This window comes from Muscardinus avellanarius, assembly GCF_963383645.1.
Source record: "Muscardinus avellanarius genome assembly, chromosome: 3".
Taxonomy (NCBI): domain Eukaryota; kingdom Metazoa; phylum Chordata; class Mammalia; order Rodentia; family Gliridae; genus Muscardinus; species Muscardinus avellanarius.
Window position 1 is genome coordinate 66,841,579 of NC_137788.1, and position 288,358 is coordinate 67,129,936.

Sequence of the window (288,358 nt, forward strand, 5' to 3'; positions counted from 1 at the left end):
ACAGATCCATTCCCTTGAGGAATTTCCCCAAAAAAAGGGGGGGGGACATATAATCTGTGGCAACTGCAAAACATTGCTTTATGTTACCTTGTTGTAGAATTATTTCTTGGCATTAACATTTTTATGCAACCCCACATTAAGTTTTATGCTGAGATATAATGCCACCAGGTAGAAGCCAAGGTAAATGCCATATCCCAAATCCAGAGAGAGAGAGAGAGTCAGAGCCAAGCAGCAGGGTATCCAATCTCTATTTTTATGTGTTTTTATTCATAGTGTGTGATTTATACACACTGTTTTTGAAACCTGCATTAACTGGAAGATGCTGGTTTGTGAAGGGGCCAAGAAGTACATTTACAGGCTGGCTTGGCTGAACTGTGTTGATTTCTCTAGAACAGTCTTCACAATTCTTTGCTCACAGTTAGAGGTCTGCTGAAAGTGACTCGGTGTAGATGAACACAGCTTGCTTAATCATTCCTGAAACACGGGAAAAATTAAAATACATTTTTTCTTTGTTAAGCAATAAAAACAATGCCAGATTGTTAATGCCTCTTTTGTACCTTTCACTTGAAAGACCTCAAAAGAACATCAAGAAGAATAAAGGCAAAATCTATTCCCCAATGGCATCATTATACACGTCGAAGCCTTTAAAACGAAAACTCGAAAGACATTCAGGAAGAGTACAGGAGTAAATGACAGCAAACTGAGGAGTGGGTCCCCGGAGCTTTGTTCAACCTGCTTTGTTCAAATTCATTCAAATTGGATGATGAAAAGCAAAGATCTCATTTGTTCCAACATTAAAGTAGTAAATTAGTGAGTGGTGAGTTGCTAATTGTCCTATAAGGCAGTTAGGGTACAGCAAGTGCCCCATCTCCCCACCCCCCCATTTTTAAGTTGCATTCTTAGGGTTGAAATGAAAGCAACCATTAGAGTAGTATAAAACAATGCTTTTAATAATTTAGGCTGGTTCGATTCAAACCTGATTTTTGTTCTGAAATATTTATCGAGGCTTCTGTTTTTATTTGAGATGAGCAAGTTTCATTTTAGATCTTGAGACATCACTTGGAAATTCATTTTCAATATGGGGCTAAAAAGAGATAAAGAATAAAGCTGTCCAGTGCTGTGCTTCACCCCTGTTTCTGCTTGTTACTAAAGTAGAGAATTAGCAGGTTTGGTTAAATTTTACTTAGGTTTTTGGTGACCTTTTCTAATCCTGACTGTTTCATAATTTAATGTCTTGACCTTCATTTTCCATAGAGCCACCTTAATGATAAATGCAGAGATTTAATAACTACAACTAGTTGACAGGTGACCTTTCATACATGGCCATTCCTTTTTGCCAGGGAAACCACACTGTTGTGTAGGTTTTATTTCATGGATTTTAATTGTCTATTCTATTGTCTATAAGCTTATTCAGAGAGAAAAGAGTAAAGGTTAAATATTTCATTCTTCTTACTGATTAAAATATAAAGTATTTGGCAGTTGTTCTGATGTATCATTCAAAAAGGATAGTCCAATTTCTCAGGTTCATACCCCAAGAAAGAAGGATGCGGCTCCCAGGATGGTTGGTAAGGAGCAGGATGAAAAATAGCCTAAGAAATCGAGCTTTCTCAGTAGCTGGGTGAAGGTAGTTGGGAGTGTCAGTGTGTTCCTTCGTGTGTGTGTGTGTGTGTGTGTGTGTGTGTGTGCAATTATAAATTTATAATAAAATGAAAAGGGCTACTTTACTATAATATGCAATGAATTAAAGAGAACAGTGACTCAGTTAGAGGGGGAACTTGCCAGTTAGAGTAAGTCGACATTTCTATCTTCCTTTCTCTCTCTCTCTCTCTCTCTCTCTCTCTCTCTCTCTCTCTCTCTCTCTCTCTCTCTCTGAGTCAGTTGGGATATCATGGAAACTGAATAACATTCATTTATGTAGTCTGCATACATAATACATATTGTTAAAGCACATGGAAAGAAAATTATAAAAATATCACGGACTCTTACAAAAAGATAAGAGTATCTATGTATCTCTACCTATCCTTCCATCCATAGTATCAGGGAATACAGAATCTTTGTAGAGAATCAATTTCTTAGCACTTGCATTCTTTAGCATTTTAAAAAACCAGAATTTATTTTTGTGCCAGTTGAGGTAATATAATAATGTATAAATAAAAAGTATGCATGGTATATACTGTTGGGTGAGCATTATATTCCGATGTCCAGGATCTTTGTACCTACAAAGGAGAAAGTGATTCCTGAGTTAGATACTGCTTAACAGTATCCAGCTAAGGTAAATTTTCAAGGACCTGAAACAGCAGTGTGGGTGTCAAAATCAGCAATCTCTTCTCAAGGAAGCCTTGGGGCAAGGGGAAATATTCCTTTTAGAAATGGAGAACAGCCTCAAATATGTCATATGCCAAGGTCTATTTTAGCCCCCATATATCTTTCCTTGTTCTCTCTTTCCCTCTCTCCCTCCCTTCCTTCCTTCCTTCCTCCCTCCCTCCCTCCTTTCCTTTCTTTCTTCCTTCCTTCCTTCCTCCTTTTTGAATTTGGTGCATTGTAAATTTATATCATATTGGGATACAGTGTTTACATCATATTGCGATACAGAAAAATATATGCACACAACTTTTGCTGCCCTCCCCACGGGGTACCCGCATCTAACTGCCCATCTTTGAGATTGGAGCTGGTCATTTTAATACATTCGTAGCATTATTTCAACTGTTGCAAAGAAACATTACTCACTGTTGTTGTGAAAGAAATGGTTTGAAAAGCAAATCGAGTAAGCAGATGTGCAGGGCCATTTAAAAACAAATCAAATTGGTCATAATTAGTTTATCTCAGACTGAAAATTCAGCCATATTTGAAATGGAAAATATTAAGACAATATTTCTACATAAATTGGTTTGCCATTTCATTACTACTGTCAGAAAAAAAGGGGTTGCTTAGTTCATATGCAAATCCTATCATTCCTCTGGATCCTTTCATCCTATTTTGGTGAAATTCTTGGCTAAAAGCATGTAGAAAAGCATTTCTTTAGCAAGGCAAGTGTCCCACACTTACAATCCCTGTACTTGGGAGGCTGATAGGAGAAACACAGGTTCCTGGCCAGCCTCAGGTTCTTAGGCCCTTCCACAACTTAGTGAGACCCTGTTTCAGAATAAAGAATAAAAAAATAGGGCTGGGGGTTTGGACCCAGTAGAATGCTCCTGGGTTCAATCCCCAGTTCCACACATACACAAAAAAGAGAAGCATTATTTTGTAGTTTAATGTAAGTAGTTTTAATATGATACTAGATAACATTTAAGGTGTTTGCATATATGTGTATGAAAGCTATAGTAGATCAGGCTGGGGGTAGAGCTGGCCCACAATGTGCCAGACCTTGGATGGATCCTGCAAAAGTGCACTCACACACACATATGAATATTGCAAACTAATAATACCTATTCTTTTAATATCTTTCACTTTTTTTATTTTGCAGTACTGGGGATGGAACGCAGTACTGGGGCATTCTACCTCCGATCTACACCCCCAGCCCTATTTTTATTTTTTATTTTGAAACAGGGTCTCACTGAGTTGCAAAGGGCCTCACTAAGTAGCTGAGGCTGTCCATGAACCGCGATCCTCTGTCTCAGCCTCCCAAATGCTGTGATTACAAGGGTATGCCACCTTGTCAAGCTTTACTTTCACTTCTGAATCCCACTGTGAGTCACTTCCTGAATGATAATTTATTATTTTTTGGGGGTACTGGGGTTCCTGGAAGCCCTTCTACCTCTGGTCTATACTCCCAGACCTATTTTTATATTATTATTTGGATAAAATTTTTTATTATGAAAGATACTAGTGTCCACTGGAAATAATATTTACCTTAATTTACCCAAATCTATAATGGAAAATAACAACAAACTAATTTAGAAATTTAATTTGAAAGCTAAGTGGAATAATGGAATAAAATGCTGAACAAGATGACTGACCTATAGTAAGCATTCAACTATGTGTATATCAATAAATACATTATGCTTCTATGCCTCTCTCATACCATTTCTTCTCTTCTTTCACCCTCCCTTTGTGCCCCCATCAACAACCAAGAAGTCCTTTTTTCTTTTAAGAAGAGAAAATATCAGGATTCATTTTAGTAGGGAAATGCTTTGTTTTTTAAGGCAATCACTTAGGTCTCTAAAACAGCATAGGAATTGCCAAAGAACTGCCCATAAAACTTCCCTCATTCTCACATCTCAGAGCTGTACACTGGGGTTAAAGTTCATCTTGATTAGAATTTTAAAATTATTTTATCCTTTATATTGTGCATTGTATATAAGGAAAACTAAATTAAAAGTAATTGATTGTTCAATAGATTTCACAAAATCCTTAACTTTCCTCAGATTGTGTTTATAGTCCAGTATGTTAGCATAGATTTAATGTACACTTGCAGAGGGAGAGAATACTTAAAACATATATGTACATATATGATTTTTATAGATTATAAAACATCAATATTTCAAGTAAAAAGGGGTGATTAATGTTTGTGCCCCTTCATCAACCAGGAACGTAGCTTCCCAGATAGGAATATTTGTGGTGTTCTTTGTGTATAGAAACAGTCCAAACCCAACCAAAATGTTTTGGGTGATGTTTTGCTTGTACAAGAAACAAGATAAAGATGGCAAGTTTTATTTTTTTTAATGAAAATAAACAGCAGCTATAACAACAAAAAGAGATAGAGGTAATTCAATTGAAAAGGAAAAAGTCAAAGTTAAGAAAAAATTGATAAATTGAAACCAGATAAATCTTCGAGGTTTTGTAAAGTCCAGGTCTTAAGTCTGGGAGAGAGTTCTACTTACTGAGGCAGAACCGAGCCCACAGAGACATATGGAGTAAATTTTCAAGTGAGGCTCCTAAATCAAATAATACAAACAAATTTAGGAAGCAGCAATCTAATTTAACAAAAGAAGTTGAGATAAAAAGATAGTATGATAAAGTTAATAAAAGAAACTGAGATAACTAGATAAGGCAGTTCTTGGGTCATCCATGCCTAGGTATTTCTTTCTTTTTATCATGGCTCACTAGAATTTGAAGGTATCTTCAAACATATAAAAGTATCCCTTGAGCCTAAACCAGTTCGTTATGTGGCCTGAAGCCTCTGATTATGATAGCTATATTTCATTCATTCAGACCTGCACTCCTGCCATACTTTAAAAATAGTTCCTGCAGCTAAGGAGTAAATAGAGCAGTCATCATGTTTAGCCAGTCTTTGGGCATCCGGTTCTGGAAGTCATAGCTAGGCAGGATTGTGACCAAGTATACACATGAATGTCTCTTAAGACTAGCTATGGTGAAAGTGTGGCCCAGTTAATAGTAAAGAGGAGGCAATTGAAAGATCACCATCCACCCCAAAGCCATTGCATTTGTAGCACTCTTCTCAATGACATATTTATCACATAAACAAGAGGCTGTTCCCAGTGTTTGCCCTCAAGTTGTTAGTCAGCTGCTGACCTCATAATTTGCACAGCTGCCGTATCCCAATATGTTGTCATGAAACAGATTGTGATGTCTTAATTGATCACTTTCAGAGGTTACAATTGTCAAGTGAGACCAGTATGCTGATTCTTATTAGTTAAATCAAGCCTTGTTACAGCAGAACTGGCTAATTCACTCTAATGACTGGTAATCCAATGCAAATTGCTCCATTTTATAAGACACATCAAAGACTTTTTTTCTATTTGATTTTTTAGTTTTGTGGAGACCATACCCCCCCCCCCAAGGAATTTTTATTATACCTAAAGCAACTTCTTGGAACAGAGGGTAGAAGGTAACCTCCTTGCATTCTATATATGTATTTGGTGATGAGTTGTAGGTACCGTATGCAACATACAGAGTTTAAATTAGGCATTGATTTGCAAGACTAAGTGCATTGAGAGGACTCAGCTATGTGCAGTGGGCATCCAGCCCTGTCACAGATTGCCTGGCAGGAAAAACATTGTATTTTTCCTTACTGCCTATTAGAATGGAGGCACCCAAAGAATGATGGAGAGTCTTCACTCAGTGCTTGACCCTCAGAAGCATGTCCATGGGCCTCCATTTGGCCACTAGTGAAGACGCCACTATGACAACAACCTATACAACCCTATTTTCAAGCATTATGATAAAAATCACCCCTTTCATGGACCTAGGGCCTGGACCACCTGCTGCTTACCTTAGTGATAGAGATATTGGATAGGCTCTTTTTTAGCAGAATTTTAAAACACATCATAAGTGGACCTTTGTAGGTTCTGTAAGTCATGTTTTTTGACATTCTTAATTTTGACAACTCAAACTGATGCTTTTATTTTAGTATATCTTATAGGAACACAAAAATTCAAATCAAGGAAACAAGTCCAAATATAACTGTTAGCATCGAAAATACAGGGGGAAGCAAAAGAATGTTTATGAAAGCACTTTTTATGATAAAAAAAATTAGACAATAGCTAAGTATCCAGAAGTAGGGAAAAAGGAACATTATGGTATATCCATAAAATAGAATAATGGGCAGACACTAAAACTATCTCTAAGAGTGACTTACTAGCATCTGAAAGTTTAATTATATAAAATTAAGTAAAAAAATTAATGCTGCCAAATTGAATAAATGGTATTTCTTAACCTGCTTAAAATAATATATGTAGGAAGAGCAAACTTTGAGATTTGCAGTAGTTATTGAGTGATAAAAGTTTGGAAAGGTTTTATTATTTGTATCCATTTTCTAAAATTTTCTCAAGTTTTCCACAATACGCCTATCTTTTTTAGTAATTAGGGCAGGAAGGGGTTGACATGCAGTTTGAGTAGTTTTGTTCTAACACTTGATGCAACAGTCTATGTGTAAGGCATCTCAGGTCCACTTGACCTGTTAATGAGCCCCTGGTTTTTCTTCCCTGATCCTGCTTCCTGAAGCCTTCCCTTTGCAATTAAAGGTGGCCACATCCTTCCAGCTGCTTAGCCTAAAAGCTTGACACTTCTCGTTCATTCACTCCCACATTCATTCTTAGGCCACTCCAGCAGGCTCTACCTTCAAGGGATGTCCAGAGTGTGACCAGCTACTCTCTTCCTTCCTCAGTACTCACTATATTTCAAGCTCCATCCTCTCCAGCTGGGGTCATAGCTGTAGCCTGTCTTCCTGTTTCAATTCTTGCCTCTTTTTTTTATCAGCTTTCCACACAGTAGCCAAAACTATTTTTAAAAAATAGCTATTAAAATATAGTCACTCTGTTTAAAGCCCTCTACTGGCTCCTCATCACACAAGTGAAGTGATTCTCACCGGCAATGTCTCTGACCCCATACCAACGTGCTGACTCCACTGGCCAGGTCACCTTGCTCTTCCTAAGATTCTTCTCCCCTTCAGGGTGTTTGCATTGACTTTCTCCCCAGATATGCACACAGTCGGTCCTTTCACTTCTCAAATCTTTATTCAACAAGGCCTTTTTCTGATTACTCCATCAACACACACACACACACACACACACACACACACACACACACACCCCTTACCTACTTCCTAACTTCCTTCCTTGATTAAATGCTCTCTCTTTAGAACTGATCAATCTTAAAAATATTATATGGGATACTCGAGTGTAAGTTCTACTATGGCAGGTATTTTTGTTTTTAATTTTCATAGCAGAATTCTAGCTCTTAGGACTGTGAGAGCTGTAATAATGACTGCCAGTACTTACAAAGAGTGGAAACTAATGTGACCTGCTACAGTTGTGGGATAATGGCGTAGGTGACTTTTCTGAGATCCTTACCTCTCCTTTACCTGTCTGGATTGTGATACAGAGAAAGAGCCTGCTGATATGTTGATATGTTTCTTCTGGATTACTTTCTCTTTTTATCTAAATAAATAATTCTAAATTAATTGAAACAGTCCATTTCTATTCTAGTGCTAAGCTCAGTGTACAGACTCTTAATAAATTATTTTAATTCAATTTCTTTGATTTCCTCACTTAGCCAATTGAGTACCTAATGTAGTCAGAGATGTTTGGGTAGTGGTGTTAAAAGGTAGAAGACATAATTCTTACAGAATTTACTACCTAGGGGACAGAAAAATATTAAACAAATTTAAGCCCATAAAGTAAAACAAGGACACTGTGTAAGAGTGTAAGAGAGCTACTCCCCAGTATACACAATAAAATTTCAGAATGGAATTCAGGATTCAAATGTAGTATCATACAGAAGGGAGGTGAGAAAGATGTGTATCAACAAAGCACTTTTTTTTTTTTAAATCCGAGTTTCAGACAGGGTGACTTCTTCAGGTGGTAACTTCTTTTTTTCGGGTCTGGGGATGGAACCCAGGGGCATTTGATCTCCGAGCTACACCCCCTGCCCTATTTTTTATTCTTTATTTTGAAACCGTGTCTCACTGAGTTGCAGAGGGCCTCACTAAGCTGAGGCTGTCCGCAAACCGCGATCCTCCAGGTCTCAGCCTCCTGAATGCTGGGATTACAAGCGTGCGCCACCACGCCCAGCTAGGTGGTAACTTCTTCAAGTAACTTATGTAGTCTTTCTTTCCTTCTTCCTTCCCACATGAGTTAGTAAGACTGGTAGTAATACCTTCACATACTGCCATAGTATTACTTGCGTTGTTTTCTTCTTCTATCTTCCCTCTTACTCTTCCAAATGTCTTCTAAGCCCCTTCAAGTATCCTACAGGTCTCTCTCTGCATTATTTAAATTCCCTTATGTTTTCTATTTTCTCTCTAGCTTCCACGTATGAGAAAAAACATATGATCCTTGGTTTTCTAAGACTAATATAATAGCTTAGTATAACTAATATATAACAGTATAATATTCTCCAGTTCCATCCATTTTTCTAACAAATGACGTTTGTTCTTCTTTATGGCTGAATATTATTCAATATATATATATATATATATATATATATATATATATATATATATATATATATATATCACAGTTTGTGGAGCCATTCATCTGTTGATAGACTGGTTCCATAATTTTGTTATTGTGAATAATTCTTTTATAGATAGTGGTATGCCTCTATCAATATAGTATTCTGATTTTAATTCTTTAGGAAAGATATTGAAGAGTGATATAGCTCAGTCACATGGTAGTTTCATTTTTAGTTATTTGAGGAGACTCCAAACTCATCTCCAGAGTGGCTGAGCTAATTTACAATTCTACGAAGAGTGTATAAATTGTACTCTTCATATTTTTATCAACTGCTATCTAACCATACATATGTATAACTAAAATACATAATTAATACCTGGATGTGTTTCATTTGTATTTATTTTAGCCACAAACTTTATTACAGAGATCAAATCTTTTCTTTTTTTTATTATATTTGTACCTGAAGTTCTGGATTAAAAAGTTTACCATTGAAAAGAGAAAGCAAATGAGTATTCTTCCACATTAAACTAATACATAAAAATATAAAAATTTAAATTTTCTTAAAGTCATATGTTTACTTCTTTAGTGGGAGCATTTTGTTAACTTGATAACAGAGACTGTAGGATTAGCATATCCATTTTGGAAGTATTTTCATATTCAGCATTTATGCAACATCTGAATTGTTTGTTTTCAGAGAGAAACGTCTTTGACTGGGTGATAAACGCTACTTGCCTTCTTTCTCCTTTTGTCTTTCAGCCTTTGCAGTTGGACTGTGACCTTTGTGCCATAGTGTCAAACTCAGGTCAAATGGTTGGACAGAAGGTGGGAAGTGAGATTGACCGATCTTCCTGCATTTGGAGAATGAACAATGCCCCCACCAAGGGTTATGAAGAAGATGTCGGCCACATGACCATGATTAGAGTTGTGTCCCATACCAGTGTTCCTCTTTTGCTAAAAAACCCTGATTACTTTTTCAAGGAAGCGAATTCTACTATTTATGTTGTTTGGGGCCCTTTCCGCAATATGAGGAAGGATGGCAATGGCATTGTATACAACATGCTGAAGAAGACTGTGGATGCCTACCCAAGTGCCCAAATTTATGTGACCACAGAGAAGCGCATGAGTTACTGTGATGGAATCTTTAAGAAGGAAACTGGGAAAGATAGGTGAGTCATCTCTGAAGCAGCCTCGTTGTCTTTTATGCTAAATTTTTGGTGAGTCCTTTTGCCAGCTATCAAATGAACAGAGTTATTTTTTAAACTAATCATTATGTGTTTCTTACTATTATGATTACTTGATGAGCCAGCAGCTAGGTCCCATTAATTCCACCTACACTGCCTTCTGTTCTCTCCATTTTAATTGGTTTGCGGCTCCTAGAAGAGCAGGATGCTTCTCCAAGATATCTTTACATCTTTTCTTGTGTAGCTCCATTTGCTATTGATTCAATTGGATTTCAGCTGAAAGAGGAAGTCTACACATTCTGATTTCAAAACAGAAATGCTAAGCAACTCCAGGTTAAGTATTGACCTAAACTCCTCTGGGAATTGTGGCAAATTTTTTATCTAGACCACAAACAGATGAGACTATTGATTCTCTAATAAGATGCAAAGTGTCTTGCATGCAAATAGACTCTGTGATCTTGAACATCATAGCTCGGAATCTAACACGTTAAGCAAAATACCATATTGAAATTATGCATTACTTAAAATCATTAGCAGTTGGATTCCTGAAGAGAAGTGAGGTATAAATATCTTTCACTCAAATTATCCAAAAACCAATTTGCATTTTTTCATTACTTCTACTTTTTGCAACATCCTATAAACTACTCTTCCTCTTTTTTTCTTTGAAGCCTGCTTTCTTAATTCATCCCATTCTCCTACCTTCCCCTATTTCTTATCTTTGCTTTTAGTCTTTCTAGCTCTCATATAACTTTATTGCCTGCAATTTCTTCTTCCCCTTTGGAAAAATAACCAGTATGAAGGAGAGAAGCAGAGCTAAAAATCAATCAATGTTGGTTCATATTTTTAGCTCTAATAAAGAACTACTGAAGGAAGATATTGAAACCAATGGCTAGTTTTAAATTATCTGTGAATTTTGCTTATTTGTGCAATATCATGGATGAATTGAGTATCAATTATAATTTCAATATTAACATTCTGATTCCCTCAAAATGTGTCTTTCACTATTCGGTATTATCAAATCCAGTTTTAATTATATTAGGGTATGTTCTTTAGGAAAAACACTGCTGGTATCTCTGGATATTATTCAGTGTTGATAATTATTTTAAAAATCTTAGGTAGACCTACTGTACTGTTGATAATGTGAGTTGATTTGCACTTAGCATTTTCTACTTTTGAGCACCAAAATGCACAGCTTCATGTGAAATGAAAGACATAAGAGGCCTTAATACAGTTCCCTTCTTCTGTTAGAGTTAACATGATGAATCCCGAACATTAGATTTGAATCAGTGTAACCTAAGCGGTTAAGAGAGAAAGGCAGTATAGATAAAAGGAATAGGTCTAGTGCTTCAAAGAAACATATTTCTGTTAGCACCATTTTATATTAATATGACCATTCTCAAGGGCTTTTGGAAACCTCTGGTCTCTCACTAGCCCAGAGCAATGCAATTAATTAGATATATTTGGTTTTTCATTAGAGTTAGTCCTCAGGGTATCTTGCAGTCATAACTACAAGCCCTAGAATCACTTGGGGGTAACAGAGGAGAGCTTAGTGAGGTGTTTGCTCCTCTGTGTTCATATCATGTTGGCGTTTTTTGAAGTGAGACAACACTGTCACAGCGGAATGTACAATAAGAACTGAGAGAGAACAGCTTTGGGAGATTGTTTTCTACGTTCTCATCAAATAAGTGTGAGGAGAAACACTGTCTTTATAGAGAGACAATTACTTGGCAATTTTATTCACTTGGCAAATTTAATTTTCAGGTACCATTCAATTTATAGAATTATCAAGATAATTTTTTAGAAAAACAAAATGATTTAATGATATATGCTTGCTGTTGTTTTTCAATGAGACTATTCCTGTGGGGTTTTTTGTGCTGAGTATTGCAATCAAATAGAATAGAAGACAAGTATGCTGATATTTTAGATTGGCACAGTGGATGATGATTTAAGGAGAATCTGGTTGGACAACATGAGATTAACCAAAATGATCTCTAAGGCTGCTTGCTTGCTATCTCTGCATGATTTAAATCTGTGTTCTAACTTCAGCTAATCCTTTACCAAGGATTTCCCGTGATATTCTGACATTCATTGACACATTTTAAACAATATCTTTTAAAAAAACCCGTTATGAAGGAAAATGTCTAATTTACAAAGCAGAGAGATTAGCAGTGCAATAAGCCTCAGTATAGCCACCATTTAGCTTGAATAACTCAATAACTCATGCCCAGTTTTGTTTTATCTATAGCTCCACACACTGTGTCTCACCAGGTATTAACTTTGTGGCAAATCTTAGACATATAATTATTTGTGCGTGTGGTACTGGGAATGGAACCTAGGCATTCCACCTGCAAGCTACATCTCCAGCCCCATTTTTTAATTTTTATATTGAAACAAGTTCTCACTAAGTTGCAGAGAGCTTCACTAAGACGCTGAGGCTGGCTGCGAACCTGTGATCCTCCTGTCTCAGCCTCCCAAGTACTGGGATTACAAATTTGCGCCATCACGCCCAGCGACATCATATAATTTTATTCATAAATGTTTTACTGTTTACCCTAAAAGATAAAGAATAAAAAAATTCAATGTGTTGCCCTGTATAATAGTCAACAGTGTTCTTAATATTGTTTTATGTTTGGTTGGTTTGTAAATTTTGCTGTTGTCTCAACAATATATTTTAACAGTTTATATCAGGATTAGCATAAAGTCCCTATGTTATAACTAATATTTTTCTATATTTTTCTTAACCTATCTCTCTCCTCTCTCTCTCTCTCTCTCTCTCTCTCTCTCTCTCTCTCTCGGAGCTAAGCATTAGTCTTACATAGTTTTCTACAATCTAAATTTGCTACTTTCATCTGTGTGATATTGCTTCTACAATGATTTTTCTGTATTGAATCTCAATTGGGTTCAGATTCAATTTCACCAAGACTATTAGATGTTACTTCCATCAGGAGGAATACTGTATACGTTTCTCTTATAATAATAGAAGCCATTATTGATCATTGGCTAGATTCAATAATTTATTAGGGTTGCAAAATGATAATATTTAATCATATTTTTCATTCATGAGATGATATACTTGGCTAGGAGACACTAGGGATAGAACCCAGAGTCATTCTACCCAGCCTTATTTTTAAATTTGAAATAGGGCCTCACTAAGTTGTTGAGGGTTTTGCTAGATTGCTGAGGTTTTGCTAGACCCTTGCACCTGCAATCCTCCTGTCTCATCTTCCTAAGTACTAGGAAAACAGGTATGCACCATTACACCTGGCTAATATACTTTTAAAAGAAGTTTGTGCTGGGAGTGGTGGCTCATGCTTGTAATTTCAGTACTTGGGAGGCTGAGACAAGAGAATCACAGTTTCTCAGCCAGCCTCAGCTACTTAGTGAGGCCCTCTGCAAGTTAGTGAGAAAAAACAGGACTGGGGCTGTAACGTAGAGGTAGAATGTCCCTGGGTTCAATCTCCAGTATCACATTCACAAAAAAAAAAAAAAAAAAAGCTTGTCCTCATTAACTATTTGGTTATCATAAAGAAGTCCATACCAGTCTCTTCTAAAGACTTACTGAATTTTTTTTTAATTTTTTACGGTACCAGAGATGGAACCCAGGTAACTTCTACCCCCGATCCACACCCCAGCCCTGTGTTTTTAGCTTTTTATTTTTGAAACAGGGTTTCACTGAGTTGCGAAGGGCCTCACTAAGTAGTTGAGGCTGTCTGAGAACAACGATCCTTTGGTCTCTGCCTCCCGAATGCTGGGATTACAAGCTTGCGCCATCATGCCCGGCTAAAGACTTACTGATTTTGATGCATTAGCTTCTTAGCATCCTCCAAGAATGAACCATAAATTAGTTATCATTAGTATTTACATATTGAAGACACTGGTTCCTTTGAGTCATTAAAAGACTTTAAGTTTTGACACTATGCAACACTATTGGGTTGATCTTTGTTTCTTAAAATGTACAGAGCTAATAATCATAATGAATTCAAACAGAAACTTTGAATTCAAATTCAGGGCCACCAGGTGGTAATTTTACCTCATCTGTCTTACATTTGTTTCTTCTTATCATTCCAACAATCACAGGTCCCAGAAACACCAATATAATTATTCACTCACTTTATTCTGCAACCCACACAAGAATCTTAGAATAAGAGTAACAGCACAACAAGCTATATCATCACCATTAACATTTTAAGATTATTTTGCATCAAAGCAAATGCTTTAATGGCAGGCATTCATATAGGTCCATACTCAAAACATGTGTGTTGGTTATATCCTTCAAAAGTCTTCTAATGTTATGCTCCTAAATAACTAGGAATGATTCAAGGGGCATACCTCACTGCAGGCATGAGGGAGTGAGGAAGAAGAGATGTCCATTTAATTTTACTTTGTTTGGGAAGATTTTTGCTTGATTAGTCTGCACTTACAAGAACTTTTCAGTAAGTACTCATTTTTGTCATCAAGTTTTTCATGGAGAGATCATGTCACCATTATATATAATTTATGAAATTAGAAAATTATGTCACTAGTAAAGTGATCCATGATAGAAAATGATCCATGATAGAAAAATTATTATATAAAGTTCCTCAAATAAAAATTTCCTTTTCAAGTTGCTTGCTTCTTCAAATTGTCAAAGTCCTTGTGAAAAATATCCTTCTCATTTAAAGTAGGCATCTTTTAATTTTTTCCAGTGGTTTTAATTTTGTCTCAAGAGATTACTCACCAAGGAAAACTGAAGTAGTAGAAGAAATGCATACATTTTTATATTTATTAGAATAAACCCAAGCCAAGGCTTCAGTATATTAAAATACTTTTTCAAAGTGAATAAAATTTAATTTTTTGTTATTATTAGTTACTGCCTACAATTACTTGATTTGTCAATTAGAGAGGGTAACCTTTTTAGGGAAGACTGACTTGCCCTTTATCTTCTGGGACAGTTTCCTTTGGAATTCTAGGTCCTTTGGTCACTGGCTACCTTTATAGTTTAACTCACCAAATATATTTCTGGTAAACAAGAATTATAAATTTTATAGAACTTTGATTTTTTTTCCAGAAACCTTTGGAATTGCAGGTCTTATGTTTAAAACTCTCTGATCAAAATGATTCTTTTTTTTTCTCTGTGTGAATTATTGGCATACATAAATAATATTAGCCTACTGACATTTATATATTTGCATTAATACATCTTAAAACTGAAACGCCCTAGAGGTGCTGGTGGACTGACAGTGGCACATGGCACAGCGCTCAACATTTGAAGAATGTGATTATGTGCCTGACACATACGGATGCAAAAATAATACTAATTCTTCTGGAGAAGCAAAAGAGAGCCAACATAAGACATTCAGCTTACCTCCTGGCAGGTGGGCAATTGTAGCTTGCACTTCAGAAATACATTGGCAAATGTAGACACATTATTTAATTAAGCAATAATTGAGAAAACTATAGTCCCCATTAAAAGAGCAAAGTTAATTCTAGGCTGATAAAGGACTCTGAGCTGCCCTAAATAGGTCTTAATTAGCTGGCACCAATGTGGCTCCGCCTTCAGGGATGGATGAAATTAATGAAAGCTAGCAGCAAAAAGATCAATGTTTCAAGATGTTCCTGCCTCAGGTGAAGAGGGTGAGAAGAAGGAGTCACTTTAAAGGATTGTTTAGGTAGCAAGAAACCCAAAAGTCACTTTTAAAAGACACTGGCAGCCTGGCAAACGGGTTTGTAAATATCAAAATGCCTGTCTGGCTCATCTCCGCCAGCATGCTCCCTCCTGTCCCACTCAGTCTTCAGGAGAGAGGAAGAAATCAGTGATGTGTCATTCCCCACTGCCGCTTGCTTATGGTGACAGTTTTATAATCTAGCAAGGGTTTTAAGTGCTGCCCAGGTCTCGCTAGCTTGGCCGTTTTGAAAGTTTCCTGTGCCATTGTGTGGCTGCAGTCATCCACCCCTGATAGGATTAGGTTGGCTTGCTTCCCTAAGGTTTGCAAACTCAGTTGTTTCTTGAGTGGGGAAGTGATTTCAAGTCCTCTCCCCTGAGAATCCGGGAACCCTTCTGAGTTCCCCCATCAGCCCGAGGCAAGCTGCCCCAAAGTATACAGTGAGGCAGAGAGAAGGAGTAAGAACAAAACCACACAGCTGCTAGCCCTCAGAGCCAGCCACAAGAAGCAGACCTGTGCCTTTTACATAAGGGAACACTATCGCTTGACCCAGACTCCAAATACCAAAGTGTCTAGTTATTCCACCTGTAAGTGGTTAGCTCCTAAGCCAAAAAATCTAGACCTAAAGAAAATAAGCAAAGTATTAAAGGTCTTGAATTTGTAAAACAGGACATAGTATTAAAATTTGTATCTTCCTACTCCCCTCCCATTTTGAAGACTGTTTGCAAAAACAAAATTTTGACACTTTTTCAGAAGCAGTGTTGAAAGGACTCTATTAAAAATGAATTAATGTCTCCTCCCTAGCAAATGTCTTTAGCAGGAATAATAATTCACTCAGCAGTCCTGGGAAGACCCATGGACTCCAGAGTCAAAAAGCAGAATAAGGCAACTATGTCTATTGTATGCTAAAATGCATTAGGGAACAGGGAACTTCCTTTTCTCCTTTATTCATGGTGGCATCCAGTGACATGTATTAGGCCTCTTTTATAAAACACATCTGATTGAAATTAAAAATTCAATAAAGGCCAGCGTAATGGTGCACACTTGTAATCCCAGCATTCAGGAGGCCGAGACCATAGCATGGTTCACAGATAGCCTCAGCTACTTAGTGAGACCCTGTTTCAAAATAATGAATAAAAAATAGGGCTGGGGGTATAGCTCAGAGGTCGAATGTCCCTGAGTTCCATCCTCAGACCTGCAAAAAAAAAACCAACCCCCCCCAAAAAAAAAAACCAATAGAAAGAAAAGGGAAAATAGAAGGGGTCCTTGTAATCTTATCAAAATACCAGTACCAACCTCTTAGGCGTTTAGAAACACACAGGTTGCCTGCCTGTGACTTGGCTCAGCAACAACTCATTACTTTCTCTTTTTATTCCTATGACCACTGCTCTGGTGTAGTACTTTTTGCCTCTTACCCAGGTGACTGCTAACATAGCCCTGCCCGTGTTTTTGTGAAAAGACTTCCCTGTGCCAGAATTAAGCTTCCCCCATCACGATGCACACAAATGCAGCCCACACTTTTTGAAAAAAAAAAAAAAATCTAACATCACCTCTTTCATGAAGTCTTTTGTAATATCTCTAAATAGAACTCACATTTCCTCTGAAAACCTGATGTATGATAGATGTGTATTTTTATAGAAATCATCACTTTCTACCATGCATTATTGCTGTTTATGTCTAATCTCTCCAGGTGGTCCATAAACACTCTGAAGGAAAACCAGCTCTTATATATGTATCACTCCCAGAAACATGATAGAAGGCTTGACTCCAATAAGTATTCAGTAAATACTTGATGGATGAATGAATAAGGGAAATACTTCCTAGTAGCTTTTTTAAGCTTAATAGTCTCTGTCATTTGGCAAAATATTTGTGAATTTCAAACCACTTTTATTTACTTTTATGGTAGGATCACAGCAGTGCCAAAGAGGCAAATTCCAGGATTGGATTTTGATAGAATTGTTTTTGCAGTTCTGTGCAGAGACCACCCTCACTCTATCTCACCCGAAGGCTGGCAGATCTATTACCTTCTCTAGGGTTTTTGTGACTGGGCAGTGGGTTTTTAATAAGTCACTGACAGAGCCATTCCTCAAATATAGGTTTCCATTTTATTTTCACTTTGGTGGTGAAGCAGGTTGCAAAACTTCACTCACACTCCTGTTAGTTGTCAGTTGCCTGATAGAAAATACATGTCCTAGCACCTAAATCCAAAGTTACACTCCTGGGCCTTCAGAGGCAAGTACAGCCACTGCCACAGAGGGCAAAAACAGAAGACCAGGAAAGGAAGAATGAACTCTCTAGGAAGAAATTTAGGACCCAACTTTATATTTTGTCTTCCAAAAAACAATTCCCTACTTCTCTTATAACAAAGAAAGTGAATTGCTTTAGTAAGAATACTTTGAAGTAACTTTATGAGGCACACACAAATAAAGATACAAAGGGCAGAATAATTTTCCAAGCCCCTACATAAATGGCTGATAAATTTGTACATAGAAAAAAAATAATGGAATCATATTTGTATAATTTAGATGTCATTCTTCTGCTCAGAACTCTGCAATAGTCCTATGTTCATTAAAATAAATCTTTCTTTTGTGGTGCTGGGAACAGAACCCAAGGGCATTCTAACTCCAAGCTATACCCCTGGACCTATTTTTTTTTTTTTTTAATCTGGAAAGAGGATCTCACTAAGTTGCTGAAAGCCTCATTAAGTGGCTGAGTCTGGCTTCAAACTAGTGATCCTCCTGTCCCAGCCTCCCAAGTACTGGCTTTATAGGCATATACCACCATGCATGGCTTTAAAGCACATGCTTTTCCAGTGGCTCACAATGACTCCAGTAGTGATTTGACCTTCTGTTTCTTCTGTTTAACTTCCCTGTGCTCACTTCCTCAGCCACCCAGGCAGTGCACATGCTCAATGGGGAACCTTTCCTCCAGCTCACTCCCAGACACTCTCCCCTTCTATTGCAAGAACAACTTCCTTAAGCCTTTGCTATTCGTCACCTGCTCAATGAGTCACCCATGACAATACTTAAAATTGAAGTCTCTGCCTCACATAGCTTACACTCCCAATTCTTCTCACCTTCTTCTACTTTTTCTTTTTACCATATTATTTTCTAACGTTCTGTATTTACTTATTTTATTGTTTATTGGTTTTAACATGTCTCTCTCCGTCAAAAATAAGTTCTTTAAAAGAAGGGATCTCCATCGGTTCTGTTCACTGATATACCACATTAGCAAGCCTATATAGTTAGATAATCAGTATTTGCTGACTGAGTGACCTAGAGATAGCAAAACAATAACTAAGGGATTCAGTAACTAAGGGATTTAGGCAGTTTTGCAAAACTTGTCTTCTAGGATCTACCAAAGTAGCTTTTAAAAAAAAAGTATATATTTTCAGGAATAGTGCAATTAAGATAGGACTTGAAAGTAATTTGTTCTGCCCTTTTCTGCAAAAGAGTACTAGGATAGGAGCTCTTTTGTTCAAAGATAGTATCACTTTGCCCAAGGAAGTAGTCTGACTAATTTTTATTCTTCAGAGTACGTATTGGTTTTTTAAACAGATTTGACCAAATTAGCTAATTTATTTTTCATTCAATAGAAACAGCAAAACTCTCCCATTCTTATTCAGATTGGTAAAACAGTGACTCCTGACATGAACCTATAGCAGCATTACCTTCAGAGTAGATTAAACCCAGATAGTTGTGTTTATCCCTACAGATTCTGACCTGTAGATGTAAGAGTTTTGCATTTCTGACAGATTCCCAGGTAATGCCATGCTGCTGATCCTGGGGCCACACTTTGAGAACCACTGTAGTTGAAGAAGATTATAAAATGTCAGGAGTCACATTCAACTATTTTGAAAACAGTTGGTCCTATATTCTTTATATAATTTGTGTGTGGTGTGAACATCTACAGTGATTTCTCTGATGATATTTTTAATGGTAAGGAATTTTTTAACTTCCTATGGAAATCCTTCCGCAGCTCTGTTATTTTATACTTTACTTTCTTAAGATCTTGCTCCTCTGCAATCATGCCAGATGGTGCTACTCATTAGCTGATAAAGAAGAGGTGCTTTATCATTCTAGGCAGAGAGACAAATCATTCTGTTCTCTGACTTTTGAGTAAAGAATCAACATTTGGGTATATATTCAGCCTACTATTTGCTTTCAATTTTGCGCATTAGGTATTTATTACCCTGACGATATGTGTGCTAGTCATTTTCCCTCTGTTGTGCATTTATTTTAAATCATGTTTATTAAAGTTCAGATCGGTAATGTTCATCAGTACTGCCATCATCACAGAGTCACCTCCACTGATATGTCATTTCTCTTTTGTCTGAAACACCTGGGTGGAGTGGTTATGTAGAAAGTGTAGCCATATACTTAAGATACTAGGTGATATTTTATTCCCTGACTTGGCTGTGACAAGTGGGTAACTGGGCCCTTCCTTTGGAGGTTTTGGCTCTGGAGTTTGCATTGGTAATTTATGAGAAATGGTAAGACCCAAGAACAAAAACAAAACAAGTAATTCCAATAAATTTTTGTTCAATATGAAGTTATCTGTATGGGTATATATTATCTTGGGGGAGGGGAGGGAGCAGGGAGGACCTCAAGGATAACAGACTACAGATGCTGTGTACATCCATGTTTCTGGCACTCTGAACCTCACTATGATGTATAATAACAATGCACTAATGAATTTTTTAAAAAATCTTTTAAAAGAAAAACTGACTTTTAATACAATAAAAAACTATTTTAAGCCTAGCGTACCCTTGTAGAACCAGTAGTTAAGAGTATGAGACAAGAGGATCACAGGTTTGTAACTAGCCTCAGCTACTTAGTGAGGTACTCCGCAACTCAGTGAGAACCTGTCTTAAAATATAGAATAAAGAAAAAAATAGGGCTGAGACTGTAACGTGGAGCTAGAATTTCCCTGAGTTTCATCTCCAGTACTGTAAAAAAAAATCTTTTTAAAAAAATCTTTAAAATTTTTTTTAAAAGTTAGCATTATGACAAAACCAAGCATTCGTTTTCATGTGTTTTCCTTATGAAGAAGATACAATGAAAGAAGCATGCAATTTAATAAAAAGTGAGTGAATGGGCAACTTTTTCTACAAACAAAGAAAATATGTGAAGTAAAAAACTGGTTAGGATTCAGGACCTAGGAAAAAACAAGTCAAATATGAGATATTCAATGATTGATTCAAAAACACATTTTTATTTATAATTTTTACTAACATAAACCCGTAGCTTTTACTAGGTTTTATGCAAAGACTCTATTGTAGGCATTAGGTGTAATTTAGGCTCCTGAAAAGGTTATTTATTGTTCTCTCAAATGCTTCTTTTACAAAGTTTTGAAATTGAACTTGTGAATTTTCCTTGAACCTTTATTAATTGGTGGTAGGAGAGAGAGAGAGAGAAAAGGGGATATAAATAGGAGCTTCCAGGAAGAGATTTCAGTCTGTCTTAATTTTTTAGTTGAGAGTAAATCTTTGACCAAGATGTTAATATTATTTTATAATAAAATGAGCATTCCCCCAGATAAGTATCATTTTGAAGACACATAAGCACTGAAGGCAAATGCAAAGCTAAGAATTGTTTTTGCTTTAAGGTGACTTTTTTCTGACATAGTTTTGTAGTTCCAATCTGTCATTTCATAACAAATACAGTTGGTTTTATTTAGGAGTGCATTAATTTTTCTTCCATCAATGAAGCAAATGTCACTTGTGCTTCCTGGCGATGGTAATTAATTTGCCCTTTATCTTCTCTTTGTCTTCATCATAACTCATCTGATAGCTCACCACCCCACCTTAATTAGGAAAGAAGACCCTTCCAAAAGTGAACCATCTGCAACTCTGTCACCTGGAAAGAATACATAAAATATGGTAAAAACAGAAATGACTGTAAAACTGGCTCATCCTCTTTCCTTAGCAGGTGGATTCTTGGTGGGTAGAGAGTGTGTTTCTGGTGTTTTTTATGCCAAGCACATTGTGGGTGTTCAATAAATATTAAATAAAAATAAGAATTTCCTAATTAAGATGAACACTTTCCTCTATTAAGCAGATGGTGCTCAATAGGAGTATCCCATTATTTACAAGTATGACACAAGGTGCTGGCAATTGTCTAGGAAATGTGGCTCTCACTTCTGACGCTGATTATCTGCTAAGGCAAACTTTTGTGTCAAACAGCTTGATCAATATTAGTTAATGTTTGCAATAAAAACTGAATAGAGATGGACTTTGTGTGTATATGTCTGTAATCCTGCTGTTTCAGTTATTAATATTGGCTTCCATTATGAAAGTGTTTCTTGCTCTTAGTTGTAAGACAAATTTTCGTACCTGATTTTTATACCATAGCTTCACCATGTGATTTGAATTTTCATCACTGCCTGATTTCTAGAGAAATTTTCAAGTCCTTGGAGTATCTCTGTGGTTACGAAAGTGAGACATGAACACCTCAATGATATTTGCAACGCTTATAGTCATAGCTGAAACCTCCACGGAACTAAGGAGAGTTAATTAGGTGTTCCCAAAATACACATCATTTTATGATTTTGCAGATCACCCCAATGAAAGTAACAGCCTAATTTCGTCAAGTCATGTAAATTGCAGAGAGGGATGATGAGAGTAGGCAATTCTCAGTTCTTCGGATAAGTTAATTTTGTTGTCAGCACATCCACATTTTCCCAAATCACAAACCATAGGCAGAACTTTCTAGCACAAGTGAGATTTGGTGATCAGATACTATTTCCATTTCTAACGTCTGTCTTCTATAAAAGGTCTATGCAAATAGGGGCTTTCAGGAATGTAAAACTAACAGCTTCCCCTATTAGGAGCTTAGTGAGCAGCTGCCATGCTTTCTCATACAAGATAGAAAACATCTTGTTTACTAACATAAAGCCCGTAAGTCCTCACCCACATACACGCACACCAAACTCTTCTATGCAGGGGGAGTTTTTATTTTGGTTTGAGGGAGTAGCACAGAAATGTAGTTTCATTCCAGTCTGGCAAACATCTTCGAGCATATACTCCCTGGGTGCTAAGTAGGTGTTAGACATTGTCCTAGACTTGAAGAATCCAGTGATATTTGAAACACATTCCCTAGCTATGCTGATAACTCTTGGAGGATCTGGCATGTGTTGGCAGGTTTCTTGCATCCAATATCACCTCCTTATTTTTAATATTTATAAATCATGCTCATCAGGGAAGATGTTAGTAGGTAGAAAAAGAATGTAGCTGTGAAAATATACCAAGACAGAACAAATCCCAGAGTGAACTGGAAATATGTTGACCACAAGGATGTGCTGCAAACCAAGATGTGTTCTTGAGGCAGAAAGATAAGTATTGTGCCAAAGTCTAGGCTTTACCTCATTGTCAGACAATCAGTGGATTTCACCTTCATTCCCTGCAGACTTATAAAGAAATCAAGACCATGTACTTTTTCTGTAGGCCTGGAGTCTGCCAAGAATATGAGCTCATAAATATGTTAGCTTAAGTAAAGCTTATGATAATGCAGAACATGAATCATCTTCCTATTTTGAAAATCACATATTCTATAACTCAATATTCTTGAAGTTCCTACAAGTATCTACATGATTCTTCTTCTTCACTTCTTTTGCTTCTTGATGCATATGTCTCCTTATCAGAGAGGCTTTCCTTGATCACACCACCCACTGTCCTACCCTTCAACCTGCTTACCAAACTCTGTTTTTAGTTATGTCACTGATTATGGCTTGATATATTAGTAAGGCTTGTTCTCGTCAGTCTTCCCCCAGCAGACTATAAAAATCATGTGAGCAGAACTTTTTTTACCTACTGCTGTATCTGTGTCCCATCAAGAAGCACTTGACGCATGGCTAGCACTCACTGACCAGTTTTTGAGTGGGTGATAGGTGGCTGTTTGGGATTGTTAGTTCATTAATATAAGAAGCCTCATTAGTTAGGAACTCTTAGGTTAGATCAGAATTTAGAAAACTGTATCTCCTGTCTTCCAACATCTCTCCTTAAATATTCCTTCAAACAATTTTGCCACTGAGAGGTTTGTACTTTGAAAGATATAATCTATATGAAATTACATGTGTAAATAGCACTTAATTCATTTCTCAAGTTCTATATATTTGAAACAAATATAGCCTCCATCAAGTTCTAATAACCAGGGGAACCACACTGAAGTGAGTTAGTTCTACCTCAAATCTTAAAACACAAATATTTCAAAAAGATCTTGTATTGGGTAAATAAATGATTCCTGCTTGACTTTTTGAGATTTCATACATAGTTCAAGAGTCTATATTGCCAACTTTATGGTCCCTTTAGAAATACAGAGATCTGAGTAAAGAAACTTGGAAATGAGCCCAACAAATCATTTTGTGGGTGATAAAACCCTAAGACCAGGTAAAATTTAGTGACTTTTTCAAAATCCCATCTCTTGTTGTAAAACTTGACTCACAGGGTCTTCTGAATCTCAGGCAGGGCTTTGTGTAGTGTGCTCTATGGACTACCCATTCCAGTGTTTCCTAGAGAGTCTTGAACAGCCTCTCAGCCCTGCAGATGCAGAATCTCTGGGAAAAGGGTCTGGGGCTCTGCTTTTAATCACTCTGCAGGTAGATCTCACATACCAAAGTTTGAGAACTTACCTACCATTATGTCCAAGGATTTCGGATTCTCCTCCATTGGCGTGGAGAAATAAAAATAAAATAAAATTATATGATTTGAATATATATATGTATATATATATATATATATACATATATATATTCAGGAATTTGACATAATTCTTAAGATTTTTGTTCATTTATTTGTTTTATTTTTAGGTAGGGACACTGGCTATGATAAAATCTGTTTGCTATCAAGTAAGATAATGAGCTCCTTCACTAATCTTGCTACTTTATTCATTTCTTCTACAAACTTTGTAAAGTGCAAAGTTTCAAGGATTCAAAGATAATTGGGACCACCCTAGCAAAACTGGAGGAGACAGACATGGTTTCACAGGGGTACTGGGAGCCCTGAAGGCTTTGTATCATCTCCATATTAGGCCTCAGGACCAAGTAATTTGAATAGCCAAGGCCAGCTCTTTACAGGTCACATCTAGAAATCTCTGTAGACTAGCTGGGCATGGTGGTACATGCCCGTAATTTCAGTACTTGGGAAACTAAAACAGGAGGAACACAGTTCTGAGGCCAGACTCAGAAACTTAGTAAGACTTGCAGCAACCCATCAAGACCCTGTTTCAAAACAAAAAAATAAAATGGGCTGGAGCTGTAGCTCAGATAGTGAATGCCCCTGAGTTCAACCTCCAGTTGAAGAAGAAGATGAAGAAGAAGAAGGAGGAGGAGGAGGAAGGAGGAAGAAGAGGAGGAGGAGGAGGAAGAGGAGGAGGAGGAGGTGGAGGAGGAAGAGATCTCTGCATACTCCCAACAGCTCTCCATGCCACCAAATTGTCTTAGGTCTTAGCCTTCACACAAAGAATAGGGAGAGAATCTGTTACTTAAAACAATAACTAGTCATCATTGTTGTTGTCATTATTGTTGGTACCTGGCCCCTTGTTGTGTAATCACTTTTCAGTCCCACTGTCCTTTGCCTCTGTTCTAATAAATTTCCCCCACTCTTCATCATCCTTGGGGATGAATCATATATTTCATCAGCATGTTACTTCTTGACATACAACCCTAAAATTGAACAATCCAAAAAATTCCCAGAAATGCCTTTGTAGAATTCTAATTTAATTTTCTGCATGGTGAAAACTGCTTAAGACATTTTTCAAAGCCTAAGTTATTGAATATTTTATACCATGGAAACTGTCTTAGGAAAGAGTTGGGGATTTAGAGCCACAAAAAGAAAGGAAAATATACTCGAGGAAATATTGTAAACTACTACTTCTCATAAGAATATTAATATCTGATGTTTCCCCATCTTGAAATACCCTGGGGCATGTGCTGATTGCACTGCTTCATGGTTGTAGTTTTGTTGTTCTTTTCATGTTCCTTTGAAATTCTCCCCATGGCCATCATATTGATTTCATCACTGTGGTCATCATTATAGGAAAATGGAGGCATTAATAACATGGTCTCTATGGACAGATTGTAATAGAAAACCTTATAAATAATTGCCCACTAATGGGAAAATTGAAAATATGCACTGTATTATATTGTTCATAATGTAATCATTAAAATTACAATTATGTGACAATGAAAAAACTCATTTTGCATTAGTTTATCTTTACATAATGTTAATAGCTAATGAAAGTGCGACAATTACATCTAATTAAACCTAACAACATTTCTGTACTTCTTATAAACGAGCTACATTTTGTTCAAAATGGTGTTTGTAGAAACCTTACTGAAGCCTAAGTCTATCTCTAACAGGAGTCTTGTAATAGAACCATCAGTCCTGTGAAAAATCACAACTTAATGCCTTTCGTTAAATGAGCCAGAGATGTGAGTTCTTGCCATTAGTAGGCATATACAAAGATTTCTTAGATTGTGTCATTGATATAGTTAAAATATCAACCCTTTTTCCCACTAATCTGTGTGTGTATATATATATGTGTGTGTGTGCATGTATGTACTTGATTTATTTATGCTAGGTGCTTTTGGGGGGTGGTTCTGGGGGTTGAATCCAGGGCATTCTATCTCTGAGCTACATCCCCAACCCTTTTTAATCTATTTATTTTTAATTTTGAATAGGGTCTCACTAAGTTGCTGAGAGTCTCCTAAATTACTGAGTCTTGCTTCAAACCTATGTCTTCTGTCTTAGACTCCCAAATACTGAAATTACAGGCATGTTCCTAGCACCCAGCCCTGTGTTCTGTTTTAACAATAGACTTCTTATACTGGACTCTCATGTTAGAGGAGGCTCATCTAACTTTGGGATAGTGATGGAGCAGGTGGTTCCTTGCCATAGATCCTAGTGCAGGTCTGTTTCTTGCAGCCTATATGAATTAGGACAAGTGTCGACTCTCAGTTTTTACCTGTAAACAGTGGAAATGAAAGTAATAATATCTGCCCTTTGCATGCTTGTTAGAACTGTACTGAATACTTATAAACTTTATAACATGGCCTAGTTCATGGTAATCATTTGCAAACATTGTTATATATCAATATACCCATATTATGATACCACATTCATATCGTAATATCAAAGGGTCAATTTCAGAGTGCCACATATTTTCTAGATTTTTTTTGTATATTAAATCACTTAGAATTTTTAATCTCCTTAAAATCATCATCAAATATGTGATATATAAAACATCATTAAGGCCCTCAATATATGACCAGCATGTTCTTCAGCATGGAGATTAAATATTTGAACTCTGCAAGCCATTGGCCAAGTCACTAAGGTTTCTGACAACCAAGTCTTATTTACAAAATGACGACGGGCTTCAGGGCCCCTTCCAGTGCAATGACTCCGGACCACTCGCATCAGTTATGGATTACCAGGAAGTATCAGGAAAAAGATTGTTTAAGGAAATTCACATAGAACTTTGAAAACTCAGTTGCTACTGTCCTTCCAAAAAGCCATGACACTGATTCTTACATTTCTGTTCCTGTGTGTGTGTGTTACTGGGGATTGAACCCAGGGGTGTTCTATCTTTGAGCTACACCACCAGCCATTTCCTTGTTTGTTTGTTTTGGAACCAGGTCTTGCTAGGTTGCGGAGAGTCTGACTGGGTTGCTGAGGCTGATGTTGAGCCTGCAATCCTCCTGTCTCAGCCTCTCAAATACTGGGACTACAGGCATGTGCGACTACATCCAACTCTTCTGTTCCATTTTAATGTTCAGCCCAAATGACGTATTTTCTCCCCAAGAGGACTTACTCCCATAGTGTCAACCATCACTGTTACATATTGTCTTCTGTGATATCACTGATAAACATTGGTCTCTTAAAGTAGATTGGTGATTAGGTATATTCTATGCATAATATAATCTAAGTTTGGCTCATCTTTATAAGTCACCTTTATGTCTAGTTCAAGTATCTTATTATCTCATGCCTAGACTATCATAATATTCTTTATTTTCTCTCATTTCTCCTCATTGCACTTCCATCCACATATTCTTCATGTACCAGTTTTATCTTCCTAAATAATTTTGCATTTCATTCGCCTATCTACAGAACTTTGATAGCTCCTTATTGCCTATAATATCTTTCATTTGTTATCCGTGTGTGTGTGTGTGTGTGTGTGTGTGTGTGTGTGTGGTACTGAGGATCAATCCAAGGGCCTTGTACCACTGAGCTACAATCTCAGCCCTATTTTTTTTATTTTTCAATAGGGTTTTGCTAACTTACCATGCACTGATGGTCTCAAACCTCTGAAACCTCTGTCTCAGCCTCCCAAGAACTGGGATTACAGGTGTGCACCACCACACTATGCTTCTTCTGAGAATTTTTCCCAACCACTCTCTACATTTATGGCTGCTAGTCCCTATAGATAGTTTTAGCCTGACCGATTGGCCTGCTCATTATTCCACAGCACACATTCTCAGCTTGTATCTTTGCAGGTCATATTTCCCCAGATGACATGGCCTTCCTTGTGTATTCTTGTTGTAGAAATCTTTTAAAGCATAGCTCAAGAATCATCTCTCCCACGCAGCTATCTCTAGCAGCCCCATTTATCTCTCCTTCTATTCCTTGCTCAAGCATTTATATTGCCTGCCCTGTATCTTACACATTGTCCAGACTGGCTCAGCTGTCTATCTTTTATGTATGATTCTGGCCAGCTCACAGGATTGACAAGATTGGAAGCCCCTGACAGGATTAAGCCCCCAAGGCCATCTTGCAGAGTACCTGAGGTATATTAGGTCCTCAACAAATATTTTTTGATGAGTGTCAATTTCATAAGCACTTGGAAACAATACTCAAAAGCCTTCTTGCAACTAGTAGAATCGGCCTGAAGCAGACTTTATCCTGAGAAGTAATGTTTTCTGAGCCTTTTTCTTATAGGAGTCTTATAAAACCTCATGGCAGAATCAAGCACAATCCCCTCTGCCCTGAACTCAGAGACCTTCTCCTGGGGGAAGTATCATTTTAAAAGAGAGTTTATGGGTAAGGATTCACATTCAGGGATCAGTGTCACAGCCGGGGCTGCCCCTCTGCTGCTGGGAATAGCTGTCTCAATCACCCATGCTAGAAGGGCCACAAATGTGCCTTGTTTCTGCTAGGAGCAGGTGCTGGGTCATCTGTAGCTGATGATATTTAATGAGCCCCAGAAATAAACAGAGGGGAGCACTGAGTATCCTTGCCTCCACTCTGCCACTTACCCACTGGGTAAACTTGGGTCAGGCGCATCCCACAGTTGAAAACTTTATTTCTTTCACTTTAATGTGGGAGAAGAGCTCCAGAATTTAAATTTTTTTATTAAAAATACAGGCTAAATATATCAAACTAAGATGAAAATTGCATTTTGGTTAAAAAAATAAAATTTATCTGATTTTTTTTGTGTGTGTGTGGCTATTCATTTCATAGAGGCAAATCCATCCGAAATTTCTCTCTTTCTCCCACCCTCATTTTCTCTCTCCCAGACTCCATTTTAAAATGTTATTTATGGAAGTGTCTGGTTGTGTGTGTGTGTGTGTGTGTGTGTGTGTAAAAGAGAGAGACAGACAGATAGACACTGGGGAATGTACCCGGGGCATTCTACCATTGAGCTACACCACCCAGCCCTGTTTTATTTTATTTTATTTTATTTATTTATTTTATTTTTTTATGGTACTGGAGGTGGAACCCAGAGGCTTTCTACCTCCAGGCTATACTCCGCGACCTATTTTATATTTTATTTGGAAACAGGGTCTCACTAAGTTGCTGAGAGCCTCACTAAGTAGCTGAGGCTGGCTTCGAACCTGTGTGATCCTCCTGTCTCAGCCTCCCAAACACAGGGATTACAAGCGTGCGCCACCACGCCTGGCTCTATTTTATTTTATTTTATTTTTTTGAAATGGTGTCTTGCTAAGTTACTGCATGCTGGCCTTAAACCTGCCATCTTCCTGTCTCAGCCTCCCAAGTGTTGGGATATTATAGGCATGCACCACCATGCCCTGCTGGCTTTTTCTTAAGACCTTATTTTTGTAGAGCTGTTTAAGCTTTACAACAAAACTGATCAGAATATACAGAGAAATCCCATATACGCCATGCCCCGAGACATGCACAGCCTCCCATACCATCTACAACCCAACCGGAGTGGTGCATGTATTATAACCAGTCAAACTACACTGGCACATCATGATTTTTCCAAAATGACAGTTTGCAGTAGGCTTCACTCTTGGGTTTATATATCCTATGCGTTTAGACAAATATACAATAACACATCTACCATCCTAGTACCATACAGAGTATTTGCACTATCCTAAAAATATTCTGTGCTTTGTGTATTCATTCTTCTCTTTTCCCCAACCTTGAGCAACTACTGATCTTTTTACTGTTTTTACAGTGTTGCCTTTTTTAGATTGTCATATAGTTGGAATCATTTGATATGTAAGCTTTTCAGATTGCCATCTTTCACTTAGTAATATGCATTTAAAATTTCTCCATATCTTTTCATGGCTTGATAGCTCATTTTTAATAGTACTGAATGATATTCCATCACCTGTACCGTACCACAGTTTATTTTTCCACTCACCAACTAAAGGGCACCTTGTTTGTTTGAAGTTTTGTCAATTGTGAGTAAACATCCTTGTGCAGAATTTTGTGTGGATGTAAGTTTTTTCTCTTTTAGGTAAAATGTTTTATTCTATATACTGAAAAATTCTAGCTGACATAACTAAGTTGCTTTAATTTATGATTTTCTTTTTATAATGCCGAATGATTTCTTTTTATGACTTTAAGATATTGAATGTAACTGGAGTCTTTTTCTTTTGTTTGTACCATCAAAAATGTCTTATTAACCTAAGTGTGGTGGTGCAAGGCTCTGAGCAACTTAGTGAGACCCTATTTCAAAAATAAAAAATAAAATAGAGCTTGGAGGTAGAATTACTATGGAAATTCTATGGAATACTATGGAATTACTATGGAAATTGGAGGTAGAATTACTATGAAAATTGAATTACTATTCAATTTTCAATCCCAGTAAAACACACACACACACACACACACACACACACACACACACACACATTTTGTTTTGTTTAATGATTTAAAAAATTAAAGCTATCTGGCATTCCCTAAGTGTCTGTAGCTGATCCTGGTGGGTAAAATGTAGGGGCATCTTTGCTCTCATTAAGTTTCTTTTTCTGTGATGGAGACTTTTTGCTGACCCTCTGCTTCTCCCTCTCCTCTTCCTTCCAGTCCCAGCTCCCAATGCTCTCTCTGTGCCTCTTGTTCTCAGAGCTCTTCCTCTGTCTCTTAGGCTTCTCAGTGCTATAATTTGTGCAGATGGACTGATTCGATCAGTCCTTCTGAAAGCCTTCACTGTCCTCTGTACCTACCTTTTTGTTGACGCTTGGTATTCTTGTTAGACATTTTTGTTGTTGTTTTTATATTTTTTTTATTTATTTATTTATTTATTTATTTATTTATTTATTTATATCATGACTCTTGTTCCAGGCTGTCCTTTCTGTTGTCTTTGGTAATGTGTGTTTATATGTTTTTAAATCCAAAAGGATAACCATGCGTGGTGGGGTTATGCATGATTTTTGCTTTCTTTGTTACAGGATTCTGTATTTTCTGAACTTGTTTGATGTAAAAGTACAAATCTAATTAGAAAGAAGAGGCAAGTCCAAGAAAAAAAAATTATTTGATGCATACGTTGCTTTGGGTCTTGCTTCCAGCTCTCTCCTCAACCTCCTTTTCTGTGTCTGTCTTCATCACCCAATACATGCCCAATGGCTGGCTGAGCTGCTGACTGATGGCTGTCTGTAGAGATTGAGGGAATGGCCTGATGGTCAGCAGGAACCTACAAAACTGCAAGTCATGGGTCACTTCCGATGATCCCTGAGGCTTTGGTCTAGCTGCCAGTTGTTCCTAACTGGTAGAAATGCAGAGAAGTAGCACTGGCTTCCTTATGAAATCCAGGGCCCTTAATCTAATATGACAATTATTTTTAAAAGCTGCTGATGATAGCAGGTACAGGTGAAATCGTATGATGCTCACTCATTAGGATAGCATCACACTGTGACTGCAGAGTTTATTTTTGTTTTATCTATGTGCTAGTTCATTTATTTTGATTCTTATTGACTCCTGCATGCTCATTTAAGTTGTGTGATATGGGGTGCAGTGTTGTCAGTCCTCACAGAACACCTCAGAAAGCAAACCATGGTAGGTCACCTAGAAACTAGAGGGCCTTGAGTGAAATGTAGGCTCCCAAATTTCCTTCTAATTAGTGGAATTATGAACATAAGTTAGTCCCTTTCTACACATACAGGAATTATAGACAGAAATAACAAACTTTGGCCAGAAAGCAGACCCACTTTTACCTGGCTATAACATGGTTGCCATTCACTGTACGCAAGCTCCATCATGAACATAGATCTGGTGCTTGCTCCTGACTACTGACTATCATGTTCTAGCACTTGGACTGGTCATGGCATTACTAAAAGTGAACTTTTATTTCACATACTACCACAAATCAACAATTCATTCATTTCTACAACAAGCACTTATGGGACTTCTATCTTGTAATAAAAAGTCTGCAACAATAAATAACATGGAAATTCCTTAAAGAGCTTCTATTGAGGGATGAAAATATACTTGCAAATAAATGGGAAGCAGGGTTATGAAAAAGTATTTGGGAAAAGAGCTATTTTTAGGCAGAGTAGGAGGAGTTTTATCAAACCATTTCTTTCTTTCTTTCTTTCTTTCTTTCTTTCTTTCTTTCTTTCTTTCTTTCTTTCTTTCTTTTTTTTTTTTTTTGCGGTACTGGGATTCCTGGAAACCCTTCTATCTCTGGGCTACACTCCCAGACCTATTTTATATTTTTTATTCGGAAACTGGGTCTCTTAATCCAGCGAGGCTGGCTCTGAACCAGCGTGATCCTCCTGTCTCCGCCTCCCAAGTGGACTACAAGCGTGTGCCACCACGCCTGGCACAAACCATTTCTTATCATAGAGCAAAACTACCTTTGTATTGAATTCAGTTGACTAATAGGTATGTACAACTGCACGTTATGAACTGCGAATGGAAGATGAGTTTTACTGCCTCTTATCTTTTGGTAAATCATACTTAGTACTCTTAATCATTTTGTTTCTCAATATCCTAGTTTCCTTATCTTTAAAGTTGAATTAATTTGCTTATTCAAAATTCCAAAAGTAAGTCAATTTGGTAATATTTTAAATATATGTACATCAAGGAAGTGATTTAAAATATCAAGACTATAAAGCTAAAAACAATTTGAGGATACATATAGAAGGTAAAGTGCATATTACAATTAGTATTAGCTTATGCATGAGGAAAACAAGTCTAAATAAATATACAAATAAGGGAAATGTATGAAATGAATATATGCATATGACAAGTGGTGAAAAAACTGTCTCCTATTTTCAGAAATAAGGAACATTCTTATTAATTTTCTAGAGCAAAGGTTAAAGGGTATTTTAGAGCCTTTGACATTCCAGTGTATGAGTGATAGATCATAATTATTGTCCTGAATTCTGGGTAAATAATTGAATAAATCTAAAAATGTGAAGAGCATTATCCCAAGGCCCTTTTAATATTCTCCTTGAATAATGTTATTTAGTTAAAGATGAAAAGACTTAACTATTATTCCCCTAAAATTAATGTTTTTCTCTTTCTTAAAAAAGTAGTTCCCTTATGATTCAGGTCAATATTGCAGTATAACTTCAAAATAACAATAGTTTTTATGTGTTGCTTGTTTTATTGGTTTTATATTTTATTGATAGTTAAATTTATATAAATAATAACATACTTGTTATTGCTTAATGCCTCACCTTTTTCTATAAGTCTTCACTGTGAAATGAAAGCCAAAATTACTTTTTTCTTTTTATAAACTCATTCAAATAAGACCTGTAATCCAGTCTCTTTTCCTTAAAGCATTTGAACGCAAAATATAAATTTCCTCTGTGTCAATATACAGTTTTCTAAACTCACTTAAGTCTCAACTGCTAATAATCAAATGAAACCCAATTCTTTTTTTTTTTTTTTTTGGAAAAAGAACAAAGCTAGAAGATGTATATTTTCTGATTTCAAGCCATATAAAGCTACAATAATTGAAACAGTGTAGTAATATTCTAAAGGCAGATATATAAACCATTGGAGTTAAATAAAAGCCTAGAGCTAAATTCTTCCCTATATTGTCAAGTTATTTTTGACAAGGTTTCCACGAACATTTGGTGGTGGGAATAATAATCTTTTAACTAAATATTATTGAAAAATAATAATTACATGGAAAAGAATAAAATTGGACCCTTACCTAATCCCATATACAAATATTAACTCAAAATAGATAAAAGACCTAAATATAGATCTTAAGACTATAAACTTTTAGGAGAAAATCTGGGTTATAAAACCTCACAACATTGAAATTGGCAGTGATTTCTTGGTTATGATTTCAATGGCACAGGCAACAGAAGAGTATACAAACTCCCTAAAAAAATAAAAAACATATTGTATATCCAAAGACAATGTAAACAGAGTTAACAGTTACTAATAGAATGGGATAAAATATTTCCAAATGCTATATCTGAAGGTATATTAATATTCCAACTAGAAATCCTAAAAATTAACAAACAATAAAGGCAAACAATACCCTTTAGAGATAGGTAAAAGACTAACATAAATAATGAATCTCCACAGATAACCAATCTTAGTTGTCTGTTGGATGGAAAATCTTGTTTCTCTAGTTCTGACGTGTGTTATCTATTTCTTCTTTGTAGTTAATCTCTTTAAGTATTTTCTCTAGTGCTGGTTTTGAAGACATAAATTCCTTCAGTTTCTGTTTGTCATGGAAGCTTCTTATTTCTCCATCTAATTTGATAGAAAGTATTGCTGGGTAGGAAATTTTTGGCTGGAAGTTGTTTTCTTTCAAAATTGGGAATATGTTACTCCAAGCCCTTCTGGCTCTCATGACTTGGTTTGGGAAGTCTGGAGTGATTCTAATTGGTTTGCCTCTGAATGTCACTTGGCCCTTTGCTTTTGTTGCCTTTAAGATTCTCTGCTTGGCTTCCACATTGGTCATTTTGACAATTATGTGGCGTGGGGATCCTCTTCTCCGATCCTGTCTAAAGGGAGTTCTATAAGTTTCCTGGACCTGTGTATCGACCTCTTGCTCTATGTTTGGAAAATTTTTTTGCTATTACTTCCTTGAAGAGATTGTTGATCCCTTTGGTTTCACTTTCTTTTCCCTCCTCTATTCCAATTATTATTACGTTAGCTCTCTTAAAATGGGCCCATATTTCTTCAATATCAGATTCCTGCTGTCGGATATTTTTTCCTAGATTAGAAACTATGCGTTCATTTTTGGAATGATTATCTTCTAAGAGCGAGATTCTGTTCTCCATGTGTTCTAATCGGTTGTTTGTGCTTTGAATTGAGGCCTTTACTTCATTAATTGCATCCTTTATCTCTTTTTGGCTCTCTCTGAGTTCTTTTCGAAGCACCTCTATTATTTCTACAGTTATTTTCCTGATTTGATCTTCTAGAAATCTCTGATTTTCTGTTTTATCGGGTTCTGATGTTGTGGGGTTGTGAGCATTGATTACTCCAGTATTATTCCTCTTTCCCATGATTTCGGAAGTTTGTGCCTTCTCTGGGTTCTTCCCTTGGGTCACTATGACTTCACTTAAGGTGCTCTGGATCTCGAGTCTGTAGTATCTCAGACCCCACTACTCCTTTACTGGGTTGTATCACAGAGTCTCCGACCCAGAGAGTCGATAGAGGCTGCTTTAGACTGTGGGGGGTGCCTGGTTGCACGTTCTCCTATGGTGTGATATCTCTGCCACCGCCCCTCTCCCGCTGGGTCAAGTCCCAGTGAGTACAGTACTGGGATTTCTCCTCTGGAGCCCGCAATTTGACTCACTGTTCTTGAGTACGCAGATGTAGCTGTACTGGATTCGGTGAATTCTCTGCTGCTGCCGCCGGTGGCAATATGGCGCCGCTGCTACGCCCTCGGCTGTGGGGCTGGCGTTTTTTTTTTTCTTGGTTTTGGTTTCCACTCTGAATCCCTGCAGCGTGTGCTGAGCTGAGCCACTGCGAGCTTTAGATGCTTCCTGCGCCGAGAAATCCTGCCTGGCTGTTCCGCAGCGGCTCCCCTCGGCTTGTTGTGGCCGTCTGTGAACTCGCCGGTGCCGCCGGCAGTATGGCTGCTGCCGCATCCTCGGGCGTGAAGCCGCTTCCTTGGGCGTGAGGATCTCCTCTGTGGCTCTGTTCTCAGTCCGCTTTCTCTCTGGAGCCTGGTGATTTTTTTTTTGTTTGTTTTCCTGGTGATGTTGTTTTCTGGCTTTGAAAGGCGCTGATTTTGTAGTAATGGAGATTTGTTGTTAGCGGGGCTCTTAAGCCCCGCTTTTCTCGGTCGCCATCTTCCCGGAAGTCCCCGAAACCCAATTCTGAGATAGATTAAAGGGCAGTTGATTGAGGATGGCAGTCACTCCTAAAGGACTTGGAAGTCTGTCAGATGATCACATTTAGGAAACTGCTGGTCATTAAGGCATTAGATTATGAATTTAAGCCTCAAAGAACATTGCTTTGTTTTATAATGAATGAATCAGTATCATTATTGAGGTAGGCTGAGTCACAATTCTTTAATATAATTATTGGTTATTTAACTCTTAAGAAATCCAGGTCAGTACTTTTATGTTTTATCAGTTTGTGGTATACCAGCCATTATTTGATACATTGAATATTCAAAATAAGGTATCAACCAAAAAAAATAGTAATTACATAAGTGCCAGGGCCATTTAAAAAGCATTTAATAAATCTTTGACTTCGTACCAGACATAGTATCAGTTATTTTTCTTAATTGCTTCATTTTATTCTTTCAATAATTTCATGAGGAAAAAAGACCCTAGTTTTTCCTCACAGAATGAGACATGGTAACATTGTCCTGGATGCTGGGTAAATAACTGAGTAAAGTTATGTTATGTATCTATTTTTGTCTAAGGTGATGTACAAGATAACCAGGGATTCTATTCTTTTCTTTTCTTTCCTTTCCTTTCCTTTCCTTTCCTTTCCTTTCCTTTCCTCTCCTTTCCTTTCCTTTCCTTTCCTTTCCTTTCCTTTCCTTTCCTTTCCTTTTCTTTTCTTTTCTTTTCTTTATTTTTAGCTATGCAGTGTTAGGGATTGAACCCAGGGCGTAATACATGCTAGGCAAGGGCTCTACCACTGTACTATATCTTCAACCCCTAGGATTCCTTTCTTAATTTTAAAAGTTGTCCCCAGTTTTAAAACTGGAATACTCTTGATTGTATCATCACTTCTTTTTTTTTTTTTTTAAGAAAAGGAATTGAATCTTTGCATTTACTAGGAATGGTATCCCTACCCCCTAATCTAGGTAGCCTGTTAGAAAACCGACTTACCCCGAGCAGACCTTCAGCCTGGATGAGCTTTGCTGAGCACGCAGCCAACTATTCGTCCTGTTGTCAACAGAGGGTTCTTAAAACTCCTCTTTATCTATAATCTCATGGAACTCTGAGTATTCATAACCAACTAAGTGTACAATACCTCAATATGAGGAAAAATTTCTTTTCATATCTTTGTTTCATTATTTTTTCATGAAGTCTTCATGCACAAATGAAATGTATTTTGTAAAATTAAGTCTGAATGAAAGAGAAGTCCCACCTACTGGAAGGCAGGAGCATCTCGTTGGCAAACGTTTTCTTTGGGCCGGCTTCCCTGACCTCTCAGGACAGTGATGCAGAACTCTGTTTTTGAAACTCAGTGTGCTCAAATTAAGCAGTTCTGTCCGGGCTCCTGTTGTTGCCTCCCAGCGACCTTGCTCAGTAAGACTTTTGATTGTCTGATTGTTCTCATGGTCGAATGTGGTTCTCTGATCTCTAAAATAAATTTGGGCTCTGCTAAATACAGTGTTCTTCGGTTTGCTCTGAGAGAGTCCAGTGACGTCTTTATCTTGCCAAATTACTTATTACAGAGAAATATATATAGTTCTACATGAATAATAACATTAATTACTTCATTTAGAACTCTCATTTTTTATACTTTCTCTTCTTAAAATCAATTCTGAGAATTTACTTAGTAAACAATAGGCACTTAATTAAGTAATGACTTTAAAAATAATGTCAAAATAAAAAAGACCTGAATACCTGAGGTGTGAAAAAGGCTTACTTCAAACTTAGTTTTTTTCCCCCCCTCAGGTGATCATTCTAATTTTTTGAATAAATATTTTTCTAATGCTGTGGATTGAATCCAGGTGACTTCTACTGTAAACCTATATTTCCAGTTCCTTTTATTTTTTAATTTTGGAATTGGGTTTTATTAACTTGGTATGGGTCTCACTAAGTTGCTGAAGCTATATTCAAACCTGTGATCCTCCTGTCTCAGCCTCCTAAGTACTCGGATTGTAGGTATGCACTACCACACCCGTTTTGAATGAAATTTTGTTACTAATTTTTTCAAATGCCTATTAAAGAACCTGATGTCATTAAATAAGATGCTGTCAAATAGCATATTCTGAATTTTTAATAAGTTATATAATTGCACTTAGTTTCTATACACCCCTGCATTTCTCCTCCTTAGCATTCTTGTATTCATGGCTAAAAGCTCTGCCTTTCTTATGCAAAGCAGGACAAAGTCTTTTTACTTTATTTCCCATTCTCTCTCTTTTTTGAGTCATTTATCTTCCTGTGTTTTGATATAGCAACATTTTAAACTTCTCTTGCCTTTATGAACATGAATTTTTTTTCTTCTATCTGCAATTCCCATTCCCACCTCACCTAGCCAACTCCAATGTCTCCCTGGTGCTCAGAAGTGGCTCTAGCTCCATGGGCCCTTGACTCTATGGCTAAGTATGATCATTCCTTCTCTCTTCTGGTCTATCTGATTTCTTGAGTATGGACAGATTGCAGAACACAATAGTTATTCAAACAGATATCCTCCTGACAAGCTAGAATGGACGGATTTTTGGGAACAAGGGACAAAGTTTAGCATCATGTTCAGTAAATATTAATTTGGAAATTGGAAAAGTCATGTTATGATGAGTTCTGTGTCCCATGGTTCACTTTTCCATCTTTGAAATAAAGACTCAATTGTTCATTGCTACATACCCTTTTTAGAGGCTTGAGTGGATATTGAGATGTTGTCTTATAGCTATCTGATGATTTTCCATAGTAACATGGAGATTCTTTACCTAATACATCTGTCAAGATAAGCAGTCTTCAAGGGAGGGCATGAAATGTCATATATCATTGGATTTCCTGTGCCACTTCAAGAGAGAAGAGAGTCCTGGAGGAATGGTACAGTAAAGAGTCTTTTCAAAAGAGTTACTGCCTAAACTAAAAGCTATTTCAAGAGGCTCTTAACTCTTCCTAATATGTATGGTGTAAAATAAAATATAATGTATAGAAATGAAAAAAGGAAGTTTGTTTACAAACGTTTGGGACTTTGAAAAGCTATGCTTTATATTTTCAATTTCTCCTTCTATGCTTCAGGAACTCTTCAGGATTTAAAAGTGTGTAAGGCATTTGGTTATTGCTTCAGGTTGAAGTGTGCACTTTTACAAAAGTATAGCATCTCTGAAAGTGTTTATGTCTGTTCATTTACCCACATTCATTTCTATTCCATTGTTTCTAGACCCATTTTTGCAACCAATGACAGATACTAGAACATACATGATGCTAGGAAAATCTGTACAGCATGTAGCTGTTTTTTTCTTATTTGAGCTCATACAATTAGTAAACATTAGTTAGGCATCAGCTAATTACAAGGTTCAGTGCAGGGCATGAGGATTGAAAGGCAAATGAAACAAGAAGCTTATAACACATCAAGCTGTAACAAGCATCACAATGACAACATCAACAAGAAGAGAGAACAGAATTAATTCTGTCAGATCAGAAGTGGTTTCCACTTACCCTCAGTGTGAGTTTGGCCACCTTTCTTTTTTCCTTTCTCTCTCTCTCTCTCTCTCTCTCTCTCTCTCTCTCTCTCTCTCTCTCCCTTCCTTCTTCCTCCCTCCCTTCTTCTTCCTTCCTTCCTTCCTTCCTTCCTTCCTTCCTTCCTTCCTCCCCCCTCCCTCCTTTCTTCTTCTTTCTTTCTTTCTTTCTTTCTTTCTTTCTTTCTTTCTTTCTTTCTTTCTTTCTTTCCTTTGTGCTACTGGCAATGGAATCCAGGGGCATTCTACCTCCAAGTTACACCCTCAACCCTATTTTTTATTCTTTACTTTGAAACAGGGTCTCACTGAGCTGCAAAGGCCTCACTAAGAAGCAGAGGCTTTCCTTGAACAGTGGTCCTCCTGTCAGCCTCCCAAATACCGGGATTACAAGTGTGCACCACCATGCCCAGCACACATTTCTTAACCTCTGTGTGCCTCGCTTTTCTCTTCTGTAAATAAAGATGATAATACAAGTACTTCATTGGATTTCAGTGGGACTTGTATTAGTTCATGTGTTGCAAATGCTTACAATAGTCCCTGGCACTTTATATGTTCTCAGTGGAATAATCAAGATTGGTTTCACAAAAGCTATTGTAGACTTTTTTAGGAGTAACGGACTTTGTCAAGAACCCTGTCATGGGCCAGCTAAGGGAGCAGGGGAGACTTCTTCAGTGAGAAGACATACAGAGTTGCCATCTGGAAAAAAAAACAACAGCAACTATATTCACTGACCTGTTCCGTTCAAAGGCTTCTGAGCATGTTGACATCAGTGTAACATGTGCATGCAAGTTACATTTTGCCTCGTCATATATAACTATATACACATTTGCTACTACAGGAGGTGTGAGTTCAACTGCAGCTGAGAGGGGGGTCATGTCTTCACCACCAGCCTGTACTTCCTCTGGGTGCCCACACTTCACTCCCTACAGGGTGGGAGTATACAGCTTGACACAGACTGTACTACATTAGTCCCAAACCACCATAAAAATGACGGTACAACAAGATTAGTTCTCCAGTCACTCAGGTAAAGATAGGCAATAACCATTTCCAGGAGGAACCCAGTGAGTTCCACCCCTGTGTAAGTGAATCCTCCTGTATGGACTAAATAACCTGTACCTTCACATCCCTCTCATGGAAGCCTTGCTGTTCCTGTTTCTGATTGTCTGGAATGTACACACAGCAAGTCTGGAATGTGCTCTTCTTTACATGGTGAAGAACTAAAGAAGAGCACATGTTCCACCCTGGGCAGCAGTGAGCATATCTTAAGTCATTCTATCTGCAAAACCACTTCCCACATCTGGGTGTTTTCATCCATCAAATGGAAAGAGCTTAACAGGATGTACTTAAAGCTTCAACAATATATTGGGCTAAAGACTCTACCTGTAGCTCTACATCTATAGTACAACTTCCTGGAACAAATACTTGGGGCAACCAGCCAGCCTTTCAGTGTGATTGGTTTTAGATCAATTCACCTTTCTTTACAAAAAGGTGCTATGCTTGCAAGCTCTCCATGTTCCCCTGTTAACCAGCCCCACCCATTTTCAATACCACATCCCATTAAGGGGGAGTGTTACTATGGTCTCAATGCAACAAGTCCTCTAATACACAGCATTGTTCATCCCATTCTGGGCTGCTGTGGTTCCAGGTTCATAAGTCTAATTGTCTGCAGCAGGGGAGTGAGTCCCCATGGGAGACTTTTGATAGATTACACAGGTAACTCAGTACAGGTCCAGAAATGAGAGGTTTTGTATAATCTCAAACACAAACATGTGTACCCAGGAAAGAAGGCTATTCTTTGCCACTAAACTAGACATTAGGACAGGGGAGAGATAGAGACCATCATAGGTAAGTCCTTTCCTTCTGGGATGATGTAGGTGACACGTTCATCTTGCAAGAGAACAGTGGCGAGAATAGTGGCCACTCCCGGGTGATGGTACCACACCACAGCTCCCTGGGTAGGAAGTAAGGGGTTAGAAACATCCTCACAGTATACAGTTTAGGCTATAGTTGTTTGACCTGTGTACCTTTCAAAATCATGCCTTCCACCTGTGGGGGAAGTGTGACCTGAACCAGGCAGGGCCAGGAAGTTCTCTAAGAGTCAGCTTGTAACTGGGGTTACAAGCTGACTGTCCCAGCTTCTGTCCCAGGCCCCATGGCTCCAGGAGTGAAACTCATGGCTCCTGAAAAACCTGCACATAACCAGGGCCACTCCCAGGCATCTTGCCACCCTGGGGCTGGGGATTTAGTTGCAGAGAGTAAAAGCTTGCCTCATCTTACCTCTGATCACAACCAGGATTCCTTAGAACTCCCTGAAACCTTGAAAATGTGACCGTTCCTGCCACTGCCTTATCTAAGAGGGCCTTCCCGGTGCAGCAAAGTTGCTCATTTAAAAGCCACATTGCCATAAGCACTTGTGCCCACCACCTCTTCCAATGAGGGTTAGGGGAAGGTAAAGTCTCCAGCCTCTCTTTTAGGTGTCCATTAAAGTATTCAATCATTCCAGCATCTTGAGGCTGGGAGGGAACATACAACTGCCAATGTATGTCATCATCCTTAGCCCAGGTCTGTACCAGTTGGCCAGTAAAATGAATATCTCTATCACATGCCACTGCCCAGGGCCAACCATGGGCTAACAACTATCAAGGGCAACTATAGTTTATTGCTAGTCAGCCTGTGCTACAGGGTAGGCAGAACCCAAACCTGTGGCCATATTGACCACTGTCAGAGTCTCTGATCCATTGACAGTGGGCCAATATAGTCAACCTGCCATTCCTATAAAACTTGAGTACCTGATGGAACCTGTCCCATGGTTGTAGAAACCCTGCATCTACGTAAGGGTGTTCTGCACACCAAAGGCATGTCATATAGCATAGCACCTTGTGCATGAGCACAAGTAAGAGGCAATCCCACTGCTGGGCTACAAGTCTCATGGTGCAGGGTGCCTGCATGCCCTAGCTTCATGGAGCGTGTACTTCATCCCAATCCATTGGCAGAGTCCATGCCACTAGATATTCTGCTACCAGGAGCCACAGGGAGGCTGGAGGCACATTCCCTCCACCATGGGTTGTTCCTCCTGGGTCTGCTCCTCTGGAAGGGCATTGGGGAGTATCAGTGGTGAGATCCCCAGCAAGAAGAACACACAGTGATTTGTCATTTGGAACAACAGCAACTTAATTCACAGAACTTATATAAGGTTCTGGGCAAAGTGGCCCACATTCATGTCAGTGTATGTGAGCCTGTGCATGTGCATTACACCTTGCCCCGTCACGTAAGCATAACTACTTACTCATCTGCAGCCGTGCAGGGTCGTGTCTTCATCACCAACCTCTTTTTCCTCTGGGCCCCACAGACTTCATAGGTGGAGGTTGATACCCTGAGTAAAAGCATGAGAGTATGGAGTGTCCTGGAGGAGTTGGGTTGGTAGAAATGTCTTTTAATGTAAAATACTGGGGGATGTCCTGGAAATGTAATTAAGTGTCCAAAAATACATTGTATGCTGGATCAAGAATTGAGACCTTCATGTTTTTATTTTTAAAAAGTGAACTTTGTGATTGAAAAGTGGAGTTTTGTGAAAAGGTGAGCTATGGAGCCCAGGAGAGATGATGTTAGGGTTGCCTGGGCCAGGATGGGAACACATGGCCCATAAGAGTAACAAGCATGGATCAAAATTTCAAGACAGAAAAAATGCCAATGCCAAAAATAGCCACTATAGGTTCGTACTTTCCCTTTCCTCAAAAGTAGAATTTTACTTGATAAAATCTTATTTTTCTTTAGGCTTTTACCTTCAAACTACCTAGGAACCTAATAGCCTCATTAATTATAATTGATTAATTTTATGACTCACCTTCATTTAAAGCAAATGGAAATTTAAAATGTATTTTTTATCATGAGAGTTCTTGTCTGACAATAACTAGGCAGAGAAAACAAGATAAAAGATGAGATGGAGGTTTTTTTTTGTTTGTTTGTTTTTGTTTTTGTTTTTGCATGAGCTACAAGTAGACAAAGAAGCAGGAAGCAATATAACATCAAACTTTAAAGAAATGTGAAAAAATGTGGGTTTCCTCAATCCAAATTACTGACAGATGTGTGCATCTATGATTATTATTGTAACAAATATTGGTTGATCTCTTATGATCTGACGAATACTGGGCAGTAATTATATTTAATCTCTCATTTGGTCATTTCTATTACCTTGTGAGGTAAGTGCAATGTCACCTTCTCTTTACAGCAAGGTGAGTGTCAAAAAGATGATGTCACTTGCCCGAGCTAGCATAGGAGGAGCTATAGGAAAAACATTGGTCAAGGCAGGATTCAAACCCATTCTGATCCTAGAGACCCCAAACACACATTTTTTTTTTTAATCAAGAACACCTAAAACAGTAGTATCCAGTCTAGCTCCGTCTCTGAATAACTCCCTAAAGATACACTTTGAAAGAATAACCTGTTAATATCAGTCTCAATCTTCACAGTATTTTCTCTATACAAACCTTTGAAAGTGTCTCACCCATAAATTTATCAGAACCCCTTGTGGGCTTATTTATGTTCTTCCAGTCCACCATGTAGGCAGTGGAGAGATGAGGTGTGACCAAGTAGAAGTACTCAGAATCACTGGGATGTCTATTGTGTGTCCTGGGTTAAGTAAACTAACTTTGGTTGCTCTTCCAAAAAATAAGTTTATGTCTGTTCTCCCTTTGCAATTTAATTAGTCAGCTCTAAATGTGCTGCTGGAATTTATCTACAGAAAAACTCTATTCAAGGCTGATTTTTTCTCTCCTACCCCAGTTTTCTCCTCTGTTGATGTGTTTATAGGGTCTGCACACTAATTTTGACAGTTTCACAACCAAACCACAAGGGTAAACTGATAACTCAAATAATACAGTATATTCTATACCCAAAAATAAGTGATTTTCCAGATTTTACACTCTTTGGGGATCTCTGTATCATTGTTTGCATTCATTAGCATGACAGTTTGGAGTTGATTATATTAGTCTTACTCCACACACATCCAAGTGGCAATCTGTCTGTGCTGCAATATTACTCATTTCAGGCTGTAATGAGTCATGGTGTGGACTAGGGAAAAAGTCTCAGGTAGTTCTTTTTGCTCAATCGACCAAGAACACATTAGACTTTTCCATCTGTTCCTGACAGCAAATCTGCTATTTGATGAAAATCCCCTGATTTGCACCCAGTCTTACATTAGTCTCATACTATGGCGCAAAGTGCCTGGCTTTGTAGCCACCTTGACTTTGTCCATTTTAAGGCCCCTTCTCGTCAGTTTTATGAACACAAGGGGACTGGAATCAGAATATGTATTTCATTAGTAGAATTTAAAATTCAAAAACCTGAGTCGAAACAATTTAGCTATTCCTCCTCCATCAGACTCCTGCTGAATTCAGCCCTCATTTTCGCACAGATAGGACTGATAACGAAGATAAAAATGGTTTCCTACTGTGTTTAAGAGTTTTACTTTTTCTTTTTAAATTACTGGCTTTCTGTAACTCACTTCTGTGATCTCTGACATCTATAGTGTCACAATTCTGATTACTCAAGATTTCTCTTATTTGAAGTCTGTATTGCTGAGGTCTTGAGAACACCAGTCTTGTTTTTATCCCAATGCATTTGCTGATACACATTTTAATTGTAAGATCCAAGTATCTTGGCCAAACCAAAGCCAAAGTCAGATTTGTCATTATTAACTTAGACAGTTCCTGGGAGCAGAGCAGGCAGCACTCTCCTCCTTAGCTTAGAGTAAGGACTTCAGTTCACTGGGCTAGAGTTGGGGGGAGGGGTCTGACTCCTGTTTGCTGGATTCTGTTGCAGAGATCAGGACAGGACTGTCAGAGGTGTTGTTAGGAACAGGGCCTGTAATGACTAAGCACTTTCTCTTTTCCCTAACCCACTACCACCAAGAATCACCAACAAGGATTTTACTTTCTGTTTTCAATAGCCAAAGGCTGAAATGTGAAGGAGAATGTGGTTTAACATTCTTGAACCATTTTGGTTTTGTTTTCGACAAATTAGAAATCTTTTTTTTTAATTAGTGAAACCATTATTTTAAAAGGTTTTTTTTGTTAATGCATTTAAATTTTACATCCTAGTGAGTTTCAGTGTGATAAGAACATACCTGCAAACATCTCTTGTTATAGTTTTCTCCATTTTTTTAACTATTTAAGTTTTAAAGCACTCAGTCTAATGCTCTATACAATTATTTTGTAAATTTTGGAACAAAACAATTGGGAAATTAAGATATTATGATAGAAAGTAGCTTTATAGTTTTTGCCTAATGCATGACAAAGAGGTCAAATTCCCACCCAAGAGAGATAGTTTTATTTCACATTAGTACCATTTAATTCCACTCTCGAGGGACTCTTCAATGGTGTTTAGTACATGTTGGCATCTTAATAAATGTATATGTACAGAAAAGAGCATTTCCAATTATTTCTCAACTCAAATTTTCATTAGAGTTGTTGGAACTAGTATTTCAAGTACCAGAACTGAACTACTTCTCACAGAATCAGATGCAACAAAGTTGTCATCTTTCTAGAGAAGAAGGCTTAGCGTTTATGATATACTTAGTCAAATATCATCCTTCACTGTATCCTCACCCATGTTTTTTTTCTCTCCTGTAAGTCAACTAAGAGCCACTAGAATAATAGTCAGTCTTTAGCATTCACCTCTCTAAAAATCATCTGATTATATACCCTTAAAATTAGATTAAGGGCTATTAGAAGATTCTTAATTTTCTGAGACTGGAAGAAAAAAATATTTCTTGTATGCTCTAGACAAGTTGCCCTCACAGTTACTGCTACACTTGTTTGTGTTGGCAGTGCAACAATATTCAGAGAACCCTGACTTCATCAGCTGTTAAATACATCAATGGATTAATAATTTGAATGGACTTACTGGGTAGTAACTGTAGGTGGATAGGGTACAGTTAGAGAAGGTAGGTCATAGCTGGGGAAACTGTATCTGTCTCTTGTGTGTTATCTCTCTCTCTGTCTCTCTCTCTCTCTGTCTCTCTTTCTCTCTCTGTCTCTCTCTCTTTCTCTCTCTCTCTCTCTCTCTCTCTCTCTCTCTCTCTCCTGTCACAGTATATACAACGTGTGTGTGTGTGTGTGTGTGTGTGTGTGTGTATGTGTGTTATAGAATTGAAATCATACAACATGTTTTCTTGTTATCCATCTTTATTTTTCTGGTGACAGTATATTGTGAACACTCTGATGCAGATTTTTTGATGTTGTTGGATGACTATGTACTATCTTATTTCATTGGTTATTTCAAGATTTCTTTAATCCTCTTCTACTTCTTTAAAGGACACTATGAAGTATTTTGTTTTTGAAATGCTGGGGGGGTCAAACCTGAGGCCTCCCACATGCTACACAAGTGTTCCACCTCTGAATTACATCTCCATCCCTGAAATTTCTTTTAAAATTAATGCTTTTACAAAAACAATACATACATATACTTAAATTTTTGTTTAAAAATAATAGTCTTTGCTGGGCGTTGTGGCGCACACTTGTAATCCCCATGCTTGGGAGGCAGAGACAGGAGGTTCGAGGCAGAGACAGGAGGTTCCTGCAGGTTCGAAGCCAGCCGTGCACGCTGGCTTAGGAGACCCTGTTTCCAAATAAAAATGTAAAAATAGGTCTGGAAGTGTAGCCCGGAGGTAGAAGGGCTTCCAGGAACCCCAATACCACCAAAAAAGAAAAAATGATAGTCTTCTTCAACCCTTGCGACACATTACTCCTTCTCCCAACAGCAGTTGTTTCTCAGACCTCAGCCAATGCTGTAACCTCCATGTTTCTGAATGGCATATGCATACTTCTTTGGTGTCTCAATTTTCGATATTATCCATGAAGTTCCTTTGATGGTATTTGAGAATCAATCTCTCTGATGTTCCCTCACATCTTCTTCTCTCATTTTCTTAATAGAGTTTGATCATGGCTTTCACTTAAAGCAAAAACTCAGTATCTTTACTATAACAGCATAAATATTATTCATGCAGAGCCAAACAGTATCCTATGGTCATGGATCATTTCTTGAGAAACTCTTTTTGAGAGATATTAGTTGTTTCTATAATAGACTTTTTTTTTTACAGCAGTTTTAGGGTCACAGAAAAACTGAGAGGAAGGTACAGAAATATCCCATACATACTTGTTCTGCAGGTACTCAGACTTCCACACCGTCGGTATGGTTCCAACAGAATGGTCCATTGTTGTGATCCATGAACCAATATGGACACGTCTTTATTGCACAAAGCCCACAGTTTACATCAGGGTTCACCCTTGTTGTTGTATACTATCGGTTTAGACAAATGTATAATGATAGGAATCCATTATTATAGTATCATGTAGAAACATTTCACTGCCCTAAAAGTCTTCTGTGTTCCTCTGAGTCATTCCTTCCTCACCACTAATGACTGGCAAACACAGACCTCTTTACTGTCTCCATACTTTTTCCTGTCCCGGAATGTCATGTAGTTGGAATCAAACAGTGTGTAGCCTTCTCTGACTGCTTCTTTCACTTAGTATTACTCATTCAAGATTCCTTTATGAGGCATGGTGGCCCACGCTTATAATCCCCGTGCTTGGGAGGCTGAGACAGGAGGATCACACAGGTTCGAAGCCAGCCTCAGCTACTTAGTGAGGCTCTCAGCAACTTAGTGAGACCCTGTTTCCAAATAAAATATAAAATAGGTCTGGGAGTATAGCCCAGAGGTAGAAAGGCCCTGGGTTCCACCCTAGTACAACAACAAAAAAAATTCCTTTATGTCTTCTTATGGTTTGATAGCTCATTTATTTTTTTTACCACTGGATGATACTTCATCCTCAGGATGTACCACACTTTATCTATCTAGTCACCTACTGAAGGTCATCTTGGTTGTTCTCATGCTTTGGAAATTATGAGAAAAGATACTATAAACAACCTATATATATTTTTGTGTGTATATAAGTTGTAAACTCATTTAGCCAAATGAAAAGAAGGACAATTTCTGGCATATGTTTAATTTCATAAGAAACCTCCAAACTGTCTTCCAAAATGGTCATATCGCTTTTCATTGACCTACCAGCACACGATGGTCTTGTTAATCTTCTAGATTTTGCTGTTCTAATGGACGTGTAGTAGTATCTCATTGTTGCTTTAATTTGCAATTATGGAATTGTCAATATTTTTTTCATATGCTTATTTGCCATATGTATATCTTTAGTGTTCAAATACTTTGCCCATTTCTTAATTCACTTGTTAACTTTCTTAGTGTTGAGGTTGATTTTGTGTGTGTGGTACTGGGAATGGAACCCCAGGGGCATTCTACCTCTGAGCTATACACCAGCCTTATTTTTTTATTCTTTATTTTTATTTTTTTTTTTAGAGATGAAAATATTTTACTTGCTTTTATATAAATATATTTAATACAGTCATGATCAACATGTGAGCTTTGAATTAAAACCTGGGTAGCTTTCATTGTGAATACTTTTTATGTACATTAAATATTTAACTGAATATATATTTTACATTTATCAGATTAAAAATGTTGCTGTTTTAACTCAATATTCATAAGTAACCAGTGAAATGGGCAATGAATATAAAAATATTCAACTATCAAGAAAAGAAAATTAAGGTGATCAGTTATTACTGGCAAAACCTTAGTTTGACTAAATTCCCAAATTTCCTAGTCTACCTAAATGAAGAAAAATTTTCCTTCTCAGTTCTTCATTTTTTGTTAAATAATTCTTAGTTCAAATTTTTTTTTTGCTACTAAGAAATCAGTTTTTCTACTTAAAAGTTCTATACAATCCCAAAGTGAGAAATATCCCAAGCTATATTCTTTATTTTTAAACAAGTCTCCCTAAGTCATGGAGGGCCATTCTAAGTAGCCAAGGATGGCCACAAACCAGGATCCTGTCTCAGACTCTGAAGTACTGTATTGTTGAGTTTCAAAATTTTTTTGAATACTTCATACAAAATATATATTTGTATATTTTGAGTAGTAGTCTTTTATCTCATATCTTTTATTAAAAACTGCTTTACTACTTTACTGAAGTATGATTGACATACATTAATATGTCTTCTGTCAATATTCCATTGTATGGCTTATTTTCTCATTTTTTGTAGTGTCTATTGTAGAGTGAAAGCTGTGTGTGTGTGTGTGTGTGTGTGTGTGTGTGTGTGTGTGTGTGTGTATGTTACTAGGAATAGAACCCAGCCAGGGGCCTTCTACCTCTGGGATATACCTCCAGACCTGTTTTGTATTTTTTATTTGGAAACAGGATTTCACTAAGCTGCTGAGGCTGGCTTTGTGCCTGCAATCCTCCTGTCTCAGCATCATAAGTACTAGAATTACAAGTCTGGGCCACCATGCCTGGCTGAGTGAAAGTTTTTAACCTCAATGAGGTCTAGCTTTTTAATTATTTCTCATAAGGATTGTGCCTTTGGTATTGTATCTAAAAAGCCATCACTATATCCAAATCATCTGGATGTTTTCCAGTGCTAACCTCTCAGAGTTTCATAGTTTTTGCACTGATCTACTTTTGAGTTAAGTTTTTATGAAAGGTCTAAGATCATTGTTTCAAATGCATTTTTAATATGGATGTTAAATTATTTCAGCAACATTTTAAGAGACTATCTGTTTCTTTTGTTTTTGCTTTTTCAAAGATCAGCTGACTATGTTTATATAGGATTATTTATATGGGAAAATATATTTTACTGGTGCCTTGACTCTCTTTTCTGTTCCACTGACATATTTGCTCCATCAATACTACAGGATTTTCACCACTGTAAGATTATAGTAAGTCTGGAGGTCAGGTTGTACCTATTAGTCCATTGAATTGTTCATTATTGAATTAGCTTCCCTGGTTCTTTTGCTTCTCCATGAAAATTTTAGAATTAGTTGGTAAATGTCTAAAAAATAGCTTTCTGAAACTATTATTGAGATTTCATTGAATAAATAAATTTAAGAACTAATATCTTGACAATTTTAATCCTTTTATCCATGATGTGGAATATCTTTCCATTTGGTTATTTTTTTATCAGAATTTTTCAGTTTTCCTCTGATACTATATATATTAGACTTATACCTAAATATTTTATTTTATTTTGGGATGTTATTGGTAACATTTGAGGTAAATGGTACTGTTTTTAATCTTAAGTTCCATTTGTTCTTTTCTGGTATATAGAAAATTGATGGACTTTGTTATGTTAATTTTGTATTCAACAAGCTTGGTATAATAGCTTATTAACTTCAGAATTTATTTATCTTTAAATGATCACATATGTATCAGTACTACATAGACAACTGTGTTCTCTGTGAACTATGGAAAGCTGCTTTTGCTTTCTCAATAGTACACCTTTACTTGACTTACTTTATTAGCTGAGAATTCCAGTACAATGTTGGAAAGAATGGAAAAGGACACACCCTTGCCTTGTTCCTGGCTTCAGCAGGAAAGCTAGTTTCTCACCACTGAGTATGATGTGTCAGCTACCTCTAGACAGGTGACTCTCTAGGCCTCTTGTGTAATTGTTATTATGGGATCCTCTTCATCACATTTGTAGTTAGATTCTTGATTTCTGAAGCTTTATCTTTCTCTATTTTGGTTTATACACTCATTTGTTTCTAAACTACAACCTTCAGAAGTGTCTTAATAAAGGACAAATAAGAAAGATCATTTCTTTCTGGTTTTGCCTGGAAAAACAGAAAATAGAAAGGATAAAAAGGATTGAGTAGGTATACAATGAAAATGAAAAAATAATTTTCCAGAGAATTTTGGGGATACTATGTCAACTTTTGGTCCTTTGTGTCTGGCCTGATATTTTATCTATGTAAACTTCAAAAATTTTTTTCTTTTTGTCGCTGGAGATATGGTATTTAAATGTGATGTACTTAAGCGTGGGCTTTTTAAATGAATCATGCTAGGATTCAGTGTGAAGTTTAAATATAGAAACTTCAATTTATTCTTAAATTCTGGGAAATTTTCTTGAATTATTTCCTTGATTATTCCTTCCTTTGTAAGTTTTCTTTCTAGAACTTATGTTGAGTTTATTTTAGACCTCTATTTTCTATAGGAGTTTAAATTTTTTCTCACGTTTATTTCTCTTTGTATTGTACTATCTGGGTGATATACTCAAATTTATCTTCTAATTATTATGTTTTAATATTCATCTATTATTTTTTATTTTTCAACATTTTGCATTATAAAATTGTTTCCCTTTCATAAACTATTTTTATTCTACAGATGGTGTCTTTTCTATTTACATCATGTCATTAAATTTTTTCTGCTACCTGCATATATTATGCATACATGTTATTTTTGTCATTTCTTTATTTTCTGTGTATTTTGATTTTTGAATTTATTTTTACAGGTTTTTTTCAATTTATGTTCATGTTCTATTGTTGATTTGCATTTAGATATAAAACAAAGAATAAAAGCTATGGAAAATGTGTGTGATGAGTGGAGGGTTTTGTGTTCACTGTGGCTTGGTCTTGCTGAATCAGCTCTTTTACAGGACTCCTAATTTAATATATGAATTTCCTGCAGGCAGACATTGAATTTTTTTTAGAAAACTCCATGATCTGCTGCTTGTAGGCATAACTGTGGCTAGGATGCCAAGACTTTCCATTCAGTGTGCAGTGTATGATTTCAACTGCAGATTTTATCTCCATTCTCTTTTGTACCCACAGCTCTCTTTATTTGTTACTTTGTGAGAGATCTATTGTAGCCAGGAGTGGTGGTCCATGCCTGTGATCCTAGTATGTGGGCAACTGAAGCAGGAGGATCACAGGTTCACACCCAGCCTCAGCAAATTAGCAAAGCCCTCTGCAACTTAGTGAGATCCTGTTTCAAAATAAAAAAGGCTGGTGGTATAGCTTAGAAGTAGAATGCCCTGGGCTCAAATCCCAGTACAAAGAGAGGAGGAAGAGGAGGAGGAGGAGGAGGAGGAGGAGGAGGAGGAGGAGGAGGAGGAGGAGGAGGAGGAACCCTGTTCACTCTCTGGGGGTGGAGCATAGTTGCTTGACCATTCAACTACCAGTGTTTAACCAATACCCCCACACTTAGTTCAGCACTTTGCCTTGCCTTTTAGGATACCTTATATTCTTATTCTGACTGTCATCTCTATCGATGAAAATTGCTTAAATTTTATGAGGGCTCTTTAAACTCTTCTGTAAAATACCAACCTTACATAGAAATGTGTGTGTGTGTATGGAATGAATATGTATAAAAATAGGAACTAAATCCACCACACAATACAATTCTGCAGGAAGATTGTAACTTCTTCGTAGTATTAGATGGGAAGCCTGTACTTCCCACCAGCAGGATTGGTTTCTAGCACTTGGACTGCTGCAGTTTGCAGAGTGTTCTTACATGCCTCTAATGACAGAGGAAAGTGAACTTGTTTCTTCAAGTTCTAATGAGAAATTTCTTTCTTCTCCTTCTTCCTTCCTTCCTTCCTTCTTTTCTTCCTTCTTTCCTTTCTTTATTTCCTTTCTTCTTTCTCTCTTTCTTTTTTTCTCTTTCTTCTAAACTAGAAGATGTTTAATAAACTAGAGAAGTTTATTATTTTTTTAATTTTTTATTGAACATAAATGGTATACATTTAAACTATACTTGGTGCCCCACCCCGCCCCTGTTTTCCCTTCCCCCCTCCCACCAATGATTGTCTAGGGTAACTATGCCATATTCATAATTTTACACATATTCGGATGTAGACCCTCATTAATCAAGTTCAATCTTCCTCCTCCCCTATCTTTCCATTCAAGCTTTGCTGGTATTTCCCCTCCATTACCTGGAGTACCACTGGTATCCTCTATGTTCCCTAGTTTGGGCATATTAAAGGGAACATATGTACCGTCTCCTTCTGTGCTTGGCTAATCTCACTTAACATAATGCTCTCCAGGACTTTCCATCTTCTTGCAAATGATATTATTTTGTTCTTCTTTATGGCTGAGTAGAATTCCATTGTGTGTATTTCCCAGAGTTTTGCAATCCATTCATCTGTTGATGGAGACCTGGGTTGGTTCCATATTTTGGCTATTACAAATTGTGCTGCTATGAACATAGGTATACATATGTTGCTATAGTTATCTTGATTCAACCCTTTTGGAAAAATACCAAGGAGTGGTAGAGCTGAATCGTATGGTGGATCTATTCCTAACTTTCTTAGGAATCTCCAAAGCTCAGGAAATTAAAGCAAGAATTAATTGGGATAGCATAAAACTAAAAAGTTTCCTCTCATCAAAGGAAACTATCAATAACTTAAAGAGGAAGCCTACAAAATTGGAAAAGATCTTTACCAGCCACCACTCTGATAGAGGGCTAATATCCAGAATATACAAAGAGCTCAAAAGACTCTACACTAGCAAAACAAACAACCCAATCAAGAAATAGGCAAATGAACTAAATAGACACTTAACAAAAGAAGAGATACAAAGGGCCAATAGATACATGAAAAGATGTTCTACATCATTGGCCATCAGGGAGATGCAAATCAAAACTACACTGAGATTCCATCTAACCCCAGTCAGAGTGGCAAGCATAAAGAAATCAAATAACAACAAATGCTGGAGAGGATGTGGGGAAAGAGGAACTCTTTTACACTGTTGGTGGGAGTGCAAACTAGTTCAGCCACTATGGAGATCTTTCTTTCTTCTTTATAGTGGGGATTGAACTCAGAACATTCTACTTGCAAGCTACATTCATAGCACTTTTTATTTTTTAGTTTAAAATGAGGTCTCCCTAGGTTTTTAGAGTCTTACTACCTGCTAAGGCTGTCCTCAAATCTACAATCCTCCTACTTCAGCCTCACAAGTACTGAGATTATAGAAATGTATCACCATGCCCAGCTAAGAATTTTAATCATTGTATAATCTTAAAAATTAGCAGCCAGGTGTGGTGGCGCATGCTTGTAATACCAGCATTTGGGAGTCTGAGACAGGAATCGGGTTTGCGGACAGCCTCAGCTACTTAGTGAGGCCTTCTGCAACTCAGTGAGACCCTGTTTCAAAATAAATAACAAAAAATAGGGCTGGGGTTATAGCTCAGAGGTAGAATGTTCCTGGGTTTCACCCCCAGTACCACACACACACACACCAAAAAAAAAAAAAAAAAAAAAAATTAGCATGAATTTGGGATCTTGTCACATAATTTTTTTTCAGTGTAAAATTATGTTTTCACATCTCTTATCATGGAGTGATACTGATAATCCAGATAAATGTACTTTATTTTTTAATTTATGTACTATCAAGCATTTTTGTAAATACATGGTAAATTCAGATACCTCTAAATTGTACAGAAATTATCTCCAAGCCCTCTCAGTTCTGAGAAGTTTGGTCCCTTCCATTCCATATTTTTAAATGTAGAACAAGGATGGGCTGGCAAATAAAAATAGTGTTGTTAGATAACAAGGCATCAGGGCTTAATATATAGAAAAATATGAGAATAAGATGGTATTGACTGTGGGCTGCTGAGAGGAGAAACATTACAAGTGTGTAAACATGCTTGTTCCTCTGTTGTTTTACAGAACAATAAAATTTTCTAGGGGAGTGGTGAAGAAAATCAGCAGTGTCTCCATATAGCAGAAGGGAGAAGAGGGGACATCGGGAGCAAAAATTGTAGGCTTTGCTTGTTTAAGTAGATAGAGATTATGAAACACAAATCACTGAATATGTGAGGACCATTTTATTTTCAGTGCATTCACTACTAGGAATAGTATTCCCTAGTAATTATTTTAGATTTTTAAAATAGGCTACTTTGAGAAAATGTTTTAACATTAGTAGGGAGATGAGATGTTTGCCTCATGTATCTCCTTTATTACTGTCCATCAGTCACTTCCAGCCATTCCATCAAACTATCCAATTGAAGTAAGAAGCATGTTCATGCTTAGCAAACAGTGTTATAGCAAGGCTCTAGACCCCCTGTAAACATATAACCACCCTAAGCGCCTCCTTCAATTCTATATAGACTTTCTGGAACTGGTGTGTGTGTGTGTGTGTGTGTGTGTGTGTGTGTGTGTGTGTTAGGATTTGTCACGGTGACCAAATACTTACAAGCACAACCTAGAGGAAGAGAGATTTCTTTTGGTGCATGGTTTCAGAGGAGCCTGCCTATGGAGGGCCAGCTCCTTTGCTCTGGGCCTGAGTTGAGGAAGAACATCATGGCAGAGGGATGTGGCAGAGGGAAGCTGCTCCACTCATGGCATCTGCAAATAGAGAGAGTGTGTGTTGGGGGGAGAGAGTGTTAGGAGGACAATAAACCCTTCTAGGATAACCCCAATGACTTACTTCCTCCAACTTAGTCCTACCTCTTAGTCCTTCATTCAGCCATCACTGAATTAATCCATTTGTCAGGTTAATCCACGAATGTGTTCAGAGCCTGAACCTTGCTGCACTGGGACCATACTTCTGATATGAGACTTGGGAGGTGGGGCCATTCCACATCCAAGCCCTATAGTATATATACTAAAATATAGAATTTACCACTTCAGAGTGTACCATTCAGTGGTACTTAGCACACTTATAAGATTATGTAAACATAATCTTATGAATTTTTTTCACTTGGTATGCTACTTTCAAATTTTTCTTCATGTGTTAATACATATCAGTAGTTCTTTTCTTTTTATGGTCCAGTGATATTCCATGATGTGGCTATGGCATACTTTTTTATTCATTCATTATTTGATGGACATTTGAGCTTTTCCCCCTTTTTGGCTGTTGAGAATAGTGCTGCTATGATCATTTTTAGACAAGGTCTTGTTTGAATACTTGTTTTCAGTTACTTTGGATATAAACCTAGAAGTAGAGTTGCGAGGTCAGTCTATGTTTAATTTATTGAGAAACAACCAAATGACTTTTTACAGTGATTGCACCATTTTACATTCCTCTCAACAATGTATGAAGGGTCCAGTTTGCTACTTCCTTGCCAACACTTATTATTTTTCACTTTTGTTTATTTTTAACAACCATCCTAATTGGTATTTCATTGTGATTTTGATTTGCATTTTCCCAATTACTTGTGACACTGGGAAATTTTTTATGTGCTTATTTATCATTTGTATATCTTCTTTGGAGACATGTCTTATCCTTTGCCCATTTTTTAATTAGGTTGTTTTGTCTTGGTGTCATAACATTTTAAACATAAAACCTTAGAAAAATAGGACTTACCGGTAGGTAGGCCATTTTATTAAATATTGTACAACTTGAAAAAGCCTCAGGGGTAGATTTTCCTGAGTCCTTTGCCCATGATTCAGTAAGAGGTCCCTTTCCTATTTCTTTTCCTTTGATCATTGGTCCTCTGGCTTCACCTGTCAAGAAACAAGGCTGCCTTTGATTCCAGCAAATAAATGAGATGCTGTGGAGCAGAGTCACATTATTGCAACTGAAGCGTCTCCTCGCTGTGGGTTTCCGAGCGTCAGCATCGCCATCAAAGACAATTGCTAAATGGCCCTGACTTCATTATTCTTCATTTGCATTAGCAATTGCTCTAAGCAGTAACAAGATTATAACCCAAACCAGCAGCCTGTTATCTATCATTTATTTGATTTAATGCATAGAAATGGATGTCTTTTAAAGAGCATTTACTTTTCTTCTTCACATTCTCTTCCAAAATCATTCTCAGTGGGAACATTTAGCTTGATAATATGGATGAATTCTTTTTTATGTCCAGTGACTAGGTGGGGGACTCAGAATTTCTGATTTTGTTTAAGCACTTTGAGTGAAAAGGCAAGAGGGAAATGGTGACAGGTTTTATGATAGTTGGGTCAGACTTCTGTAGGTTTGGGGTGTGGTGAGTAGGAGTAATATTGGTGATAATTTTGTTTGAATGTCTTATTTATTACAGTAAGCTCATAACATGAAAAGATCCAACCTAGGAAAGCTGGAGGCAGAAAATGTATTCCTGGGAATCAAGATTGGTCATTGTCTTATTTAATCTAACTCTGCTTTATTCTTCTCTCTGTAAAATTGTTCTTTATGATACTCTGTATCTGCTGGTAGTGCATATCCTCCACAGAATCCTCTAACTATTCAAAACACACAGTGATCGGTGATCAGTTATCATTTGGATCTTAGAAGTACTTTAATAAGCTGTGTTTTATATTTAAGTAGCTTCCCACCCTAGTGGTTGCCCATGGCAGACTTTGGACTTTAGATAGTTCTTACTCCTTGTTTTATATTTCATCTCTATGTAATTATGCCCCATGCCCTTATACTTCAAAAGCATCACAATATTTAAAAACACGCAATTAAATACTTTAGATAGCAAGGTTAAAACTTTAGGAACAGACACTTGTTGCAGAACACTGGTTCTTCACGCTGGATATATTCCATTTCTTTCTTCTGAAAAGACTGTAAGCTGAGGTTTCTATCTCAGCATGGGCCTCTGCAGGGCTTGTTATAAGCTCACAGTGACATGGTCTAGTAATTCAGGATACCGATTTGCCAGGGTCCTCTTGCCACCAATTCTGAGGGTGGAAACAGAATGATGATTTTGACACTGATAGCACTCCCACAACAGCAGTGAGCCTGGCTGTATGCCTGGAGTCATGCTGGACTCCTTGTGTACATCATCCTGCTTCAACCTCACTGAAACCCCTCAGGTCGGTGTTATTACCCTTCCATTTTACAGATGAAAAGATGGAAACACAGAAGAGTGTTCATGCCTATTCAGGTAGTTAAAAGGCAGAATAAGGATTCATACCTAGGTTACCTGAATGATCCTTGAAAAATGATAGCTGGGCAGGTTCTTGAAGGTGTCTGCTATATCCTCACATGGTCTCCTCTGGGCAGTCAACCTGACTTTCCATGACAGACTGACGACATGGCATCCTGTTTCTTCAGCATGCTGCGCATGGCTCTAAGCACCTGTTGACATCATTCACATAGGGAGCTCCATCCTTACTGTTGGGAGCCATTAAGGCTTTCCCCGAAATTAATATCTCTGACTCAGCTGACTGTCCTTCGCCCAGAGTCAACAAGGTTTGGGGTTATGGAAAGTTCAAAGAGGTCTGAGAGAAGATCAGGTGGTGATGACCCGAGGGTACTGATTGACCTATCTGTAATGATGTGTTTTGTATTGGTCTTTATTGTATTCTGGTGGTGGTAGCACGAGAATGTTGATTGACCTGTAGCTGTGTATAAATACCTCTGGAAAAACAAAGCCAGGAAGTCGGCAATAAAGACGAGACTGACCCGGAAGTTGTGTTGGCCAGGGGTGTCCGCGCGATAGAGAATACTGACCCAGGCATAGTCGTCGACCCGTAGGAAATATTGACCCATGAACAGGGGTCGACCAGTAGAGATAGTAGGCTGGCGGCTCCCCCACGTTAGGGTTAAAAACTCTTCATCCTCACGCCTCACTTCAGAACCCGTACTCTTGCCGGCTGGCTCCGGCACCTTACCTCCATTTTCTCACTCGGACTATATACTTTCTGTAAGCACAGATATCTCAGTATCTTTACCTCTGTATCTTTTGTTTTGTTTTGTTTTTGCAGTACTGGGGCTGGAACCCAGGGGCATTCTACCTCTGAGCTTCACCCCAGAGCCCTATTTTTATTCTTTATTTTAAAACAGGGTCTCATTGAGTTGCAAAGAGTCTCACTAAGTAGCTGAGGCTGTCTGTGAACCACGATCCTCCTGTCTCAGCCTCCCAAATGCTGGGATTACAAGCCTGCGCCACACCACGCCCGGCTTTCCCTCTGTATCTTTAAGACTCCATACTGGGCAGCAACCCAAAGTTTGTGAAATGAATGGATAAAATATATAAACATGTGCATGAGTAAATTAATAGGTTGATTCCTACCCTCTCTACCAACTCTTAATATCAAAAGGGTCCAGCCATTTCCATGGGTCCCTGGAGATAACTACCTTGTTGTTTTTCTCTTTAGTATGTTCAGTCCCCATTTTTTCCATTTAAATAACTTGTGCTTTCTTATTTTCTACAATTGGCACTTATACATGAGCTAAGCCAAAAAAAAGCCTTTTAAAACTGTAGGATCATGCCCACTAGTGAGTCTTGAAATTAATTTAGTGTTTTTCTTTTAAAAGGAAAACAGTAGATAAGAATATAATTCATCAGCATGTGTGGCACATAAAAAGGTATAACATTTATTTCAGCTGTTTAATTAAGTAGTGGATATATGTGTATCAATAGCACTGACTAAATATTATGTCATGTTTGATACAGGTTAAATGTCATAGTGGGATGCTTACATTAAAAAAATGTTTGGCCATTATGCACACTGAAAAAATAGTTTACATCGAAGGGCAAGAGGTGAAGCTCAGTAGCAGAGTGACCCATTGCGACTGAGCACATAACTGAGTGTGTAATAGATTGCTATGTGAAGTAGATTACTTATTGTTTGAGAAACACTGTCTTAAATGACACTAGAATGTGACTTTTGGTCAAACATCACTTGCCCTACTTAAACAGTTCCTAAAGTCTTATAGTAAGTCAAAGCAAAAAAAAAAAAAAAAATCACCAAAGTTTAAAAAGTTTAATCCCAATTCAATTATTTTAACAATATTAAAATATAAATACCGCAGAGAAGTTAATAGGAAAGAAACACCATAGAAAGTTCTAAAAATTTTAATAGTGGGAGCTTAACTCTGAAATTTGCAGAATTATTTCATTTCATATTCTTCTTTAAATTTGCTCTTCCAAACGTTAACCTAAAAGCCCTACTGCTTTAGGTAAATTGTGGGGATCCATTTATATCAGCCAATGGCAGTAAGAGAGGAATTAAAGTTTAACTCGCTGTGAAGGAGCCCGACTTGGCTGGGGAGCGCACTCAAGTGCAGAACCTCCTTGCACAGCTCATTGAAGATAAGACAGTCTTGACTTCACATGCCAAACTTTTGTCACTTTGTCTATTTTCATATTTCTCTGTGACTCTGCAGAGACAAGCTTTTGATCGGTTGAGCAGCAAATTGAAAATGCTTTTCTTAAAAAATCTAATGCCCATGTAAATGTCAAACAGTACTGCCTTTTTTAAACCAGAGATCTGTTGAGTGTTTACTTTGAGCTAGGCAACTGCTAGACCCTGAAGTTACAATTGTGAACAAGATTCATTCTCTGCACTAATAGGTGTTTGGGCCTAGGGGCTTTCTCACTGCAGGCCCTGGATTTATCTTACCTAGGTCTCTGGGTAGACTAAAGAGTCTTCGTCTCCCCAGGCTGTCTCTGAGCCTCGCCTGGCCTCCTTGCTCTCTTTGCTGAGAGGCTGACCCACAGGAACTGCAGCCAAGGGCTGTCTTCTGTCTGGCTTCTGCCTGGGTTTTGCCAATGTGATCATGACTTAGTCCATTTTCTGTTGTTAGAACACATGAGATTAGGCAAAGAGGTTTCTATACTGGCATGCTATCTCCAAGTCCAAGAGTCCGGCACTGACATCTACTCAGCTTCAAGTAAGGACTTCCTGTGCTGTCAACTCATGGCAGAAAGAGGAAGGAGAGCAGATGGGCACCCAGCAGAAAGGCAAAACCCTACCTTACTTTAAAATAGGAACCTGGTCTCATGCAACAGCTCCAGTCATGATGGTGAGGACTCACTGGCTTCTCAAGACAGCACTGATCTATGCATGGGGAATCCACCCCATGACCCCTGCACCTCCCACTAGACCCTACTCCCACTGATGCTGCTTCAAGGAATTAAGTCTTAACAGAAGTTTTAGAGGGAACTTCTCAAACCACAGCAAAAGGCTAGCAGGAGAGAGAGAGGGAAAAGAGTAAAACTGGAGTATAGGTTCTCCAACTCCCTCCTTGTAAGATGACCCTAGGCTGGCTCTGTCTCCCTCTCAAAGTCACAGTCCATTACAGACAGCCTCAGCACGCAGTTATTTCTATCTCTGGGTCCCAGTGGCTGCCTCTGTCTCCTCTTGAGCTTTGGCCTCACACTGTTCCCAGGCCTGCAGTACTGTGCTCCCCTTCGTAGCTTCTCTAAACCTTGCTGCGCCTTTCTGAATGATCCTTTTGGCAGTGAGTGAGCACCTCACTGGGCACCACTTGCACACCGAGCTTTTCCCTTTACGATCTTTCGGTGCTCCTGACTTAACACCGCGACTCATTTTCTACCATCCACAACTGAAACAATTCAAAACGATGTATTTATTTTTATGTAGGCTTTCAGGAAACCAGCTCATTAATCAAAATGGAAAGGTATTTAAAAGCACAACCCCTGGTTCCTCCGAATGCATTTTATCTCTATATAGTTGATACATGAACAGTTCAATAACTATTTGTCATGGTGGGTGATGTTGATCATGACCCGTAAAGAGGTCAGATCCTTCATTCTTAATTATTCAGTTCACTGAGCTTTGTAGATGGGCTGAAGGTAAATATTCTGTGTGGAAGAATATTGCAGAGTTAGCAGCCATTTTTTTCATTGTCTGCTGTATATCAGGCATTGTATTTGATAGACACTACTTTAAAAATTTTTAAATTATCTTGTTTAATCATCACTGTTACTCTGTAAAGTAGCTCTTAATTCTCTTTTATCAATAGAGAAGCTGGGAAGAAAAGAGGACAAGTAAGTTGTTTAGAATGTGCAACTGCTAATTTTCAGAGCAAAGATTTGATCCCAGCACCACTAATGCAGAAGAGTTTTTTCCGCTATTTCAGCTCCCCAAGTCCTCTGTTTTGGGCATAAGCTTTGCTGAGTGGTGTTTGGCAGCATATTTGAGTTTATAAAAGCTTCAAACACTATTTTAAAAAAATCAGAACTTTTGTCAATTGGAAAAAAAATAAATTGTTAGCATTCATCTTCTCATCTAATGAAAAAGAAATAGAGGGCATGAAATTGAGGGAAAAGAAGAAGGAATAAATGAATTGCATATTAATAAAAAACCCTGGCAATCCCCCAGTGAATAACAGTCAAAGATTGAATTTTCTACATTTTATATTTTGAGTAATTTGTTCTATGACCCAATGAGTCTTTCTTCTGATTCTAGATTTTGAACATGTGTCCTTGGGGAATAAAAGGCTTTATCACAGCCTAGCAGAATCACTTCTATGTGGTTTTAGAAGCACTCTCCCTACACTTTATTCCCTTGGATGCAAGCATTTCTCAGTGTTTCTTACTCGGTGAAGGACTGGGACTACCCAGAGAAAGCCTAGACATCTATCTGAAAACTGTCACCATCATCTCAATGGGGAGTAAGGATATTTTGACTTCCCTGATAAAAACAAAAGAAAGCAATCCAATGTGTTATAAATTTAATTTATGAAAATAATGCCATAGGCCTAAAGCATCCAACAGTATAACCAGTGATTCTTTTTCCTAGTCCATCTGAGAACACTTGCTATATTTGATATGGTGGACTTCAAATTGTCTTACTTTATCATTTAAATGTCATATCAGCCAAACACTGAGGGGTTGCAAATGTACTGGGAAAAGACAGGAGAATATTTTTCATTTCTTTTAGGCAGAGGGAGGGGGTCTTGCTTGACAGTTTTTCCCTGTTGGTGAGGATTGATTTCTTTTTCTTTTAGTTCCTTTCCTCTCCTTTGTTTTCAACACAAAGTTGCCTTTCCTTGGTTCTTTGTGAGGCGTCAGAAGAGGGTAAATCATAATGTTCCAGTCTATGGTCTTTTTTAACCTCTGGGATTATTTGCTTTAACAGAGTTGTTGGAAAGTCAGCTGTTACCTGCCAGAAAATAAAACAACCAATTTTTCATCAGGAGTTAAATAAACATTGAAAAATCAGCATTCTACAAGGACCATTAGCTTATGTATCACTGTAAAGTGTTTTATGACTCTTGGTATAAAGGATGCTCATATAAAAAATAAATTGTGTCCTAACAAACATTTCTCCCTATCATGGTTTGTAATAGCCCTAATCTCAAATAAATCTAAGTTGAATATCGTTATTCTCTAGAAAAAGTGACCTTCGTTTTCCAATAGTTGGATTAAATCATTGTAATGATGGCACAGTCTCAGATATAAGGAGATATAATCTTGTATCCACTCCCTACATCATCTTTTATTTAGAAGAGATGTCTCAGTGAACTGGAATCATTCTTGAGTGACCCATTTTACTCGTGTATCTGTTTATTCTAACTGCCAGTTCACACAGAGTGCCAAAGAAAATTCTGCACATAGTTCTCCAGGGTTTTTAAGAGAGTAACCCATTGATATAAAAAGATTAAAATCCATGAGCAATTACCATTTTACATCTGTCAAATTAGAAAACATTTTTAAAGTGTAATACTTCCTGCTGGTGCAATATTGGTGAAGCTCTGGAATCATATAGTATTGTTAGCAATGTAATTGCTTTGGAAAGTATTTTGGCAATATGCAAAAGTGTCCATATCCTTTAACACCAGAATATACTTCTGGGAATTTCCACATTAAAAAATCATTTAAATGAATTTAAAAGCTAAGATGTTCACTGCAGAATTTTTATATAAGTATCTAAGTACTTAAAAATAAAGATTTTTTTAGTCAATTTTGTAAAATCTGTTATGGTATATACATGAAGATTAATTGGTGACAAAAAATTTATGATATAGGGTTGAGTAAACTGATTACAAGCATATAAAATTATTATATACATATAAGGAATGAAGTTTGCTAAAATGTGTTCAGACTTAGCATTTAAATTTAGTTTTACAGTATTTTCTATTTGACAGTAATTAGTATATAAATACTGCCTAATTCTTAAGATTAATATCAATGGAAAAGTTGTTTATTATTATTAAAACTTTCCTTAGAATATTATATTTGGTCTAGTGTAAACTTTTGAGGCTTGACCTTGTCATGGAATTGGAGAATTGACTGTTGTTGTTGTTGTTGTTGTTGTTGTTGTTGTTGTTGTTGTTGTTATTAATTTGATGGTACTGGGGTTTTTGGAAACCCTTCTACCTCGGGGCTATACTCCCAGACCTATTTTATACTTTTTTTTAAATTTGGAAACAGGGTCTCTCACCAAATGCTGGCTGCGTGTTTTTCCCTATCAATCTGAACTACATTATGATATGAGATTACAAGGCACCAATAAAAGCACATTTTAAAAATCTAAACAAAAAGCCGGGCGTGGTGGCACACACGCTTGTAATCCCTGCGCTTGGGAGGCGGAGACAGGAGGATCGCGCTAGTTCGGAGCCAGCCTCGCTGGTTTAAGAGATCCTGTTTCCACATAAAGTTAAAAAATAGGTCTGGGAGTGTAGCCCGTGGGAGTGTAGCCCAGAGGTAGAAGGGCTTCCAGGAACCCCAGTACCACCAAAAAAAAAAAAAAACTAAACAAAAAGAAAGAATTTTTAAATAATTTTACAATATGAAGATAATTATTTTAAATACTAAAGAAATAAAATCAATAAAAAACAAACAGAATGAACATAAAGAAAATTACATGGATACACATCAAAATCAAATATCTGAAAACAAAGGATAAATAGAAAGTCTAAAAAGCAGCTTGATAAAAAGGCATAGTAGCAGGGTGTGGTGGCACAAGCTTGTAATCCCAGCATTCCTGAAGCTGAGACCCAGAGGGTCGCGGTTCTCCGACAGCTTCAGCTATTTAGTGAGGCCCTCTGCAACTCAGTGAGACCCAGTTTCAAAAAAATAAAGGATAAAAAATAGGGTAGGGGGTGTAGCTTGGAGGCCAAATGCCCCTGGGTCCATCCCCAGACCCACAAAAAAAAAAAAAAAAAAAAAAAAAAAGGCAAAGATAAGAATTACCACTGATTTTTCCTCAGTGCTGTAGTTTTGATCTGGAATGACCCATGGGCCCTGTGTTGGAGGTGTGGTCCCAGCCTCTGGTGCTGTTGGGAGGTGGTGGGACACTTAGGAGATAGGGCCTAGTGGAAAGAAGTTAAGTCACTGCTGACATGTTCTTTGAAAGATATATTGGAACTCTGGCCCCTTCATCTTTCTCTGTTTGGCTTTCCAATTGCCACGAAGAGTAATTTCCTCCTCCATATACATCTGACATGATGTGCTAAGCCACAACAGGGCCCTAGACAATGCAGCCAAGCAATCATAGAATGAACTCTCTGAAACCATTTGTGTGAAAACAAACTTTTCCTCCACCTAAGTTGTTATCTCAGATATTTTGTCCTAGCGATGGAAAGCTACCTAATACTCAGGTATTTTGCAAGCCAGAAAGCATTGGGGCAACATCTTTAAAGCAATTAAAGAAAACAGTGTTGATTGAGATTTCTAATAATTGGTGAAAATATCTTTCAAAAATGAAGACAAAATAAGCTTTCAGAAAAAAATTAAAAGTAGGAAACAAATAGATGAACAAAAGGAGGAGACATCCTTCCAAAATAATAAAACCTCCCATTCTTGTTCTTTTGTGGATTTTTTAATGTTGGCATCTGGAGTAAGAAGATCTCTTCAGATAGTTTAGACAGAAGTCATTTCCTTTAACACATTGAAACAATATAGCCTGTGGCTATGAACTCTGAAATATCTTGATATGAATGGAGTGAACAGGCTTTGTGAGAAGAGCTCTATCCCAAATAACCATAAGACAGAAAGGAAATATGAATATACATAATTTTCTCCTGCCAGTCTTAAGTCACACTTAGCAACATCTCATAAAACAACAACAACAAAAAACTTTCAAAAGTAGCCTAAATGTCTAACAATATAAGATTGGTCAAGTAACACCTCTACAGTTGAATGGTGACCTAGTAAGAAGTCATTGAAAGTAAAATAAAAAAAACGTATATCAACCTGAAAAAATGTCCACCTTAAAGTTATGTAAAAAAGGGAGATATAAAATTATACAAAGAATATGATTCTAGTTTTTACACTGTTATTCATAAGAAAAAGTTAAAAAATCATAAACATGTCAGTAACAGTCATTCAGATGCTGGGATAGCAGACAATTGTCCATTTATGTCCATATTCTCCAAATTTTTCTCCTCTACATGTGCATTACTAAGATACTTAGGAGAAAATTATTTGTAATAATTATTTCTTAAATGAAATTTAGTATAGTTACTCAAATACATAATGAACTGCTACCTGAAATAATTTTAGAAAGAAGCAACATAAAAATTACAATAAAATAAATTTTGAATATATTAATTGAACAGAAGTCTACAGCAGTATTCAGATAAGGACATTTCCTTCTACTGTGACTTCATTGGTGAGGAACTTTCACTAAAATACCAAATATTATTGTTTATGCATATTCAAGCTCTTCCTGTTAAGCTCTTCCTATTTTCTTTTTCAAATGAATTTTATTTTACTGCCGGGCGTGGTGGCGCACGCTTGTAATCCCCGCGCTTGGGAGGCAGAGACAGGAGGATCGCGCAGGTTCGAAGCTAGCCACGCGCGCTGGCTTAGGAGACCCTGTTTCCAAATAAAAATGTAAAAATAGGTCTGGGAGTGTAGCCCGGAGATAGAAGGGCTTCCAGGAACCCCAGTACCACCAAAAAAAAAAAAAAAAAAAAGAATTTTATTTTACTAAAATATATGTCATATATACTCCAAAATAATTCATTTTTTTCTTCCTTCTGTTTTTCCATCAGGCAGGATGAGGGTGAGTTGATCTCAGGGGTTTCCATTTGTAAAAGGCCTTAAGTTCATAAAATCCTAGAGAAAATGATGTAGCAGACTGCAAAGATCCACATTTAAGGACTGGTTAGCAACCAGATCAGACTTTGCCCCTAAATATTCTAGAATCACATATGAAAAACATGTCTTTTCTTGGCTATAGTGTCTGTTCATTTCTTTTTTCTACTTTGGTAGTTTAAAAGAGAAACCTCACAAAGGCACTCTATTAATTATTGCAATATTATTAACTCTATAGTAAAAATATGTTACTTATACTGATGGTGATTATTTTGAATCAGTTTCTTTTAAATTTTTTCTGGTTATGTCTTGCTATGGTTTAAACTGGAGGTCAGCTAAAATGATTTTTTCCTCCAGTAAAAGGCTACTGATAAAAAAAAAAAAAAACTTCCTTTTTATCCTACTTAGTACTACCATAATACAACCCACCTCATCCTCTTCTTTTTTTCTTCATGCCCTTGAGCATTTATGGTTTTGTTATTCCCTTGTGGATTTGAGGGATGTTATCTAATAGTAAAAAATATGATATTGCCCCAGGACCTACATATCTTGCATAGTATAGGTATTCAGTAAATATGGAATTAATTAGAATTAGAACCCTGAAGAAAAAAGTCACACATTTATCAAATATTTCACAAAGAGACATATCCATGGCAGCTAATCCAGTTAACGGTATTAAGGTAAGCTGAATCCAGAACATGTTTCAATTCATTTTTCTTTTTATAAGAATTTTGTTTAGTGGTTGGAACACTTGTTTCTCAGTATGTTGATCGAATGTGACTGGTGCTAGAAAGATTCACAATAAATAACACCAGGAGCTTTATGAATGATGTATAAAGCTCACAAATATAACAATAGCTAAGACGGAGATGAGCAGTTACTTTATTTCAGAACAGCCAAGGCCTCAGCACTGTAATATACTCATGAGAATACTGGTGGCTCTGGCCATTTTGTAGTTAGTTCTTAGAATAAGACATGTTTGAAGTGTTCTGATGGTTATTGGATGTTTCATTATTAATGGAACCATTGCTTCAGGTAAGCACAAATGAAAATCACTTCTCTTGCTCCTCTAACACAGACCGAGTAGATGTTATTTGGGTCAGCTGAGTGGTATTTATATTATTAGTCTCTTTTCATTTGCAATGAAACTATGCTTTTTATGTTTTGTAACTCTAATACAGTAAGATTTTAATTTATTAACACAACTATTCTCATTATATTGTTATTATGACTATAATTTAAAACTAAGATGTCATCATTTTGAGGAAAAGGCTAAAATTTACTTCCCATTCCATATTCATAGGCAATCCTAAACTGATTATTTGTTAACCATACTGATCTGAACAGTACTTGATTTGTTAACTGTAAAGACAAAATTAGTACTTTTTATTTTATAAGCAGGATCCTTCATGACTTTTCTCACTCTGACAAATCATTTAAAAGGCTTTAGTTCATTGCTACCATGTGCCTAGCACTGATTCTCTGTGACTGGATCCATAGGAATGCAGATCATCATACTGGGAGAAAATCAGTCATAGTTTATGGGTGAAAATATTTCACGCAAAATGGCTGACACCTGCGGGTGGGAAATAATATGGTAAATTAGCCAACCAAAAATAGGTTTCCTCTCCTCTTCTACCAGACCTGTTCTGTATCTGCATCCAAAACCAATCACTCATTCTTATGTGTATATATTTTAAAAAGCTATTAATTTATCAAACAGGATCCTTTTAAAGTAAAAATTAGAAGTAAGAATGATATTATGGCCAGGCATGGTGGTGCACGCTTGTAATCCCCGCGCTTGGGAGGTGGAGACAGGAGGATCATGCAGGTTCGAAGCCAGCCATGCTGGCTTAAGAGACCCTGTTTCCAAATAAAAATATAAAATAGTTCTGGGAGTATAGCCCGGAGGTAGAAGGGTTTCCAGGAATCCCAATACAAAAAAAAAAAAATGATATTGTGTCATAAATATGAAATGTGTTTTCCCTTTGTGTTGTCTCCATTGTCCAACAAGTTTTTCTCTCAAGATTTCAAAAATCCAAAATGGGGGAGAAATGAAGGATATTTCTTCCCCAAAGGGTTCGGATAAAAGCTCCAGGCTTGATCTTTGTCCTCAATGGACCCCTTGTCTACCCCAAAATACCATCACTGAGGTATGCCTGGGCCAGAGTTCTTTCTTGGAGCCAGAATGAGTTCTACAGAAATTGGGCTGGGCATGGGGCAGGAAAGATTGTGCCATGATGTTTTACCAGAAGCAGAATTCAGATCCTATATGTAAATGACAGATGTCCATTATATTTACTGATAGCCAGACAGATTGTTGATATGGAGGCATGCATGATTTCATCTCTTACCCCTCTAAATCTATCCCCATAAATAACTAATGCTTATCTGTGTTAGACACCTGTTGCCAAGTGATCGTCTTAAGTCAAAGTTTCTATCTTACTATACCATTTTTCAATGATGTCACTGGTCCATTATGATCTATTGATTAAAATACCAACTGCGCCGGGCATGGGGGCGCATGCTTGTAATCCCCGCACTTGGGAGGCGGAGACAGGAGGATCACGCAGGTTCGAAGCCAGACACACTGGCTTAAGAGATCCTGTTTCCAAAAATAAAAAGAGTATAAAATAGGTTTGGGAGTGTAGCCCGGAAGTAGAAGGGCTTCCAGGAACCCCAGTACCACCAAAAAAAACAAAAAAACAAAATAACAACTCCTTGGTTAAAAAAAAAAAAAAAAAAAAAAAACCTTTGAATCTGGCTTACAATCCTCACCAAAACAACTGGTTATGAATTTTTGGGGTCTTCATGCCCCTGTGACTCCTCACTGGAGTGTCCTTCTCTATACTTCTCACTTGTAGGCTGCCTCTATGGTCTGTTTTAGATACTGTCTACATGAAATATTTAATATCTATAGCACTTAAGATGAGCCTATTAGTTCTTACTGTTTACTTAACAAATATCTGTTAAGTGTTTGTTATAGTTAGGGGTTAGAATGCACCCCCAAATCTCATGTGTTGAAAGCATGTTCCCCAGTGCAGGATGGAGAAGGGTCATTTGGGGTATGGTCTGGAGAAGCTATAAATGTCCCTGGAATCCTTCTCTTTCTCTCTCTGCTTCTCGGCTACTCTGAGGTGAAAAGAGCTTTTCATATACCATGCCCTGCCACCAAACCATTTCTGCCTTGGAGCTGGCCAGTCATGGACTGACCTCTAAAACTATGAGCTTCAAATAAACCTTTCTTCCTCTAAGTTCTGCCTGCCGGGTATTTTGGTCACAGTGACTGGGCTTACTCTGTGCTTATTGCTGTTCTAAATTTTTAATTTTTTTCTACTTTGTATTATTAATCAATTTTTGTCCCACCTTTCCAATAGGCAATAAACTCATTGAAGGAGTCCTTAGTCAGTGACTTATCTACCTATGGTAGGAAATCAGAATCTGCCTCATGAATGAACAAATGTTCACCCAATTTGTACATTTATTGATCAAATAGCACTTGCAGCTTAGGAGGGTAGGATCCTATTTTCTTTCAAATCTCCCCTGCACACAGTATGGTTACATGTGTATAAGTAGACAATAATCAACATTTTCTGGATCTCTAAGTGAACCTGAAATTCACCATATTCAGATATTTAAGAATGAACTATGCCCCTATGTTTTACATTTTCTAGTCATTTGGCATATATTTGAAACTTTTTTTATTGTCATTGTACTTTCTCCAAACAGCTTTTACAAAGATTTTTATTTTCTGCCTTCTAACTTGAACAGGATTAGACATTTTAAAAAATGGACTTTTCAAAACAATTTTACATGCCAATGCCACCGACCCATTGTTAAAAACCAAGTTTTATAAATTACATCTAATAGCCAAAGGGCTTTGCAAGCCTGTATTCTGTGTAAATGTTAGTAACAGTATTTAGCAGCTCTAGCAAACATAGCATTTAATGAGGTAAGCACTGGCTTTGTGGGGTCATTTGCATGCACATTTGAGTGGCTTGCTTTCGATTTTGGGGGGGTCACTTACAATTACAATTGAGTGATTGCCTTTATTTGTGAGTTTGTGATTTGAATTGACTAACATTTACGGTGTAGAAGTTTGTTCTAAAATACCTAAAAAAGAAATGGATAATAAAAAATAGATTCATTTCATGATTTTGCCATACTCATTAGGACAAAGTGACCTATGTTGTCTTCCTACCCTGAACAAGGATCTGTAAGACCTTTTCCTTCCTTTTTCTTTTCTCTAGTTTCTCTCTCTGTTGTTCCTCTTCAAGAATAGTTTTCAGCAGAGTTAGAGGAGGAAGAATAGGTTTCAATTGATTTTGGCAACTAGAATGACCTTGGTGATCTGTGGGAGAGCAATTTCAGGGAAGTAGTGAAGCAGAAGGCAGACTTCAGTAGACAGAACAGCATTTCAGTCCATAAAATGGCAAAAGAGTCAGAGCCTCTTGAGCAGGGGTGCATGAGTTAAGAACCAAACTGTCACTCACTAGCTATTGACTATGGGCATCTTACCAATATCTCTCTCTCTCTCTCTCTCTCTCTCTCTCTCTCTCTCTCTCTCCACCCTCACCTCCTTCCCTCCTCCTTCTCCTCCTCCTCCTCTATTGTCATCTTCATTGTCATAGTCATTGTCTTCTTCTTCTCCTTCTTCTTCTTCTTCTTCTTCTTCTTCTTCTTCTTCTTCTTCTTCTTCTTCTATAAAAGAACAGGAATAAGAATAGAACTATCTCAAGGCTGTATGGTCAACAAATGAGCTCAAGTGGATAAATACTTAGAACAGTACCAATTTCATCACGCATCCTCAATAAATGTTTGCTATTGCTTTTGATAAGTGTGCTAAGCCCGAAAGTTGAGGCTACTTTGGAAGTTTCATTATGAAGATTGGAAAGAAAATGAGGACATAGTTGAATGAGGGCTAGGGATTAGAAATTTTATGCTCCAAATAGGTGAAAGATGAATGTTTATATGCTGGAGTAATTAAGTGGTTCTCACAGAGTGGAAGGTGGATGATACAGGAAAATGAAGGATTAATAGATGGAGTAATATTACAGGGAAGTAAAGAAAGTAGAACTCAGACAAGAAGTGGGTAGATGGGGGGAGTGAGGTTTGCATAGACTCTAGGCTTCTTGCCTTCTAATTGGGGGACTGGCGTGAAGGGATTAAAGAGGGGGAGATAAGAACAATGTCTTTCTAGAGTAGAAATCAGAGTAGAAAACAAGCTCCCATAACCAGAGGAATTTAAAAGAAACAGATGCAATAAAGTTTATCTGTTGGGAAAAAAGGAGTATCAGGAGTGAGTAATCAGTGTGACTGATAGATAAAGAAGTTGAACAGCAGTAACTCCTGGAGACAGATGACTCTAGCCAGAATGTATAGTCTGACAAGAGGAGTGATAATTCTGGTATGATAAGGAACTGTGCTCACAAGGTGAGATGCTAGTGTTGGTTTCCACAGGTGGTACATTCCTGGGTGATGACAAATCTAAACCCATTTGAAAAGTTTAGAGTCTCCAATATAAAGTTGAAACTTAAAATGAGTTTTAAAATGATTTCTTAAACCACAAATTATTATACCCATACTTTTCTGATTAATTGAATTCTTTTTCTCCCTCCAATGCCGGGAAGATAGACTTTAGAGTTGAATTATATCCTATCTTTATTGCACCCAGTCCATCCTTGAAAATACTCATAGATGGGAAATTCACATTTTATTGGCTTGACCCTTTTATTTTGGGTAAACTTGAATTCATTACTGTAAAATATATACATGTTACGATGCGAAGTTCTTTCTTCTGATGACCACACATGAAGCCATCTTGTTCTACTTGTCCTTTTGCAACACTATTTTGTTGCTCTTTCCATCAGAAAGCAGAGTCTGTGTCTCCCTAAACCCCTTAACTTGAGCTGGGGGGGGGGTATGAGTCGCTTTCACCAGGATGAGGCAAAACTCACAAAGTGTGACTTCTGTGCTTAGGCCTTAAGAGACACTGTAGCTTCCCTTCTTGATCTCCTGAATCCTGAACTCCTATGTCAAACTTCCTGGACTCCTGCACTGCTGAGAGATAGACCAGATAGACAGAAGCTCAGGAAGATGAATCCATGGGAAGAGATAAGCAGAGGCAGCCCCAGCCCAGCAGGCTCAGCTTCACCCCAGCAGAGGTGCCAGACGTGTTAGCACCAGCTTGTTCTCATAGCACCAAGCAGGTTGCTCCAGCCAACACATGTGGCATAGAGAACAGCCACTGCCAATAAATCTTACCCAAAGTGCAGAATTATGAACAAAGATGTGGTAGCTATTGCTTTAAGCTGACAAATTCTGAGAACTTTATTATGCTGCAACAGGGTGGGAATGGCAACAGTCTCCAGGCAGGGAGATGAATTAAAAGACCACTGACATAAGCCAGATGTCAGATGATAAGCTGCAAAGTACAGAAAGAGAGGTCAAGGAAGATATGGGAGAACACTAGGTGGTGATGTTCAGCATGACCTGGTGATTGGATCAGGAGGAAGGGACAGCAAGAAATAAAGATTATAATGAAACTCTAAGGCTAAGAAAATAATGCTGTTGTAGACAGCATCGTGGTCTAGATAAAGACCTGGACTTCTGAGGAAAAGAAGTCCAATTGGCAGCTGTTGCGTCTTGTGACAACAGCAGGATTTCCATGTAGAAATGCTGCCTTCGCTACTGAAGGTGCAAGCTGGGAGCAGAGGGTGGGGGTGGGCTAGAGCTGTCAGAGGTTACAATAGAAAGATGCAGCTGGTGGCTCCCTATGCCAGCCTAACATTTCCTAACTCCTTTTTAACTCCTGTATTCAGTAGTAAGAGTGGAGACCTCAAGCAAAGGCAGAAGGGAAAAAAGGAGAGAGGGATGATTCCTGTGAATGAAGGGAAGGAGCCAACCTACACCCCCTGGAACTTCACCTTATTTTAGTTACAGCTTTGGAAGGCGTCACTGCCAAAGTAGAAGTAAGGGAAGCAACATACACACGCATCTTTATTCAAAGGCTCAGTCTTTAAAGAGCACCAAATAAAAATAAGAAAGCCTGACCTCAGCTTTTTAAATCACAATGAACGAATAAGGGACACTTTCCTTTTATGGATTTTAGAACCTTCAAAAGGGTACTTTTCTGTGTGTGCACGCTAAGAAGAAGGCTCAGAATGCTGAGACGGTGAGGTTTCCTCTGCCCCCTCACCAAATTGTGCAACATTTGCAAAAAGAGGAAAAAATAAAACATACTGTTTGTCTTTAAAGACTGAATAGTATTCAGACTTCATGTAGAGTAGTAGCTTACACTACACAATCAGTTAGAACCAAGCTCACTTAACAACTATGAGACTCAGAGATGACATTATTCAGACCTCTGAGCTTCAGTCACTTTCTCTGTGAAATGGGAAGAACATACTGTCTACCTCATAGTGTTGTTTTGAAGAAAAAATTAGATATTTTACAAAAGCCACTTAGCTTGAGAGAGGAATAGTAAGTTATACCTACAGTCATTGGAATTACCACAATTTGACCTATTAACATATTTGAATTATAATTGAGACTATTTTTATGACATTTTATAATACAAGGAAATGAGGCCAAATTGCATTTTGGCCAATGATTTAAATATAATAAATGTTTAATGTAATACTAGGAATATGACATTATATGACAACATGTCATTTTACAATTTATAAGTATTATAGGGTTTTCCAACTGGGGGAAAAGTTCTGTTGTATTATTCAATATTTGTAAATTTTTAGGCAGACTAAAACTGATATACTGGCTATTCTTTGTTTTCTTGTTCATATTTTAGATGTAAGAAAATAAGCAACGTTCTAATGCAAAAGTCAGCACATTTTTTTTCTGCGAAGGACCAGCTAGTAAACATTTTAGTTTTATAGGTCATAAATAATCTCTATTGCATATCCTCCTTTGTTATTTCCCACAATCCTTTAAAATGTAAATACTACTCTTAACTCATAGGAAAACAGGCCACAGGGCTGAGGAATGCAGCTCAGTGGTAGACAGCTTACCTGTAATACACAAAGCTTTGGGTTTGATTCTTAGGACATCACAGAATGGAAGGAAGGAAGGAAGGAAGAAAGGAAGGAAGGAAGGAAGGAAGGAAGGAAAGAAGGAAGGAAAGAGAAAGGCTACTAGTTGAATTTGGCCCACAGGTTATATAGTTTTATGACCCCGCTCTAGTATAAGTCTGTCACATTTGTTACTAGGGTGCTTGTGCCAATACATCTTTTTCAAAGGAATGAGAAAATGCATTAACTAAATAACATTTGAGAGATTCATATTCTGATCCTGACATACACCGGACTTAAATGAGACCATTGATCATTTTTCTTGATAGGACAGGACCATATTCCTTGAAATCCAATGAGCTTAGGTATGATTTTAGGGAGTGAGGGCCATTCAGCACATTAATTCTAAACAATATCCTGGGCTTTGCACAAATTTCTTTTTTTCCTCAGGTGAACAGTTTGAATTCAAGGCTTTACAGCATCAGGCATAAGCGGCCATTAAAACCCTGGAGTCAAAATTATACTGTGTTTTGCCGGGCGTGGTGGCGCACGCTTGTAATCCCCGCGCTTGGGAGGCAGAGACAGGAGGATCGCGCAGGTTCGAAGCTAGCCGCGCGCGCTGGCTTAGGAGACCCTGTTTCCAAATAAAAATGTAAAAATAGGTCTGGGAGTGTAGCCCGAAGATAGAAGGGCTTCCAGGAACCCCAGTACCACAAAAAAAAAAAAATTATACTGTGTTTTAGGAAAATAAGCAGCTGGTCAGCCCAGCCCAGCCCAGCCCTGCCCCAATCCCAGCTCTACTAGTGTTTTGTACAAGTAGCTTGACTATCCCTTCAAAACTGGGAGTTTTTAGGCATTTTCCTGTTGTCCATTGGGAGGGAATTCCTCACCAGCTGCAGCGAGTATCTGTTTCAACCCCATCTACACCTGCCTCTGACTAACAGTGAACCCAGGAGTGAAATACTCTCCCAGAAGCCATGATCCAGGATTGCCTTGAGCTTTTGTTTTCTCTCACTCATGTCCCAAGACGCTTCCCTAGAGATAACTGTGGAGCCGTCCCCCCACCTTTACTCTGCTTTTCTGCCTTTCCCTCCATTTTTTATTAACTACAAAGATATATAAAAAGAAGAAAAAATTTCTAAAACATATCAAGTACTCCAAAATATTTATCCCCGGACACATTGAGAGCAGACAGATCTCTTATCTTTTAATCCAGCAGGCTTTTGGTAAATGAAAAATTTTATGTTTAAAAAGACAGATGGACGCCGGGCGTGGTGGCGCACGCTTGTAATCCCCGCGCTTGGGAGGCGGAGACAGGAGGATCGCGCAGGTTCGAAGCCAGCCGCGCGTGCTGGTTTAGGAGACCCTGTTTCTAAATAAAAATATAAAAATAGGTATGGGAGTGTAGCCCAGAGGTAGAAGGGCTTCCAGGAACCCCAGTATCACCAAAAAAAAAAAAAAAAAAAAAAAAGACAGATGGAACCATGACTTACAGTCTGAATCTTGTAAGCCTGTCCTTGAACCTTTTCTTATTGCCCCGAGAACACAGCCCAGGAAATTAGGAACCTTGGCCGATGTACTAGCACCTTGCCTGGTTTGCAGTTCTCTGCTAATCAGGATAGACCAGGAATAACCTGGGTGGTCTGGTCTCAATAGAATTTAGGGTCTGGAACAAATTAGGCCAAGCAGCTTTCTTCCTTCCTGTTAGCCTAACTCTGCACTGGAGCCTGGCCTTTGGCATCTCACTGACCCAGTGGTTAGGAAAGGCCGGCTCAGGAAATACACACTATCTCCGTGCGTAGGACAGAGCTGGCCTGGTCTGTCCTTCCCAGGGACTCTTTGCTTTGTCATATTAGAGGCAAGTGTTACACCAAGAGAGAGAGCACCCTCCAGCCTCCTCTCACTGGTTCATTCAATCCATAATCCACTCAACACAGATTTAATGCCAATCCATCATGTGCTAGACCCTATTTTAAGCAGCAGTGGTAAAGTAGGGAACTTGAGAGACAAAGTCTCTGATAATCTTATTTCATACCTTGTTCTGAAGGGATGCTTCTGAAGGAACTGCTCTTCCTTGTACTCTATCCTTGTTCTCTTTAGTTCATCTATGTGAAACTCAGAGGCCCGTGACCAAGGAAAGTATCTTTGAACTGGACCTGCCCATGGCATGATCATCTTTGGAAGGGTAGACTAGGTGAAATGGTTAGAAGGGAGCTGTGAGCTGCTTCTGCACATAGGTCTTGCTTCCTAATGTGGAAAATAGAGCACCCATTCCTACCTACTTTCTGGTCTGAGAATGTGCACCCTCTTGTAGATTTCATCTCCTAACCTCATCTGATGCTCCTGTTTGCACAGTTGTGGAGTAACTCTCTTGAATCTACATTATAAATTTTAAGTTAAATCTCAGCCTGTTTAGAACCAGGCTTCCTGGTTAAACTCTGCAATTGTCTTCTTCAGCATGTTCTCACAGTTCAAGTCTGTTTCATTTGAGTCAGGGAAGTTGGTGTATAAAAACTTTTTTTTCCCTGATTTACTGTAGCTAATTTCCACTGAAATTACATTCCTCAATGAAGTCAGATTTCTTGCCACACAGACCCAGAAACTCTAACTCCCATTTAGATAGAAAAAGCGATTTTATTATCTATAAGAGAAAAGATCTGGTTTTTTAATTCTAAAATGTAGATAGCTCAGTACTGTTTCCCCCAGACACTTGTCTCTAGATATTTTTGTGTTTTCCTTGATTGGCCTTGTATTCATGATAAGATGTATAGCTTATAGCCCTTTTAGTTCATCAATTCCTTCTTATTTTCAGTACTGGGAATTGAATCCAGGGTTTGGCACATGCAAGGCAAGTGCTCTACCATGGAACTACACCCTAGCCTAGTTCATCAATTCATAATACCTGCCCCAGAATAGTATTGGCATGCTTTAAATGGTATTCAGAGGCATGCAGCAGAGGGAAATAATGTCTACTTCATTGAGGAGAATATTTCGATCTGCACACAGCTTCACATCAGCACTAGGAAAGATTACTCCAGGAGGTAAGTTTGAAGTCATTGTTATGTAAATATACAAAATCAAAATGCTTCCTCATCCCCAAGCTTTGCGTAGGCAACTCCTACACTTAAACAAGATCTTGGTGACCCCTTGGCCTATCAGCCACCTCAAGTATGTGTGTCAGCCCTATTACCAAACTTATCTCTTTTGCTTCTCAATCCACACATAAAAATTTCACATATCTTTAATACTGACCTAAACAGAGTAAGTTGTCTGTAACAAATTGGTTGATAAAGGCAACAAAATTGACAGCTCCCAGGTCTGTAATTAAATGTGTGAAATTAACAAATGGGAATAAGAGAAAGATATTTCTTTCTTTACCAGTCATGTTGTGACATCAATTTGTACTAAATGAGAGAAAGATAACTTATAGGATTTGCTTTTTATTATGGTGCAAATTAACATTCAACTACTGAACTGAAATTGATTTGCATAAGAGATACCACTACCAACAATCATTTGGAATTCCTTTTACCTAGATAAATTAGAAGCTCCAGTGATAACAAGCAAGACTTATTTTCTGCATTTCTGGAAAAAATTAAAACAATAGCAACTTCTTATAAGTGGATCTTGAGTTGGGACATAAACCTTGTGCATGTAGCTTTCTTCATCTGATCTTAAATAAATGTGAGCAAATGCCACCTGAAAAAGAGAGAGAGAATTTTAAGATGTTAGATAGACAAAGCCAGAAAATCATAGATTTGAAGGATAGAAATGTCGTGTAGTCTAGTCCCCTGAAAGGGATACATAGTACTTCTAGCTGCTGTCACACTTAATGATCTCAGGAAAAAAGAATGAAAACTTACGTCTATAATCAGGACTCCTCTCACCCCTGGCCAAATACCAATTCTCCACACTCTCTTTATGGTGTTATTTTATGTGTGTTTATAGCTTAAAATAACTTATTTGGTAGAGATGATCAAAGTAATAATAACAAGCAATCACTATCCTTTTTTATTACCCTGAAAATATTGTATATAACAATAAAACCAACCACAATCAGAACACCATATAGTTAATGTTTAAATAGGCTAGATGCTCTCCTATCCTTTGTTAGCACACTTCTACTAGTTTTCATCCACAAAGATGTAAAGACTTAGAGAAGATAAGTGATTTTCCTGGTTCCTGTGTGTAAGAAGATACACAGGTAGAATTCAGACTCAGAGTATGAACCCTGAATGCTCTTGACCCTGCATCATCATAGGATAACTGAACATCTACTTAAAACTCTGGTAAGGTCCCATGTGAGATTTATGATATCAGAGTTAATTATTTTCCATTTCTAACATGTTGTTTTAGTGCCACATTCTAGCATTAGTCATTTACAGAGATGTTTGGTGTAGTTCTTTTAAGTTCATACGCATTAAGAAAATGGGCCTAATTGGTAGAAATTAGTGTAGCTGGAATTCTCTGGTGATTAAACACTAGAATATGTTGATAGGGAAAGTTGTAGATTTTTTTTTCTCTTTAAAAATTTTTTATTAGTGCATTGTAGTCATGCATCTTAATGGAGTACAAGATGGAAGAGGCATACATGCACACATCACTCAATTAGCCCTTTCCCAAATCCCACCCCATTCCTCCCCTCCTTCCTTCTCATGTTTGGCTTAGTGATTGACTTTGTTATGTCTGTGAATGTACATCATGTACATTAAGGAATTTCCAAATTTTTCTTTTCTGAAAGTCTGAAAAGTACAAATAAGGTTTGTATGAACTTTAACTTAGACCTCAGTTTCTGTATTTGTAAAATGAAGGGTCTGGGGTAGGTGATCTCCTTTGAATCTCCCCAAGCTCTCGCATCTTACAAGATTATAACTTTAAGTAGGAATTGGATGTTATAACCTTTCAAGGTCCTTTTTAAACTTCTATTTTTATGCTTGAATAATTCTTAACTTTCACTGGCTCAGCTCTATATTCTTTAGTTTCTTTCAGATGGAGATCTCACAAGAACTATTATTTAACAGCATCCCAAATGTGCAATACAGAGAATTAAATATAACTTGCATTTAGTACTTCAACAATCATAGTTCATCGGCACTCTATGTTCATTCTCCTATGTGATTAAGGTTAAACAACAAAACAGTATTTCCTCATCAGGTAGCATTTTAAAGTGCATTGTTTATGTGACAGATGTGATCTTATAAATGCATTAGGCTTGCTTATTTTAATATCTAAGCATATGCAAAAGTTCTGGAAATATTTTACATGCAAATGTCTGGTGCTCCACAAGGGCCTATAATAGAAATCTATACTCTGTGGCTTCAAAGCCTCAGTCTCAACAACTAATCACTTGACTATTTTCAAATCAAATTTCTTCAAACAAATCAAAGGCATTTGTCCTACCCAAGAACCAAGTTTGGTGGCACGTTTGACATTTGAAAATCAAGCTGCTTATTGAGATATTCATACACTGAAAAGGCACCCAGAATTTCTTTTAAGGGAAGAGAAACACCTTTTTTTTCACGCTCCAATGACTCAGACATTTGTCAAAGAGAATTTTATCAAACGTTCTTCATACAAAAAACTCACCTTTGCAGTAAGAGTCAGGATGTGGAATTTCAACCCAAGAGATTTTTCATTTTCTGAAAGGTTATGAGCCCCTGAGATTTTGCTCCTTTTGGAGTTATGATCACTATGTGGCTTCTCAGTTGTTAACAATACCACTGATTAAGAGGAGAGGGGGGAAAAGAAAATATATTTCACATACCAATATTAAGCAGCTCCACAAAGTAGAAATATTTTAAACACTATGGCATTTGTGGTGAGTAGAATAAAGTGCCCAATTTCCTAGGAAGCAGAGCAGAAAGGGAAAGAACAATAATGACAAATAACTAACCTTCACCCGGGATTTCCTGTACGCAAGGCACTGTGCATTGTTTTATTTAATCCACCACAAAGCCCTATGGCAAGGTGCATGTTTTCCCCTGAGGAAATTGAAGGTCAGAGATATTGAATAACTTTACTGCAGTTACCTAGACCAGACCCAGCTAGCATGGATTGCAAAGCCCCTGTTATTAATTGCTTAACTATTATCTTCTTCTGCATAAGAAGAGTAGAACCAGAAACCCTGGTAGGAGAAGGTAACTGAGGTACATGAAGACAAGGGGACCAGGGATTGACAATTTCTTAGATCCTGGATCTACCCTCTGGCTCTAAGGGCCAGCTCAGAGAGTACACTTAGTAAATATTTGGTGAATGAATGACTGCACGGATGAAAGCAAGACAATGGAAGACAACATACATGCCTTCTAGCCCATTCTATCATCTGTCTGGTGTCCATGATTCTATAATGCAATTTGGCTTCCACTCTCAGAACCAGTTCTTCACAAACTTGTAAAGAACAAAAATGCTGGCTTGACTGACTGCCCTCTCTTATCCTTTGCTGGTACTGCTATTTACTAAGCCCCTGTTGTCCTTCCTGCTAGCCTCTGGCTATCCTAAATTTAACAGTTGCAGGGCAGACCCCACTCAGGAAGATTTGTGCTTGTCTTATAACTTCCTTCTCATCCAGCCAAAATTTTAGGCTTTCTGGAATCAACTGCTTGTTTGTTGACCTGCCCTTTTTTCTGGACAGTAAGATCTGTGAAGACAGGGTCTTTATCATTGCTACATCTCCAGTGCCCAGCATAAAATATGAAAAAATAGTTTACTCAACATTTATTACTTGAATTAATGAATCAATTTGTGGATGAATAAATGTTTTTTACTTCAAACCTTATTAATGAGGATTGTATTACTTTGATATTATTGTCATAATAATTAATCCTGTTCTTACTTGGAATACTTTTGGAAGCTTTATAGAGTCCAGAGTTAGTGTGTGTGTGTGTGTGTGTGTGTGTGTGTGTGTGTGTGTGTGTGTAAAATGCTCTTCATTTATTCAATAAATTTTTATTGAGTACCCACTATGTACCGGGACTGTTCATTCATTATCATTTGATAGACAACTTTTGTTTTTCACCATCCCTTTACATATTTTGGGTGGAAGAGTTCTCATTCTCTACTCCTGGATAAAAATTCGAGTAGGCTTTATAAATTTGTCTTTTCATCATAGTCACGAACTTAGTTTCAATTCAGTTTGTTGTCATTATTCTCAGTCACATGTAATTATTGAGAAACTCTGACCTCAACTAACATTATGTCTTCTCCTCTCCCCAGGATGGAGCTTGCATCTAGGAGGGGCTCCCAGGGCCTAGGTCCTTGCTCACTTCTTTTCTTACCTGATGGCGGCTATTTCAAAACCCCCAAGTCAGTGTTAGAAAAGAGGCAGGAGGAAAGATAGGAAGGTAGAAATAGCTTAGTCTCGTTAGTTATTAACCTGACTGTAAGATTTTAGACAGATGGTTCAAATTGATATGCTTGATATAAAGAACATCCATGGGCTCTTCAGAGATTCTCTCACTGGGCCCCTTCTTCTGAAGACACTTATCCCAAGCATCTATTCTAGTCTAAGTGGTTTCCGGTGGCTTTTCCCTTGGTCTCTAAGGGCTGCAGGGCACATGTTCAGCCTCAGTGTGCATCTTCCAAACAGGTTTTCATGGAGGATGTAAGAAAAAATATCACTATTTGCTGTGTCTCCTGCCTGACTCATTTCTGCTTCATGAGAATAAAATCACATCATGCCTACAGATTCTTGGAGGATAGCCTGGTCAGTCCTTTCTATTTCCTGATCCAGAAAAATATTCCACAGGTTTCCAAGTGATCCTCTGGAAGATCACCTTACCAGACTTAAATTACAAGTGGGGAGATAGAGACTGAGCTTTCTGATGAAATTCCTTTTTACCTGGCTCCCTGACACTTCATTAGGTTCCCACTGGGGTTCTTAAAGTGTTAAAGTTATTTCTAAAATCCAGAAACCTAAAAATTTTTGTTGGTTTTGCTTTGGAAGCTTCCATCTTTTTAATTATGTGGTCTCTGTAGTCACTTCAGTTTTTTAATATATATTGTATAGTATACTCACATGTGAACATGTACTTTACAGGGGTGTGTGTGTGTGATGTTGAACACAAACATCTTATGGAGTACAATATTAAAATTAAAATTATTTTGTCTCAGCCAGGGATAGTGGCACATATTTTTATTCCCAGCATTTGGGAGGCTGAGACAGAAGGATCAAAGGTTCACCACCAGCCTCAGCTACTTAGTGAGGCCCTCCACACTTAGTGAGAACCTGTTTCAAGATAAAGAGTAAGAAATAAGGCTGTGGATGTAGCTTGGAAGTAGAATGTCACTGGGTTCAATCCCCAATATTGCAAAAAAAATTATTTTGTCTCCTCTCCCCTTAGAATATATTCACTTCTTTCTCTACTGCTAAGTAAAAATTCACCTTGGTATTTTCATGACATCTCTGATACATTTGGGGAAATACAAAAATATTTTGGTTACTTTAAGTAAAAATAGTAGTGTCACAATTTGGTACTTTAAATGCCCAGATCTAGCTGAGCATGGTGGCACATACTTGTAATTCCAGGATTTGGGAGGCTAAGACAGGAGGTTGATGGTTCGCCAACATCCTCAGCTACTATTTAGTGAGGACCTTTCCAACTCAGTGAGACCCTGTTTCAAAATAAAGAATAAAAAATAGGGCTGGAGGTGTAGGTCAGACATAGCACGCACCTGGTTCCATCCCCAGGACCACAAAATAAAATTTCCAGATGTATATTCACAAACATATCAAAGTTAATCACTAAGCCAAATATTAGAATAAGGGAGGAGGAAGGAATGGATTGAGAATTGTGGAGGGGCTAATGAATGATTGTGCATGTATGGCTTTACCATCTTGCACCCCATTAAGATGTATGACTACAATGTACCAATAAAAATAATAAATAAATAAATAAGCCAGGCGTGGTGGCGCAGGCTTGTAATCTCTGCGCTTGGGAGGTGGAGACAAGAGGACCGCGCAGGTTCGAAGCCAGCCATGCTGGCTTAAGAGACCCTGTTTCCACATAAAAATGTATAAAAATAGGTCTGGGAGTGTAGTCCGATGGAGTGTAGCCTGGAGGTAGAAGGGCTTCCAGGAACCCCAGTACCACCAAAAAAAAAAAGTATAAATAAATAAATGTCCTGCCCCATATAATAGTGAAACCTCTCGACTTCACTCAAAATCACAGCTACCTTCTATCTTCCCAGTGGATCTGCACCCAGGGAATGTGAAGCAATTGTTTTCTCTTTCTTATTCCTCTCTGCCCTAGCTATCTGCTACTTATAGACCATTTAGAGTTGAAGCAAGAGGTACATTTGAGAGGTAAATTCTTGCATCAACATTTCTGCTGTTCCTCTCTGGGCCTCATGCTCTCTGAGCCCAACCAATATTAAAACTCCATCTACCATGAAAGACTTTCATGGGTCCTTTGGAATTCTCCTTCCATTCATAAAGCTTGAAAAACTTTACCTGTACAGTTGGACTTGTATGGTGGTATGAATTATAGAAAGCACAGGATATTCCTAAACTATTTAGCCCTGAAAATGATTAAGAAGTGTATTAGGTAAATGACACCAGGAATGTGTACAGAAATCTTACTGCCAAGAGTGAGTCAAGGTTGTGATAAGATATGTTGCAGAAGTTTATGGAGACATGGTCATACCAGAAAACCCTGCTAAGAGCTAGAGGGAGGGAGGGAGGGAGGGAGAGAAGGAGAGAGAGAGAGAGAGAGAGAGAGAGAGAGAGAGAGAGAGAGTGAGAATGATGAATGGACCTTGATGCTAACACAGAACAAATCTGGAGGCATGGGACATCTACATGGACCCGTTCCAATCCCCTGAAAAATCACCATGATGCAGATAATGCATTTTTCTATGATTCATCCCTTGCTCTTTTTACAGTCTTTAGGATTCTGAGGGTGGGTATTCACTCCCAGATTTTTGCTGAGTTTTGAATCTCCATCTCCATTAAGCAGACACAACCTTATTCTGTTTCCCTTGTTTACATAACTGTGTTTCGTCAGAGTGAAACATATATCTTCTGTTCCAAGAACCTCTAGGAGACATTTCACCATTGTTGTCTTTACTATATATCCCCTATGGCCAGGAACAGATACCAAATTTCCAATTGTTCCTGTTGGAATCTCCTTCAGTAGATTAAAACCAAGAGGGAAAGCTGCACTTTGGGGAAAGGACCTCACAGTACAACTCTGGCCAAACAAATTTCTTTCCAAATTATTTTCTCTCTCAACCCTTTTTATTTCCTCCATGTGACTAAATTGCTTATGAGACTTGTCATTAATTTAGTTGTCTCCTTTTTGAGTCCTACAGGTTGATCCATCTCACAAATCAGTTTGGTATCTCTATGAGCCGAGTTTTCAGCCAAAACTTCCAATTTAACACACTCTTGTGTATAGGCGGTAGAGAGGCATACAACTATCTCCTGTTGTCAGTAGCATAAATTATCATTTTTGTTTGACTGGAATAAACTGGAGTTTAGAAAATCCAAGTAACCTGTGCTGTGGTTACTTACGTTTTCTTACTCCCTCTCTCCTCTTTACCTGCCTGAGTTAACACATTGCCTTTCCAACAATGGACTGGAGACCATATGAGTAGATAAGGATGAGTGATTCTATTGGTGTTTTATATCCAATGGAATTAAGTAAGAGGTCCTGACATCAAATAAATAAAACACATAAATTATGGAAAGTAAAATAGAATAAAATAATAGCTTCAGTGATGGTTTAGAGTGGTTTAGATGGTTTAGAAGAAAATAGGTCTATATCAGAAAGAAAAATGCAGACTATGAATATGAGCATAGGAAACAATAAATGAAGAAAAATTACGTGTTTGAAAATGAAATAACTAATTATTTAATAATAAAAGCTTATTGTATTTTGTCCATATTTTGCAGAAAACTGATTAGCAATAGCTTCTATTAATAATGAACTCTAAAGCCAAGTGTGGTGGTGCACACTTGTAATCCCAGCATTGGGGAAGCTGAGGCAGGAGGATCACAGATCATGGACAGCCTCAGCTACTTAGTGAGGCCCTTTGCAGCTCAGTGAGATATGTTTCAAAAATAAAGAATAAAATATAGGACTGGGGTGTAACTCCAAGGTAGAATGCCCCTGGGTTCCACCCCTGGTACCACAAATAATAATAATGTTTTGGGATACCAAGCCACAAGCCACATCTAATATTTTAACACCATGGTAATCCAAAGCTGTAGGCGTGTGTGTGTGTGTGTGTGTGTGTGTGTGTGTGTGTGTGTGCAGGCTCACTATGATTTAAATCAAGAATGTTTCCCCAAATCTAATTTATTCAGAGGTAGGACTTTGGGGTTGTGTTTGGATCATGAGGGATCTGATCTTACCAGGGATTAATCCTCTATGGCTGAATGGACGGTTGGGCAGTTGGATTTGGTTAGAGGAAGTAGGAAATAATTCACTAGGTGTACCCTGAAGTGGATCTTCTCTCCAACCTCTTCCTCTCTGTCTGTTTCCTGTCTGCCCTGAGCAGCAGCATTCCTCCACCTGCCTTTATGCTGTGATGTTTCTGTCTTAGAGCCAGCTGACTGTGTGCTGATTACCTAATACTGTGAGCCAAAATACATCTTTCCTCCTCCGAGTCATCCATTGTAGGTATGTGTTAGTCAGCTTTCCCTCACTATACCAAATGCCAGAATTAATTAACTTATAAAGAGAATTTGTATATTTTAGCTTACAGTTTGGAAGGTTCTAGTTTGAGATTGGGCAGATATATTGCTTTGGGGCCCCAGACTGGGGAGTAGCCCATCATGTCAGGGATATAGAGTGTAGCAAAACTTGTCCTCTAACAGCCAAGGGGTAAAAAAAGAGAAAGAAGTGGAGCCTCACTGTCATCTTAAAGGGCATGCCACTGTGGCATGAAGACCTCCCATCTCTTAAAGGCAGAACTACCTATCATTAGTGCCATGGGGTGAGGACCAAGCATTTAACACATGGGTTTTGGGGGGACATTCTGGATCTAAGCTATAACAAAATGTAAACCTAATATGGTCTATAGAAGTAGACCACAGTGTAGGACCACCTCACATACATATAATTCACCTCAAAGAGAGTGCTGAACAACTGGGTGTGGTGGTGCATGTTTGAGAGGCGGAGACAGGAGGATCATGCAGGTTCGAAGCCAGCCTCTCTGGTTTAAGAGATCCTGTTTCCAAATAAAATCTAAAATAGGCCTGGTGGTGTAGCTCAGAGGCAGAAGGGTTCCATCCCTAGTTCCACCAAAAAAAAAGTGCTGAACAAGAATCTATCTGGATATAAACTAGAGAATTAAATGAATAAAGACGGGATTAGGAGTGAGAATGAAACATATAAGAATATGCCCACGGTTTAGGAAGTTTTAGGGTCCTGCAGATCTGTTATCAATAATGTCATGCATCAACTATGTTTCTTCACCTCTTCCACTGACTAGCATATTTCTTAAATGGGATGGATATTTCTGGGTGCTGTGGAATCAGGACAGTTATGTTGTTCTGATTCTACTCTCTAAAACCACCTTGATATCTAAATCATAGGAAATCGGAGGAGAATGGTGTGGAACCCCAGTAGGCATCTTCTTACTTTTGTTGACTCATTTTTAAAGTACTATTAGATCTACTTCATACATCATTTCATTCCCCATCAAATTCATTTTTAGATTTTTATTTGACTATATAATTCAGCAACTTTTCAGAAATTGAATGCTGTCTTTGGAAGCAAAGAACATCTGCTATAAAACTACTTTTGCTGGAGGTTTTTCAAGTATCTAAAGAGGCAGATGCTGCTATGTGGAGTTGGCAAAGTCCAAATTACATGACCTACAGGCAAACCAAACCTAGAAAATCTGATGAGAGCTGGTACTGCAGAATAGCTATAAGAGGGAGACTTGTGGGCAAGGGTATTTAGGGACTATCAGAAACAGCAATGCAGTCCTAGTATGAAAGACACAAAAACTGTACCTATAACCCCTTTACCTATGCTCTCTTTTTTAAAAAAAAGTCTGGCCTTTGCTCCTAATTTTTAATTTTTTTGCTGTGAATTCAAAGCACTGTTTCCTGACTTTGATTATATATTTCTCATTCTTCTGTTATTTTGAAATCTTCTAGTTTTCTAAAATATGACCCTTTCAGGGAATGCTTCTTTCTCTGCTTCAAGTGGGATAACAAATAGAAATGTGTTTTTGCTTTTTAGAATAAACAATAATGCAAATGTTGGGTACGATTTCTGTCTTTTATAACATATATTGATTATTCATTTGGCCAAGTTTTTTTAATCTTAATATTGCACTAAAGAAGTGTTGGTTTTGGTCATTCAGAATGTTTTTTAGTTAGTATTAACAAGTTCATCTGGAATCTTTACAACTGGAAAGTGTCTGTGTAAGCAGGCCTAGTTGCATGTATGCAAGACCACAGGTCCATGTAGATGGCCCACACCTCCGGATTTGTTCCCTGTTGATATCAGGGTTCCATCCTCATTTTCTTTTTCTCTTCTCTTGCTTTTGTGCTCTCACTCTCACAGTTATTCTGTTATGTCAGTGTCTCCACAAAATTCTGCATCATATTTTATCATAACCTTAGTTCTCTCTTGGCAGTAAGATTTCTGCACACATTCCTGGTACCATTTACCTAATACACTTTTTTAATCCATTTTCAGGGCTAAATAGTTTAGGAATATCCCAAGCTTTCTAGAATCCCCACCATCTTACCAGTCCAGCAGTCTCATTTCTGACATCCTACCAGGAGAAGTTCTATTTTTAGGTAAAATTGTTTTTCTTTCTTGGAGTAAAGCTTGGCCTTGTCATCATAATACTGTTGCATTTGAACTAGGCAAACACCTAGGGGGTAGGATTTTGTGTTCTAGTTGAAGGATATGCTATGACTGCCTTAATGATCTAAAAGAATGATGTGAAAAATCTCTTATTTGTCAGGGTAAGTACTGCTAAGATGTACAGTAACGGCTATAGTTTAATAATTAAAAAAGAGTTATTTTTACTCTCTTCACGGTGGAAAAAGATCAAGAAGCCCTCTTAGGTAGTTTGTCTTCACTTACATAATCCAGGCCTATTATGGTTTGGATCTGAATATCCCCCCTAAATGCTTATGTGTTGAAAGTATGGGAACCATGAGCTCAAATTTTCCTTCTCTAATTATTTTGGGCAAAATAATACAAAGCTGAAAAAACAAGGCCTCTTCTATATGTTTACATTTAAGTTTTTAAATCAATGAATATTTCATAGTATTTTGGGAAGAAAGATGGTATAAAATAAAATAAAAATGCATATTTAATTGATGATTGGCTTCTATAATTTAGAAGCTACTTAATGTAAGACAAATCATTTTTCTTCACTAATGATCTCTGAGAAACCTAATGTGAAAAGACTACAGGTTTAAAGAGTAAATTAAATATCCAAGATGTTTTTACTTGGATAATCATCACTAATGGAGAACTTTGGGAAAATAAACACGTGAGACTAATATAGCAGAGGAAACCGTCCTGTTAGCTTTGCACTCAAGTACCAAATCTTCATTATCAAGCTTGGTCACCTGGGCAAATAAATCAACCACTCTGGGCCTTGGATTCCTCATTTGAAATTTAGATGTTAGCCACATTGATTTTTCTAAGGTCATTTACAAATCAAAATTATAATTATTCTATTTTAATAATCATCTCTTTAGGTTTGGATTAAGGGTTATTTCTTCATGGAGCAAGTGAGCAAGTGCAAAAAGCAAGTGAGAAGATAGGAAATTGTATTGCCATTCACATGAAACAATTTGTTAGAAATATAGACAAATGTGATTCAAAACCTAAATCTATGTAGGTAGCAACCATGATCTAAAGAGTGTTCTGTAAGAACAAAATTAATTTCCCAGGTCTCATTTGCAGAACACTAGGGGCTTGATGATCATAACATGCCAGCAATTTAGCTGAGAAACTGAGGCAGAAGGCCATCCTGTGACTCTGTCCCCATCACAGAGCAGCGTGGGAACACACTTGAACTCACTCCAGGCATTCTGGTTTCTGGTTAGATTTTAGTGCTGGATTAAATGTCATTTTAATCTTTATTCATTATTTCAATCTGTTAACATTGTTATATTTCTAAGCTCTACACAGAATGCAGATTTGTTCAAATCAATTTCTAAGAACTTATAACAGGAGCATTTAGAACTCTCCTGGACAACTCCCCGCTGTGTCTTATATACACACACAGCTCTCAGAGAATCCTAGAGACACTGCCCTGGGGGAGCTTCCCACCTGCATCTGCTTTGCTGCAACCCAAGGGAAGCCACCCATCTCAAAAGGTTTATTTTCCTGAAGAGTAAGAGGTATAATTAAATTGTGTCCCCGCAGTGAAGATTTCTTAATGATGATGAGCCAAAACTAATTGTATTGATTTGTTTATCACCGACTTAGGAGGCCCATCAAACAAATGGACTGAGACTATTTCCATATTCTTATCTGTTGAGTAAATGAAAAACAAATGACCTCTCCATATGTCTGCATCAGGAAGTCACTGCCCTCTAAGGCTGACTGCTCTGTGGTCTTGGGTGTGAGCTTTCTACGGTGCTGGGGCCATTCTGCCGTCTGGTTTCTTCAGATGGGTGATGTTTGATGTTCATTCTTTTATTTTTCTTGTATTTGGGGGGGGGTTCATTTTTAACATGTATAATTTGGTAATTTGGATTCTTGCCAAAGATGCCAGACGGTCTCCTTTCTTCAGGAGACCTGGTCATAAGTATTAATAACCCTAATTTAGAATTCTCTGAGGGAGGAAGAACAATGATCTCTGGAAAAGTATGGAAATGAGGAGTCCTGAAAGTAAGTGAATTCAAAAAAAGGGACTCTCTAGTCCCGGCCAGGAATGAGGTATAACTGTGGGCAGAAGGAAGGAAAGAACCTGCACCTACTGTGCCCTGTTGGTCTTGGACTGCCCACCAGATTGTTGCTCCACAATGTAAGAAAAATGGAGAACTCTAGAAGAGGGGTCTGAAGAGCATAGTAAAGTCCAGGGTTAGGTTATTGGGCTAAGGAGAAAGAAAATCAAAGAAATGGTATATCCTTATCCAAAAAAGGATATATTTCAAGACCTCTAGTGAGTATCTGAAACTGAAGATAACACTGAACCCTGTACAGTTTCCCTTTGGTTTCCATGAGAGATTGGTTTTAATATTCCTAAACAATATAAAATCTGTGGATATTTCTTTGTATAAAATAGCATAATATTTGTATATAACCTGTGCACATCCTCCATTATACTTTAAATCATCTTGAGATTACTTATAAGACTTAAATCAATGTAAATGCAAATAGTTTTGTACTATATTGTTTAGGGAATAATGACAGGAAAACTGTCTGTACATGTTCAGCACAGATGCAATCGTTCTAAAGTATTTTTGATCCATGGTTAGTGGTGTCCACAGATGTGAAACTCACAAACACAAAGGGCCAACTATACATACTATGTCTTTTCCATAGGTAAATACAGTTCTATGCTGAAGTTCAATTTATAAATTTGCCACAATAAAAATTCAACAATAATAATTAATAAGAAAATACAGCAATTATAACAGCATACTATAATGAAAGTTGCTTAAAGTTATTTGTTTCTGAAATTTTCCACTTAATATATTTGGACCTCAGTTGACCATGGGTAACTGAAACCATGGAAAGTGAAATCACAGATAGGACAGGAACCACTGTATTTAGCTTCAGGAATTGGAAACTAAAGCCTGGAGTAGCACACACTTGTAATCCCAACATTTGGGAGACTGAGACAGAAGGATCATGGCTCACAGACAGCAGCCTCAGCTACTTAGTGAGGGCCTTTGCAACTCAGTGAGACCCTGTTTCAAAATAAAGAATAAAAATTAGAGATGGGTGTGTATCTTGAAGGTAGAATGTCCCTGGGTTTCATCCTCAGTACTGCAATATATGAGGGAGCAAAGCTAAGCTTGGCCTTCGGAATAGATATAGGGAGATACAAAAAGCAACCCAACATTTATTGAGTTCACACTGTTCCTGTTAGTTTGCTAGAGATACCACATATAGTGACTCCTTCATTGTCTCACCTTATCTGGTGTCTAAGTATTTATGTCTCATTTTAGAAAGGAAGGAGGTAAGGCTCAGATAGTTTAGGCAGCTGTGCCAAAATACTCAGCTAGTGTTGGTAGATTCAAAGCCAAGGTTGTGTGCCCCAGAGTCCATTTTGTTAGGAGATGAGTACTGACATCAATCACTCTTCTTTCTTTTCTTTCCAGTCAAAGACAAGGGAACTTACTTAATACAGCACCTGTATGGGGGTGATATTAAGTAGATACTTCTTTCCTCTATCTCAGTGCCTTTACTCTCCTCTCAGGATAAGCCTCATCAGAATTTAAATTTGTATAATTCAACTGAGATGTTTTTCACCCATTGGCAATAGTCAAACTGCATGTATGAATGTATCATTTTGAAGCTCACTATGACATGTAATCATATTGCACCAAGAAGATTCTAAAAAAAAAAGGCTTGATTATATGAAATGTTTGTGAGATGATGGAGAAAAACCTTTGATGGAAGTATAATTTGGGACAGCTTTCCTGGTTTTCTTGAAAGAAAATGACAATATTTATAATAACAGCTTAGTAATGCCCTCATTACCTGAGGATATAAAGGTTGAGTCCCATCAGCAGAAAGAAAGTATTCATAGAGCTTGGAGGATGGAGCAGAACATGTTTTTGCTCTTCTCATGAGGATACTTCCCAGACTACACAGTCTATCTGAGGTGAAACTGAGGGAATCTCCTTTCTAAACCTTTTAATTCTTCTCTTATCATGCCTCCTCTTTCCATGGTTCTCTTTCTCTCCCCAAGTTGGTCTTTTTATCCTTTAAGGCTTTCCTTGGTCTGCAGCTACCAAGTTCTCAGTCAGTTTTATTTATTTATTTATTTATTTATTTATTTATTTATGTATTTATGTATTTTATTATTATTTATTATTTTTTTATGGGTCTGGGGATGGAACCCAGAGGCATTCAACCTCCAAGGTACACCCCTTGCCCAATTTTTTTTTAATTCTTTATTTTGAAACAGGGTCTCACTGAGTTGCAGAGGGCCTCACTTCGTAGCTGAGGCTGTCCGCGAACTGGAATCCTCCGGTCTCATCCTCCCAAATGCTGGGATTACAAGCGTGCGCCACCACACCCAGCTTCTCAGTCAGTTTTATACAGTTCTCCCTGGTGGGATGCATGTGTTCTTTGAACCCTGGGCTTTAGTGGAGGAAAAGGGTTCCTATGGCTTTCTGACTAAAAATATATTAGATACCAAAACACTCCACTTGCTGATTTTGACCAACACTTACAGTGTAACTCAAATGCACTCGACTTATACAGCCTCTCTCTTGGTAAGAAAGGGAAAAAGTAAAGAAGTGCAAATTTCTAATCAGCTATAATATAAATTGACCCAGGAAAAATTCTTGGAGCAATTTATTCCACAGCATACTTGCAAGAGCACTGTAAACACATCTGAAGGACATAGGTACAACTTTGTTAGTAAATGTAGAGCATAAAATCCAAAAAGCCATCAGCAAAGTGAAAGAATAAAACATGACCCCTCTCTACTTTGGACAAAGACGTAACCCTTAAGAATGAAGTAGATATCCCATGCTGCTCTAATAGAAAATGATTTAGAATATAGAATAATATAATATTCTGTAGTATAGAGATTATTTAAAAGGGCCCTAGTCTTTTTTAGTTAAAACTTAATTTGAAATTATCAAGTGATTACTTATATTTATTAGTCTAGTGACACATTCACACTTTGGATCACATATCCTATGTCATATTAGAAATATTTCTACTTTTTGGATCTCTTGAATCAGTATTACTTACATACTTCAGTGCATCTTTGACATTATTCTCTTACAAACTGGAGTTGCTTTCTGAATCATCTAACACATATTTTTCAGAGCACATTTGCCTGATTTCCATCTGTTACTTGAGATGCACCATTTGTTGGCCCAAAAACAATGCTCTCACTAGAAATTTTATCCCAAACCACAAGTAGCATTCACATAATACCAGCAGAATTGTTTAATTATAATTCTTTCTATAGGTGTGTGTATAGGATTCACAACTGTTTATTGCTTATTAAATGATATTAGAAAGTCTTGTTTACATAATTTTTGTAGTACTATGGATTAAACACAGGAGCATTCTACCTCCAAGCTATACCCTGAGCCCTATTTTTTATTCTTTATTTTGAAACAGAATCTCAGTGAGTTGCAAAGGGCTTTAATAAGTAGCTGAGGATGTCCAAGAACCAAGATCCTCCTGTCTCAGCCTCCCAAATGCTGGGAGTACAAGCGTGCATCACCACATCCAGCTTTTTGTTTACATAATCTTAAGCTTAAAATTTTAACATCTTCCTCCTAGGAGTAATTTCTTTTTGTACTTCTTTAATCAGTTTCATCAAGTGACCCTAATAAGTCTCAAAACTTGTGTTACTCCTTTTTCTGCCCACCTCATTTTTTCACAAATAATAATACTGCCTTCAAAACTAATAATGAAATTTGTACATGGTAACACATGTTTGTAATCCTTGTATCTGAAGGATGAGACAGGAAGATTATGGATTCAAGGCCAGCTTCAACAAGTTAGCAAGGTCTCTCAGAAACTTAGAAGGACCCTGTTTGGAAATAAAACATAAAAATGGGTCTGGGGGAGAAGCTACAGAAGTAGAAAAAGCATCAAAGATATATTCTGAAATAGAAGCACAGATTGCAAAATAATGTTTACAGTGGACCCATTTACAAAACGTAAAAAGATAATGCCAGTAAATCCAACCTATGATTACAGGTACCATATATTCATAAACCTTTTCTGGAATGACACATCATGATTACTCCTGGGGCAGTGAGGGTGAGACCTGAGGAGGAGGAGGAGGAGGAGGAGGAGGAGGAGGAGGAGGAGGAGGAGGAGGAGGAGGAGGAGGACTAATGTGGTTTGTTTTGTTTTGTTTTTACCCTTGTTCCAGTGTAAGCAGTGATGTATTAAATGGAAATTAGTTTAAGATGCCCTCCCTTCCTTTTCCTCTCTCTCTCTCCTCCTACACAGCATTCTCATTTTTGAGTTTTGTTTGCTATTACCTTGAGCCAAATTAAACCACTGACCCCCTGGCGGGAAAGGCCAGAGCCCATTTGATGCTCCAGCTTCTTCCCCTTTCGTTCTCTGCTGCAGGCACTCACAAACTTTCTGGCCATGTTCTGTCTGCCATCTGTAAATCCCCACATGTATACAGGATGGTTTAAAAGTCAAATAATGCAGGATTCAGGCCCTTATCCCAGTAGCTTATACTCTGACTCTTGCAAAAACAAGTGCCAGGGGAGAAGAAATCACCACTTGATCTGACACAATAGGAGAGGAGGTCAGTTTATGGGAGATGAACTGAAGGAAGCAAATTTTATGAAGTGGCTCAGAGAAAAGTAAAGACCCATTCCTTATGGAATAAATGAAACCAAAGGTAGAGACACAGGATGCTGAGGCAGCCTAATGAGTGTATCTCAAAAGGAAGGAGGTGAGGCAAAGCTACAGAAGCTTCCACATGAGAACAAAGGGAAGAGACCCAGTGTTTGGTTAGTGCTCACTAAGAAGCGGGAGCCTGATTGCTTCAGTTTACTCTGAGGACTCCTGCCTCTCAGTGCTCAAACAATGGACATTTATTTGCTCATATTTAAACAGTCTGGATTCAGGCAGTGACTGGAGTTGGTTCAGCAAGTTGGTGAAGTTGAAAGCCTGTGCATCAGTTCCTCCCACAGTCCTGAAGCTTGAGAGACAAGTGACAAAAGGCAGCACTGCTCCTCCTGTGCCCCCCAGTCAGAGCACACATACCTTCCTCAGAACCCCCAGCAGCTTCCATGTAGCCTGGTTTGCCACAGTGGGGTCAATTGTTCATTCTATCCTATGCAGAGAATCTTCCTTTCCTGAGATTAAGGGATCTTTTTTTCTGATACCTAAGGAAAGATCAGAGCTCTGTTAGAAAATAAGAAAAGGTGATAGTCTGAGAAAAAGTGGCCAGTGTCTGTCTTTCAGTCGTTGGAGGATTAATTATTGCCATTTGTATTGGTTTGCTAAGGTTTCCATAAAAAGTATCACAAACTAGATTGCTTTAACATCAGAACTTTACTTTTCCCAATTCAGACCAGACATCCAAAATTAAGGTATAGACAAGATTGGTTCCATTTGAGCTGTGAGAGAAGGTTTTATTCCAGCCCTTTCTTCTTGACATGTGGATGGCAGACTTTTTTTTTCTAATGTCTCTTCACATATTATTTTTGTTTTTGCATCTGTGTCCAGATTTCCCCTTTTTATAAGGATACCAGTCATATCTAATTAACCCACCACAAGAACCTCATTTTATCAGATTGCCTTGTAAGGACCTGTCTCCAAATAAGTTTACAATGTAAAGCACTAAGGGTTAGGACTGCAACATATACATTTTAGGAGGACAAAACAAAATCAATCCATGACACTATTATATGCAAGAAACTGATGCTAAGTAAAGACAGATAACTTTCCTAAGACCACAGTAGCTTCCAAGCTATTTCTGCCATACTATGAACTTGTGTTCTTTACACTGGAACACAACAGAAGTCAATGCATGGGAAACAGTGAACAATGTTGTAATATTTCTAATGTGTATAACCAAATGCTGCAATAATATAGTTATGCCTGGGAAAAATACCAATTTTCAACTAAAACATTTGAATCCATATCTCAGTGTAGATAACGTTTAAATTATAGCTATAGATCTGATAGCTTGAAACATAATTTAAAAGTTGTGTGCTTTAAGCTCTATATGCTAAAATAAATTAAATCAGTCAAAGGATTTAAGGAAGCAGGGCCATGAGAATAAATGGCCCATAAGAATACCTGGCTCACAAACCACTCCGGGAAAGCTGGATTTGCCAAAGGTATAGCATCTGGGAATGAACAGAAGCCTCTCTTAGAGATCACTCTTCTTTTCATTTGTCTGGTTGCTTTTTCCAAACTTGTGCATCACCAAACCTCTTCCAACCAACTCTAATTCTTACCACCCAACTTCCCCACATTTGGTTTAGCTTTACTTCAACCATACAGGGAGGGTATCCCACTATATCCGTTTGCTTCCAAACTACTACCACTTATTACTCCTCTCTTTCCTATTACTAGGTAGATGGGAATCAGATAGGAATGGTGGGATTAATGCCTGCTGAAGTGTTACTGACAGGTAATAACAAAATCTATTCCTATTTGCAGAACTAATGAATAGTTTTACAGAAGATAAAATCTCAATCCAAAGAAAATGGTTCTGAAATTCCAGGTCATCAGTCATCAGGAGGGTTGTTTGAAATCAACTCTCAGGATTCCCAGTATTTACAATGTATAATCATAAGATGGAAGACTTGTTCTACCAACATAAAAACAAAAAATTATGTTTAGCTTTCTATTAATTTTTTAGTTTTTTCCATGACATGGATTTTCTAAGAAGACCTAGTTAAGAAGAAGCTTTGAAAAAGTCTAAAGAAGTCTTGAAATCTGAGGAATGTGGGAGACATTGTCATAATGGCTTGCCCTGAACAGCCTGTCCTCTTTAATAGTAATAGTAGTTGATTGAAATTTGTGTTTGGGCTGAGCAGGACTTAATATGGCAAGTGTTTACAAACTCAGCTCAGCTATTTCTTTTTCATGAGGGCCACCCCACCAACTTCCTACTCAGTGTCTGGGTTGGGTCCTTTATTTGCCATCCTTACTTTTCTTTACCAATAAGTAATGGTTTGGATTTAGAAAGCCCTCATAACCCTTATGGAAGCAAAGTAGAAATAGTGGAAGCTTTCATGCTAAGGAGGGATACCTGGGGGTGTGGCCTTGGTATTATATATCCTTCCTCTTTCTCCTGTGTGCTCTCTGCTTCTGGCCTCCTCCTTGTCAGCGTGGAGCCTTGTGGCTGCTGCTATACCTTGAGTTCAACCAACACTGGCCTACCATGAATTGAACCCCAAATCTCCAACAACTGTGAGCAAACAAATCTTGCTTTCTCTAAGTTGTGTGGTAAGTTGTTTTGAATTATAGCAGTGAGAATGTTGACTGAGACACCATGTTAGCACAGTGCCATTGTTGGTTATTGGTTATATTTTCCCATGTGACCACAGAGAAGGAAACATTTTGTTGTTGTTTTCATTGTTGTTGTTTCTGTTTTCTATATGCCAGGTACTTAGCCCAGAACCTGGCATGTTCCTGATGTTTGATACAGTTCCTGGGCTGCCAAAACAAATTACCACCACGTTGGTAGCTTAAAACAACAAAAATTTATTCTCTCTCAGTTCTAGCGACCATAATGAAGAAATTAAGGCATCAGTAATGTTCGTTTCTTATGGAGGCTCTGAAAAACCATTTGTTCCACAGCACTCTCCTAAGTGCTGGTGGCTCCTGATGATCCTTGTCATACCTTGGCTTGTAGCTCCATAACTCCTGTCTCTGCCTCCATCTTCATCTGACATTTCCCTAGTCATCTCTGTGTTTCTTCTTCTCCTATAAAAATTTGTTATGTAACTTAGGACTCATCTTAATCCTTAAGGTGATAGAATCTCAGAATCCCTACTTTAATTGTATCTGCAAAGACCTTTATTGCACATAGACATATTTTGGGGTGGCCACAATTCAACTCTTTATAATATTAAATAAAACATCTGAGGAAAAAAAATCAATGGTCAATATGGATTCAATATTTAATGTAAAGAATTATGCTTTCATACTACATGAAAGCAACTTTCATCAGAAGTATATAAAAATCTAAATGTAAATCAAATATACATGTAGCATAGAAGAGTGAATGAAAGATCAAAGAACATTTAGATGCTTATGCTGGAAGAGAATACCAGGCTGTTTTGAATCTTCACTATATGGAGTTTTAGACTTAAAAGAGCCTAAGTAATTTGTGACAAGTCTTTTTATTTTTTATTTTTGGTATTGTGGGACTTCTACCTCCAGGCTACATCCCCAGCCCTAGTTTTATTTTTCTTATTGAAAGAGGGTCTCTCTAATTTGTTCAGGGTCTCACTAAGTTGCTTAGGCTGGCTGAGAACCTGTGATCCTCCTATCTCAGCCTTCCATGTACTAGATTTACAAGCCTGTGTCATCACACCCATCTGATAGGTAATATTAAACTGAGGTTTTACTATTGTTAGAGTTATTTTTGTTGTTGGTGGTACTGGAGGTGGAACCCAGGGGCTTTTCTACCTGCTGGATATACTCCCATACCTGTTTTATACTTTGTTTGGAAACAGGGTCTCACTAAGTTGCTGAGAGCCTCACTAAGTAGCTGAGGCTGGCTTCGAACCTGTGTGATCCTCCTGTGTCAGCCTCTCAAGTGCTGGAATTACAAGCATGTGCCACCACACCCGGCTGGGTTATATTTTTTCTACTTGAAATTTTCTAAGCTACCGAGTAGTGTTTTCTAGTAGTATTAATACTAGATATGTATTTTTAAAAGCTTAGGAGTATAAAAAGGTGTTCTGATGTATGGAAACATTTTAACAGGATCATGCCTAGTGTCATTTTTTTCTCAGTTTATTTTAGGTGTGGCCTTGTTAAAGGAAAGAGAGGTTAGAAGCTGCTAGTCTATCTCTTTCATATGCCAAACTACATACATATTGTAGTTTGACATATGAAACCCAACATACCCAATGAAGAGACAGATATCTTTACATTCTAGAATACTAGACAGAAAACAGTGTTTTATCAAGGAATGTGGCCAAATATTTTCAGGTACTTAAGAGAAGTGTCAATAGTTTTAATAATGATGTGCTAATTAGGATTCTTATGCAAGAAATGCAGGGTAATATGTCAGATAGTTTTTGGACATGAAATCAAACTAGAATTTGTCCTATATCAATTATTGACACCACAGAGAATGATTGGTCTTCAATTTATAAATAGAATCAAGCAAAACAAACCCTAATGGGGGTCTAGATTGACAATAATCAGTCAGCTTAATTTGAGCATGTTATTTCTAATAAGGGGACTTTAATAAGTTTAGAAGCAGATTCACCTATACATCCCTGGAGAAGCATCTCTAGGCCCTCTGGCTGTACCTTGCTTGAAATGCAGCATCATTTATTAAAGCCAATGAAACAAGAGCTCAGAATGGAAGGTTTTTAACCTGAACCATCTTCACCTTTCACCTTTACTAATCTTGAAAGTCAAAAATAATTGTAAAATGCACATGTGAAATGGAATATGCCTGGGGGTATTATAACTTAATGTCAGTGACTAACATTGCCGTCAACTATCCATACTTGACAGTAGATGCTGAGGTTAACCCCCATTATTGAACAGTAGAGAAAAAATGGAATGTATTCAGTTCCTACCGGGAGACATGAGCATAATTTAATAGTGTACTATGTAAAAATGTGAGCTTTATTTGTCACTTCATATTTTACTAAGCTCCAGAATGTTGCTGAGGCTCTTTGAAATGGTGCCCATAAGATTGTGATGACCTTCTGCTTTATTGCAGATACTACCCTTCACCCTGTTGAATCTTGGGACCCTTGCAAATTTTTATTAGCTTATGTAAACCCGGGGTAGAACAAGAAGTAACCACTTCTGGTATCACTGAAATGTAACTGAAGTTCAATAGTAGTAGAGTCATACTGCATTAATATGAAAGACAGAAAAAGGATTGACGTCCGAGGATAGAAAGAATCTAGTACTATTGCAGGCAAACTTGTGAATTAAGAGAGTGATTATACCGAAACCTTTTATCTCCTTTCACAGTCTTTTCAGTAACCTACTTGAGTACATCTTAATTACCTGAGGATTTCCATGGCTACATGCTTCTTCCTGTCGTGTGTGTGTGTGTGTGTGTGTGTGTGTGTGTGTGTGTGTGTGTGAGAGAGAGAGAGAGAGAGACAGAGAGACAGAGAGACAGAGAGACAGAGAGACAGAGACAGACACAGTGGGGATTGAACCTAGGTGCATTCTCCCTCTGAGCTATACCCCAGCCATGTTTTTGTATTTTGAAACAGAGCCTCACTAAGTTGTTGAGGGTGGCCAATAACCTGTGATCTACTTGTCTCAACCTCCCAAGTACTGGGATTAAAGTCATGCACCACCATGATTTTCCTGTCACGTTTGCTAAAGTTGTCAACATACCAATGCCTTCCCAGGTTGTGCCACATGCTTCAGACTCTTCCAACCCATTTCTTTAAAATATTATTTAGCAACCATTGTGTTCTATTCTATTCTGGGGGAATATATCTTGGAGAATATATATATATATATATATATATATATATATATATATATATATATATATATATATTCCTTTCTTCCCAAGGCATATTTCTAATCCAAGGGATTCTTTAACATCTTTTTCTAAAGGAGAGCCTAATAATAAGGGTTTAGAGTTTGAGGCAGGTGGCTTCACTTTTCAAAAATGAAGGCTGTCGACAATTTGTCTAAAGAGGCCTGGATCAGATGACAACCATCAGATTGCTTCATGAAGGTAATTGGCTGTCACCTCTGCATGTAGGGCAGTCAATGGGGTTGTTGCTAGGAGGTAGAAGTAGATACATAGGAATATTGACAGGAGTGGCGGGAGGCCTTGGAGCATGAGTGGAAAGAAACAGCAATAAATATTCAAGGTGAATATTTCCGGAAAAATAATGAAAAAAGGTGTCCAGTTAGGCTTATCCAGGAATTTTCAGGAAGAAGGAAGCAGAATCAAGCAAATGCTTCTTCTATATGATATTTCACAAACTGAATAAAACATATAGAATTCTTATCGACACAGAACTGTATCTCTCAGGAGTTGCTGATAGTTTAGATTTTGTCAATGCTATATAAGAAACAGGTAGGGTTGGAGGTAGAGGTGGGTGGAGAAAGCAATATGCTCAGGTCATCAATGACACAGCTTAGAAAATAAGCATTGTGGGAAACATCCATTTCTTATACTTCTATTTTTTTCTTGAGAAAAAATGATCTATTAGGATATAATTCACATATTGTATAATTTTCCAATTTAAAGTTTACAGTTTAATGGCTTTTGGTATATTCAATATTGAACAACCATTGTAATCAATTTCAGAACATTTGCATTACTCCAATATGAAACCCCACATCCCTTATTCTTCCCACAGTACCCCCTCAGCATTTTTGCCCTGGAACCCTCTAGCCTTAGACAGTCACTAATCTACTTTCTGTCTTTACAAATTTCCTTACTCTGAATAGTCCACATAAGGGAAATATGCAGTCCTTTGTAAATAATTTTTCTCAGTTGGCAAAGTGTTTTCAAATTTCATCTATACTGTCACCTGTATTAGTAATGTGTTCTTTTTATGACTGAATAATATTCCATTATATATAAATATCACATCTTATTCATAACCTCATCAGTTGATAGACATTTGGGTTTTTCTACTTTTTGTCTATTGTTAATAATATGATTATAAACATTCATGTACACATTTTTATGTGACCACAAATTTTCTTTATTTTAATACGTATTTAGTAGTGAAATTACTGAGTCATATGGTAACTCTTTGTCAACCTTTGGGGAAGTGCTAGGTTGTTTATTCAAATAACTTTTTTTATATTCGCAGTTAGCAATATATAAAGGTTCCAATTTCTCCACATCTTCATCAATACTTATTATTATCTTGATTATATTTTAACCATCACAGTGGGTGTGAAGTAGCTGCTCATTATGATTTTGACTTAGATTTTCATGATAGCTAATAATGTTGAGCACCTTTTATGTGCTTATTGGCTCCTCTTATTTCCTCATCTTGGCGAGTAGACCTATCTGAGAAGGATTTGTCCCAGCACGCTAGAGATGTCATCAAGAGGAAAACTTTAATACTCTAATCTGTAGAATAGCCTCTAGAGTCTTTTCAGAAAGACATAGGAAAGCTGCTTCACATGTGACATTGGTTGCCTGGCCCCAGTATTGCTGAAGCATTACCTCCAGAGGATTGCCCTGGCACATCATCTTTTCTAGATGCTTCCACAATGTAGGCACAGCCTAGAAAAGATTCCAGAAAGGGTAGTGGAAGAGGGAGGAGGGCTTCACAGCTAGCGTAGCCAAGGGCTGAGCCAGGCTGATTCCCATGTGAACCTCAGGTGCCTCGTGCCTCCTCCTTTTCTTTCATCCTCCCGCGTTAATGCTCTGAAGTTTTATAGCTACTGTCATTTTTAGGTTATGGAAACAAAAATTTTCATCTGATTTCTCAGACCTTGGGCATATTTTTTATTTAAGAACCAATAATAAAGTTTCCCATCATATAAAAACATGTATAAATTGTCAGAAATAAAAAAAGATGGTGAGCTTAGCATGTCAACTTAGTAAGGACAATATATATTTATAATAAATACCTTAAGTAGGACAGAATTTTATACATCTGGGATGCTTCTAATCCAAGAGTCTAAGAGTTGAACAGCTTGTCATCTTTAAACTCAGTCAAGAAATGAGAATGGAATTATTTATTCTATAAAGACCAAGAAAATTATTCTTCAATTTTTGATAGTGTAAAAAGATTTGAATGCTGATCTAAAAAAGTGTCTTATTACTCAGTGCAGCCTAAAACAAACCGGCAAACAAATAGGGAAACACGACGTGAAAGATAAAGAAGAGGGTGTGTGAAGAGTGAGAGTAGCTGCTATCCTATTTGCATTCAAAGAATGGTTCGAAGAATATTGGCAGGAATGCAGAGAACTGGCTTGGATCAAATTGAGCTTAACAATAAAAATAGCCGGAAATGTATAGTATTGGGATTGTTTTTGCTTATACGATGGCAATTTCTTGGTTAGAATCATAAAAAGAGTAAGAAGCCATGTTAATCCTGATACTTTAAGAGGCAATAGCAGTTCTTGAAGTACTGAGCTACCTCAAAGAGAGCAAGTAAACTCAAAATGATCTTCACTGAGGGCGTTCGGCCGGGGGACTCTGTTAGCTTCTGGTCGCTGCTATAACAAGTTATCACAAACTTAGTGGTTTTATTTTATTTTATTTTATTTATTTATTTATTTATTTTTTGGTGGTACTGGGGTTCCTGGAAGCCCTTCTACCTCTGGGCTACACTCCCAGACCTCTTTTTACATTTTATATTTGGAAACAGGGTCTCCTAAGCCAGCGCGCGCGGCTGGCTTCGAACCTGCGCGATCCTCCTGTCTCTGCCTCCCAAGCGCGGGGATTACAAGCGTGCGCCACCACGCCCGGCAAACTTAGTGGTTTTAAACAACACAAATTTCTTTTCTTACAGCTCTGAAGTCAGATGTTTAAAGTGGGTGGGCAGGGTTGTATTTCTCCTGGAAGCTGTGAGAGAGAAATTGTTTCCTTTCCTTTTCCAGCCAGAAGTACAAGGCCACATTCTGGGCTCGTGGCCTGTGCTCCTACTTTACTCTGACCTCTGTTTCCATGCTCAGATCTCCTTTTCTGACTTTCCCATCTCCTTCTTTCTCTTGTAAGGACCCCCATGTTTAGTTTTGAATGAATTATCCAGTATAATCTCTCCAACTCCAGATCCTTAATTTAAACCAGGCAAGGTGTTGCATGCCAGTAATTTTAGTACTTGAGAGGCTAAAACAGAAGGATCACAGATTTGAGGCTAGCCTCAGCAATTTAATGAAACTCTGTTTAAAAATAAAAAAAGGCTGAGGGTGTAGCACAGATAAAGAATGTCCCTGGATTTCATCCCCAGCACACATACATACACAAAACAAATCCCTAAAATTACAACTTAAAGTCATTTTGTCCTGTAGAGTAACTTGGCAGGTTTTAAGGATAAGGTGGGGCCATCTTCAAGGGATCCATTATTCTCCCTACCACACAGAAGAAAGGATTTCCTCAGTCCTGTGAATATCAGTTTGAAGGTAGTGGAGAATGTGTTCTCTGAGGGCTGATAGGGACTCTACAGGGTACAGTTAAAATGTAGCAAGCTGTCCTGAAGTGTCATTTGCTGCCGATGAAGTCAAAGGCTTGGATGGCACAGATTTTTCATGAGATCGTGACATAAAGATGGAGGGCGTGATTTAATCTACAGCATATAGGAGTTCTGGATAGGAAGCTGAGGATGGATGTTCACACCGAATTTAATTTCTTTGCATTTTAAGGCCTGATGATGAGTTAAAAATAATATGTGTAAACTAGTGTGGCCTCTGATTCCTCCTCTCACCAAAAATATCCTGACAACTTGGTGTCAACAGATATGCTGGGTACTGGGGAGGAAATACAAATGAGATAGACTCTGCAGTCTAGACGCCCGCAGCCAGAGATAACACGTGTCATATCAGAATGGGTGGTGATGGGATAAAGGGAGAGAGAGACATTAGTAGTCCAAGAGGCAGAAGTAGAAAGTGTGAAGGCACAGAGACAGCAAGAGCACAGTGGACCCAGCAATGTCAACAGTTACACAGCTATGCTGTAGAGGTCTTCTTCTACAGCAACTCATATAATTCCCAGGCAGCCTCTGGTCTGGTAAACTCACTTCCATAGAGAGCCCCTCAAAGGCATCTCCACTTCCCCACCTGGGGTCACCACCACCCTACAGGCTGTCAGTTTCCCACCAGTTTCCTCGCTGATGTCCTCACCCCCTTCTCTTAGCCCACATCAGGGAGATCCACCTATAAAGTCATCTACCTCTCAGGCTCACAACCTTTTAATCTTGCCCAGAATAAAGCCTGAAATCCTTACCTCTCTATTTGAAGCCCTCATGAGTCAGACTGCGTTCACCTCTCTGAGCTCACCTCTTCCCCCTTTCCTCACTGTGATCTAGAAAGAGTGGGCTCTGCCTCCCCGCAGGGGGCTTTGCTGCTGCTGCACACCCAGGGACCTGCCCTCTACCTCCATCTTTTTCCCCTAGCTAAGCCCCGCTGCCCTGGGCATCCCCAGCCTACCTGCTCCCCCTGTTTCTCCCTTATGAGAAGGCTCTTTGAGTGAGGGTGCATACAGAGTTTTTCTCTTCACCTCTCAGCCTTTGCATGGTCTTTGGCATGTCAAAGCCATGCAGCTAATATTTTGCTCAGTGCAACTAAATCCAGCAGGGAAACAGCTGTCTTCATTGTTCCTGTTTTTTTCTTGCCAGAGTGGCTGTGCGGTTGTGGGTGATTTGAAGACACTTAAAAAAATGGAAAGGGCTCCGCACTGAAGGCCCCTTGAATGTCACAAAATGAATATCAAAATCAATACGCTGTTCAGTTTAGGGATATGAATAAATGATTTCAAATGAATTGAATTTTCCTCTCAACATTAAGTGGTAGAACAAAATGAATTATTAGATAACCTATTTGAAGTAATAGCTCTCTCCTAGCTTCTCTGCTTCTCTGACAATTTGTTTTTGCTTCTCTTATGGCTCTCTATAATGTGTGTCATGGCAGTCCGAGAAATATTTCTCTCTCTTCACTTCCTAAAGGGCAGGGACTGAATCTTAGGCTCCAAATTTGGAATTATATTCTGACATTATTCTCTTATTTCCCTGTGCTCCCCCAAAGTATTCTCTTCTGCTTTAAATGTTTATTTTTACATGGAAAACCTCATACTTTATATTATTGGGGAGGAGTAGTTTATTATGATGGAAAATAGAATGAAAAATGTGAAAACTTGCCTCGATTCTTCAAACCCTCACTGTGGCCCCAGGCAACTCCTAGTGAGATTTTGGACCTTTTTCTATGTGTGTCCATACACATGCATGTAACATATATGTGCTGTTTGTTCTTTCAGATTCTTATATTTTATCACTTGAGTTATTTTAAAATTATCACTTCACAATATGTCTTGGAGTTCATATAGTGATAAAGATAGACACGCATGCACATGTACATATGTATTGTGCATGTACACATGCACATAAATATGTATATATGTATCTTTTCCCTATAGTTTGCTTTTAACAAGTATATGGTTTTTATGGTTTTGTTATTACCATTGTTATTAATCTTTTATTAGTACATTGTAATTGTACAAAACAGTGAAATTCATAGGGATACCTATATGCATACAATGTCACTTGGTGGGATTTTGCTCAGACTATTTGAATTAGGTTTTATAACTGGCAAGTGAAAAAAATAAATTCAACATGTTTTATTACAGAATATGTATGCCTTTTTGTATAAATGCAAGTTTTGTCAGGAAGGATTCCTAGAAGTGTGATTGCAGATCAGGGAGTATGTGAATTTTATATTTTGATATCTATTCCCTGACAGATTTCTTCTAGAGGAACTGTGCCTGGGTAGTATGTGATCTTGCTCTTTTTGACACATTTAAAAAAATTATTCTTTTTGTATATTCCCAGTCTAACAAGCACAAATTACTTTCTTCTTATTGTAATTTTTATTCCATCATACTAGTGACCTTAGCAAATATCACCTCTGCTTTTTAGCCCAGATATTTATTTTCTTCTGAGTAGTCCTTTCTTTGGGTTTCTATTTGCTTATATTAGCTATATTTTTAAAAGAAATATAACTATTCTACTAGCTTATATTATCTATATTTTTAAAGAATCTATAAAATAAATATTAAAGCTTTATATCTTATAGATGCTATAGCCATTTCCCCCTAGTTATCTCTTAACTTTGTTCATTGTAGTTTTTTCAATGTATTTTTTAAAATAATAAAATCTTTCAGGATTTTTCTTTAAAGGTTTTCATTATTTTGTTTTTAAATTTGATATCTGGTGAGGCAGGTCCCATTTTTCTTTGAGATTCTTGCACTTCTTATTGTTCCATGCAAACTACAAAATTATGTTTAAATTGATGAACAATAATTGGATTTTGATTGACATTTTATTAACTTTATAACTCTATATCAGGAGAATCAACCCATTTAAAATATGGACTCTTCTCTCCCAAGAACATGATATATTGCTTCATTTATTCAAGTCTCCCTCCTTTTATATCTCATAGTAAAATTTCACTATTTTCTTCAGCTAGGCCTTGCACATTTTGGGTAGCTTTACATTTTGTATCTGTTCATTTTATTCTTACAGTGAATATGACTCTTTAAGTATGCATTTAATGTTCTGTCTTTGGAATATAGAGAAGTAATTCTTGAATTATATTTCACTCATATGGATTTTCCATTGACTGATCAGTTTTGTGTCAATATTTATTTACTTTTGGAAAGTCGGCTTTTACTGTGATTAATCACATCTACCTTTTTAAGATCTACCAGAAGTAATTACTTTCTACCCTTATACATTCTATTGTTCAGTTATTCTTGATTTGCTTAGTTGTTTAATAAATTAAGTTGATTATTTTTAGCACTTTTTATTTATGAATTGGCACATTTCAAGGCCACATTTGTTTGCTTTGAGTTTATCTTTGTGGTAACCCATTTTGATATGTAGTTATGGCAATTAACTTTTTCCCAGTACTGAGTATTAAACCCAGAGGCATTCTACCTCTAAGTTAGACCTCTAGCTCTATATTATTATTTTTTATTTTGATCCAGGCTGCAAACTTGCCATCCTCCTGCCACAGCCCACTGCTATTCACTTCTAAATAGGTTATGATCTCAACTTTGAATTCCTTTTAAACTCATGTTTTGGCTTCCCACCACTATAACAAGCATCTGAGATAAATCAAATTAAAGGTGGAAGAATTCACTTTGGCTCATGGCCTAGAAGGTTTCAGTCCATAATTGGCTGGCCAGATGCTTTTGGGTCTGTGATGAGGTAGGAGACTGTGGTGTAGGGAGCTGCTTACCTCACCAGCCAGAAAACGGAGAATAAGAGAAAGTTGGGGCCGCAGTCCCTATAGCTTTTTCAAGGGCATACCTCCATTGCCTTACTTCTTCCACTTGGTCCCCACTTCCTAAAGTCTCCATCACCTCTCTGTCACTCCTCAGGCTGAGGACCACGCCTCTGTGGGGTGGGCCTTTGGCGAGGTGTTTCAGATCCTAACTACAGTAAGACAAGATTTATTAAGAGGAAGTTTATTTACATTTATAGTTGGAGTTTTTTTCTTGTTTCTGTTTTTTATCTTTCTTTCTCTTTCTCTCCTTCCTTCCTTCCTTCCTTTCTTTCTTTCTTTCTTTCTTTCTTTCTTTCTTTCTTTCTTTCTTTCTTTCTTTCTTTCTTTCTTTCTTTCTTTGTGGTACTGGGGTTCCTGGAAACCCTTCTACCTCCGGGCTACACTCCCAGACCTATTTTTATACTTTTTTATTTGGAAACAGGGTCTCTTAAGCCAATGCGGCTGGCTTCAAACCTGTGCGAGCCTTCTGTCTCCACCTCCCAAGCGCGGGGATTACAAGTGTGCACCGCTCTTGTTTATGTTTTTGCATTAGTTTGGAAGAAGGAGGTACAAAAACAGTATTTATTTAAACCGTTTAGTCACAGAATGTAAACCTTAATTTCTAGCTTTTGAATTGTATGAAATTGTTTTGTAGCTTTATAGATTCTGTATTTATAAATATTCTATGAATATTAGAAATAAATCATTTATGTCTGTTGCATATAATTCACAGTCTTGAATAATTTGTATTACTATTTATGCCTGACTACTTCACTTTGTTGATTTCTGAAAGAGGTACAGTTGCAGTTTCCAAATGTAATTATAAATTTAGTTTTTTTCTTATAGAATTCTAATAGGATTACCTTATTTTTGATGCATGTTGCTAAGTACAGTCAGCTCTCTTATATTCATAGAATATATATTGTATATTGGTACATTCAGCCAACTACAGATTAAATGTGTCTGTGTTGAATATATGTAGAGAGAGAAATTTTTCCTGGTCACTACTTCCTAAAATATGAACATAATGAATATATACATGGAATATACATTGTATTAGATATTATATGTAATCTAGAAAAAAACTTTTTTTGCGGTACTGGGGATGGAACTCAGGAGCATTCTACTCCAAAGCAACATCCCTAGGCCTATTTTTTATTCTTTATTTTGGAACAGGGTTTCACTGAGTTGTCAAGGGCCTCACTAAGTAGCTGAGGCTGTCCGCAAATCTAGATCATCCTGTCTCAGCCTACTAAATGCTGGGACTACAGGCATGCTTTTGGCTTAGAAGTTATTAAAAGCATATGAGAGAATGTATGTAGGTTATATATAAATACTATTCCATATTATATAAAGATTTTGAAAGTCCATAGATTTAACTGACTGTGGAATGTTCAAGTCCGCTGTGATTGTAGAGTGATAACTACATGCATGATCTGTCATCTTGATCATTTTTTAATCTTTCCATCATAAACTCAAGTATATTTATGATTGATGTGATCAATCTTCATTTTTTAGTGAAACTTTATGTCTAACATTCTGTACCATTTTAACATGAGCATGGTTATAGTAAATAGTATATAAGTGGGATTTTTTATAGCTTTAACTTTTTTGTATAATTTAAAAAAAAATTTTTTATAAGTGGAACATATTGAGAGTGGTGTACCTTTATATTGTGCTTCATGCCCTCCCCCTCCCTCCCCCCCAATAGAGAGTGTCCAGGTTAATCATGTTGTATTTATGCTATTACACATATTCGTATGTAGCTCCTCCATTGAACAACCTCAGCTTTCTTTGTCTCCTTCCGTTCAAGCTTTGCTGAGATTTCCCCTCCATCATCTGGAATCCCTCTAGTATTACCACTTCTCCCTAGATTGAACATATTAGAGCAAACATAAGTCCCTTCTCCTTCTGTGTTTGACTAATCTCACTTAACATAATGTTCTCTAGTTCCTTCCATCTTCTTGCAAATGCTATTATTTTATTTTTCTTTATAGATGAATAGAATTCCACTGTATTTCCCATAATTTTGCAATCCATTTATCCATTGATAGCTTTAACTTTTAATAAGATATATTACTTAATTTACATTTACTTTGATAACTGAAATGTTTAATCTTATATATTCTAATTGTTTTTTCTTTTTGTATTAAGTTGATTTCATTGGATTTTCTTTCTTCTTCATTCTTCCTTTGATAATTGCCTATCCTATGATTTTTCCATAGTGTTCATTTATTGATTGCAATGCTAGGGACTGGTCCCAAGGACCCATGCAACTTAGTCAAGCCCTTAGCCACTGAGCTGCATCCCCAGTCCTCATATGATATGTATTTAAATGTACAATGTAAACATACAGTTTCTAATTTTATGTTGACATTAAGCACTTTCTTCAATTGTTCTTTTTGAATCAGACACTTAATACTTTTTCACATCCCTCCCCCTCCCTGCCCTGAACTTGTGTGTTGTTGACATGATCAGCAGTTAGTTCATTTGTTCTTTTTAAAAATTTCCTCAAGACTTCCGGGAAGATGGCGACCGAGAAAAGCGGGGCTTAAGAGCCCCGCTAACAACCAATCTCCATTACCACAAAATCAGCGCCTTTCATAGCCAGAAAACACCATCACCAGAGAAACAAAAAAAATCACCAGGCTCCAGAGAGAAAGCAGACTGAGAATAGAGCTCAGAGCCACAGAGGAGATACACTGGCCTCACGCCCGAGGACGCGGCAGCAGTGCCATACTGCTGGCGGCAGCGCCAAATTCACCGGACGGCTACAGCAAGCTGAGGTGAGCCACTGCGGAACAGCCAGGAGGGATATTTCAGCGCAGGGAGCATCTAAAGCTCCCAGTGGCTGAGCCCAGCACACGCTGCAGGGATTCAGAGTGGAACTCAAAACCAAGAAGAAATAAGCCAGCCTCACAGCTGAGGGCGTAGCAGTGGCACCATATTGCCACCAGCGGCAGCAGCAGCGAATTCACTGAGTCCAGTACAGCTACATCTGCGTACTTAAGAACAGTGAGTCAAATTGCAGGCCCCAGAGGAGAAATCCCAGTACTGTACTCCCTGGGACTTGACCCAGTGGGGGAGTGGCGGTGGCAGAGATATCACACCATAGGAGAATGTGCAACCTGGCACCCCCCATAGTTTAAAGCAGCCTCTATCGACTCCCTGGGTCGGAGACTCTGTGATACAACCCAATAAAGGAGTAGTGGGGTCTGAGATACTACAGACTCGAGATCCAGAGCACCTTAAGTGAAGCTGTAGTGACCCAGGGAAGAACCCAGAGAAGGCACAAACTTCCGAAATCATGGGAAAGAGGAATAACACTGGAACAATGAATGCCCACAACCCCACAACATCAGAACCCGATAAAACAGAAAATCAGAGATTTCTAGAAGATCAAATCAGGAAAATAACTGTAGAAATAATAGAGGTGCTTTGAAAAGAACTCAGAGACAACCAAAAAGAGATAAAGGATGCAATTAATGAAGTAAAGGCCTCAATTCAAAGCACAAACAACAGATTAGACCACATGGAGAACAGAATCTCGCTCTTAGAAGATGATCATTCCAAAAATGAACGCATAGTTTCTAATCTAGAAAAAAATATCCGACAGCAGGAATCTGACATTGAAGAAATATGGGCCCATTTTAAGAGAGCTAACCTAAGAATAATTGGAATAGAGGAGGGAAAAGAAAGTGAAACCAAAAGGATCAACAATCTCTTCAAGGAAGTAATAACAGAAAATTTTCCAAACATAGAGCAAGAGGTCAATACACAGATCCAGGAAACTTATAGAACTCCCTTTAGACAGAATCAGAGAAGAGGATCCCCACGCCACATAATTGTCAAAATGACCAATGTGGAAGCCAAGCAGAGAATCTTAAAGGCAACAAAAGCAAAGGGCCAAGTGACATTCAGAGGCAAACCAATTAGAATCACTCCAGACTTCCCAAACCAAGCCATGAGAGCCAGAGAGCTTGGAGTAACATATTCCAAACTCTGAAAGAAAACAACTTCCAGCCAAAAATTTTCTACCCAGCAAAACTTTCTATCAAATTAGATGGAAAAATAAGAAGCTTCCATGACAAACAGAAACTGAAGGAATTTATGTCTTCAACACCAGCGCTAGAGAAAATACTCAAAGAGATTAACTACAAAGAAGAAATAGGTAACACACACCAGATCCAGAGAAACAAGATTTTCCATCCAACAGACAACTAAGATTGGTTATCTGTGGAGATTCATTATTTATGTTAGTCTTTTACCTATCTCTAAATGGTATTGTTTGCCTTTATTGTTGTTAATTTTTAGGATTTCTAGTTGGAATATTAATATACCTTCAGATATAGCATTTGGAAATATTTTATCCAATTCTATTAGTAACTTTTAACTCTCTTTACATTGTCTTTGGATATAAAATATTTTTTTATTTTTTAGGGAGTTTGTATACTCTTCTGTTGCCTGTGCCATTGAAATCATATCCAAGAAATCACTGCCAATTTCAATGTTGTGAGGTTTTATGACCCAGATTTTCTTCTAAAAGTTTATAGTCTTAAGATTTATATTTAGGTCTTTTATCTATTTTGAGTTAATACTTGTATATGGGATTAGGTAAGGGTCCAATTTTATTCTTTTCCATGTAATTATTATTTTTCAACAATATTTAATTAAAAGATTATTATTTCCACCACCAAATGTTCGTGGAAACCTTGTCAAAAATAACTTGACAATATAGGGAAGAATTTAGCTCTAGGCTTTTATTTAACTCCAATGGTTTATATATCTGCCTTTAGAATAGTACTACACTGTTTCAATTATTGTATCTTTATATCGTTTGAAATCAGTAAATATATATCTTCTAGCTTTGTTCTTTTTCAAGATCATTTTGGGTATCTAGAGTCCATATTCCATATTAGGATAGATTTTTTTTCTGAAAAATAAATATATAAATATATGATAGTTTCACCTAAAAAATAGAAAAAAAATATTCTCTGGTAAGAAAGAAAGCAAAAAGAAATATTGAAATGTTATCTTTAAGTCATCAAAAGCTTGGTATCAGACAAATGAAACTCTTATGTGAGATTACCATTTTTAATTTTGGATAAATTGCTATAATACTAGATGTCAACCACTAAGCCAAGCATGGCAGGGAGGGATGGGGAGAGAATGGGTTGGGGATCGGGTGGGGGCTGACTCGGCGATTTGTGCATGTATGTCTACAAAAGTTTGTATCCCTCTATGATGTATGAATACAGTGCACCAATTAAAATAAAAAAAAAGTTTATGGAAAAAAAATAAAAATAAAAATAAAAATTTCCTCAGAAATTATTTTGGATCAATTGCCATAAGTATCATAGCCTTTTTATCAGCCATTTTTAGACCTCTCCACATTCACTCTGGTTAGATTCCTGCCCATATTTTCTTGTATCTCACAACTCCATCCTTTTCAGAGTCTTTTTTGTTTGGGGCAATATTGTTGTTTGTTTTTCCTGGAATACATATTCAAACATCTTCAAAAAGATCCTATGTGATAAAACACCTTGTGACCGTGTGTCTGGGAATGTCAGCTTGAGCCTCACATATTAAAGATAAGTTAAATGTAAAATTCTAGGATGAAAATTATATTCCCTCCAGAGTTGCTGACGATAAGAATGATGTCAACGGGCGTGGTAGCACACACTTGTAATCCCTGCGTTTGGGAGTCTGAGACAGGAGGATCGCACGGGTTCGAAGCCAGCCTCAGCTACTTAGTGAGGCTGTCAGCAACTTAGTGAGATCCTGTTTCCAAATAAAATATAAAATAGGTCTGTGAGTGTAGCCCAAAGGTAGAAAGCCCCTGGGTTCCATCCCAGTACCACACACACACACACAAGAAAATGATGTCGATCACTTTCCTGTTTCTTTGTTAGTAATCTTTTGTCATTGTCATTGCTGTTCAAAATGGCAGCCACTTATAACATATGTGGCTCTTGGGCCTTCGAGAATGTGGGTAGTAGGTTGAGGAACTGAACTTAAATTTATTAAATTTTAATTTAAACTTAAATTTATTTATTTATTGTATGACATTCTGTACTTATTAAAATCATTATAGTATTGGTGATTTTCTTCTACCTACCTCAGTTAACATTTTTTATACTTTTATTGGTGCATTATCATAATAATCTGTGATGTAGCATATGATAATGTATGCTATGGTGTCTTACATCATAATATAGTTCACAGTGATAGTGAAATACATACACACATCACTTGGTGAGCTTTTCCGGGGCACCATTCCCACGCCCTCCCTTTCGCATACATGATACTGAGTTTGGAATTGGCATTCTCACGTATGTACACAATGTCAGTGTCAATGGAAGTGTTTCCTTCATTAATCCTCCCTCTCCTCCTTCCCCCAGTCCTTCCCTAGACTACCTCCCTTGCTCCACTGAAGCTCCTCCTCTGCTCTCTAAAGCCCCCATATCTCAGCTACTCCTTAGCTTTTGCATATGAGAGAAAACATATGACCCTTCGCTTTCTGTGACTGGCTTATCTCACTTAGCATAATGTTCTCCAGGTCCGTCCATTTTCCTGCAAGTGGCACAACTTTGTTCTTCTTTCTTGCTGAGTAGAACTTCATTGTATATGTATCCCATGATTTTGTAATCTATTCATTGCTTGATGGACACCTTGATTATTTCCACAGTTTGGCTATTGTGAATTGTCTTGCTCTGAACATGGACATGCCTGTGTCCATGCTATGGAGCTCAGTGTGGAAATTACTCAGTAAGCTTAAATTTAAAAAGCCGATTGTAGCTAGTGACTATTAGTGCAGCTTCACAGTCATGGAGATATATGTTTAGTTGTTGCATTAATCTTTATTGATGCTCAGTGTTGACTTTCATTCTCCATGAGTTACAACTTCTTTCTTTTTTGGGGTGCATAGAAATATGAACGCTTATTTTAAGTCGACAAAAGCAACTCCCCACCACAAGGGGGGAAAGTCCTGGAAAGAGAGTAAGCACAAAGTCTTGGGTTTTAAACCTTACTGAAGTTCTCCATCTGCTTTTATAATTGATGGACATTGGGTATTGAGGAACCAATGTGTTTTGCAGAATTTTAATCCTTAATTAGTTTGTTGACTTGTGGTGCAGTGGCCCCTGATTTTCCTAATACCTATCAGTATCTCAGCTCCCTGTTCATCTCCCCAAACCTCATAGGTGATACAGCTGGCCTTTTTAAATCCCCCCACCCAGATCCCAGTTCTCTGCTCTGCCTCATATCCCCCTCTAAAGGACTGACCCTCACTGATGTTAGGGAAGTGGAGCATTCTAACTTATTTGAGCTGGTCGGGGACACTGTTGGAGTATTGCAGTTTAGGGTCTCAGGGTGCAGAAAATCTGTGTAAGAAGGAATTCTTCATAGGACGTTTTATTTCATAACCATCTGCAGCTGCAGAATTGAAGGAGTTAGCTTGGTTCAGAGTCATTCATGGTGGTTCAGTGGGCATCTACATGAAAATTGACACATTAGCACACTATATAATAAACCAGACATCTTATCATAATAGCTTTTTTCACAACCCTTTACCTTTACCTTTATCCACCCGTTAGCATTTTAAATTGGAGGCCAGGTAGCCAACCCATTTTCAATAGACCATGAGTCATCATAAATAACACCGTGAAAAATCCTTGCGACACAAAGCCTGAAAAGAAACAAGCATTGTGTGTGTGTGTGTGTGTGTGTGTGTGTGTGTGTGTGTGTTACTGGGGATGGAACCAGGGACATTTTACCTCTGAACTACACCACCAGCTCTATTTTTTATTCTTTATTTTGAAACAGGGTCTCACTGAGTTGCAAAGGGCCTCACTAAGTAGCTGAGGCTGTCTGCAAACTGTGATCTTTGTCTCAGCCTCCCAGAATCTGGATTATAAACCTATGCTACCATGCCTGGCTCACATGTTGCTTAAACATATATTTTGTCTGTAGAATTTAGAGAAAGACTCGGATCTTCCAGGAGTTTACAGAAATTGGAATCTCCACTTTTTATAGTGCCTGATGGTCCTGCACCTGTAAAACCTCAAGAAGAACAGGTTTAACTCTATAGTAATTTATAAGGACTTAACTGAAAGGAGAGTTGGTATCATATCTTATTTTTTTCTGTGAGTTTAAAGGCAGAAGTATTATATAAATGGCTTTAGTATAGCTTTTTTTTTTCTTTTTGTTAGCCCTGAAATAGCACATTTACCTCTGGTTGTACCGTTCTTCTGGGTGTTCAGGATCAAGCAGGTAGCCCTTTGTTGGGCAAACAAGTTTTTCTAACTTTTTTTTTATTTTGCTGTTATGGTCAGTCAAGGATCCTCAGGGTTACTCTTAGGGACTTGGTGAAGCTTTACCTTTGCCAGTTGTGCCATCTGCCAGGATGGGTCATGGCTTTTCTGACAATTTGGTTTTCTTGAAGCATAGAGAACATTTTCCTCTCCTATGTCCCTCCTTTTTGTAGAATATGTACTGGAAGCTTTAGTCTCTGGGGCCTTCATGATCTCCCTGTTTCAGAAAGTCAGATGAAGCACCAAAGTTGCAGGGGCCTTTAGCAACTTCCCATGATCCCCTGGTTCCTACATCACCTTAGATGGTTGGGGCCAAAATAGTGGCTGTCTTCTGTTTAGCTCTTCTATTTTCTGATTGTTCTCTAAGTCTCAGTTGTTGAACACCCAGGAGGTCAGTCTTACTCATCCTTTTAAGCTGTCTTGCAGGTGACAGCTATTCTCTCAAAACACTGCTTGGGTGTTGTTATTTTGTTAAACATTAACACACAACAGTTATATTGTTTCATAAGAAATACACACAAAGGAATTATCAGGAACAAAACAAATCTCATTTGTATCTTTACATAAGGAAGATGGTCATACTGCAATTAGGAACATATAAATATGATCCTGGAATGGCTATCACTGTTTCATTTTGTTTAAATATCATTAGCTTGTAAATTTTTTTCTTATTTTTTTTCTAATTTTAGAAGTCCTGTATATTTTGGGAACACAAATACATAAAATACTATTGTCAACATATAGCAGGAAACACAGGTAATTATATTAACAGATGTGTAATTTTTATATAACTTCTTTCCGACTCTTCAGCTCCATTTTTACTTTCCTAGAAGAGTCTCATTTTGACCTTGTAGTTTATTATTCAATTTCCAATTATTCTACTGATTTATCAAGTTTATGGTAATTGTATCTTTAATTTCTAAGGACTGTGGTCATCTATTTTAGATCAAAGCATGTTGCTTTTATCAAGAATATTTATGAAAGTTTAAAAAGTATATAAATTTATATGTATGTACACATACACACACACACACACACACACACACACACACACACACACACCTATTTCCATGGTGGCTACTTCTATTAGTTGAGTCAGTGACTCTTTTTTTTCACACTGTTTTCCTCAAATGTTTACCAAGTTATGGATGTTTGCTTATATTTGTATATGTGACTCTTGATTGAAAAATATTGATAGTGACATCTTATTTACTCCACACAAATAAGAATCTCTGTTGAAATAGGAGCAAATATAAACTCCAGGAATAGGAGCCTTTGTTTTAGGGATCAGTCAAAGGAAGAGAAACACTTAGTAGGAAGGCTCTTCTTTTAGGAGAGTTCATGAACTTTTATCTAGGCACAAAAACCATAACTTACCAAAGGTACTTCTCAGAATTTCCACTTTATAAAGCTGTACTTACAACCTAATTACAGAAACATACATTGAATTCAGCTGTTTTGAGAGCATAGGATAGGTATAGTATACATACATACATACACACACACACACACACACACACACACAGTAATAATAACAATAAAAATTACTGGTCCAACCTCTTAGTAAACTACTTCCAGCCTTCACTGATACACTGATATTTCTGATCTTGTAATTATTTGTGGGTTTGGTTTCTATTGTTATTTGTATGTTTTGTTGTTGTTCCTTTTGCTTTGGCAGTAACACTTTGGAGGCTCATTTATCTGTATGGCTTATGGACTCCAGAGTCTTAATAAATTTATATTGGATGTATTTAGAGTTGGCATATATTCCTGGCATCGGCATTATCATTATATTATTTCTAGTAATAAATTTTGTCCTAAAGCATTTTGATACAATTATAACATTACCACATTTCTTTGACTAGTAGTTTCATGGTACAGGTTACTGCCTTCATTGTTGTAAGCACAAAATTTTAGCCTGAAAACATTAGTCTTCTACTGTTTAGTTTTTTAACATACTTATGGATCTATTTGGGCTTGTTTTTACATTATTATTATTTACTTACTCTTTGTCTTATCTGCGTGTGCGCACATGTGTGTATGTGCGTTTAAGCCTTTTGCTTTGCTTTTTTTAAAAGATTAATCAAGTGACTTTTGTCATTAAATTTTTTATATACTTTCAGTTTTAATTTTTAAATACCTATTATAATGATTAAGAAATCAACATATACACCAGTGATTTGTTATAGCCTAGAGAAAATTATTACTTTTACCTCTTCTACGTAATTGTAGAACCTTAGAACCTTGGACTTCATTTATCCTTCTTGTCTATTGTTGCTATGTATTTTAATTCTCTCTATATTTAAACTTCCCTGGACATAACTATTGTAAACTTATGCCACTAATACTTAACTTATGTTTATCTTGCATTTATTTGATATTTCTCTTAATTTCTTCTTCCATTTCTATATTTTCCTCTATGGTCATTTTCTTTCTGCCTGAAAGATTTCTGTTAGCATAGTCCTACTGACAGGAGTTGTCAGGTTTTTTTCTGAAAATATTTTTATTTCACCTTTATATTTGAGGCACTTTTTGACTTACTAGAGAATACTAGGGTGACAGTTATTTTTAGCACTTTTATGATAAAATTCCAGTATATTCTGGATTATGTTATTTCTACTGAGAAATCAATTGTAATCTTACTGATGCTTCTTCAAAGATGATGTATTTTCCCCCCCTCTGGCTGTTGCTGAGAATAATTTTGATTGTCTCTTTTCTTAAAAATTGTTATTTAGCCAGGCATGGTGGCGCACGCTTGTATTGCCTGTGCTTCGGAGGTGGAAATAGGAGGATTGCGCAGGTTTGAAGCCAGCCTTGCTGGCTTAAAGAGACCCCATTTCCAAATAAAAATATAAAAAAAAAATTGGTGTCTGGGAGTGTAGCCCAGATGTAGAAGGGTTTCCAGGAACCCCAGTACCACCAAAAAAATTGTTTTTTATATGGTATGCTTTAGCATTTTTAAAAATATTTATTCTGCTTATAGTTTGAGGAATTTTCTAATCTGTGGATTGATGTTTTCCTTCAGTTTTGAAAATTGTTTTGTCATTAACTCTTCAAATGTTTTTTTTAATTCTATCCTCTATTTTCTTTTATATCAGTTACATTTATATTGTAAAATATGTCTTTTTTTTTCTTCTTTCATTATATTTGCTCTCTATGCTTCCATTTGGCTCTTCCTTATTGAATGTCTTCAGGTTTCTTAATCTTATCTTCAGCTGTGTTCAATTTTGTTCCATATACATCAATGTAGTTCTCATTTTAAGATATAATATATAACACTTTATTTCTAGAACTCTCATGTATCATTTTGTATAGATTCTGTAGTGTCTTTGTTTAATGCCAGTTAGGTGATATTGAACTATATTTCAGAATACTGTCTCTTCCATGTTTCCAGTTGAATTATGCCATTATATGTCAAATGTGGAAAGTAGAATTGAAGCAATAACAATATTGATTTATCCATGAAAGACCACAGAAAGGTATCAAGGGATATAGCTCACAAATAGTCACTGACCCGTCAATTTACCTCTAGTGATGGGCAGCATCCAGCCCTCAGCAACTCCTCTTTCAGCTCCTTTGAATCCTCAGCCTGATATATGCCAGCTGTGACAAAGTACCATATTTAAATGTAACTTCTTGTGTGCACCAATTCCCATTGAAGTTATAGACAGTGAGAAACTGGAATGGTCTTTCATTCATCCCTGTGTGTTCCAGGACATTTCCATGAATTCTAATTGACAAAGTTTGCATTCATATTCCTTTCCCATATGTCTAACTTTGAATCATGAATCTGCAGGTTTAAAGCCATCAACCTTAATGTGACTATTTAACCAGGTAGATAGCAAGTGGACAGATAGATGAAAAATTCTGATTTTAAGTATCTGATAAAATTACCCAGCATTTCAACTTCTTTCTCTAGTATTTTTCCCTTGTTCAGGTAAAACACCTAGTGATCAGATATTTTATAGTTATTGTCTTAATATCTGTATCACTTATGGATCTGTGTCCATTGCTTATTTTTTTCTCTTATGTTTTTGAACACATGGCTTTGTCTTTGTGCATTCCTAAAATTATTTTAATAAGTACCAAACACTAAATGTAAATACTGAAAAGGCCCAGACATTATGATGCTGTATTCAAAAAAGCAGAAAGAACCAAAAGGTTTAATCCATTCAGGAATGAGTTGATTTTAGACTAGTTGGAAATTTTGATTAATACTCAGTCCATCTCTGGTTTTATTTGTTTCTAGTCCAAAGACCTCCCCCTCTTCACTGAGTCTATTACCCTAGCAGGTTTTTGTCTTAGAATCAGGAGCGTACAAATTTTTCTTTTTTTAATTTTTTATTGTTATGTTATAGACATACATCTTAATGGGATACAAGATGGTGGAGATATACATGCACACATCACCAAATTAGCCCCTACCCAATTCCTGCATCATTCCCTCCCCTCCCTCCTTCTCATGCTTGGTTTAGTGATTAATTTTGATATTTTTGTTAAAGTACATCAGGTGCATTAGAGGATTTCTCTCTTCCCCCCTCCCATCTCCTCAGGTCGCCTTATTTGCTCATCTATAGACTCTACTTCTTCATCTAGAGTTCCACCTATGACCAATTTCTCCCTAGCTTTCACACATTAGGGAGAACATACAATTTCTTATTTTTTGTGACTGACTAATCTCACTTAGCATAATATCCTCCATTTCCATATATTTCTCTGTAAATTATGTAGTTGTGTTTCTCTTTATGGCTGAGTAAAATTCCATTGTGTACATATCCCACAGTTTTGTAATCCATTTATCTGTTAATGGATATCTTAGCTGGTTCCATAGTTTGGCAATGGTGAATTGTGCAGCTATGAACATAGATACACATGCATTCATTTGGTAGTTTGGTTTCCTTTTTTGGGGGGTAGATACCCAGAAGTAGTATTGCTGGATCATATGGTAATTTTGTTTCCATTTTTCTGAGGATCCTCCATACTGTTTTCCAAAGTGGTTGCACTAATTTGCAATTCCACCAACAATTTATTAGAGTTTCCACTTCTCCACATCCTCACCAGCATTTGTTGTTGTTTGTGTTTTGGATGATTGCCATTCTAGTTGGAGTTAGGTGAAATCTCAGGGTAGTTTTAATTTGCATCTCTCTGGTTGCTAATTATGTTGGGCATTTTTTCATGCATTTATTGATCATTTGAATTTCTTCCTTCGTGAAGTATCTATTTAGTTCCCTTGCCCATTTTTTGATCGGGTTATTTGTTTTCTTAGTGCTGAGTTTCTTGAGTTCTCTGTATATTTTAGATATTAGTCCTTAATGGAGGAGTAGCTGGCAAAAATCATCTCCCATTCTATTAGCTCTTGATTGAGGTTCTTGATAGTTTCCTTTGCTGTACAGAATCTCTTCAGTTTCATGCAATCCCACATATTGATTCATCTTTTAGTTTCTTGTGTCTTTGGGTTCTTTTTGAGAAAGTTTTTATCTGTGCCTATGTGTTGTAATGTTGGACCTATGCCCTCTTCAAGGAGCCTTAAAGTCTGTGGTCTAATTTCAAAGTCTTTGATGCATCTTGAATGGATTCTTGTACAGAGTGAGTAGTGGGGTTTATTTCCATTTTTCTGCTTATGGTTAAACAGTTTTGCCAACAACATTTGTTGAACAGGCTATCTTTTTTCTAGTGTATGTCTTTGCCCCCTTTGTAAAAAATCAATTGGCTGTAAGTTTGTGGACTTGTTTTTGAGTCTTCTATTCTGCTCCATTGGTCTATGCATCTGTTTCTGTGCCAGTACCATGCTGTTTTTATTACACTGGCTTTGTAGTATAGTTTAAAGCCAGGTATTGTGATTCCTCTTGCATGGTTTTTGTTGTTGAGGACTACTTTGGCTATTTTGGTATTTTTTTTTTCTTGCTCCAAATGAATTTAAGGGCTGATTTTTCTATGTCTGTGAGGAATAATCTTGGTAATTTAATGGGTATTTTGTTGAATATATATATCACTTTTGGAAGTATGGCCATTTTTATGATATTTATTCTGCAAATCCATGAACATGGAAGATCTTTACATCTTCTAAGGTCTTCCTAGATTTATTTTTTCAATGTTTTATAACTTTCTTTGTAAAGGTCTTTTACCTCTTTGATAAAGTTTATTCCTAAGTATTTTATTTTTTGTGGGCGATCCTGAGTGGAAGTGTTTTCTGGATTTCTTTTTCCATGAATTTTTTCATTGCATTTCTCAGAGTCTTTGCTTACTTAGCTATTTAGTTTTTCTTTGCACACCTTCAGAATTTGGCAAATATTTTGAGGGGCCAACCAGTGGCATCTTCAGGCTCCTCAAGTATCCAATTTTGTGACTAAACTTTATTTAGGTATCAAAATGCCTATAGTTTCCCTCTTTGCAACAGTGGCCCTCTTTCCAGTGAATGTCCACTTTTCCATGTAACTGATACTAGTATTACCCTGAGCTTCTAGATAAAAATGTACCAAAGATCATTATTATACTTTCTTTTTTTATTTTTTTATTTTTATTTTTTTATTATTATTATTATTTTTATTGGTGCACTGTATTCATACATCATAGTAGGATACATACTTTTGTAGACATACATGCACACTTTTCCCAGTCAGCCCCCACCCAATCCCCACCCCATTCTCTCCCTATCCCTCCCTCCCATGCTTGGCTTAGTAGTTGACATCTAGTATTATGGCAATTTATCTAAAATTAAAAATGATAATCTCACATAACAGTTTCATTTGTCTGATACCAAGCTTTTGATGACTTAAAGATAACATTTCAATATTTCTTTTTGCTTTCTTTCTTACCAGAGAATATTTTTTTCTATTTTTTAAGTGAAACTATCATATATTTATATATTTATTTTTCAGAAAAAAATCTATCCTAATATGGAATATGGACTCTAGGTACCCAAAACGATCTTGAAAAAGAACAAAGCTAGAAGATATATATTTTCTGATTTCAAACCATATAAAGATACAATAATTGAAACAGTGTAGTACTATTCTAAAGGCAGATATATAAACCATTGGAGTTAAATAAAAGCCTAGAGCTAAATTCTTCCCTATATTGTCAAGTTATTTTTGACAAGGTTCCCACGAACATTTGGTGGTGGGAATAATAATCTTTTAACTAAATATTGTTGAAAAATAATAATTACATGGAAAAGAATAAAATTGGACCCTTACCTAATCCCATATACAAATATTAACTCAAAATAGATAATAGGCCTAAATATAAATCTTAAGACTATAAACTTTTAGGAGAAAATCTGGGTCATTAAACCTCACAACATTGAAATTGGCAGTGATTTCTTGGATATGATTTCAATGGCACAGGCAACAGAAGAGTATACAAACTCCCTAAAAAATAAAAAAAAATATTGTATATCCAAAGACAATGTAAACAGAGTTAACAGTTACTAATAGAATGGGATAAAATATTTCCAAATGCTATATCTGAAGGTATATTAATATTCCAACTAGAAATCCTAGAAATTAACAACAATAAAGGCAAACAATACCCTTTAGAGATAGGTAAAAGACTAACATAAATAATGAATCTCCACAGATAACCAATCTTAGTTGTCTGTTGGATGGAAAATCTTGTTTCTCTAGTTCTGGAGTGTGTTACCTATTTCTTCTTTGTAGTTAATCTCTTTGAGTATTTTCTCTAGTGCTGGTTTTGAAGACATAAATTCCTTCAGTTTCTGTTTGTGATGGAAGCTTCTTATTTCTCCATCTAATTTGATAGAAAGTTTTGCTGGGTAGAAAATTTTTGGCTGGAAGTTGTTTTCTTTCAGAGTTTGGAATATGTTACTCCAAGCCCTTCTGGCTCTCATAACTTGGTTTGGGAAGTCTGGAGTGATTCTAATTGGTTTGCCTCTGAATGTCACTTGGCCCTTTGCTTTTGTTGCCTTTAAGATTCTCTGCTTGGCTTCCACATTGGTCATTTTGACAATTATGTGGCATGGGGATCCTCTTCTCCAATCCTGTCTAAAGGGAGTTCTATAAGTTTCCTGGACCTGTGTATCGACCTCTTGCTCTATGTCTGGAAAATTTTCTGCTATTACTTCCTTGAAGAGATTGTTAATCCCTTTGGTTTCACTTTCTTTTCCCTCCTCTATTCCAATTATTCTTAGGTTAGCTCTCTTAAAATGGGCCCATATTTCTTCAATATCAGATTTCTACTGTCGGATATTTTTTTCTAGATTAGAAACTATGCGTTTATTTTTGGTTTGCTCATCTTCTAAGAGTGAGATTCTGTTCTCCATGTGTTCTAATCGGTTGTTTGTGCTTTGAATTGAGGCCTTTACTTCATTAATTGCATCCTTTATCTCTTTTTAGCTCTCTCTGAGTTCTTTTCGAAGCACCTCTATTATTTCTACAGTTATTTTCCTGATTTGATCTTCTAGAAATCTCTGATTTTCTGTTTTATCGGGTTCTGATGTTGTGGGGTTGTGGGCATTTATTGCTCCAGTATTATTCCTCTTTCCCATGATTTTGGTTGTTTGTGCCTTCTCTGGGTTCTTCCCTTGGGTCACTATGACTTACCTTAAGGTGTTCTGGATCTCGAGTCAGTAGTATCTCAGACCGCACTACTCCTTTACTGGGTTTTATCACAGAGTCTTCGACCCAGAGAGTCGATAGAGGCTGCTTTAGACTGTGGGGGGTGCCAGGTTGCACGTTCTCCTATGGTGTGATATCTCTGCCACCGCCCCTCCCCCACTGGGTCAAGTCCCAGGGAGTACAGTACTGGGATTTCTCCTGTGTGGCCCGCAATTTGACTCACTGTTCTTGAGTACGCTGATGTAGTTGTACTGGCCTCGCTGAATTCGGTGCTGCTGCCGCCGGTGGCAATATGGCGCCACTGCTACGCCCTCGGCTGTGGGGCTGGTGTTTTTCTTCTTGGTTTTGATTTCCACTCTGAATCCCACAGAGAGCATCTAAAGCTCAGCCACTGGGAGCTTTAGATGCTCTCTGCGCGGAGATATCCCGCCTGGCTGTTCCGCAGTGGCTCACCTCGGCTTGCTGTAGCCGTCCCGTGAATTCGCCGATGCCACCGGCAGTATGGTGCTGCTGCCGCGTCTGCCGCGTCCTCGGGCGTGAGGCCGGTTATCTCCTCTGTGGCTCTGTTCTCAGTCCGCTTTCTCTCTGGAGCCTGGTGATTTTTTGTTTCACTGGTGATGGTGTTTTCTGGCTATGAAAGGCGCTGATTTTGTGGTAATGGAGATTGGTTGTTAGCGGGGCTCTTAAGCCCCGCTTTTCTCAGTCGCCATCTTCCCGGAAGTCCCATTATTATACTTTCTAAGAGTTTTTTTATTTTTTATTTTGTTAGCCTCTTTCATCTTCATTTCCTTAGATGTTTACTAATATACTTTAATAATATGTTCTTTGTGTTTGTACTAGTTTTTTATTTTCAAAATTCTTCTTAGCAGGTATATCAGTGTAATAAAACTAATCTTCATGGAACAAATAAGCCTGTAAACATATTCTTATTTATGTCTTCTCCAAATTCCTATTACTATATGCTTTGCTTTAGGATGACAGACTTTCAATCTCCCCATTGGAATAAGGGATTTATAAGTTTTTTTTTTAAAGAAAATCATATTAGTATTAATTTGAGAGATGAAATAGGTTAACATATACCCTGTGCAAACCATCTTAAACTGCAAATGACATAGCATTTTGAACTGTTTTGTACTATAAACTTCTTAAGGCTAAAAACTATATGTTACTCATGTTCATGCTTATGATAAAACTGAGTATATATAATCACATATAGTAAGTGCTTATTATTTACTTATTAAATAATGAAACTTATTTACTAAGTAAGTTTCGTGAAATTTGTAGTCAGTGGTTTGTTTCTGTATCTTTCATAGGATGAATATTATTATTGTTCAGCAATCCAATATGTTATATATGAATATTTTGTTTTATTACAGAACTTGATCTATTTTATGTCCTTCACAAAACTTAAACAATAATAAAAAAAACAATTTGTCTCTAATTTCCAAGATTTCTCAAAGAAAGTTATATAAAAATGAAGGAATTTAATCATGTTGTCTCTCCAGATTTTATAGTATCTATCTCTTTTTCTTCCTCTTCCTCTCTCTCTCTCTCTCTCTCTCTCTATATATATATATATATATATATATAGAGAGAGAGAGAGAGATAGAGATAGATATAGATATAGATATATACACGTGTGTGTGTATGTGTGTGTTTGTGTGTGTGTGTGTGTGTGTGTGTGTGTGTACCAGTTTTCTTCTAACACACTTATATTTTCCTTTAGGAAAAAAATCACATGAAAGGAGAAGTTGAAAGGAAATGTTACCTAACACATAAAAAGTCATACTTTTCAAAGATTGTATTCCCATTTCTACATAATATGCTCTCATTATGAAATCATCAGTTCATATTTTAGTCATAAACAAGGAACTGAAAATAAAATGAATAGCAATGTAAATGACTTTCTGGAAAATGACATCTATTCCAATTTCAGAAAAAAAGTTAACTCTTTAAAATATTAATTGATCAAAATGAAGAGACCAAACTTCAAATCTCCAGAGGAGCCACAGAGCACTTCCCACAGGACTGCAGTTTTTTTTGTGAAGGTGCCTATGAATACTGGCTTTGAATTTAAACTGAAAAGTAAATAAAAATAGATCAGAGTATCAGACTGTCAACTCGAAGAACTTCTGTGAGGAATGTAGTGCTTCTATTCCTTTGCAATTCAAACAGAGATGAAAGAAACATAGTTCTAATGCTGGAAATATTATGTCCAGCACTTTTGGCCACCAAAAAGGAATTCCAAAAAGGTCAGCCTCTGCTCCTTTCTTTCCTAACACAGAGATGAATTACTGGTATAGGCCATCTCAGGAGCCAATGAACAGATGCCCAGTTGTCCTGGCAGCAGTCCATACCCAAAGAGAGATTCTTAATTTCATGTCTTTCTCACAAATTGTTCAAGAAGAATCACTACTATCTTACAGACTTTCCAAATCCCTTAAATCTTCACATTCTAAACTCCTATTTTTCTACTCAAATGTTTCATTTTTAACAAAACAATCGTTTTTCTAACTTACTTACAAGAACCAAGACAATCCTTTCATCACAGTTCCTCCAAACACCAAATCCTTATTTCCAGAGACTTCAAATAGACACCTGTCTCAAATGACCAAACATTTGAAGGTTTTAAGGATGGAAGCAATCTGTCCAGTTCCAAGCTTAAGAGCCAATGTCCTAAACAATGACAAACCCAGCAGCTGTGCAGGACTTCAGAACATTGGAAAGAGATACCTGGCCTTTCTTCATCTTTCATTTTCTCTTGAATTTACCACCATCACGTTTTAGAAAATCAATGTAGTGGAATGAGGGATTATTTTCACTACAGCTTTGCTTGTCTGTCCCTGGTGACAGAATTTCCCTTTCTTTCCAGTACTCACCCAGACACATAGTTTACAACACTAGATCAATGGATTTGTGGACACACAACTAACTCCACTCCCAATCCTGTTTAATAAGCAGTGAGCTAAAAATCAAAGTGGGGCAAGAATTTGTTTAGAGAATCTAGTATAAGAAACATAAAATTTTTGTGGTTTATGTCCAAAAAAAGTGAACTGCAGCCATTTCCAAACATTCATGCATGAAACTCATTAATAATTTTCTCCTCTCAGTAACTGAAAATGAATCCTTTAATTTGAAGTGGCCTTAACACTAATGAGTCATGTCATTACTCTGGAATCCTTTAAGTTGATTTTTTTTCCCTCATTGACTCAATGAGGTAGAAATTAAGGACAGCTCCCATTAGCTTTATATATTTCCTGAAGCATCTGCTCATGGTTGCAAATTGATCCATCCTAAATATTTATTTGTCTGTATATGCCATTGAGTCGATACTTCACTTTAGATTTCTCTCTCTTTTTTACCCAAGCACAAAAATTCTTTTAAAAGTTCCATCAATAACATCATTTGCAATTTAAATGCTTTAAAAATATGATGCTTCCTGCTGGGTTTTTGAATACTTCCTTCATATTTAATTGCTGTAGACACTTTAGTTCCTAATTAAACTTTATTGTTTATGATGTTGCAGTCATTAATAGACATGATACAGATAAAAATCCAGACTAATTCCAGCTAATTCTGAATTCCTCCCATAGCTATAATGAACTCATGGGGCTGAGTAGAAAGTGAGACACAAAGTAAGCACACAGTTCATGTTTTTGAGGATTTACTAGATGTTCTGGAAGACAAGCTTGAGTCGGATGTGAATTGAATTGGACTCCTTGATTTGTAGGGGAGATTAGCTTATAAATAGCATCTCAAACGCTTGTAAGATGAATATCTCCATTTCTCAAGGTTTTGTTTCTCAGTACATCCCCAGGTTTTGCATTGGTGACAGTGAGAAGCATATATTACACCTACAAAGCTTGCTTCATCCTCAGAGCCTTAAAAGACTTTTATTGTGAGAGAATAGAGACACTTGATGAATCTGATGGGTTTTGGTCATGGAAAGATTTTCTATGAACCATTGCATCAAGGTTGAAATGCCCAAGAGGCTGACAAGCTTATTTCCCATTTCAGAGATTAAATACTTTGGGGGAAATTTTATCCTCTGGCGGTTGTAATTGTGTCCATGAAATAAGTGTTCATTCTGCTTCTGCACCACAGTTTGAATGTTTCCTTCTATATTTTCTCCCAATTGACTAATTCCTTAATATGTCGACTTTTTTTAGACATGGAAAATTAACCCACACCTTCCCCAACTCCTGACATCCTTACTATGTCCCATGCTAATGGGAAATTAGAAACATTGCCATGTCCCTTTATTGTGGGTTATCTTTGTGGTTGTTTGAGGGGAGCTGAAAAATCACTCTTCAAGTAAATATAATGTGGTTATAGGAAATGGAAAAGAAGCTAACATTAGAAACCATGAGGTTTTCATACTGCCCAAGTAGCACACTATAGCTAAAGTGATTATATCTTTGTTGAGATTCCCAACACACCTGAAAAGCCTTTAATTGCCCCAAATGAAATATCATGAGGGTAACATTCCAAGAAGAGGAAAGCAGGCACAAGCCTACAAGTATAGGCTCGTCATAGACTGACTTTTCCCAGGGTCAACATTGCATATCAGTCTGCTAACTGCTGACAAATACCTGGCCTTTTAGTTGACTTAGAACATTTCTGTTTTTATCCTGGGTGGTTAAAGATCATTACGTGGTAATACACAATATATTCCTATTTCACAGGCAATCATAACTAGAATTCTTGGGATTATCATTTTCAGGTAGTTTCAATATCATACTTTAAAATTGAATGTGAGAATATCAAAGAAACCTAGAGACAGTAAATAAAATTTTCTTCTGGAAATTCACTATATTCCTGGCACTAGGCTAAGCACAGTGATTATTTAAGTTATTATTTAATCTTGAAGAAATCCCATTAAGTAGTTTCTGAAGTTATCCTGTGAAAACACAAAGAGATTGAGCAACTCGCCTAAGGTCACACGGTTAGTAGTTCATTTAGTTTCAATTTCAACCCCGAATCTTCCTGATCCCAGAATTTGAGCTCATCAGTATTGTCCTGTACTGCCTCCCCTTTAAGCTTTAGTGTTGTGAGAAAGCAGAATGATCTAGTGCTAGAGAGGTTATTCTTTATTAACCAGACACATGCACTGTATATCAATCTGGTTTGGGTTTTATATTAATGTGATTCTATTGATGGGAATTCTTCCAAGTGATAAGAAATGATAAAGGAATCTATATCAAAGACAGCAAAAACCATTAACATTGGGCACACACACACACACATACACACTCATGTGTGTGCGTGTATATATGTACATATATGCATATGTATATAGTACATATATGTGTATGTATATAGTATATATATATATATATATATATATAGAGAGAGAGAGAGAGAGAGAGAGAAATGGAAGAATTGGGATTTGGAATGTGAGTATACAAATTTGATGAAAACATAACTAGAAGCACTTAATTGTAGAAAAATGACCATTGAAAGGGTCAAGTGATTGAGGTACAGGGACTTGATGTCAAAGATACAGGATGATTGTTGTTTTCTTGTATTTTAACCAATCAAAAGTTAATCATTATTATTATATGGTTATGGTATGTTGAATCTTTCTGTGTCAAGGGCAAACCTCTACACTGTCAGAGGCCCATTCTTTCATATTCTCTACTCCGGTCTCTATCATTCTCAGCCACCACACGTGTTTTCTTTTTAGATTTATCCAGTTCTTTTCTTCCTCCCCTATTCCACAAAGCATTTAGGTACCAGATGGCAGAGAGATCAGAGGCAGGATTGAGAACCTTTCCTGTCTCACATGGATGTTGTAGGGATTAATGAACTAACATATTCTAAAATGACTTTAAAAGGTGAAGTGCTATATAAGTGTCAAACCTGATTAACTAGCAGGCAAGTTATTAGGCACCTGAATATTATGCATCTTCTCTGAATTTCAGAAAAATGGATGTACATATTCATTTTCCACAGCCCTATTATTTGAATGATATTCAGACACTCAACTAAAAGTCTCGCCTGATCCTAATTATCTCTACTCTTCTTATCCCTGTCATGCAGGCCTTAAGGTGGCATATTTATGCAACTATGAGTAGGACAATCACAACTACCCATCTTGTGGAGTTTTCAGTGCATCCAGGAAAAGGCACACAGTACAACACAAAATGTTATCTGCTCTTTAATCTGTATCTCATATTTTTAGAAGCAGGAAGAATTAAAGAATCAATCAGCAAGGCCTGGTAGCTACCATCATGATCTGACCCAGGCTTCCTGCTCCAAACCCTGGCTCTTCCCTTAGGTTATGTGACTCCAGGAAAGTTGTTTCACCTCTCTGCACCAGTTTACGTATGTGAAAACCGGAGGCAGCGACAGTACCTACTCCACAGTCCACATGTCTGAGATTCTATGGATAGCAGTACTTGCTCCTTCTAGGTTCCTTATTATCATGGTAGTTACCATGAACAGGAGCCTCGGTCTGTTTTACCCTCAGATAGAGAAATAGCAACAAAACTTGGTAGTCATTCTTCTAGGGCTCATACATAAGTGTTGACAGTTTCTAGAACACCTCAGCACTTGCTGTGTGCCAAGACCCTCACACCTTGGTAAGAGGGATAGCCTTTATTTTCACATTATTTTCTCAGCAAGATTTTTATTCCTCTTCTACTGGCAACTTACTCTAGCCACTACCTTTTGCCTCATGTATGGGGGTGGACATGAACCCATACCTGGCTTTCTCATTTTATCCTATTATACCAGATGTGGAACACTTATAAGACCTTAAATTGAGCAATGACTATACCACTTGTTGTAACTATGAAATAATTATGTTTTAGAGCTTTATTATTTTGAGAAAAGTAACAAGTGAATGAGTATTTGAATATATGTATATATGTATATATTATAGAAATTTATATAAAAGATATACAAGCTCTAGATTGTGATTACAGCCCATTTTGACACATCTGTGCCAATTTGGTTGAGCTAATGAGAGAACTGAAGACTTGAGGTTCATGGGTTAATCATAGTACTTCTCATCCCAAGATCCCATGTGAACCAGCATGGCCAACGTAAGGCCTCTACTGGAGCACTAAGGATTGGATTTGGGCTGGGATGTAGTTTAGTGGTAAAGTGTTTGTCATGCGTGCACAATGCCCTGGATTCAATCCCCCAGCATTCAAATAAAAAGACAACAACAACAACAAAAAGGGCCCCTCCCCATCCAACTAAAAGCAACCTAAATAAGAATTGGATTTGGAATTTGATTAACAAAAAAGCAGCTTTACCTCTGAGTCCATGTTCATTGCCATGTGATGAAAAGTTGACTACAGTAGAAAAGAGAAAAACCATGCAGAGATGAGCTGAGCTGAGAGATGAAGGAGGAAAGGAGTTATGGTGGCTTTTGTTTTTATTCTAGCAGCCAAGACCTTGTTCCTCACACTTTGATTTAGTCAGATAGCCCAGGATCCTTCCCTCCCCCCTCCAGCCATGTGGATCAATAAACATATTCTTTATAATTTCCTTTAGATAGTTTGTAATGGTTTTCTGTCTCTTGCAACTTAAAGAGTCCTTGCCAGACTAATACTATAATTCACCCATTTTGTGGTTCAGCAAATTGAGGCCCAGAGAGGTCAAATTACTTGTTCTTGGTAATATTACCAATGATTTTCAAAGCCAGAACTTCATACCCTATTTAAGGACCCTGTAGGCTATATTCTAGTTAAAAGGGAAGGTCAAGGTGTTGGAAGTGGGAGCTGGTTATGAATGAAAGAGACAGAGAAGTTATAGGGAACCATCAAAAATGGCTATTCTCATAGATAATGTTTTTTTATTGTCAAATATTTCTTAGAGAACTGAGAAAAAAATTTTAAAATAATTTGTTTAGGAAGTGAGTGATCTGAAGTTAACCACTAGCCTAATGGGTAGCTCAGCAAGAGGAAAATCTGCAGGGCCAGCCTATCCTGTCTTTCAAGGTGCTATTCCAGTGAATTTAATGTATGCAGAACACACCAATTACTGAGACCTTTCAGAAAATTGATTGTGGAGCTTACCCCTTCCTTAAAAAGCAAGCTTTTGTTTTTATTAGCATGTGTAAATATGGAATAACTTCTGAATGCAAATATGGAAATTTTATATTTCTGACATGTTTGGAAACAGCCTAGGGCAGGGTGGCTGTGAATCTGTAAACATCATGGGTCCTACATTAGAAATTCATCAAATGTGAGCACTATTAATGAGCTTATGCCATATGTTCCATAATAGCATGTTTGCTAACATGGGATTGGTCTGCCTGCTTATATGACAAAGCTGCCATGTCAGTCTCTTGATGTATAGAAACAGGCTCTGTTAGCCAGATGTAGAAATCTAGCAAGGTCATTTTAGGAGTAATTTCCATTTTGTGTGCTTTTTTTCCCCCTCATTGACTGTAAGGGAATGTGATTTGCTTCATTACGATATGATTCCAGGTGCAAAACACAATAATGACCTTTATGCCAAAGACTGAAGTTCACAAAATTGATAAGATAGACTCAATTCAGCCATGTTGGAAACTATTAGCTAGAGGCAGGAACCGGGTTAACTTCTTGACACAGGAGGTTAAAGGCCAAGGTCGGGATCCTGGCTGCAGCCAGGACTGAGAAACAAAGAGGAAAGCAGTTCTTGCTGCCTGGCAGGTTGGAGTTTGCAGCCTTCCCTGGGAAAGTCAGGATATCCTGCAGCATGTGGAGAGTTTAGAGAGGATTTTTATCAAAGTTGAGAGCTGATCAAGCAGCCAATCCCAGCTCTGCAGCAATAAGCTGAAGCAATGTTTCTCTCTGAACAGAGATGCCTTGTTGGTCACCAACTCTTTCTCCTTTTAAATCCTGACCAATTTCCTCTGCTTCCCTGCTCATCAAAAGTTAGACCACCTGTATTGAGGCATTACGGTTTTTTTCCCTCCCAAATTCTTATTGGTGCTCAAGTGGGAAATAAAAATCTTATTGTGAAGTCCTTACAATAACTTAGGAAACTTAGAGATTCCACTTTCACTTAACCAAGAAGGTGTTTCCTGACAAAACCATGGGTGGTCTGATATAAACTGACAGGTTGGGTCCCTCCCCGCAGGGGCGGGACCTTAGAAAAGGAGGAGACTCTGCTGGGCGATATCACGAGACAGGTGATATCACAAGAGGGGCTGCATTTCCACGCGTAACCCCACCCACAAGACATAAACCTTTAAAGGAAGGGCATTTCCTTTCCAGGGAAGGTCTCCAGGAGGTCCAGCCCCTATCCCAGAGAGAAGACCACGTTAAAATTCTTTTCGGCGTACCCGGTCTCTCTCGCCTTTTTATTGCGCCTAAAAACCTAATGTAAACCTTTTATTAAAAATGATCAAACAAATCAAATCCTCTACTTGATGGTTATCACAAGTGCATTGATGGCATTTTATTAAACATGCATTTACAGATGGCACCTGGATACTGAGTGCTGCGTCAGACCTCAGGGCTCTTCCAAGAGCAGCTTTGCTCAAGTTACTTATGGCAAGTTCCAAGTCCCTTTTTGTTTTCAGTCTCACTGAGAACACTGTTTCATATCCCCTCTGCCCTGAGACAACCCAAACCTAATGTAAAAATGGGGAGAGGGAAGGGGAAAGTACAAAGTCACATGTTGTCTGAAACCTGGAGCTTATCGGTATAAAGAAAGAAGTAATAAAAAAACCAGCGTGCTTTCAGTCAGAAGGAAAGAGAAATGAATTTGAGAATATTAGATGGGTGAAGTCAAATGATGAAAATTATCAACTTGCTTGTTTTTATCCCTGGAATTATAAGTATCTCTGATGGACCTTGGGTTCATGGCATTTAAGGAGGGGTCTTCTGGGTATGTTTTTAAATGTTTGATTTCCAGAGCTGCCACATCAACCAAAGACAAAGGCTCTGCATTCTGCAGATACTCGTAGATGAATAATGCCTTTTAAAAAATATTTCCAATTCTGCTGTCATTTCAGGACCCCAGAGACTCTGCTTATTAGGATGGCAGGCAAGCAAAGAAATGAGGTGGGCATAGAGGTGGCAGGGGTTAATTTCATATTTATCATGAGATCTTGCATGATTTCCCTAAAAGATATTTAATTTCCACTGGGCATAATAACTTGCAGCTGCTGGATTGTGCTGTGTACCAGTGGTGAGTTCTTGTCTTTGGAGATTTATGCAAGTCATTATTTAAAAATAGAGATCCGGGAGTTACAGCTGGCTAATTAATCTACCACTAAGGAAAGCTAAGCAAGTGACCCACTTAACTGCTTTCGGGAACCACGGTTACTCTGAATCAAACTTTTTGAAAATGTCCTGTGCAAAGAATCAAGCTAACAACAATCCTGTAAGCAATATTGTGGTCTTCTCAAAGAACAAAAGAATACTTGAATCTGGGCAATTTGAGGAGAAGGAAGTTTATTTAGCTCATGGTTCTGGAGGCTGGGAAGTCCCAGGGCAAGGCCGTAGCATAATGAGGGCTTTCATACTGTTTCATAACAGGGCCGGAGGTAGAAGGGCAAGCAGCCATCCACAGAGGAGAGAAGACGCGAGGGATGGCCTCACGTTATAATAACCCATCTCAAAATCACTAACCTAGTCATGTGAGAACAAGAATTCACTCCCATAAGAAAGAAATCTTTTTTCTCCACTATTTACTTCCTCAAAGCCCCACATCTCAAGACTGTCACAGTAGCAGTCAGGCTTCAACATGAATTTGGGGGGAACAAACCGTTCTCAAACCACAGCAATTCTCCTTCTTTATCTTTCTCATTCCCCTGGACACAGACATGACTAATTAGGTCTTTATCCATACACAGTTACATGTCCACAATTTGAATTCCTAGATGCTCCACCATTTTGGTCCTTCTTCATGGGGATGCCAGTAGGCTTTCTTTTTCACCTTTATCTCTGCATCACCTACCATGTGGGCCAAGTAAAAAATAAAAAAATGAATGAATAAATTACCTAGTCTATAGAAATCTGTTATAGCAGCTATGAATGAAATAAGACAGGGATATCCAGGGAGTGGAAAAAATCTGAGTATGTGCATTATGGAGAAAGTAAAGAGATAAATGTAATAGTTGCCTCCCATGGAGACATTATTTCTATACAATCAACTCTGAGTCATCTGTCTGGCTTCTGAAGTTCTCTTTTAAAACATCTAAGCCACATATCTACCTACCTGCCTTCTACTCTCTTTACTGTACCTTCCTCTCAGCAGATTTTTGCCATCTCACCCTTTCCCCTCATCTCGTTGGCCATTCCTCTCTTAGCCTGAATATGGTCTAAACATCCTTCCAGGCTCACTGTGTCTATCCCAGGCCACATCAAGTGTTTCCCCTGGACGTGATGCTAGACAGTTGACATAATTAGGTTAGGATACATTTTCATCCTTGATCTATAATGGCACTGATCTTGTTTTGCAATGAGTCAATTAATTGAGGCACTTATTAAATCTCTCTTTCTATTCCTTTTCTCCATGCATAGGCAAGCATTATGGTTTTGTTATTGTGCCATCTTATTTTTTTTCTTCTTCATCTCTGGTGCTGAGAGTTGGACTCAGCATCTCATTCAATTATGCTTGTTGTGCATCTTCTCTTACTGCATACAGTCTCAACCAAAAAATTATTGTTCTATGCACATGTATTTTAATTCACATAAATGAATGGCATGTTAAATTTCAGCTGTTTCTCATGATAACTGAATTATTTCTACAACATGATCTCATTCATAAGAACAGAGCCCTCATGATATAATCACTCCTTAAAGATCCCAACTATTGATACTGTTAATACTGGAAATTAAGCTTAGAAATCAGTTTGGGAGGAGGTATTTTATGAAGTCTCTTGATATTCATTTTTCAAACAATGGGACTCACAATTATATATGGTTTTCCATTTGCCTGTGAGTGTTTCGTGTTTCTTCTGTTTATTATGTTAACTCCTTGGAAATCAAGGATAATTCCTTATACTTTTTCTTCCCTTACTTTACCTGACACTGCCTCTGAAGATCTACTTTGAAGCTTAGTACATGACTAGTACTCAGTAAGTCCCTGTTTATTTAGTGACTTAAATAGTGTAGCTCCATGAGTGAGTATTAAATAGTATAGCTCCATGAGTATAGGTGTTTTCTGTCTTCATAGTTAAATCTATAGTTCATGTTGTAAGTGGCCAGGAAGCAGGCTTGAAGTAAATGAGTGCCTTTCTTTTTAAAGAAAATGATTATGGAATGTCAGGTATTATAGGGGTCAGAACACCTGTGTTCTAACTTCTAATCTGCACCAATGTGGTATGTGACAAGGGTATTGGGTAGCTTCTCTGGGTCTTGGTTAGGCTAAATGTTTTCCTAGATCCTTTCCCCCTTCAACTTGGTAAGGCTGTGACCTCATTAGAATTATCTCATAGAATGCATTTCTCAGGAAATTCATTCGAATTATCTCATGGAATGCATTATCACATTTAAGGCAGGAGGTCATGGAAGAGGTACTACCTGTAAAGTGCTTGGAAATGTTGCTGGCATACAGAAAGTGCTCTCTAAGTGTTTACTAATATGCTTATAAAGTTAAGAAATCCTTCATTCCTTTGTGATCATCTCTTTCCTGGCATTTGGCAGCCTGGTCATCATAATTATATATAAGCCAGGTTATCAGAAGTTCTAGTAATCACTGCTGAAAACTATAGGTTTCTTTTATAAGGGATAGTAATCAGCAGTCAAGAATATGATTTCTTTTAGGCTCAAACTGTTTTCTTTCTGGTAACAGATAAGTTGTAATTCTCATGATTTTTGCAAAGCAAAGGAAAAGATATAACATTGTCTTTCATGATCACATAGGATTTTCTACCAATCCAAAAATGACTGTTTCTTTTATATAGTAGTCACTAAATGGAAACAGAACTGGAAATTTATTGATATTATATGCAGATATTTTTCCCTTTAGTAAGGAAGTACTAAGCAAATAATCTAATTTGGTTTCTTTTATCCTTAGGGAAGTGAATTCAAATATTGGACAAACCATTATTAAAATTCTAAGCAACATTTAAAGCATGAACTCATTTGTTGCTATAAGGCTTCTTTTACTCTGGGTCAAAAGGTAAAGCTATTTGTCTAAAAGAACAAAAACATTAAATGGTATTGCTAATGGGCTACAGATTTTATAACAACTATATTTGCTTCATGAGCAAAGTCTAACATTTGGTAACTACTATTCTACTGGGCAAAAGAAATCTTAATCAAACTTTATTTCAATGAAATGTTTTTACATGCAAAATCCAATTTGTGAATTCATCTGCCACCTAAAAGTTTAACAAAAAATCAGATGAAAATACAAAATAAGAACTGGCAACTCCATATGGAGTAGAAATTTTGGATCAAAGGAAGTATTAAAACTTCTACTCCAAAGATTGGAGAAATAGGTAAAATTTTTATGAAGAATTACATATAAAATGATCACAAATCATGTGTTCTAGAGCTCAGAATCATTGAAATAAATTATAAGATCTTAAACATGGTGAATTGGAATTTTTACTTTTTAAAATCATGGACTGAAATTTTTGGGAGCGCCACAGTTTCCTATTAAAATCCTGATGAGTTGTGTTCTAATAAGGTTTATGTGCTATGTTGCTAAGATTGTTCTCAGTTGAGGCATCAGTGTTTTATACATGATATTAACTAAAATAAAATATGTAGTTTGAATACCAGAAAGGACTTCCATGAGTTAAAAGTGATAATATAGAGAAAAGAAATTTGAAAAATCTCAAGTTCTATACACACACTTGTTTCTGATATTTATTACATAAAAACAATGAAAGTGCCTATTATATGCTAGGAACGTTTTTAGACACTTGGAGATTCACAAAGAAATAATAATATAGATCTCTGCTCTTAAGAATTTTGTACTTAGGTTGGGGAAGGAGATGCATAGACAGAGAATGTCAACCTGGTGTGGTAATGGCAAGAGATATGCCAAGGGACTTGCATGCATAGAAATGGACTCTTGACTACAATTTTAGAGTCAAAAGTTCAGAAAAACTTAGGGAAAAGAGTGGAAGGGAATTTCAGAGAAGGGAAAGCATAAATGTAGTTTTAAGGTAAAAGGCAGTGTGTTTTATTTTGAGTTGCTAGAGATCAATATTAAAATATCAAGCAGAGAATAGCAGAGTGTGAGTCTCTAGAGGTCAGATTTATAGGAGGTCTCTATCTTATGTTAAAAGTTCAGATTTTATCCTGTTGGTGATGGAAATTCAGTGAAGCAATAATGATGGTTATTCAGTGATAATGTGGTCACTGTAGGGGACTTTGGAAGGTGGATTCTAGGGTCAGGAGAACAGTGCGGGGGTTACTGATGTAGTTTAGGTTAAAGAGCCTGAATTAAGCAAGAGTAGTTGAGTGGAACAGACTATACTAATTTGAAAAATAGCTAAGAAAATCATGCATGGGGGTTGATTTAATGAGAGTCAGTGAGGGTGAAGATGACCTTGAGTGTTCAGTTGGCCTAATAGACAATTGGAATCAAAGACAATGACATGACAGAGACCAAAAGAATAGAGGTTCAGAAGGATGGAGTGACCTAAAGTGAAACTGAAGCAATGACATCCAAGAGAAGCACTTACAACAATCCCTTGAATTTATAAAAGCCAAGTCTTGAGGTGGCTGTATTAGAACATGCAGTGAGGGCGGGGGCTGCAGTCAGCTGAGTGGATGTGGGGGGGATGAGCAGAGTCCTTGTGGAGACTCTAAGATGTGAGGAAGGAGGGGAATGGATAGAACAGCAGGTTGAGAATAGGTCCTGTGCGCAGTGAAGTTTAAGTAAGGCTGCAAGCTGAAGGGAAGGAGCCAATATAGTAGAAAAAGGTAGAAATTCATGATAAAGAGAAAAAATATTATATCATGTTCCCTAAGAAGTAGGTGAGATGAAGGGATGGGAACCAGAAGTGGTAAGCAGGATGGACTTAAACTTTTATACCACTGGGGCTGAAAAGATGGATGGAAGGGAGTTAGAGGAGAGGTAGGCCATGCTTCATGGCTACAGGACAAATATTATTAGTGCTTACTCCTTCCCCCAAGACTGAACGCTTGATTACCCAGGAAAACTTCACCTTGAGAACTGCCTCAGTTCCTATTATCAAGGTGTTCCCCTTCACTTACCCATGTTTCCATTCTGCTGACACCCTCTCACGTCATTCATAAGCTTTTCTTCAGCAGTGCCAGAGATCCTCTTCCCCTGTGGTCTTCCCCTCACAATATCCACTGATTGCCTGCATCCAAACATAGCATAACTTATTCATTTTAAAACATAAATATGTATAACTCCACTAACAGGGTCCCCTTCCTCGGGAGTTTCTACATTGTTCAGGAACCCTCTGTATTTTGAGGGTCTTCACTTATTACAGCATTCCCCTGTGTTCATTCTGTCTTCTCACCACTCAATTAATATTCACCTTCTTCACTAGTCATGCAGAAGCCTTTGCTTTTCCAAAAACTGAAGCGTGTGGTGTGAAAACCATGTGGCTGGAATAATTATTAGAATAGTAAAGATTTCTTGAGGGCGTCCCTCTTGCCACACCTGATGGTGAATGCCATAGGCAGTTCATTGAAGAAGGGCGCTGCCGCTTGAGAGAAATATTCCAATATCTGTTGCTCTCATTCATCACGGGTTTTCTGATACAGATCAGGATATTATTGATTCCTTTAGTCTTAAGAGAAAGGGAAATTTAAACCAGTCCTATCTGTTTGATTTATTTTTAGTACTGAGGGTTGATTTCAGCCATTTCACCTATGATTTACACCCTATCCCTTTTTATTTAATTTTTAAATGTTAAAACAGGCTCTTACTCTATTGCTGAGGGTCTTGCTAAATTGCTGCAGCTGGATGCAAACTTGCAATCCTCCTGTCTCAATCTCCTAAGTGTTGGTATAACAGGCGTGTGCCACCACATCCAGACTATTTTTCTTTTTTTAAATCAGACATTACTGCTGTTCAGTAGCTATTATTACAATTACAGAAGTAAAGACAAAGCCATTTTTCTCCTAAAAATAGTATTGTCCAGTATGTCCAAAAAATCTTTAAATGAACAGAAGAAAATATGTGAATACAAGCTCCTGTGACTCAGCGTCTTACCTTAATGCCTCCAAGTCAGATGTCGTGGCTTTGCACAGGCAGAGGAGATGACTGGGCTAGCAATGAAAATACCACAGGGTCTGCTTTCTATTGTGTCTGGATCTAGAAAGTACAATTTAATGATGAAGGCTACTCGTCTTACAGAGTCAAACTGGTTTGCTTCCTGATTGCCACTTGCAAGTGATATATCTCATAGGGTTCCTGTGAAAATTAAATATGATGGTGAATTTAAAGAGCTTATCCTCATTGCTAGCACATAGTAAGTGTTCAATAAATGTAGCCTGTATTGAAATATTATTGATCAGCTGCAGGCAGAGGCTGGGGCTACTCTCTCATCCAGCCTCAGCTATGTAGGTACAAAATGGAGAGTGTCCTTTTCAGATATGCACCCACACTTGCTGCTCTCTAGTCTCTGATACCTGCTATCCATAGTCAATTAATAAGATCAGCCACTTAGGCCAATCATTTCCCTAAAAACCAAATGTGTTTGCAATCAATGACACCCCCCATAATTCAATTAATTTTCCAATAATACCCTTCTTATAGATAGGCACATTATAAATGAGAACCATAATGATACGCTACCTCCTGTTTGCTTATTGTGAAGAGATTTATTAGGGACAGTGGGCCTTGATGCTTATGAAATGACACAATCCAGTTAGAGAATCACAGTTACACACGGTGGTGTTAGAGCGAGAGGGATTGGCACCCAGCGGGTACCGGCACTGCCTGTGTCTCGCCTTTGCCCTCCTTTACATTGTGTCCCCTTGATCCGCATCTCTGCCTTTCTGTGAGCCTCTTCTGGAATCCAGCCATCTTCTGGATGCTAGTAAATGTAGAAGCTATAAACAGTTTCCTTTTCTACAGCTCATGCCTGAAAAAGTTGGTAATGATTTCAAAATTTCTTTTAATTGAGTTTTTAATTACAACACAGATAGCAAAAACCCTGTTCAAATGTGATTTCAAAAAAAGATGACAAGCAATTTTATATCCTTCAGAGAGCATTTGACAAGTGTGGGACCCTCCAGTTAAGTACCAACTGCCTTGTTTTGGGACAGGAATACCTGGCAATCACTCACTCAGGGAAGGTCAGGAAACCAGAACATCTGGATCCTAATAAATCATTTGAAATAACAATCTAACTTCTAAATGCAAGCTGCTCCTGGGAATGTAAATCTGATTGGCTGGCTTAGAATCTTGCTTTTTAAATTAATAGATCAATAGTATAAATGAGGACAATGGAGAGCCAATTGGTAATATGGGCATGGGTTCATCTTAAATAAAATTTTCTATCTTTAGACCTCATCAGCAAATTAGACAAAAATATGTAGCCAAATTTGTCCATATGCAAAATTTAAACTTGAAATGGATATAATGTGCATTTATTCTTAGTCTTTTTTTTTTTCCTTTGGCGTTTAGTTAAAAGTTGTAGAGCCGTGCCCAAATTCTGGAGCTCTGGAAGCTGTAGACCTAGAATTAGACAACAGAAAGTATTCCATCCAGATAAAGTGGAGCACCAGCCCACCATTAGCTATTCCTACTAGCACCTCTCACAAACCTCTGAAGGGCCATTTACATAACCTCTCTCTTGGTAGCATCAGAGGTTTTGGCAGATGTATCTCTTTTTCTACCACAGAGCAATTATTCTCAGACCTCTGGATGTTAGAGACCAGAAGGATAAAGTTCTTTACTGAAATCCTACAAAGGGTGATCACTTTTTTATTTTACCAAATCAAGATGTTTAATGTTTTTTCCTTTTCATTCATTTGATAATTCAGTGAAAATTGATTGAACACACACTACTAAATTAATGCCCTGGAAATGCAATAAAAAACTACATAAAATTTATGCCATCAAGTGTATAGTCTGGTAGGGGAGATAGTATCCATCAATTAATTATACTATATATGTGTATACATATATACGAGTTTTATATGTATATATAATTCACATTGAGATAGGTACTCTCATGTAAATATATGTGGCTCTCTATAAGCATGAGATATCTTAATTTTATATGAACAGAGAGTGTCAGAGGAATATTCCCCATTTAAAACTGATGATTGAAGCCGGGGGTGGAGGCGCATGCTTGTAATCCCCTCGCTTGGGAGGTGAAGACAGGAGGATCACGTAGGTTCGAAGCCAGCCTAGCTGGCTTAAGAGACCCTGTTTCCAAATAGAAATATAAAATAGGTCTGGGAGTGTAGCCCAGAGAAGGTTTCCATTCCCAGTACCACCAAAAAATAAATAAATAATAATAATAATAAAATAAAACCAATGATTGTACTTAAGAAATCTTAGACTTTTCAGGACTTTGTAGGCAATAAGTATTTTGAACATTATATTAAGTGTATTAGCCGGGCGTGGTGGCACACGCTTGTAATCCCTGTGCTTGGGAGGTGGAGACAGGAGGATTGCGCAGGTTCAAAGACAGCCGCACTGGCGTAAGATACCCTGTTTCCAAAAATAAATAGGTCTGGGAGTGTAGCCCAGAGTTAGAAGGGCTTCCAGGAACCCCAGTACCACCAAAAAAAAAAAAAAAGAGAGAGAGTATTAGAAGGCTATCAAAGAATTTTAAGCAGAGTTAGTGTTTTAAACACTCTTCTGTATGCTATTGGGGAATGGATTGGGACACAGTTTCAGTGGCCTAGATATGACTAGTGTGATGGCTATGGTGCTATTAAGTGATTGAATTTGAAACATGTTTTGGAACTACAATCACTGAAGTTCACTGACAGATGAGGGAGGAGGTGTTTTGAAGAAATATCACGGATGATTCTTATAATACAGGCTGCCACAGCAACTTGCCATTTAATATACTATTATCTGAGATTGAAAGAACAAGGGAAGAACAAGTTAAGTTGGGAAGGGAGAAGCAAGGGTTCCTTTGGGGGCCTGGTAAATTGTTGTCTGTGAGATGAAAACCAGGAGGGTATACCTGTCAGAAGCATAGAGAAGTGTTTTGCTGCTAAATATACATTTAGGAGTTATGGGCATATCGATGGTATTTAAAGCCAGGGGAGGAGATAAGCTTTCACAGGAATAAGCACTTTAGAACTTATAACATTTTGAAGCCCATTCCAGGAGGGGAAATCTTCAGAGCATCTTTTTATGAAAGGGATGACATTTTAACACCTACAAAATAGAAAGGAAACAGTATCAGTCCTCTAAGTTAAGGACTCTTAGTTGCACGAAATCTTCCCTCCACGATCCTTATCATTCTCGTTTTGCTGCAGATCAGTGAGAACTTTGCCATGGAACAGCAGTTGCAAAACACTATGCTGAGTTTCTGCCACTACCCAAGGCAGGAAAGACTTCATTTGGTACCAGCAAATCTCACCCACGCCCAGCTTCACCTGAGTGTGTAGGTACTGAACTCAAACATGCCTGGAATTTCTGAAGCAATTTAGTATGAGGCTGAAAGTCTCAGAGTGTTGCAGCTCCTACAATATGACACCAGATCCCTCCTATCCTACAATGCAAAGCCAGTTACCCATCACAGTATTGGCATTCATCATAGCATTCTCATCATAGCATTCTCTCTCTCTCTCTCTCTCTCTCTCTCTCTCTCTCTCTCTCTCTCTCTCTCTCTCTCTCTTTTGGTGGTACTGGGTTCCTGGAAGCCCTTCTACCTCCAGGCTACACTCCCAGACCTATTTTTACATTTTTATTTGGAAACAGGGTCTCCTAAGCCAGCACGCGCGGCTGGCTTTTAACCTGCGTGATCCTCCTGTCTCTGCCTCCCAAGCGTGGGGATTACAAGCGTGCGCCACCACGCCTGGCTCATCATAGCATTCTCTTATACCAAACCTTGTATTGGTTTCTGAATTCTCCTAGTATAAGTGCCCAAGGCAGTCTGATTAGTCATATCGATTGTGGGAGATGGTAGAAATAATAATAATTTTACTATTATATTCACAGCCATATTAATGACAATATTTCTATTATTGCATTCCATGCATGCCAGGGTCCAGCCCTACTCCACTGAGTCTGTGTGCTGTTTCCCCGCCCTATTTGGCTGACTCTTCACCCCACCGCTCTCAGACCCCGGCACATGCACTGTACTAAATGTTGTCTATCCCTCATATGTAAACTTTAACTACATCTTAGAATAGTGGGATCATTTTACAGATGAAGAAACTGAGGCTGAAAGATTAGCTTCATCATTGTTTTGATATTTTCTCGCAATTATATGCCATCATCTATTTACAATAAAAACTCATAGAGAATTGGAACCCTGTAGTTTTCCTATTTGGAATCTCCACCTAACAGTGCTTGGCTCAGTTAAGATGCTTATTAAGTATTGAATCAGGAAGACTTTGGGCCTACTGTAGTGAGAGAAGCCTTTAGAGGGGAAATGATTGTGTCTTCCATGATTTGGATGCTCTGACAGTACCTGGCATAATACTCGATGCTAAGTATTTGGAAGGTTAAGTATGTGGATTTAAAGTTGGCTGAAAAACTCCAGTAAACTAAGAAGTTTCCAAGTGATGCTGCTGCTGGAGAGATTACTACTGAAGGAAGATTAAGAAGATGTGCCATCAAATATGTTCTCGCTACAACTGTGGGCCTGATTCTTACTTAAGCATTCTTATTCATTGACCTGGATGAAAAAAAAAAAAAAGAAAGAAAGAAGCTGCTCTTTTTTATTGTTGTTGTTGGAATTCTAATGATTCCAATTTGGAAAGTATTGCAAGCAGCTCAAGCAACAGAAATAAAAATGTAAACGACCTTTGAGACTGGAGGTATGGAGACTGGGGATAATAACTTTGTGAGCATTTGAAAAAGGCAAGGCAGTGAATACACCTGGGAAAAGAGAATCCAAACACAAAACAGTTCTCTGGGCAGCAGGTGCCAGATCGCGATGATGCCAAAGGAGGCCCAGGAGGCCCAGTGGTCTGCAAATTAAATTCAGGCCAGCCACTCAGTCTGGCAGGATGAAAGGGAAGTCCAGGTTGAGGCTGCCTGTGCAGAAGGACTCAGCATAACAGTTCCTCTGTGGATAGTTCTAGCCGAGCAGCACCTGGTACCACACATTGTGTTCCCACCACTTCATTACTAGGGAAACTCAAGCAATTTGGAGAAAATACAGAGAATAGCAACCAAAGTGAATAAATTCAGGAGCCCCAGGAAGGGATGTTAGTGAAAGATGAAAGGGATTACATTGCTACAGTTTAGCTACAGAAAGCTAAGGGGAAGACAAAGGAGAGGCCTGCAAACTAATAAATATCCAGGTCTATTCTAAAACTGCCAAGTGGAAACCTGGAGAATACCCATAATACTAAGTTTTTGTTTTGTTTTGTTTTAAAGATGTAAATAGACATTTTCTTCCAAGCCGCAGTCTTCTTGCCAGAACCGGCACTCTGCCTAGCCAGGTGTTCAGTAAATACTATCTTATAAAAATCACCTTTATTTGCCAAAAGAATATAGGATACAGGAACTAGACCAATTTGAAGCACATTAAAAAAAAAATCAGCCAATCCATTCCTGAGTGTCCAGTGAGGACAGGATTAGAGGAACTAGGCTTTTTTTGTATGTTATTTAAGTCAAACTCTTCAGCAATGAAGTTGCCCTCTTCACATTCAGAAAAATACAAAATGAAATAGAAGCTTTCGTAGCACAGGGAATGCCTAAGACACGGTTGGCTAGGCTCTGGTTAAATCCCATCTTTGCAATTTACTTTATGTCAAAGAGAACAAGATGCTAACCCCTCCACACGCACCTCCCGTTTCACCCTAGGCAGTTGGGAGTGGATAGAGAAGACTAAAAGTGGACTTGATGGACTTTATTTTCAAAAGATCAACCTGCAAATATCCAAGTAGATGAATTAGGGGCAATTCTTTGTTTCTTAGAAAGGAGTCTAAAAACAGCAACTCCCCATGGTGGTATTGAGTCGGTCTTTGTTTACAGATCATTAACTGCGCTGTTCTTAACCTAGCATCTAAGAGAGTCAAATATTCAGCTTCCCAGTCAATTACAGAGCACTCACAGTGCCATTATTAGGCACCTGGCTCAGCGGGCTTCCTCGAGTTCCTCTGCCGTGCCAGCCTCTAAAGCACAGGTCTCTCTCTGCTCCTGTTCCCCCCCGCCACTCTCTTGCTCTGATTCTGCTTTCTGTAGGGTTGGCTCCCTCTCATTCCTTGACTCTAGACCGAAATGTCACCTCATTTAAAAATCCACCCTGTACAGGTGTATCTGTTTGGGATGATCTGGATCGCAGACAAGAGAAAACCCTTAGAGATAAAGACTCAAGCCTTTATTTGATGGAAACAAAGCCCCAAAAGAGTCCAGTCCTGGCCGGCTCCACAGCTCAGTGATGTCATTGTCACTGAGACTTAGTGTCCGTCCATCCATCTCTCTGCATTATTTCTTCCAGTGAGTCTTTGCTTTCTGATTCAAGAAGGTGCATTGTCTCCAGAAACTCCCAGCTCGATTTAATGAGAAGTGGGTCACTTGCGAGGGAATCTGGGAAGTCATGCTTTGTTCTCGGCCTCCATGGTAGCTTCCCTTTGCCTAAAGGGGAAGGGATGTGAATGACTTTCAGGCAGCCAAGCCTCAGTGTTTGACAAGGCTTTCCTTCTCCAGCCCCAACTCACCCCCCTAGGGCTCTCTGCCATCCTTCCCTACATTTCTTCATGACATTTATAATGATTTGTTGCTGTGCATTTATGATCACACTGGGATATGTCCATACTCCATGGCTGGTTCTCTCACCACTGCACCCTCCAGAACCCAGCTGATATGGCTTTTGATGAGTATCTCCACAGTGTGGTGGTATTGGAAGGTGCTGTGGATCTCTAAGGGGTTTCAAGTGAGAGGTTCGTATGCACTGGGGCATGTCCTTGAAGGGGATGTGGGATCTTGGCTCCTTCCTGTCTCCCTCTGTTTCCTGGATCTTGATGTAAGGAGTTTGCTTCATCACAAGCTCCTACCATGTTGTGTCTCAAAACAAAGGGGCCTCCTGATCTTAGGCTAAAATCTCCAGAACCATTAGACAAAATAACCCTTTTCTTTTCATAAGTTAGTTGCCTTGGTTATTTTATTACAGTAGCAAAATGCTAATATACTAGCTTTGTCCTGATGAGTGGTAGGCACTTAACAAATACTGCTTAACTGTGGGCTAGTGGGCTTGATGAAAAAAAAAAAGTTAACCTCTGAAATTATCTTACAATCTCAACCTCCTGAGAAAACAAGAATTCTGTTAATCAAAATTTAATGCATATATATATCTCTTTAGTATTTATAAAATATTTTGAACATAAAGAAAGAGATATATTCAATAAAATAATGAACATTCAGGTATCCATTACACAGCTCTATCAGATTCACAGACTTTGCCCTAGGCCCTTGACATTTATTGATGTTGTGTGTTAAGAGGCAAGACATCTTCAATGTGTCCCTTTTCCTGGCTCCATGCTTATATTTTCTTTCTGGAAATAACCACTACCCTGAAATTGTGTTTAACAATCTACTGTGTGTTTTATACTATGACTATATATATAAATATCTATAAGCCAAATAAAATGAGAAAGTATTATTTTGCATGTGTTTAAACAGCATGTAAACATTATATTTTATATAACTACTATAAAATTATATAAACACTAAAAGTCTTATTACCTTTTTAATCTATCATGCTATTAATGTTTAATGGTAATTTTGCATGTTTTTGTGAAGTGTTTCATTGTATGAGTATATGAGTATCCTGCAATTTATTTACTTTTCCATGGAGCGGGGGGGGGGGGTAACAGGCATTGAACAAGCCAGGAACATTCTAACTTGAAGTTATACCCTCAGCCCTTTTTATTTTTTGAAATAGGGTTCTATGTTGATGAGAGTCACACTAAATTGGTAAGTTGCTGAGGTTGGTTTTGAACTTGTAGTTCTCCTGTTTTAGCCTCTCAAGTACTGGAATTATAGGCCTGACTTACTTTTTCATTTTTTTTTCTTTGCAGTACTGGGGATGGAACTCAGGAGCACTCTACCTCCAAACTACACCACCATTCCTATTTTTTATTCTTTATTTTCAAACAGCGTCTCACTGAGTTGCAAAGGGCCTCACTAAGTAGCTGAGGTTGTTTGTGAACTGTGATCCTCCTGTCTCAGCCTCCCAAATGCTGGGATTACAAGCATGCACCACCACGCCAGAGTATTTTTTTCATTTTTGTGTTGATAAACATTTTGATTTTTCATACATTCCTTATTGAAAATAATTCTATGTAAAATTTATATTCTCTTGAATACTTCTTTGTTACATCTGTGAGGGTTTCTTAGTCTAATGTATATATCTCAAAATAAATGTACAGGGCCAAGGATTCCTTTAATTTCTTTTGATTTTGAAAAAAGTATTCAAGAAAATAGTTGTTCTAGTTGATGCCTCCACAAGCAATGAATGAGAGAAAATATTTCTTTATATTTTTTATTGGTGCATTGTAGTCATACATCTTAATGGACTACAAGATGGTGGAAACATACATGCACACATCACCCAATTAGCTCTTACCCATTTCCAGCCCCATTTCCTGCACCCTCCCTCCTTCTCATGTTTGGCTTAGTGATCAACTTTGATATGTTTGTTAATGTGCATCGTGCACATTAAGGAATTTCCCTCTTTCTCCTTCCCATCCCCTTCAGTTAGGTCACCTTATTTGCTCATCTATATTGAATAATTGATATCATATCAAAATGACTTTTGTTGATCTGTTGGTTTAAAATAATGTAACATTGGTTTTATTGTGTTTTCCCGAAAACAGGAATGGTTGAGGATATCTTAATAGCTTTATTGACAAGTCAGATTTTATTTTATAAAAATTACCTATTTTTTGTTGTTGTTGTCCTGTCTGAGGGAATGGGGAAATGCTTTTATCTTGTTGATTCATAAAGTTCTTTATATATTCTAGATAATAATTGTTTATTGTTCACAGACATTGCAAATGTCTTTTTCCAGACTGCTACTAAATTTTTCATAATATTTATGATTTTGCTTTATGAAGTATTAAATTTTATGGAGTATTACATTTTATATATTAGAATTTATCAGCCTATTACTCTGGTTTAGGCTTTTTAATTATATTTTTGTTTTAAATTTGAGACAGTAATTATAAATGTGGGGTACAATATTGCCTTTCAATACATATATATTATATCCCACTATATAATATATATGTATTGAAAGGTAATAGCATTATATAATACATATAATTTAATGAGCAGATCAGGGTAATTGGCATTATTTATCACCGTGTAATTTATCATGTCTATGTTGGGAATAGTCAAAACATTCTATGGTAGCTGTTTTGACATGTTATCTTAGTTGTTGTCAACTGTAGGTATTCTATTATGTTGCAGAAGTTATTCCTTTTATCTAGTTGTCCCCTTATATCTTTAACCATACTCTTTCCATACCCATCCTACACATTTCCTAGGCTCTGGTAACTACTGTTCTACTCTTTACTGTTTGTGTGTGTGTGTGTGTGTGTGTGTGTGTGTGTGTGTGTGTGTGTGGTACTGGGGTTCCTGAAAGCCCTTCTACCTCTGTGCTACACTCCCAGACCTATTTTATACTTTTTTATTTTTGGAAACAGGGTCTCTTACGCCAGCACGGCTGGCTTCGAGCCTGCGCGATCCTCCTGTCTCCACCTCCCAAGCATGTGGATTACAAGCGTGTGCCACCATGCCCGGCTACTCTACTTTTTTGAAATAAATTATTTTAGCTTCTGAAAATAAGTGAGAATAAATTATCCTTTCATATGCCTGAATTATTTAACTTAACATGATGTTTTTGTTTCTTTCTATCTTGCTGCAAATGAAATAATTTTATTCATTTTTATGGCTGAATAGCATTACACTGTGTGTATATGCTACATTTTTGTTATACATTCATCTCTTGATGGGCAACTAGTTTGATTCCATGTCTTGGCTATTGTGACTAGCGCTGTGATAAATATGCAAGTGTAGTTGTCTCCTCAACATAATGATTTTAATTCCTTGGATATATACCCAGCAGTGGAATTTCTGAATCTATGGTAGTTCTAGTTTTTGTGAAGCACGGACATACTGTTTTCTATAATAGTTGTACTAGTTTACACTCCTTCAGTGGTGTGTGAGAGTTCCCTTTTCTCTACATAATTGACAGCATTTATTGTTGTCTTGATAGTAGTCATTCTAAATGGAGTAAGATATATCTCCTATTGGTTTTTATTTGCAATTCCCTGATAATTAGTGATGTTGAGAATTTTCCATGTGCTTCTTGGCCATTATGTGGGCTTAGGCTGTTCACTAGTTTGAGTTCATTATAAATGCTGGAAATTAATCCCTTTGACAAGATAAAGAGTTTGTAGATATTTCCTCCCATCATGTTGCTTCTTCATTCTGATTGTTTCTTTGCTGTGAAGAAGCATTTTAGATTGATATAATACCATTTGTAAAGTTTTGCCTTTCTTGTTTGAACTTTGGGGATCATGTCCAAATAAATCAATACCTAGACCAATGTCCTAAAGCATTCTTCTATGTTTTCTTTCAGCAATTTAATCATTTGGACTTAAGCCTTTCGTTCATTTTGAGTTAATTTTTGTACATGGTAAGAGAAAGAAATTTTGGTTTTTTTCTTCAATTTCTCTAGCACCACTTATTGAAGAGATTTCTCCAAAGTATGATCTTATTGCCTTTGTTGAAAATACGTTGGCTATGTGGATCTATTTTATGTTTCTCTATTCAGTCCCATTCACCTATGTGTTTATTTAATGTCATTAGCATACTGTTCTGGTAGAATATTTTGAAGTCAAATATTATAGTACCTGTGGCTTTGCTCTTCTGCTCTGGAGTGGCTTTAGTTAGCTATTTAAGTCTTGTGTGATTCCATACAAATTTCAAATTTTTGTACTTTTATAAAGAATTTCATTGGCATTTTGATAGGAATTTAATAAAATCTGTAGGTTTCTTTGGATAGTGTGAACATTATAACAATATTAATTCTTCTAATCCATGAACATGGTATGTCCTTTCTCCTTGTTGTGGGTGTTCTCTTCAATTTATTTCATCAGTGCTTGGTAATTACATTGTAAATATTATGCATGTCCTTGGTTAAATTTACTTTTAACACTTTTGTAGCTATTGTTAATGGGATTTCTTTCTTGAGTTCCTCCTCACAAATTTTCTTATTGCTGTATTTAAAAGCAACTGACTAGCTGAGCGTGGTGGTGGATGCTTGTAATCCCAGCATTTGGGAGTCTGAGACCAGAGTTTGCAGACAGCCTCAGCTACTTAGTGAGGCCCTTCATAGCTTAGTGAGACCCTGTTTCAATAAATAAAGAATAAAAATAGGGCAGGGGCTTCAGCTCAAAGGTCTATCCCCAGACCAGCTAAAAATAAATAAATAAATAAATAAATAAATAAATAAATAAATAAAATGATTTTTATATGTTGATTCCTATATCTGAAACCTTATTAAATTTATTTATACAATCTAACCATTTTTGAAGAAGTCCTTGGGTTTTTCTATATATAATATCATCTTGTCTTCAAACATAGATGTCCTACTTGATACCCTTTTTTCTTTCTCTTTTTTCTTTATTTCTCTGAGTAAATTTTTTAATACTATATTGAATAGGAATGGTAAAAATATAAATCCTTGTCTTGTTCCTGATCTTAGAGCAAATTTCAGCTTTTCCTCATTTGGTATGATGTTAATGGTAATGGTTTGCCATATAGAGACTTTATAGACATGTGTTGAGGCAAATTTTTTCTAAACACAATTTTTAAAGTTTTTAATCATAACGAATTACTGAATTTTACAAAAAATGTTTTTATAAATTTATTTTTTTATGATGGTTACTGAGACAACACAATATCATTAAAGAGGTATAGTAATAGCGGACATCCTTGTCTTATCCTATATGTAAGAATAACTTCATTAATTTTTCTTATTAATTTTAACCCTTACTATAAAATTTTATAGATAATATTTATCATAATAAGGAAATTTCCTTTTATCTAGTTTACTTAAGATTTTGAATAAAATTATTGTTAAATTTTATTAGATACTTTTTGGTGCCATCTTTGAGTTTATTATAGACTTTTTTTTTACTTGTTTATATTGGGTAATGCCAATGTTAAAACATCTTTAATGTTACTACACATTGATCGTAAAGAATGTATCAAAAAACATGTAGGTCTTTTCCTAAAGGACAAGAAATGTAAAAAGAGTTTTGAAGAACTTCTTGGAAGTTGTCTTGGTTGGCATAGATGATAGTTTGGTGATGGAGAATGTTTCTACTCTTATTCTCTTAGAACCTCTTTTTGTTTTCTCTCAATTTTTATTCATCATTGGTACTTGCATTATTTTTGAGACTTATATACAAGTAAAATCTTGTAGTTCTGATGCTGAGCAAAGAAACTATGTTCTGTTCCATATTAGAACTTCAGTATTACAAACTTACTTCAGTGTAATTGCTCTTGGTGGTAAAATGCCAAGCCAAAGTAGAAATATGGTTTTGATTGTTGCTCAGCAGTTCTGTTTCTGAATATCTGTCCTAATTACATGCCTATGTTTATACAATTATTGAGAAAGTAATGTACCAAAAGAACTGTACGCAGATAGTAGTAATAATATAATGACTCAATCTAACTGTTGACTTTCAACAAGAGTTCAGTAATTGATTAGAACATTTAAGGCGGTTCCTTCATTGAAAGATTTGTGAACCAAACACCCTATTCCAATTGGAAAGAGTTTGAAAAGAGGATTATTTTTTCTCCCTCCACCATCATCATGTAAAACATAGGAAGAAAGATACCAAACTTTTGGGAGTTGTCTCCTTGATTCAATATGAAGTAATAAACATAGAAAAGCAGCAACAATTCATGCAGTTGGGTACTAAATCTCCACCTTTATGGCCTGCATTTGCCAACTGTCTTCAAATTTGACAGATAAAGTGCATCTGTGAATTTTAAGCTTCTCGGGTTACAGTTAAGATATGTAATTAGATTTCCAGATATACATCTTTCCCCAAAACTTCTGCTACAGGCAGGAAAAGCCAATTAAGCCAGCTTTACTCAACTTTAAAAAAAAAAAGACTAAAAAACAAAAAACCTTCAACCTGAAAATTGTTGGAAGAACTTGACTAATGAGGATGCTTTACATGAGGGCACATTATTTCTTGATGAGAACATATGAGATGGGGCATAGGCTCTTTCTTTTTCTGGAGGCTGGACTCAGGAGGATTACATAGTTAATAAAAGCATCTCATTTACACATGTCACTTGATATGGGCATGATGGAAACTAGTGTTCTTATTTTTTTTTAACATTTGTTGCATATACTTTTCTAAGCATTCATATTTATTGGAAATATTTAGCAATCTGGGAAACTATGAATTCAAACAGGCTAATGAAGAGCTAGTTTAAATGCCCTGAAGCAAAAATACATTCCAATCTTTGGCTGCTAAGGATTAATTCCAACCTAGAAATATTTTCAATAATCATAATGACTATGATAGCATAATTAACTAATATTTCCTGGGAAGATACCACATGCAAACACTCACAAAACATTAAATAAATACTAACCCTTAAACTAAATAAAACCATACAGGATAGGTCTTAGGTTATTTTATAGTTAGAAAATGAAGTTTAAAAAGGTAGATAATTTGCTAAAGGATACTTAAACATCTACTTTGATAGATTAAAGTTTCTTTCTTTCTGTAAATTGGAAACAGACCAGTTCTTTATTGTCATTTATAAAATAGCCTTGCAGGGTGTGGTGGCACATGTTTGTAATCCCAGTACTTACAAGGCTGAGACAGGAGGATCACAGGTTCACGGCCAGCCTCAGCTACTTAGTGAGGCCTTCTGCAACTTAGTGTAACCCTGTTTCAAAATAAAGAATAAAAAATAGGGCTGGGGATATATAGCTTGGAGGTAGAATGCCCCTGGATTCAATCACTAGTTCTGAAAATAAAATAAAATAGTCTAAATGCTCATAAAGTAAAAGCTTCCTTAAATAATCTAGGGGAACCAAATCAGAAAGACACTAGGAATTTCAGCTTACTAAAGTACATATTTTATTAACAGGCACAAAAAATCACACAAATGAATTTCTCCAAAAAGATTATTATCTAATCAGACAGATAAAACAAAAGCACAACAAATTACTGTAAATAATTAAAGAACAAAATATCAACAAATTCAAAGTAGGGAAGTACTAGGAATTGAATTATAGTTTCTCTTATATGTTATTAATATCAGCTATAAAATAATGGGAAAATAGGGAACTACTTTCCTTAAAGAGCTCTTCTGGCTCTCAAACCTAAACTGGTGATTTCAGTATGTGCATAGGAGCACACCCATAGAAGGACACAGCAAAGGGCTGAATGATTAAAACAAAGTGAGGCTGGTCATTAAAGTACTCCAAGAGATGAGATAGCCAAAGTCCAAGTAACAACCATAGCCATAGATGGTAGTGAACTAATGAATAATTTTGAATGGAAGGTACAATGAACTCTAGATTTATGTGTAAGGAAAAAAATTAACTTTTAACAGATAATGTTAGGATTATATGCACATGTTAAATAATGAAGTTGGCCTCTACCTCACACAATACAAAAAAATATTAACAAAGCTGATTACAGACCTGAATGTAGGAATTAAAATTGTAAAACTTTTAGAAGAAAACACAGGTGTAAGTTTTCATGATTTTAAGTTTTCATCGCAGGTTACCCAACTGATTTCACACATTTGACAACAGAAGTATAATCAACAATAATTGAAAAATAGATTAGCTATACTCTATCAAAATTTTAAAAAGTTTTGTGTTTCAAGAGACACCATCAAAAAAGTGAAAAGAGCCTGCATGATTGCAGGATGCCTGTAATCCCAGTACTTAAGAGGGTAAATCAGGAGGATGGCAGATTTGAGGCCTGCCTCAGCAAACTAGAGAGGCCCTGTTTCAAAATAAAAAAGTCTGGGCTAGAGGTATGAGTTGGAGGTAGAATGCCCCCCCCCAGGTTTACTCTTCATTATGAGAAAGAGAGAAAAGAAAAGAAAAAAAAAGAGGAGAGGGAAATACAACTCACAGAATTGGAGAAATATTTTCATATTACACATCAGATTAGGGACTTGCATGTAGACTATATAAAGGATTATTACATTATATTTTTAAAGTTATCAAGCTTTAGAATAACCATTTCTTCCAAGAAGATATCCAAATAACCAATGCACACATAAAAAATGCTTAACATTATTAGGCATCTAGGACCTGCAAATCAAACTACAATAAGACACCTTTTCACACCTACTAGGATGATAGAGCAAGTATTGTCAAGGATGGAGAAACCAGAGTGTTCATACACTGCTGGTGGGGTGCAGAATGGCACAGCTGCTTGGAAACACAGTCTGACCCTTCTTAAAAATATTAAACATAGAGTTTCACATATGACCCAGTAAATCTACTTTATGAAAAAAAAAACATGTATCCATACAAAAAATTATACATGAATGTTCATAGCAGAATTATTCTATTTTGCCAAGGGATACAAACAATCTACATGCCCATCAATTGTTGAATGGAATTAAAAAATGTAGTGTAGCCTTATAATAAAATATTGTTCAAAAACAGAAGTACTAATATGCCCTAAAATATAGATGAATCTTGAAAATATTATGCTAAGTAAAGCAAGCTGGTCAAAAAAGACTACATATATTGTGTGATTCTATTTACATAAAATGTCCAGAAGAGGCAAATCTATAGATATAACACATTACTTATTTCTGGAGACTGGAGTAAGGGGGCAGGGATAAAAAGTGATAAAAATGGACACAGGGATTTTTGGGGGGATCTAATGAAAATGTCCTAAAATTAGGCTGTAGAGGACACAGTGGTGTACATATATTACTCCAGCTATTCAGAAGGCAGATATGGGAGCCCAGTCCGAGCAACATAGTGCAATAGTGTTTTAATACATAAAAAATTAAATAAGATGAGGTTGATCAAGACAGGTGCAATAAGATGAATATCCTAAAGCCCACTTAATTCACTTTAAATGGGAGCATTATATTGTATGTGAATTATGTAAGAATTAAGTTGTTAAAACAACAAACAATAACAAAAGATCACTAAGTATCAAAGTAGAGAATAAGATATAAAAGGCTGAAATCACAGACAAGGAAACAGGCAAAGAAAATGTTGACATAGTCCAGGGAAGTGACGAGTAGGGCTTGTGTTTACAAGCCAATGATACAACAGAAGCAAATGTAGGATTGTGTGGAGGCAGTTTGGCAGGCCATCTCAACACCATTGGCATCTCTGTTGGGTAGTAACCACCTTAAGAACACCCAGAGCTAGCATCTGCCCACCACCTCCTGAGTTAGCCTGCCTAGCCGGGGAATCATTTTATCTGATTTTATTCCTAAGACAAAATTCTCTTGTCTGCAACATCCACCCCTTGTTTTTAATTCTGTGTCGTAAAAATAGACCTGCTATTATGATCATATTCAAAAGGTTTAATAAGTGATTGAGATATGTTGCAGAGTATAGAATGTATAAATGTATAATAAAACAGAGACAAATTCTTGGATTACCATTCTATATTTGCAAATCTAAGCCATTAGATGTGCAGATGAAGGTATCAAGCCCTATGTGGAATTGGACCAGTACGTTTGGGCTTTACATACACACAAAGCACAGCTACCTAGGTGCTGGGTGGGGTTTTTACTGATGGCTTCCTTCTGGAATGCTGAGAAGGGACTATCGATACTCCTGACATTCAGCTTAATCAAGATGTGACCCTTTCAGGCAACCTAACAATATGTTTACATTACACAGACAGAGTTTTTCTCTTAAGATTCCATTAAATATTTAACTAACACCACTAAAGAATAATACAACCAGCCATGTAGCTGTATCAAAATGGGAAATCAATCAGTTTTCAATCTTGTTCGGCAACCTCTTGCTAAACCAGGAGGCAGAAGACCTGGGAAACGGGAGGAAAAGGATGCTCGGCCTTGAGCCAGAGATGAAATTCAACCTTTGTTGTTACATCTGTCTTGAAGTCTGTATTGCCTCCCATCTGCTGACAAAAAAACAAACTTATAGCGGCAAGTGCCCAGTGCCTCTTAGCGAGTGGTATCTCTAGACGTAACAGTGATTGTTTGTGGCACTTTCTTTAACATGTTGCTTTTTTTCCCACCCATATAATCTTCTTCAGTATTCCCCAAAGAAAGATAATCTTAAATTCTCAAGTCTCAGCAACACCCTGATGGAGAAGTCAAACATATTTAGAAACCAATTTAACTTTTATGCCCCAAAGCATTAGAAATAATAACAACAATAACAATAATAAAAATAGTTTAAATTTATTTAGCAGAGTATAGTTACAAAATAGTTTATATATATTGTCTTATTTAACTTACCCAGAGGAGAAAACTATGTCATTTAGCTGTTCAATATATGTTTGGTTTGATTTTATTATGGAAAAATAAGAAGTAAAAAGGTTTTCTCCATAGAAAAATAAAATAAAGCTCATAGAATGCTTATTAGAACAGATTCTAAGATAATGCTCAGAAATTTCTCCCTTCTGTCCCTCTAAATACACTTTGGCTAACAGATAGTAAATGTTCTTATTACTGCCTTTAGCTGTAGAAAATAGTTATGATTTCCCCAATATGTGCAAGAGGATCCAAGTGTTTCTAATCCAGAAAGGAGAAAAGGATGCTAAGAAGTAAGCCAGAGATGCAGGGAGTAAGATGTGGTGAAGCTGACCACATTCTCCTGTTTCCAGCAAGGACAGCCATGCAAAGGAAGTGGGCTATGCTCTTCCGGCCTGTTTGTCTGCTCCTAAATGGACCTTAGACTTAATTTTGCAGCATTTGTTCCTGTAGAAAACAGGATAACTTCTTGAGATAAAATGAGTTCCAGCAATTTAACACAAAGCCGATTGATGAAGCTTGAGCATCAGCTACCTTCACTTGCATGGACCCTATGGGAGCAAAAAAATCTCCAAGTCACCAAAAATTTATTGTGATTTACTTTTTAATTCTGAAGATTTGCTTTAGTATCTAATTTGCATGTGTTATTTTTTTCTTAATGTCCTTCATTGCCCCTAATCACATAAGCTTTAGGCCCCTCACAATCTGGATTCACCCCTGCAGAGTATTTAACCCTTTTGAATTAAGTACTGTGAGTGACTTCAGCCTTCACAGTGAGGCTAGATTCAGGACTAAATGCTAACCCTGTGGTGGATCTGCTGCTGTTAACAAAATGGTGAGATAAAATAATAATAATAATAATAATAATAATATTATTATTATTATTATTATTATTATTATTATTATTATTATAACAGCAACAACAAACACCAGACATAAATATGCAAAGTCAATGAAGCATCTTCATTTTCTGGAACTGATCCCATTCTCAGGAGAGTTTGGCTTCCTCTTAGGTGGTAGAGAAACTTTACCTGCTAGTTCTGTTTCTTAGTTTTCTTTCTGTTTAAACAATACCCCTCCCAGGCCAGGTGTGATGGTGTAATTCCAGTACAGGGAAGGCTTAGACAGGAAGATTACAGGTTCTTAGCCAGCCTCAGCTAAATGTCTCTGAGTTCAATTTCCAGTCCTACAAATTAATTAATTAATTAAATTAAAAACCCCTGCAAGAAAACTCATGACCTTTTTCAGAATTCTTCTCATGTTGTTTTCTGTTCTCAAAGATGGTACATGGAGACAGGTAGGCTTGGTCTTGGTATCCAGGGTCAGAAGCCCCTCTGAGCTCATCAGTAACATGTGTGTTTCTTTGTGGTTCTCACTGGGTGAACTTTAAAGGGGCTGACAATTTTAGACAGTTTATCACAGGCCAGTACACTTTAATGATCTTCAACCTGAGCACTACTGTCCCTTCCCCCTGGCAGCAAGGAATAGGTCTCCTCTAAACTCCCTCTGTAACTCTCTTTCCCTGATAATTTCCATTGGGAAATTCCTCAGGGAAAGAGAGGCTCTTTTACTTTCTTGTCTTCTAAGTGGTATTCTTCCTGAGATACTAAGCCTCACAATTCTGCTAAAGTGTCAGAAAAGATGTGCTCGCTACATTGTAAAACAAACACACACACACACACACACACACACACACACACACACACAGTATGCCTGATTTGTGTTTTGGGCTTGGATCTCAGTATATGAGGAAGCCAGCTTTCCATTGCTGTGACAAAATACCTGAGATAATTAGCTTATAATGTAGAAGATTTATTCTGGGTCATAGGTTCAGAGACATCAGTCCACAGCTTCTTGGGCCTGTGGCACTGGGTCTGTGATGACAACATACATTATGTTGGGAGCACTTGGTTGGAAAGACCTGTTTGCTTCATGGCAGCTGGCAATCAAAGGGTAAGGAAAATGAGGCCCCAGTCTCCCCTTCTAGGGCATGCTCCTAATGATCTTTCTTCTCCTAGTCCTCACATGCTAAAGTTTCTGCTGCTCCCCAATAGTGACACAGGCTGGCAACCAAACCTTTAATCCATGGGACATAATTGAAGGACATTCAAGATCCAAATCAAAGTAGTATGTTCACTGAAACTGACAGATCTTAGACAATACTAATCATTTTCAACAAAATCAGTTGTTCAAAACTATTGTCTTGTTGACAATATGTAATATTTGGATGTCTAAAGCCTACATATGGACACCCCCTTCACCTTTGCAGTCCTGCACTACACTCCTAGTCCTGCCTGGGGATAACAGCTGGAACGATATGAGGGTGTGTACAAAGAAATTCAGAAGAAAGCACATTAGTATAATTCAAAGGTATTATCTCTACCACTAGACTACTAAGAAGCCTTTTCATTTTTCAAATTTTCTTTAAGATGTTTCTATTTCAAATGGTGCAGTCATTTTATTTCAGTTATTGTTCCAAGTGACAGTTTGGCATTCTGATATCCCTTAGAAGTTAGTTAAGTAAAGTACATATTTACATTATGTTACCAAAGATTTTGTTTTTGAAGAAATGATGATATGTAGTGGTGACATTGAATGGCAGGTGCCGTATGGATCCTTGGAGTAAAGACAAATCCCAAGAAGCATCTCTCAGATTCTACTCTGAAGTATTAACATTGCCTGTTACATGCAGTAACTTGCAGAGGGGCACGACTTAATGATTAGACAGCAAAGAACGATTCGTGTTCAAACTATTCCAATTATAGGCCGAGCATGACAAGAACTTACTCAGTAGTCTCCCTGATCCTATTCTTCTTCCTCCTGATTTATTCTTACACAAGCAGAGGCTTCCTTATAATCTTACATAAAACCCCCAGAGGCTTCCTATGGGACTTATGACAGGAGCTTCAGCTCCTTGCAGTGGCCCTGTGGGTCCCATCTCTCACCTTCTACCTGCTCTCATTCTTTTCAGTCACACTGGCCTCCTTTCTTCTACTCAAGACCTCCAGCATGCTGCTCACTAGAGCTGCTACTCTGACCTAAGGACTCTTCCCCAAGTTGCCCTGCCTCTTACCCTTTCACTTCTTTCATTCCCTGCTCAAATGTCACCTAACCAGTGAAGCTGTATCGGACCAGCCCAGGTAAAATCAGTCCTCTTGCCTGACCTATCACTCTCTTTCTCTAACTCTATTTTATTCTTTTCTCTGGCACTTACATTGTCAGACTCTCTTCTCTGTCTCTCTTTTTTGGGAGGTATGCTACATAAAAGAAGGCCTGCTTTATAGACTGCTGAATGTTCAGCTTCTAGATAAAACAGGACACAAAGTAGGCCCTTGATTATAATGACCAACTCATCCCAATCACCCCAAGAACTTTTCAGTTTTAGCAACTGAAAATTCTAGAGGTGGCCACCCAGCCCTAAATAGGTAGGTATGGAATGAAAGAAAGAAAAGAAAAAATAGAGTGAAGAGGGAGGGAGGGAGACAAGGAACAGACAGGGAGGAAGGAGATGGATTAATATTAATATTTCTCTGTTATATATAAGAAAAGCAAAAGAGATATATTCTTCATTTTAAGGAGATGCTCAGGCCAAATTAAATATGTTTTTAAAAGCCATGAGAACCTCTTATTCATGGTTTTGATGTTTTATAAAACCATAACACATCTGATTGGAATTTCAATACTAGGTTTAATATACCATGCAAGCTAGTGTGAGCTCTAAAATTATGCATATTCATGGGATCAATCATACCCTTACTTTTGATATGACTGCCAAAGTAAGATGCCAACAGGAGAACAATCATCAAAGAAATAGCGGGAGTGTCACTTGTTATTTACTTAGAACATTTCACTAGAGAAACAAGCAAAATGGAAGATCGTTTCTAATGCTATACTAAAACTAACCAAACAATGTTATAAAATGTCAAGTTGTCCTCTCCTTTTACACAATAAAACATTTTCAAGGGGCATCACAAGGCAGCCACTCCACCAGATGCAATAATATCCACAAGTGAAGGTAGTTAATAATATTGCAGTTTTAATACTTTGATATATCAAAGACATCCGTGAGCAGCCCACATCAAATCAAACTGGTACTTATGGGAAATACATCCCTCTCTCATGGATCTTCATACTGTGCTTCCCAGGATCCTACTGTGCACTTCACTTATTTACTTTGGCAATTCTGCAGCCTGTCCAGAGTGGGTGTGGAACTTTGTGATCAGTGTGTGGATTTAATAAGGGAGGAGCCGTCTCCCAAACTCCTGAGTGTGAAACTGTTGACTCGGTGTCAGGACCACAAGCTAATGAAAATATTATATTTTCCCTGAGCAAATAATTCTAGATCTCTGTGCCTCAGTAGTTCCATCATTTGTATGGTAAAAATAAGATTATCATTACTTGAGTTTTTACAATAGAAGACAGGGCTTTAGAAGTTAGAGAAAGGAAGAAAATAATTTTAACTCAGGACAGGAATTATTCTTTTTCATCTGCAGGGCCTGGCAGAATGCCCAGTCAACTCACTGTGGGTACAAGGAGGTTCCTTTTTTACTATGTTACTTTGTCTTGTGAGCCACCCTGTGAAACAGGCGTCATCTTAGCCTAGTTGTAAAGTTCATTGGTCTGATGACGCACCCAAGACCAGGCCACAAGTACACTGTAGAGGCCTGATCTGAACCCCACCCTCTCAACTGCAGTCATGCCCCCTTGCTGGACACCTGCCCATCTCTTCCAGTCATTGAACTGATTTGTGTGTTAAGCACTTCTCATGTTTTAACACAACAAACCTAGCTACATGTAGAAATGTTCCCGAAGGTTTGTGCCCGAGCCTGCTGTGTGGCGTGTGTGTACTTTCTTCCTGGCACTCTCTTTGCAGGCCATCTCCATCTCAGCGTGAGAGCTGTCTATAAACCCTGTGCAGTCGCATTGTAATTTGGAATCTCTACAGGAGCCTGACTACACTGAACCAATGCTTGGATTAACACCCATTTCTTTTAGCACCCGCAACCATCCCTCGTGTACACTGGCAGTTTTTACCCAACAAACAATAGCAGGCTGAGGTTCTACATTGTGGAAAAGAGGCAATGGTAAGATACTGTGGAAACATTGACACACAGTACACTTCTTAGTGTGCAGGTGCATTAATGAGCCGCTGCCTTAAATCCCAGGTTTGCCCAGAGTGTCACTGCTCATGCATCAAAGCAAAGCCATCTCAGATGTGACTGGAAAGGCTAGTCATTTCCATGTCTGCACTAAACATTTCCTGGAAACCATTACAAAAGATTCATTTCCAAATGGATTTTAATTTAATTTATTTTGTTCTTTTCCTAGCTAGAAACTCAGAGGAAAATTGGGAAGAATAAATGGGGTTAAACTGCCCCCGGGGATAGCTTGTCTGCAGAAGCATCCCAGGAGTATAGAACTGCGTACAGAACAGACCTTAATGACTACTGCTTGTCAAGGGATCTGATGTGCATTTTGCAGAATAAAATAACTCCTTTTTCAGCAGTTGATAAACCATTCTCAGGGGAAATGAATGAAGGGCCATATACTGCTGTCTCTGCTGCTTAAACATACACTTGTTTGAAGTGCAGGCAGCAAAAACAAAACAAAACAAAAGACCCTGCCGGCTCCTCTGCTTTCAAGTTACATTTTCTTTCCAAGACATATTTTGTTGTATTGGTGCAAAGCAAGCTCAACGAATGCACAGAAGAGGAAATATTCCAGCCCGAAAGTGGATATGGGCTCAGTAAAAATGAATAAATAGAAACATGGCAGGTCACTTATTTAACCAGTGCAGGGGCTGCCACATGAGCCTTGTATGAGCCGACAGCCAAAAAACATTCTGTGTTGGTCCTGCTGCAAAATTAGCCCAGGCAAATCAAAACCAGACTCCCAGGCAAATCAAAATGACACATTCAAAATAAAATCATGTTAATGCTGGTTGCAAATGCAACTTTATTAGCAAGTCAACTTAGAAGAAGTGCTTTCTGGATGTGAAAATCTGATTGCTTGAAAAACACACACCCTTCCCAATTAGTTCCTATTAGGACTACAATTAAGATCACATAAGACAGAATTTAGGAATCTTTTTCCAACTTCTTTGTATTATTTCTGTGTATTATTTATGATTGTGTCTCCCAAATATCATATTTCTTATTAGAAACAACGCTGAGTAATTGGGAGCTTAAGGGCCTAGTGTTCAACACTGAGTCATTTTGATTAGACCCATATTTTATCATTCGTGCTATTAGCATCAGAGAGTGTTTTTTTTAATTTAAGCCATGAAACTCCTGTGCTCTTGGATATGATGTTCAAAAAATTATAGAAATCAGTTTCTAACACCTATTTTTCTCTTTAAAAATCAAATGACATGGCATCTTATCCATGTCGAGGCAGTCTGTATCAAGGATCATTTTCCGTCTGAGGATTGATGCGAACCTGATCTGTTTTCTAAAATAAAGCAGAAATTTAAAGAAGGGCCAGGCCATGCTCTGAACTATGAAAGTAACGGATCTAATTAAGATAGTTGATCCAGCCATTTATGGATGGTGTGCACTCATGTTAGTTGAGCTAATAATGTCCATCTTAAATCAATAATAAATTTAAACCTTTGTGGAATATCTTCATTAATATGTCTTTATAAGATAGAAACCTTTATGAAAGATCATTAAAAATGCATGGATAGTAATGGGCAATTCTTCCCTTGTGCTTTGGCTCCTCTGCCTTCAGACTAAGGGGCCTGAGTTGATCTCCCACCTCTCTTCTTTTATCTTCAGTTACTTTTCTCTGCTATTGATGCTTTTCCTCATGCTGCATGTGAAGTTGCTTAGTTCCATGTTTCTTTTCTTATTTTCTAGTTTCCACTGCTATAACTTCCTCTCTTTACTGTGATAAAAACTCTTCTGTACTTTGTAGAAAACCACCTGAAGAAGTATACAACTTCGATGTCTCTTGCCCTAAATACTCACTTTTAACTCATACAACTGTTTTTTTTTTTTATGTCACACCACCAGTAATCTTAGCAATGGCATTCTATGTTTCTGAAATACCCAGGCATAATTTTTTTTTTTGTTTTGCTTTCACTCATCTTTTAGGATATTTACCTTTACCAAGTTCTTTTTTTTTCTATCTTACCTTTGGGAACATTATTCTGAAAGTTTCTTTTTTTAATCTCCTTTGGGGGAGCAGGAGGTCTTCTTTTTTTGACCCAGAAATATCATTCTCTCTAGGACTTCCCCTTGGTTTTCTCCTTTTTCATTCTGCCCCGATCCCTGGATAACTTCATTCAGGCCTTAGCTTGAGAAACAACTCAGACGTTCACATTCTCATCCTACGCCCACTGAGATCCCATCCCAAATATTAGTGATCTATTACCCGTCTCTACTTGATTATTTTTGTAGGTACATGGAATTCAGACTTTCCAAAACTGAACACATGCTCTCCTCTTCCCAAAATGTCCCTTGGCTTATTTACCTAAACTTGGTGATAAAAGGGCCTCTATCTAGGCTGAAAGTCAGAATCTTGCTTCACCCAGTTTCTTCTAACAGATGGTCTACACTCAGTTTTAATAAAATGTCATCTATTCTTATCTGTACACTTCTCTTCACCCCCACTGCATTTTAAACTGTCGATTCTCCACTAAGTTACTACAATTTCTTCTGAAACATTATTTCTGCTTCTGGTATAACTTTCTTCAAAATGAAAGTCTAATCATATCATACCTCTGATTAAAGTCTCTCCATGGTTCTCCAATATTCCTAGGTGTCCTTTACACCTGAGACTTAAAATGAAACAAACAAACAAACAACCTCATCCTATCCTGAATCTGTCTCCTGCCTCCATGGCTCCCACTTCCCATCTCTAAGCTGCACCAGACTCCTTTTATTTTCTCAAGCATATCTTTCTTACTGGCCGCTCTGTGCCTTCCCTTTGCTGTAAGGTAACTTCCTGTGCCCCAACCCTCTTCTCCCCTTCTTTGTCTTCAACTTAGTCTTCCGTTGTCCCTTCTACTGAGAAATTGGGGTTAGTGCCTCCTCTGCTGTTGACATACCCTTCTTTTAGCACTTGCTGAGCCTCATGGTAGTCATTAATAGTGACAGTCTGAGTTCATAGTCCTTGAGCTTATCATGATACCCAGCTCCTCTTAGATGATCAGTGAACATTTTAGAACAAATGAACAAATTAATGCAAGAATGAATAGATGACAGAGACCCTCTTGAACCAAAAAATATTGACTACTTCTGAATTCTGTCTACTTGTAAATGGGTAATTTTCACATTGATAAAGGCCAGTAATCTTTGTGCCAGTTGAAGGACTTTCACAGCCATGATTTTATCACAGGTTATAGAAACTGGATCCTCTTTCTTGCAGAAACCATGTTTTCTTAGAGAACTGTGTTGAATTCTTCACCTCCATTAACCTTTATTTTAAACCTGCAGAGCACTAGAAGTATTTACTATCTTTTAAATGCAAACATTTCTTTTTTTCCTAGATAAAAGAAAACAGGGACAGCTAGAATTATAAGTCAGAAAGAGAGGTCCATCGTGCTTGAGTGAGTTGGTGCACTTCATTTACCATATATAAAGAGTGACTGAATTCATTATCACACTGTTATATATGTGTTAATTCAAAACCATTGTGGTGCTAACTGTACTTTATACTACTTGGTTGTGATGCTTCAAAAGGTAATGATTTATGTAACATCCAGGAAAGTTTTCCTTGTTCTCTTAGCAAAACTAATCGCCCTTTTAAGCGAACTGAAAAATGATAGCGTCACTTTGCATCTTCCATTTTTGTCATATGTTAGGCAATTTTTTTCTTAAGCAAGTTATATCTTCTTTATGAGAACATATTCAATTTTTTAGTTTATAAAAAAACACCAACTAGAATTGTTGCCATAATATTTTAAAAATTTTGTGGCTATATTATGTTCAAACAGCTGGTAGAGTGATTGCCTTTATATTTTTTTTTTTACATGAGCTACTGGTTTCTTACCTTTCCCAGTAATATCTCAGTATCTAATTTAGTTTGAAAGGATATAATGATATTTCTGTAACCACATAATATTCCATTTTCTTCTTTTTATTAATGAAAGAAAATAGTCAACTTAGGTGACTAAGATGTGTCTGACACCTATTAATAGCTCCATAAATGTAGCATGAATGAGTGATCTCAATACTAGGTAAATCATAAGACTAGAGACAAATTAAGAATGAATCTGTGATTCATTGTTTTTTCCTTGTTTCATATCCATTAGATCTTGGTAGTTTTCTCAAGAATAGTTAATTTTCTATTTGACAAGGACTTTATATCCTTGTGTCACCTGCTTTTGCTCCCTTCCCCTACCAGTTTTTAGAATCATTTTGCCAGATCACCAGATGCACACAGTTAGCTACTGAAGAATCTCTTGTCAGTCTCTTTAGCTTCTCCATAAATACACACATTTCTTCATTTGTTTTTAAAGCAGTGCTGTATGTGTAATCATGTGTGAATCTTTATTGAACACTTATGGAATGAGCCACCTGTTCTTACAAATTAGCTGAGTTCTCAAGAAGGCCCAAATTAGTGAATTAGTTGATGAAGGAAATTTGTTACAGAGACAGCAGGCAGCTACGGAATTTTTCAGCTTGTCAGAAGTATTGTTAGTCTCACAGTTTGGCAAGGAGACAAGAAGATCCCATTGTGAACAATTCTAGGTAGTGACTTAGTACCAAGAGGAAACAAAATTGCTTGTATTATCATTGAAAGAGAAGCTTTGCTGATCTCTAGCCATATCCCAAAACATTAACTTAGTTTTATATAAGGAATCACTTTTTCTCTGTGATCAATGTGACCAGATTAAAAAAAAAAAAAATCAGTGGCCAGGAGAATGGCAGGGAAATAGTCTTCATTGTTTTGGCTGATGGTACTGATGTACTATCCTGGGAAGTCGCTTGGGTACAACTAACCCTGGAAACATGCAAGGCATCTTCTGATGTATAAAGACACTCTTGAAGTGTCTGTACAAGCTATTGTATAGGGATACACTAAACTGGTTATATACACTACTAGTGAGTGGAATTGTCTTCTGGGTTCTCTCACAAGCATCCAGTCACTTGCTGGTATGTCAGAGGGAATCTAAAGCTGCCAACCAATCACTGTGCCACCTGCCACCTCCTTCCACCTTAGAAACCCTGTGGTTGGTGGTCATGGGGCAGCAAACATCACACAACATCAGCACCCAATAGTGTTCTTGTTTCTGAGGGAGCAAGGCTTGGTGTGCTTGTGCTTTACCTACTCAGAGAAAAGAAAAAAGATCCTCTGACTCCATCCTTACAGAGATGCTAGACCAATTTATATGAAGGTGCTGCCAAGGCAAATCTTTTCTCTTTCTTCTTTTATTTTTGAATCACACATGTAACAAAACTTCATTTCAATAAAATGTTAAAATGGAAAAGCACACATTCCTGAATTTCTCATCTGTTTATCTATCATCTATCCATCTACCCATTTATTTATCTGTTATTATCTATCTACCTATCTACCTATCCATCCATACATACATGGTTAACCTTTTAAATTTATCCTCTGATCTTGTACTCTTGGGAAAATATAAGTAGTCCAGTCATATTCTAAGAGTCCTCAGAGCAGTTAGGAGTGGGAGTGGGTGGGTAGCAAGTAGAGTAGAAAAGAATCCAAGGAAAGTATTTGCTCTGAATAGATAGATACCTTTATCATTTTCATGCAATCCTGTGGGTAAGAAAATTCTTGTAACTCAATAAATATTCATTGAACACCTACTATATGCCAAGGACTGTTTAGATACTAGAAATACTGCCATGAATAATGCAAAGTTGCCTTTGTGGAGGCTGTAATCTATGGAAAGTAGACGGGAGAGGGTAGAAATACAAAACTTGACAAACTGATAAAAAATTCTGTAGCCAAATTGCTTTAGATAAGCCCTTACAGGTCTCGGTATATAGCAGTTGTGAGTGATTATGTGTTAAGTTCAAAATCAGAAATTTTTATGGAAACTATATGTCTAAAATAGCATATTGCATTAAAATGACACAGTCATATCAGTCTTGTTTCTACATGATATTTTATAGCCTTTTTACAACTACTTAAGTTTACACGTAGAATTTATTAACCAGATCAATACAATCTTTTAGGAGCACCAAATCTAAGGGATGAACTTACATGTTGTGCCTTCCCCATCCTTATGTACCCTAGTCTTGCTTCCCCTGGCTTACTACTCTCCTTGACACAATAAACTCCAGTTACCAGAATCTTTTTTAGATCCCCAGCATAGAAAGTTCTCCACTTCTCAAGGCATCCCATTCTCCCAGCCAGTATCTCCAGTTTTTAAAATGATGTTCCCTATATAAATCCATGATCCTATAGTCTTTGAGGACTGTCTGAGATAGCAAAGTTGAGTAATGGTATCTTCTTCCCAAGTTTCAAAATCCAAACAGCCAACAAAAGCCCTGAGAAATTTGAAGGTACACAGCTGCACCGTAAGACTGACCAAGAAAACAATGGAGTATAACAAAGAACGGAGATGGTACATGGACGGACTGGTAGAGAGGTGGTTTGGTTTTGATATTTGTTACACGTTACCAGGCTGCTGAACTTACTTAGATGGTTGAGAAGGTAGCCCCTTCCTCCCTCACTGTTCTGTATAGTGCTAAGGTAAAGAAGTTGACCTTCCAAGCTCTGCCCAGACTCTTTCATGGGTCAAGGACATTTGAATAGCTGGGTCCCTTTAGTAGAAACTCTGAATATGGAATTGAAATTTAAAGTGGCCAAAATACCTGTTTCCATAGCTGGAAAAAGACTATAATAAGCAGAGAATGTTATCATAGAGAAGCCAGAGGAAAAATGTCTTGATTTGAACCCTAGCAAAAGTTTATGTGCAGTAGAAATGGAAAACCATTTTAATTGTCAATGGAAAGAATAATCACTATTGGATTCCTTTCCAAAATCCATGACAAACACATTAACAGTTTCATTGTTTAAATAATAATAAAAAAAGAAGAAGAATTGAGGTTTCTCTCCATCTTGTGATTTCCAGTAGCACCTAAAACTAGTGTAATATCATTTTATGCATTTTTAGACCAAAAGGAAAAACAAACTTTATTAATAGATTTTGTCATTTATTTATGCACCAAACATACACTGAGAGGCTAGGCTGTGCTGGACACTATCATCTGTACTGGGTATTCACAGGCAAATAAGATAGATCTCTCCTTCAACTCCAGAGAAGCTTGTGGGAAAAGACAAGTATAGTGTTATATTATAGGTAAACATAGGAAAGGAAAGACATTTGTAAGATGTGTTCACAAGGACACGTAAGAGCCACTTAGAAGGAATGGGAGCGGTAATCAAGTCCTCACTGGCAAAAGGCTGCAGTATCATCCCAAGGCATTGAGTTTGAAAGATGGGAATACTAGTATCAAATTTTTACTTTAAAACAACCATTTATAAAGCAATTAAAAGGGAGCAAGGGTAAAAGTGGGGAAGGCAGGTGTAACTAAGAGTCAATTTCTGTCTATTCTCTATAATCTGAGTGAGAAGTATGGGCCTAGAAAAAAGTAGTCAAGTGCAGATGGATTGGAATGGATTGGGGTAGAATGTATAGAGCAGGGAGATTCGGTAGTATGGGGGTGGTAGAGCTCAAGAGCAATTCTCAGGACTTTCTGTGGGGAATTGGGGGATGGAGGTGCTCTTACAAACAGAGTTTAGGGTCACGTATTGAAAGGGCAACATACTGGAGTAAATCTACAGGAGGTATAGATATCAATGGTGTGATCATTGTTGATGGTGCTGGTGATGAAGGTCCAGGAGTTTTTCTTTAGTTATGGAAGCCCGGCCATAGAGGTGAAATGGAGCACATAGTAGAGGCATCTTTTCTTTGAAGCACCACTCTTTTTTTTTTTTTTTTTAAAGTAAGAGCTCCTGGTTAAAAGCTTTGTGTCAGTTCCCATATGGGGTCTCTAAGATCTAATTTTACTTAAGGGCCCCAAGGCACAGAGGCTAGCCAAGATTCTGAAAAGATAGCAAGTAAAAATCATGGAACCAATGGAGAGCAATTTTCATAATTAGAAGGAACACAGCACCCCATACATCATCGTTAGTCTGAGACATGAAACAGAAGGTTGGTGGGGGAAAGGATGCTTTCCTAAACAGGGAACAGGTGGCCAGTGCAGTCAGGGCCAGCTAGGAAAACCTTATGCAACTCTGCTCAAAGAATTCCTCTGCTTCTCCCCTAGGGACTTCAGCTACGGCAGAGAAAAGCATTATTAGTTATTTGGCAACTGACCATGATGGTGCTTTAATCCTTACACACAGGAAAAGGCCAAGGAAGAGAACTTAATGGGACCCATAGACGCTGTGGAAAATGAAGAGTCTCTGTGTTTCCTGATAAACCAAAGTTTCAATATCACACAATGTCCAAGAACAAATTTGGCTTTCATTTGAATTGCTTCCTGCAAAGTTAATTGTTTAGTCCTGGTCCATAATTGGTGATGGCTTTTCCCCTGCTGCAGTTAGACTAAGGAATCTTGGCAGCCTGGTGCTGCAGAAGCCAGAAACAAACAGGTAGTAACATTCTGAGAAGAGTGTGATAGTGGTCTTCCGAGACACAGGCATGCAAGTTTCTTTGGTTTTCAAAAAAAAAAAAAAATCAGTTAAATCTCAGAACCTATCATATGGATTTTGCAAAAGTTGTATATTTACTTTGGAATAAACAGGAGGTTTGTCAGGAAAAATGCCAGAGGGTGACCTCTGGGGAGCCTGATCAACCATTTCCACATAGTCATAGGAAATTAGAGGCTTCCTAAAACTAAAGAAGTCTATTCTCATCTATCATAATGCTTCGGAAACTCCCAAACACACTGATGGTCCACAGGCCCCAAGTGCCGTTGTGGATGTGGTCGGATCTCTTGCCAAGAGTGCCCTTCTCTTGTAGCTTCCCAATCCTGTTGTCTTCATTGCTCAGTGCCAGTGCTGTCTTCATCTCTTCATGGAGCCCTTCCTGACTGTTAGAGATGGCTTCCTATGCCATCCTCACTGAACTGTTTAGACTCTGAAACTTAACGCAGTATAATTTCCCACTTCAAAAGACTGTTCTCTAATAGGCATTTTACCCTCCCCACTTATAATGTGAGCTCAAAATCAACTCTGACATTATTTCTGCAATACAGTCTAAGGGATGGAAAAAGCACACTCTGTTAATTGACTGAATAGCAAGCCGTTGTGCACTCTCTGGCCCCCAGAAACAGAACAAAAAAGAGGAAAAGAGAAATATAACTGACCAAGATTATATGTTTATCAAACAAAATAAAAACTAAACAAGATTATATATATAATCTTTATAATCTTATAATCTATATAATATTATATATAAAACATTATATATTTTGTGACTTAAAGATTTAGATTGTGGCTTTCTGCAAAGTTGTTTACCTTTGTAGACTTACTACATAATTAGTCAGATATGAAGGCAAAATAAAAAGGAGGAAAAATTGTGGTATATAAATAATTTAACTTTTTCACTTTTAAAAATCTGCTTTACTTTGTCTAATTTGTCCTCTTTAAATTATATCCAAGTAGAACTTATTCATCTTCCCATTACTCTGATTTTGATTATAAGACTATAGAGTAGAGAGATTTTGGATTCTCCCAACAGAGTTGTTTTGTAGATAAGGCCATGCTAGGTTTCCACTTCCCCTGCCTCCTTCTGCAAGGAAGGTAACCTTTAGCAAGAGCTATGGCTTCTTAATGTTTTAGTGGAAATTGCTCTTGTGAAAATGAGACCTGATAGCATCTCGGCTCACTAATTCATGCCATGTGGGCCAAAATTAAAGCATTAAAATTTCATACATATAATATCATTTATAAATCATGTCATAAAAACATTCATTTTCTCATAGACCTTGAAAGCTGGCATGTCTTCTTCCTCCAGCTGTTGCTTAGAGCTCATTACAGCTAGCACTTGTCAAAAATAAAGCTGTGGTATAGAAGGGAAATACTTAGAATCAGCACCCTCAGAACACCAAGGCATTGTTCTCTCATTCCCATGTGTACACACACCATCCCCATAGTGATAATGTGCCTGGAAGTACTCAGTGCAAAGAGATGCAGTATGTAGGGAAACCCCAGAAGAAGTGTATGAATAGACCTAACAGCTTTGGAAGGGGAGCTGTCTCATTTTTCTTAATGTCTATTATCTTCAGCTGGAACAGGGACTATTTACAATTCTCCCTAATTTTCTCTTCTATAAAATTTCAATATGTTCATGCAGTAGATGGTCAACATTTGTCACATTTCAAAAAAAAATGACAATGACAGGAATTCTTTTCTACTCTCCCTCGATAGCAGATGGGGAGTTGATAATTGTTTTAGGGACAGAAATAACTTGCCCTAGTTTACAACCCTCTCTAAAAATTGTCATTGGCTATGCCTGAAAAAAATTGTCTTAAATAGTGAAAATTAGGCTATTCATATTGCGGTATTTTCAGGAGGTATGTGACATGTGTTTGTTTGGCAGATGCTAGTGGACATATAATCACATTTGCCAACCATAAAAATTCCTGTTGGTAAAACACTTTCACATAAAATAATCCAGGACTTTGATGAAACATGCTAATTTGCTCCAAGAATGCATGGACCCATAGGCTTCCTGCGCTGTGTAAACAATTAGATGTGACAAACAATTTAGGAAAGAGGCTATTCTATCATAATCTGGGCTTTGTTACTTTTTAGAATTTGGGGAGTTTTTTGTTTGCTTTTCTTGTCTTGCTTCAGTTTCATTATGCCAGCATTTTATAGTGTGCTATGAAGATGGATGCTTTGACCTTTAAGATGAAAAGTAGTAGAACCATCTTTTTATTGCTTGATTTGTTGGATTGTAGGAAATTCTATATATTTGGTATCAAAGATTAGCCCCAGGAATCTTGGAACTACTTTAAATTGTGAAATTCCTAGATCTAGTGCATTTTCTCCAGGCTGAAATCGACCTAGACATAGACATTTGATAGAATTCCCTTTAAGGCACAGTGTCTTCATGCTCATTCACATGAATGCATTGTATATCTGCTACCCACCCATGCCACCAAGATCATTTGTTGGGTACAAAGTCTGAAACATGTTTTTGTGCTAATTGAAATGTTGGTTCATTTGTTGGCAGCCTGAGCTGCCTTCTCTAACAAGGTTAAAAATGGTTTCAAGCAGAATATCAATAAGATGCATCTGGGATATATCTATGCATACATAAATTTGTATGTATGTGGACATACATATATTCATACAAATTCACTGAGAGAGTTCCTACTTTCTTTCCAATCATGCTTATTTGTATTTTTATTCTTCCATTTTGAATATAGCTTCAAATCTGAGGAAACCAAACCATTTGTATAGCTTCACTCAAAAAACTGAAAGAGCATAAATTAGACAGTTCCTGCTGATCTTTTGGTAATAAGGGTTTATAAGTATATTAAGTTTTTTCTTTTATTATGGAGAATTTTAATCATACAAAAACAATACATCCTCTTGGATTTTTGAGAAAAATCATATTACGAGATCATATTACAGTCGTAATGTCACTTAATGACTAGGATATCTGAACATCATAGAGTGTGCTTAACTAAGGTGGCTTTGATGTCACTAGGAAATACAGTCATATGGGACCACCATCATATATACAGTGTCATGATCAGAATGTCTTTATGCAGTTCAGGACTGGAATTAGTTGTTGGATCTAGAGCTTGGTCATATTCATAGTTTTTTTTTTTAATAAGACACCTACCTAACTGGTATTAACAGTTTAATTGAAGCACATAATACCTACACCATCTTTTGGACCTAGGCACTAAATGGTAATTCAACATTAGATCCATTATTTCAGTAGAGATTACAAAATGGTAATATTCATATTTTATTATATTTTTCTAATAAGAGTAGTAAAGTTAGTGTGAAAATAAAGAGTAAATTCTCAATTATTTTATTTACAGTTTTGAAAGAAGATCCAGGCATGGTGCTCCATGCTTGTAATTCCAGTACTTGGGAGACTGAGACAGGAGGATCATATATTCAAGGAGAGCCTCAGCCAGTAGTGAGACTTTCATCAACCTAGTGAGACCCTGTTTCAAAATTTAAGAATCAGCTGGGCATGGTAGCACACGCTTGTAATCACAGCATTTGGGAGGCTGAGACCGGAGGAATGCAGTTCGCAGACAGCCTCAGCTACTTAGTAAGGCCCTCTGCAACTCAGTGAGACTCAGTTTCAAAATAAAGAAAAAAAAAATAAATAGAGCAGGGAGTATATCTCAGAGGTAGAATTTCCCTGAGTTCCATCCCCATACCCACAAAATAAATAAATAAATAAATAAATAAATAAATATTTAAAATTTTTAAAAAGGGCTGGGAATATAGCTCAGAGGTAGAATGCCCCTGGGTTCAATCCCCAGTACCATCAAGAAAAAAATAATTGAATGAGTTTAGTTCCCTGGCACTCTCCATTAGTATCTTTCATCAAGAAAACACTTGAAGTTAAAATTTATTGAAGCATTTTAATCTATTATAGCTATAATATTTATTGCTGCTCAAATGGTCACATATTTGATCAATAGAAAGTTATTTGTTATTTTTATTTATTTATTTGTGATGCTGCAGTTGAACTCAGAGCCTCAAGGTCTCCGGGAAAGCGCTCTTCACCGAGCTACACCCCCAGCAGAAAAGGGCTCTTAAAATTGGCTCCTAAGTTCTTTTAATACAAATATGTCCTCCCTTCACTCTGATTGAAATACTGTGTCCCAGGACCTTTGGAACTGGCTGCTCTTCTCTCCCTCCCCTTTCTATGACTTTCTCTTTCCAGATGTTTTGTCACCTGATTTTAACTTTGGGGTAGCTCTGGACGGAGCTAGTTTTAAAGGGTGAATTATTGAGATACACAAAAGTGCTGACATACATTAGCTTTCAACAACCTTTTTTATTTTTCTCACCTTTTATATTGTCTTGGGGAACTGAATTCAGCAGTGTTTGGGATTCTCACTCTTTGGTGGTCCCTCAGTCCCAGGCTGCAGATTGCTGTGGTCTTTGGTGTTTTGTCACTGCCTGGTGCAGTCTAGTCCCTTGCATACTTTCTGAATGAATTAATCAATGACTGGGTGAACAAATGAATACACAAACCCATGATCTCCTTTTACTTTGGGGCATAAATGTAGTTTGGGCTATTGTGCTATGAAACTGAGAACCAACTTAGCTGATACAAGTGCCACTCATGACCAAGCCGAGAGTTCATTTCCTGAGTCATTTGCAAGGAGGACTTCACAGGCAACTGTCCCTTGTATGGGTAAACATTCCCTGTGTGATCTTTCAGACATTCATTTTGACAAACACCAAAGCAAGACACATGCTTTGGAGTATCATGGGAATTTGTGCCAAAAGTTTGAAATAATTTAATGAATTGGAACAGGGCATAAGTGGTATAAAATTATGGTTGGGTTATCCATTTTTTCTGAACAATTTAGATGATTTATCTATTCTGATTTCCCTGAATTGTTTAGTGCTGAGTTTTCATGGAAATAGGTGTTCTAAAAGCCACTAAATATTGTTTTTTAATTACCTCATGGCCTCAAAGGAACAAGTAATCCTCATCTTCTTTTTTATTGGCACTAAAATTCTCTATAACCACCAGCTCCCATAAAGATCATTCTTTTTAAAGCCTTGTTTTTCTGTAAGGAATGTTGATTTTCCAGAAAGATCACTGCAGAATGGAGTTAAGAAAAGAGTAATCATTGTCATTCAAGTCAGTGTTTCACGGTCTATCAGGGCACTAGGAACCACCCTAATTGGAAAAGAGCCATGTGTTACAATATAATTACTTATCCCTCAGACAAAGAAAGCAGTGATTTTGTAACATGTCATATATAAATTTTCACATATACACAAAAGATATATTTGGGGAACAGTAGCACATAATTTTCTGTGCACTTAGTTCAAAATCTATGCTTATAAGGTGTCTTATTCCATAAACCAGTAATTTGCATACAGTTTTTTACTACACTCATCCCAAAGGTAAATAATTTTTGAGCATTTAACCTCAATAAATTAGGCTGAATCGTATGAATTGACAGTTTATATGTCAAAAATTGTTTGACATGGGCACTTTCATGTTTGCAACCTCTATCTTATTTATACATATGCATGCATATAGTGTTATCACTAATTAATATACCAAGCCATAGTAACTCTTCAGGTGAGGGTCAAATAGTAGATATAAATCTGTATTTTGGATAGTCTCCTGGATAATTTCCAGGTTGTCATTTCTCATCAAATCAGATTATCACAGTTTTATCTCTGGCACCACTAGCTGAAAGCTTGAGCTGGGACATATATCACCTTGGCCAGTTTCATATTGTGCCCATGTGTTTGCATGTTAGTGTATTTTATTATTATTTGGAAACAAGGTCTTGCTAAGTTGCTGAGAGCCTGACTATGTTGCTGAGGTTGGCCTCAAATCTACAATCCTCCTGTGTCATCCTCCCAAGTGCTGGGGTGACAGGTGTGCGCAATATGCCAGGTGCATTTTTACTATTTCTTGTTAATACACAGGTTCTTTACAGAAATTTATTTACGTCTACCATCCATTTTTAGAGGGAGGGATAATTAATAAATCCAAAATAAGGAATGTATTAAGTATATAAACCAATTTTCCTAGACTGCCTATATCAAAATATGTTGCAATACGGTCAGAAAGAAAGGTTAAGTGTGCCGACTCTGACATGTGCGTGAGTGGTGGCACCTTCGTCAAGTGGGGTAGTACATTTCAGTAGAGTTTAATTTATTTCTAATTTTCCAAGTGATGAGATGGGTATAAATAAAAGTTCAATCCTAATTTCAATTGCTCTTCTCACATCTGATCTTTGCATGTGGTTCCAATGTCTCACACTAAGGTCCTGGGTTCAGAGCTAGAGCCCCTCAAATGAGCACTCAAGAAAACTGGGTGGATATTGTCTGGACTATAATCTAGTCTTAGAAGTCCATAGTATCATTACTGCATCATTAATCAATTCAAGCAATTACAAGCCCACCCAGATGCAAGAGGAGGGGCATAGGCCTCTTTGGAAGTAATGTCAAAGAATGTGTGCCCATTGTTTATAAACCACCACGCTTATTACCCTTGGCCAGTGGGCATCCAAATTTGCTGCCTCTAAAGATGCAGAGCTCATCATCACAGAATGGAAACCATACCTACCACACCTTTGCTGGACAGTATTAAATACTAGAAAATCTTTTCTCAAACTGTGCAAAAATATCCCTTCATATTTCTAGTTTTACCTTTCATCCTCTGGAAGAGGACAGAACATGTAGTTATTCCCCCTTTTTGCTTCAAAGTGGCTTCAGAGTCACAGTGTGTGTGTGTGTGTGTGTGTGTGTGTGTGTGTGTGTGTGTAGGCTCACATTCCTCCGTGCTCTGACCAACTTTCCTTTATATCTCATCACCTGGTTATCCTAAGCAAACAATAGCTTATTGTTATCCCCCTTAAAGTGCTACTAAATTTGAACACCTTCCATTTTGTACTGCCCTTTGCTGCTTGGGTTATTACAAGATTATTTGTCTGTGAGATGCCTCCCTCCCAAATTTATGTATTTATAGAATAATTCACCAGAGCATATTGTTAATATGTCATTTTTCAGATCCTCAGAGTGCCAGCATGCTCTCAGCCAAGGAGAGCTGCTATGGTAGACTGTATGAGATGCTTTCAGGCAGCAAATGTTTGTGCCCCATATGGCAAATGTTCTCCGTCAGTGAACACTCGACTGCACCATACTGAGTTGAAAGTGTTCATCAATGTGTGTTATCTGTCCTCAGGAGCCTCGCTTTCTGCCATATATTTTTGTGTTCTGGTGAACTGTTTGAAACCGCAATGGCAAACAAAATGTATGCAAGTGGTAGTGCTGAGGCTGAGGCAAAGCAACACAGGAAGACTATCATACTGCGCGTTAGCATGTGGGCTTCCGGCAGCTCAAGGAGCCTTTGATGAAAGGTCAAGGTAACAGATGGTAAAGATCAGCAGGAAATTAGGGATTGGCATAAGTCCTTTTGACATTCTGAAGGGCACTGTAAAGCATCCCTGTAGAAATGACCAGTATTTATCTGAAAAATTCCTAGAAGAAACTAAGGCTAGTACATGTCATGACTTCTAGTGATTTAACAAAAAAGCAAGAGTGCCTGATGCTGTGGTGCCAGGAGCTCTTTTGTGCTTAGGACCAGGTGACATGCAGCGGGGGGGGGGGTATTTCTTTTTCAGAAATGAGTGTCCCACATCAAAAGCACATTTCCATATTTTAGGTGAGTTTTGACAAGGGAAGACAGATGTAGAATTAATTTTCCTACAATACAACATTCTCTGTCTATTATTTGAGTTGGAGTTTGCTTTTCAAATGGCCACATCACACCATTGACTCATTATAAGATTCTTCAATGAAGATCTTCAGACCCTTTTCAGATGAAATTCTACAAAGCCAATTCTCTTTCCTCACCATCACTCTAATGCATAATCTGTTGTGGTCATGTTGAGGATTATGACTGATGTCTATTGGGCACTTGCTATTTATGCTCTGGGCACAAGTAAGAGCTTCTCCTTATCTCAGAAAACCTTTACAACAAACCTATGATCATCACAGTTTTTACTTTTATAAGGTATTACTTATGTTCTGTCCACTTTCTGTATGGAGGATGGTAGAAGCTAAATAACTTGTCCAGGGCATCTTATGGGATCATGTAGTGGTTGGGATAATGTCAGATATTGAATATACTTTAGGGATAACAGCTACCTTACCCAGGATTGGTTGTATTTATAAATTTCATGAGAGACAGACTTGATTTGGCACATCCTTGCTTGGTTCATGTAGATGATGAATGAATAAGTTATGGAGCTGTCCATCCATTAGTTCCTCAATAGTCATCTATGATGCAAAACCTAGTTCTTCCTGATGTTAATCATATCTGTTACTCCTAATGCACATTGAAATGTGTTCCTAAAGTTATGGTTGCAAAATTATGTAATTCTATAAAAAATACCTTCCTAGTAAAATCACCATGCAGTAAGGCATGAGGGATCCCTTTGCTCAGAACCTCTGCTTTCCAAGTATCTAAAATACTAACAGCAGCCTCAGACATTAAATTGTTTAATGGGTATCCCTAAAAGGAAGAAAGTAAGTCTTAAAAAAAAAAAGGATAAAAGAAATCCTACTTCTGGCTCTCAGTGGAAATTTCCCTGATCATATCAGCTCTAAAAAATTATGGTATCCATCACTGAAATTGTGTGACAAAACAAAGCTGAAATAGTTGATTTGAGCTTTTTTTCTAAATGTCCAAGTGACTTATTTTGTTCAGTAGCACGTGAGCAGAAGTGATATGCACTACTTCAAGTAAAATCCTTTGGAAGCCATACTGCCAAATGGCTGGTTTTTTTTTTTTGTTGTTGTTGTTGTTGTTTTTTTTTTTTTTTTTTTTTTCTGTTTTAAGGCCAGTAATATGCCAGGTACAAGTGTTCCATTAACCTGGGCTCCAGAGTGAGGTAGACATCTAGCCAAGCCATTATCACCATGTAGCACTAGCATGGAATGAGTTGTTGTGAATTACTGAGGACCTGGAGTATGTGTTACCACCACACACTTAGCCTGTACTGACTAAGTTAGGAATATGCTTGAGGAAATCTAGGCTAAAGTTAGAGAAAGGTTAGGCATAGGAGAACCTTGCAGTCCCTGACACTCCCGACAGGGGGCGAGGCTGAACACAGATTCAGCCTTGGATGGGATAGAGGCAGAGAAGGGATTCAGTCTATGTTAGAACTAGGGCCACAATGGAAAAGATGCTATCTTCCTTCTTGTGACAGAAAGTAAATGACATTATTTCTTCTAATCTTATTGCTTCCTTCCTATCACAACCAATTTTATAAAACTTTCCTTCAAAATATAGAGCTCCCTACCATCTGTCAGTACCTTAAAAATCACTACAGTATCAGAAAGTTAATGAAATACTAAATGGGTTTTTATTTTACTTATTTACAGGGTTAGACTGTATGTTGCAGAGTTTACTGTGCCACTGAGAAACTGGGTATCTAGATCACCCTGCCCCCTTCATAACTCAACTGACCTATTCCATTTAAATTTATTTCAAGTATTTGCCTTCTGATTAGGTTTCTTTTGTACAAAGGGCTCTGCAACCTCAAATTCTGAAAAATCACTGCCTCCTATGAGGCCACAGGATCATTTTAAGTCTACTGAAATGATTATCATCAAATTCTGCAGCCTCTGCTTTGGTCTGTCCTACTCTCAACTCTTGTTTCCTGAGCATGTGGCTGAAGGATCTTTGCTACCAAGATAAATATTCATGTGCATTGCATTTTGCTCACAGGCACTGTAGAAACTATATTTAGAACCCTGAATGTTGAGATGTACTGTGTCAACATTGAAATTTAATTACTGTGATGGACTTTAAATCCATGTACCTTTTGCACCATGGAGTGAATATTACCTCTGTGTTTGTTCATTTTCCTTGACGCTCCTATAGGAGAGGGTTGCAATCTGTTTAACCAGAACACCCACCTTCTCTTCTCCAAACGAATGAAATGAACTCCCAGCTTTATGACTGTTTTATCTTTGTATTGTGAAAAAGAAATATTGTCTCGCTAAACTCTTTGGACACTTCCCAATATGCGCTATCTCTCTGCTACTCCTATTATCACTCATTCTGGTAATAAATGATAATGTTCATTGCTAGGATTTGTAAAGTGCTGTCAAGTTAGCCCATTATTTTAAACTCAGGTTAAGGTAAGGAATTTAGATTTATATAAACCCAGTGCAGTTTCATTAAGAACCAAAGACATTTTAATTTTTCTCTCTCTTTAAGCAAGGGACTTTACATTTCTTAATGTTACATTAATCAGTGTTTTAATATTTCTTCAAAATGTATCTGCTCTCTATTTACTGTCTTTGTCAAAGTCAATGAACAGGAATAAAAAGTATCTATATGATATAGAAACTACTACTTTCTTGGCCCTGCATAGTAGGTAAATAGATCCTGATAAAAAGGTATCTATCCATTGTGGGTTCTTTTTTTCTATTTCTGTATAGCATTTTTATTTCATTTAAAATGAATAGCATAAATCCTAGGTTTGAAAACTAATAGAATTTCTGCATTTACCTACTGATCCATAACCTTTAGGTTAGATTATGTGTCAGTTTGCAGTCCGTTGGTCATATGAAGCAATGCTTTCAAACTCAAATGAAAAGATTTCTGTTATATTCAAGACATCAGAAATGAAGGGTGGTTTGGGTGGATTATTACTAGAATCATTTCATATTAGTCCTGATAAATAATACAGAATAAGCTGTAGGAAGCAGATACAGTCCCCTGAATGAGAAGAGACAAGGAAAGAAATGTTTTTGATTACCTGACATGGATTCACTCTGTGCGATGGAAGCTTAATTAGAAGCCCCAACCCAGGCCCCATGTTGTGTGAGTGAGTCCCTGGTCAGTGCTCAGCATTGAGTGTCTCCCCCTGGAGACCTGACTGCGCATCCTGTTCTTCCCTCCTGCATCTCCAGAGCTCCAGCTGTGACCTTAAGGTGACTGGCTAAAGGACAAAATTCTCTAGCTGCTGAGAGCCCAGTATAAACAAGGAGGAGCCCCTGAAACTGCTGCTCTGACCTGGCCCTGGGCTGAGACAACATAAACAGTATGTGTTTACACACAAGGAATCCGAATCCAGTTCAAATCCTACTTCTATGAATTCCTGGTCAAGTGACTGGGCAAATGAATCTCCAAATCTGTGTCTGCATCTGTAAACTGATATTGGTGTGAGATTAAATGAGATCATCCAGACAAAGTATCCAGTCAAGTTCTGGGTGCAGGGTGGCTCTTGACATGTAATTCTAAGGCAGGCCTGGCCTGCAGGCAGCTTGATTCAGATCTAATGAGCACCAGAAAGACCAGAGAAATGGCATGTGGGTGGCAAAACCTGGAGGCTGGGATCGGTGAGAGATTGACTCACAGCACAAGCTGACAGGTACAGACAGATCCTTCTTCTGGTTATGACAGCGCCAACTAACTCCCTGGATACATCTCTCAAGGATGATCTCCTGGCCTCAGGGGTGTGAGGAAGGCAGAGACCATGCTCCAAAAACCTAGCATAGGCCAAAAGGATTTGGAGGGGTAGTGAGAGCTTACCAGATGCATGTTCCTTTTCACTTTACACCCACAACTCCTGACCAAACCAGACCTCAGCCCACAGCCCTTTTTGTACTGTGTACAACCTTAAAGCCATCCAAAAATAAATGATGCTCCCAGTGAATATACCATACTCATGGATACCTTTTTATTCCTTAGCTTTTTCCTTCCTTCCTTCCTTCCGTCCTTCCTTCCTTCCTTCCTTCCTTCTCTTTTTCCTTCCAATATAAGGTCTATTAAAGGAAATAAAATTTTAAAAATAGAGCATTCCACCTAGGTTTTATTTTTTAGTGAAGCCACATTCAAATAAAGTATACACTGCTTTCATCTCAAATCCTCCCTTTTCACATGCTCTGATCCCTGCTCTTTCTACCAGAGCAAAATCCAGCCTCTGTGTGTTATATAGAGCACACAGGATATGTCAATAAAAGTCACTAAGAAATAGAAACAAAGAAAACTGAATTTCTAAGCTTACAGGAGTAACACACTTGATATTTTCCATGGGCAGGCTACTGTGGTCAGCCCCTGTGTGCTAGCTGGCCATTAACCAGCTTGTCCTGAGTGCCATTTCCTTCTCTTTCTCTATTCTGCTGTCAATCATAGGAAAAATCATTTGCAGACTTTCTTAACAATTAGTTTCCTGGTAGTTCTTTTTTAGGGGGGGGGCATTGGGGATGGAACCCAGGGGCATGCTACCTCTAAGCTACACCCCCATCCTTATTTTATTTCTTATTTTGAAACAGGTTCTCATCAAGTTTTAGAGGGCCTCACTAAGTTTCTGAGGCTGGCTTCAGGTAGCCTCAAAATAATATGGTATTTCCTTATCTGTTTTGTACTGCTGCAACAAAATAACTGAAGCCTAGTATTTTATAAAGAAAAGGAGACTTCCGGGAAGATGGCGACCGAGAAAAGCGGGGCTTAAGAGTCCCGCTAACAACCAATCTCCATTACCACAAAAAGAGCGCCTTTCATAGCCAGAAAACACCATCACCAGAAAAACAAAAAAAACCACCAGGCTCCAGAGAGAAAGCGGACTGAGAACAGAGCTCAGGGCCACAGAGGAGACACACGCGCCCGAGGACGCGGCAGCAGCGCCATACTGCCGGCGGCAGCGGCGAACTCAGCGGACGGCTACAGCAAGCCGAGGTGAGCCGATGCGGAACAGCCAGGCGGGATCTTTCGGCATAGACAGCATTTAAAGCTCCCAGTGGCTGAGCTCAGCACACGCTGTAGGGATTCAGAGTAGAAATCAAAACCAGAGAAGAAAAAATACGCCAGCCTCATGGCCGAGGGCGTGGCAAAGGCGCCATATTGCCACCGGCGGCGGCAGCAGCAGTGAATTCACCGAGTCCAGTACAGCTATATCTACGTACTCAAGAACAGTGAGTCAAATTGCGGGCCACAGAGGAGAAATCCCAGTATTGTGCCTCCTGGGACTTGACCCAGTGAGGGAGTGGTGGTGGCAGAGATATCACACCATAGGAGAGCATGCAACCTGGCACCCCCCATAGTTTAAAGCAGCCTCTATCGACTCCCTGGGTCGGAGACTCTGTGATACAACCCAGTAAAGGAGTAGTAGGGTCTGAGATAATACAGACTCGAGATCCAGAGCACCTTAAGTGAAGCCATAGTGACCCAAGGGAAGAACCCAGAGAAGGCACAAACCTCCGAAATCATGGGAAAGAGGAATAACACTGAAGTAATGAATGTGCACAACCCCACAACATCAGAACCTGATAAAACAGAAAATCAGAGATTTCTAGAAGATCAAATCAGGAAAATAACTGTAGAAATAATAGAGGTGCTTCGAAAAGAACTCAGAGAGAGCCAAAAAGAGATAAAGGATGCAATTAATGAAGTAAAGGCCTCAATTCAAAGCACAAACAACCGATTAGACCACATGGAGAACAGAATCTCGCTCTTAGAAGATGAGCAATCCAAAAATGAATGCATAGTTTCTAATCTAGAAAAAGATATCCAACAGCAGGAATCTGACATTGAAGAAATATGGGTCCATCTTAAGAGAGCTAACCTAAGAATAATTGGAATAGAGGAGGGAAAAGAAAGTGATACCAAAGGGATCAACAATCTCTTCAAGGAAGTAATAGCAGAAAATTTTCCAAATATAGAGCAAGAGGTTGATACACAGATCCAGGAAACTTATAGAACTCCCTTTAGACAGGATCCGAGAAGAGGATCCCCACGCCATATAATTGTCAAAATGACCAATGTGGAAGCCAAGCAGAGAATCTTAAAGGCAACAAAAACAAAGGGCCAAGTGACATTCAGAGGCAAACCAATTAGAATCACTCCAGACTTCCCAAACCAAGTCATGAGAGCCAGAAGGGCTTGGAGTAACATATTCCAAACTCTGAAAGAAAACAACTTCCAGCCAAAAATTTCCTATCCAGCAAAACTTTCTATCAAATTAGATGGAGAAATAAGAAGCTTCCATGACAAACAGAAACTGAAGGAATTTATGTCTTCAAAACCAGCGCTAGAGAAAATACTCAAAGAGATTAACTACAAAGAAGAAATAGGTAACACTCACCAGAACCAGAGAAACAAGATTTTCCATCCAACAGACAACTAAGATTGGTTATCTGTGGAGATTCATTATTTATGTTAGTCTTTTACCTATCTCTAAATTGTATTGTTTGCCTTTATTGTTGTTAATTTTTAGGATTTCTAGTTGGAATATTAATATACCTTCAGATATAGCATTTGGAAATATTTTATCCAATTCTATTAGTAACTTTTAACTCTGTTTACATTGTCTTTGGATATACAATATTTTCTTTTATTTTTTAGGGAGTTTGTATATTCTTCTGTTGCCTGTGCCATTGAAATCATATCCAAGAAATCACTGCCAATTTCAATGTTGTGAGGTTTTATGACCCAGATTTTCTCCTAAAAGTTTATAGTCTTAAGATTTATATTTAGGTCTTTTATCTATTTTGAGTTAATACTTGTATGTGGGATTAGGTAAGGGTCCAATTTTATTCTTTTCCATGTAATTATTATTTTTCAACAATATTTAGTTAAAAGATTATTATTTCCACCACCAATTGTTCGTGGAAACCTTGTCAAAAATAACTTGACAATATAGGGAAGAAGTTAGCTCTAGGCTTGTATTTAACTCCAATGGTCTATATATCTGCCTTTAGAACAGTACTACACTGTTTCAATTATTGTAGCTTTATATGGTTTGAAATCAGAAAATATACATCTTCTAGCTTTGTTTTTGCTTCGAGATTGTTTTGGGTATCTAGAGTCCATATTCCATTTCAGGATAGATTTTTTTCTGAAAAATAAATATATGATAGTTTCACCTAAAAAAAAAGAAAAAAATATTCTCTGGTAAGAAAGAAAGCAAAAAGAAATATTGAAATGTTATCTTTAAGTCATCAAAAGCTTGGTATCAGACAAATGAAACTGTTATGTGAGATTATCATTTTTAATTTTGGATAAATTGCTATAATACTAGATGTCAACCAGTAAGCCAAGCATGGGAGGGAGGGATGGGGAGAGAATGGGGTGGGGATCGGGTGGGGGCTGACTGGGCGATGTGTGCATGTATGTCTACAAAAGTTTGTATCCCACTATGATGTATGAATACAGTGCACCAATAAAAAATAAAAAAAATAAAAAATAAAAAAAAATAAAACAAGTAAATAAAAAAAATAACGACAATATAGGGAAGAATTTAGGTCTAGGCTTTTATTTAACTCCAATGGTTTATATATCTGCCTTTAGAATAGTACTACACTGTTTCAATTATTGTAGCTTTATTTGGTTTGAAATCAGAAAATATATATCTTCTAGCTTTGTTCTTTTTCAAGATCGATGTGGGTACCTAGAGTCCATATTCCATATTAGGACAGATTTTTTTTCTGAAAAATAAATATATAAATATATGATAGTTTCACCTAAAAAATAGAAAAAATAGATTCTCTGGTAAGAAAGAAAGCAAAAAGAAATATTGAAATGTTATCTTTAAGTCATCAAAAGCTTGGTATCAGACAAATGAAACTGTTATGTGAGATTATCATTTTTAATTTTGGATAAATTGCTATAATACTAGATGTCAACTACTAAGCCAAGCATAGGAGGGGGGGATAGGGAGAGAACGGGGTGGGGATCGGGTGGGGGCTGACTGGGCGATGTGTGCATGTATGTCTACAAAAGTTTGTATCCCACTATGATGTATGAATACAGTGCACCAATAAAAATAAATATGAAAAAAAAAAGAAAAGGAGTCTAACATATAGTTCTGGAATTAAAACTATGGAATTGTCATCTGTAGTATCATTGATAGGATCGATGGAAATCCTATAGGCAAAAAGTGATGAATGGCATATACAGATGGGGGACTTAGTGGGGGTCAGGCCTCCTTATAACTACCCATTCTCCAGAGCAGTAATCCAAGCCACAAGACCTACATTAATCCCTTTTCGAGGCTGTGTGTGACTGAAGCTCTTTCCACTGAGCCCCACCTCTTAAAGATCCCACAACTTCAACAATGCCATATTGGGAACCAAGCCTCCAGCACAGCAACGCCCAGGAGACAAACCATACCAGGATGCTAGCAGAAAATTGGCAGGTGGTAGGTGGAGAGAAGTTGAGGTAATTCTCCTTCTGCCTTGGGGAAGCATTTCCAGCAGAGGCAGTGTCTCCTCTGTCTTCATCCCAGAGGAAATCCCTTCCCACCTGGTTCCCACCTTCCACTGAGCAGTCACCAGTCTCCACTATGGAACTTGTTCTAGCCTGACAATACTAGCTTGAGATAATATCACTTCTTTCAGGCCATGAATCTCTGCTGTTGCAGGTCTTTATGTTGTTCCATCTTTCCTTGATTGACTTCTCAGATCTCCGATCATCTATGCAACTAAATGCCAGGTACTAAAGTTCCTCTACTTGAAGTCCAGAGAGTAGTTTGCATTTCCCGTCTAGACCCTAACTGGTATACTCATTGCACATGTTGATTTGAACCTATTTCTGCTCACTGAGTTAGTAAAATGGGAAAGTTAATGTACTTAAGCAGATATGTGTCTATGAAACTCTGAATAAAAACAAAAATATACAAGTAATGTACCAAGACATTCCATCATAGCAAAGTGGTGCTTTGTTCTTTAATATTTCATGACAGTTATAAATCTCACCCTTTTTTATTTTCTGGGGATTCTTCATTAGGACTATCCTTCTTCATATGACAATTGAGTACTTTTACAGCAGTACTTTGCAATAGTTTCTGCATTTTTCCATTTGATGAGATCAGCTCTGAAATAAATTTTTCCTTCACTCTATGCTCCTTAACTTATAGTCCATTTCTAATCTCTAGAAGGCATACCTATTGCCCTGGTGTAAAGAAATTTGCCTGGTACACTGGAAAAATGTGCCCTGACCTGCTTTTCATTATACCTTTTTGAGCCAGAAAACCTAGAGGGAGTTTTATTAAGTGAAGAATAAAACTTGGTAATTCTTGTAAGTATCCAGACAACTGATAGCTTATAAAATGGGCCGTTAAAATAAGTCATGCCTGATCTTCAGCATTAATATGATGAAACATGTTTGGTGTTGAAATCAACTCCTCTGAGCTCTACTGCTAACTCTTAGCTTTAGATGTAATATTAAAATAACACATCTGAAAGAAATAAAAGGACACATCTGAGTAGAAATGCTGACTTATTTGTAAGAGGCTTCATTTAGATTTGAAACCAGTAAAATTCCACCAGAAGTAGATGAACAGGGCACTTGGATACCTAATGAGTTAGAAACTGATTCTTCCTTGACAACCAGCACACATTCTTGTTCCTCTCCATACACACTTGGGCAGTGGGGAGCGTCAGCAGTCTGACTTTGTCCTGGAGAGCTGGAAGGTGGGCTAACTGTTCTATGATCCAGTTCATATTCATTATCACCGTCCTTCTCACTCTGAAAACTGGGATGCTTTCCACCCAACTCTGGCTGAGTCCAGTACCAGCAACCGAGAGCAAGACCAGCAAGTGGCCTTGGAAAATGCACTCCGTGGAGCCATGTTGTTCCCTGTGGTCCTTCTGTATTCAAGATGTAGCTATGCTTTTGCTCCCCACTCACTGGGATCTGTAGGACACTCAGTGTCATCAAGACCCATACTTTACTAAGCTTCTGAGCAGTGGCCCAATGTGATCATATTTCATCTGCCATTACTTCTCAGTGTTTTTAATAGGAAAAAAAATACATCCATTCTGTGGGAGAAATAGGCTTAGGATTTTGAGAAGACTATAAAATAATACAACAGTAAATTCTTCAATACCCAGTTGTCAGATATATTTCATTAAATAGCAAATATCAGATTACTTTTTTAATTATTTCAAGCTCACACCGGGAATTATACAAGAATCATATGTTAGAGGAAAAGCAAGGCTTACATTTTCTATTGTTAGACTCTAGGCACCCCCACGGATCTTCATAGTGGAGACTTCAGCAACACTGTTAATACTGACTTATTTCCAGTCAGAGCTGAGAGATCAAAAAAGACAAGCCCTCTGTGGATCCACTCATATTTTTAACTCATGTTTAAAATTGATAATTTTCTTAGGCATTCAACAGTGAATAATAAAGTTGAGCTCATTTATTTAAAGTTTTAAACTAGCTGAAGACCCAGAAAGCTAGTGTGCAGAAATCCAGAAACTGTCCCAAGGTTTTATTCCTGACTGTGGAACCTTGGTCACATAACTAAATTATACTCAGTATCCACAAGAAAAATGCATATAATAGTGCCTACTGTGGCTGGTTATTAAGAGGGTCAAAGTAGATCATTTACTTGTGTATTATTCACCAAATAGGGAAATCTCCTACATAATAGACATGGAAACTTCCCTCTGAACTTATGGCTTGGAAAAGGAAATAGAAATTAATCATAAGATTACATAATTATATTAATTTATGTAGGTAGATAAAGGCTATTAAAGGAAGATATTTGATTATAAGTTAATACATACCAGGGGAATTTCACTGAATCTGAAGGAAGCCCAGGGAAGGTTTTTTTTAAAAAATGCAAATAAGATATGAAGGATTAGTAACAGCTATCTAGGCAGGAAGTGTGTGTGTGTGTGTGTGTGTGTGTGTGTGTGTGTCCATGCCGATGCACAAACACACATGTAAACTTATATCCATGTTTCCTCTTGAAGCTCACAACCCTGAGATCACCAATTTTAACTTTCCTCATAGCTATGTTTATTTTCAATTTCAGCAAAATAAATTTTATTTTTATTCAGAAATTTATGGAATTACTTTGACATTAGGAATGTGACTAAGAGAGAACTGGGAAGGGTTGCCTGGTGATGTGGCTGTATTATGTTGAGTAGCAGGGCATATAGGCATAAAGAAAATTTGTCCTAGATACACATATGGGCATATATTGCCATTCATTCAGAAAAAAAATATTTATCAGGCACCTACACTTATTGCATGCCAGGAAGTACCCTAAACATTGAGGATGCACCGATAAATGAGACATGAGTTCTGTCTTTAAGGACTCCAATCCTCTGTTTAGTGAGAGGAAGAAATAGCAATGCACATATTTATACTGTGTCCCATCAGAGATGTGCATGTGAGATCAATAGATTCTGGTAGCATGGAAAATGACCTGGATGTCTCTGGCTGTGAGGATCATGGGAGCTACACAGAGGAGGTGATATGTGAGTGGAATTTTAAAGGATACCTCAGAAGGACATTCTAGAGGAGCATGTGCAAGGGCGCTGCCTCGTTATGGACTTAGAAGAATGCTCAGCACATCGTATCTAAAGAACAAATATCCCTTTTAATTCTCCAATGGCACAGTAAGGCTTGCTGCACATTATTTTGAGCGGATCAAACATTTCACACAAGTAGAAGGGCCACCTGCAGACAGGAGGCCAGAAGTACAAATGAGGGCAGGCGTCTGAAGCCTTTCCTAGGCAGGCTGAAGGAAACTGACTTTGCTTCTCTAGCCTAGACGGGAGGAAGCAAGTATTTGAAATAGTGGGGTGTGATCATCAGCTCCGCATTGTAGAACACTCACTGTGGTAGCAGTTTAGGAGATGGGGGGAAAAAGGCTGAAGGCAGAGACAACCATCCAAAAGTGATAATCATTGTCCAGAATGGAAAAGTGAAGTTATAAGTGAAAGAAAATGGAGGGGATGGAGTTAAGAACTATTTTAAACTAAAATCCAACAATAACCTGGGAATAAGGGAGAACAAATAGTGATAAAGAGGACAGGTTTCTGGCCTGTTGGGCTGCTGATGTTATTATTTGAGGTGAAGACACAGGAATTGGAAAAAGGTTGAGAAAACAACAGGCAAAATCAGTTTGGGGCACATTTTGAATGAGGCATATGCTGTCCACACAAGAGAAGAAGCCAGATGAAAAAAGAGCTCTGGATCTTACAGCACTCTTTCTCAGAAGAGGATGACAGAGATGAGGAGCCATAAAGAGAACCTTTGGAGCCAGGGGACATTGCTCACTGATAGTACACAGGCTTAACATGTGAAAAACCCTGGGTTCAATCCTCAGCACCAAAAAATCAAAACAAAAAGAGAGAAGCTATGGACCCCCAACTCTTGCTCCTTTATCCCCACTGTCTTTATCCCAGGCTCCTGGTCATTCTTTGGTATCCTCTGAAGACCTTGAGAACTGGCTCACATTTCCTCTCTGCCCAAATTCCTGCTCCTGCCCAGCCATTTTCCTTTCATAGATTAGATATCATGTGTTGACCTTTTCGGGACAAGAAAACCAGGGAAAATGCTGAGACATCTTGGCTCTGTGGCACAGCCATCTGGGGATAGAGAGGAGAGGAAATTGCACCTTATGTAATTTGGAATGGCAGGGATTGAAGAATCTTACAAAGAAGCCAAAGAACATTTTGCAGTGCTGATCTATTTTTAAAATGGCAATTCTTTTCCACACACAAAGACACAAAGATCACAAAATATTTGTTGTGTCCTTCTTTAAAAAAAAAAAAGTACATCCTTTTATAATTGCTAGGAATCAAAACTGTCAACATGATTTCCCCTAAATAATTCCTTGGGAAAGCACGTAAGACCTTCATTTATTCTCTAAATGTAACTTGAGAAAAAGAACAGAAGAATTATTTCAGAAAGAAAATAATCAATGAATCATTTGTCAGTTTTCCTTTTCTTTGTACAACAAAGTGTAATTAGTATGACGTCTTTGTTGGCAAATGCTTATCAGACAAAGCACAGTATAGGAGCAAAGGAAGATTCTGTAAAGAACTAGGTTGTTTCACAGACCTAATTGTGATATTATCGCTGGTATTTTGTGTGGTTGCATTGTTAATTTTTAATTTGCTATCCTTAATGGCAACAATGTTATTAGCACCTACCTAGAGTTCCAAATGCCCATGTTAGATAACAAAATTCTGGCCTGGTGAACACTTGGAAATAAACATTTGTCTCTGACAGAAAAGGAACTCAGAGGGATCCGAGAGCCTAGGATAGGGCATTATTTTAAGAAATTGAACTTGAAAATAAAAAAAAAGGTTTTATCAAGTATCTTTCCACATGATTTTTTTTTTTTTTTTTGCAGGTCCGGGGATGGAGCCCAGGGGCATTCGACCTCCGAGCTACACCCCCTGCCCTAATTTTTATTCTTTATTTTGAAACTGGGTCTCACTGATTTGCAGAGGGCCTCACTAAGTAGCTGAGGCTGTCCGCGAACCGCGAACTGCAATCCTCTGGTCTCAGCCTCCCGAATGATGGAATTACAAGCGTGTGTCACCACGCCCAGCTTTACCACATGACTTTTCTATTTTTCTTCTTTTGTAGAGTGTACCAAACCCTGTCCAGAGTTTTAGAATCACTTCCCTGATGCTTTCACTGAAATTGTTGACTTATTTTCCCCAAAGAAGTTTGTTTTTCTTACAATAATCACCTACTACTTCTGATACTTGTTGGGAAATCAAAGATAGACAAAGCCCCTTCTTTGCTCTCAAAGTACTCACGTGAAGTCTGGTGGGAAATACAGCCTGAGAACAAATGGTTTCATTGTGGTGCAATAGCATGCTGATATGATGGGTGGTAGGAATAGGTATTGCAAAGAAGAGAGAAGAGACCTACTCGTTAGGAATAAGCCACATAGTCACCTGTGGAAACCCATAAGGATTACCGTAAGAGCTCATCACAAATAGCAAAGGTAAGAGCTAGAGTGGAAATGGGTCCATCTCTCCAAATTTCATTCATAAGGAGCTCCTGGATTGGCTTTAAACATGGTTCTGAAAGTGCATTAAGGATAATTTTCAGCAGCTACTAAAATCTAGTCATTTAACCGCATGATTTAATTGTAGCTCTTGGGGGGAAACTATACATTTCTGAGAAGTATAAAGAATGGGGAAATATGAACATAAAATGAAGCTATTAAAATAAATCTATTTCTACTCATCCAGAACTTTTTTTTTAATTAAAGGGCTAGGAATTCTACCAGTCTGTATTGTAAATATGATATTCCATGGTTTCCATGGTAAACAAAAAAGAACATGGCACATCTTCCCAACTCTAATGTTTATGTCATTTTTTTAGAAGGAAGTACATTCTCCCCTTATCTCAAAAAAACTTCTTTTTGACTTTTAGGATCTTCAAAAGTGCTAAAGATCTCAAATACCCTCATCACTTCTGGCTCTTCAGAGAACTTGAAGTACCAAATTAAACTTTGTAATAACTTATTTTAACTATATTTTAATATTGTCCTCCCAAAAGGGAAAACCTAACTAATGATTAATAAATAAATGGGTAGGTAAATGGATAGATGTGTGGACAGTTTCATAAGTAGATAGGTACATAGGTGCATACATATGTACATACATAGGCAGGTGATAAAGGTACCCCTCTGCGCTCTTTACCTCTGATTATTGTATTAGTTAGCTTTGTGTCCCTGTGGTCAAAATGCCTCCCAGGAACAACTTTGAGGAGGAAATGCTTATTGTGTCTCATGGTTTCAGAGGTTCAGTCCATAGTTAGCCAGCTCCAAGGCAGAAACACCATGGTGGAAGGGTATAGGGGGAAGATAGCTGCTCATTTCATAGTGGCTGAAGGTAGAGAGAGGGAAAGGAGGAGACCAAGGACAAATAGTCCTCAAGAACATCCCACTAGTGAGCCACCTTCTAGATCCATGCCCCACCTCTGAACCTTGCTGCATTGGAGGACAGGCTTCAACATGGTCCAGATTCAAGTCATAACAATCATCTTTGAAAAAACTACAATACCACCAAATTTCCCTGACAAATTTCCCTGACACCATTGTTCTTTGAGTTACTAGACCACTCAATAATAGATAGGTCTGGATGTAGAAGAGAAAGTAACACACTACTTCCCATGTGTCTGCAGCCTCCCCCCAAAAGGTCATGATACAGGCACTTGATATCAGTTTTCCCAAAGGCCAGGTTTAGAAATTTGGTAACTCAGGAAATTCTGGGACAGGATAGAGCCAGCCATCAAGGCAGCATGAGGCTCTCCTCTTTGGGGGACACCTTGAAGAATCTATATGGCTTTCTAGGAGCTATTCTCATGGCACTTAGGTAACAATTTAAGCATAAGGAAATGAGTATCATATCAAGCAGGTGTGCTTCAGATTAAAGGATTTATGTCTCATGGCAGCCAATATCTCCTTCAACAATTACATAGAGATAACTTCCAAGTCCCCCACAATGATCGTGCCAATCAGGTGACCTTACACTCAAGGAATCCTAAAGCCATGGCTGCCTATCGGGTGTTTATAGTTCTTCCAGCTCAGATGCAATTTATCAACTAGGTGTCATTTTATCATAAGCAATGTTGGCCTATAAATGTAGTTGATATTCTATTTTATTAGGTTACAGGAGAAGCGAGCTAGAATGTTAACTGAAGGTCAAATTCTTATGCAACAGGAGAAAGATGGCAATGAATGATGTATATCAGCTTTAAAAAGTAGAAAAGGAATACTTTTTAAAAATAAACTTTAAAAGTGATCAATGGTTTTAAATTTCCAAATTATTACAAAAACTAGTAGAGAGAGTATCTCCCTTTATTACACACCTAGTTAGTTTCTTCTATCATTCGTGTTTTATATTAATGTTTTCATTTATCATTATTAATGAATTATTTATATATTATATTGCTATTAGTTAAATTTCATACCTGACTCATATTACCTCAATTTTTTTTATTTTTTATTTTTTTGGTGGTACTGGGGTTCCTGGAAGCCCTTCTACTTCCGGGCTACACTCCCAGACCTATTTTTACATTTTCATTTTGGAAACAGGGTCTCCTAAGCCAGCGCGCGCGGCTGGCTTCGAACCTGCGCGATCCTCCTGTCTCTGCCTCCCAAGCGCGGGGATTACAAGCATGCGCCACCACGCCCGGCTTACCTCAATTTTTAAAGGAGTATTTTAATTGGTAGTATGTTCTATGCTTAATCCAGTACAGTTTTAAAATGTTTAGAAGCCAGCCCAGATAGTTTAATTGAGGTAGGAATCATTTCTTTTCTTTTTCTCTCTTTCTTTTTTCTGTCATCTTTTCTTTTTTATTTTAATGTGTGTGTATATGTGTGTGTGTGTGTGTGTGTGTGTGTGTGTGTGTGTGTGTGTGTGTATGTTACTAAGGATTTAACCAGGGCCATTCTATCTTTAAGCTATACTTCTAGCTCTTTTTTGTTTGTTTTCAAACAGTTTTGCTCAGTTGCTGAGTCTCACCAAGTCGCTAAGGCTGGTTTTGAATCTGTGATCCTCCTGTCTCTGCCTCTCAAGCACTGGGATTACAGGCATAAACCACCATGTCTGGCTTAGAAATCATTTCATGTGCTTAAAGCTCAAAGTCTTTAGTCTGTAATATTCTTCAGGTCCATATATTTATGTATAATTTTCAAAGTTCAGTGAGTCATAATCAATAAACAATTTATGACTATCAATAGTCAAATCCAAAATGGCTTATTACACACACACACACACACACACACACACACACAATCTATATAATACATATTATTAAACATGCATTGACAATTGATTTTTTTTTACAATTGATTTTTATACTGACTGCCGTTGGGTATATAAAAGTGAAGTTGTAGATTTTATGAAGTTTATACTTGTGCTTTTCTTATACTTTCTTTTTAAAGTTACATATCCTTCTCTTTTATATCTTTCACTCCCCTCCCCCCACCCCCCCAAAAAAAAATCGTCCCTGACTTGGGGAAAAGAGAGTATCCTGTGGTTGGTGATTGTGGGAAAGTTGTTCTCAATATTGGTGACATTATCAGAATCACCTGGGAAATTATTTTTAAAGTACTAGTGACTGTGGCTCACTCCAGGGATTGACTTAATTCATCTGTGTAGTCCCTTCATCCTCATTTCTTAAGAGCTCCCCAGGTGACGCTAATGTGCAGTCAAGGCTGTGAGCGGCTGCATTGGAAAATGCAGAGTTTTATCTTTTTAATTCAGATAAACACACGAAACGTGGGCCTTGTTTATTAACATGAAGCTTGGAAGACTCCTGGAAGACTCTTCAAGGACCTCTGCTTTAGCTCGAGTTTCCCTTTGCTGCCCAAGCAGAATTAATTACTTCCTCCTTAATAACTTATTCATGCCTCTTTTATTTTACTTATCATGTGGAATTATAATGATATTTTCAGTGCCTGTCTCCCCATTAGACAGTCAGTTTCTGAGGTGGGGATCATGCCCTGATTTCGTGAGAGAGCCTCAACCTTTAACACGATTCTTGCAACGTAGTAATTTCTCAGTAAGTGTCCCAGGAAGAGAGGATGAACATAAATCTGAAAAGAAAAAAAGAGATATGTAGATTAGTATTAACTGAAAAAGTTCTTCTCTGACAAACATATACTTCTAATTCTAAGATATTCAATATAAACAAATTTGTACTTTCTTGTATCTTTACTGTTGTTTATTACAAATATGACAACTATGAGGTTTTTACTTAAAGAATCGAGACCAGCAAATCATTTCTGAAAATAAAGCAACATAGGGTGAGATAGGAATTGCTGACAAGTGTATGATGGTTCCACTAAGCCACGATGAAGTTGAAACAACACCTGCATCCGCTGAGGCCCTTCCCCAGCCTTTTCATGTCAGAGCCTTTGTTATGACTGTACCATCCGTGGACAGTACACTCGCCCCGCTGTGATTGTCTGGGGTTCCACACACAGACCTATATGAGATGCTGTGAGTTCATCCCTGTAGACCTGAATTCAATTTTGAGTGAACATGTATGTACTCAGGAGCCCTTACTTATCTTTGAGCTCATTTTGAGGGACAGTTTTAAAAGTTTTAATTTTCCCATCTAATTACTGCTGTGTTTTCAGAGATTTACTAGCCTGAAAGATTTCTGAGAACATTAATAAAAAGTAAGAAAATCCATAGTTGAGTCTTAGTCTAAAGACATCAAGCAAAGGAAATGCCAGGCAGCTCTTTACTGATTGGTTTCCCCATTTGACCCATGCAGGGAGCTGCTAGCTACTCCTGTCTAGAACCTTGGGTGAGTAGAGAGAGCTGCGTGTTACAATGTGAACATCCAGTCATTCTGAGTCAGTTTATTTATTCAATAAACACATGTTGCTTGCTTATTGTGTGTTGGGCCTGGTTATGGCAGTGGTGAGTTTTCTTCTCTTTCTAATGGAAGTTATGACCACATTGTAACTGAACGTTCTCCCACTTAGGGTCCAAACATACACACAAATGGCTAATGTTTGTGCCCCACAAAATTTATAAGTCAAAATCCTAACCCCCAAGGTGGTGCTCTTAGGAGGTCAGGCCTGAGAAAACACTTAGGTCTTGAGGGCTGTGCTGTCAAGAGTGGGATTGAGCCGAGTGTGGTGCGCACACTTGTAATCCCCCCGCTCGGGAGGCAGAGACCAGAGGATCATGCAGGTTTGAAGCCAGCTTCACTGGCTTAAAAAACCCTGTTTCCAAATAAAATATAAAATAGTTCTGGGAGTGTAGCCTGGAGGTAGAAGTGTTCCATCCCCAGTACCACCAAAAAAAAAAAAAAAAAAGAGTGGGATTAATGTTTTTATAAAGGAGGCTCAAGAAAAGCCTCTGGCCCAGTCTACCATGTAGAATTCCACAATCTTTGAGGAAGGGGACTCAAATCAGACACTGAATCTGCTGGCATCTTGATCTTGGGCTTTCTAGCTTTCAGAATGCTGAGAAATAAATGTCTATTGTCTATAAGCCATCCAGTCCATTTTGGCATATGAGCCTGAACAGACTAAGACACACACACACACACACACACACACACACACACACACGTACACATACACTCTGCTTTGCCTCACTGTGCCCCACAAAGCTTACCAATGGCCAGCTCACCTGCACCAGCTGGTTTCATCCTCAGAGAAGAAAGGCACGGGAACTATGATCTTTGTCTTTTTCAAGATACTCTCCAAATTATAAAGTATGATAATTGTTTCCACCCCTCTCCTATCTCTTCTTTCTTTGCAAAGAACTTTAGAAATCCTGAAGGATCCAGGATGCCCTCGGCTTGCCTCCCACATCCGTGCTCTCTCGCTCTCTCACAGTAGATGAGATTTTATACGCAGATCAATGTCTGCCGCTGCCCACCTCACTTCCCATGCTAGCTCATTTGTCCTTTCTACCATTCCCTTAGAGCTTTTCTTAGACTATGATTCATCCAATAATTTCCATTAGATAAAAATAAATGCAAAATAGCATATGCTGTTTTGTAGGTACTGTTCTAAATCCTATAGATAAATTAATCCAATTTATCTTCACAACAGCCTCAGTGTCTTACTGTGTTGTTATTCTTATTATTATTACTATTTAGAGGTGAGGAAATCAAGGCACAGAGAGGCCATCTCCATACAGATTAGTAAATGGCAGAGCTAGGACTTGAGCTGACTCTCTCAGAAGGCAAAAGAGCAAGAAGGCTTTGAAATATAATAATCCAGCATATTAAAATGAACCAGCAATCAGCTAGTGAGTGAGGAATCAGTGCAGACAGCCTCCATACCCTCACAACCTGAAAAACTTAACTCTTCCCTACTTTAAATGGATAATGGCAGTCCTGCAAGGCCCAGGGAGGGACATTCACTGCTCAATAACCTACTAAACTGGTTAACAATAAAAGTTTGAAAAGGAATGTCTTCATCACTTTGCAGACAACATTCTGATAACAACTTGGAAATTTTGGTTACAATGGCAGAAAGGAGTGAAGACAAACCTAAGGCCGATGTACATGCTTCTCTGCACTCCACAGGGTCTAAGAAGCAACTAGGAACCCACACAGGCTCTAAAGTAGCTGAGAAAGAGCAGGGTGCAATGTTCTTTGCTCTGAGTTACAAGGATTTGTTGAGAAAAGGGCTATCTGGGTGGATGCCAGCATAAAGATGACGATAACCAAGGACCAGACACCCCCACATAAGCCCCTGAGAACAAATATGTAACCCCAGGAGTGAGAGAGGGGGGCCCCAAACTGATAAAAAAAAAAGACCCTTATTTGATTGTTATTCCATTTGTGTTACCTGGATAAATGAAAGTTTCATATAAAAATTAAGAAATGTGCATTTTTGACATCTGATTTTGTGTCCTGAGATTACACTGTAGTCCCAAAATGGTCAAGCATGATTTGAGAAGCATGGAAAAGGGGCTGTTCTACTATGCCAAGGATGGTTGCCCAGGTTCACAGACTGTTCATCTCTGCATCATCTGCAACTGTGGGTTAGGAATAGATGACAGAGATGAGCTGGCCACATTCCCTCAGATCATTGTGAAATTGTAGTGAGAGAGATTGGTAGCCTTTTCCTTTAGCATTTTAATGAACAAAAATTATTTTGTTATTTAAAGTAGTGGCTCTTAGCAGGGCACGGCGACACATGATGTAATACCAGGACTTGGGAGGCTGAGACAGAAATTTCACGTATTTGAGGTCAGTCTCTGCAATTTAGCAAGACCTTAAGCAACTTGGCAAGAACTGTTTCAAAATTTAAAATGGCTGGTGATGTAGCTCAAAGGTGGAATGCCCCTGGGTTCAATTGCTGGTACCCCTTTCCGAAAAAAAGTGTCTCTCACATAACATACACTTAGTTTTTAACTACTTAACATAAGCTAATAAACTAGTGGTTTTAAACTTTGAAAGAACAGCTTAGACTGCCATTTGAAAAGAAATTTAAAATTATTTATTTTGGACTTCAGCTAATGGAATTCTGAATAGCTTTTGAAAGCCTAAAATGTTAATAAGTAGAGAGCTCTGGTATTTGTAGTGTTCTTTTACTAATGAGAAACTGAACTCAAGGAGATGGAGTCATAGGCTCAAGGAAAGCTGCTACTGAAGTGTCAGAGCAGGGCTGGGGTCTGTCTTATTCTCTGCACTGAGCATTCCTAATATGATGGCTTTGCTCATGCTCTTCACCCTCACATCCTCCTTCCCTCCAGGTCCTCATTTTAGTCATCCAGGTATGTTTTCCATGCACATAACTGTCTTGGTCTATTTGGGAGTGTTAAACAAAACTACTTTAGACTGTATGGCTTAAATAACAAAAATTAATTTCTCACAGTTCTAAGGGCTAGAAAGTCTAAGATCAAATCTCCTTAGGATTTTGTGTTTGGCCAGGGTCTCTTCCCGATCCACAGAGAGCATCTTCTCACTTGGTTCTCAATAGTGGGAAAGAGTGGGAAAGCTTCCTGGAGTCCCCCCACCTCCTAATACCATCACAGTGGGGATTATGCTTTGACATAGCAATTCTGCAGGGATATAAACAATCAAGATGGCAAATTCTTCATGAGCGAGTGCCAGTCAGACCCCATGCATCCATGCACTTTGTCCACCCACAGCACCCATGGCTTTCAGAGGGTTGATCTGTCCCCAGACACCAGAGGAAGTACAGGAGTCCAGCCAAACAGGAGAAATGCTTCACAAAATGCTGCTTAAAGATTCAGAATTTAAACTGATGGTGAGGCCCTGGGGAAGAAATATGAATTTTAATCCTATTTCAATCTTTCTGGATCAAAAAACCTTTTTGTATTATTCTACCATATTCAATGATGGGAAAAGTAAAATAGCTTTTCAAACCTCCACTAATCTTTCTACTGATCTTTCCTTTACTCATGATTCAGGTTTGCTTTATAGACAAGCACAGATCTTCACCGTTCATTCCTGCCGTAAATGCTTCAAAATTAAAAAATAAATGCTAAACCTCTTCTAGACCAACAGAAAAGGAGTCTTTTCACCAAGTGTTTAAGCAAGGACTGATTAGAGCCTTTCTTCAGTGACACTCAGATATACCATGTACCTTTCCCTATAGTTACATAAAAAATAAATTTCTGACAAAATATATAAGATCTAAGTCTGTCTGACAATTTTTACTCTGTTGCTATGTTTTTTGTGGAAAAAGTAACTTGATAAAACTTGAGTATTGAAATATTTGCTTTCAAAATGATCTATCTTTATTAGTATTACTTGCTTCTTTCTATGGTTGCAGGTTCATTGCACTGGTTTTTTCTTATGAATATTTTTATGATTGTTTATTTCCATAAATTTGATAGAAGAAATACAACTAATACTTCTCATTTATTTTTCATTAGCTGTTCACATTAAAATAAATTATCTTTTTGTAATTCTCTTATGCATCAAATAATTGAAAGGTTAATGTAAGATTTCTTGATTTTTTTCAGCTTTAGAGTATGGGCTCTAAAGCTGAAAGTATAAAGGAACTATTATAAAATTTTATGGTTAAAATGAGCTAAGTATTATATCTACATGTGAAAATAAAGTGTTCTATTAAGAAGGATGAATTACCTGGAAAAGGATGCCTGCTGCCCTGGAGTCTGACTGGTACTTTTTCATGAAGAATCTGCCATCTTGATTGAGAAATCATTTGACTATGACTATATATTGAAAGTTCATGCCCCAGCAAAATTGCTATGTTGAAACCTAATCGCTATTGTGCTGGTATTGAGAGGTGATTAGATCCTGAAGCTACAGGCTTCATGAATAGGAGTAGTGCAAACAGGAAAGTAATTATGATAAAATGGGTGGTTTGATTATTTGAGTTAGTCCCCCTAATTTTAGCCCACTTTTATAAAGTAGGAGCATTGCTTAAAAATGTTAATAAATACATCCATTCTTCATCATATTTTATTATTATGGGTGATGCACATCAGTGAGATTATGATCATCAACACATAATTTTTAGAACATTATGTCCTATATGCTTTATTATCTGAAGCCAGAATACTGATCTAGTGGCAAAAGAGGAAAAGGTAGGTATGAAAACCTATTTTAGAACAAAAGACATTTTACTTCATTTATTTTAATTTTTTGGTACTGGGGATTTAGCACATGTGCTCTACCACCAAGCTACATCCCCAGTCCTTTTTTATTTTAAGACAGGGTCTTGCTAAATTGCCCAGGCTCACTTTGATTTTGTGATCCTTCAAAGCAGCTAGGATGACAGGCAGGTGCCATCAAGCCTAGCCAATGGTTATTTTAAACATAGCTGCTATAGACTGAATGTGGGCTGATTCTTTCAAAGTGCCAATAGCAGGAGGGTGAGGGGTTTGAGAGGTAATTAGGAGTAGATGGCGCTCATACGGGTAGAGCCCTCTTGATTGATATTAGTGTTCTGTAGTCAAGAGAGCTTCCCTTTTCTGCTCCCTGGCATGCCAGGTACAATGAGAGGTGGGAAGTTTGTACACAGAAGAAGGTCCTCACCAGAACCCAATCATGCTGCACCCTCCAACTCCAGAAACAAACCTCCAACTCCAGAATCCAGAGCTGGGAGATAGATATTTTTGTTGTTTATAAGATGCCCAGCCAGTGGTATTTTGTTACTGCAGCAACCTCAACTAAGATGGGCTAGTGTAGAAATGGGATCACCTTCACCTTTCTCAAATAAAGAATCATATTTTAACCCCATCCCTGTACTCAGTGCAACTCTTTTTGAGTACATGAATTCTGGGGACACAGTACCTGATAAGACAGGATCTCTTGGAACTGAGTGCATGCCAGTCTCTACCGCATTCAGTATATAAATCAGTTCTGACCCTGTGGATATTTCATTGTACTATGAGTACATTGTGCTGCATCTTAAAGATGCCTGTCTGGTACATTTCAAAACATGTCAAGGTTATTATAAAATAAATGCATCAAAGCAATATTTTGCCAGCTTTCATCTTATGAATATGGATTGAATTTAATAATTAGATTAGAACACTACTTCAGAAACCATTTATCTAATGTATTTTTCCAAATACCATTTTGCTGAAAAAATTCCTGGAAATCATCATCTACAAAATGGACAAGGTATATTAAGGGCAAGATACCATCTAAAATGTCTCCTCTTTCAGGAAAATAGCATATTCAAGTTTATTTGTTTTAGTTGTGTTTTATTTCTATTTTCTAATAGTCTTTGGAATGTAACTGGATAAATAATAAAAATCAAATTAGATGACTAAGGTAATTTGAGGGATGTATACAGGTGTTTTCAGATCAATAAAATAATTACAACATTGAGTCTTAGTTTAAAAAGATATCATAGGGTAAAATATTTTCAAAGTCAAGAGAGAAGATTAAAGAGGACAAAGTTAAATTACAGGATTAAAAAAGCAAACTTACACATATAGATCTTCTACCATATGCTAGCACAAAGCTCAGTTTCAAACATTATATTAACCCTTAAAATAATCTAATAAAGCTGGATGTGGTGGTGCACACTGGTAATTCCAGCATTTGGGAGGCTAAGACAGGAAGATCGCAGTTTGCAGACAACCTCAGCTACTTAGTGAGGCCCTTTGCAACTCGGTGAGACCCTGTTTAAAAATAAAGAATAAAATATAGGGCTAGAGGTGTAGCTCAGAGGTAGAATGCCCCTGGGTTCCATCCCTAATACCACAAAAATGAATAAACAAACAAAAAAATAATCTAATGAAGTGAGGATAATTATTCCCATTCACAAGGCTGAGAGTCCTTGTCTTTCTTTCCAGTGCTAGGACAACTAGTCAAGGAACAAGTCAGGATTCAAGCCTATATTTCTTTTCCAAAGTAAAATCATTTGAAGTCTATAATCTAGTGACTGAGGAGAAAGAAGCTAGTGAAGAAGGGATAAGAGAGGAAATAAAGAGGTCAGCACAGGCAGTGCTGAAAAGGACCAGCTACATGTCTGATATTGAAGAAAAAGTGTAAGGATGGAGAGATTTCTGAGCAAGAAAAGGAAGTTTAGAAGTAAGGATCCTGGGCACAATGAGTGGTATCCTTCTCCAAAATGAACAAAAACAGGTAACAGATGCAGACAAGTGCAGGAAGGTGAGAAGACAGGGAGGAAGACATTTCACAGAGTTTTAAGTTGTTTCCCATGACTTTGCAAGGAGATGAGGTCATCATGAGGGAGAACAAATCCATGTTGATGAGGCTTCAGGAAACAGAAAAAGGATTCTGGGAAAAAACAAAAGAGAGAGAGAGCCCAACCTGCAGAGAGCTTGGCTAAGTGTTACTCCTCACACAGGAACAAGTTGCAGTGTGAAAGTGGGATGGCACTGCTGGCTCACCAGACCTAGGGGAGGTGAGCAGTCCACTGAGGAGACAGGACTGGAGATGGGTTGAGGAGAATAAAGAAAAGGGACACACATGTGCACCTGTGTGCATGTGGGCACAAGTGTGCATGTGTGAGCATACTGAGAAGTCATGAGTGTTTATGGGTAGATGAGAAAAAGTATTCAAATTATAAATCTAAGGAAGGACCGGGAAATGGAATAGCTGGAAGAAAAGCACAAGGGTAAACCTGAGACTTCCCCAAAAATTTTGTTTGTAAGTTCTTGACATATAATTTTAAGTTGAAAAGCAATAGATTTATGATTATATGTTCCAAAATAAGCAAAAAAAAGTGATAAAAAAACTTACACAAAGTATATGTATATCAAAAATCACATCATACCCAATAAATCTGTACAATTGCTATGCGTCAACTAAAAGTAAAACTTTTCTTAAAAAATCTTAGTCCCAACAATAAGAAATGGAATGCTCTCCCTAATATGTAAAAAATAGGGAGAAAATGGGTCATAGGAGGAACTATATATGAAGAAGGAGATTCTATAGCTGAACAATAAGGCGACCTAACTGAGGGAATGAGAAGGGGAAGAGAAAAATTCTCTAATGCCCATGATGTACTTAAACAAACATAACAGTGTCAATCACCAAGAGAGGAGAAGGGGGAGGGAATGAGGGGGTGACTGGGTAAGGGCTAATTGAGTGACGCATGCATGTATGTCTCCACCATCTTGCATCCCACTAAGAAGTATGAATACCATGCATCAATAAAAAAATTTCTAAGTGTAACACATATGCAAAGGTTAAGTAGCTTAATGCACATGTGCATATCACAGTGACATGACTGATACTGTGCCATTTTGTGCAAAACCCTATATAGAGAGTGGGTCTGCAGAATAAACTTGCTGTTTGTTCTCCTCCAAAAATCAAATAGAGTGAATAATAAAATATTAAAAAGATTTGAAAAATCTTATATCTGAAATTAGAATAGGTATGGATTTCTTCCGAACAACATTGCAGCACAAACTGTAAAGGAAAAGATTGATACATGTGGCTACTTTTATTCATTTATGTTTATTAATTAACAAATTGTGTTTGTTTTAATATTTATTTAATCAATTTAATTGATTAATTTTATGTTAGACTCTAAAGTTTCAAAGGAAAAAAATGTAAAACGGTAAGCCATAGTGGAAGAAGACTTTTTTAACACACAAACAGGAGTAACATAAAGCACACCTAGAAAACTCTTAAGGATATTAAGATGTATGACTACAATGCACCAATAAAAAAATGTTAAAAAGAAAATAATACCCAGAAGGACCCCGTGGTCCAGTCCCCTGGCCCCCGACACTGGGCGGGTGGGCAGGCGCTGGTGGGGCGCCCCTAGGCGACCCCCCTCTCCACCCGGAAGGACCCCGTGGTCTGGGCCCCTGGCCCCCGACCCTGGGCAGGTGGGCAGGTGCTGGCGGGGCGCCCCTAGGCGACCCCCCTCTCCACCCAGAAGGACCCCGTGGTCCGGGCTCCTGGCCCCCGACCCTGGGCAGGTGGGTAGGCACTGGCGGGGCGCCCCTAGGTGACCCCCCTCTCCACCCGGAAGGACCCTGTAAAAAAGGAAAAGAAAAAGAAAAAAGGAAAATATCGGAGAGGGGTCAAGGAGGTGGCGGATGCCAGGTACTGGAGATGCAGACAAAACTTATCCAAATGAACTGAAATTATTGGGAAAATTCCCTGCGAAGGAGGACTGTTTCTTCTCTACATTGTTAAGAATCTTGGACATCACCTGTAAGGAGAGAGACTTTAGCGGAGACCAAGGAGAAAGGCGGTGCTGAAAGCGGTCTCCGCGTTGGTGGTGGAGAATTGTATTCAGGAGAAGCAGAAATCGGAGCCCACCAACCTTATTTATTTATTTTTATTTTTTGGAGAAATTACACCAAAGTTTGAATGCTACCGTCGTGCATGCTTAGGAAGACTGGACAACATTCAGAGTGGAAAAAGAGCTTGGGAAAGTTTTGAAATGGTGGAGGCAGTGGCAATGGCAGTGGCCAGTACTCAGGGGAGGCAGAGATCTGATGCATTACACCTGGAACCTTTGAAGTAATGACCCCAGAGGCAGAATGCTACCACCACCACACACCCTCGAGAATGTGGGACAAATAGTTGGGCGAAGAGGGTGCTCGGATTAGAGCCTGCTGAGGGGTGAGGCCGGCGACGGACACAGCGAAGCTGGGATTGGAGCCTGCCGTGAGGCAAGGCCGGTGCTGGGGCCTCCGAGGCCGGGATCAGAGCCTGCTGAGGGGTTAGGCCGGTGCCAGTGCCAGGGCCAACGGCCAGCATCGGAGCCTTCTGTGAGGCAAGGCAGTTATTGAGGCCTCCGATGCCGGGATCAGAGCCTGCCAAGGGGTTAGGCCGGTGCTGGGGCCAGCGAGGCCAGGATCAAAGCCTGCCGTGAGACAAGGCCGGTGCTGAGGCCTCTGAAGCCGGGATTAGAGCCTGCTGAGGGGTTAGCCTGGTGCCAGGGCCACCTGAAAAGTTTCTCACCCTCATTAGTAATTGGGGCAATGCAAATTCAAGCCAAACTTAAATATCATTTTACACCCAAATTGGCAAAAATGTAACTGGAGGACATTATGCTAAGCGAGATTAGTCAGTCACAAAAAATAAGAAATTGGATGCTTTCCTTAATATGTGAAAGCTAAGGAGAAATGGGTCATAGGAGGAACTCTAGATGAAAAAGGAAATCCTATAGAGGAGCAAACAAGACAACCTAAATGAGGGAATGGGAGAGGGGAAAGAAGGAAATTCTCTAAAACATGCAACGTACTTAAATATATCTAAGTCAACCACTAAGCCAAGCAAGGGATGGAGGGTTGGGGAGGGAATGGGGTGGGAATTGGATAGGGGCTCAGTGGATGATGTGGACATGTATGTCCACACATGTTTTTTACCCCAATATGATGTATGAATATAATGCACCAATAAAATATTTTTAAAAAGAAAATACACATATTACTGAAGATGAGGATCAGCAGGCATTCATGTATGCTGGTGATGGGTGGATGAATTGGTCCCCATTACACGGAAAACAACTATCTTGTAGTTGAACATTTGTTTACCTTTCCACCTAACAATTCTACTCCTAGATGTTTCTCTAGAGAAACACTAGTACAGGTATATGAATGTGCGTTGTGCATGGTTGTAATGTCAGCAAGAGGAAAAAGAAAACTGGAAGTGTCTCAAATACCCATTCACAGAAGCATTCGTAAATAGTCAGTCATGTATCCATACATGGATTTTGCTGTGATAGTAAAAACATTGACTGAAATAGAGCCACACACATTGACAGAGATAAATCCCACAAACAAAATGTTGAATGAAAAAGACAAGTCGCAGGGATAAATACAAATTTAATGCCATAGTTTTTATCTATGAAAAACTTGCATAACCAAATAATATTTTGTTCATGGACACATTCATGTATAGTAAAATTATACTGAAATACATGAGAAGCCCCATGTAGTTTTGTCATGAACACAGGGATTAAAAATATAAGTGTTTGGCCGGGCGTGGTGGCGCATGCTTGTAATCCCCACGCTTGGGAGGCGGAGACAGGAGGATCGTGCAGGTTCGAAGGCAGTCATGCTGGCTTAAGAGACCCTGTTTCCAAATTTAAAAAAATATTAAAAATAGGTCTGGAAGTGTAGCCCAGAGGTAAAAGGGCTTCCAGGAACCCCAGTACCACCAAACAACAACAACAACAACAAAAACAAAAATATAAGTGTTTGAATTGATAATGCTATTCCTTAACCTTGGTGGTTTATGATTTTATGGACTTATGAACACATTACCTTTTGCCCTTTATGTATTTCAAATATTTCATGATAATAACAAATGTAGATCTAAGTAACAATTAAATATGAGATGAAAAGCCAAGCACATAGAAGAAAACTTAATGCTAGTCTACATATATACATATTTGGTTCAAGTATGTAAATCTTTATGACATCCACTCCAAGTTGCACAAAGAATTGGCTGGACCTCACAGAGTCACAGTTCTTTGAAAGAATGGCTGAATGTTTGAATAAGTGATTAAAAAAAACTCCAGTGTTTCATTTTTAATAGATAAGAAGTGCCTTATTTTAATGAATCTGTCAATTTAAATTCTTTATATAAAGAACACAAGATTACCAAAAGTGTAGTTTAGTATTTTGCAGACTTTATTCTATGAAACACCAGATGTTAAAGTTTCTATAATTAAACACTGAAAATGCCAGAGACCATGTTTATTTTAGAAATCCATAACTAAGCACCTAATATGGTTGCTATGTTAGTTCCTTTTCTATTGTAAAAAAAAAAATTAAGGAAAACAAATACTCTATGAGAGATGAAAAGAACCTATATAGGTGGTACCTAGCAGAGTCTAGGAGAATCATGAATCAAATTACATTTCTGACAGTGTTATTGCTGACATTTCTTCACCTCACTCTTTGGTCTGTTGCCCATGGCTCACGCATCACATGCTGGTGTCCCTTAAAGACCTGTTTTATGTTCCTTTTTTCTTGATCTCTATTCCTCCAGTATATTTGTAATTAGATCATTTCAAGACTTCTCTACCCAGACTTGACTTACTTGTCCAGACTCATCTTCTAAATTCATCTTGGAATTTCCCTTACTGTGAACCCAGAATCCATTTTAAATTTAACATCAGACTCTGTTATCTGCCCTCCTAAGATAATGTGGCCTTCTGAATCTCCATTTTATGTTGGTGTCATCATCCTGCCATGTTTTCAAACAAAGCCAGGCACAGAGGCGCACGCCTGTAATTCTAGTACTTGGGAGGCTGGGATAAGAGAATAGCAGGTTTGAGGCCAGCCTCAGCAATTATATATATATATATATATATATATATATATATGGAGCAATTATATATATATATGGAGAGAGAGAGAGAGAGAGAGAGAGAGAGAGAGAGAGAGAGAGAGAGCGTGCGCACACATGTGAGTTGGGAGTGTAGCTCAAAAGTAGAACGCCTATGAGTTCAACTCACAGTACAAAAAAATGAAAGAAAAATCTAGACATCACTTCATTTTGACCTTTTGTTGCATCTTCTAGTATCTATTTTGCTATTTTTCGAAAATATTCCATAACTTAGGTCTCTTTTCTCTTTAATCCTCTCTACAATTTAGTCTCTATCTTTATTGTGTCTTAATTGGGCCTTCTATCTTGTCATTTTATCACCAAAATTTTCCAAGTGCACTTCATATTCCATACAGATTATGACAAAAATCTAATGATATTATTATCTGTTAACATGAAGTAGCATAGTATGTTATGTCTCCTGTTATGGAGAGCATTAAATTTAAACTTAATTTGGGGTTTAAATTAATTCAGAGTCATTCTTAAAGTTATATTCCCAAGATTGTTCTCACTTTGGTCTCTTTTTTAAATATATGTTTTATTAAGCTTATTGACATTTATTAAAATTAGTTATTTTATTATTCTGATTGCTACTTAAGAGTGGCTCTTCCTAGGAACTTTCTTTTCCTCTTCCAAGTCAACAAATGCTCCACTCTGGAATCTCTGATGACTTCCTTTCATCCTTTCATCTCTGACTTCTGAACTAATAGTTAATTTACTAAAGAAAATCTCAATTGTGCTCACATCCAATGTTCTCATATCCCTAGTCTTTACATACAATAGAAAAAGAAGTCCCTCTGGGAGAGGGATTATTCAAAAACACTTAAAGAAACTTGTTTTTTTATACTTAAAATCCTTTTTCTGATATCAAATATGTAAAGATTTTTATCAAAAATATCAAAGATTTTTTTTGGATACCTATTCAATTCTCAGGCCCCAGCTGGGTATCCTACAGTACTGTTTAACCAAGAGTTAGCACAGACCCCACAGGTTAAGGGCTCAGGACTAAGATGACAATGAAAGTCCAGGCCTCTGCTACTTTGACCAGTCATCTATAAATTGGGAGTTCCTGTCTCTCCATGGGTTTGATCATTACCAAATCTTAAAATTAAAAGTTTAAATGCACTATTATGAATTGTGGGGGTTCTGTTATGTAGGCAAGAATGATATCATTGTTCATTGGTGACTGAGCTCAAGCTTGGTCTCTTCTCTCTCTTGTGATTGGGGGATGAGTATGTATGTTCTCATCCCCTGACCACATGATTGGCTCCTCTGGCAATCAGCCCCCATCCTGAAGTTTTCTAGGGACCTCAGCTACCACTAACCTTATTAACATACACCAAGGCACTCATGCCACTCTGGAGATCCCAAAGGCTTTAGAGCTTATAGTGTCAGGAAGCAGAGACTAAGACTAAATATTATAACAGAGGATGCTCCTATCATCTCTACACACAGGAAGTTACAAAAGTTTTAGGAATTCTGTGCCAGGAACTTGGGGAAAAGCTCAAATATTTATTTTTTTATTACACCACAGTATTATTGCTAGTCATATTCGAGACTCTGGGCCAGCACATCCAGAAACAAGGTACACATCTTGGCAGAGGATGGGCAGAATTTCAAGTCACACACACTCCCTCTTGGCCTGTCCCTTTTGTGCAGGGGACAAGCTTCACAGCCATAACCTATGGCTTCGATTCTGACTCAGCAATCCTGCACCTTATGTGGCCCTGTGATGCCCCAACCCAACTTAGCGTTTGCCTAATTATCCCTGGCAGCCAGCCTGCTGCCCAGTGACAACTCCTCTTAAACTGCTGAGCTGAGACAATTGGTCAACACTATGTGAGTTCTCAGAGGCCTGTGATGGACTCTGATTAAAACGTGACTTTACCCAAATTATAGCAGGTCCAGCCCAAGCCAAATAAAATATTCCTGAGTACAGGAACCTAAGGCATGTGCACACTGATACAAATGAAAGTGACAGCCACACATTACATAAATTAGTCACAGTGTCCAACGAATTTAGTAAATACTAAGCACAAACAGAGGTGACTAAATAGAACTTACTCGTTTAACCAGCAACTCATTTTTGAGCTTCTATTACATTACTTTACATCCTGGAAAAAGACAAATTAATTAAATATATTACACTAATGGAATCTGCAGTCTAATAATTTTTTAAAAATCTTACTGTTTCAGGTGGTGAGAAAGATTAAGTCATATGCAAAGACCAAGGAGTGCCACCTTGGTGGGGACAATTGATATTTGACATAGGGGCAGGAAAGAACCTGCTAAGAAGGTTTAATTGTCAGAGTAGAACCAAAGTCCCTGAGGGTGTGTGTGTGTGTGGTGTGTGTGTGTGTGTGTGTGCGTGTGCCCATTCCTCTACTGTGTGTCTTTTTTCAGTTATTTTAACAGAGTATTCTTTATAAGAATTAGCCCTTCTAATTCACACACACACACACACACACACACACACACACACACACACTTAGTCAATATATTTGTCCTTTATGATTATTTTTACATCAGTAGAATTTTGATCAGTCACATTCAAACTTCTTAACAACATGGGGAGAAATGACATCTGCTGTTCAGTCTTCAAAGTCTTACAAATTTTTATTAAGATTGTTAATACATTATATACTTTTGCCATCATTATGAATTTAGGATTATTTTGGTACATTGTACTTTGTATTTTCTTTGTGTGTGTGTGTGTGTGTGGTACTGGGGATGGAACTCAAGGGCATTCTACCTCCGAGCTACACCCCAGCCCTAATTTTTTATTCTTTATTTTGAAACAGGGTCTCACTGAGTTGCAAAGGGCCTCACTAAGTAGCTAAGGCTGTCCAGGAATTGCGATCCTCCTGTTTCCGCCTCCCAAATGTTGGGATTACAAGCTTGTGCCACCACGCCCGGTACACATTTTCTAATTACATTGGTTCTGGTTATAAGACAAAACAATTAGTATATATATATATATATATATATATATATATATATATATATATTATCACATTCAGCTATTTTATCAAAATCTTTTGTTCTAATAGTTTTTAGTTTTTCTATTTTTAATTAGGTCATCCAGAGAGAAGGCTTCTTTTTTCTCAATATTAATATTTCATGCCCTAATTCTATTAATAACAATGTTAAAAAGCAAAATATATAACAGCATACACATCCTGATTTTAATAACATTTATCTTTAACATTTGACCATTACTTTTTTTTTTCCTGTGGTACTAGGATGGAACCCAGGGGCATTCATTTTACCTCTGAGCTATACCCCCGGCCCTATTTTTTATTCTTTATTTTGAAACAGGCTCTCACTGAATTGCAAAGGCCTCACCAAGTAGCTGAGACTGTCAGCGAACTGAGATCCTCCTGTCTCAGCCTCCCAAATGCTGGAATTACAAGCATGGGCCACCACGCCTAGCTTATGACTATTACTTTTTTTTATTTTTTATTTTTGGTGGTACTGGGGTTACTGGAAGCCCTCTTACCTCCAGGCTATACTCCCAGACCTATTTTATATTTTTATTTGGAAACAGGGTCTCCTAAGCCAGCACAGCGGGCTTCGAATCTGCTCTATCCTCCTGTCTCCGCCTCCCAAGCACGGGGATTACAAGCGTGCGCCACCATGCCCGGCTATGACTATTACTTTTAATCCTAGTATTTTTAAACATAACTTTTCTTTATTAAATGTTAAGGAAATATTCTTTAGTCATAGATTAAAACATTTTATGTGGATTGCAGATTGCAAAGTGTCAAATTATTTGTGTCCTGTTGATGAAATGATATGGCATTCCCTCTTTGAATGACTATACAATGAACTAAATTAATATAGGATCTATAAAAAATAGTTGCCAAAGAACACTTTTCTAGAGGCTGATCTGTGGAAAACATCATGGGGGTAGGTGGTTATTATCTGACCAAATAATTTGGGGAAACACTACATAGTAGAGTCCTCTTTCAGATTTTATTAGCCCATTGGCATACAAAAATGTTTTAAAAAATCCACCAGTTTAGATATGCAGTTAATTTTGTTAAACTCATTTCTAAACATTATCTTTTTCCTTCTTCATATAACACCTATTAACATCTCATTGATTTAGGGTTCAATCTAACACACTTGAGAGAAGTGTTATATTAATAGCTCTTCTTATATTAAATCATCCTTTCATTGCTGAAATAGGCACTGCTTGGCCATAGAGTATGGCCTTTTAATTTAGTGCTAAGACCAGTTGGTTATATTTTAATTGGAGATTTTGGGATCTATAATTATAAATGAGATTGCACTGTCATTTTTTGCCTGTACCCCCTTTGGGTTCTTTCTTGGATTTTAGTATCAGTGTGGTATTGGATTGGTAATATGAATTGGGAAACACTCCATATTTTTCTGGGCTCTGGAACAACTTATGCAGCATGGGAATTATCATAGGATTTTATTTTCTTCATTTGAAATTTTTTCTTTGAAATAGCCAAGAGAGAAATGAACCCAAACGCAGTGCTAACTGGTTGTCAGTGAGCTTGTAATTAAATTCCCCTGTTAGCTTTATTTTCTTTACCAATGAGCCTTCTTCGAGTGTCTCCATTTTTGCTTGCTGGGGGTAAACATGCTTGTTCTTTGCTCCAAAAGGCTGGTGGAGGGGACAGCCTACTCTGCTTGGAAGCAAAAACTCCTTTCTCCTGTCACTCCAGTGCACCGCAGAACAGGGAAGCATCAAAGACAGGTCAGGAAGGCAGAGAATAATAAATTCCCAGGCAGAAGAATCACACTTCTCTATGGGCATGCTGTCCTCAGCGCTGGGAACAAAGTAAGGGGACAGGTATGGAGGCCTGAAGGGACAGAGGCAACAGAGCTGGGTGAAGTGTGGGGTCTGGAGTCTTAACAAGAAGGTCGAAGAATATCGATCTCGTCTTTAAAATGCTTTCTTTGATGCAGTGTTGAGTGAGAGGCTGTTGGACATTTGTGGTCTATAAGGGGAGAGAGAGTGTGTTAAGGATACTTTTAAGACCAGTTCCTTCCCAAGTCACTGAAGCCTTTATTTGGGGAGATGCCATATTATTATAGACAAAATGTTCATGTTTTATAAGGGGCTAGTGCAAAGATGCTTGGATGTCTCTTCCTTGATGCAAGAATTACTCAATATTGAAAAGCAAAATGCCTTAGCTTTGCCCGGTCAGACTTATGGCAGCCACGTTACCATGTGCTTGGTATTTGTTGAATAAGTGCTTATGTGTTGTCATGCTCTGATTGTTCCTAAGTTGTGGGAATAAATTAAATTGAGAGAAATGAATCCAGCTGGGCATGGTGGCACATGCCTATAATCCCAGTACTTAGGAGGCTGTGACAGGATAATTGCAGGTTCAAAGCCACCCTCAGCAATTCAGCAAGACCCTCAACAACATAGTTGGCCCCTGTTTAAAAAATAAAAAATAAAATAGGGCCAGGGTGTAGCTCAAAGGTAGAATGCCCCTGGGTTCAGCCTCCAGTACCAAGAAAAAAAAGAATTTTGTTTTCCAGGTGATTTATTTATATTATTTATGTATTTACTTACATTTATATTTTATACATTATCAATCACTTATGTATAATATACTAGCTTCTTACACAATAAATATGTGTTTTTATCTTTATTCAGTGGTTATATTTCTTACTACTGAAACAATTTCATCTCTTCTTGTCCCAGTACTCTCAAGGTATAATAATGGTCTTGGATACTCCAACATAATAAATGTTGAATATTAACATATTCATATTCAAAATTATTTTTTCTAGTTTAGCTAATTAGTTATTATTAGTGTTCTCAATTTTCTTCTTTATATGCTGAGTAGCCTACAAATAAAAATAATGTACCTTGTCGAAAACACAAGTTGCACAGGAAACAATTCTTTAATCAAAACTGGATATATTTCTTCTGAGACAAAAAGGGGAGACTGCTGATTGCATAACCCTGATAACTTTCTTTCTTTTTCTTTCTTTTTTTTTTTTTTTTTTTGGTGGTACTGGGGTTCCTGGAAGCCCTTCTACCTCTGGGCTACACTCCCAGACCTATTTTATACTTTTTATTTGGAAACAGGGTCTCTTAAGCCAGCAAGGCTGGCTTCGAACCTGCACGATCCTACTGTCTCTGCCTCCCAAGCACAGGGATTACAAGCGTGTGCCACCACCCGGCAACCCTTATAACTTTCTAAAAGAATAAATATGTATGTTAAAAGAAAACAATGTCATGGTGATCAGTAGGCTTCCCCCCACTCCCTGTCTCTCCTCTTTCTTCAAAGAAGCACATTCATTCTGGTGAATTTTAATTGTTGAGATAAACTAATAGTCTATTCACCCACTCAAGGATCCTTCCATTAATAGTTTTAGGCCTTTCATTAACATGCTTATCAAATACCATTACTCTAGTGGTGTACAAAGTAAAAAAAAAAATAATCAAAAAAAGATTTTTGTGGCATGTTGTAATATGAAACCAGAATTTGAATGGCTTTGACATTTTAACCACAATGAGTTCTTTGAAGTTTCTCTATTACTACAAAGCTAAAAATCATTCCTTACCCTTGATTAGAGAAAAAATTTGACTTTCCTGTTGCATTACTTTCTTGAAAGAGATGATGTGGGAAAGTGCCATGATGAATTGTCAAGTTTGAATCAAATAATATTGATTTTGTGTCTAACCCAGCGTGTGGTTTCTCAGTTCCAACACCTTACCTGGAAATACATGGAGGCTATTTCCACCATAAAGTCACCTGTGGCTCAAAAAAATTATTGCGTGGGGAGATGGGAAAACATCTTTCTCCATAGCAATGCTTGAATGTTTTTCTTTCTTAAAAAACTTATTTTCTAGCTGAGCATGGTGGCGCATGCCTATGATCTCAACACTTGGGAGGCTGAGACAGGAGGATTGCAGGTTCGAGGACAGTCCCAACAATTCAGCAAGACTCTCAGCAACCTAGTGAGACCCTGTTTCAAACTAAAAAATAAAATAGGGCTAAGGGTGTGGCTCAGAAGTAGAAATCCCCTGGATTCAATCCCCAGTACCACAAAGAAAAGAAAAAAAAATTCACCTCTTTCCCCACCTTCAGCTTTTGCCAAATCTACAACAAAACATCTTGGGAATCAATGATAAATCCCTGAGATCAGAAGCACTGTTGTCACCAGCCCAGCCACCACCATATTTCCCAGTTAGAGGTGACTAAGGATTCCATAATTATACACAATAGACAGCAATACTAATCTGAGGTCTTCCCCACGTTTCTCATTACCAGGGTTTTAAAGGAATGGGAAACAAAGAAAGAAACGGAATTAAAATGTGAAGACATACATGACTCAGTAACTAATTAATTTGGCATAAAAGATTAAAAGGTATGACAACCATATTCTAGGAAACAATGATGCCACCACTAGGCAAATTTGTGAGTTTATAAAATAACACACCCAACTCAGGATCTAGAGCCACCTGCTATCTGACATATTTCTTGGCTATATTAACTTCACCCTTATTTCCTGAGAAACCAGCAGAAGGAAACAACACTCACCCTAAAGTTGCAAGTGCTTTACTTTTCTTATTTTTACATCTAAGTCAGCAGTTGAACCTTTAAAAAGCCTCTTCAACAAGCCTAGAAACCATCATTTAACACACCAGTCCTATTAACAAGACACTTGGCCCAAGGGATTGCTGCAAGCTCAGCTGGAGGTGAGTGGCAACTGCTCTTGTGGTCAGGGTTACTCAAAGAAGTGGCAGGTCCAGAGCCATTTAAAACTGCAAAGTGACCTTATGATGAATAAAATGACATTTTCGAGCTGGACATAATTGAAAGAGCTTTGTGCCCAGAGAAAACTAAGGAAGCTTTCTGATGGGAGGCTGGTATGCAAATGTCATTTTCAGCCTTTGTGAAATTGAAGACCATAGCAGAAAGAGTTCAGAGGGGCAGGAAGCCAGGGAGGAGGAGTCTTGCCTCTGTCTGTAGAATGACCCAAGAGGGAGTGCTGCAAGAGTCTGTCTGGTATGCAATTTCCAACTCCAGGATAGCACAAAAGGCACTCCTAATTTTTGAGAGTTTGCTTTGCAGTGAAGATTGAAGACACTGGAATTAATTTAAGTTAGTAATGTACTCATCCTCCCAGGGATTTAACAGTGATTAAGCTTCTTGATGTTGAAACATCTTTTGTGGATCCACTATGGAAACGCATGATCCCAGTGTTTGGATCCCGTCTTTATTTCTTTATTTTTTTTCTATCACATAGCATAGGTGGCCAGCCCTTCATACAATTTGTCATTTGTAAAGAGGAGAAAGTCAAGCACTGTGACATACTCCTGTATTCCCAGTACTTGGGAGGCTGAGACAGGGGAATCAAAGGTTTGAGGCCAGCCTTGGCAACTTAGCAAGGCCCTCCACAACTTAGTGAGGCTGTTTCAAAATGAAGAATAAAATAGGACTTTGGTGTAGCTCAGAAGCAGAATGCCCTTGGGTTAAATTGCCAGAACCTCACAAAAAATAAATAAATAAAAATAAAAAGGGTAGAGAGACAGTAGATTTCAACCATAATAGATAAAGTAAAAATTCTATCTTCACAATGGATCAACTGACTAGAAAAAAAGGGAAGTCAATGACTAAAAGGACCACACCTGAGGCTTCCAGGACTTTGAGTGCTAATTTCCTTTTTGTTTGTATCCCTGACAAGCCCCTGATGGAACCTTAGACACATCAGTAATTCTTTGTTACATCATCAATGAGAAAATATCAACAACATGTATAAATTCCTCAGGGAAAATATGTTGGCACTTTCCTACTGGGAACAGGCTACTTTTCAAAAATGATTCAACTTTGCTGGACAAACCAGGTGCTCTCTCCGTGCCAGACACGTCTGATACAGATAGATGGGGCACCTCTGCCACCAGTGTGACTTCTCTGGCAAGATTCCAGCAAGTTTGCAAGCTGGCTATTTATAAACTGGGACACATTTTGGTAAAGAAACACATTTTAAAACAGTGGCTAGATGTTAGGCCAATCCTCAGAAGCCAATTTAACTCAAAGTGGAACTCAAGTTCTAATAGAATCTTCAAGCTTAACCACCATTTACAACAGGGATTTTTAACTCTAGCTACTGTATACACCCCACTGTAAACACCTAGGAGGGTATTTTACAGAAAAATTCAGACAATACTGCCAAGATACTATCCATCATCAGTAGTAATGGCAGAAAATGGAGCTTAGGAAGGAGTTGAGAGAACTCAAAAACAGTACCTTGAGGGGACCAGTGCTGTGCCTGGGAGGTGGAGGCCAGGGCTCCAGGTGGAGGCTGAGGTCTGAGAAGGGAGTTAGGGCAGAGCTCATTGGTCAGCATCCCTCACCTTTACCTGCTTCATGAGGAGCAAAAGAAGCTACCTTCAACCCACATCTTATTTTGGAGTAAGGCTCTTATGCCTCCTGTTTCATGTCTAAATATATAATTTTTTCATTCTTTTTGCATGATCATATGCCCTTAAAGTCTTGGCAGAGGTAAAGGGTAGGGCAGGGGAATGGAGAAATGGATCAACTGACTAGAAAAAAAAAAGAGGTCAATGACTACAAGAGCTGCCCTTGAGGGCTCCAGAGGAGTTACCGAGCAGTTGTCAAGAGTTAATTGGTTCTCACTTCCCTGCAACTGCTTTGGTCAGAATTTCAGAGTCAGAAACATGAGCACAAAGTATTATCACCAATGGATGGAAGCAAAAGATTACTAGGATAAGGCTATGTATATATATATAATCTATGACTGGTTAAGTCCTTGATTTTATAATCAGGCATGGAGATTTCTTTTTCTGATATTGTATACCTGTTGCAATGTAGTAGATACAGTATGATTGCATCGTAATCAGGTGCTTTGAAATAAGAAACATTTTCTAAGTTCTACTCTGTATTAGTTTTTATGTTTCCTGGGATATACTGCTTTGGCTCTGGGTTCTAGTTTCCTCTTTATGGCATTTTGGCTACTCTAAGTCAACAAAAATACAGTGTTTGAAGAATTACAGTTATGTGTGAAAATTATACCTTCTGTTTGAAGGAAGAGAGTTATTGTTCGTATCTTCTTTCTGGTCAGGGAGATGAAGTGCTAGAATTCATCTCTATTCTGGACTTTTTTGGATATTTCTGATTTTTCCCCTGGTATGAACAGAATAAATTACTGTGAAAAGAAGAGGGTTCTATACATTTCTGAAAATATGGGCCAAGGTCTGTACAGAAGACCTTCTTCCCAAGAATGGACTTACTATGGCGAAAGACACACAGGTCTTTCCTCCACTGATGGTCAGCTGAGCTGGGCAGCAACCCTGTGGGAAGCAGCCTCCACAAAGAGGTTCTTCTCTTCACACAACAAGGAATCTGGCTCAACTGAAAATGCTTGTTGGACCTCAAAGACTTCTTAGCTCTTAAACCCCTCCCCATCTCCTCTTAAACCCTCTAAACAGACATTTCAAGAATAGAAAGAGAGACATTTTTAGAACTGAGATTCCTAGGCAAAATTTCATTGGGATAGCATTCTAGTATAATGTGAAATTAGCTTATTTCAGAGGTGAGAATCCATTACCTCTGACCATTTTAAAGAAGACTCCATCACTAACTTGTTTAACTTCAGTTACTCAGCTGAGGAGGCAGGCTCACCCTTCAGAAACTTTGACCAGTGCCTGCGGTGATAAGCCCTTCTGTTTGGCCAAAATATTATGCACAAGATAGTCAATTAAAGTCAGCATTATTGAGGAAATGATGGGCCTTAAAGCCTCCTTAGGCTATAGACACTAAGATTCTAAATGCCTGAAGAATCATGTGTCAGTTGTTTTTTCTAACCATTTTGGATTGAATTATCTTCCTTTAGTGAACCAAATTAAAAACAGTTTTAATAGATGGAGGAAATGGGGGTATAGCTTAGCTTTTCCTATTGAAAAAATATATATTCCCTTCCAAATAATTTATTACAAGGCTTATTGAGCCATGTAACTCAGTCAGAAAGATGACAGTAGCATTGGATAGGCAGGAAGTAGCTGCAAAATTAGTCTTTTTAACCAGAGGAAGGACAGAGATTTTTTAATATATTTTTATTTTTTTTATTTTTTATTTTTTGCCATTAAAATATATTTTAATTTACTTATTTGCCATCTGTATATCCTTTTTAGTGGCATATCTGCTTGTGTATTTTATTTTTTTTTATTGGTGCATTATATTCATACAACTTATTGGGGTAAAAAGCTTGTGTGTACAAACATGTACTCATCGCTGATTTAACCCCTACCCAAATCCCACCCCATTCCCTCCCCATCCCTCCCTCCCTTGCTTGGCTTAGTGATTGACTTCGATATGTTTAAGTACATTGTGTGCTTTAGAGATTTTCCTCTTCTCCCCTCCAATCTCATTTTTATGTGTGGCTGATCACGTAGGCTGCAGCTGAGGCAGGTTTAGCGAGGATCTCAGTGGTATTGAAGATTACAGCAAGGCTTGGATCCCCAATTTTCTCTCTGGGGTGAAATCATCTCCAGCCACTATCTTCAATTCTTGTTAAAATTTTAGCTGTTTAAAAGTTATTCCATAGATGTAAATTTTCATATAGAAAGAGAATGGGGACTCAAGAGCATTCTTAATCAGAAGTAAGTTTGTGTCTGATTCTGTGCTAGAACAAAAGGCTTGGCTTAACTTAAGCTCTGGTTATGTTGAAAAACAAAGGAAAAGTAAGTCATTTCATTTCTACTAAAAAAAGGAGAGAGACAGAAATTTTTTTTATCTGTATAGATATACTCCTTCCTGATTACAATCTTAACCCCTTATTTTAAAGACATAAGGAAAATACATGCAGAAAGAATAGCTGATAGAAGAGATAGAAGAGAAAGTCAAATCCTCCCTTTAATTACCTTTATCAGGTTAGCTGGGAGCAGGCACCTATGCCTTAGGTACAAAAAGGTGATTAGCATTCAGAATACAGAAGCCCACATCAATTTAGGAAGAGCTTGATTTCAAGATATGTTGAAGGGCAAGTTAGAAAGAAACAACTTTTTAAAGCTTGAGTATAAAAGTAGGATCAGATCAAAGAGGGGTTGCTACTAAGTGTCAAGGATTAGTTGAAGGTAAAGCCCCTAATTATACCTAGAGTATTTGATGAAATCAATTGTGTTGGGCAAGATCTTAGAGGTCAACCAATCCAACTTCAATCCTCGGTTTCAAGGAACAGACTTCTCCTTCAGCTGACACAAGCCAAAGAAGGGAATTTATTAAAAGTTTGTAGAAACAAAGGGTTGGAAGGAAGCCAGGCCCAGGGAGTGAAGTGGATCCAGCAACTTCATCTTTATTTCAGGACTTACTCCTTTATTTCTTTTATAGTTGATGTATATATGCACATCAGTGGCATAAAGCTGTTGAACAGTATCACGGCTGAGATTCTAGAAAGTGATTTGAAGTTACAAGCACAATTCTGCAATGAGGTAGTGCTAGTGCCTTTGTATTGAAAACATAACTGTGAGCTAGGCATAGTGGCTCACACCTGTAATCCCAGCATTTGGGAGGCAGAGACAAGAGGATCACCATTTGCAGACAGCCTCAGCTTCTACTTAGTGAGGCCCTTTGCAACTCAATGAGATCCTGTTTCAAAATAAAGAATAAAAAAATGGGCTGGGGATGTAGCTTGGAGGTAGAATGCCCCTAGGTTCCATGCCCAGTATCACACACACACACACACACACACACACACACACACACACACACAAAACATAACTGTAAATTTATAACTTCTCTAACATGGACTTCCATAGAAGCACAGTTAATGATGAAAGACTCTAAGCAAACCATTGTATTCTTCATCAAAGAAACGAGCCCAGAAAGAAGTGGCCCACCCAAGGTTTCCCAGAAGTACAGTCAGAAGAACTGAGATCCTTAGGTGACTTCTCCATCAAAATTGTGATGCCTTATGCAATACTGAGAATGGTGAACTTAAATAAGAAAAAACTTATTTAAGAAACTGAAGTCTCTGGTGTTAGACTCTCCTTGGGCAAATGTGATACTTTATAGATCCTTGAACATTCACTTGTTTAATGGGAATACTAATACTCCCTATAGGACAGGGTTTCTTTGAGTACTAATTGCAATGAATAATGTACAATTACTGACACAATGTCTGGTACATATAAATTATCTGTTCATAACAGAACTTATCACCTGGAATCCCAGTACTTAAACTGAGACAGGAGAATTGCAGATTCCTGAATAGCCTCAGCAATATATCAAGACTCTCACCAATCTAATTATACCCTGTTTCAAAACAAAAAAATGAAAAGTACTGGGTGTATAGCTTGGAGGTAGAATGCTCCTGGGTTCAATCTTCAATAATACACACACACACACACACACACACACCACAAAATTTTAGTCAGTTTTGCTGCATAATAAATAACTTTGGAACTCAATAACTTATAAGAACATTTTTACTTCCTATTCATATGTTTCTGATCTGCTATACCTCCACCAGGCATAGCTAGAATTTGGTTTCATGTCTGTTCCATAAGTTTCCTCATCCCCAGACTCAGGCTAAGAACACACCTACTCTAGATGTACTCTTATGATGAAGGGAAAGAGTATAAGAAATAGGAACCATATGATGCTTCTTAAAACTCTCTACAGAGAGCTCTCACAGTGTTATTGTCTGCTCATCTTCCGACAGTCCCAACAAGTCATTTGACCAAGCCCAAATTTAATGAGGCACCCATTATCATGCCATGTTCAGGGAGGGGAGGACCAATATAACCTGCCACAGGAAGGAAGCATGATAATCTTTGGTTATTGAAACAAAGACCTACAGAGTATCTTGAATAGTCTGAAATTACAGCCCATACAAGTTTTCCTAGTGCTGTGTATCTTCAAAGTTTGGGGTATTTAAGAAAAGCAGAGTTTCAGGAAAGGCAACAAAGTTATTAAAGGTGGAAATTGGGTGTGAAGTTAAAGAGTACCATATCTTCTCCCAGAAATGTCAGTAGGGTTGAGAAAATATTTAGAGGTCATTAGGTTCAACATTTCCAGACCTGAAAGGCATCTCAAAGGGTTTACATCCTTAAAATAGCAGAAGCATCGCCGGGCGTGGTGGCACAGGCTTGTAATCCCTGCGCTTGGGAGGCGGAGACAGGAGGATCGCACAGGTTTGAAGCCAGCCTCGCTGGCTTAAAAGACCCTGTTTCCAAATAAAAATATAAAAATGGGTCTGGGAGTGTAGCCTGAAGGTAGAAGGGTTTCCAGGAACCCCAGTACCACCAAAGAGAGAGAGAGAGAGAGAGAGAGAGAGAGAGAGAAGTATCTGTTTTCATTCCCATTAATAAAATAATAGTTAATGAGGTATTCATGTAAAAGCCTTCTTTTATAAATGGAACAGGTCATGAGCCTCCAAGTGTGTACTAAGGAAGCCCGCTTGGTGGTAAGTGGAGATTAGATCAATTTGCTGATGATTTGTAACTTAGTTTACAACACGGAAGAATACTACTAGGTGCATTAATCAACACACAATTCTAATTGTTTTTATTCTTAGTCATATGTTGTTTACATTTATTCTCAATTCTGAATTAATGAGGAATTTAATGAGGAAGAAAAAGACATAATTCTGCCTGTTTTCTTCTGGATCCTTTTCTCTAGATCCATAAATTTCCTTCATCTGAAAAAATAGCTATATAAAACATAAAGATATCTCTAATATGTCAAAGTATGGTGAAAGAAAGAAAAATAAATCAGTACCTCCTCCTGTCTCTAGCCACCTGTCTTGTGTGGGAATAAACACTGATGGTGTTTGTGGTTCATTTCATATTAGGATACAGATCTAATCTGTATCCCCATTATTTGCACACCTTAGTACAACTTTATGGGCCTTTCCTTTCAATCTGATTTTCTTCCTTCTCTTTTTCTGCCAAGTATTTCAATTTGGCCTTAATCTGTAGCTCAGCTCTTACCTCCTATTAGAGAAGGAATTGCCTTCTACAACTCCCTCAGCTGTGTCTTTTGCTCTTTCCTTAATACTCCCATAGCACTTGCGGGAGAGTAGTCCTAGTTTCAAAAATAGTCTTCCAGTCTGTCTCCCTGACTTGAGCCTGAGTTGAACGTGTGGGCAGTCTGATATTTCCAGTGCCAGGATAGCACCTCACATGTACTCAATAATCTTTTGAATCAATGACAGCAGGTGGAATTAAGACTTGATTGATTATAAACTGGAGAAGGGGTTTCAGAAAGAGGACAAGCATACACAAGAGTAGAAAGACAAAGGCTAACATGTACTCAGTATGTTTAAGGATCAATAAGAGGGGGAGCTAAATGATCAGAGCAGATAGATCAGGAAAAAGACATCCTGGACAACACAGTGGGGGGTTGGTTTCTGGGAAAGAGCCTTGATGGATACCCACAGTCTCAGTCTGCTTTGGCTGTCAGAATAATATAGACCTCATGACTTAACCTACAGAGGAAACCCATTTTGGAGGCTAGACGTCTAAGATCAGTGCACCAGCCCTATTGATCTCTGGTGAAGGCTTTCTGGTTAGCTTGTAACAGCCTTTTTGCTGTTACTCACCTGGTGGAAAGAGGAAAGAGTTCTGGTGTTTGTCACCTTGCAAGGGAGCTAATACCATCATGAGGGACCCACCCTCATAATATCACCTAAAGCTGATTATCTCTCAAAATCCCCATCACCAAATGTCAAGTACATCATACTGGGGGTTGGAATATTAATTTTTGGGAATGGAATTCTGCCCAAATCACTGTTCATTGCTGAGTCGTTGAGGAACTATCACTGGTAAAGGAAGTAGACCAAGAAGTTCTCCATCATCCTTCCCTTCCATTCCTGGAGTTCCAATGTTCATTTAAGAAAATGAATGAAATTCCAGAAATCAGCATTTCCAATTGAAAGGGCATTAAAGCCCAAGGGCAGGAACAAAGTAACCTTTTAATTTCTGAGATGAATGAACAAAGTAATTTTTGTGAGTAGTATCTTCTATTTCTACAGCAGCCATAAATCATACCTTTGGGAGCTGTACCATTTTACTTTTAAATGTACATTTTGAAAAGAACACAGTCATTTCTTATTATGCTTCTTTTGTACAATTTCATTGCATTCATCACTAGTCAGAGGGGCCTGTTGATTCTGTGGCAGGAAAACTATTTGTTATATTCTCAGTCCAAGTGCCTACTGATTAGCACAGACATTTTGCATTAGCTGGTGGGGATAGCAGTGCACTCTTTCTCTATGATTTACTGCTTTCTCCATTTACCCAGGGTCTTTTTTTTTATTGTTTTCCAGGCCTGGCTTCCCTTCACTTGGTACATTCTCTTGAGAATTTCCACCCATAGGATGATGTTTTTATCCATTCGAAAATTTTATGTCCATTTGCAAATGATTCAACCCAAGATTGAGAATTCTGTTGCCTGATTTGCAGAAAGTTGTTGCTGCCTAAAAAATTTGCTGGAAATGTCACACTGATAGATAGTACAAATATACGGTGTTAATATAACGGGCAAACTCCAGAGCATTTCCATAGCTTCCAACTATCGAATGATACACAAAAATATATGACTGGGGACAGCTGAAATTGTTTCCACACTTTGAGCTCTGCTTCCATTAGACTGGTTCACAATATTAGATTGAATCCCAAGGTGCTACTGATAATCATCAGCTGTTTTTCTTGCTGAGTCTCTTTGCTTAAATATATTCTTTCATTATCCATGTGCTTTTGAAAAAAGCAGGAGAAAGAATTCTTTTAATTGAATAATCTGTATTCTGCCAGGTACTCCGTCTTCCTAGAAAGGTATCTGGAAACTAAATTTGTTATTTTTATTTATCCTGCTAGTGTGGTATATTGATAAGAGAACTGAGATCCAATAATGTTAAAACAAGACATGAAATATTGATTAATTCTTTTTTTTTAATTTGCTTTTTACTCCTGAGTACAGCAGATTTCAGAAACTGCTGCCAATATTGTGCTCTCCAATAAACCTCCATTATTGGGAGGGTCCTGATCTTCAGGCTTTGATAAATGCTTATTATGCTTTTGAAATGTTGGCTTTGAGTGCCCCAGGCTTGGCTTTCATTGGTTCATGAAGAAATGAGAAACCGTAGAAAGTAGAATTAAGTTTGAGTGGAGACACCCAGAGGAACCATTCTGCAAAAGGAAGCAGCCAAGAGACCGAGGCTCCTGGACTCCTTGTCCTTGTTCCACCTGACTGCTTTCCATCACCTTTTGTACATTCCCCATTGCAAACCAGGACTTGCACTTCAGGTCTAGCCAAGTGAATTTGCTGATTCCTATTAGGTTGTGGTAAAGGGTAAGATAATGGTTCAGTACCTGTCAAACCCGAATAGCTTCACATAGACTCGTCAAGAAAGTAATGTACTTGGCTTAAGAAAAGAAGGCAGAGGGACAGTGAGCAGGCAGAATAGGAACTGTAGATAAGGAGAAACTGGCCTTGTGGGGGTGGGGGTGTCATAGACACTCTCAGAGCAAACCACCCCTAAACCAGGAAGAGGCATCAGAGTCAAGAAACCTACGGTCCTCTTAGGACCCAGAGGAGCTTGAAACAGAGGGCAATCTAGTAAAATGTGAAAGAGAACTGCATGGGGCAGCCACCCACAACAAAGAATGATCACATTTCAAATGCCAACAGTACTAAGATTGAAAAACCCTGAATGAGAGAAAGTGCTACTAGTTTCCCATCAAAATATAAGCTTCTCAAGTTTAAAACCCAAGTCATTGAAGTAATAGTGTTGAAAAATTAGCAGAGCATCCTATGAATAAATCATAAATTCAAAATGATCCAGTTCTTTTGAAGAGTAACTATTTCAGCTCATTCAGTTTCTCCCCTATCTAGATAATTATCTAAAAGGCAAAGGCCAGTAGAAGTTTTCAGATTCCCCAAGTAATAGGAAAATTGTGCTTACAATATGTTTCCAGAAATGAGAAGAGACATATGCTTAGAAGGCAGGATACAGGCAAGAAAAGAATGGTAAAATCTATAAAAAATTGAGGTTTGGTAAAAATAAGGATAGGCTGACAGAAAATGGATCTTTGTATTCATGCAAAAGCCTTTAGCTATCAAGGAATAGGGGTAAATATAAAGGCCAGAGTATCTTATATTGTATCAGTAATCAACTAGATGAAAGATCACATTTTAAATGATATGCCTTCAAGCATGTGCTACATCAAGGTGTTGACAGCATCATTTTTCCAAGAGATGAGCAAGTAAAATTAAGTAGATTTTAAGTTATAAGTATCTTGATTACCTAGGAACAGTGGGATGCAGAGTCTGGCCAGTGGAAACAAATGATTGATAGCTTCCTGTAACTTTCCAGCCTTTGTTTTCCCCTGCACAGCTCATTATTCTGCTGCATTAATTTAAGCTTTCTTATTGTACTGAATTAGGGGCTTAAATTCTCTTATCATTCTCATGGGAATCTTGACTGTTTATTTGTGGATGACAATAATTGTCTTTATTGATCCTTGCAATGTGGAAGGTATAAAAAGTCCCATGGCTGATGGCCAGCAGGTCCATAGCTAGTGTAGCATGTATGAGTGACAAATTACAAGACAACATCTGGCCCCAGAAGAGACTCTTAAGAATTTTTTAAGGCATTTGATGGTGATCATGATGTCTCTCCAAGCTGGAAAAACATGAACAATTTCATGCATAGGAGTTCACATCTTTTTGTTGTTGTTTTTATTGAACCTTCAAAGGTTTAGGTTGGTGTGATTTATACTGCTTTCTAACATACTCTTGCAGCAGCACAGGAGAGTTTGGAAATGGGACAGCTAGAATTTCCAAAGTCAGGGCCATCCAATCTCATGTGCTTCTTCAGGGACTCAGATCACCAGGCTTTTGGGAAGAATTCCTGGATGAATCCAGTGGTTGCCAATAACGCACTCAAGCACTATTGTAGGGACATTAGCTCTGAGTGGTTTGTGGGGAAAAAAACACTTTGAAAGCCCCAGCATGTACTTTAGGTAAGAAACCTCATGCCATTTCACATCCCAAATAGATCAGAGGCATTAGGGGGGAAAAGGCAAGTATCTAATTAAGCGCTGTTTTTAGGACAGGACACCTGGGCAGGGTGAGCCTCCCCCATCTGAATCAAATGCAACACACATTGCTGGAAAAGCTTTGGGCTAATTAGAATGGCTTGTCTACCCCCAGGAACCAGATAAATCAGGTTAGGCCTAAAAGGAATCAGGTATAAATGCAATAAAAATTTCCTTATTAGGTGGTAAGGTATAAAGACCTTTGACCAGATGCCATCCCTGGAATTCATGGCTTTCTTTTCTTGTGGTAAAGAAGGATACCTAAAGAAGCCACTGAGGCCTTGTATTCTGTTCACACTCTGAGGGGTCCATTGCAGATGTTTACTGTCGAACTTTGAGAAAGGACTATCTGGCCTGGACCAAAATAACTCAGGAGAGCTTGGTTTTCAGAGCAGTGTCCATAGGTCATCTACAAAGAACCCTCTTTTTTATCCAGTAACTGGGATGTTATCTTGGTTCTTGACAGTTGGCAATTCAGTGGCAAGACCATGTGAAAAAAATGACAGTTAATCCAATTTAAATTTATATTCATTCTAACTCAAATTAAAATTTACCCTCAGTACCATGGTTCAGGTATATCCTTGGCCTTGGACAAACATTTTTTCACCTTCCATGAGGAGTTATAATGTGAATAAAGGAAACTTAGAACTCCTTCCCCGAAACGTTCAGTGACTATAGCCATTACTATTGCATAGTAAAAATTTTTTGTCCACTTTATTTTTTTTTATTTTTTATTTTTGGTGTGGTACTGGTGATGAAACCCAGAAGCATTCTACCTCTCAGACACAACCCAGAACTCTTTTTAAATTTTTTGTTGTCGTATTGAGAGTCTCTTCCAAGTTATGGAAGCTGGTCTCAAACTTGCAATCTTCTTATCTCAGCCATCAAGCACTGAGATTACAAGTATGTACTATCACTCCCAGCTGCAGATTGTTTTATTACACAAACCCTATACATTTTAGTGTCTTGCTCATCACACAAGTAAATCCCAATGATTAGTGCTGAATCACAAATTGACTATGGCAGATAATGGTCATCGAATCATTTGATTTTAAAATTGAAAGAAACATTAAATATGACTTACATCAGCCATCTCTTTTTTGAAATAAGAACATCAAAACACAAAGAGGCTCAATAAGTTATCCAGATCCCCTAATCCAAGAAGTGGCTGATCTGGAATGTGAAGCCAGGTGTCTTCACTTCAAGTTTATACTCCACTCTACTGACTAAAACAACTGGGCTTATGCTCTGTTGCTCTGTTGCATTGTATTGTGACCAACTGTGTGAACATGCACGCCCCCCAGCAGATCATATGCTCCTTAAGAAGGTCAGTGACACAAAGCAGCATACTCATACATTTTGTTGCAAAAATAAATACAAAGGTGAAAATGTGGGAATTTTTCCCAAATAACTTACAAATGAATGATTAGTGTTCTCTACTAATGCTTGTTTAGGCTAGTAATGAAGGATAGAGAAGATATAAAAGTACTGAAGATGTAGAAAAAGTAGTATAAGAAAACAAGAGATGAGGGTATATAATTCAAAGAATATTACAGCCAGATAGATTCTGTTCATAGACAATATTTCTTTCAATTCAGGAGCATTTTGTGAACACATTTACCTCTTCTGATCTCTCCTACTTCTCAAATAAGCAGGTCCCCTTGGTTCCTTCTCAGACCCCAGAATGAAGGATGACTTCAGGCTAGATCACATGATAAGTAAAGGTACTCTCATCCACCTCACCTCCCTCTGGAACTTCCTCCCACCCTTTCAGCACAAATTCCAGACTCATGTTGCTTCTACTCTTCCTATCACAGAGGGAAGTGAATATAACTCAGTGTCATCCAATTTCTGGAATACAGTGGTCCTTCATATCCAAACGTCTGCACCTGTGAGTTCAACCAATTATAGGTCAAAACTATTGTATAGGTGGTGACTGTACACAACAGGAACAGACTTTTTTCTTGTCATTAGTCACTAAATAATATATTATAGCAAGTACTTAAATATTGTTTACATTATAAAGTTTTTATAAGTAATCTAAAGATGATTTAAAGCATATAGGAGGATTGTGTAGGTTCTATGCAAATGCTACACCAATTTATATAAGGGACTTGAACATCTGCAGATTTTCATAGCTGTAGGGATCCTGGTACAAATTTCCCACAGATAAAGAGAGGATTTTATATTCCATTTAGAAAACATGCACCAGAAGATGCAAAGGAATAGCTATGTAGGTAGTGACATTTCAAACTCTGTGACAAGCTAGCAGAGGAATATGTATGGGCTGAGTTTGTCTTTCCTTGCAAATCACCCCAAGTCAATGAAAATGAAGGTTGAAAACTCTAACCATCAACTTCCACTGTGAGTTTGTTTTGCTCCTGAAATGGGGGCATATTGTAAGTAATTTGACACTAGTGCCTATTTAAAAAAAAAAAAAAGGATTCAGAAGCCCTAATAAAAACTCACTGATGGCTTGGTCCTGGAGAAATACATCAAGAATACTGGACATCAATAAGGAGCAACTACTGGCTTGAAGGCTGTACCCAGAGAATGGCTACCAATGTCTGAGTGTCCGTTTATAGATCTAGCTGTGTTCCAGCCAATGAAGAAGCCTAGGTGGAGGATCGGCAATGTAGTGTTTTTTACAGGTGTTGCTGTAACAACAGCTACTGCACAACATGGGTGATCCACATACCCCGACAGGAGAGTTTTCAAGAGATAGGTAGCCATCTGTTTTGGATGCATTAGGTCACCTTGGCCAAAGGCAAATAATAGAAATCCATCTTGAACCATTTGGAACTTGGAAGATCCCTCCAGAAATCTCCATCAAACTATATCAATGGCCCTCCCCACTCTCAACTGTGCACCCCAGCCCTTCCTTGAATATACCAAGCACACTTTCATTTTCACGATGTTGCCCTTGTAATTCCCTCTTCCTGAAATACATTCCCCTGCTATGGTTCACATGCCTTCTTTCCACCTCACTACCACCTTTTCTTTTTATTTTTCAAAAATACTTACTTCCATTTTCAAAGAGGCTTTCCATGACCACAGTCTATAGCACAGCTACCTCTAAATCTGGCCATTCCATCTCTATAAAGATACTTCTTTGATAGCTATTATATTCCTAGCGTCCGAATAGCAATTAACACATTGTAGGTGCTCAATAAGAATATGTCTAAGAAGTTGGTAAACAGAAGTGTTACAAAGGAGAAGTCTTGTCTCATGCTGTATAGAAAGTAGTTTAGGAAAACTTTTCAGATGCTTCCGTAGATCAAGTCATTTACCTTTACTGCTGCCGATTATGCTTAGAAACCCAAAGAGCCTTCTATAAAGTGATATGTCCAGGTAGCAAGACAATATCATTATCATTCAGTTCCCATCAGGGCTCCAAGCAACTTTTCAGAAAACCTGTCCTCTGATATATGGTACTAATTTGTGTCTTATGGAAAATCAAATAAATTATTTTTCACCTGAAGGAAGCAGGATTATTTGACTTCACATATTTGCCATATGGCTTCTCTTCCACACAACATAGCTTTGAGGCTTAAGGAAGTAAGATCAAGAACATGCCTATAAATTATTCAGAGATAATTCAAAATAAGTGTGCATCCTTGACAGATTGTCAGGTTTCTTAATGTGTCTTCTTGATAACAAGTAGTATGTTTTTTGATGAAGTGTCACTTATTTCTCACCACACTTTGTTTTTCCTCTGTGCATGTTGTCTGTGTTGTGTTTGTTGCTGTTTGTTCTCCCCGGACAGAGTCCAGTCTGGCTCTTACCTCAGCACGGGCTGGTTCACCTTCCTTCTGGCCATGGATGCCTGTTATGGCATTCACGTCTACGGGATGATAAATGACACCTACTGCAAGTAAGATCACAGGAAATTATTCTTATACGACTCCAGTTCTGATATCTTGTCAAAATATCACAATTCATTTTAATGCCATAAATCTGAGAAACAGATAAGGCAACAATTATTTCCTGGTGTTCTTTGCTGACATGACATTTTATTGTCAGAGCATCAAGTTGTGACTTTTAGGGGCGATAAAAAGAAAAATATTTACCACAGTCTAATGTCAAATGTCAGAAGGAACATTTTTCCCTTAATCAGTGGCATATCAGGGACTTGTGGCTTGGAAATACAGAACAAGTTTAGTGGCAATTTAATTTGCAGAAGCAAGTTTGTCATCTCTGCTGCCCTAATGGCTTGATGGATGGCTATCTACTCAATAGTTATATTTGATCACAAAGGACAAAATGTCTTGAAGCTTCAGAGAAACAGACAGATTAACAAGAATTCCTGGAAATTATATTTCACTAATAAGTGAGTAATCTGCCAGATCCTTATTTAAAATGAGTGTGTTTATCCACAGTATATCTCAGCTGAGGGATAGCTTCTAATTAGATAATAAAACAAACCCTCCATACTTCATCAGGGCCATGAAATATATTTCTCTACCAACAACTGGCACAATATAATTCAGAGACTGTTTTAATCATGCTGTCAAAATGGCAACTCAGCCACAATCTTCATGCAGAAATATTTCTACCCTAACTGTAAGTATAATGGAGCACGGATGAACCCAAAATCTTACTGTAAAAATACAGTTTCTTAAAGTCTTGCAAGAGCATAGGACTACCCAAAGTTTGTTTCCATTATACACCATGGCTTCTTGCAAAAGATAGCCATGTGTTTGATTGTAATGGGCATGATGTATAAATTTTATTTGATCTGTGAAAGCACTAAAAACCTGGTACATCTTCCTGAAAGCTTTCACACATAATAGCTTTTAACTGAGTTCATCGACGAGAATCATCTATGGGTTTGCAAGTAAAAGCATTTACTGGGCACCTAATGGTTTCTTGTAAATGAATGCTTCATTTTTCATCCCAGTCTTTCTCTTCTTTTTTTCTTTCCTAGGACAGAGGGGCACAGAAAAGTTCCCTATCATTACTATGAACAAGGAAGAAATGAGTGTGATGAATATTTTCTTCATGAACATGCCCCATATGGAGGCCACAGGTTTATCACTGAAAAGAAAGTGTTTGCTAAATGGGCCAAGAAACACAGAATAATATTTACACACCCAAACTGGACGGTCTCTTGATGCTGGTGCATCTGACCTTGCCACGCCACTAGTCCTGATCGTTGTACGACAACTGTGATGCTGATGGTGTGAATGAACGGTGATGGTGGTGATGATGTGACAGACAGCAGTGATGATGCCAAGTCCCTGTACATTCTTCGAAGTAGATGGTGACTCTGCTAGTTGTTGGAAGCTGGGATTCCGTGGAGGGTGGTTGTTCTCATCATGTTCTTTCTGAAGGTTCAACACTACATACTGCACTTTATAATTTAACTGGAATCGAAATGAAGGCCAGTGACATAACAACTGTGACTTAAGAAATGGGAAGACCATCCTTTAGGATAGCTGTCTAGAATTCTAAACAGTAACTCCTAAAAGCCTTGGAGTTTGGCCTTGTGAGGCAAGACTATTGAGTCTATAAGCCCCTGAAGCCTGGGCAGCTCCACTGTCTTGAAGAATGGTTAACTGTCAAACACTGTCCCAAGAAATGCTATCAGGGTGCAAGTATCTTACCACAGTTACTTGTTTGCTGAGGGAAGGAAGGTATCTCTTTCTGATATACCATCTTCTTATGATACTTCCTACAGCTAAAGCCTCCGGCCATTACCTGATTAGCAGTAATGCTATTATGAACATTCTACACACTAGGATTACTTGACTGTCTCAAACACTTAATTCAAAATGTACTAAGTAGCAAATCTAAATAAATTTCCACTCTGATCACATTATTCTTATTATTCAAAACAATATAACTAAATATAGTATCAGAATGATGTGTATTAATGTTTAGCTATTTTTGGTTGAATCCTAAATATTTATGAAGGCTAACATGTAAGCCACCAACTTCAACACTGTAATAACATACTGTGAAAATATTCCTAAAACATAACCAAAGGGTTTCCTGACTCTGCTTCCACATCCAACAATACAAAAATTGTATGCTTTTTAAAATCATGAAACAGGGAAAGCAAAGCATATTTTTTACATCAATTTGTATCCTATCATACTTCATAATATATATTTATATACTCAAATTCTATTTTATAGGCCCAAGATGTGTCTTTCCATACATTGCATTGTCTTTGCTAAGTGCCAACTGTTAGACATGGATAATTCCTTGTATGAAATCTGACCAGAGCTTTTGCCTTCTTGGGGTTAATTTTCCCCATAGTGTATGAGTTGTTATGCCATAATAACAACATAATAATGACCTCAATGTCCACAGTGCTTTGTCATATAGAGCCCTTTCACATATGCTCTATAATGTGATGCTCATGACCCCTCACTGGACTATGCCCTGCACGTTCTTCCATCTCTTTAGAAGATGATCTGTACTTTGTTGATTGTTCTGATATATACCTGATTTACCTACGAGCTAATATTTGTATAGAATAGCATTTATGTAGACTAGTTATCAATTGATTTCAGTGCCAAATATGATATATTATATCAAGGTTATGTGAAAAGTCTCACAAGGATGGTCTTGGCCAGAGACTAGGATCCCTGTGAATTTAGGTACTTTTGATTTTATTCTTTTGTTTTTGTTAGTGGCTCTATTTGCATGGGCAATAGATGAGGAAGGAGGGACAACAGGAAAGAATGGAAGTAAAGAAATAGAGTTCCCTGTCTTGGGCGTGAGATAACTCTGTTCTTCATATACTCATTTCTCATTAAACGTTAGAGGGTTGATTAGCTGAGGGAGTAGTTAAGAGTCTGATAATATCCCAGCTGAATGATTTGAAAGACAAAACAATAGGCAGGCTCAACTAAAAGAATATTCAGGAGGCTGAAAGTAAGGATGCATTTTACTTCAGGAAGAGATGACAGGTGCTTACTAGTGTTAAGTACCAAGATGAGTTATCATTAAAATGTGCCCTCTATAATATCCTGTAACCACATCATAAAAATTGTCAAGCCCCACTTTAGCATTGAAGAAGGTTGTTTTTCTTTGGTTGTTTTCTTATGTGATTTTGAGTTCTGTGAATTTTTTTAGAGCTAATGATGGATAGAAATGCCCACTCAAATAAAAATAGATACATGCTAAAATCATAATATAGACGGTTTTTACTCTCCGTTGTGATACAGAAGTTTCACTTATAAATAAAAAGTAATTCCTGATTAATCAGAGTGCTTCAGGGAATGGCATGACCTAATTTATTTGGTTTTCTAGTAAATGGAGGGCCAACAGTCTAATGTCAAATGTCTATTTGTTTTAGCCCTTGCTAATGAGAAATTTTTGAAAACTTGACTGCTCTCCTGCTTCACTATAACTTTCTCTGAAAAAGGAGAATTTCACAGTAACACTCTGCCTCTGTGTGTATGTGTGGAAAAAACAGATTACAGGCTTAAAACTGGTGATGCTTTCTTCATAATAGTGCAGTGGGTCTCCTTTTTTCTTCATATCTTTCCCCTCTCTCTCTGCCTTTCTTTCTTTGATCATGTGCGTGGTGTGTGTGTGTGTGTGTGTGTGTGTGTGTGTGTGTGTGTGTGTGCATGTATGCACACACATGTGTGGTACTAAAGATTGAGCCCAGGGACATTCTACCTCTGAACTATACCTCCAGTTCTATTTATTCTTTATTTTGAAACACTGTCTCACTAAGTTACTGAGGGACATTGTAAAAGTTGCTGAGGCTGGCCTTGAACCTGCTATCCTCTTGTCTTAGCCTCCCAAGTACTGAGATTACAGACATGTACCACCACATCCCAGATCTTTTTGTTCTATATATTTATTTATTTATTTATTTATTTATTTAACTATTGTACATTTTGTTTACTTTTTTCTTCTAAAACTAACAAACAAGAATTTATTCTCAAATTGGAGACCAAATTGAATGATTTCCAGAGTAATCAGAATTCTGATGGACTCTAGCAATATATTTTTCTCTGTAGCCTTTTCTCTGCTTTTCCTCTTCCTCTTCCATTTCCTCTTCCTCTTTACTTCAACTTCCTAATTTTAGGAGTAATGCAAAGTCTAATTTCTGCTGTGTTGAGAAGGAATTTTTCATCTCAGATTTGCTGATAGAGAAGAGCTAGGCAAAGGAGCAATTCAAGGAGAGTACTTTGTCATGCAAATTTCTCATCAATTCCACAGGTTCTAGTCAACTAAAAAGATTTCATCTAGCATCTAAACACTGGAATATTTAAATGAACTCATTTATCACTGGTTTGTAGAAGAATAAAAATATTATGATACTTTTTAAGTCTCTAGGCCAATAAAATATATAAAATGACCATAGTTTTCTGAAATCAGGATAAAAGCATACAAGTTAAAATAATAAAAACTATTTCTGGTTCTGCAGAATCCTATAAAATGCAAGAAAATTACAAAAGCAGTTTAAAATGAATGTTTGAATCTTTTCTAAGTTAACCCAATGATAAGTAGTAATGGTTTGCATTGTTATTATGCTTTACATATGATCTTACTGTGCTACAAAACTTATTAAGGAAAATGCAGTTTGGGTGGTTTGGGGGAGATATTTGCATACATGACACATAGAGTTCATTTGTGTGTGACTACATTTATATGCATATACATACATATGTACTCATAACTATAAATAAGATATACATTTAATCCTCTATTCTTCATGACGTACGTGAATCAAGGAAAACTCTTATTTTAGACTTCATCTTAAATTTGTTGGGCTTCATTTTGAATCCCGATGGATAAAGCAAAAATCCTAAGTAAATGTACTGATTGCTTAGAGAACATAAAATCATATTCAATAGCTGGCCAGAGAAATAAAGCTGGGCAAGACGCTAAATCTAGAACTGAGAACACAATTAGATGCCACAGTTGTCACAAATCAGACTTGTAAGTATAGCAATCTGTATCGGAAGGCTCTGCCGATTACAGCTTAGCTAAAGTCACATTGAAAAACATTGCATCAGGCTTCATTCATGCTGAAGCAAATGAGTGCTGGTCGTCCTATTCAAATAAGCCAATCTTTGGCATCAGCGGGACTCGGATTTGCATGATTTTTATTATATAGCTAGAGAACTGTGACCATTGTGAAAAAAGAAAATTATATAAGGAAATTGTTCTTTGAGGACTTGGTATGAATCAGCTGGTTTGGGAGCAAGAGTCTGAATTGGGCATGTGCTAGCCTTCCAATAAGTTTAATACCCTCAAAAAAGAATCACGGATATCATCTTTTGAAAATAGACAAAGTTCAAGAAGTACCTCAACGGATGGTGTTAATTATAGATCAATTTAATTTTCATAAGCAAGAAGATATATAAACAGATGTTCTTTGTTTTTTTAATGTACATACCCATTAAACATTCAATATGTCACACTGAATGCAAAGCATCAGCTATGTTGTCAAGTGTCAGTTTGCATGTCTTAGCGTAACATATGAATTAAGGTCCCTGGACCGGGAGGAAAATATGCTTAGTCTATCTAACTCCATTTATAAAAGGCAAAATTTTATTACCTTGATAGTGTGTAAAGGTCCAGTGACTGGAAAAGCCAGTGCTAGCTTTTCTCCAAACTCAAGATTTTTGTTGCTGAAAGGGCCTTTGAGGCCAGCCAGTTCCACCCTTCGAACCTTGGAGTTGAGAAATAGATACAAGTCCCTTGTGAAGGGACTTGTTTGTAGCCATAAAACAAACTGATGACAGTATTGAGACTCAAATTCTTATCTTCTGTGTCTTTTTCTAATACTTTTCCCACTATGAGCTGGAAAAAATGCATACAAAATATACTAAAAAAAAATCTATAACCCTAGATCCAGGCATGGTGGCACACGCTTGTAATCCCAGCATTTGGGAGGCTGAGACCAGAAAGTCATGGTTCGTGGACAGTCTCAGCTACTTAGGCCCTCTGTAACTTAGTGAAAACCCTGTTTCAAAATAAAGAATAAAAAAATAGGGCAAGGGGTGTTGCTCAGAGGTCGAATGCCCCTGGGTTCTATCCCCCTCCACACACAATCCCCCTCCACACACACAAATTATATATGTATAATCTCCCTGGAAACAAAGGCTTCCCATTAGTATTGATTTCACTCAGGATCAGAAAATCCTCACACTGAAGTATAAAAATATTTGCTTAATTGGAGGGACATGTTTCAGTAATTGTGTATATTCTCCATTCTCTATGTTTTTGCTAAGACTAGGCCATGTTCTAGTATCATGAAATTTTAAGACTGGTGTAAAGAATACAGAAGCCAGTTTCTTATTTCTTCTTGTCATGATCAAGCTATGGATATACCAGGAGTTGTGGGTTGATGAAGGTCACCCGGTAGAACTGGCAGGTTGTGTTGCTAACATCCTCATAACAGAAGTGTCAGCCTCAATCCCATTCTGCTGCCTGGGTTAGTAAAACCCACCAATGGCAGTGACTAGTAAAATACTGCCCTTTGGTTTTGCATTCACCTCTGCAATGCATGTGATCTCTGAGCCCACATCCCCTTCTAGAAAGTAAACACAAGCCCGCAAAGTCCCAAAAGACTCGATCAACATGCAAGATAGAAAAGGCTTTACTCATTTCAGCCCACTTATATGATGCTACCAGAAGTGGAAAATTTTGAAACTCCACCCACTGGACTCTGAAAATGGTTCCTGCAACTAAAGAATAGTGTATTATTATATTACTGTTTTTGCTGAGCCTCAAAAATACTACCAGAATAAAATTGTATGTAAATTGCTAAGGCTCAGAATCAGAACTGTCCCTGGGCATTGTAGCAATGCAGAAAACCTCATTTAGCTGTTTTTAAGTTCTCTACTTTTTTTTTTTTTCAGAATAGGCACAATTTGTTTTTGAGATAGAAAAACTCTACTTTCTCTACATATTTGTCTTCTTTTGTTCATGCCTTGGAGATTTCAGAAAAGTAGAAGCTTGCTTTCATAAAGGTGAAGGACATCTTGATGAATAAATAGCCAACTTCCAAATCCATGCATCTGCCTACATAGTGAGTGGCTTCTAAGAAACTCCAGGGACAAAATCCACAGTGCTTTGTGATTCCTTGTTACCCAACCTACAAAGTACTAATTTCCGTGTGTTTAACTTTGTTGTCACTGCTACTGAGTAAATACCCATTTCTATTACATGTAGTATATCTTATGCTTCACTCATTTTTCTGAGTTCACACAATTTTGGCTGTAGTCTCTCATTCACTTTTAAAACCTGTAATCTTCATCTATTTACAGAGGAGACTGTAAATGCACAGCTGTACATTAGGTGAGAGATTTTTTTCTGGTATCATATTGCTTTATTTATAGGCACTGTGCCCTCAAATAAAGCCTGCAAAGCAGAAAAGGGTGGTTAGCAGTTTCTTTTACAACAGGACAAGTAAAGCTATGTTAACACAACCAGAGAATATTTGTCATCAAAAAAGAAAAGGTGTGGACTTTTAATACCCTCAATATTGAAGACAGAAAGATATCCATGATACTATCATAGACATAACAAGAGAAGACCTTGGTCAGTCTTTAAGGCATGTTAACTATCAAATGCTGTTGTGTATTTCTTTCCTATCTGTACCAGACTTTAACAAAGTCAAGTTAATGCTAAGCTGCTTGAAATAGGGAAGAATTCCTTCTTTCCTTCTGTCCTTCCTCATCCTTCCTTCTCTCCCTCTTTCTGTCTTTCCTTTTATTCATTATTTGCTTTATATTTGGATAGTTTCTCATTTTAAAAATTAGTTTAGAGTACTTTATTTAACTCTGTAAGAGATATATATTTGGATATAATTTTAAAACTAGTGACTTCTTGGGTATAATAATAGCATGCCAGGCTTATTAAAGGACTTTATACTTCATCCAGCCCCCCACGTACTCCATGAGATATGCAATAGAAATGAATTGGTGGATCCCTTAGAGGTAAAGTTCTTTGCATAAGATCACACAGTGATGGAATGATAGATAGATGATAGATAGACAGATAGATAGATATGCATTCTAGTCATACATCACAATGGAATACAAGACTTGTGAGGATATACAAGCACACATCATCCAATTAGCCTTTATCTAATCCCCATCCCATTCCCTCCTCCTCCCTCGATCCCATGCTTGATTGGTGATTAACTTTGATACATTTGTTTACGTACATCCTGAGTTTAAAAGCAATTCCATCCTCCCCCATCCCATTCCTTCTGATTGGTCACCTTAATTGCTCCTCTATAGGATGCTTTCTTCAACTAGATCTCCTCCTATTACTATTTCTTTCTAGTTTTTGCATATTAGGGAAAGCATCTGGTTTTTTATTTTCTGTGATATTTCTCTGTGTATGCCGCATTGCAAGTTCCGATCCCAGTGCCCTGGCACTGGCCTGGCCACCTGGCAGACTCTGATCCCGGCTTCGCTGGCTTCAGCACCAGCCTTGCCTCATGGCAGGCCCTGATCCTGGCCTCGCTGGCCCCGGCACCGGCCTTACCTCTCAGCTGACTCTGATCCCAGCCTCAGAGGCCCTAGCACCAGTCTTGCCTCACGGCAGGCTCCGATCCCTGCCTCACTGGCCCCGGCACCAGCCTAACTCCTCAGCAAGCTCCAATCCTGGCCTTGGAGGCCCCAGCACTGGCTTTGCCTCACAGCAGGCTCTGATCCCAGCCTCACTGGACCCGGCACCAGCCTAATGCCTTGGCAGGCTCTGATCCTGGCTTTGGAGGTTCCAGCACCAGCCTTGCCTCATGGCAGGCCTTGATCTCAGCCTCGGTGGCCCCAGCATTGGCCTCACCCCTGGGAAGGCTCCAATCCCGGCATCAGAGGCCCCAGCACTGGCCTTTCCTCACAGCAGGCCCCAATCCTTGCCAAGCTGGCTGTGGCACCAGCCTCACCCCTCAGCAGGCTCTAATCCCAGTGTCAGAGGCCCCAGCTCTGGCCTTGCCTCACAGTAGGCCCTGATCCCAGCCTCGCTGGCCCCGGCACTGGCCTAACCCCTCAACAGGCTCTGATCCCAGCCTCAAAAACCCCTGCACCAGCCTTGTCTCACGGCAGGCTCTGATCCCAGCCTCGCTGTCCTTGAGACCAGCTTCACCTCTCAGCAGGCTCCAAACTCAGTCTCGTGGGCTCCAGCACCAGCCTTGCCTCATGGCAGACTCCGATCCTGACCTTGGTGGCCTTGACATGTGCCTAACCCCTCGGCTGGCTCTGATCCTGGCCTCAGAGGCCCAAGCACCGGCCTTGCCTCATGGTAGGCTCCAATCCCGGCCTCACTGGCCCTGGCATCAGCCTCACCCCTTGGTGGGCTCGGATTCTGGTCTCGGTGGAGGCCCCAGCACCAGCCTTGCCTCACAGAAGGCTCCAATTCTGGACTCCCTGGCCACGGCACCAGCCTATCCACCCAGCAGGCTCCTATCCTGGCCTCAGATTCCCTGGCACCAGCCTTGCTGTGCATTGGGCTCTGGTCTCTGTCACTATGAGCAGGTTGTCTACAGATGTTCCCTTTTTTTCTTTCTTCTTCTTTTTTTTTTTTTTTTTTTTTTTTTTTTTTTTTTTGGTGGTACTGGGGATCCTGGAAACCCCTCTGCCTCTGGGCTACACTCCCGGAGACCTGACTCTTTTTTTTTTTTAAATATCTATTTTTATTTGGAAACGGGGTCTCTTAAGCCAGCGAGTCTGGCCTCAAACCAGCATAATCCTCCTGTCACCACCTGCCAAGCGCTGGGATTAAAAGCGTGGACCACCACGCCCGGCGTTCTTCCATCTTTTTTTTTATATGAGAAAACAGAGCATGTCTTTTGCAAAAGCTGGGACCGCAAATACCTAGTGGCAACAAATTTTGTCTTCCCTCCAAAGGCAGAGGTCCACAGCTTCACTTCAGAAAGCAGGCTCTGCTGTTCCATGTGCACCCTGGCCTCTCACTGTGCGGAAGAGCGTGGTGGCCATGAGGGCCGATGACTCCCAGAACATGCAGCATGTAGGCCCATCCCGGCTATGCAGGGCTCCCTCTGATAACCCCCAAACCCTTTTGCCACTTAGCATGTCATCTAGTCTTCTCGAGCATGTGTGGCGGAAGCAGCCAGTCTACTTTTTTCGAGATTTCCTCAAAAGCTCAAGGTGGACTGGGCTGGATCTGTCTGCCTTTCCAAATTCTACCTTTGGGGCAATTTCTTCAGGAGATCAAGTTAGGTTGAATCAGATGTCTGCCTCTCCAAAATAATAGCCTCCACCTCTGCTACTGGCACCAGCACTGGAGCTGCCGCACAGTCACACCACCGCGCTGCCACTCCGCTATTCCACTGGTGCTGTGCACAGCCGCTCCACAGCTCCTCGGGCACAACCGTGCCATCAGTGCCACTGCGCATCCACCTTCTGCCTGGTTCTCTGCTGAGCTCCCTCCCTACATGCCATGATGTCCAGAATTCCTAAGCCTGTACAGCAGGGGCAGTCCACCTTCGCGGGGATTTCTCCTCCAAAAGTTCCAGGTGAATTGGATAGAGTCCGTCTGCATCTGCTGAGTCCTGGCTGCCACCGCCACCATCTTGACCCCTCTCCAATATTTAATTAATTCATTAATTAATTTATTTATTTTGAAGGGATTGTGAGATGGAGCACTCAGCAGCAATGAATTTTATCTCCCTTCCAAGAGCGGAGGCCCACAGCCCCACCACAGAGAGCAGGATCTGCTTTTCCGGGCATACCGCGGGCCCCAGCGCAGCATAGGAGCGCGGTAGTCAGGTACGCTGAGTTCCTGGGACACACAGCTGGGCTCCCTGCCCAGCACTGCTCAGCTCCCTCCACCACTCTCAGGTCATTTTTCTTACAAGATATGATGTTAAGAGTCCCCAGCATGCACGGCTGAAGTGGTCTTTTCTCCAATCCCTTTTGGGGTGATCTGCCAAAAATCGCTTTTCTTGCGTGACTGGCACCTCCTCATCATCTTGCTTCCAATTCCGCTGTTATCCACTCTCTCTCCTGTATTCTAGATAGAAAGTCGTGGCTGGAAGTGTCTCCTTAAGTTGTCCCAATCCGATATTAAACCAAAATCTGGTGTCCAGGGTTTCCCCAAGGAAAGCTTATCCTTATCAGCGGCCGCAATCACCAGTGTGACTACAGCCACCGCCATCTTAACTCCCCTCCGATGGAATGAGATTTCAACAAAAGCACTTTAGCCCAAAGTTTATATCCAATTGGAATAGAACAACAGAAGTAAACAAGAAGTCTCAAAACAGATGGAGTTTGTTTCTAGAGCATGATTTCCACATAGATGCTCTTCTCTAAAGAGCTTGCCCCCCAAGGGTTATCCAGAGATGAAGATATATGCCATCTTGTGTCTTTGCCCTCCTCTGTGACCTCTGAGTCCTCCTAATTTGGCCTGCTAATATGGAAATAGCAAGAGGGATCTTCTGTAAGAGAGTTTTGTGGACATACCTGGAAGTGGTGTACATCACTCCACTCACAGTTCCATTGGCCAGATACAGTCACCTGGTCTAGTGGTTGGGCAGGCTGTGTTGTCTAATTGTGGGCTCAGTAGGAAAAGGAAAAGAGTTTGATAAAACAGATTAATCACTGCTGCAATATTCTTGGTGATGATGATGACATATAGCCAAAAAATCACTCAGCGTTGAATTTGAGTTATGTTGCAAATCCTTGTTCAAGCATTACAACCACTCGAGAAAACATTTTTCTGCATGGATGTCAGTATCCACACCCGAAAGAGAGTAAACTAGGGAACAATATATTAATACAGGTTCTGTTATGCGAAGAAGAGAAGATATTATTTATTTTGCCCAAGAAAGCAGAGAGGGATACTAATAAGCTAGACACAGTTTTAATAATTTTAGCTTGTGAACAATAGAGGCAACAAGACTTTCAATGTCTTAATGAGTTGTGAATAAAGCATGATAGACCCACTCTCACCTATGACAACTCCCTTCTTTTTGAGGCCATTCCTTTGCAAAATGGCACCCCCAAGTAGCTTCCCTTTTCAATTCTCCTCTGGTCTTTGTGTCTGTGCAGTGCTATGATGATATTTTTAAGTAAAAAATGAAATGTCTGGTTCTCAGCTTTTAATCATTGAAAATATTCATCTCTCATTTCTTTTTTTCTGTGTTCTTATTGGCACTGGATTTGCTCAAAAAAAGTACTAATGTGCCATAAATGAACTGGACATCTCCAAAACATCACTCCAACAGCCAATATATTCCTAAGAAGAAAGGTCCAGTATATTCCTAAGAAGAGTGTTTTTTTTTTTTTTTGTCTCCCAACACTTCTCTTCCCTACCCAATACTATCATTTGACATAATTTTCTTGAAAGTATCTAAAAGTCCTTTTCCCTTAACACATATAGAATGTTGCAACCTAAAGACTATTTTTAACCTAATGGGAAACTATTTACAGTCTTGGAAAAAAGTTCTTTGCATGTGAGCATATAAATTTTCTTAGTTTGCCCATGAGAGAGATTATCTGGAAGTCTAAAAGCAAAATATTTAGAGAAAAGATGCCAAAGTTTACCTTCCTGCAGATCAATGTGAAATTTCTTGTAAGGAAATAAAAAACTACAGAGCCGGTGTTGATAAATTACATAGGTTTGAATCTAAGAGTTGTAACTGAAAATAAGAATAACACTGATTAATCACAGTGGTAGCTTCACTACCTCATGCTCTTGGCTAAAATTCTTGAAAAATATAAGCATTCAGTGTCTACCAGTACAACCTTACAGTATTCATTGAGAGTTCTTGCATTTGTAACTGATAAAAGTTTTTTTAATATACCATTTTTATGCTTATAAAATTAAAACATATGTATAATCATCCAAGAATTTCCAATGAATGCCTAAATTTCTCCAGAAATACAACATATGCAATAAATTTATGTAGAATGGTATTTCATATTCTTGGCAGTTTGACTTCATATTAAAGCAGTCTAGCCAACCCATTATCTGATGATACCAATTATTATGGGTAACCTCCTTAGTAAGATAGGGTGTGCTCCCACTCTGTGGTAGGGAGAGGGCATTCATATTGGATAAGGACATTAGTGTCAGGCAAATGAATCTGTAAATCATGGCAAGCTGTGGGTAGGGTAGGGCTGGTGAGTCTGTTAAATATGGAACAATAGAAAAGAACTTTAGCAATAACCTGTTTCAAAATAAAAAGGTATGGAAGATGGGTATAGTTCAGAGATACAGCCCTCCTAGGTTAAATCCTCAGTATCAAGAAAAATAATAATAACTCAATAAAACCAAATACTATTTCATTCAATGAGACCAAATGATAGTTCAGGAAACTTAGGTTACAAAGAGACAGGAGCATGACTTAATAGCAATGGTCATGAAAAATATTTGGATAGTTTTAGAAACATCTATTAGGAGAAAGAGAAATTTAAAAGGTCACTAATACCCTAAGATACATAGAAAAAAACACTAAGAAGAAACAGCAAGAATCAGACTGATGAGACCACTTCTGAATATATTTTAAAACTCATTTTTACTTAGTTTATCATTATAAATATATATATATATGGAAATATATAAAATATTTTATAAAAAAAAGATTTTATAAAAAATATATAAAAGTTGGAAATATATAAAAGAAAGTTAGGATACCCATTACCTTCCTGCTCAGTATTCATGCCTGGTATTTTTCGATAGATATGAGTGTGTGTGTGTGTGTGTGTGTGTGTGTGTGTGTGTGATGTAGCTTGCTTTGTCTTTTTCATAAGAAATTGCAAGCATTTTCTCTGATGTCATTAAATTATCCTAAGATGTTTTTAAGAGTTGCAGTGTGCAGTACTCTATTTAAGTGTTCTTCCCTCCTCACTTTTTTTGTATCTGGTAAATAGCTTGGTTCATGAATTTTGAAATACTTCTGATTCTTTTTCTTTTATTTTACTAACATACAGTGGTGGCTGCTGCCCTGAATTCCTGCCAAAACTGGTAGAATTTTTTCATCCTTGCCAAATTTTATATATACAGAAAAAGGTTATCATGTTTTAATTAGCATTTAATTGATTGCTATGGAAATTAAATTTTGCATATTTATTGGCAATTTACATTTCTTCTTTTATGAATTAGTACTTCCTATATCTGGTCCATTTTTCTATTGCAGTAGGAATCACTATATTTAAAAGATGAAAACAAATGAAAATTCATTCAAAAGAGAGGGAACAGGTTGAGAACAATCAGGATTATGAGGGAAATAGAAATTATATTATGATGGGACTTAGAAGCACTTACCCAACTCAAAAGGAAGTTTTAGGGAATACTTAATAAAATATTTAAAAGGCATCAAAGTAAGTACAAATTTAGTTTTAATGTCAACTCCATGACTCTATTGGACAGAACTAGAGCCAGTGAATGAAATTTAGAGGAGTTCAAAATTAGAGTGTGGATTTTTAGAATGGGCCAATAGTGCCAAGTATTTACAGACAGATCAAACTGCATAATTTTTCAGTGATTCATTTGATTAGATAGGACATTGGGCTCAATAGCCACTAAGATTCTTCCAGAAGTCATTAAGATTCTATGAAATAAGAGACAACTCCCAAGGTACAAGATGTGATAGTGAAGCTCTGAAAAAAAATATGCCAGGGATGATTAAGCTTTAGGAGACTTGTTTGGTAGCAGCATTTTAAAAAACCATCTCTTAAAGTAGGCTATTTCTGATAATGACAAGCTTCACCTGGTTCATGTTCAGAGTAGGTTCCCAAAACTTGGGAATATATTTGAATAATGGCAGTTAGACAGACAGACACACACACACACACACACACACACACACACACACACACCACCCCAGCTCTACTACTGCCCATCACTAACTCTATTTCCATAATGCTTCAAAAAGAAGTTATATATATATTTTTTACTTCCCAGAGGGTGAAATTTGTTTACATTTCATACATCCATATTTTTATATGCTTACTATTGTGATATGTCTTTGAAATATAATGACTTGATAAAATTACCTGTAGTAGCATAGCATTCCTCAAGTTGGTAATTTATGATAATGGATGTCGCCGTAGATTTATGAGTCATTTATATTGTCCACATTTCCCTATTTCTGCTAGATTAAATAAATTCTTCATACTGAGTTTTGATGTATTTTTTAGTTTTCTAGTCTGTGCCACTCACTTTCAGCATATATATAATCCTTTTATCTGGTCTTTGTAGCTTCAAAATAATGCCTTGGATATTTTAAGTCTTAAGCCATCAAAACCTTTTTCAAATGGCCCTCTTAAGGTTTTTGTAAAATAATGTTTTTCATAATACGACTTTGAATTACCTGCTTTTACCTTTGCTAGACTTAATCCAAGAAGGCTAATTGAACATTAAGCATTTTAATCATCCCAGAGTGTCAAGCCTGTCTTCTTAGTACAGAGAATTGGATAGGCCATGAGGATAATTGTATTCCTGGCAATGCAACCGGAGTGAATGCTTGATAATATGATTAGGACACAACTAAGAAGTTATTTCTGTTTTTTATGAATATCTGTACAAAAAATTATCTCAAATAGTCAACAAATATAATAGCATTCATATTACTGCATAAAGTCTTAGAGAATATAGAGATGGGTAGACTGTGTTATTTATGAAGTTTACCAAGGAGTTAAAAATAAATAAAAAATCAAAATTACTACAAAGTGACTTCAAATAAGGCAATGCACACAGAGTAATGCAAATAAAAATATCACATGTAATATAGAAACATAAGAATTATAAGGAAGTAGTGACTCAGATATAAAAATTGGCATTGCATTATGTCTATGTGCAAGTAATGTTCTGATATGCCTATAGGGTGAATCAAGCTCTCAGGATGAGACAGTATTTGCTGGGTCTCTGGAAGTACATCTTGAATTTGTATTAGCAATGCCTTATTGAAATGGCTAATATAGGGGACAGCTGCCAAGGCATAAAAAAAAAAAAAAACTTTCATCTAAAACAAGATGAAGCTTTCTGACAGCAGTGTCTTGAAGAAAAACAATGTTTATTTGAAAATGTAGAGGTTACTTTTGAAAAATGAAATGAGAACCATTCATATTACACTAAAATGTTAAGAATACTCCGATCGTCTTTGGAATTTGCTGGGGGGACAGGGTTCAGTTAAAACTCTGGTACTATTTTTACATGTTTTAACTGAACACATAGCACCTTTCAAAGACATTTCAAAGTAAGCTGTGAATTCAAATAGGATAGGATGTGGAACTAATTTAGGTGTAAATATGGATCCATTTTATCCCTTTTATCCATGTAGATCAATTAGTCTTGTGTTATTATTCTTGATATGCATTCACTCTCAGCTTTAGGAGTTACCATGAATGTGAATTATCCTGATTATGATTTTCTTATGATAGTTTCATCTATACTTATCTAGAGAACTTGAGTGAAAATTCTAATGTAATGATAGCTGTATGCATCTAATTGGAGGCTTCAGAAGAGCAAAGAAACAGATTGAGAAAGCAAAAATAAAAATATTGCCTTGGTCCCAACTTTTACCCATTATCCAGAGAAAATCCAGTGAAATAATTATCTTCTTTTATTTGTTTAAATGGGTTACATTCTCTAAATAACCTACTTCCGTATTTTTGAAAGTGAACCATTGGGAAAATTAATGATTTACTCTGGGTGAGGAAATGGGTAAGGGGGAGGAAATAGCTAGGTGAAAGATCATAAGTCAATACTCTTCTATGTCTCTTCTCAATTTCTGCTGAAATTTTATATTCCTTTCTAGTGCATTTTTCCTCCTATATATCTGCTGAAGGGTATCTAGGTGATTTCTTGAGCTCTGGTCATTGCTGTACCCTGGAGTCAAGAAATAGATCTACATATATTTTATTTGGCCAAATGTAGAGATGCCAAGGTAATTCAATTAAAAAAAAAGACTTTTCAACATCTGTTGCTCAAACAACCAGATATCCATATGGAAAAAAATATCAAATTCTTACCTTGTACCATGTGGAAAAGACTAACCCAAATAGGTAACTAACCTAAACATAAAAGATAGAACTATAAAATTTCTAGAGAAAAAAAATAGAATAAAATCTTCATGACTTTGAGTTAGGCAAAGACTTCCTAAGACACACAAAAATAGAAATCATAAAAATAAAAACATTGATAAATGGTACTTGACCTAGTATAAAAACTTATCTTTATATTTGAAAGATATTTTAAGAAAAAATGATGAACTACAAACTGAAGAAAATATTAGCAATACACATATCTATACTTATATACCACTCTACATATCTAAGAACTCTCAATAATAAAAAGATATGTGGGGAAACAATTTGAACAGAAACTTTGCAAGAGAAGATGTATAAGTGGCATATGTGTTATGGTATGGGGGGTGAGGGTTACCGTTTGGGGAAAACTGTCCCCAGGGATCTTTGTTAGACCCCTGGGAATAATTTCCCAAAACTCCCCCAAAAAAACAAAGAAAAAAGAAAAAAAGAGAAAAATAGAAAAAGAGAAAAAGAGATGAATACAGAAGATAGCTACAGCCCCATGCCAAAATGGCATGGGAGGGTGGTCCGAGCCAATTCACCATCCCAAAGATACAGCACATGGACTGGACTTTTTATACCCATGACCTCCATCATGTTTAAGTAATTCTGACATAGTAAACGTCCCTGTAAGGTACCTCCCCCAACAAGGTGTGGCAAGGTGTCTCCTTTCAGGAAGGTTGACCCCTCCTACCATCTTAGCTAGCTTATCTAATCATGTAGATCTGTCTTTAGACAGAGAAAGGCCTAGTTCCCCTCTCCTATTGACTTGCTAATTACTTTTAGCTAAGTCAATCTCAGTTTCAATAGCTGTTCTCTTCCTGACCAAAGCCAAGGCTTTCTCTCTCCAGGTCTGCCATTTTGACACAATTATTTCTGAAATGTATCTATTAATAATTAGAGCTTTCTCAAATCTTCCTAGGCCATTCCCAATACTGGTACAACATGAAAAGATATTCAACACTAGAGTAAAAAGAAAATACAAATGGAATCTGAACACTCTACTAGGCATAAGGGATTCACTGGTGAAAACCTTCAATATCGTTCCTGCTTTTCTGGAGTTTACAGTGTAATGAAAGATTCCACAAGGAGGCATTTCTATACAATTGTATAAGCACTTGATTGGGAAAGATACTAGTGTTTGGGGGAATATCATATATGTCTGCACTACAGTCAGCACAGACAAAAAGCTGAGTAAGATGATCAAGACAGGCTTCCTGGAGAGAGTAGTTTGAAACTGAGACCAGGATGAGTGGAAGTGAATCAAGCAAAGAAGTCATGAAGAAGACAAGCATGGGCAAGAAACAGTATGATGTGGAAAGTCACACTACAGAGAGGTAGCATAAATTCCAGCATCTGAATATTAGAGTAAAACCCCACGGTGGGAGTTGGAGGGTGGAGGGTACTTAGAGATAAGTGAGCAAAGCAATCTGAGTTCAGATTGAGCAAATCTTCTAAGTAAGGAATTTTAAGTTTAATATAAGATAATATATGAAAATTGTGGAAAGGTTTTCAATAAAAGAGCATTAGCCAGGTGTGGTAGGGCATGCCTGTAATCATAGTACTTGGGAGGCTCAAACAGGAGGATTTCAGATTTGAGGCAGGACTCAGTAACTTAGCAAGGCCCTCAGAAACTTATACCCTATTTCATAGTAAATATTAAAATAGTCCTGGGGGTGTAGTTCAGCAGTAGGACACTTCTGAATTCAAATTTCTGTACCATAAATAAATAAATAAATAAATAGGCATTGTATTTGATTTATTACTTAAAGGAATCAGGGGGATCAAGGATGATTCAAAAATTTCTGTTTAAATAACTTAGTATGTTGATACTCAGGATGTTGATACTATTACCTGATATGGAATGTAGAGTCAATGAAGCAATGTAGAGATTCATGAACTTTATTTTTATTTTATTTATTTATTTTTTGGTGGTACTGGGGTTCCTAGAAACCTTTCTACCTCCAGGCTACACTCTCAGACCTATTTTTTATTTTTATTTGGAAGCAGGGTCTCTTAAGCCAGTGAGGCTGGCCTTGAATCTAAGCGATCCTCCTATCTCCACCTCCCAAGAGCAGGGATTACAAGCGTGTGCCACCACATCCGGAGAGAATCATGAACTTTAAAACATGGTCAGCTTGAGGCAGTATAGATTGCTGAAGTTAAGTTTTACAAATAAAGTTTAAAAGTCTGGACTAGCTTATCAGGGATTTACCTACACAGTGGAAAATGGGATATGAAAAGTGGTATGACAAGCCGGGTGTGGTGGAGCACGCTTGTAATCCCCATGCTTGGGAGGCAGAGACAGGAGGACCGTGCTGGTTTAAAGCCAGCCACGCTGGCTTAACAGACCCTGTTTCCAAATTTAAAAAATGTAAAATAGGTCTGAGAGTGTAGCCCGGAGGTAGAAGGGCTTCTAGGAACCCCAGTATCACCAAAACAAAAAGTGGTATGACAGAAATATGTACAAAAATGTCATAAAAACATAAAGAATAGAATGGTCATTTAGCTATGTATTGCTGTACAGAAAATTGTCACCTTTTTTTCTTGAGTGTGTATGTGGTACTGCATATTGAACTCAGGGCCATTCTACTTTTGAGATATTCCTCAGCCTTCTTTTTTTTTATTATTTTGAAACAGGGTCTAGCTAAATTTCTAAGTCTGGCCTCAAACCTGTAATCTTAGTGTGTTACCTTCCCAAGTGATGGGATTACAGACATGAGTCACCATACCCAGCTCACTTAGTTGTTTTTAACAACACATATTTATTTATTTATTTATTTATATACATATATGCATATATATATATGCACATACATATATGTGTATACATATACATATGCATACATATGTGTGTTAGTGCATTGTAATCATACTTTTTGGTGAAGTTCAGGGTGATAGAGTCACATAGGAACACGGTACTCATTGAGCCCTTTATCAGATTCCATCCTATTTCTTCCCCCTCCCCTCCTTCCTATGCTCAGCACAGTGTTTTTCTTTGATAAGTTTGTATATGTCCATCATGCCCATTGAGGCGTTTTCCTCTTTTCCCCTCCCATCTCCCTCATTAGGTCCCCTTCTTCACTCAACTAAGGCTTTTGCTCCTTTGTCTGGAGTCTCTTCTATGTCCCAGTTTCTCCCTAGCCTCCACATATGAGGGAGAATATCTGACTTTTCACTTTTTGTGACTGACTAATCTCATCTAGCAGCATGTTCTCCAGTTCCATTCATTTACCTGCTGATAGGTTGGGTCCCTTCCATCTCCCAAACCCCACAGCAGGGACAGGAGGCAGAACCCTGGAAGCCAGAAGCGGAGATATCATGAGACTCCAGGTATTACAAGATTCCAAAAATTGCTAGTCAGACTCCAGGCATTGCAAGACTCCAGATGTTGTGAAAGAATTGGCATTTCCACACTGCTAGCCTCACCCCAAGTCCCCTGCTTTAAATATTGGGGTACTTCTGCTCATTCGAGTGACTCTCCTGAATGCGGGGTCATCGGTCCCTTCCCCCATATTCGGCAGACCTGCCCAAAGGTGCCAGGTGATTAAAGCAGCTTTTGATAACTAGGCTGTGTTTACCTCCTTTGAGACCCTTGCTCAATTTCAATGTTACATTTGATGCACAAAACCCAGGAAGATTTTTGTATTTTTTTTTCTCTCTTTTTTTTTTGGTTGCTGTTGCTCCTCCTTGAGCCCCAGGCTCTCCGATCCGACCTTCAATTGTACCAACTGCTTTCTTTCAAATTGGGTGCATCTGAGGTCCTGCGCTGGGCTTGTTGGGTGAAGCGCACCCACCATCCGCTTGCCCACAAGGTTCCATGTAGGGCTCACTGGACAGCTGCCCACCACTCAAGCCCCCTGCTGCCCACTTCTCGGCCCCCACAGCCACAGCTCCACCCACTGCCACCACCATGAGCAGGCTGCCTCCTTGTTCTGCCACCTCTGTTCCAGCTCAGCACCCCTGCACCCCACAGAGGTCTTTCAAACAGGGTAAGCTCTCTCCCCTTCCCTTGGTCAGTGGGTTCTGTCTTCTTGCCTCTCCAGACTTGGATCCTCCCTTTCTGCCAGTCTACTGGGACCTAAAAATCCAAGCACTTGCTGACCCCTTGTCCTCCGGTCCGCTGGTACCTCCACCAAGATGACCAGGTTGTCCTTGAGTTTTGAGAAGGGATTGAAACATCTTTCCAGATCTTTTAACCCCTGTTCCCAAACAAATGATCAGGAAAACGAAGATGCCTGGTTTCTGTTCTTCATTCTCACCTGCCAGCCAGACATGGGAAGGCAGAATTCCAAAATAATGGGTCACTGCAGCCCAAAAATGAAACTCTGGACTTTAGTACCCTGACTGGGATCAGCAACTTTTGTAAGTGGTCTCTTATATGGCCAGAAGTCCTTTATGTCCAGGCTCTCTTTTTTCTACATTCCTGTCCCTCAATTGCTCTCCCCCATCAGCCACCATTTTCCCATCAGCCACCATTTTGTGATGGTGCATAGTCACTACCTTGTGATGTCACAGTTGCTGTCTTTCTTGATTGCATTTGTGACCTTACACGGTCGCCATCTTGGTCTCCTTGTGGTAGCATGCAGGCCCAGTAATTTTGCTGAGTCACAGGCACAGTCGCCATTTTGTGACGACATGCATTTGCCAGAGTCTGACCCTGCTGGGTTTCAGGTACTGCTTTCTGAGGACCCAGATCCATAGGATCTCTCCTCACCACCCTGACCACCATCCTATCCTAGGACAGCCTCCCTCTCTAACCTGCTCTTTCCCCCTGGACATCCTTCATTAAGGGACCAACCCTTACCCCCCCCCCCCCATCTTCCCCTGTAAGTTACCATACCCGCTCCAAGGACCCACCTTCTCTTTTGGCCCGGCTTCGCAAGGTGGCTACAGAAGGTGTAGTCCATGTCCATCTCCCTTTTTCCCTCCCAGACCTTGCTCAGATTGAAAGAAAACTAGGTTCTTTTTTCAATCCATGTGGCTTTATTAAAAAATTCTAATACATCGTGCAAGTGTACATTCTAACATGGTAGGATCTTCATGTTATATTAACCTCTGCCTTAACTCCAGACGAATGGGATTGTATTGTAAAGGACACTTGAGAACGGGCCGACCAGGCTTTAACCAACTCAGCACTGCAGTACCTTCTGAAGATCCCCACTGGGAGTATCAGCCAGCCCATAATGGTAGGGAGGAGGGATTAAAAATGAGAGACCATATAACACTATGCCTTTTCAATGACATGTGGACTGCTTCCCATATGGCAGTTAATTATGATAAGCTTTAGGAAATCACCCAAGGTTCAGGCGAAAACCCAGTTGTTTTTCTTAATCAGTTTCAGGAGACTTTTACCCTCTATACCTGCTTAGATCCATCTACTGAGGCAGAATATGTGGTGTTAGCAACCTATTTCATTGGTCAATAAGCCCTTGATACTCAGAAAAAACTTTAAAAAGGCTGAGGATGGTCCTCAAACCCCTAAGATTTAAAGCCTTTAATTCCAGAAATAGACAAAGATGGAGTGTACACTCTGACTTCACCAAAATGCAGATTTGCAAGCTCGAGCCCTGATAGTTTCCCTGTGGCCGGCGGTGTAGGCTCAGCCCTCTGGAGCACCACCTAGGGGTAGAGGACAGCAACAACAACTACCTCCTGGACCCTGTTTTAAATGTACACCAAGGTCACCAGGCCAAGCATTGCCCTCAGCCATGTCCACCAACTAGACCGTGCCCAGCATGTGGCCAGAAGAGACACCAAAAAAGTGAGTGCCCTTGGAAAAGCAGTGAGCCCCAGGTGCCTCAACACAGGGAGACCACCCTTCCAGAGCAGGCCCTGCCACTGGCCCTATTTGGCCTGGCCAAACACTGATGGCTCCCAGACTCCTCAACCTCAATCATCCTTGCCAGGCCAGAGTAAATCTCAAGGAGGCAATTAAGCCAATCACCCATGCACTGCAGACCCTCTTTTACAGGATGAAATTGTTCTGCCTGGGGTTCAAGCTGAAGAGGTCATTAGCCTAAAACATAATTCCCTACATGTGGGACCTACAGCACTTAAACCTTTCCTAAACCCCTTGTTTTATTCTCCTCTCCTGCAAAGCTGATTAGTAATGTCAGTGCCTCCTGTTCTACTTGTGCTGCTGTTTCTCCCCAAGGAGGCCTACACCCCTCTTTTTCTACCCACCAAATGAGAGTGACACCCTAGCAGGTTGGGTAGAGGCTTTTCCTTCAAAGGATAAGACAGCCAGCACTGTGGCCAATGTTCTATGCTCAGACATCACCCTCAGTTTGGACTCCTCAATTCCTTACAATCTGATAATGTTTATTTCTAAGGTTACTCAACAGGTGGCACAAGTCCATACCATTTCTTGGAAGCTCCATATCCTATATCAATCACAGTCATCAGGGAAAGTAAAAAAAAAAAAAAAGAATTAATGGGATTCTTAAAAACTATCTAACAAAATTCTCCACGGAGCTGCGGGTATTGTGGCCTCAACTCCTACCAGTGGCTCTGGCCCATGTATGGGCCATCCCTCAAAGCCCCACATTCATGATCCCCTTTGAATTATTGAATAGTTGCCTTTTTTGCTTAATCACGCTCTCCCTTCAGATCCCCCTCCTTTGGCTTCCTATATCTCTTACTTGTCTTTTCTCAGGCACCTTCTTAGGGAACATGCTGACTGATATCTTCTCCAACCTGGGACTGAAGAAGCAGCTCCAAACCTGGAAGACAAGCCCCTTAAGCCAGGGGATCAAGTCCTCCTCAAGTCGCTCCAACCAAAACATCTCCAACCACGGTGGACTGGGCCTTTTAGAGTGATCCTCACCACACCTACTTCAGCCAAACTGCTGGGGAACCCCAACTGGCATCACCTTACTTGGCTAAAAAGGGCTTCATTACAACAACCTCATGGCAATTCTTCTTGTACAGTGTTGGGGCCCACTAAGCTCCATTTTTCTCAACATAATTCTCTTTGATGCTTTTATTTCAGCAGGTCCACTTGTTTATATAGTGGTGCTCTCCCTCTCCAGACAGCAGACAGCCATAAGTTTTAAGCTCTCTAAAATTCATTACTGATGCTCCTGACCCAATAGCATGTTTTCCATTTGACCAGACTGACCCATACTCACTCACTGCTGAAAAGGGTGATGTGTGTCTTTCTCAGGGAAAATGCTGCTATTACATTAATGAATCTGGCCTAATGAAGAAAACTGCTAAAAAGGGTGGTGTACATGGCTTTCTCAGGAAAAATGCTGCTATTATAATAATAAATCTGGTTTAACAGAGGAAAATGTCTAAACTCTGACGAGGTCAAGAAAAAAAAATCTAAAAACATGATAGTGACAATCTACCTCATATCTGAAAGGGTTCCAAGGCCAGTAGCTGCTGGACTCCTTCCTTTCCCAGGACCCATTCTCATGATTTGCCTTTTCTTTTACTAGTTCCTCATCTGTTTAAAGTTTATCCAAATGCATGCTACTGAGATGTCCTGGGTAACCTTCAATTAACTCCCACTGCAGCCATACTCCCACCTGCCCACTTTGAAGGACTCAACCTCTCCATGCTAAGGGGCCCCTACGATACCCCCGTCAACAGGAAGTCATTATGGACTGGGTCATCACCCAATATCACAAAAAGGCCAAGATGATAGGTTGAGTTCCTCCCTTTCCCCACAGAACCCCACAGTGGGAACAGGAGGTGGAATCCTGGAAGCCAGAAATGGAGATAGCGTGAGACTCCAGGTGTCACGAGACTCCAAACATTGCAAGACAGACTCCAGGCATCGCGAGACTCTGGATGTCACCAGAGAATTGGCATTCCCACCCTGCTGGCCCCAGCCCAAACCCCTTGCTTTAAATATTGGGGTACTTCTGCTTCCCCACATTATTCTACGGAACACATGGCTCATCGGTCCCTTACCACATGGTCAGCAGACCCGCCCGAAGGCGCCAGTTGATTAAAGCAGCTTTTGATAAATAGGCTGGTGTTTACCTCCTTCTCAACACCCACTCAATTTCAATGTAACACCTAAAATGGCAGAATTTTGTTTTTCTTTATGGCTGAGGAAAATTCCATTGTATACATATCCCATAATTGTGTAATCTAGTCATCTGTTGAAGGACATCTTAGCTGTTTCCGTAGTTTGACAATTGTGAATTGCAGCTATAAACATAGATGTGCATGCATTATTCTGGTAGTTTGTTTTCCATTTGTTAAGTAAAATAAAAAATGTGAAGTAAAATAAAAAGATATGTGAGTACGGCAGAGTGTGAAAAACACGAGAGAAGTCAGGTACACGTGGCATGTAAAGTTTTATTTATTTTTTATTATTTTTATTTTTTTATTGGTGCATTGTAATCATACATGACATTGGAATACAAGATTTGAGAGGATATACCTGCACACATCATCCAATTGGCCCTCATCCAATCCCCATCCCATTCCCTCCCCCTCCCTCCCGATTGGTGGTTATCTTTGATACATTTGTTTACATACCTCCTGAGTTTTAAAGAGGTTCTATCCTCCCCCATCCCATCCCCTCTGACTGGTCACCTTAATTGCTTCTCTATAGGGCCCTTTCTGCACCTCGACCTCCTCCTGTTACCCCTTTCCTCCTAGATTTTGCTAGCTAGGGGAAGCATCTGGTTTTTACTTTCTGTGATATTTCTCTGTGCATGCCATATTGCAAGTTCCAGTCCCACTCATGACATCCCCAGTAGAGGCCTGGCCACCAAGAGGACTCTGATCCCGACCTCTCTGGCTCCAGCACTGGCCTTGCCTCATGGGAGGCCCTGATCCTGGTCTCGCTGGCCCCCGCACCAGCTTAACCCCTCGGCTGGCTCCTATCCTAGCCTTGGAGGCCCCAGCACTGGCCTTGCATCACAGCAGGCTCCGATCCTGGTCTTGCTGGCCTGGCACCAGCCTAACCCTTCGGCAGGCTCTGATCCTGACCTTGAAGGCCACAGCACTGGCCTTGCCTTGTGGCAGGCTCCGATCCCAGCATCATTAGCCCCAACACTGGCCTAACCCATTGGCAGGCTCCAATCCAGACCTTGAAGGCCCCAACACTGGCCTTGCCTCACAGCAGGCTCCAATCCCGGCCTCGGAGGCCTCAGTAGTGGCCTTGCCTCATGGCAGGCTCCGATCCCAGCCTCGGTTGCCCTGGCACCGGCCTTACCCCTTGGCAGGCTCCGATCCTGGCCTCAGAGGCCCCAGCACCAGCCTTGCCTTGTGGAAGGCTCCAATCCTGGCCTCACTGGCCCCAGAACCAGCCTAACCGATCGGCAGGCTCCAATCCAGACCTTGAAGGCCCCAGCATGGGCCTTGCCTCACGGCAGTTTCCAATCCTGGCCTCAGAGGCCTCAGTAGTGGCTTTGCCTCATGGCAGGCTCCGTTCCCGGCCTTGCTGGCCCCAGCATCAGCTTTACCCCTTGGCAGGCTCTGATCCTGGCCTCGGAAGCCTCAGTAGTGGCCTTGCCTCATGGCAGGCTCCGATCCCAGCTTTACTGGCCCTGGCACTGGCCTAATCCCTCGGCAGGCTCCTATCCTGGCCTTGGGGGCACCAGTACCAGCCTTGCCTCATTGAAGGCTCCGATCCTGGCCTCGTTGGCCCTGGCACCGGCCTTTGCCCTCAGCAGGCTCCTATCCTGGCCTTGGGGGCACCAGTATTGGCCTTGCCTCATGGCAGGCTCCGATCCCGGCCTTGCGGGTACTGGAACCAGCCTAACCCATAAGCAGGCTCCAATCCAGACCTCGAAGGTCCCAGCACCGGCCTTTCCTCATGGCAGGCTCTGATCCCAGCCTCACTGGCCCTGGCACCAGCCTAACCCCTTGGCAGGCTCTGATCCTGGCCTTGGAGGCCCCAGCACCGGCCTTGCCTCATGGCAGGCTCCAATTCTGGCCTCGCTGGCCCCAGCACCAGCCTAGCCCCTCAGCAGGCTTTGGTCCCCGCCTTGGATGCCCCAGCACCGGCCTTGCCTCACGGCAGGCTCCAATCCAGGATTTGCTGTCCCTGTCACTGCCTCACCCCTTGGCAGGCTCCAACCCGAGCACCCTCTTCACTCAGCAGGTTGTCCCACTTTCCCGAGGGTGCATGGTGGTGGCATTCTGCCTCTGGGGTTATTTCTTCAAAAGTTCCAGGTGTATTGTATCAGAACTCTGCCTCCCCTGAGTACTGGCCACTGCCATTGGCACTGCCTCCACCATTTCAAATCTTTCCCTAGCTATTTTCCCACATTTCATATTGTCCAGTGTTCCTAAGCATGTGCGACAGTAGCATTCCACCTTTGGGGTAATTTCTTCAGGGTAAAGCTGGTGCTGGGGCCAGCGAGGCCAGGATCAGAGCCTGCTATAAGGCAAGGCCGGTGCTGGGGCCTTCGAGGTCTGGATTGGAGCCTGCCGATGGGGTGGGTTGGATCCAATCTCTGCCTCTGCCAAATACAAGCCTCCACCGCCATCGCGGCCAATGCTGCCCACACCGCCTTCCTCCTAGGTCTCCGCTAAATTCTCTCCTAACAGGTGATGTCCAGGATTCTTAAGGATGTAGAGGAGATGCAGTCCTCTTTCATAGGGATTTTTCCCAAAAGTTCCAGTTCGGTTGGATATGTTTTGTCTGCATCTTCAATATACTGGCTGCCGCCATGGCCATCTTGACTCCTCTCCAATATTTTTCTTTTCTTTTTTCTTTTCCTTTTTTTTTTTTAATAAGATAAGACAGTATGTGTGGTTTGAGGAAGTTGTGGCTATCAGGCACTCGGTAGCAATGAATATTTTTTCTTTCCTTGCTTCCAAAAGCGGAGTTCAACAGTCTCACTGTGCAGAGCATATTCTGCTATTCTAAGCGCACCAACAGCCTGGTGTAGCACAGCAGAGCTGGGTTCCTCTGTACGCACGGTAAGGTCTCCTATTTGGTACCAGGCCTCCCAGGACTTGGGCTCAGCCTCCTCCCCGACACCATGCCTTCCCGGGGATAGACCGGGCCACCCGTGCCCCACCCAGGGCCCCGGGCCTTGCGGCCCAGACCTCTGGACATTCCAGGGGGCAGGCAGGCCCTGCTTGACTCTCGCCCGTGGGCCCAGGGCCTTGCAGCCTGGACCTCTGAAACTTCCAGAGACAGGTGTGCACCGCTGGACCCCGCCCGGGGCCCCAGGGCCTTGCAGCCCAACCCTGGTCCTTCTGGGGGGCAGGCATGCCCAGCTCAACTCAACCCCCACCCAGGGGCCCAGGGACTTGCAGCCAGGACCTCTGGACCTTCCGCGGGGCAGATATGCCCTACCTGACCCCCACCCGTGGGCCCACGGCCCTGCAACCCGGATCCTTTCCTTCCAAGGGGCAGGCGTGCCCTCCTCAAACCTGCCCAGGGGGCCAGGGCCTTGCAGCTGGGATCTCCAGACCTACTGGGGGGCAGGTGTGCCCTGCTCAACCCCTGTCCGTGGGCCCAGGGCCTTCTGGCCCGCTCCGGTCCTTCCGGGGGGGCAGGTGTGCCCTGCCTGGGGGCCCAGGGCCCTGTGACCCTGCCCGAATCTTCCCAGGGGGCAGGCATGCCCTGCTCGACCCCCACTCGGGGGGCCCAGGGCCCTGCAGCCTTGCCCAGTCCTTTCGAGGACCAGGCATGCCCCCTCGACCACCTCCCGGGGACCCAGGGCCCTGTGACCTGGCACAAACCTTTCCGGGAGGGGCAGGTGTGCCCCACTCGATCCCTGCCCGGGTGCCCAGGGCCCTGCAGCCCAGCCTGACCCGAACCTTCCTGGGGGGCAGGCATGCCCCGCTCAACCCCGCCCAGGGGGCCCATGCCCTGCGGCCTGGCCCGGTCCTTCCGGGGGCCAGGCGTGTCCTATTTAATCCCATGCATGTAAAGTTGTAATGGCACGGCTCTCCCGGGGATCAGATCGAGGCACCGTGGGGCCCGCGGACCGGTCTGAAGCTAGAGGATGCGGGCTCTCCTTTTTAAGGTATGCATCTTGCGAGATGGTGTGGTTTACTTGCGGGAATGCCCAATACTCGTGGGAGTTTTGGCCCCTCCCCGCCCGAGCAGAGGTCATGTGACACAAAGTCACATGAGTGCAGGACCCAAATTATCATCCCGACCTTTAATGGTAGGGGATAAGTGATGATGATTGGACCCTCTAGCTACTTCCTGCTATAAGGGGAGCATCATCAGGGGCCCCAAGCCGGGAGGAGTTGGAGTCCAGTCTCCCAGAAGTGGGGGGCAGGTGGGTGTGGCCGCAGTGAGAGTTGGAGGTTACCCTGGACAGCTCGGTGATGTGGTTTGAGGAGACTTTTAGCAGGCAAGGTGCTATTAAAGAAAAAAGAAAATTATGAGACTGAGCAGGTGACCAAAAAGGAGACTGGCTTACTCACTACCTGGAGAGCTACCCTGAGCTGGCAAGGAAGATGGAGGTTGAAGGATCCAGGAGCCATCAATCAGTCTTCAGCCAGGCTGAGTAGGGCTAGTGGCGGGGCCTGGTCTGGAAAGGTGGTTCCCCTGTGCTGAGGCACCTGGGGCTCACCCTTTTCTAAGGGCACTGTTCCAGTGGCCCTCCTGGCCACACGTTGGGCACGGTTTAATTGGTGGGCGTGACTTTGCCCCACTTCAGGCAGGCTCCTAGAGGTAGTCGTCATTGCAGTCCTCCACCCCTAGGTGGCGCTGCAGAGGGCTGAGCTGCCAACGCCAGCCAAAGGGCAGCTACCAGGGTTCTGTCTTTTGGTAAAGTCAGAGTGTATGCTCCATCTCTGCCTGTTTCTCTCTGGAATTAAAACTTTAAATGCCATGTTAACCAAGTCTCAAATAGGAGTTTGTGGATCATCCTCAGCCTTTCTAATTTTTTGAAAAGCCTCCTGAGTTGGTTCTGCCAGCCGCAATGGACCTACACTCACACATAAAGAGCGTGTCCCGGGGCGGGTGCCTGGCAAGAATGGGAACGCGGACTCTCCATGGGCAGCCAGAGGGTGTCGCCCTGGTCTCGGCGTTTCCCACAGCATCTAGGGCTCGCCAGAAGCCGAGAGCATTTAGGACTGTGTGGAGCCGGCTGGGAGGCCGCCCAGCAAAATTGCAGTCTGGCACGGGCCAAGATGGTGACTGTGATGCCACTAGGCAGCGACTGCGCGCCATTACAAAATGGCAGCTGGTGGGAAACTAAATGGCAGCTGATGGGGGAGTGCATTTGGAGGGATACCAGACCACTTATAAAAGTTCCTAACTATTCTTGGGTCACTGCAACCCATTTTCCAACTCGTATCAAGGCCAGACAGGTGCTCAGGGCATCTGCTAGTTTAAAGGTTCGACTTCCCATAATTGGTTTGTGGGCGGAAACGAAGAACAGGAAATAGGTGTCCCCGATCTCCCTGTTCAAATAGTTCAGTCACAGGGGGGTTTAGAGAGGGAAGGACGTCTCCAACCCTTCTCAAACACCCGGAGGATGACCTGGTCATCCAGAGGGTGGCCCCAGTGGACCAGGGGACAGTGGGTCACCAAGCGCTTGGATTTTGGGGTCCCGGTGGACCGGAAGACCCACGTCCAGAGTATGCTAACCAAGGGAAGGAGAGGCAGCTTACCAGAATGAAGCGTTGACGGCCTGTAGGCTGGTGCAGGCGGGGCCAAACAGTGGTGTGCAGGCGGTATGGCTTGCTGGGCCCGCAGCGTGGAAACAAAATGGCTTTCAGGCGAGTGCCAGATGCTGAGGCTGGGCCCCAAGGAGCACTGCCAGTGAGCCTGGCTCGGGGTGGGCAGAACGGAGCAGCGACAGCAAGTGAAGCTGCACCTAGCGTAGGTGGCTGTGGTAGATGCCGAGGCCGGCTATGCACCCCCTAGTGAGCCTGGCTTGGGGCGGGTGGGGCAAACCAGCCAGAGGTCCTGGCGGTGACTGGAGCACTGACCTGGAATGGCGATTTTAGGAGGTCCAAGCAGCAGGCAGAGGTCTTGGCCCGCGCAGGTGGTTGGCGGGCAGAGCTGGCGCCAGCACCCCCCAAGGAGCCTGGCTGGAGGCAGGTGGGGCAGCCAGCAGAGTCTGCACACCTGGGCAGTGGTGGCCGCGGCAGCCACGGCAGGAGCAACACCTGCAAGCGGAGCGCTGGTGTGGGACCTCGCAGTCAAGCTGCTGGCAGGTTGGAGAGTCCGGGGCTCAAAAAGAGAGTAAAAATAAAAAGAGAAAAGGAAAAAAAAAAGGGGGGGGGGAGGGACCCAAAAGTCCTCCCGGTTTGGCACCAAACGTTAAGTAAAATAAAAAATGTGGGGTGTACTCATTCGATTCATCCCCTCATGCCATCTTGGCATGGGGCTGTATTTCTATTTTCTGTATTTCTATCTTTCTAATAAACTCCTTTAAATCTTCAAAAAAAATGTGAAGTAAAATAAAAAATATGTGAGTACAGTGGAGTGTGAAAAACACGAGAGAAGTCCAGTACACATGGCATGTAAAGTTTTAATTGCACGGCTCTCCTGGGGATCAGGGCGAGGCACTGTGGGGCCCGCGTGCCTGCCCGAAGCTAGAGGACGTGGCTCTCCTTTTCAAGGTATGCATCTCACGAGATGGGGGGGGTGTTGCTCGTGGGAACGCCCAATTCTCGCGGGGGGTTCTCCCCCCCCCCCCGCCTGAGCAGAGGTCATGTGATACAAAGTCACACGAGTGCAGGACCCAACTTATCACCATTCTTTTGAGTAGATACCCAGGAATGATATAGCTGGGTCAGATGGTAGATTCATTCCCATTCTTCTGAGGATCCTTCACACTGTTTTCCAAAGTGGTTGCACTAATTTACAATACCACCAATAGTGTATGAGAGTTTCTATTTCTCTATATCCTTTCCAGCATTTGTTAATGTTTCTGTTTTTAATGATTGACATTCTAATTGGATTAGGTAAAATCTCAGTGTAGTTTTGATTTACATCTCTCTGAGTGCTAATAGTGTTGATTTTTAAATACATTTATTGGCCATTTGTATCTCTTTATTTCCGAAGTGTTTCATTTGCCAATTTTTTATTGGATTTTTTTTGGAGGTGAGTTTCTTGAGTTCTCTGTATATTCTAGATATCAGAGGAATAGCTAGCAAAATTCTCTTATTCTGTTGGCTCTCTGTTGAGATTCTTGATAGTTTCCTTTGCTGCACAGAAGCTCTTCAGTTTAATAAAATATTACATATTAATCATCATTTTAATTTCTTGGGCCATTGAGGTCTTGTTGAGGAATTTTTTATCCATGCCTATATGTTGGAGTGTTGGTCCTATGCCCTCTTCAAGGAATGTCAAGGTTGCTGGTCTAATTTCCAGGTCTTTGATAAATCTTGTGTTGCCTTTGTGCAGGATGAGAAAGTAGAGTTTATTTACATTTTTCTGCATATGAATAACTGGTTTGCCAATACCATTTGTCAAAGAGGCTTTTTTCCATTGTATGTTTTTGGTTCCTTTGTCAAAAATTAATTGGCTGTAAGTGTGTGGATTTGTTTCTGGGTCTTTTATTCTGCTCTATTGGTGTATGTGTCTGCTTTTTGTCAATATTATGTTTTTATTACTATGGCTCTTCCATATAGTTGGAAGTCAGGTATTGTGATGCCTCTTATATGGTTTGTACTGTTAAGACCTATTTGGGGTCTTATGGATTTTTTGTTGTTCCAAATGAATTTAAGGACTGATTTTTCTATATCTGTGAAGAATTACTTTGCTAATTTAATGGGTATTGCACTGAATCTGTAGATAACTTCTGAAAGAATGACCATTTTGATATTTATTCTGCACATCAAAGAGCATGGGAGATCCCAGGTGTGGTGGCGCACATTTGTAATCCCCACGCTTGGGAGGCAGAGAAAGGAGGATCATTCAGGTTCAAAGCCAGCCTTGCTGGCTTAACAGACCCTGTTTCCAAATTAAAAAGTATAAAATAGGTCTGGGAGTGTAGCCCTGAGGTAGAAGGGCTTCCAGGAACCCCAGTACCACAAAAAAAAAAAAAAAAAAAAAAAAAAAAGAGCATGGGAGAATGGGAGATCCTTCCACCTTCTAAGATCTTCAATTTATTTGTTTAATAATTTTCCTTAGAGAGGTCTTTCACCTCCTTGGCTAGGTGAATTCCTAAATATTTTATTGTTAGGGGTTTACTGTGAGTGGAAATGTTTTCTGGATTCCTTTTACAGGGGATTTGTAGTTAGCATATAAAAAAGCTTCTGATTTATTTTTGTGTCCAGACACTTTACTGAATTTTATCAGTTCTATATACTTTTTGGTTGATTTTATTGGTTCTTCCAAGTATAGTATCATGTCATCTGCAAATAGAGATAGTTTCAGTTCTTCTTTTACTATTTGTATTCCTTTGATTTCCTTCTCTTGTTTATTGTTCTGGCAGGAATATCAAGTACTATATTAAAACATAGTGGTGATATCCTTTTCATGTTCCTGATTTTTTTTTTTTTTTTTTTTTTTTTTTTGGTGGTAGGTGGTACTGGGGTTCCTGGAAACCCTTCTACTTCCAGGCTACACTCCCACGGGCTACACTCCCAGACCTATTTTTTTGACTTTTTTTTTTTTTATGTGGAAACAGGGTCTCTTAAGCCAGCGAGGCTGGCTCCGAACCAGTGCAATCCTCCTGTCTCTGCGTCCCAAGTGCGGGGATTACAAGCGTGCACCACCATGCCTGGCTATTTTTATATTTTTTTATTTGGAAACAGGGTCTCCTAAGCCAGCAAAGCTGACTTTGAACTTGCGCCATCCTCCTGTCTCTACCTCCCAAGAGCGGGTATTACAAGTGTGTGCCACCACACCCAGCTCCCCAGTTGTTTTTACATGTGTTGTTTTCTTGCATGTTCAACCAGCCTTTCATCACTGAGATGAACCCAACTTGGTCATAGTGTATAATTTTCTTAATGTGGTTTTGAATGCACCTGGCTAGTATTTTCTTTAAAAGTTTTGCATCTAAGCCAGGCATGGTAGCCCACATTTGTAATCCTAATACTTGGAAGGCTGAGATAGGAGGATCTGGGTTCAGGGCCAGCCTCAGCTACTTAGTAAGGCCCTCTGTAACTTAGTGATACTTTGTTTCAAAATAAAGAATAAAAAAATAGGTCTGGGGATATGGCTCAAAGGTAAAATGCTCCGGGGATTCCATCCTCAGTACTGAAGAAAAACATCTTGTTTTCTTTTCCTGAGCTATCTCTGTTTGGTTTTGGTATTAATGTGATGTTGATTTCATAGAATGTATTTGGGAGAGTCTCATCTATTTCTATTTCATAGAATTGATCTAGAAGTATTGAGATTAGATCTTCTATAAAAGTTTTATAAATTTCACTTAGGAAACCATCTATACCTAGGCTTTTCTCTGATGGTAGGCTCTTTATTGCTGTTTCAATCTCTTTGATTGCTATGGTTCACATACCAGGAAAAATGACCTGCTTTGTCTTTGCTGATAATTTTAGGCTTAAAGTCTATTTTGTCTTATATAAAGAGTTGCTATTCCCGCACGTCTTGAGTTCCATTAGCATTCATTACCTTGCTATCATCCTTCATTTTTAGTTTATGAGTATCTTTACCTGTAAGGTGCATTTCTTGCAGACAGCAGACAAATAGATTATAATTTTTAATCCATTTTGCCACCTATGTCTTTTGATTGGGGAGTTGAGGCCATTGATATTCAGCATGATTATTGAAAGATGATTTTTAATTCTTAACATTTTGAGCTGTAACTTCTGTTTGAGATACTGTTTGTTCATTTTTGCTTAGTTGAACAAAAGATATTTGTTACATCATACTCCCCATGATCCAGAAATACAAGCATAGAAAATATGATTCCTTTTCCTTGGTGTTTCTGACAGCGTTGCATTGTAGGTATAAGCCAGGGCTGACACTTCATCTGAAAGTTCAACTGTAGAAGGCTCCACTTCCGAGCTCATGCAGTTCCTGACCATATCCAACACCTTGATGGCTGTCCTGGAAGCTGCTCCAGCTCATTGCCATATGAGGCTCTCTACAAGACTGCTCGAGACATCATCACAGATTCACCAAAGTCATCACAGTAGAGGGTCTGCTACCATGATAACAGTCACTGTCCCTCATAATCTAATCACAAATATGACATCCCCTGAATGTTAAAATATTCTATTTGATAAAATCAAGGGAAGAGATTGAGACCAGATGACAGAATTATGGAGAGTCCTTTATAAGCTACCTACCACTCTTTCTGTACTAGAAGTTAGAAAAGGCCCTCATAATAAAAATTCCACTTGAATCTGAGGGAAGATATGTGGTTCTAAATACAAGTTTTAATTTTAAAATGACAGGGAAAATAATGAAAACTTCAGTATCCATCTTGATGTTGATTAGCAAACTTTCCATATTTCTTTCTTTCTTTTTTTTTTTTTTTGCAGAACTGGGAATAAAACCCAGGGGCATTTATTGGGAATAAAACCCAGGGGCTACCTCCCTCCCGCCCTCTTTTTTATTCTTTATTTTGAAACAGGATCTCACTAAATTGTGGAGGGCTTCACTAAGTAGCTGAGGTTGTCCGTGAACTGCGATACTCCGGTCTCAGCCTTCCAAATGCTGGGATTACAAGCATGTGCCACCATGCCCGGCTTCCATATTTTTTATGTCTAGAATGATCATGAGCTAAATTGGCCAAAACATAAAGCTGTGATAAACCTAGTATATATCTTGAGAGAATTAACCCAGTTAGAATCCCACGGAGTGGGCTTTGCAAAAACAAAAACAAACAAAGAAAATTTCTGCGAACATCAAAGGAGAGAAAAAGGTCTTTAGGAAGTTATCCTGTTTACAAATGACTTTTATTTACCATGACTGGTATAAAAAAATAAACAATTAACGTGTTAGCTGTGGGGATAAGCAAAAGCAAAATAGAGTGAGCAGGTGTGAATGAAGGAGTATTAATTTGGTCTTTACCATGATTGAAGAGAGTAAAATCTGTTGTAAATGTGAATTGTTTGTGTTTTGGCTTCCCAAAGAGAAACAATCCTAATGTGAACTGAAAATCCTTTGACACTGGGTAGGCTCTGACATGATGGAAAGACAGAAAGAATTAAAAGTGAGTTCACATTTTTAAAACTGATGTGATCTCAATAATGCTGTTACCAAAAATGTATGAGCCACAAATCAGGAAAACAGATAAAAAAGCAAAATGGCATCTAGAAATTAGAGTGAAGTGTCCATATAATGTTGTCTATAGAAGGGAAATTGCAAGATCTCAAAAAAGAAACAAAAAGTTGATATTTAATATTCTCAATGAAAAATTTTATCAGATTCCAACCATTCATTTATTCACTTAACAAATATTTACTAAGTGGCAGATAAAAATTTAAGTAAAACTAGTCTGAGACACTTTTTGAAGAAACTATAATACTTCAAATTAACACTCAGGCCTGGAGCTAGGTTATCTGTATCACAGCTAGTGTGTGGCAAAGGGATAGAGACAAAATGAAAGAAAAAAGTTTCAGAGCTATACCACCCATGGCTAAAATGAAGTTGAGATTTCCTCTCTGGCTCTAATGATAGAAAATATTCCTCACTTGGAGACATGAAGTGACAATTCAGAACTCTTGGCAGAAAGAAGAAAGTGAAGTTTAGAATATACTGTGAAGTAACAATTTAAGAAACTCCGATTGTGATCTTTCTCAAAGGAAAAACTTAGTGGATAACGTATGTATGGAACTGATTTTTAAAACAGTAAACCAAAATAAAAATGTAGTAAAACAACTCAGGTATAATATTTCTTACTGTACTCAATAGCAATGTTTGGTAACTTTATTTTTTTCTTCTCTCAGTACACATAATTTTATTTTCCTTGTCTCTTCATCTCCTAACAAATCATGGTCACAATGGTGGGCACATAATCCCGGGTGGGCCAAACGTGATGCTTTATCATATTGGCCATCGCCATTGCTTTAGAACGGCATCTATCAAAAATGGGGACAATCATATCCTTTACCTGTGATCAATGAATAGGTCCTGGGAGAAGAAACTAGACCTTGGCTTTTTCCAGTATAAAGGTATGTTAATAGCCTCTCTGGCTATTCATCTATGCTGGGAATTAAGTAGAGGGACAAAAGACTAGCTGGTGATAGTGTTGAAACCTACCACAAAATTGTGACTGAGGCCCATTACAGTATGTTTTCCCAATTATATGAGCCAAGAAATGCCCCTTTTCTCTTTTGTTTCAGACAAACTATCTTAATCCTGAACTGTATTTTTATGTTATTTTGCTACTGCTGTCAAAATAACCCAGACTAAGAAAATCTAACCAACATCATGAAGACTCTGTGTTTTGAAAGATAATGTCTACTACGTTGCATTTATTAAGTAAAAAGTAATTTGTTTTATATTTTTAATAACAGAAAATTTGCATCTATTATAAACTTGCAGTCAGGATGTGAACACTAGAATTACTAAATGAGTTGATACAATTCAAGCTAAAAGGAAAGAAATGTAATGCTTTTATTAACTTTTAAAACCTAATCAAAGGTAAACATATGACTTTGGTGAAATTTGGTAAGGTTTTGAGACCTACATGATTTTCCTTAGAGCACCCTGTTTCAGAGAACCTAGTGTAGAAATAATGTTTACAAGGAGAGATCTCTTGTACAGCACATGCAACGTAATGATGCAAAAGATGGTTTACATGCCTGTCTCTTCTATTAGACCTTGGGATCTTTGGAGAAAACCAGTTTCTAATATCATTTTGTATACGTCCATGGTAACAGAGCCTTTTTTAGATGGCTATAAGATCATTCACCCTTGCAGGTTTTATGATCATTTTATTAAGTTCTTGTCATTAAGATGTTAAGCATGAGTGTTGTATAAGCTTAAGATGGAAACCTTTTTCAGAGACTGCTGACAGTCTTGGGTTCCAGTTAAGAACTCAGTTCCATACACCCTATCTCCCATTAATTACAACTAAAATCTGAAGTCAAAAAACATAAAGGAATTTCCAAGAACTTTGAATAATAAATGATAACAATTAGATGGGGTGGAAACAAAAATTTGAAAAGAAAAAAAAAAAAAACCTTTGTCAGTGAATTTCTGCTCTTTGTTTTTCTGTGAAATATTTCTTCTCATATGTACTGGATTTTATTCTAGGATACCAAACATTCAAAAGACTACATTGTACATGGTCAGGAAAATCTCCAAGAAATTTTTTTTTCTCCTATCAGAAGACCAGAAAGACAGGCTCCTGCAGGATGGACGGAGCTGCAGAAATGAAGCTGTGTCCCTATGGCAGCAGGAGCAGAGGCAGCTGTGGTGCTGAAGACTCTTTCTTTTCTCTGGATTCTTCATTATGAGGTGAATCCAACTGGAGGAAGCAGAGACCAATTCAGGAAGACTCTAGACAGACACCAGAAAAGGGTGCCCTGAGAGCCAGAGTGTAGGGGAGAAATCACAGACAGGAAGGAGGCAGGAAAGGGGAACCTTTAAATCTGTGTATGAAAAAGGGCATCTGCCAAAAGCCTACAACCTAATATCATATTGGATGGTGAAGAACTGAATGATCTTTCCCTGTATTTGGTAACAAGGCAAGAACATCTGCTTTCACCTTTCTGATTTCTCATTGTACTAGAGGTCCTTGGCGGTGAGATAAAATGAGAAAAAGAAGTAAATGGCATACATTGGGATCCGAAGAATAAAACTCTCACTGCTCCTAGAAAATAGGGTTGTTTATATAGAATACCTAAAAAAAAATCTACAAAAAAGCCTCTTTAATTAATTAGGGGCTTTAGTGATATTGCAGAAAAGAAAATCAACATACAAAGCTTTAAATCACATTTGTATATACTCCCAATAAGCAAGTACAAATGAAAGGGAAAAAAAACACAATAGCCACTACAAATTTAAATATAATTAAGACATAAGTTTCTGAGAGATAATTCTTCATGTTTATCTTGCGTTCTCGACTATTTTGAAGTAAGGCACTATGTTCCAAGCTATCCTTTCAAGAGCATTTGTATATTTAAAGAAATATAAGTTAAAATGCCTGAATTTTTATTTATGTAGACAAGATGATTCTAAAATAATTCAGAAAAATGAAAAAGTTAGAATAAGCAAAATCATTTTGAAAAAGAACAAAGTTGAAGGACTCAACAGTACTCAAAAAAACTTTTATTTTGTGTGTGGTACTAGGGATTGAACTCAGGGGCATTTTACCTCCATTTTAAATATACTCTCAGCTTTATGTTTCATTTTTGAAACAGGGTCTATGAAAAAAATCCAATAGACATAAAACTAAATACAAACAATATATCACAATTTTAAGTGCTGGTGAGGATGTGTAACAACCAGAACCCTTATACATTGTAGAAGATAATGCAAAATAGTAGAGCCACTCTGAAAAAAGATTAAACATTTCTTATGACATTAAATATGCACTTATTCTATGACCCAACAATCCTACTCCTATGCATTGGAAAATAATTTATCTTCAAAATGTGAACCCATGCATGGATATTTATATCAACAATATTCATACTCATCTCAAACTGGAAATAAGCAAAATATCTTTCAACAAGTGAATGGATTAACTCGGCACAAGCACAACACAGTGAAATATTTCTCTTCAATTAAAAAATCATTCACAAAATAAATCTCAATTGCATTATGACAAATGGCAAATAGACAAATCTCAACTGCATTATGCTATGAAAAAAACAATATTTACTAAGAGTACTAAAAATACATACTATACTATTTCATTCATATGCTATTCTTGAAAAGGTAAAACAAAAAGGACAGAAAACAGGTGAGTATTTGGCAGAAGTTGAGTGGATGGTGATTAAAAATGGCAGAATGAAGAAATTTGGGGGGTTGTGGAATTATCCTATATCCCACTTATACTACTGGTTACACAAATCTAGATATATTAAAAACTCAAAACTGCATATAAAAAGTACATTTTAGCCAGGTGTGGTGGCACACACTTGTAATCCCAGCATTTGGTAGGCTGAGACAGGAGAATCACGTTTCCCAGACAGCCTCAGCTACTTAGTGAGGCCCTTTGCAACTCAGTGACACTGTTTCAAATTAAAGAATAAAAAATAGGGCTGAGAGTGTAGTTCGAAGGTAGAATGCCCCTGGGTTCCATCGCCAGTACCACACACACACAAAAAAAAAAAAACATTTTATTGTATATAAACCAAAATAATAGGAAATAGGCAATGTACTGTGTCTAGACTGCCTATTACTTGGGAGTTTTCTATTACTGGTCATCAACACTCTTCTAAGTAGCTGTCGATTTCATTAATAACTTCCTAAAAAATCACATAATAGTGGTAGGTACATTGTATGTACTCAATAAATAACTATAGGCACAGAGAGATTCATTTAATGAGATTTGGCCTCTTAATCATCAAAACACCATATTCTTCAGATTGGTCCACTTTAAAATATTGTTAGAACTAGTCCATCAACAAGTTGAAAGAGATTTACTTACCAATCATCATTCTTTCTTGAAAAGATGAAAAATTTGGTTGAGCTCATCTTGAATAAGTCAGACACCGTATCTGTTGAATCAGATAACAAATAATCCACTCACCTTGTTTAAAAACATTTGATCTAAGGCATTTAGCCCTCCACACCCACTCTCCCTTCCTCTCTCTCTCTACTGGGAATTGAACCCAGGGGCATTCTACCTCTGAGCCACATCTCAGCCCTATTTTGTTTTATGTTTTGTTTTTTATTTTTTGAAACAGAGTCTCTCTAAATTGCTAAGGCTGGCCTCAAACCTGTAATCCTCCTATCTCAGCCTCACAAGTACTGGTACTACAGGAGTATACATATAACTACGCCCAGACAACCATTCTCTACTAACTCATATTTCTAAGACTGACTATCTTGGGCTGTCTTGGGTTGAGGTGTGTATTGGATTATCTGTGAGTTGAGGTATGGAATTCTCTTTTTGGTACCTGGCAGCCATTTTATATTCCTCAGGGAGAGTTCCCTGGCCCATCTTTTCTTGGACTGTCCAACTTTGATATCAATTCCCATTAAAGATACAGTGAAGCCAGGTGTGGTGGTGCATGCTTGTAATCCCAGCATTCCGGGGCTGAGACTGGAGGATCACAGTTTGTGGACAGCCTCAGCTACTTAGTGAGGCCCTCTGCAACTCAGTGAGACCCAGTTTCAAATAAAGAATAAAAAATAGGACAGGGAGTGTAGCTTGGAGGTCGAATGCCCCTGGGTTTCATCTCCAGACCCGAAAAAAAAAAAAAAAAAAAAAAAAGACACAGTGAGTTCCATGTCTTCCTGCCTGTTGGAATCTCTGAATTTTTTTGCATGAAAATAGGCAGGGATTCAGAGGTGCTTTTATCTTTCCAAATCCTATAAACTTATCTCATGTGACTTCAGTTGTAAGCAATTCAGATCTAAGCATTTTCTGCACTGATCAGAACCAGTGTACATTACTATAATTTTCTAAAAATCTATTTGTTCGTTCAGTAAAAATATTTTTCTACAAGGTTTCAAGCTGGAACTTAGAAGTTGGTTTCCAAGTTCAACCTGGTTTCTGGTTTTATTCTGTCTAGACTGTATATGCTCTTCAATCTGTAGATCCATATACACATGGGCATGTGTGTGCACGCACACACACACACACACACACACACACACACACACACATGCAAACTTGTGTCCCCCATTTTGGTAACAAAGGTTCTATTAATATTTTTTATACCCCACTCTACACTCATCCAGCACTAGTGTGTTCTTGGTAGTTACCCAATGATGAACACTAAAAATGTTTTCTAAGTGAATAACAAAAATGATAATTAAAAATATTCAAATAAATATTCTTTATGAACAATAAGGAAGAAATTAACATTGTTATGCCAAGTAATCAATGAAATAAAAGAAGTAGAGAAACATTTCAGCAACACATTTTCAGGTGTTCACCCTTCCCTGGGCATCTGGTCTGCATGTAATGATTCCTCTGTTTCTGTGGCTACCGCTGGACTCCAGAGATTAAGCCTCTTTTCTGAAATGGATCAAAACCTGATTATGGTTTCAGATCAAAATCAGAGGAGCACTTTGAGGCCTTAAGGTTTCTGCACTCTGACAACATGAGGATGTTGGATAAAAGTGTCACTAGGTGATCACCTATTTCATGTAGAATGAATAAATCCTGGGGAGTTAAAGTTTTTCAGAATTTCCATGTCTGACTCTTCTGACATTATTTTAAAACTTTGATATAGTTTAGTAGGTTCATTTTTTTCTGAGTCTATATTCATTTATCACAATGACTCTTCAATAGAAATTTTATATAAAATTTTAACTCAATAAAATGACTTTAGCATTTTTTTAAAGGCAAACAATACAATTTATTTTTTTTAATTTATTTTTTATTGGTGCAATGTATTCATACATCCTAGTGGTATAAAGAAAATACTTTTGTAGACATACATGCACATCTCGCCCAGTTAGCCCCTACCACGATCCCCACCTCATTCCCTCCCCATCCCTCCTTCCCACGCTTGGCTTACTGGTTGACATCTAGTATTATAGCAATTTATACAATATTAACATTGATAATCTCACATAACAGTTTCATTTGTCTGATATCTGATACCAAACTTTTGATGACTTAAAGATAACATTTCAATATTTCTTTTTGCTTTCTTTCTTACCAGAGAATATTTTTTTCTTTTTTTTTTTTAGGTGAAACTATCATACATTTATTTATTTATTTTTCAGAAAAAATCTATCCTGATATGGAATATGGACTCTAGATACCCAAAACAGTCTCAAAGAAGAACAAAGCTAGAAGATGTATATTTTCTGATTTCAAACCATATAAAACTACAATAATTGAAACAGTATAGTACTGTTCTAAAGGCAGATTTATAAACCATTGGAGCTAAATAAAAGCCTCGAGATAAATTCTTCCATACATTGTCAAGTTATTTTTGACAAGGTTTCCATGAACTTTTGGTGGAGGAAATACTAGTCTTTTAACTAAATATTGTTGAAAAATAATAATAAATGAAAAAGAATAAAATTGGACCCTTACCTAACACATATACAAATATTAACTCAAAATAGATAAAAGACCTAAATATAAATCTTAATACTATAAGCTTTTAGAAGAAAATCTGGGTCATAAAACCTCACAACATTGAAATTGGAAGTGATTTCTTGGATATGATTTCAATGGCACAGGCAACAAAAGAGTAAATAAACTCCCTAAAAAATAAAAAAAAAATATTGTATATCCAAAGACAATGTAAACAGAGTTAAAAGTTACTGATCCTCTTCCAAGAGTTCCTCCTATGACCCATTTCTCCCTAACTCTCACATATTAGGGAAAGCATCTGATTTCTTATTTTTTGTGCCTGACTAATCTCACTTAGCATAATGTCCTCCAGTTCCATCCATTTCCCTGAAAATGATGTAATTGAGTTTTTTTTGATGGCTGAGTAAAATTCCATTGTGTACATATCCCACAGTTTTGTAATCCATTCATCTGTTGATGGACATCTTGGCTGGTTCCATAGTTTGGCTATGGTGAATTGTGCAGCTATGAACATAGATACACATGCATTAGTTTGGTAGTTTGGTTTCTTTTCTTTTGGGTAGATACCCAACAGTGGTATTACTGGATCAAATGGAAGATTTGTTCCCATTCTTCTGAGGATTCTCCATACTGTTTTCCAAAGTGGTTGCACTAATTTGCAATCCCACCAACAATGTCTTAGAGTTCCCACTTCTCCACATCCTCACCAGCATCTGTTGTTGTTTGTGTTTTGAATGATGGCCATTCTAGTTGGAGTTAGGTGAAATCTCAGGGTAGTTTTGATTTGCATCTCTCTGATTGCCAGTGATGTTGAGCATTTTTTCATGCATTTATTGGCCATTTGAATTTCTTCTTTTGTGAAGTGTCTATTTAGTTCATTTGCCCATTTTGTTATTGGATGCTTTGTTTTCTTAGTGTTGAGTCTCTTGAATTAGAAGACTCAAACAAAAAATTATTAACTGAGTATGGTGGTATATACCTGTAATCCCAATACTAGGGAGGCTGAGAGAGGAGGACCACAGGTTTGAAGATAGCCTCAGTCATGTAGTGGGACACTCAGCAACCTAGTAAGACCCTGTTTCAACCCCCCAAAAATAAAAAGTAGAATACTTCTGAGTTCAGCTCCAGTTTTATATATAAATTTGGTCAGTCAGTATGAGTATATACTGTATGTAGGGAAAGCTGATATGGTAAAGCACATACCTGCATTCTAGAAAATTACCACCTAATAGTAAACATAAACTATCTACAGCAAAATTTCAACTTGAAGCAAGGCAAGGTGGCACATATCTGTAATTCCAGTACTTGGAGGCTAAGAAAAAAAGGATTGTGAGTTTGAGGCCCAGAGTATTTCAATAACACTGTTTCAAAAATAAAAAAATAAAAACTTTTTTAAAAAAAGGGCCAGGGTATAACTCAGAGGTAGTACACCTCTGGATTCAATCCCCAGTACAAAACACACACACACACACACACACACACACACACACACGCACGCACACGCACACACACATACATACTCCACAATCTAAAAAGCATGATAAAAGTATCTGATTGTAGTGATAGCAAATTAACTTATACAAGGCTAACCTTTATTGCCAAGAACAACTGGGACAGGTAGATAAAATATGAACAACAACAAAAATCTGTTGGAAAACACTAGAGAACTATCAAAGAACATGGATATTAGGAGCTAATTTTTCAGAGGAGATAGGCCTGACATTTAGTTCAGCATTTGCTGATTTGTGGGCTGGGAAGCTATATAAAGATTTTAGCAGTCTCATAGTGCTGGGAGTAAAAAATTAAGGTTCAGGTCCTGACAAAGAGAAGGGGCTCTGGTAAATATCACAAAACCCTTGAAGGACTACTTACTCCCTAGAAGAAAGCCTAACAAGAAATAGACTCACCCACTGGAAACAAAATTCTAATCATCTCAATCTCACATTTAATTAATATGATCTGCTGCCCGCCCAACTGACTGCCAAGAAAAAATAAGCCCTCTCTGAAGGAAAATAATAAGATCTAGAGTCAAATTATTTCTATAAACTTTATATATAAAAATCTAAAAAAATTAAATAAAAATCTATTGGGCAAACCAATAGAGAAGAACGAGGGAAATAGCAGATAATGGAAGAGAACCTAAGATACATATAAACACTAGAGTTATTAGTAACAAAATTACTGTCAAATTTATTCAAGAAAAAATATGAGCAATAATTCACCAGAGAACTAAAAAATGAGAATTCTACAAAGAAAAACTTCAAAAAATAAAAATAAGGATTCACTAGATAAAAGCCTATTATAGCAAACCACAGTAAACCAGACATAGCTGAAAAGAGGACTAATGGACTAGAACATAGATGACGACTAAACACTCAGGTTGAAGCACAGTTAAGAGGCTAATATACATGTAACTGAAGTGCTGGGTGGGAAAGGGAGTAAATATTTGGGTAATGCATGGCCAAAAAAATTAAAGCGAGAAAGACGTCAGGCCACAATTCAAAACATAGTTTAAATTCTAAGAAAGACAAATACAAAGAAAAAGACACTCAGGCACCTTGTACTGCAGCTGGAGAAGGAAGAGCAAAGAGAAGATCCTAAAGTCAGCCAGAGATGAAAGGAAACATTCATTTCAGAGGAGCAACAATCATACTGAGAGCTGGCTCCTGGATAGAAGTAATGGTTATCAGGAGATAATGTAATACCATCTCCAAAGACACAAGCTTTAAATTTTATAACCAGCAATAGTAGCCCATAAATATGGAGTCAAAGCAAAGACATTTTTATACAGATGAATCATTTGTCAATAAACTTAGACTGAAATAAATAGGAAAAGATTTCTTAAGACAAGAGATAAAGGGCTAGGTTAGTGCTAGAGTGCTTGCCTAGTACACACAAGGTTCAACACCCAGCACACAAAGAAGAAAAAAAGAAGGAGGAGGAGGAGGAGGAGGAGGAGGAGGAGGAGGAGGAGGAGGAAGAGACATAATATAAAATATCTCAACTAGAAACAGGAATGTAGAAAGTAGTGAAGTGCACTCGAGAGGATAATTATATAAGTAAGTAAATATTAATGGCATAAAATAATAATAATGATAGATTTGTTGAAATTAAAATAAGTTAAAACATAAATATTTGACACAATAATAGGCATAAGTATGGTACATAGAGTTTCTAAATTCTTTGTATAATCCAGAAAATAGCAAAAGTACAAATTTATATTCAAGTCAAGGATAAATTGCAATCTTAGGGTAACAACTAAAAAAAAAAAAGATTATACAACTAAAAAGCTAATTGAAATAGTAAAATATAACTATAAAAATATTTAACCTAGATGAAGATAAGAAAGTATACACAAGGGAATACAGGACAAAAGGGACAAATAAAATTCAAATAGTAAGATGGTAGGATCAAACTTCAACATATAAACAAGTAAACTGAAGACTAAATGACAAACAGTGAAAAATACGCACAGGAAAATGTTTTAATAAGAGATATACCTTAAATATGAGTATATAAATGGATACAAAATGGTAAGAACAAATAATACTGAGCAAACACTGGCTAAAGGAGTGCTGATGTATCTCTGCCAGTTAAAGTAGCAGACTTGAAGGCAAATAAAGCATTACTGGAGATAAAGTAAAGTTCATGATAAAACGGCCAATTCACCAGACAGAATTATTTTAGGTTTGTGTTCACCTAGTAACAGAATCTTGTAATCCCCGCGCTTGGGAGGCGGAGACAGGAGGATCACGCTGGTTCGGAGCCAGCCTCGCTGGCTTAAGAGACCCTGTTTCCACATAAAAAAGCTAAAAACTAGGTCTGGGAGTGTAGCCCTTGGGAGTGTATCCTGGAGGTAGAAGAGCTTCCAGGAGCCCCAGTACCACCAAAAAATAAAATAAATAAATAAATAAATAAATAAATAAAGATATGCACAAGAAAAACTGACAGAAATAAAATGAGAAGTGGACAAGTCCATAAGCACATTTGGAAAATTTAATAATCTATGCTCAGTAATGAAGCTTAAAAATCAGCAAGGATTGGCCAGGCATGGTGACAATGATGCAGGTTTGTAATCCCTGCTCTTGGGAGGCTGAGACAGGAGGATCACAAAGGTTCGAAGCCAGCCTTAGCTACTTAGTGAGGCTCTCAGCAACTTAGTGAGACCCTGTTTCCAAATAAAAAATATAAAATAGGTCTGGGAGTATAGCCCGGAGGTAGAAAGCCCCTGGGTTCCACCCCTAGTACCACCAAAAATAAATAAATAAATCAGCAAGGATTTAGAACTTTGATCAATGTAATTAACAAAATTATCATACTTTAGATATATTTCTAGAAAACTGTCCTCTCCAGAAACAAAATATATTTAAGGAACACAAGAATGTTTCCATAGTTGAACATATGATGAAACATAATAGATGCTTTTTAAATATTTCAAAGGACTGAAATTGTACCAAGTATCATCAGAGTAAAATAATACTGCAAGTAAATATCAAAGATAACTAAAGAATCAACAAATATTTGGAAATAAATTTTTATATACACTCTCATATAACCCATGGTCAAAGAGAAAAGTCACAATGAAAAAAATAAAATACTTTAACTGGATGATAATTGTTAAGTAAAATAAATAATTATGCGAGTAAAATAAAAAATATGTGGGTACGGCGGAGTGTGAAAAACACGAGAGAAGTCCGGTACACGTGACATGTAAAGTTTTAATGGCACGGCTCTCCTGGGGATCAGGGTGAGGCACCGTGTGGCCTGCATGCCTGTCCGAAGCTAGAGGACGCGGGCTCTCCTTTGCAAGGTATGCATCTCGCGAGGTGGGGGGTTTACTCGCGGGAATGCCCAATTCTCCTGGCGGTTTTGGCCCCCCTTGCCCGTGCAGAGGTCATGTGACACAAAGTCACATGAGTGCAGGACCCAACTTATCAATAATGAAGATATGACATGTTAATACTTACATGAGCCAGAAAAATATATTCATATTTGCAAGTACATTATTTCAAATGAACAGATTAGGAAAGAATAAAGCCTAAAAAGCTATTGACTAAACGTCCATCTCAAGAACATAGTAAAAGAGCCGGGCGTGGTGGCGCACACTTGTAATCCCAGTATTTGGGAGGCTGAGACCAGAGAGAGGATCGCGATTCACAGACAGCCTCAGCTACTTAATGAGGCCCTCTGCAACTCAGTGAGACCCGGTTTCAAAACAAAGAATAAAAAATAAGGTAGGGAGTGTAGCTCAGAGGTTGAATGCCCCTGGGTTCCATTCTCAGACCCTCAAAAAAAAAAAAAAAAAGAACATAGAAAAAAATAAATAAGTGCCTAAAAGTTAAAAACTAGTAGGATGGTTCTCCTAAAGCCAGCTCTGTCTCCTAGTCAAAAGTTCAGCGGGCAAGTGTCATAAGAAAAAAGGGAGGGAATGGAGGGAATGAGAAATATCTGTGGGCCCCTGGCTACACCTGACCCACACTCCCTTCACTGTTGGTTTCAGAAGACTTTTGCCTTTACTCTAAAATTGTAATATATAAGCTGGGCGTGGTGGCACATGCTTGTAATCCCAGTGTTTGGGAGACTGAGATATAGGGGGATCAAGGTTTGTGGATAGCCTCAGCTATTTAGTGAGGCCCTCTGCAACTTAGTGGGACCCGGTTTCAAAATAAAGAATAAAAAAATAGGGCAGGGGATGTAGCTTGGAGGTCAAATGCCTCTGGGTTCCATCCCCAGACCCGCAAAAAAAAAAAAAAAAAAAAAAAAAAAAATCAATCTATGATTATTTCATCCCTGTGTTGAATTTACTAAATTGAGAACCAGAGACAAGATCCCAGTCTAAGCTTCTCAGTCTAATCCCTAGCTCCCAGGGGAAAATCATTAATTGGCTCTGACCAGGCCTCTGTTTTCCCACTCACTCACCCTGGAATGAGAGTCCTATTCTGAAACACAGCCCAGTTGAAAGTAGCCTCAAGGTATTATCCTGAGGCTACTTTCAACCCTGACCTTTTAAAAAAGATTCCTCTTAGATACAACTTAGATATCCACTGGATCCTGAGCCAGAAAACCACACGACCAAATTCTTAGTTTTCCACTGATGGAACTCCTTAAAAAATGACATGCTTCAGATCAGATTAGAATTAGTTTGGGTGCAGATAATTTGGATTGCTGGCCTTGTCTAAAGGAGGCTTCCACTTTGGTCAGTTTTCCTTATCATTCTCCCACATTACCCTTCATTCCTATTCCGCATTCTGTCATAGAAGTTCCTGGCACACAAACAAGTACTGTGACTTTCATGCAGAAAACCATAAGAAAAATAGGTGTGGACAGAAATGAAGTGAGCCTGCAGTTAATGTAAGGAAGTGCTAGATGCTTCCTGAGAAAAAAGTAAGGAGTGTAGGAAATTTCAATGCACAAGACTCTAAAAGAGATTTCATGGGTGTTAACTCTGTAATTTATTAAAGTATATATTTATGTTTCCTCATTTTTTGTTTATGTATTTTTATTAACAATAAAACACATTTTATTTTTGTTATAATCATGTAACGTGCTTTTATCTTATAAAATGCACCATTTTAGTCATTGATAATTTAGTATGAAATTTTTTTAATTTTTAATTTTATGTGGAACATATTGAAAATGGAATACATCCGACTGTTCTTAATACCCTTCCCCCACTCACCCTTCCCCCCTCCCAACAATGAGTGTCTAGGTTAGCCATGCTATATTTATAGTTTTACCCAAATTCAGATGTAGCTCCTTAATTAATCAACCTCAGCCTTCTTCCTCTCCTATCCTTCCATTCTAGCTTTGGTGAGGTTTCTCCTCCATTGCCTGGAGTCCCTCAGGAGTCCCTAATACTCCCTAGTTTGAGCATATTAGAGAAAACATAAGTCCCTTCTCTTTCTGTGCTTGGCTGATATCATTTAACATAATGCTCTCCAGGTCTTTCCACCTTCTTGCATATTTTAAAAATAGTGTAAGGAAATTTCTTGGTAATAACCTTCATGTAGTAGAAAGAGAATAGGGGGAAACAGGACAGTTGAGAAAAGGAAGGAAGGAAAAAGATAGACGATGCCTTTGGGTAAGGAATGCTACTATTAATAGGTTAAAATCAAGGGAAACAATGTCTTAAAGAATATTGTCTTAAGCAGTAGGACTCCATTTTTGTTAACATCAACTCTATGAGTTGGGTAGTGAATATAGCTCAGTGGTACAGCATATGCCTAGTATGTGCAAGACCCTGGGTTCAACCTTCAGCATCACAGACAGATTATCGAGGACTATAATTCTAGAAGGAGAAGTGAGAAAAGACCTGGAGGATCGTAAAAGAACCAAGCTAGAGTTTTGGTGCAAAATTGTTTCCAAAGCCCAGGAACCAAATCCTGGGTTTGAGGACATCTTGAGGGCTGCTGGTGTTCAGTCTCCAAGACTCAGCCCTGCCATGCACATGGATGTTTATTGCAGCTTTATTAATAATTGCCAAAACTCAAAAGCACTCAAAATGGTTTTTAATAGGTGAGGGGATGGATACAGAAGCTGTGATACATCTAAACAATGAACAGTGAAAAGAAATGTTCATTGTTCATTGTTCTTGAAAAGTAAAGTTCAGCAGTGAAAAGAAATGAGCTATCAAGCCAAGAAAAAATATGGAAGCTTAAATGCATATTAAAAGACAAAAGAAGCCAATATAAAAAGGATACATCAGTATAATTGCACTACACCATATTATGAAAAACTCAACCAGTGTGAAGATAGTAGGAGGATCAGTGGTTGTCAGGGATTAGGGCGGGTGATTTCTCATGCCTCCTCCTAGAATTATGCTCCGGTAAAATTGAAAATTGGTTTGTTTTTTCTTACTTGATGGTTGATTTATATTCTCTCCTCTCTCTCTCTCTCTCTCTCTCTCTCTCTCTCTCTCTCTCTCTCTCTCTCCCTCCCTCTCCCTCTCTCTCTCTCTCTCTTTCTTTTCTTCTTTTCTTTCTCCTCCTGTGAATCTGGAATAAACTGGAAAGATTTAAGGAAGCCCATGCATGACAAGGTCCATAACTGTTACAGTCACATCTCTCCTCTTGGCCTTGTTGACCATATCATCCATTCCCTGAACTGCTCGGCTAAGAGTCATGAAAGACTACTTGGTACATTCTCATCATTCTATTTCCACTGAGATTAATCTCCATAGGAATTTCTGATGTCGCCCCACGCATTCCTCTTAGGTGGGCTTGTCATCTGCCGGTCTGCTCCTGCATACTATCTTGTCTCAGCTTTTCGAAAAGTAGGAAAAGTTTCTGCTGAGAAAGCTCACCAGAAAGAAGTTCGCTCCTCTAGAAGTCATAGCTCTCCTTTTCTATGATTTTATCTTGCTTTTTTGTTTTTTATCTTTTAATTTTTTTTCAGTTTTTAGATCTTCCTACCAAGTATTAAAGTCATGCCTCTAATCACATCAAAGCTCATATGTAATAGATAATGCATTTCCCCACTGTGTGAAATAGATAACACTTTTAAAACTATAGCAGGATATAAGTGGTTAGCTGAGGTGAGAAGATACTGCCTTTAAATCCTGGATCTAATTTACTGTGTGGTCTTAGTAAAAGCACTGATAATAATTAAGGAGTTCTCATCTATTATGCATTTGGCACTTACTCTGGCTAGGTAATACCACTGTGAACTTTTCACACATTATCTCATTTAGTACTAACAACCAAAGGGAACCCAATAAGCATCTACATTTTCAAATAAAGAATCTGAAGCTTTTCAGATTTACTAATCATACAATACCTGATTCTGTATAGTTAATTTTGTCTCTCTAACCCTCATCTACAAATGCTACAGTATCTCACAATTAAATGAGCTGATTAATATAATAATTTAGCTATTATTGAGCCGAAAATGTCTTCTCTGCTAATATTATTTTATTACTCTCCATTTTTCCATATGTGAACAATTTACATATGATATAAAAAATAAAATAATGAAATTGTCAATTAGGTGAATCTAAGAAGTATAGCCTAATTGAACTCTTCATGTCAAAACATTCATTTTAGCCAGGAGTGGTGGCACACACTTGTAATCCCTGCGCTTGGGAGGCAGAGACAGGAGGATTGCGCAGGTTCAAAGCCAGCCGCGCTGGCGTAAGAGACCCTGTTTCAGAATTATAAAATAGGTCTGGGCGTGTAGCCCGGAGGTAGGAAGAAGGGTTTCCAGGAACCCCAGTACCACCAAAAAAAAAAAATTCATTTTAGTGATAGTAGACATTATCTAATCCAATTTTTGTAATATAAAATCAGAACCTAAGATATAAATACAGGTGTCAAGTTGAAGATAAGAGAATAATAATTTCAAATCTCTTAAAAATATAACTGTCCTTGGGTCTTGATAATTAGGCAGAAAGATGTCCCTTCCAATGTGTTTCCTCATTCCTACTTCTATACCTATTTGAGGAAATCCCAGGTGCCACAGCTTTTAGCCCACTTTACAGCCAATACTATCTTACACCAAGTAATTCAGAAGCTCAGCTTTCTCACTAAGGACTATACAAACAAAGCTGCTCTTTACTAGTTAAGCATTTGATCACTTTGGGCTTTTTTGGTCTCAGAACTCCAGAGGAAACAATGTAATCACTATTTATTTCCATTTATCATGGCACCTCCAAGAAATGTCCTTCACAATGATACCATCTTATTTTAATCCTTTTCACAATGTATAATTTTGTCTCATTAATCATTTTACCAATCATGATAAAGGATGTCCTGAATTTCAACTTGCCTCTCTGTGGTCCCACTTTCTGGTGATTCCAATTATGAACAGATGTTTTCTTGCCCTCTCCAACCCCAGACATTCACAAAGGAACAGAAACACTCTTAATTTTGCTTCTTGTTGCTGATGATGTACTATTTATAAGAAAGATGGTTAGCTCCATGTTTTTATGGGGTCACATGTTTCATGTTTCTGGTTCTAATTTTTAAATTTAGCTTTAAAAATCAAATAGTATTGGCTAGCATACATGTCAAAAGCAGCTTTGGTCTATCAATAAATGACATATATAAATCTAAGCCCTCTGACCACTGTGAAACATTCATATGATTATATTTTAAAAATAAATAAAGAAAAAAAAGAAGTCATTGAAGACTTCCTCTTCTGATCAAGAAAAGGAAAGGCTAGATTTATTGTTTTACCTGAAATAACTAAGAAAGTAATGCCATGAAATATTCATTTTCAATGAGTATTGTGTGCTAGATAACAAAGTTTGGTAAACTCTCAGGAATGGAAACAAACAAGGTGACTCTTATGACCTCAAGAATTTCTAGGCCTTATATCAGGAAGGGAGACCAGGCACAGTCTGGTGGGGCAATCTAAGCAGAGAAGCTTACATTCCAGCAAAACAAAGGCCTCCAGACATGGTAGAGTAAAGATGGAAAGCCAATTGAGAAAAGAACAGTGGTAGACAGGAGAAAGACACAAAAGAAACACACACACATACACACACACACACGCACATGCACACACACACACACACATGGACACAGACACAGAGAACAAACTGAAGATTTGCAGAAGATCCCCAAAGTCTTCAGTTATGTGCTTTTCGGCATATGCATTAGAGTTTAGGGAATTAACCACCAAAAAGATCAAAGGGAATTGCCGAAGCTCAGACAGGCCGGGAATAGTGCCCATTCTCACAAGCAGAACTGGAAAGCCTCATAATTTATGGGGCATTTAGTAAATAGTTCAGAAAGTTCTTGATTGAGTAATGGAGAATAATTAGCCCCAGGCTTAATTGTATCCTCGTTCCACCTAACAAACCTTAAGAGCAAAACCCAAAGCATTAAACTGATTTCAAGTAATTTAACTGCATCCCCAAATAAAGATCAAGAATAGCTATAGAACCACAAAGATACCCAGTATCCAAAAATATAAAGTCCACAATGTCTGGCATTTGATTTAACACAATTTATAGGAATGAAAAGCATGCATTTGTAGAAAATTTGCAGAAAATGTAAAGAAAAAATACAGACTAAAATTTGACACGGATGTTAGAATTAGCAGTCAAAGATATTAAAACAATTTTATAAGAATTTTCCATATTTCAAAGAGCTAAAAGATTATTAGTATTTCAAAGACATAAAAGATATTTCAAAAGGCCCATATCAGCTTTCTAGAGATGACAATTTCAATGTATGAGGTTTAAAAATGCACTGGGTAGAATTAAGAGTGGGCAAGACTAATGGCAGAAGAAAAATAAAAACTAGTGAACTTAAATGTATGCCTATAGAAGTTATGCAAAATGAAACACAAAGAAAACTTAGTAAATAAAATGGTCAGTACGGATCTCACTGAGATG

At 38.2% G+C, this 288,358-nt stretch overlaps 1 protein-coding gene across 1 annotated transcript; it reads left to right on the forward strand.

Moving 5' to 3' along the window:
- Nucleotides 1–9,662: 9,662 nt before the first annotated feature.
- ST6GALNAC3 (ST6 N-acetylgalactosaminide alpha-2,6-sialyltransferase 3) lies at nucleotides 9,663–235,165 on the forward strand (the record flags this gene model as incomplete). The annotated part of the gene is made up of 3 exons (XM_080692131.1): nucleotides 9,663–10,021; nucleotides 233,818–233,925; nucleotides 234,979–235,165. The coding sequence occupies 3 exons, from the start codon at nucleotides 9,663–9,665 to the stop codon at nucleotides 235,163–235,165; spliced, it is 654 nt and encodes a 217-aa protein (XP_080548257.1).
- Between the last annotated feature and the right edge of the window lie 53,193 nt (nucleotides 235,166–288,358).